We start from the raw sequence: 288,358 nt of genomic DNA, 5'->3' as shown, positions 1-288,358 counted from the left end.
CAAGAGAAATTGTTTCATAGAGTTGGACAGAAATAGAGATGGCTTCTCACCAGGTCATTTTGTTTTTCTCGCTAGTCTATTTAGTCAACCAGTGTTTCATATAGAGCTAACACAGACAATCATTTTTTTTTACATTCAAATTTATTACTATTTGGAGATGGTGGAGTTAATGGTGAAATAATAAGAAAAGAAACTGAAATTGCTTTTATTTATAAAATTTCTTGAAAAATAATTTTAAAGTCATTTACTACCATTGTTGATTCAAAAATAATTCATGAAGTTGTAATATCCCGGTAATGTGGGCAGCCCAGAAGATGTTGTGGGTTATCTGAGAGCCTGGAATCCTCTCATTTGAATTTTAATCATGCAGCTTAGCATTTGGTTTCCAAATGATTGGCTTGGGTTCTATAGAATAGATGACTGTGAAATATTTTAGGACAAATGAACAAACAAAACTCAAACATTAGTGATCTTTGATATATTTCCTTCTAAAAGTCTCATATCTATATTATTTATTAATATGGATATATACACATATAAAATAATAGCATCATACTAATTATTTTGGTTTTATATAGTGCTTTTCTACTATTGTTATCAACATTGTTTTATGTTATTATGTATACTATTCTGCATAATTTTGATGGCTATTTAATGTTTTCTTATAGCCTGTTATATATGTTGCAATTAAAAGTAGATACTATCTACCACAGCCAACCCATACTCTACCTCAAAGGTAACCTCTTGTAGCTACTATTCTTTATTGTTCTTTTGCTGTGTGACGGAGACTACTTGTTGATTACTCCAATACGGGTTCTTACCATCTTTGCCTTGTCCTTAGTTGTGTCTATTATCAAAAGAATGAAACCCACATTTTGTAATTGTCCTGCATAGGAGAGATCATTTAACTAAGATTTGGTCTATGAGATATTAATATAAACAGAATTACATGTGATAATTCAGAGAAATGTTCTTAATGGGAAGAGACAGACCCATCTTCTGCTTCCATTTTATTGCAGATTTGAATACAAAATTAGTACTTGAATATTAGCAACTATCTTAGATTATGATTTGAAAATGTCAGACCTAGGCTGACAGAGCAGCATATACAAGAGGCCTACAGAAGGGAATAAAAGCTGCACTCTGATATCTACAAGGCCTACCCATAACAATTTTTATGTGGGAGGAAAAACCATCTCTCTGTTTTCATTGTCTCCATCATGCTCTCCTACTCTTCAAAGTTGACCCTAATGTTAATTGATATTTTGTGGTTACCGAAAGACCTGGAAATAACCTATAAATGCTACTATTTCTTGATTATCAAATTTGGCACTCACATATGAGGACATCAGCTGATGAATTTAGGTGATTAAAAAATTCCATCTTCACTTTTCAACCCTTGAGATTTTGTCAGGATTTCTTGAAATCATTGCCCAAATGAATATCATATAGATTTTTCTCTGTTTTCTTCTAGTTTTATGATTTCTGGTTTTTTTTTTGTTTGTTTGTTTTTTTTTTACCATTTTTCATTTTTATTTATTTCTTTTTTATTTCAGCATATTACGGGAGTACAAATGTTAACATTACATATATAGTTTTAAAATGTTGGCTCTTAGGCCATGGATAAACAATGAATTCTCTATATTAATTGGGTATTTGATGTATTTTGAACTTTATTTTATCACATAGCTTCACAGAATAAAAATCTCATTTCAGTTTGATTTACCTTTCTATGAACATGAATTTATCCTAATACAAAATGCCCATTCTTTTCCCCAGCTATCTTTTTTTTTTTTTTTAGTTCACCCTTTAAAAAATCAATTTCCAGGGGAGGGGGAAATATATAACTTTACTGTTTTAGTATAATTGATTACAAAATGAATAAATCTTTTCTAACAAGGTGTCCAGGACATGATATAAAGCCATTCCCCCATAAACTTACATTATTTGCAACAGTGTTACATCTTCCAGGTTTCCTGTAACACATGATATACTTCGTGTATGTATTATCTGTTTATCATAGAAAATTTTTCTATGAAAAACAGTATGGAAATGCCTCAAAAATAGAACCACCATGTAACCTAACATTCCTGCTCCTCAGTATATTTTGAAGCAAATAAAATCAATATATTAACATATTCGCACTCTCATGTTCGTAGTAGCATTATTTGTGATAGCCAAGGTCTGGTAACAACTAAAATGTCAATCAATAGACAAATGAATAAAGAAAAAAAGAAGAAAATTCTGTCATTTTAGATACACCTGGAAGATGGCATGCTAAATGAATTAATTCCATCACTAAGAACAAATACTACAAGATTCCATTTATCTGAGGTATCTAAAGTAGTCAACTTTATATATGGAGAAAAACAAGGTAGTTGTCAAGGAATGGGGGATGGAAAACGAGGAGCTGTTATTTAATAAAGTTATAATTATGCAGATTGAATAAATTCTAGATATCTGCTATACAACATAGAGCCTATTGTTAAAAATGCTGTTGAGCACTTAAAAATTTACCAAGAAGAATACTTACTATAGCCTTACATTAATAATATAAGTTGAAGTCTAATAATGTCATGCCTCCATATTTGTTCTTTTTGCTTAAGATTTCTTTGCTATTTGGGGTCTTTTCTGCTTAGAATTCTTTTTCCTGGATCTTTAAAATATGACATTGGCATTTTGATGGGGATTACATTGAATCTGTAAATCACTTTGGGTAGTATGGACATTTTAACAATGTTGATTCTACCGATCCATGAGCCTGCAAGGCCATGGTTACCAAAACAGCATAGTATTGACACAGAAATAGAGATGTAGAACAGAACAGAGAACTCAGATATAAAACCACATATAATACAGCCAGCTGATCTTTGACAAAGAAGACAACAATATACACTGGGGAAAAGAAGCCCTATTCAATAAATGGTGCTGGGAAAATTGGATGGCCACATGCAGAAAAATGAAACAGGATCCATGACCTCATCACTTAAAAAAGTTAATCAGGATGGAAAAATGACTTAAATGTAAGGCATGAAACCATAAGAATTCTAGAAGAAAATGTTGGAAAAACTCTTCTAGATATCGGCTGGGCAAAGAATTTATGAAGAAGACCCCAATGGCAATCACAGGCACAACAAAAATAAATAAATGAGGCTTGATTAAATTAAAAAGCTTCTGCACAGCTAAGGAAATAATCAACAGAGCAAATAGACAATCTACAGAATGGTAGAATATATTCACAAGCTCTATATATTTGATAAAGGACTAATAACCAGAATCTACAAAGAACTCAAGTAAGCAAGAAAAAAAAAAAAAATGAACAACCCAATTAACAAGTGGGCAAAAGACATGAACAGATGGTTTTCAAAGGAAGATAGACAAATAAATGGCTAATAAATATATAAAAAAAAATACTCAGCACGAATCATTAGGAAAACACAAATTAAAACCATGATGAGATATCACCCAATTAGAATGGTTTTATTAAAAAGACCAAAAACAATAGATGCTGGCATAGATGCAGAGACAAAGGCATGCTTATATACTGTTGGTGAGATTGCAAATTAGTACAACCTCTGTAGAAAACAGCATGGAGATTCCTCAAACAACTAAAAGTAGACCTAACATTTGATCCAGCAATCTTACTACTGGATATGTACCCAAATGAAAAGGAGTCATTTTATTAAAAAGTCAATGGCACTCAATTGTTTATTGCAGCACAGTTCACAATTGCAACAATATGGAATCAACCCAAGTGCCTATCAAGTCATGAGTATATTAACAAAATTGGTATATGTATGGTATGGAATACTCTCCACCATGAATAAGGCCTTTTGCAACAATTTGGATGGAACTGGAGACCATTATACTAACTGAAGTATCTAACAAATGGAAAAAAAAAAACCCACATATATTTGCTATTAAATTGGAACTAACTGATGAGCACACATGTGCACAGGGGTTAATAAAATCCAGTGGAAATCATGAAGGGCGTAGTGGGAGGAGGGCATGGGCGAGAACCTACCTAAAGGGTACAATGAACACTATCCGGCTAATGGGTACACTTATAACCCTGACTCAAACATAACAAAATTGATACATGTAACCAAAAACATTTGTATCCCTGTAATATTTTGAAATAATAAAAAAATTATAAAATAAACTAAAAAATTTTTACTAAGAGGTAAACTTTTTATTACTGATTGAATCTTGTAATTGATTTGTTGAGGTTTTCTATTTCTTTCTGATTCAGTGTTGGTGGATTATGTGTGTCCAGGAATTTATCCATTTCCTTTAGTTTTTCCTATTTGTTGGCCTATAGTTGTTCATAATAGTCTCTAATGATCCTTGGTATTTGTGTAGTTTCCGTTGTAATGTCTCCTTTTTTATTTATGATTTTATGTATTTTAGTTGTATCCTTTTTCTTGGTCTTTCTAATTGTTTCTTGATTTTGTTTATCTTTTTAAAAGACCATATTTTTGTTTTGTTGATGTTTTGTATGATTTTTAGTCATAATTTCCTTTATTTCTGCCCCAATATTTAATATTTCTTTTCTTCTGCTAATTTTTTGAGTTTAGTTCATTCTTTTGTAGTTTTGATGGTACATAATTCAGTTGTTTATTTGAAATCTTTCTACTTTTGGTGTAGGGCATTTATTGCTGTAAATTTTCCTCTTACTACTGATTTTTTCTGTGTCCCATATGTGTTGATATATTGTATTTCTATTTTTATTTGTTCAAGAAATTTTTAATATTAATTACTTCATTGACTAATTGGTCATTCTGGAGCATGTGTTTAATTTTCATGTATTTGTACAGTTTTCAAAGTTCCACCTCTTACTGATTTCTAGTTTTATTCCATTATGGTCAGGAAAGACACAATATGATTTTACTTTTTTGAAATTTGTGAAACTTGTTCTGTTGCCTAATATATGAACTATTCTGGAGACCATTTAGTGTGCTAATGAGAAGAACATGCATTTTGCAGCTGTTGAATGAAATGTGTAAAAAGTCTGTTAGGTACATTTGGTCTATAGTGCAGTTTAAGTTCAATGTTTCTTTGTTGATTTTTTATCTAAATGACCTGTTCAATGCTGCGAGTGGGGTGTTGGTATAAGAATTGAATAGTCTGGTAAAATTGTTAAGATTTATTCTGTAGTAATGATAGAGTTTAGAATATAAATTTTGTTTTGTTTTTATCACTTACTTTAAATTTCTTTTTCATCAAATGATTTAATATTACTACTGAAAATCAATTTTTAACTTGTGTTTCTTGCTTCTCTTAAACATTACCTTGTAAAAAAAAGTTAAGAATATTGTTTGAAAGATTGACAGCAGGATGGGAAATAAGAGGAATTAGTTATTGATAAATTTTATAATTCACTGTAAATAAAAGTTGGTTTAGTAGTCAACAATTTATTACCTAGAGTAATAATGAAGAAAAAATAAATGAAGCCTTGGTTTTATTATACATTTAAAAAATAGTTAATAATTAGGATAATATAGAGTTGGCATAGTTCTTTAACATCCAATACACTTAGCTGAACAAATATTGAAATAAACTTTCAATATTTGAATATAAAAGAAATCTGAAGACATACAAACATTGTACACTTTGTGGTTTTTTCCTGCATCAATTGTTGGTAAAAATATGATTAGATCTTGGTTGAAATGTAGGTGAAGTAGGAGTTACAAGAAGAATCAAAGGAAATTAGCACTCTCTCCAAATATAGTTACAGGCCAAGAAATAATTTCTCCCATTGTTTTAAGAGGTGCCAACATTTTGCAGTAAGCCCCTTTTTGCAAATAGCTTTTAGTCAAGTGCATTTTGGTATAAATTGCATCCTAGCTAAATGTTCCCTATTCTTATTCTGAATTTGAGAGATCACAAAAATAGTAATCACTTTTAAAAAATATTTTTATTTTGCTTTGTAGACTTTTCCTGATTACGTTCTTTTTTCAATAAATGTAGCTGTGTGCATAAAAAGATGTATAGATTATAAAGAGAGTGGGTGGGTGTTGTGTCAAATTAATCTGTGTGATTTATTACGAATCTGAGGATGACCTCTGGTCACGCAGGGTCTGAGAGTATGGCCATAACAGTTTATGTGGCACTACTTGATACACTGACCTTTCACTCCTGGGGTTTTAAAATCATTTCGTGAAACTCTTGAGGACATCATTAACCCAAACCAGCATTGCATTCCTTGCTTCTGGCTTTTATTTTCAGCTGCCTCAATTTTTTCTTCCAAAATATTTGCAGAAATCATGATGTAAACAGTTGACCATTGAATAGCTTAGATGGGCTTCGGATAAATAAAATATTTTATAATAAAAATATTGGATTTTATTACTAAAATACATACTTTATGAAATAATAACTAGAGTTAACATATAACCTTTATTGCCATTTCTGACAAGATGAAGAAGCAGCAGAAGAGAACGGAGGGGAAGAATAGGAGGAGGAGGAAAAAAATAATGACTACCTAGGGTCATTGTAACAGAAAGAGTGAATGTTTATAAGCTAAGCAAATCATATGCATTTAAGAAACTAGGAGAAGTAATTCAGTAATATATCTTTAGGTATAATATTGATGGCTGAGTTTTGTACTGTAATAATTAGAGTGGGGGAAGAAGAACAAAGTACAGATAAATTCATAAAGTTATTTATCATTTGGATTTGGATTAAAGTCTGGAATACATAATTGGAATCACACTTCTGTAAATAAAGCAATTCTTCTTTGCCCATTCTTTACTTTTATTATTTATTCATTTATACATTCAACAAATATATTTGAGCACATATTCTGTAACAAGAACTAATCTAGGAGTTTTACTTGATCAAAACAGACGAAATTCCCATGGACCTCATATTTTGTAGCTTCAAACCTTATAGACAACATTGAAGAAGACCATTTTATGCCATGGTGTCTGACCTATTCATAGAGTGAAAAGAATGGAGTATAGAGAAAAAGATTATAAAAACTAAATGCTATTTTTATCATTCTTTTTTAGGAAAAAGAATTTAAAAACAGTATTTTTTAATTACCAGCCCATGATCATTTTGGACTTTCTTTTTCTTTGTTGTCATAGATATATTAGAGTTACAGATATAGACCAGCAACAGCTGTTATCATCATCTTAAACACTTGCAAAAAGTATATGTATTTGAAAATTCTTTAAGAAAGTATAATTTCATAGACGACTATCTTAGATAAGGCTTTCATCTTTTTCTTATCTGTAGTACTTCAAAAATCTACCAGTCTCCTGCAACCTATTGGATTTATTCCCTTCCAATCAATTATTTAATGAAAAAGAATCCAATATCACTGCAACAATCATGATTATGTCAGTTCTTATATAAAATCCTACGTTAGCTTTCTTGAGTCTTTTGAGTAGATCAACCATTCCTACCCTTGGTTTTGCCTTGCCATTTTCCAATCAGACTCAAACACTTAGGAGATCCCAGATCAAGCCCTGCTGGATTGTTCTTTACTGACTCTCTACTCTTGATGTTTGTTTTCACCAAATTCAATTAGCACATCAGACCCAGTCTGGATTTCAGCTCTTGCCTAGGATTTCCCTACTTGCATAGGAGCTCCTCATCATCCCTTGACCCATACATTAGGTTTAAGGGCTTCCTAAGCCTCACATTGTTTCCCTCTTCCTAACATTTGCCATAGTTAATGCATTTCTGTTCACATGTCTATTCCTCTCTATCCTGTAAGCTATTTAAGAACAGTTTGTTTTTCCAGTGCTTAGATCATTTCATAAAACACAGTTGGTGTAAAATATATTTGTTTGAATAGGTGATTGAATGATGGAAAAACCAAATACATATCAATGTAAAATTCCGTCCACAATTCTTTATCTAAAACTCTTAGAACCTGAAGTGTTTCAGAACTGAGAACTGTTTAGATGGATAATATGTTCAGAAAGGTAATATGGTACAGATAATGTAGGATATGTAATAATCCAATGGATTCTGGAACAAAAGTAATAAAACAAGTTAATACTTTTGTAACAAAACTTATGAATATTTCTAGTAAGAAGGGTAAATAAATACTAGTAGATAGCCTCATACCAAGTTGGGATAAATGAATACCAATAAAAAGCCATAATCAATTGAGGTCAGACTTGACTGCCAAATGAGTTTCAGTGAGATCAATTTGTCTGTCATATGAGTTACCAAATTAATAAATATAAATTAAAGAAACAAAACTGGTTTCTAAACCTTTCTGGATTTCAGAATTGCAGGCTAGGGATTATGGATCTTTATCTTTATGAATGTTGCTACAACCTAGTAATTACTATGTTTTTCGTATTTTAAATATGTTCATTTTATAGGTATAGAAATGTATCTCAAAGTTTCCAACTTTTTATATTTGCTAAGACAGATATGTTTTTCTTTATAAATTACAGGACCACGTGATTTTTTTTCTTTTCCTAGTTATCCAATAGTGAATGTATGTTTTCCTTGAAAATTAAAATGAGTTTTCCATATATGGTAGAGGTATTCATCACTTTGCATATTAAGCAAAACATTTTAAAATACATGTTTTCATTAATCTTACTGTTATATTTTAACATGCAACATACTATATCTTTAAAAATATTCTTTTAAAGTTATATATCTATGCAATAGATGCATATAAACAGATTTTGTATCATCTTTCTATTATTCTAAGGCCAACATTTCAAAACCAGACTCTGAAGTTTCTTTTGGAATAGATCTCAATTTTCTCCAAGACAGGTTACTCTTTTAATTTCTTCCTTAACTTATAGAAAGGACAAATTGTGTGCATCTGTGAGTGTTGCAGATTACTTAAATGCTGCTATGAGGTGGTCTTTAAAACTTTTTATTATAAAAATATGGAAATTGTTTTCAAGTAAATGAGATTACCCCTACTGCAACAGACTAAAGGAAAGGAATTAAGCTGATTCTGCTTCCTCCACTGTCTGGTTGCCGACCAGCAGTCTTGAAGCTTGGCTTTGTACATATTGCAATTTGATATAGTAGTTGAAAAGTGGCCAGCTAACAGGGAATTGCAGTAATCAAGTTGTTGGGGGAAAAAAAATCAATGTACTGAACAGACTTTCAATCTTATTATAAGACCAATACAAGTAAAGACAAGCCATGGTCCTCTTCTGCTAGCATCAGTATGGATAGGGAGGAGGAGAATAAAAGAAAAATTACTTCAGTGTGCTAAAGGAGAAGATACTATTCAAAAGATCACTAAGAATCTAAATTATAAAAATTGAAATTGATCAAAAGCCATTTCTGTCATATGTTAATAAAATAAGTGTGCATTATGAAGTGATTGTATGAGTTAATAGAACATTTTTATTATTTGTGAGTTAAATTACAAGAAATTTGACCATAACCAGCTTTACAAAGTTCTCTATAACTCAGAAAAAGTAGCATATTGTACTAAGGTTTAAATATAGGCAAATGCTAATGACTTATCATAAAAGGGTCAGTTATACAATTTTCCTTGTCAAATATTAGTATCCAGAGCAGCTTGGGTATTACAAATTAAACCAAATCAGATTTGGGGTCTTTCTTTCATTCATGAGCATACTTTGTTTCTAGGAGAAAAAAAGGAGGAGGATTAAAAGAGGGAAAAACAGAGAGAGGAAAGGAAAGAAAAATTAACAACAAAATCGTGTAGACTATTCTCTTGGGGGCAGCTTAGGCCTACATCAATCTGAGGCTGCTTTTGAAATGCAGGCATACGTTTCCAAGCATTATATTAAAATTTCATGATCAATAAAGCTGAAAGCTGCAGAACATACAAGCAAAATAAGTGCTGACAATTCACCAGCATATGAATTTAATAAAATGTCATCTTCCAGCCTCAGCAGTAGTGCCAGGAGGAGATGACCATTCTGATTAGAATCTGTCAAATGAATCTCTATTTGTCAGGTAATAATAAACTCAAGATAGTACCTTTTGTTCCAGGTTGTGTTTACTCTCCAAAATACAGCAGTCAATTCATATTCTAATATAATTCTGCTGTTTTCACACTGAGTCAACAAATCAAGCCATAGACCTTTTTTTATTTATAATGGGGGAAAATCCAATATTATTTACCTACTTTTATACTACATATAGATAACATCAAGACGTGAGGACTAGTCCTCTCTCAGTGAAGTAAGTTTTAATTCCAGAGGCTCTGCACATGTATTCACACCCCACTTAGCTCTTTTTCAATGCAGTTTCATCATATAGGAGGCTTACTTGTTATTTGTTAAGGACACTGAGAATGTTGCTTTCTGTACTTACTGAAAAAGTCAATAAAATTTTACTTAAGATATTCTGCATGGAACCAGGCATTGAGAGAGAAATATTTACAAAAATAATGCGTTTGAGCTTAAAGGAAACTCCTTTCCTTTTTAAGGTCATTCATAATGTCAGGTTAAAGCTGGGAAAAGCATGGTGATCAAGAAGATATATCCAAGTGACTGCCTAGAAATACGATTTCTTCTGTTCTTTTTGTTACTGAATCAATGGCTTGAGAAGGACTGAAAAGAGCACTTGAAAGGATTTAAAAACATATTTTATTCCCAGAAATGATGCATTACTCTGTTTGTAGCTATTGCTAAATATCGCTATAACCTTGTAATTACTATTAAAGTAGGCTACAGGAATAGTCTAAGAGTTAAATGCTGAGAGTTGCTTTTAAATTAATCTGCCTACCAATTCACCCCCTTGTCCCTGATTATTTTTTCAGTAAAGCAACTATTCAGGGACTTATTCAGTTATTTATTCATTTAATAATGAATATTTATTTTGACAACCTACTGCATTTCAGGCTTTATGGTCTACAACTGAATAGTCCCTTGCATTGATTAGTGCTGGAAATTCTGTGACATTTGCTCTATTTTTATGAGTTTGGATGATACTCTGAACCTACCCATTCTTGTCATCTTGACTATTTTTGTCTGTCCACTATGGTTAGGGCCCTGTCTGGAAGATAAATTTCTGAATTTGCTAGGATGAATAACTGTTGGAGATTATCTAAAATAGATTCAAGCAGGTGGTTGAAGATTACAGGGAAAACTTTCAACCCTGAAAGCTATGGTTTTATAAAAAGAGTTTTATGTAATGTGATGTATGTTTTTCTCTTGACTGAAGTATAGAGCTGGCTTAACATTATTTGTTCTAAGTCAATAGTATATATATTTTTTTCAGTGTTTGAGTTCATCTCCAGAATGAAAAGAAGTCTTTAATTTCTCAAAAACAGTTATGAAAAAGTAATACATTGGAATGTGTTGCATGGAAAATTTACTAAAAATAGAACAGTAAAAGGAGGTAGAAGTATTCCATACATATGAAGGGAATGAAAGCAGAAAATTAAAAGTCACTAAAAATGTTGCAACTTATTTCTTTCTTTTACCAAAGTATGCTCTATTGCATTCAAGAATGTTTCATATTTGGCATTTTTATTTTTTCCCTCTGGAGTTTAGTCAAGTCATAATTAATGAAGCAGAATATAATAGAAAGTAAACTATATACTTTTATATTATATGAGGGGTGTTGACCTTATGCTGTATTAAGAGTCTTAATATGGATGTAAGTTGACTTCTTATTCATATTCTATGTCAATCAGCATGTTGAAATTTTTGGTTGGTTGTTTTCGCAACACATACATAATCAACTTGTTATGTGCATTTCCCTAAAATTTTGCTTGTATTACAAATAGTAAACCACATGGTGTAGAAATTGAAACACTATGAAAGCTCTTCTTTCTGTTACTTTTGCTATTACTTATTTTAGGTGAAATTAAAGCAAGCCAATAATTATAAATTCATCATTTATCATCTTCTTCACAAAACTTCACATTGACTGCCTTTTTTTAGCAGAGGTTGCTGTCATTAATTACTAACAGGATGTAATGACAATAAAATTTTCATACCAAGTCCTGTTATAGATGCCCCTCTGAAAGTTTGTTGATCACAAAATTGCTCCCTGAATGTAAATTTTACAATTGCCTGATTTCAAAAAAATTTGCCAGGAATTTGAGTATTATGCTAAGAAGAGTGGTTTTAAAACTCTGCAATTTATAAACTTTAAAATTTGGGCAACTTAGTTTATTTAGATTTAAAAAAATGTGCTTACATTTAAACATGGGACTTAATTTTCATGATTAAACAATAAAAAAAAAATCACACACAGACAGGACGGACAGGTCTAAAACAGACGTTCCTAAAACATTTCTTGTTCTGTTTATCTTTCTCTTCCTTCTTTTTCCAATCACTATAAATTTGAGTTTATTTAGAGTTTTAGTATATATTCCCCTTCTTTTTCTATCTGGAAGCAGCGTTTATACATTTCCTACCCATGTCTAGCTTTTACACTGAGAGCAGCACAGTTAGTGGAACAGTGGAATCTGCAGACACGGGTCATAAAATTCATACAGCTTTGTCGAATTCAGTAACTTTTTAGTTTTAATGGCTGTGTGCTCAGATGCATCAGATGTATTCTTCAGGATTTATATGAAAGTATGTTTCCTTGATTGCCACATATGCCAGTTAATAACACTCACACATCCTATGACTTAATCTATGTGAAAATACTATTCGTATCCCAGAAACCTAAATTTCAAAGTTAACTTTTTAGCATACTTACTAATAATAGCAAAAGTAAAGTGTAGGCAGAAGTGTGCACTACGTTTATAAAACATGTGAGCGTATTTTTATGTTGCCAAGTCAAATTAGTAGATCCTGAAAATGATACGGATTACTCTACCAAAAAACAAAGCAAAATTTTGATTTCTTGATAACAATAGGAAAATTCTCTGTATCACATGTGTGTGTCTGTATGTGTCCATGTGTGTTATCCTCTCAAAACATCTAAAGCCAAAGCATATTTATTGAGAGAAATGCCAAAAATAGCAAAAAGATTGGATGGTAAGACAATGAATTTTCAGAGAAGACTTTCCAAAAAAAGAAAATCCCAGAATTCTTAAGCTTCAATAAAATACAAAATAAATAAAAAATAGAAATAGATTTATATTTTTAGATTAAAAAATCCTTAAAATAAAAAATGAAATGAATAGTTGTGATTTTAATTATACTTATGGTTTCCATCTGTGCATTTTGTTCCCCATTGTCCTAATTCATTTGTTAATTGTGTAACAGGATTGGATTGTTTTGCTCTAAATGTTTCTCTTCTTTTCATTATGCCTTTTATTCACACATTTCTAGTTTTACCTTAAACTCCCAGTTCACAGAGTTATTTTCCTATTTCTTACTTTTCTGACGAGAAACATTCATTTAACAAAATCTCCTGTTTTCTGAGGTATATTTTTTTTTTCCCAGAAAGTTTTCTTCATTCTCTGGTCTGCGTTTTCCCTTTTTGATTTTTTATTTCTTTTTATTGCTGTGGTATCTTAGCATCACTGCCATGTTATTTCATCTGAGGTATCTCTGACGTAGCTAGTTCTGATTGGTTAACATTTTTGCCCAGACACATGTGTCTGTATTTTCCTGGACTCCATTTTCCCTCTTGATGGCAGCCTTGTCTGTATCTTGTCTTTAAAGCTGCAGTTTAAAGCATGGTCATTGATGCCTTGTTTTCTACCTGCTTGATTAATGCCCAGGAGATGTTGGAATATAGAAAGCCATAATTGGATGGTTTTATTGTTCTCTCTACTTCATTAATTTTGCAGAATAATTCTGGAGTTCATCCTTCATAGTCAGGAGCATGTGATATTCCTCTGGGAATTTAGTCTCAATTCTATGAGGTTTTTTTCCCAAACCCAGGCTGAGTCATCAGGCCCCAGTTTCTGACAGAGGATCTAGAGAGGGTGATGACATTAATGGGGTATAATCACTTTCAGTAATATCTATTTTCTGTAGATATTAAAACAACTTGGGACCTTCTGTTCATCTCCTCCTTCCTTAATCACAGTCTTGGGGATAATTGTCTTGTTCACTCTTCATTCTTTTTCTCTTCATCTTTTGGAATATCTATAAATACCATCGGGGCATTCACCCTTTGTGCCCTTTCTTAACTTTCTTTCAGCCAGAGACAATTTATAGTGTGTGTCACTCATTTAGTTTGAGTGTTGCTGGTGTACTTTTGACTTTTACAATATTTTTTCAGTTTTGAGAGAACGAGGTTTTGTGTTCTTGTTTCTAATCTTCCATATTTCTTCTGCAGAGACAATTCCAAACACTTGGCTAACCATTGCTTTACTGGGAAGTCTGAAGTAACTGGTGACAATAGATAGCATGTTAGAGAAGAATCAATGATTATGAAAAGATGGTTAAAGTTACGTGATAAGTACTCAGGGTTTTAATTCCAGCTGCTGCACATTCACTGCCCATGGCACAGTGGCTATTACTAAATTGGTCCATTCAGTTGCCATTTTATGTCTCAAGGAAGATGACAAATATATTCTTCTGGTTCTAACTGACTATTGGGGGTTTAAAAATATGAGCTGGCACTTCCAATTTCTAGTCTGGCATGTAAGGAGCTTAGGAGTCATCACTCCATCCTAAGAACAAATGAGAAGCTGAACAAACTGAAAATCAACAACTCTGCCTAGGTATGTCAGACAAGTGAGGTCACAGGGCAAAAAATTGCCCCCCAAATTAGATAAGCAAACACAGAGAATCACAACTTACTAAAGCAGAAGCCTATAAGCAAAAAGCTCCACAGGAACCAGTACTGGGGTAGAAAAACCTCAACTGTAATTGACAAATTTTTGGAGGCTCAGTCCGGAAAAGTCTGAGATTTAAATACTCTTGTGGGGGGAGTCCCAGTCTTATGGAGTCCCCCACACTTCATAAATATTATCTCCAAGAGTCTTAACAGGTTTCTTACAATGAGAAAATGGTCATTCAAAATATGCCCAGAGCATGCTGTTCTTCTTAAGAAACCCTGCCCTCCAGAGAAATGATTTTACTAAAGCCTAACTGGGCTGGGGAAAGGGAAGTGCCCAACTATAGCTCCCTCTAGCCTTGCTGTCCCAGCTAAGGTGGAGGAGTAACTGAGGAGCACTTGCAATGTTCACAGTCCAGGGACACAAGCTCAATAAACTGTATAACTAGAGGCACTTCCCCACACCTTACCACAGTGTCACTGAAGTCCTCTTTGCCACTGTTCTTTTTACCATGTACGTCTTTCAACAATAAATTGCAAGGAGTACTAAAAGGCATAAAGCAGTTTGAAGACACAGAAGAAACATCAGAACCAGGCACAGATATGGCAGGAATGCTGAAATCTCTTAATTTTTTTTTTTTTTTAATCTCTGCAATAGACCCTTCATGTTTTCCTGTCATGGAAGGTGCACTGTCTGTACATGTACTCACTAAATTTACCAAATTCAGCCCAACTTCATGACATTTATCTTGAAAGTTGTTGAAGATAACCTATTCCCCATGTTTTGTTGGCAAGAGTGTCCAAACCGAGTAACTTAATAGCAAAGAAAATCTGTTATCAACTGAATGAAGTATACAACCTGCACCAAGTCAGTAGTATCAGTTGATTTATTCAAAGTGATTGAAGAATATATATTTTCCTTTTGAAGTATTGCATGAAGTTGTTCTGTTAAGTTTAAAGCTAATTCATGCTGTCAATCAGTTATGGTTCTACTTGAAAGAGGCAGTTGTTCGTACTTTGAAATGTTATCGGTGTCTAAGCATGATACTACTTCGACAGTGCATTCTTTCATTATTTCTACAACACTAAATGGCTTCCTTTTTTCCTCCAAGTATATAAGCTACTTTATAAGTTGCTTCAGTGGAATTGTTTCCAGGTCTTATTCCTGCTTTGAAAGAATTGTCTTTGCTTTTGCTTTTCATCTTTTAATTTCTGCAATATAGCCTTTCATGCCTCTCCCTCTAATTTAAAATATTTGTGGTCCTTATGACTGTTATAATGCTGATGAGCATTGCTTTCTTTAATGTTGATATTGCAATATTAAAAATCAAGCAAATTATCTTATCTTTAGCAGAAACAAGATAATATTGGAACTCCCAATGCTCCTTAAAAATCTGCTTTCTTTCTTCAGCATTCTCTTGGTCTTCTTTGACATAATGGGCTGTTAAGCAGACAGAATTAAAAAATACTGTCAAGCTGTGCAGCTATTCACACATTTCACTTCAAAGAGAAACACAGTACACCATTGTCAAAAGCTGATAACAGACTAGAATACTCGACTCCCATAAACTCCCACCAACCAGCCTCTTGTGGTAGTCGCACAGTCAGGCAGGGAAAGTTAGAATTAAATCATCACTGTAGCAGCTGTCAATGTAGCCCTTACGACTTGTTCTAATTGTGCCAGTCAATCTGGGGGTATTATTTCATTGAAACTTATTTTATTCTTTGTTATTTCAAATATTTAAATACCTTCATTTTAAAAATAAAATAAAAATATAAAAGGTGAAAAAATGTATTAATAAAAATAAAAGGATTTGTTCTATAAAATTTGGATTCAGTCAAAAGGCCACATTTAAGGACCTAGAAGGCCACATGTGGCCTTAAGGCTGCAGGTTCCCTGTCCCCTGATCTAGTCAGTGTGTTAATCTGGATTTCTCTATCTTTCCTCCTTGAAAACTGTTTTCTTCCTCTTTAGAAAAGTTCCTTAAAGACCTTCAAATCAATAAGTGTTAATAAAGTCTTTGTCAAAAAGTGCTTAAAATTGCTAGAAAATATATAGTACTAGAAAAATTGTTAGAATTATTGAAGGAAAATACAGGAATGAGGCTTTCTGAACTTGAGAGGAAAATAATACAACCATATCAAATAATACCAAAGCTTAATAAACATCAACAGTGTATCTATTAAGTGGAGGTAAGTTGATCTTTTCAGAGCAATAGCTTGATATAAAATGATTTAAGAAAAACAAATTGCATAACTATGTCATAATGGGCTGCTATGGGATATTCAAGACCGCTCTTAATACGGACGACAACTACAACTTTACAATATAGTTAGCAGATTGTAAGGAGTTCTGAGATCCTTCTTTACTTTAAATTTGTCTAAGACATTTCAAATGGTAGACTAGAAAATGAGTTAGTGAAGTTTGTCTTCTGAGTATTGGGAATACATATCTAGGACCCTTGATAACCTCATCATCCTGTCCCTGCTATATTTATTCAAGCCTGATAATCTTTTTTTCCTCTGAAGTAGGTATGCTAGTGAGACAGTACTGCAGGGCTTGCAGCATTTTTGCTCTCCCTTGTAATTAAGGCTGAGTAGAAGTTTAAGGAAATATCATGGTCTCCAGTGGGCAGTAGGATTTGTTTTTTATCAATATTGTGGCTTTATTAGCAGTTTAAAGGAATAATGGTGGCTTCTATTATTCTGTTTTCCAGTTGTAATTTATAAAGGACATGGTAATGTTTTAAATTGGTTATTAATTTAGGTGAGTTTCAGAAGTTCATTTTCAAAGTTAAACTGTAATAAGACAGATCTTAGGACTTCTTAACAATTTTACCTTGTCATTACTATTGTTATTAGATATGACTTATTGAAGTCCTCATTTTGTTCCTGGTCCCATACAATATGACTTACCTTCATCCATAATAACTCTGTGAAATAAACAATGCTATTAGTTATCATTTGAAATTACCAGCTGTTATTATTAAAAGAAAGAAAAGGAAGCCAAGAGCTTCATAATATACTACATGTGAAAAGAACTAAATTCCACAGCAAGGAATGAACCTATGTCAGACTAAACATGTCAAAATAAAAACATAAATGACCTGTAATCTAGAAAGAAAGGAAAGTAGAAGGAAAATAAGGGGGGGGCGGAAAACAGGAACAAAATTGCTTTTACATTGATTTTTTTAAAAAAATAGCCTGGCTAATTTTTTTTAAACAAATATTCTAGAATTCTCAAGGCTTCCATCACTTACACATAATTTTAATCAGAAGCTTGAGATGAAAAAACAGTATTTTTAAGTTGCTTCAGATAAAATTTATCACCCATAATCTCTTAAATATTTTCTATTAAAGTATCTGTGAAGTAAATAAAGCTGATTTAATACATTTACTTCTACACTTTTATAATTGTGAATGAATATGGTAAAAACCCTAAAATTTATCTCAAAGTTTACTTAGATTTTTGTAAATAAAAATGGAGGCAGTTATGCACACTGGATTCTGGAGCACACGGTCTGGACTCAAATGACAGCTCCAATCACTTATAGCTGTGTTACCTTAGGCAAGCTATTAAAGTTTCTAAAAGCCACTTTATTTATAAAATGGATACACTCTTGTAGAGTCCTATGGAATCATTTAGCTCTTTTAAAAATATATCTATATCCACCGTCATTCCATAGGTTCTTAAATTTATTTCTTGTGACTATTTTATGAAAAAGAGTCTTTTAAAATATTGGTGATTTTCATCACCTGGCTGGACTTCTATGCTATTTGATAAATGAAGATAGAATACTAACAATAAATTGTTAACTTCTATGTGATAAGCTATCCCAAATGCTGTTGAATGCTTGCAAGTATTGCTAAGGTCCATATAATTGTTTAATCAGATCTCAGGGGACCATTGAGAACTCCAATGAAATGGAAATTAACTATGTTTTATGTCTTAATATACAGTGGTTTCTCCTTATTGTAACCATTTCAGGCAGAGGTGATTTGTGACCATTAATTAGATAATTGAATACAAATTAAGCCCTTTCCCCCAAGGGAAAGGGCTTAATTTTCAGATATTCAACAGCTGTGGGCCATTTGTTGCATTCCTGGTTTAAACTGGACTTCCCACCAATTAGCTGTGTTACCTGGTGATGAAACAATCATTTATACAGGAGAAAGAAATCAACCAATCACAGTCCCTCACAGAATTACCAAACCTTAAAGACTAATGAGGTAAAGAAAAGAAAATCCCTAAAGTAGTTAAGATTGACAAATCATCACTTTCCAAAGAAGCTCACGGATACTGTATTAGTTTGTGTAGTCTGGGCTGTGATCACTAATAGTCATCAATTTCAGTGATGCAGCATGATAGAACACCTGTGCAAGTTTACAGATCACTGGGGGCTGTAGTTCTTACAAAATCTTCCAGACATTCAATCTGGCAGACATTTTGCCACCTTCAGCATTGGTTTTCAGTGTTAAGTTACTCTTCTTTGCACAGTCAACCTTAAGGTGCCACCTCCAGTTTCAAACTGGAGGAAGAGGAAAATGGAAGGGTGAGAGTGCGTGGGAGATTTTTGTGTTCCACTGTGGAAGTATCACCATTTCTTCTCAAATCCATTGGCCAGGATTCACATTGCTGCAGTGCCAATGGAGCCTGGGAAATATACTATGACTGTGCATCCTGGAAGAAAAGGACATGGATTTTAATGAAATACTAGAAACCATTGCCTGAGAACGTATTTATACAAATATACCCACTAAAAGAAGGGACTTAAATAGCTTATGAATGAAAGGAGCCAAAAATATTCAAGTAAAAGTTTGAACAGAACTAAACATGATTACAGGAAGATAAATTCACTGTCATCACCTGGCTGCACTTCAGCCTGGCACAGTGTGTGCTTGTAAGTGCCTCCATATGTATAAATCTTTACTGCTTTTCTTCAATGTCCAAGTTTTATTCAAAGTATGAAAACTAGTAAAAAGAAGATAGGTACTAAATTTGCCATAGATGTCACCACATTCACTTTGAAGTAATCTATGTACCAGGCATAAATTCAGCTTAGAACCTCACCTTTATTCATTGGTCAGTATTCCATAGATTAAACAATAATAGATAGTTAACAAAAATATCATCGGTAACATCGATAACATAGATTTTTTTTGTGTGGAAATATACTCATATTGAACTCTCATGTAAAGATGAAGTCAGACCAGACATCTATCTATAAAATGGGTCAGGCAGCCTCTGAGGAAAAAATAACTTTTATTTTCAGTTATTTTAGGAAGACCTTGATATAGGATTGGGGAATGAAATGTGGATGTTTTCCTTAGAGAAATATGAGGTTAATAACTGATGGTTGTGAGAATGAGGAACTCCATTCCATGAAATCGAAAGTTAGCAACAGAGGCAGAGGGGGCAGGGGAACAGCCATTTGCAAGTGGCCTTGTCAGCAGAGAGAGAAAAATGGGAGTGGAAGAAGTAGGGGACGGGATTCTGAGTACATATGGGGGGAACTCTCAGAGACAGGAGGGATGCAGACAGAGAGAAGAAAATGTCTAGCAATGATAACCTTCAGAAGACTTCTGCCATGGAAATGTATACTTAGGAAAAATGTCTTCAATATTATAACAGATAATTTAAGGAAATTTAATCACTAATCATGGCCTCTATTTCCTAAAACATTCTTTCAAATATGCACTCTAAGATATTTTTAAACAAGTAGCAATATAAAAAGGGATTTTTTTCTTTAATATTTTGTAGTTATTTTAATCTATTATAAATTGACCATCTGATTAATCTTAGTGCCAAGGATTTCTTTTTAGAAGTGGATATATTTAGTCAGCAAGAAACAAAACAGAACAAAACAAGATATCCAGATTTTAAGAAGCAAAACAGTCTCTCAGAAATTCTGTGGAAGTTTGTGACAAAAATAAAGTAATGTTGGCAATGTTACATAATACCTTAGAAGACCTGTAATATGCAATAAGAGCTAACATTATGCTTTAGCATCATTATAAATGATGCTGCCTAAGTATGCTAATTATGAACATCTAATAATAGTTGGAAATATCACCTAGTTTTAGTATCATTAAAAGTGGGATTAAATCATCTAATTACAATAATAACATCTTCATTTTGTGTAGTACTCTGCATTTCAGTTTTGTGCAGGGCTCTCCAAATTATTTGATAAGTATGACCTGTTGATTTTTACCATAGCCTTGTATAATTACCAAGTTGGTATTACCACGAAAAACAGCTTCTACTTATAAAGAAAACAGAGTCCACATGATAAATAAACCATCTATGGTTAAACACAGACACAAAGAAACCAAAAATAAAACAAATATGGCCAGAATAAGGATAAGAACTTGACAACAACAAACAAGTTAGTTTCATGTCTTTGATGCTAGGTCAACATAATTCATCCTAAAATTCCAAGAGGCTTTTTATCTTAGTTCAGATTTCTATAACAAAAATATCATAGACTGGATGGCTTAAAACACAGAAATCTATTTTTCGCAGTTCTTGGAGGCTGGGAAGTCCAAGATCAAGATGCCAACTGATTTGGTTCCTGGTAAGGGTCCTTTCTTCCTGATGTTCTCTTAGGAGATAGGGTCGGAGGAGAGAGAGAGAGTTCTCATCTATCTTGTATCTAGTCTTTTATATCCTTCAATTTTTAGTAATAGCTTTATTGAGATATAATTCACATTCCATAAAATTAACCCTTTTTAAGTATACAATTCAGTGGTTTTTGTTATTGTCACACAATTTTGCAACCAACATGACTATCTAATTTTAGAATATTTTCATCATCTCCAAAAGAAGCCCCATACTTATTAGCAGTCACTATCTATTTCTTCCTCCCCCCAGACCCTGGCAACCACTGATCTACTTTCTGTTTCTACAGATTTGTCTACTCTGGACATTTCATATAATTGAAACGATACAATAGGTGGTCTTTTGTGAATGGCTTCTTTCACTTACCATAATGTTTTCGAGATTGATCCATGTTGTGGCATGCACTTCAACCTTTTTTATGGCAGAACAGTATTCTATTGTATAGACATATGCTACATTTTGTTTATCCATTCATCAGCTGATGGACATTTGGTTTATTTTTACTTTTTGGCTATTAAGAATAATGCTGTGATAAAGATTCGTGTATAAATTTTTGTGTGGACATGTTTTTATTTCTCTTGAAATAGCTAGAGTGCAGTTGCTAGGTCATATGATAACTTTATTATTTCCTCTTTTTGAGGAATTTCCAAACTTTTCCAAAGTGGCTGTGCCATTTTACTACCAGCAATATATCTTGTGTGTATACTTATAAGGACACTAATCCTATTCATGAGGGCTCCACTCTCATAACCTAATTAACTTCCAAAGGCTGTACCTCCAAATATAATCACATTGTGGATTAGGGCATCAACATACAGATTTTAGGAGTTGAGAAACACGTAGTCCATTGGATTCCATTCTTGGATTCCTCCGTTCCCCAAATTCCTGTTCTTCTCACATGAAAAACAAATTTATTCCATCCCTAGAGCCCCATGATGTTAACTCATTCCAGGTTCAACTCTCATTTCTGAAGTCTGCAGTCTTACCTAAATGTCATCTAAATCAGTTATGGGTGAGACTAGAGGTACAAATCATCCTGAGAGAAGATTCTTTTTCAGCTTTTAATCTGTGAAACCAAACAAGTTATGTTCTTCCAAAATACAATGGTGGGACAGGTATGGGATAGACATTCCCACTACAAAAGTGAGACCTAGGAAAGAAAGGAGGACTGATGTGTCCTAAGTCAATTAAAAACCTAGTAAGATAGATGCCATCAGATTTTAAGGCTAAAGAATAATTCCTTTTTGATTGATGCTCTGCGTTCCAGACCACTGGGGCAGCAGTCCCACCCCTAAGACTCACTGGGATGATGTCCCACTGTTTGCCCCACCTCTAGCTTGTTGAAACAGAGGCAGTGCACCTGCCCACATGACGCTGTTGGGCAGCAGGCCCTCCCTTTGAAACTGAGGTAGAGGTGGCCATGCCCTCCAGCCCATGCAATCTGGGCCTGTGATGAGAGTGGCAGCTCTGATGACCCATGGATTGCTTTTGGGACTATTTTTTTGTGTTGAAGAATAGCAGATTTTTGCAGTCAAATAGCTCTGTAGTCTAGTCCTGCATGGTTTATGAAGTCTGACAAACTTCCTTCATTTTATCCCATTTTCTCCATTTCCTTTAGTCCAAACTGGCAGTGTTTTTGCTGGGGTAGCTGATTAGGTTCATGGTTCACACCCATAATAATCTCCTTATCAAAGGGTTGTTTGACCACACATTTTTTTTAATTCATTTATTTTTGCATTTTATTTATAAGCTGTCAAGAGGAGCCACAATACTCCTCCAACATTTTGCTTAGAAGTTTCTTCAGCTAAATATCCAGATTAATTGCTCACAAATTCTGCCTTCCACAAATCACTACAATGCAAATACAATTCAGCCAAATTCTTTGCCACTTTATAACAGAGATCACCTTTTCTCCAGTTTCCAATAACATGTTTCTTATTTCCATCTAAGACCTCATCCCAATGGTCTAAAGACCATTGGTCTAAAGACCAACATATGAACAATGTCCATATGTTCTGGGAATATTCTATTCATGATTACTTATGTATTCTCTGGTATTTCCCTACAGCTCTTCTCTCTGCTTTTGGAGCCCTCATCAGAATCACTTTCAGCAGCCCTTAAAAGGCAGTATCAGATTTGTCTAGCATGTACCTCAAACCTCTTCCAGCCTCCACCCATTACCCAATTCCAAAGCTGTTTTCTCTTTTTAAGGTATTTGTTAAGAGCAGCACCCCAGTTCTACATACCAATTTCTGTCTTAGTTGGGGTTACTATAACAAAAATTTCATAGTCTAGGTGGCTTAAACAACAGAAATGTAAATCTTACAATCTGGAGACTGGGAAGCCCATGATCAAGGTGCCAGCTGATTCAGTTTCTGGTGAGGTCCCTTTTCCTTGTTATGTTCTCACATGGTGAGGAGACAGATCATTTCTCTTGTATCTGTTCTTGTAAGGGTACCAATGCCATTCATGAAGTCTTCACCCACATGAGCTAATTATCTTTCAAAGCTTCACTTCAAAATACAGGTGCATTAGGGATTAGAGCTTTGACATATGCATTTTGCTGGAGCACATCAATTGAATCTGTATCACATTTGTAGATTGGTGGGAAGTTAGGAAAACCTACTGAGAACATAAAATGGTTCTAGGAGATGAAAATACTTCTGAAAACTTTTTTGAAAAAGCTTCTAGAATTGTGTCTAAAACACAGGTTTTCTTGAAAGGAACTCATGAGTGACCCAAGAAAATCAAGTCAATTCTTTGCTGATTGCTAAAGGGTATCCGAAATGCTATTTCCACTTAGCACTTAGTTTGGCACCTTTTTCATAGTTTAGTCATTAAATCCTTTCTATTTATCCTTGTCCAAAAACAAAAACAAGTTAAAAAAAAAAAACTATTTACTTAGTAGTTTTTATGTCTTTGTTCTCCTAAGCTTGCCTCTTATAATCTGTTAAAAAAACTATCACTGAAAAGAGTGTTTATGGTTTACAGGTATAAATTGATTATTTTGAATTACGTTTGACCAGAATTGAAGAGTTTGAAAAGCTGGTGGTTGAAAATATGAGTCTAAAGTTATCATGTCCACATTATTTGAACCTCAAATCTTAAGTCTTTCATCTGTTTCATGCCAAAGCCAACAATAACAACAAAAACAAAAAAAAGGAAAAAAAAGAAAGAAAAAAATTATTTGTGTTTGAAGGTGCTCAGCATGTAGTACTTTCTAGACTAATGTAGCACAGAAAATTGCCCGAAGTACTGGTCACTTAATGTTTATTCCTTTATCCTATCTCTATTTATTTACTTAAGATTTATAGAATTTCTATATAAGATTATAGGAAAGACAGAAATATTTGAATAGGGACAAAATAATGTTTATTTTTTTCTCTGCCAGTTCTAAGTGAAAACAAACAAACAAGTAAACAAACAAAAAACACCCTTGAATTACCACCTGGATAGATTTTAGAAACTGTATTGCTAGTCTTAAAATGTCCCATTCCTACCACAGTAAATCAATTCTTGGTTGACTCCTCATTCTTTTAGCAATTAACACAATTTATCAGGTAATGAATATGCAACAAAAATAACCCTTAACAGATTTTTCTCCATCCTGGTTATGAAACCAGGCTGCATTTTTCCATATGGCATTCCAACTGCTGGCACAATTGTCTTATTTCACTTGGCACTGACTGCCCTATTACTGTCTTCCATTGCCTTTTCTCATAAATGTGTGTCCAAATTAACCATTTCTGCCACTTAAGGCAAAATTATTCAATCATTGCATTTTGAAAATGACAAGAATTTTTGAAAAATTGTATGAATTTTAAGCAAAGAGCTGAAATTAGATGTGAGCTGCTTGATAATTTTATTACAAAAACAAAGTATGAAAGTATCATTCTGCGTTTTAATCACAAAAATGCATAAACCTTTTTTTATTGTATAGCCTCCATCTTGCATCGTTGGCATAGATAGTGAAGTTGAATGTAAAGGACAGGAGAATTGCAAAAGGAAGTATGAAATTGTTCTCAGTATTGTTAAAAGCCAGCTCACTAACCTTTGGCAAGCCACAGAGCTCTTCTGTATCTCAGTTTACTTAGGGCACAATGAGCATGTGATGCCTGCTCTTTGTGTATTTATATCACAGGGATGAGAAAAAGCTGAGTGAAACAGGTGAAATGTTCCAAATTCTTATATATTTAAAACAGCAAAAACTGAGAATGCTGTAATTATTGGAATAAAAACAGATATTTTTGATGTTATTTCTTTCCGTTTGGTGTACACTTTAAATTTTTAAATGTATAGCTTTAAGATAAATATAACTTTTAGTAATAATCTATTTAGAAACTCACTTGTTCTAATTTTCTAAGTGTTTTAAATCAATGAGTTTTAGGGAATGTCTAGCTATCCTGCAGTAGATAGATTTTTAAAAATTTTATTAGTTTAAGCATTTAAGTAAAAAATGACTATAAAAATATGATATGGATGATATTGGTAATATTAGACAAAAAAATTAATAGTTGTCTAAAAGCTCCATATCTATGATGTCAATACTGGCAAAACAGAAAAGCAAAGATGAATTTAAGAATATCATGAAAGAAGAAAATATCTTAAAACTGGAATGTCTCTAGAAAAATTACTGTTTTTTGTAATACCCCCTCGAAATATCTATGAAAGGTATTCACATTTGTGCATAAAGGGTTTTGTATGCATAGATGGAATCTGCTCAAAGAGCTCTGTAGCCAGTGGAGAAGTACAAGTACTATGGAAGAAGCTATGTAAATCTACAGCAGAACTTAACTAATACGCAATTTGAATGATAAACCACGCCTACAGGCCACTGCCTCTTCTGCAGCACTATAGTGTTCCACAGTTTCTTGATTATTTGACTTACGAACTGCTAAACATCCATGTTACCACAGAATACTGTGAAATGTGTACTATTCAACACTTAATTTCTGATGGTTTCATGGGACATACAGACTTCATATGTGGTCTCAAATGCCAGACTTTGTATATTTCATGTGAATGTCTATTTTGTAATTGATCCCATACCAATGTGTGCCCTCTGACTAAAGATTGAATTTGAAAGGGAAAAGAGTAGAAAGGCTTATAACTGAAAGGAGCAAGATGACAACTTTGGCTCCCGTAGAAATGTGCCCATCATAAATGTTCTCTTTTTCTCCTTTTATTGCCTCCTTCCCTGATTGTGTAAAAAGTGAAGGTCACAATGTGAGACAGTCACAGTATGTGCTTTTTCCCTGGTTACATCCACTCATCATCTCTGTTTTCTTAGACTCTAAACTGAAAGCTTCATACCCTTATCTAATTTAAATGTTTCCTCCACATTCTCAAACTAAATATCCATACAAGCTGATTTCTAAATTATGTCATTTCCTATGATGGCTTAGACTGCTAAGAGTAATACAAAAAATAAGATAAAAGGTAAATTTTAACAAGTTAACCAACTGACTCAAGATATATTGCTTGAGCAAATTCACAGGGCCTTTGATTCCTCCTCTGAAAATTTGAATGTGCCAAAGAGTTTACCAGGTCTAAGAATTAGAGACTTCTCTTATTTATTTTGTAAAAGTAATCTAGAATTTAGCTATCAAACATTCAAATGAAATTTGGTAAACAGAGAGAGAATGAGAGAAAAAGAGAGAGAATGAGGAGGGAAAAACTACAATGATCTAATAAATTGTGAGCATAAAACCCTAACGTGGTTACAGTCTTAGAGTAATACTTGGATATGGACCATGTGTCTAGTTGAGTATTGTGAGAATAAGGTATATATGACAGAAGGTGGGTGAGAGTTAATTGGAGCAAATTACAAGCATGTCCATGCCTCATTTTAATTCATGAATCTAATTTGAAACTTCAGCTTAATTCCAATAAAGAGAGAAAAGACCCTATTATCCCACAAAACTATGGATTACATTACAACACGTTTCCTACCAAAGAGGAAAATTTTTCATTACTTAACACTAAAGTGCTGAAACCATTAGTGTACCCTTTTAGACTTAAAATAAACATGTGTATTATGTGCCTGTATCTCCCAACGGAGATTGCAAATGGTGTCACATTGCACTGTGGATCCATTAGTAACATAATGGCATCCAACCATGAGTCTTGCTAATGGTTTAAATTGGAAAGTATTTTTTTTCTTTAGTTTAAAAAAAGGAGAGAGAGGGAGAGGGAGAGGAAGCTGAAAAGAGAGAAGGGGAGAGAGCGAGTAAGAGAGAGAGAGAGGAAATGGAAAAGAAGAAAAAGAAAAAGAAAAAAAAAAAAAAAGGCCAGGAAAGGAAGATGGAAGAAAGAAACACTTCCTCTCTTGTTCTTTTTAGGTATACAGTAAGGTTAAACCTATGTTTCTGTTGGATTTTTTACAATATGACACTTTAAGAAGAAATGAAAGAATCAGTAGATCCAGTACTTTGAATAGTTGTCTAGCATGCAAGAATTAATAAAGGGCATTGCCCGTGTAAACTCATTTAGCAAGATATTTTTCTGATTAGACAAAAGAGAACTGTAACATTTAAAAATTGGGGCATGTGACCTAATTTGGCATAGATATCTCAGGACATGCTAAAACTTGTTTGTATAAATCATGTACAGAAAAAGCTAATTGGCTTCTCAGTGTGACTTACGATATAATCCTTATAGCAATTACTAGAAAGAAAAGGGGAGGTGGAAACTTTATAGTCATAAAGCATATGAACAACTTCATTTCTAGAAAAAATAATTGTAGGCTAAAATTTCAAGTATTGAAAAAACATTATGAATTCTTTATTTTCTTACTATATTTTTGAGTGGATATAAAAACGAAGAGATGGGACACATCAAAATGTATCACACTGTAACTAAAGCATGGCTCTCTCTGACTCCTAATATAGAAGCCAGGATACTTAAAAGAAGTTTGTTGGGGAGATTTCTGACTCACAGATACTATTTTTTTAATGTAGAAGCCAGAACTTTTCAAGAAACATAACTGTATTTTTGGTAACTGAATAGTGTCCTAAGGCCACCAAGCTCCATTAAATTCCTCTCTCTTTTTTGAAAAGAGCCCTGCTGAGATTAGTAATTCTGATCATTATTTCCTTAGGAAAATATAGGCATATGTTCACTCATTCTGCCATGTTGCACTTAAGTGATTAAAAATTCATGTTCCAAGTAAGAAGCTGTTAAGTAGCTAATTATTTATTCTGTTTACAAGATATGCCCCAACTGGTTAGGGAGAATGGATGCTGGGGGCTTAAGAAAGCATTAAATATATTTAGGGTGAGAAGGCCAACCTGCCTCCTGGTGGGTATATTACCAAGTGGTACAAATTGAAAGAGTGCCTTAAGCAAGCAAACCACCCATTAAATAAATGGAGTACTCATTTTAGGAAGACATGGAATATCTTTTTACCTCTTAATAATCCCACACACAAAATCTATTTGAAATTCATTGTCAGAGAAACTCTATTCATTATGTACCTCAAGCTAGCTTGTTGAATGAAAGAACACTTTAAAACTAAATGCATATCATAGTAATAAGCTCTTTCTTAATAAAAAAAAAAAAAAAGGATTGGGGGTAAAAAAAGAAGTAGACTTCAAATAGGAGAAATATATATTTCCTAAAATCCCAAAGCATGCACACTAAACTGTTAAATAATATATGTAGAATGAAATTGGAAATGGTCACTAAAAAACACTAGTGAAATACATTTTTATAAAGCCCTCAAAATTAGAAAGATGGACATTAATGGGATACTTAACAAAAGCAATATGAAGAAACCAATTTATATCCTGTAAAATTAATTCAGTAACACTGTGAATTGTCTTATTATTCTTACAACTTGCATAAACCATATATAAGCTGTAGAAATGATAATAATAAAGTGTGTGGTGAAGTACATATGAATATGTTGTGTAAAGTCTGTCCCTGGGTCTTCAGAAGTCTGTTCTAAAGAGGAGAGTAACTGAATAGATACATGAGCTGAAAAGGTGACCTCAGAATGTGGAAACACCTAAATGACCATTTTATGAGCTTTTAATATTTTTTTCCAACTTCTGTTAGAATGCTGAAGGTCTCTGGAGTAAGATTTCTGCAGCTCAGTTATGAATATATGATTAAATGTTTATTAGGAATGTCTGGAGAATAGGTCGTGCTCGTTAATTAAATAAATCTAGTTAATAAACATCACATAATTAGCAATTTTCATAAAGTTTTATATAATCAAATATACTTACATGCTATCATAAAATTTCCAATCTATTATATTTTTGATAATTCAAGACTTCATTTGAGATCGTAGTTGTGGGCATTTATTGGTATTATACCATATTTCTTTTCAAAGTAATAACACAGAATAGATTTTATCATATATGATTTTCCCTTGGATCCTACAATTTAAGGCTCCCACCTTTTGTTATTTCCTCTGGTATAGCAACACATAGACATTGTTATGGCTGACAAAACTGATCCAGGTCTTGCAACAATGATCTCAATATTCTAGTATTTTGTCATTTATAGGTTTGTTTATGACTTACACCTCCCAACAGCAACCAGGCTAATACAACATAAAATGCAAATGTATTAGTTAACATCATAATTATAAGCATTCCATGTATAATTTTTTTTGCATTCTGCTTAACCTTGCTCAATTCATTTTTTAGTTTTACAGCTCCATAGGAAAACTATTTTTTTTATTCTTTGAGTTACATTTTTAGAACTTGCAAAGCACCCATTATAACACAGATTGAATGTTTACCTTCCATTAATGTATGTTTTAACCTGCCATTAATACATTCAACCTGTCTGCAAAACTAATACCATGGCTTAAGGAAATAGTTGAGTGCATAGCAAATAAAAATATCAAAGTAATGTTTTCAGCTTTATGGAGCTAAATACTATACCGATTTCTCCCATAATCACCTAGAATGGTAGTTGGCAAAATACAGCCTCAAGGCCAAATTCAGCCCACTTCCTGTTTTTGTAAATATAGCAGGGTTTTGGGGGGGACATTGTTAAACATGGGCCCCAACCACTAGTGAAATATATAACTTCCAAGCATAATGCCTGGTAGTACATATGATAGCAATCTGCTTGGTCGGGGTGGGGAATGGTTATACATGACCAGCTACAGCCATCACTGATGTAACTCGATCATTTTAAACTATATTTTTTGAGTTAATTTCTTAGTGGTTGCTATAGGGATTACAATATACATCTTAACATCATAGTCTTTTTAATATTTATACTAATTTAATTCCAGTGAAACATACAAAATCTGCACTTAGTGCTATTAATATTATTCATATATCTATAGCTACATCTATATCCATATTTCTATCTCTTTGTTTCTATCCCTCTTTCTATCTCTGTTTCTCTATATCTAATTTCTACATGAATATGTTCTAAAGCATATGTCACTGGAATATTTCAGTAGTGGAGAAGAAATAGAAATTGACATTTACAGAGCCTGAAGCTAGTCTTTGGAATATTCTCCAATATTTAGATATTCAAAATAATACATGAAAAATTTATCTCTTACATTGCCTAGTCAAAGTGGAATTTCTCTCCTGTCAGAAATAAACTTGATTGTGCAGGATATAAAATAATAAGTGCTTGATATACCATTTTAAACTTATAAAAATAGTGAAATAATTCTAGAGGAAACATCTTTCTTTCTCATATCACAAAATTTGCAGTTTACAATTTAAAATTGTACATTATACAAAGAAACATTGAAAATTTACAGTTACAAAATTATTAACAAATAAAGCAGTGACAAAAAATATGAAGTCAAAATGTAGAGGAAATTTTTATACAGATGTGTCATTTGTATAATGTTATTTTTTCTGGATTTTGAGTTGTTGGTTGCACTGTCAGATTTTTAGAAGAAAGAGAAGGAGCCACCTCTGAATTAGCAGGATAGAGAAATACCTGCGTGTGAGAATAGTTATTCCTCTGGGCTATCGTGCAAAACAATATTTCTCTAACTTGGATACTCTTGTTTCCAAAATTGGACAATTCACTCTTCTTATTGAACCTTTTCCTATAGTTTTCTTTAAATAACAAATTTCGTCGGTAATAAATGAAAAATTATCATCCAATTTGGTATGAATTATTTTATCATGTCATTGCTTTTATTTATTCATTTATTTAGATTTGTTCCTTATGGCAGAATTAAAAAATAGAGTAATCTGAGATTAGTGAAGAAGGAATAAATGGTTAGGAAATACAAAAGAAATAATGCATAGAATGGAAATATTAACAAAGAAATTTTACTTACCATAATTTTGCCTACATTGATCCTTAAACTTTAGAATGCTGAAGCATCATAATAATGCTGTAATTTTTTAACCTGGTGAATAGAAAATATTTGCTTATTCTATGCAAAATAATACCATATACATCTTGTATATTTCTGTTATTTCTAAGGAAGGTAAATAAATTAACTTCAGTATAAAGTTCTGTAAGCTTCACAAGTTCTCACTTTTACAAATGAAGAATTTGAAACAAATTAAGTATTTTATTTAGGTTCTCATACCAAGCTGGTGGCAGAGCAAGCAAGCGTAGAGCTTGTATCTCTCAGTTCTGGTGCTTGGGCTGCAACATTTGGGCCTGGGGGAAGGCTCTTCAATTGTTCCATTTCCCTTAGGCTTAACCTCACTTACAGCATCCTTTGCCATTTTCTTCCTTTTACTAAACTGGCAAAAATTTTCCACTAAAAATTCCTTATACCAACTATTCCTTACATGATATTAGTTCCAAAACTTTTAGGTTATTTACTCTAGACTTATTTCTAGCATTACAAATATAGAAACAGCAGTATAGATGAAAAGTTGATGAGGGTTATTACTTTGGACATGAACTTTTTTAGGGTGAAAACTGCAGAGTATCCAACCTCTCTGGAGACATAATAAAAACAGACTAAATAACACTTTAATATTTTTCCAGACCCTCCCCTCCTTGGGAGAACATTTTGTCCTTTTAAAAATCTTGTATTTTTACCTCACAGTCCTCAATTATTAAGGGAGAAATTTTGCTTATTATGTTAAACAAGAACATAGAAATCATTAAAGTTGAAACGTGCAACTTTGGTTGGTTGAAGAATAATTGAATGCACACACATATTTATATTTATTTCTGTATAGCATAGTATCAAGAGGTTAAATATATCAATGTGACATAAAAACAGATTACTAATCAAGTTATTTGAAGGAGTTGAATCTAAATACAAAGTGCAATAAAGGTAACACATGAAACTAATTATTTGCCATGCATTCCAAAGTAAAACTATGTGAAATATTTTTATTTTCTAAAATACTCTGCATGGGAGGCTCTACTTACCTGAAACAATCTTGTCCTACTCAAAAAGTGTTTAAAATTTGTATAATACACTTTTTTCCATTTCTGAAATTATGATACATTCCTTTGAAAATCCCTAATGAATGTCTACATTTATTAATAATGAGTCAGTCTTTGAAAATATTATAAGCACTTAGAGTCAAGTCTGATGAAACTTTTGTTATCACTTAGGCACTGAAACACAGGATATTTATTTAAAGGTCTCTGAAAATAACACATTAAAGTACCCACTTTGAACACCAAAATAAGGTAATTAAGCAAGAACGTTATTATTAAAATGAGTCTGTATCTTTGAAAAGTTGCTGCTTTGAAGAAAGATTCTAATATCCTTTGTCTGGGAAATTGTAGGCAGATCTATATAATAATGTCCACAGCTTTATTATGAGTCTCAATGTGATAGTTGATTTTGTTGATACTGTTCAATGTGTATGAATTGTGTTCATACTGTATTAGGGTATTTACTTTTCATTCCAGTACTCATTACATAAAATAGAAACAAAAATTCCTGTATCTTCTCTACAGCTTTATAATACACCCACTAAACTTTAGGTGCCTCTGCGTCCGTGTCAACATTTATTGTTTCAGGACTTTTTGATAAAAGCCATTCTTACTGGAGTGCAGTGACATCTCATTGTGGTTTTGATTTGCATTTCCCTGATGATTAGAGATGTTGAGCATTTTTTCACATTTGTTGTCCATTAGTCTGTCTGCTTTTGAAAAGTTTCTGTTCATGTCCTTTGCCCACTCATTAATGGGGTTGTTTGATTTTTTTCTAGCTAATTTTCTTGAATTCTATTTAAATTCTAGTTATCAGCCCTTCATCAGATGTGTAACATGTGAGTATTTTCTCCCATTCTGTAGGCTGTCTGTTCACTTTCTTGATAGTTTACTTGGCTGTGTAGAAGCTTTTTAATTTGATCAGATCCCATTTATTCATTTTTGTTGTTGCTGTGAATGCTTTTGGGATCTTCATAAATTCTTTTCCTAGACCAATATCTATAAGATTTTTCCAACATATTCTTCTAGAATTCTTATAGTTTCATGCCTTAGGTTTAAGTCTGTTACCCACTGTGAGTTGATTTTCGTGAGAGGGGAGAAAGAGGTGCAGATCCTGTTTCAGTCTTCTACGTATGGCTATCGAATTTTCCCAGCACAATCTATTGAATAAGAATTCTTTTCCACAATGTATGTTTTTGTCTGCTTTGCGAAAGATTAGATGGCCATATGAGGATGGTTTTATATCTAGGTTCTAAGTTCTGTTCCATTGGTCTATAACTCTCTTCTTGTGCCAGTACAATGCTTTTTAGTTACTATAGCTTGAAGTCCGGTAAATTGATGCTTCCTAATCTGTTCTTTTTGCTTAAGATTGCTTTTGCTATATGGGGTCTTCTCTGGTTCCATACGAAGCATAGAGGAATTTTTTCTAGATCTGTGAAAAATGATGTTGGTATTTTAATAGGGATGGCATTGAATCTGTAGATCACTTTGGGTACTATAGACACTTTAACAATGTTGATTCTGCCTATCCATGAGCATGGCATGGTTTTCTACCTGTTTATGTCCTCTGCTAGTTCCTTTCTCAGTGTTTCATAGTTGTCCCCATAGAGGTCTTTGACCTCCTTAAATATATTCCTAGGGATTTTATTTTCTTTGTGGCTATTGTGAAGGGTATTGAGTCTTTGATTTGGTTCTCAGTTTGACTGTTACTGGCATATATAAATGCCTCTGATTTGTGTGTATTGATTTTGTAACCTGAGACTTTGCTGAATCTATTTATCAATTCCAGTAACCTCATGGCAGAATCTTTGTGGTTTTCTAGATATAAGATAATATCCTCAGCAAAGATTGATAGTTTGACCTCTTCTGCCCCCATTTGGATGCCTTTGATTTCCTTCTTTTGTCTGATTGCTCTGGTTAGGACTTCTAGCACTATGTTGAACAGAAGTAGTGATAGAAGGGAAACCTTGTCTGGTTCCAGTTCTAAGCAACAATGGTTTCAATTTTTCCCTATTCAGTATGATGTTGGCTGTGGGTTTGTCAAATGAAAATAATTTTTTAATGCACATACAATATAAAAAGATATAAATTTTAACATTAAAATACTAAGAGAGGGTATAAAAGTATAGAGTTTTTGTAAGCCATCAAATTTGTTATCAGCATAAAATACAGTTAGTAACTACAAGATGTTTTATGTAAACCTCATAGTAACTACAACAGAAAAACCTATAGTAGATACTCAAAATATAAAGAAAAAGGAATCAGGACGGTCAGGGTGGCTTATGCCTGTAATCCTAGCACTCTGGGAGGCTGAGGCCGGTGGATTGTTGGAGCTCAGGAGTTCGAGACCAGCCTGAGCAAGAGCGAGACCCCATCTCTACTAAAAATAGAAAGAAATTATATGGACAGCTAAAAAAATATATATAGAAAAATTAGCTGGGCATGGTGGTGCGTACCTGTAGTCCCAGCTACTCAGGAGGCTGAGGCAGGAGGATTGCTTGAGCCCAGGAGTTTGAGGTTGCTGTGAGCTAGGCTGACACCATGGCACTCCAGCCCAGGCAACAGTGAGACTTTGTCTCAAAAAAAAAAAAAAAAAAAAAAAAAAAAAGAAAGAAACAAAGAAAGAAAGAAAAAGGAATCAAACTATACCACTACAGAAAATAATTGAATCATGAAAGAAGATAGCAAGAGAGGAACAAAGTAATGAAGGATCTACAAAACAGTAGAAAACAATTAACAAAATGACAATAGCAAGTCTTTACCTATAAATAATTATTTTTAATTTAAATGGATTAAATTATACAATCAAAAGACAGAGTGTCAGAATGCGTAAAATAGTACCCAACTCTATGCCACCTTCAAGAGACTCATTTCCCCTTTACGTACACACATAGACTGTAAGTGAAAGGATAGAAAAAGTTATTTTATGCAAATGGAAACCCAAAGAGAACAGAGGTAGCTGTACTTCTTTCAATGAATGAAATAGGCTTTCATTCACATACTATAAAAAGAGACAAGATCATTATGTAATGATAAAATAGGTCAATTCATCAAGGTACTATAACAATTATAAATATATATATGCACCCAACATTGGAGCACCAAAATATGTAAAGCAAGTATTAATAGATCTAAAGGGAGAAATAAACAGTAGTACAAGAGTAGTATGGGACTTTAATACCCCACTTTCAACAATGGATAGATCTTCCAGACAGAAAATCAATAAGAATACATTACACTTGAACAGAACTTTAGACCAAATGTATCAATACTTAAAAGACATATACAATCCATTCCATTCAACAGCAGCAGAATACATGTTTCTCTCAAGTGCACATGGAACATTCTCCAGGACAAATAATATGTTAGGTCATAAATCAAGTTTTGCAAATTTAAGAAGGTTGAAATTATATAAAGCGTCTTGTCTGATGACAATAGTATGAAACTAGACTAGAAAAATGGAAATTCAAAAATACGTGGAAATGAAACAACACATTATTGAACCAACCGGTGGGTCAACAAAGAAATAAAAAGAGAAATCAAAAAATATCCTGAGACAAAAGAAAATGGAAACACAACATACCCAAACTTAAAAGATATAGTTAAAGCAGTTCCAAGAAGAAAGAGTTTAGTAATAAATGCCTCCATGGGGGGGGAAAAAAAAAAGAATCTCAAAAAAAATCTGAATTTACAACTCAAGGAACTAGAAAAAGAACAAACTAATTCCAAAGATAACAGAAATGGGAAAGTAACAAAGAAGACAGCAGAAATAAATGAAATAGAGATAAGAAAAACAGTAGAAAAGATCAATGAAACTATGAGCTGGGTTTTTGAAAAGATAAACAAAGTTGACAAACTCTTACCTAGATTAACAAAAAATAAAAAAACTTAAGTAAATAAAATTATAAATGTAAGAGGAGACATCACAACTGATATCACAGAAATACAGAAGGTCATAAGATACTACTATAACAATTATATGCCAATAAATTAGATAATCTAGAAGAAATGGATAAATTCCTAGACATATACAACCTACCAAGATTGAATCATGAAGAAATAGAAAAATTTAACATATCAAAAATGGGTAAGGAAATTAAATCTGTAATCAAAAACCTTCCAATAAAGAAAAGCCCAAGAGATGGTTTCAGTGATGAATTATAGCAATAAATATGTAAATATGTAAAGAAGATATAATTGCAATCCTTTTCAAACACCTGCACAAAACAGAAAGGGAACATTTTCAAACTCATTTTATGAGCCCAGCATTGATCTGACCCCAAAGACAGACAGGATGCTGTAAGAAAAGAAAATTACAAGTCAATATCCCTGATGAACATAGATGCAATAATCCTCAACAAAATATTAGTAAACCAAATTCAACAGTACATTAAGAGGAACATATGACATGATCAAGTGAGATTTATCCCTGAGACACAAGAATATTTCAACATACATAAATCAATAAATGTGATATATCACATGAACAGAATGAAGGACAAAAATCATATGATTATCTCAATAGATGCAAAAAAATCATTTGACAAAATTTAATATACTTTCATGATTAAGAACCCTCAATAACTTATGTGTAGAAGAAATGTACATCAACATAATAAAGGCTGTAGCTATCATCACAAACCCATAGCTAATATGACACTCAACAGTAAAAAACTGAGAGCTTTTTCCTAAGATCAGGAAGAAGAAAAGAATGCCTAGTTTCACCTCTTCTATTTAGTACACTACTAAAAATCCTAGCCATAGCACTTTGGCAAGAAAAAGAAATAAAATCTGTTGAAATCTGAAAGGAAGAAGTAAAATTGTCTCTGTTTGTATAAAAAACCCTGAAGACTCCACCAAAAAAAAACTATTATTTCAGTGACATTTTTACATAATAGAAACAATAATTCTAACATTCATATGGAGGTATAAAAGACCCCAAATAAAAAAATCTTAAGCAACAACAATAAAGCTGGAGGCATGACACTCTCTGATTTCAAATTACATTATAAAGCTATAGTAATGAAAACATCATGGAAGTGGAATAAAAAAAAAAAAAAAACAGATAGGTTGGCCAGTTCACCAGAATAGAAAGCCAGAAATAAACCCAAGTATATATGATCAATTAATCTTCAACTAAGGTGCCAAGAATACATGGTGGGGAAATGGTAGCCTCTTCATTAAATGGTGATGGAAAAACTGAGTATCACCATGCAAAAGAATGAAATTGCATATTTATCTCATATCACACACAAAAGCCAATTCAAAATGGATTAAAGATTAAGACGTAAGATCTGGGCCGGGCGCGGTGGCTCACGCCTGTAATCCTAGCACTCTGGGAGGCCGAGGTGGGTGGATCGCTCAAGGTCAGGAGTTCGAGACCAGCCTGAGCAAGAGCGAGACCCCGTCTCTACTAAAAATAGAAAAAAATTATATGGACAACTAAAAAAATATATATAGAAAAATTAGCCGGGCATAGTGGCGCATGCCTGTAGTCCCAGCTACTCGGGAGGCTGAGGCAGGAGGATCGCTTGAGCCCAGGAGTTTGAGGTTGCTGTGAGCTAGGCTGATGCCACGGCACTCACTCTAGCCTGGGCAACAAAGTGAGACTCTGTCTCAAAAAAAAAAAAAAAAAGACGTAAGATCTGAAACCATAAAACTCCTAGAAAAAATACAAGGGAAAAGCTTCATGACATTGATCTTGGCAATGATGTTTTAGATATGACACTTGAACCACAGGCAACAAAAGCATAAATAAACAAGTAGGACTACATCAAACTAAAAAGTTTCTGCATAGCAAAGGAAACAATTATCAAAATGAAAAGGCAATCCATGAAATGGGGAACAATATTTGCAAACCATATCTGATAAGGTGTTAATAATCCAAAATATATAAGGAACTCATACAACTCAACAGAAAAGAAAAAATATAAGCAATTAAAAATTGGCAAAGGACCTGAAAAGATGTTTCTCCAAGACATGCTCATGGCTAACAGGTATATAAAACAGTGCTCAACATCACTAATCATCAGATCAAATCAAATCAAAATCAATGAGATATCACCTCATGTCTGTTAGAATGGCTATTATCAAAATGTCAAAAGATAAGTGTTGTGAGGATGTAGTTGAGAGGGAACCCTTATGCATTGTTAATGGAATGTAAACTGGTACAGGTATTATGTAAAAGAGTGTAGATTTTTCTCAAAAATTAAAAATGAAATTATCACATTTTCCAGCAATCTCACTTTAGGATATATCTCCAAAGGGAATAGAATCACTATCTTGAACAGGTATCTGTACTCCCATGTTTATTGCAGCATTATTCACAAGAGCTAAGATATGAAGTCAATCTAAGTATTCATCAATAGATACTTGGATAAAAAAAACTATGGGAGATACATATAGATAATGGAATATTAGCATTCTAAAACAGGGAAATATTGCCATTTATGACAAGTTGAACCTGGAGGGCATTATACTGAGTGAGTTAAGCCAGGCACTAAAAGACAAATACTGCACGATCTTATTTATGTGTAGAATCGAAAAAAGTTAGAAGTCATAAAGGGAGAGAGGAGAGGGGTGCTTCCCAGGGTTGTGGGGTGGAGGAAATGGGGAGATGTTGGACAAATAGTACAAATGTGTACTTATAAGGTGAAAAAGTCTAGAGATCCAATGTACAGCATGGTGTTTTATAGCTAATAACAAAAATTTGCTATGGGAGGAGATCATAATTATTCTTATCACAAAAAATATAACTATGTGAGGTCATGTATATGTTTGTTAGCTTGATTTTGGTAATCATTGTCGAATGTATATGAATATAAGAACATCATGTTGTATACCTTAAATACATATGTAATTTTTGTCAATTATACCTTAATAAAGCTGGGGGAAAATGTGGAAACTCCCCTGGCTTGAACAAAGAAAGGAAACGTGCTCACTGCAGATGGAGGATTGGGACATGGAATAACGACTCTTTTAAGAAAAATGCATTATTTAAGTATTTTTCTAGTAGCTTAGAACATCATTACGTGTACTAGAAACATAATTAATGCTTATCAATATATTTAAACATATAAAAACACCTATATAGATCTGCCATAATGCTCATGAGCCACAGGACAAAACAGTATTAAAAGTGAGAAACGATACGCTCAATCTTATGAGCCTCAATAAGAAATGAATAGTAAGTTTTCAGAGAGATTATTTTAGGTTCCTAACACATACTGGTCTCATTAATTTATCAGCAGACTTTGCCAAGTTGCTCCCCCCTTAAGAAGATTATAATAGCAGATACAGAATGAGTGCAGTGGAATAACTCAGGAAAAAACGTGCCAAGTACATGGGGTTTTTGCCTTTGTTTGTTTTTTAAATAGCCAACAATTTCAGGGTGGCAACCGCACATTGAGATGTGTTACAGGTTCTCTATTTTTAGAAAAAAATAGCACCTTAGTAAACAATACAATTGCACTTAGCATTTCCTCTATTTGCTCATTTTATTTCTTTGCTTTTAAATTGTTGCTTTAAAAATCACAGAGAGAGAGAGAGAGTTTGTGTGTGCGTGTGTTCATGCACAAGAGAGAAAGGGAAGGATGCACTGGGTTCTCCACCTCTTTTCCTTAATTAAGCACGCATCCTAATGATCTGACTTCAGGATGATATATAGCACTTTCTCTCTAGCAACCCACTTACTTTGTCAAGTCCTCCATCATTTTCTTGAGAAGCCCTAACACCCTCATAGGTACACTTGTAGGGAGAAGCCACCTCCAGAGGAAACCTTCTTTTTTAGAATTAAATGATAAATTAAACTCTTTAACACAGCTTGATTGCCAGTAGGGGTTAACCAAATTTCACCTGAATTAATTAACTAATGCATTTTAGAGTAGAAATACATTTATAATCAATGCACTTGCCTTTAATATTTGGTTATTATGTATCTAATTTTATATTGAGAAAAGCTAAAGTAATAGATAAAAAAAAACCTTTTAAAGCAAAACTACAATATTGAATTGCTACAAAAAAATGATATCCCACATATTTGATGTTACAAAATTAGAATTCAAATGTATGAGGAGGGGAGCATTTTGAACTAGTATGATAATTAGTCAAATTTTGTGAAAATATTTATTTCAATGACTTTTCTGAGCAACACATAGCCATTATTCTTAATGTAGTTCATGAATAAAAATAATTCAATATATATTTCTTCCTTCTAGGATTTTACAATCTAACTATGAGACATGATCAGCTAAAAAAGAATAAAGAGAAAACATTTATAATTACTTTACTTATAATGTACTTATAAATACTGCATTCTTTAGAATGAGGGACAATAAATATAGGAGGAGAACAAGATGATCACAAGGGACATGTGGTTCACTGATCTATGAAGGATTTCTTGATCTATGTCAATTTCATTCTCTATAGCACTCTCTAAATGTCTTTCCTATAATAAATGATAAGTAAATATTTAAAAATTGAATTAATTTTTAGAATAAATTTAATTATTAGATGCTAGATCATGTTAATTAAGCAATTACAGAGTTAAAATAGGACTTATTTTCTATTTTGGCAATGGCAGGAAGATTATAGATGTAAAATTACAAAATGAGTTGTGAATAGATCACAGAGTAGCTCCTCAAAAATTGTATGTACAACTCATGAACTTTATCATCCAAGTTGAGATTATAGAAGACTTAAAATGAATATTTCAGACGGGATTTTATGGTATTTTTTTTTTTTTTTTTTTTTTTTTGAGATCTGTTGTACTGATGACCTGGTAAGGGTAGTTTGTACTAATGGACCTTATTATGGAAGGAATGATATTATTTATCATTCACTTCAAGTCAGAAATGTGGAGCTGAAAATACCACAGCTTGAACTTAATATGAGTCCTTTGCTATTGGAGAGGGAGGGAGAGGTGAATTTAAAAAGCTTGTGTCTGACTTTTGTCTGGAAAAACTACGGAGTAAAAGAGAGATGGCTATGTTGGATAGCTAGAATTCCAGAAGTTTCTCAGGCCAAAGAAAGTGTGAGATTTTTCTAAGATTCCAACATGAACTATGGGGGTTGGAAGGGCAATAAAGAGCACCAGATAGTTGATGTGGAAGGTACTCCCTAAAAAATAGATGCCAAGAAGGGGAATGGTAGGCAGTATTTTTACCATCTAATGGAACATGGAATTGATTTGTCAAGGAAGCAGCAAGTGTAGAATTCTAGAAGTTGAAATGCTCTAGGAAACATGCACACAAAAGCTCATGAGAGAAAATCAGTTGTAAATGTCTAAATTGACAACAGCACGTGAGGACATTTCATGACAGTATCAGCTAGGTAACTTTTCTAATTCTTTGATAATGAGATAGAAGAGATGTGGAGATTTTAGACTGAAAAGTAAAAAGTACAGACACACATTCACCTTAAACAGGAATTGGCTTCTTTGCCTACTGCAAGCTGAAGAAGAAGGAAGAAAGTGTAATACTGAGTCTTTTTTTGGCTGCATAAATTGACTATAGAAATTGTGTTATATAGAGCAAAGAGAAAAGTCACAGCCTTATCCATGTGTTTAATCCATGGGCAATGGAAAAACTATCCCCACTGAACAAAAAATAAAGGCACAGTGATGCGAAAGTAAAGATATATATGTCAGTGACAAGAACACAGTACTCTATGATTACATTACTAGTAACTTGCAGACCTTAATATTTTATGCTCACTTAGCAATGAGCCTGGAAGATTTTAGGATCTCATTTATACTAGCATGCCTTATGTATCAGATTCATAAATTCAGCATCTTTTAATGTTGTATGCTTCAGATTTTTAGGTAGAAATTGAGGTTTATGATGAATCTACAAAGAGTACTAAAGAAATGTCCTATGTATGTGTGTGCATGTATGTTTCTATGGGTGTCTGTACGTTTCTATATATTCTATTAAAGTTTATTAAATATAGCAAGTTTGTTATATTAGTGCTGGAATTCTGATGATGACAAATAGTATCAATCTAATAAATAACATTACTCTTTATATTACTATATTAGTATTCTATTAGTCAATAGCAAATTATCACAAATTTAGCAGCTTAGACAACACACGTATGTTATCTCACAATTTCTTTGGGACAGGAGTCCAGGCACATTTCAGCTGAGTCCTCTGCTATAAGGGTTTCACAAAGTTGTAACCAAGGGGTTGGCCAGGCCCTATTGTCATCTGGATGCCTGACTGGGGAAGAATTACTTCCAGGCTAATTTGAGTTTCTAACAGAATTAATTTTCTTGCAGTGTAGGACTGAGGGACTCAGGTTTTGCTGGCTGTAAGCTGAAAGACACTGTCCACTTTTTTTTTTTTTTTTTATTTATTTCATCTTATTGTCATGGGGGATACAGAATTGCAGGTTACATACGTTGCCCATGTACCGCCTTCCCCCCAAGTCAGAGCTCCAGGCGTGTCCATTCCCCAGGTAGTGCGCGTTGCACCCATCATGTAGGTATATGTCCCTCCCTTCCCCACCCCCCCCCTTCCCGAGTCAGCACCTTCAAGCGTTACCATTCCCCAAATGGTGCGCAATGCACTCATTGGTAGGCATACCCCCATCCCCTCCCCCACCCCCCACCTCAGTCTGATATCCGATTGGTGTCGTTCCCAGATGTGTATTTAGGTGATGATCAGGGAAACCAATTTTCTGGTAAGTACATGTGATGCTTGTTTTTCCATTCTTGGGATACTTCACTTAATATAATGGGTTCCAACTCTCTCCAGGAGAACCATAGAGATGTCGTATCTTCATTATTTCTTTTCTTTTTTTTCTTTTTTTATTTCATCTTATTGTTATGGGGAATACAGAATTGCAGGTTACATACGTTGCCCATGTACCGCCTTTCCCCCAAGTCAGAGCTCCAGGCGTGTCCGTTCTTCATTATTTCTTATAGGTGAGTAATATCACTGTCAACTTCTGTAAGAAACCTCAGTCTTTTACCATCCTTTCTCCACAGTGTCTAGAAGCTGCCTGCTGTTTTTGTCATGTGAGTTTCTCCAGCGTGGCCACTTGATTCATTTGGCCACCAAGCAGGGTCTTGAGAGAAAGTGGCTAGCAAGACAGAATCTTGTGTAACAGTAACATAATACCAGAAATGAAATCTCATCTTTGCTGTATTCTGTTGGTTAGATGCATTATAGGTCCTTTACACTCCAGCAGAGGGAAACATACAAGGGTACGAAGAACAGGAAACAGAATCATGAGTGACCACCTTAGGGTCTGCCTGCTACTTTTATGATTCATTAGTAGCGACTACACTTGTTATAAGCACAAAAAACTTACTTATTGTGTCAATAAATGGTGCATGAGTATAAATGATAATATTAAAGCAGGGAACAACATGGACACTTACTGAGTTTAAACTCTGAACTTCATTTTACTTAATGTTCTTACCTTCCTACCAAAATTTATGTTAGAATTGCAAATTATTCATTAGATTTATTTAATTTTCTATTTTGTTAATATATATACATATACATTTTAACCATTTTAAGTGTGGGATTCAGTAGCATTAATTATGTTCATAATTAGTGCAACCACCACAACTATGTATTTCTAAAATTTTTTCATGACCAAACCTGAATGGTGTAACAAATAAGCAATAACTCCTCATTCCTCCCTTCCCTAATCTACCAGTAACCTCTGATCTGCTGTCTTTATGAATTTGCCTATTCTGGATAGTTCATATGAAGAGAATCATATATGTCCTTCTGTGTCTGGATTATTTTACGTAGCATACTGTTTTCATGTTTATATATTCGCCTGTTGATAACACTTGTATTTTTTCCAACTTCTGGCTATTGTGAATAATGCTTGCTTTCAATTCCTGTTTTATACCCAAGTGTAGAATTGCTGGGTCATATGGCCATTGTATGTTTAATGTTTTGAGTAACCACCAAACCTTTACACAGTGGCTGTATCATTTCACATTCCCACCAGCAGCATACATGAATTCCAATTGGTCCACATCCTCAGCAAAACTTGAGATTTTCTATTTTTTGCTTTTGTTGTTTTCACACTAAGCAGACATCTTGGTGTCAAGTAGTATTACGCTGTAGTGTTTATTAGCATGTCAGTAATAACTAATGATGTTCAACATCTTCTTGTGTGTTTTTTGGTCATTTATATACATTCTTTAGAAAATGTCTATTCAAGTCTTTTACCCATTTTTTAAAAATTGTATTGTCCTTTTGTTTTGAATCTGTGGGTGTCCTTTAAATATTCTGGATAGTCAACTTGTATCTGATATGTGATTTCTGAACAGTTTTCCCATTCTGTAGGCTGTCTTTCCACTTTATTGATAACTTCCTTTGCACAAACATTTTTAATCTTGATGGATTCTAAAGTATACATTTTTTTCTTCTTGTTCTTCATGCTTTTAGACTCATTATCTAAGAATCCATTAACAAATACAAGTTCATGAAGATTTGCAGTTTTTTTGTTTCCCTGAGGATTTTATGGCTTGGCCACTTAAATTTAGGATATTCATTCTTTTTGAGATAATTTTCACATATGGTATGAGGTAGAGTTCCAACTTCATTCTTCTGCATGTGGAAATCCATTTGTCCCAGTATCATTTGTTGGAGAGAGTATTCTTTTCCCCATTGGGTGATCTTGGTATCATTGTCAAAAATTAATTGCCCATAGATATATGGGTTTGTCTCTGGACTTTCAATTCTATTCCATTGAGCTATATGTCTATCCTTATACCAGTACCACATTGTTTTGGTTACTGTAGCTTTTCAGTAAATTAAAAAAAAAAAAAGAAATATGAATCCTCCAACTTTGTTTTTCTTTTTCAAGATTGTCTTGTTATTTGGGCTTTTAAGTTTCTAAATAAAAAAGGCTGTTTGAGTTTTATAGGGTTTGCATTGAATCTGTAGATCATTTTGGGTATTTCTGCAGTCTTAAAAATCTTAAGTTTTTCTGTCCATGGATACTGGTTGTCTTTCCATTTATGTAGATCTTTAAATTCCTTCAACAATATATTGCAGTTTTCAGTGTGTGTTTCATCTCTTTAGATCAGTTTTTTCTTAATTGTTTTATTCTTTTGGATTCAGTTGCTAATATAATTACTTTCTTAATTTATTTTTAAGAGTGTTCATTGCTAGTGAATTAAAACACAAACTGAATTTTGTGTATTGACCTTGTACCTTACGAATTTCCTGAATTTATATGGCCACAGTGTTTGCTCCAGGTGATAGAAACATTCTCCGGTTACTGCACGGTGGTATTATTCACTGTTTCATTTTTTTGCAGACTACTCTGATGACAATGAATGTCATAGACCCACATATTTCCACAAATGCAGGATGTGTTTTGCATTTCTGCACACTTTGGGAGCAGAGGCACTTAATGGCTTTGCAACAGACTATCTTTTCAAGGATATTTGTATGGCAAAAAGCCTTGGAAGAAGGAGATAACATATCCTTTCAGTTCAAATGACAGGTTTTCTTTAAGCTCAGTATAATAATGGCAGTATCTCCAGGGTGCAAAGTTCAGGCAGGATTACTGAACATTATGAAAGATTTCGATTCCCTAAGCTAAAGGTCCCTCTCCTATAATATAACTCACTTCTTTTGAGTTTTTTCTTGAGTAAAATGAAGATGGTTTCTCTTACTGGCCAGCAAAGCGCACTACTAAATAACATGTTGATTTATCTTTAGAAGAGCTCTGAAATTACCAGAATTATTTTATCTATTTTACACCAATGAAAAGAGGCTCAGAGAGATTTTTATTCACAGTGTTACTGTAATTCTGTAGTAAATGATCTAGGCCTTAAACCCAGACCTTTTGTCTTCAAAACCTGATAAGTAAGTTATTTAATTTCATTATAATAGTGAAACTTATATAAACTAGACAATTCAAAAAGTAAAAAATTTAAGTCCTCTTCCTCCTGTCATATGGTCAATTCATTCCTCAGCTCCATGCCAACATTTCTGCCAGTTCTTTTGTACCTTTCAAGAGATAATTTAGACTCATAAAGACATAAATTTTAAATTATTTTATAATAATGTTAGCACTGAATGCAACTCAGTTCTTCAACTGTCTTTTTTCTATTTAACTGTAGATTTATGGATGACAGAGAGATAGAAAGACAGACAGCTAGAGAGAGATGTTTGAGAAAGGGTTCATTCAGGAAAACGCTGTGGGTAATTTGGAAAAAAGGGTTTAGTAAAGAGAAGTACAGTCGACCTCTGTATCTGAGAGTCCTACGTACATGAATTCAACCAACTGTGGCTAGAAATGTTGAAAAAAATAAATCAAAAATAACAATACAATTAAAAATACAAATAAAAAATAAAGTATGACAACTACTTACATAGATTCACATTATAGTAGGTATTATAAGTAACCTAGAGATTATTTAAAGCATATAGGAAGATGTGCAGAGGTTATATGCAAATGCCATTATATGTAAGAGACTTGAGCATCTGTGGATATTGGTCTTTGCTAGGTGCTTCAGAACCAATTCTTCATGGACACTGAGAGATGATCACAACTTTGTTTTACTTCTTAGGTTGTCTCTTGTTACAGAAATTAGGCTGTAGCCAAAACATACAACAAGACATGTTTTCCTTTTTAGATGGGTGAGATTGAATCAAAATGAACATTAAAGAGAATCACAGACAAGATGTAAATTTGGGGTTCTGTCTTTTATGACATGTCCATGTGAACCCTAGTATTTCTACACAAATCAATGTCTGAGATTTTAAGAAATTAGATGAGTATGCTCGTGGACATAAGATAAAAAGCAATATTTTTCCTGCTTAGTCAAATGGTAAATAAATGTAGCTAATTTATAAATCATCCATGATACAAATTTACATCCCTTGGGCTTTGAAAAAGGGTGCTCTTATTTCTCATTTCCACAGTGAAATTTAAGCTTAGAACAGAGACTACTCTGGTATTCTCTGAGGAATAGAGTAGCCTGAACAAGAAATTTTTCTTTTGGTCAACAGTCTTTGATGAAAGTATTCTTTAGTAGTGCTGCTTCCTCTGGCCTGTATCTTGAAACATCAGGATTGATGTCAAATTGTCACGTGTCGTTGTAACTCTTTTGTGCTTAAGCACATATACATATGCAAACACAAGATTGTGTTTTTCCTCACCAAAATAAGAATGAGGTCTTTGGAGTTAAGACTCCTCTTCATAAGATTAAAATTGCATTACAGTAGATACTTCTGAATATAGCTTGCATTCTTCCAAGGGTATTTCCTTTCGATTAAGGAGACATTGCTATAAAGTGAAAACATAAGATACCTGCGCTTAAGGCATATGTTTAGTCCACAGTAAAGTTTATGACTCGCCAAACTTTTTAATTCTTAAAAAAATGATTGTTACATTGTCTACTGACACCAAGATACTCATTTGAGCATTATTTAGATTAGTCAAGCAAACTAGCAAAACAAAATGAAACCCGTGGTAACGCATCGCTCTAGAAAATGGATTAGATGAACTTGTGGTTTATTTATAAATAGAATCGTAGAGACATTTTGAAATGTATTCAAAAAATGTTCGTATTAGAGATGTTTACACTCCTATTAAGTGAAAGTGAAAAATTAGTATATCACATTATACATGCAAAATACTCTCAGTCATGTAAAATATTTTACATAGAGAGAAATTTGCCAAAAGTCAGTTAACTGTGGTAACTGAGTGTGGTTCTCTGAATGGATTTAATGTTTGAAATATATTTTTCTGCATTTTATGATGTGCATATTTTATTCATATAATCAGCTCTTTAAAAATTGCTTCTTTTAAGCATATTTTAAAAAGCAATTTAACTGTATGGCTTTCACCAAACTTAACAAGTTAAATGATTAAGCACTTATAATTTAAAGAAGGTTGTACTGTGTACCATTCTGATAATTTTATCAAATTAAATTCCCTATTAGTAGAAAAGGGTGAAAGTGCAAAAACTTTGGAAAAGGACAATTTAAATATCTACAACATTTTGTACTGTGTTCTGACATGTTATATTCCAGTCTTCCATTTTGATGAAGCACCTTTTTTTGTTCTTGGCTTTTCAGCTAATCTAACAAGAATTGATGAAAACCAGTATAGCTTTTTTTTAATTTTTTTAAATCACACTTGACGTATAGATTTGTCAGATGTAGAATCTTATGTGCTTTAACTCTCTTTTATTAACCACTGTGAAACTCTCTGCACCTAGGAATTAGGTTCAATTAGTAAGCTGCTGACATCTAAGGTAAAATTCATAGTCATAGTATATGCATGTCAAAATCTATTAAAACAAGGGAACAAAGAGCTTACCCTACAAAGCTTAATTAAACATGCAGATTTTCACCAAGCTTATTTCAAAGGCATGACTGTATCTAAACAGTGATAAAAGAGTTTCCATTAAAAATTGTCTTTCAGTTTATCCCCCAAATATATTAGAGAATTTCCCTGTAGTCTGTAGCTATACCTTTATATTTACACTTACCAAAAGATTCCATATTTTTCTACTATATTCACCACATATTTGGGTTTAAGTTCATGGTAAGTTGAAACTTATAAATAACTATGAAAGACTCCCTTTTGCCAAGTACTCAACAAAATATATATGAACACAGAAATGAGCATTGAGACTGATCAAATTCAGCTTGGAAATGTAATTCAGGCAATTTATTTCATTGTTGTCTGATGAAAACCATTGTGAGTATTCAGCATAATTAAATTCTTGTTTTTCAGAATAACCATGAAACATTCTTTAGCCAGTGCTAATATGTTATTCAACCTTTACTTAGTGAATACGAATTGTGTGCATACTATGTACCATGCTAAGTGCTGGCTCAGGCAATGTGAACCACAAAATGGTCTTTCCCTCCTAGTGTTTGTCACTGAATGCCAGAGACAGGTAAGTAAGTAATTCTCAAACACTGCAATAAATTTAATGACAAAGGAGCTATAAGCCTCCGTATTAGCACATAAGGGGAGATCTCGGTATAGACTTGATAAAGACAAAAAGATATCCTTGAGGAAGTGACATCTATTAGTTTTTGCTTATTTTTTTAAATTTCTAATTCTTTTCTATTATCTTGAATTGATACATAATAATTGTACATATTTATGGAGTACGTAGTGATGTTCTAATACATACAGTGTATAGTGATCAGATCCAGGTAATTAGCATCTCCATCATCTCAAAAATTTATTATTTCTTTGTATTCAGAATATTCAATATCCTCCTTCTAGCTATTTGAAACAATATATGTTATTAACTATAGTCATCCTACAGTGGCATAGAACACTAGAACTTATTCCTTCTATCTAGCTGTAATTTTGTATCCTTTAACAAATCTCTCCCTTCCCCCTACCCTTCTCAACCTGTAGTGCCTTCTGTTCTATTTTTCCCTTCTATGAGATCTGCTTTTTGTAGCTTCACATATGAATAAGAACATGCAGTCTTTAAATTTCTGTTCCTGGCTTATTTCACATAACATAATTTCCTCGAGTATTTTTAATCATAGAGAATATGTAGGCTTGGCCAATAGTCAGGAGTGGGACACTTAAGCGATTGCCAGAACATTCCTATCAGAGGAAAGAGTATATATAAAGATAGAGATAAGCATTTCATGGAATTCAAAATAAAAATGGCTATTTCTACAGAGTAGAATGAAAGAGGAATAGTAAGAATATATTCATCATTTAAAAATACCTATTATATAAAGTTCAGCTGTATATTTTATAATTTAATATTTTAACATCTATGAAGTTACTTCCCAAAATATACCATTCAACATTTTTTTTTTGTATTTGTATTAAATGCTAGGCAAGATATTTTATCACTTCTTTTGCTTGTAAATTAATTGAAGTACAGGGAAGAGTACCTTCCTGTCTTAGTCAGTTTGGGCTGCAATAATAGGATTCCATAAACCATTCCTTAAACAACAGATATTTATTTCTTACAGTTTTGGAGTCTGGGACATCCAAGATCATAGTGTCAAATGTTCTGGTGTCTGGTGGAAGCGCCCCTCCTGTTCTGCAGATGGCCTTCCTTTTCTTGTATCTTTACATCATGGGAAGAGAACAAGCTCTTTTATCTTTTTAAATAAAATCCCTAATCCTATTCATGAGAGCACCACCTTCATGATGTAATTACCTCCCACAGGCCCCACCTCCAAATGCCATCACCTTGGGAGTTAGAGTTTCAACATATAAATTTTTTTCGGGGGGGCCATACACTTTCAGGCTATAGTACCCCCACCCTTCACAAATAATCATGGCTAATAAGAATCAAAACAATTCAAAACCACATCATCTAAGTATTGTGTTATTAAAATGCCTTCCTGTCTAAAAACAAAACAAAACAAAATACACAAGTAAATAACTATTTGTATTCAATCTATCTTGAAAACTCAGTATCTTTGCAGTAGGTTTAAATTACGTATAGTCATAACATGGGAATGTGCAAAGATATAACTCGTTTCATTCCTATACCTGATCCAAACTTGACTTTCAAGATTTCAATACCTTGTGGAATTAAGAAATTTATTCCTGCCAATCCAAGGTCCCTAGTTATCTCTAATTTCAATCACAGTGTCCCTTGGTTAATATTGGAGTTCAAATTTCACAGACCTATCTTATGCCTTTCCTTTTTCCAGGATGAAAACTAAGCCCACCACGAGTTTACTTATAAACCCGGCACCTGGGGCAACGTTTCCAGAATATTCGGCATTACATCGGCCTTGTGGCCCATGCTGTGTAGTGGAGTCTCTTCGATTTGGTGTTTGGTTGTCAGACTCTGACTCTACTTGATTCCATAGCTGACGACCAAGTTTCCATCATGAACTCTAGTATCTCTTATCAAGGCTAAAACTCTTTTGCTAAGTGGCAACTCAGCTACTCTTTATGAAAGTTTCAAAATCTCCTCCCCATTTCTTAAATAGTGGGCCTCTCTAAAATTACGCCCAATCCTAGATATGTAGGCATTTCACTCATCCTCTATCTCTGTGTCATGAAGGATGTGGAATTCTGATAAATGATTTTTTGTCTATCTCTCCTACCACCTGGGAAATGAATTAAATTCACCCTGTACTTTAGAATCTCTTCAAATTATCCATAAATTCAGGTTCTTCTGATTCATCTTTGATAACAAGAGTTGAGAGATTGTAAGTCCTTATTGATAACTAAATATTTTTCCTCTTCTTTTGCTTAAATCTCGGCTCAAAGTTCAGAAATTGTTTGCATGTCCTGTCTGTGTGAAGTTTAAAATATTTTTTAAAGTCTCTTATGCAATCTTGAACACATCCTGAATCTGTACATTATCTGTGTTGTAAATTTTCTAGGGTTTTTGCTGTTGCTACTCGAAACTAAGATTTCTAGATTCTAAAACACATTTTTTTTTCCTTTTCTTATGCACCTAGCTCTTTAAATTAAAATGGTAGACTCTGTAGACTTCGTCTCTGCAAAGCATTAAAAATATCCATTTATGTATTCAAGTGACTTTGTTCTGAGTTATATTTGACAACCTGCACAAAGCCATGAATGCCACTGAATTATTAAGTGTAAAAGTGAGAGAAACAGAAAAAAATGGAATGAAAAAGGTTGATTATTAGCTGAAAAAGTTGTCCTCATACACATGCTTCATCAATATTCTTATTTTTAGAATGAATTTATCATTAAAGAATACATGTGCTATTATCACATTTTATGACAATTTAAGTAATCATCCAACTATTGTAAAGGCTAGTCGAGGACATAATAAAAACCTATGAAGACACACATCCGTATATCTATGTATATGAGTAAGACTTTTCGTGTAACAAAAAACCTGGCTTTCTCTATATACCAGTGACTAGTCTAATATATTACATTAGGCTATACACAATTTTTTTAAAATATTCATAACAACTCAAACTAAGACAAAATTAGGCTTTAATATGACTGAGAGATAAATGGATGCTAAATGTGAATAAGCAATTGAAGTTAGAGTGAAAACATAATAAAACATAAATTCATTATCGAAAACTAGAAAAAAGACTAAAATTAACTCTGGTTCTTTTGCTGATAAATTTCTTATTTTTTTTTTATTTTAAAATTCCTATGTCAAAGTCTTCTAGGAATTCTAGGAAGAGAAATGATATTCAACCAATAGGCCTGCATTTAATTGTATTTTAATCATTAAGCTCATTTATTCTTTGCTTTGTAACTTTCAAGGTGTTTTCAAACACAATATTGTATGAGCTAGTAGTGTGTTGGATTGTAATTCGTAGAGACCTAAGGAGTCTGAGGCAGACCATTACTGGCAGAGATACAGTGGTCTGCTGGTGAGGGAGTCAGTATCTTGGCAATTCTCTTAACCTGTCTTTATAAGCTGTCACCTCATGGTTATAGGATATTCACTGTTCTAAAAGTCACATTTATATTCAAGTCAGGACAAAGCAGAGAGAGATCTTTTTCTAGGTACAGCTATCCAGTAATCATCAGAGGAAAGTTTCAAGAGCACCCTTCTTCCCAGCAGATTACTGCTTAAATTTAACAAGCTTTAGGCCAGAACTAGGTCACATGGGCAGTTCTAGTTGCAAACATGAAAAATAGAAAAATGTTGTCATGATGGAATTAATCCTATTATAATCCCCTTTTGGGGGCTAGAAACATTAATTAGGGTTCTCTTTAAGCCAAAAAATAAGGGAAACTGGATATCAAGCCAAAAAAAGATTCTGACACAAACTTATCATCAGATTCTAACTGTAAATTAGAATAAAATTTCTCTCTTGATCATCTAAATTGATGTATCATATCTTATTTCATAAATGGGAAAATACAACATAACATCATATAATTTTTTGAAATGTTAAATTCAGTGCTTTCGTGTTACTGACTCAATCCAAAGAGTCAGTCATTGTTACCTGCATGTGACTATTTAAAAGTTTGCAAATCAGCCAGTGGGCCATATTTGCCACTAAACCTTCCACTGGCATTGGCAAATGACATCACCATCTAAAACTGGCTTTCCAGTACTATGAAGACAGTGCTATTCACCACAGGAAACATCATAGTTTTCAATGCCTTGTTTGCCACAACAGAAAATTCTTCACTAGTAACTCTAGTCTTTATGTGTGTTATAGTAGAAAAACATGATACATTCTCTAAGCATTATTACTAACCAATAACATATCAAAACACAAAGTAACTGTTAAAGCAACCCTACCATCTAATACAAAAAGCAACAAAAGTAATTTTCTTATGCTAGTAAAGCTGGTTTTAATTTTCAGAATGGCATTTTATAAAGTTTTTGAAGGATCGCTTGCATTATGAGTTCATTCAGATATAACAGAAACAGTATCTCTGTTCATTTTTAATGAGCAAACCAGTGGATTCTGATGTACTCTGAAATCACAGAACCACACTTCTAGGATGTAGTGGGTTAAATTGTGGCTGGCCTGCAAAAGATTTGTCCAGGCAGAACCTCAACATGTGATGTTATTTGGATGTAAGAATTTTTACCTATGTTATTAAGATGAGGATCTTGATATCAGATATCCTACATTAGGGTGGGCCCTAAATCCATAACCAGTGACCTTTTAAATGATAGAAAAGGAGAACACATACAATGACAGAAGAAAGACATATGTGTTAGTCCATTTTGCATTGCTATAAAAGAAATTCCTGAGGCTGGGTAATTTATAAAGAAAAGAGGTTTATTTGGCTCATGGTTACTCAGGCTATACAAGAAGCATTGCAACAGCATCTACTTCTGGTGAGAGCTTCAGGGAACTTCCAATCAAGGCGGAAGATGAAGGAGGAGCAGACATATCCCATGGCAAGAAATGGAGCTAGATAGGGAGGATGGATAACTGGCTCTTTTAAATAACCAGCCCTCATTTGAACTAATAAAGTGAGAACTCACTCATTGTCTTGGCGATGGCACTAAGCTATTCATGAGGGATCTGCCGCCATGATGAAAACACAACCTACCAGGCCCCACCTCCAGCACTGGGGATCAAATTTCAACATGAGATTTGGAGGAGCCAAATATCCAAACCATATCAACACATGAAGATAGAGGCAAAGATTAGGGTTATTAGTTCTAAAAGCCAAGGATTGTCAAGAATTGCCAGTAGCCACCAGAATTTAGGAGTGATGGAACATATTCTAACAGAATACTTTTCTGTTGTTTTATGCCATGATGTTTGTGCTAATTTGAACAGCAGCCCTGGGAAACTAATGCATATGATAATATGGGCTATCTTGTGACCATTGTCTTTCCAGAACTGAGCAATGGATAACCTGTATGTAATAACTGGTTAATGCCTAAATTAGGGACATCCCTAGAAGACTCCTCAGGGGATTTCCTGAAGCCTCTATTAGAAATGGTTCAACATCTCCCTCCCCCCAGTCTTGGTACCCTACTCTTCTAATGATGTTTTTCCTGAAAACATTCTTAAATATACATTGTGCACCCAAATCTTAAAGTCTGTTTCCCAAGGTTCCCAATTTTGGAAGTTGGTAGCAGTCTAGTTTCTAGGAAGTAGACCCTAAAATGAAACCTTTAGAGCTGCATCACCTATAGGTGAGCAGGAAATGAGGACCCTGTCACTGGTAAAAGGTAAAGTACCATAGCTATAGGCATGCTGTTGAACTACAATTATTAAATTTTCAACAGTGCTAATCCAGGATGGAATGGATTACTCTGGAAAGGATTGCACTGGCAGGCACACTATCTCATACTTTCGGAGGTGAAGAATGTAATAATTATGAGACTATTTCATGGGAAGTAGTGAATGGCTCTGCTGATTGGTTAGGGCTTGGAAGAAGAAAGATTAAAAATCATGGGACAATGAGATCTAATAAGGAAGCAAGGAAGTGGATGGACTTGTGAGAGAGGTATGACTTTTATATGGTGCTGTATTTTTCATAGGTGGACTACGTATATCTGGAACCAAATTGTGGCCATAGGAATAGCCCTTATTAGCCTCACTCCCAGTTACTCATCTGAATTATTTGTGCATCTTGACGTTAAAACTGCAGTTCTAGATGTTATGATTTTCAGAGGATGAATGCTTGCAGGAGTCTAATACTAAACTTAACCCATGACTGTTGCATGGTCCTTGTGGAATCTTTGTGCAAAGATCCCTAAAGCCAATTAAAGGAGGTATTAAGCTGGCATGGATAATTGATCTTGATCATCAGGAATAGGTCAGGTTGTTGTGATACAATGGGAAACAGGGAAGACAGTGTTTGCCATCACATTAGTCCCCTGGGGCATCTATTTGACATCCTGTCCCAGTTTTGATGGTAAGTGAGCAAGTGCAACATGAATGACCTGAGAAGGACATGAAAAATCAAAGGGCTTAGACCTCTCAGGCATGCAGATCTGGGTCACTTCACTAGGTGATCCACCCAAACCCGCAGGGATTTTAGCCAACAGTGATGGAAATCTAAAATATGTAGCAGTAGAAGCAAATAATAAATGAACAGTTGCAGCTATGAAATCAGTTGCAGTTATATGGATGTATTTGTTCCCTTAACCTTCTCCTTATAAGTTGTCTAGAAACAATACCAAATAGAATCTTGGAGACTATGCTCCCAAATGGAGTAAACATATTGTACAAAGCAAATGGATTATATTAATAGTTAGTCAAGAGGCAGACTGTAGTGGATGCTGTAGATTTGTTCCTGATCTACCTTCAATTCTGGCAGACAGCTTACAAATGAGACTCTAAAGGCATTTCCCACTGAGAAGCTTCTGTCACAGTTACAACCTCTCTCAGGGGCAGCTCATTTCCAAAAATTAGTTCGCACAGAGATACAAAGGCCCAATCTTCTTGTCTCAATTTGAAGTATCTATGAAGGCCCATCAGCTAAGGCCTGGATTGCAGGAGCATTGCCATACAAAATCACCCTCTGCCGAGTCCTGCTTCTCTCATTCATAGATACTCTGAATGAATGGTAGAATGATATTTATGAATACGTACCTTTTATTCACAAGGTGGTCTTTATTGAAGATCTGTACATTTCTTTAAACCTATCCTTTCCTGAATAACCCATATTCTTTCCAAAAATATTTTAATTTACTCCCAGATATACACAAGCTCAGTTTGAAGAGGCTGATAAATTCCACTGATCATTCAAAGCTCTTTATATTAATATTTATAATTCCCATTGTAACTTATTTTGTGAAAAATTATTAAAACACTAGATAGAATTTGTTTTGGTAAAAAATACTTTGTTTATACTTTTAGATATTTTATCAGATGTGACAATTTATTTACTTGCCTATGCCTTACATTAAATGTCAGACATTTGAATTTCATTCAGTTTATATCAACCTATCACAACACCTGCCCCCTAATAATTAGTCACTATCCATTTGAAAACTTATTTATGAAAAGATGTGTAAATAAAACATATTTATACTATTCATATAGATTATTATTAAAATATAATTATTAGTGAAAAAAACAGATGGTATGCTTCAGGAAACCTATTTTTATAATCCAAATCCTTTATGCTCGATTTAGGGGAAAGAACAAGTTTGTTTCCAACTCATGCAACAGGGTGATATTAAGTATGACTGAAATCTCACTAGGCAGATGTGCAGTCACTGTAAATGCTGATAATATTCCTGTTTAGTATAGAATGTTTATAATTTCTCATGTAATCAGTGACAGCCTACGACAGATTTTTTCCAAATAAAGGTCAAATTTTGTACTAGCGTTTCATAATTGATCTTTGCACAAAAATAGAAAAGTTCCCAGAATTTCTGCAAAAATATCTTTCAGTTCTCCATTTTTAAACAATACAGAATATTTTCTACATGTGGGTTAAGAATTTGATACTCTTTTTCTTCCCACATCAGAGCAACACATACCCTCAAAACAAGTAATATTTGTAAGTAGATTTTTCAGGGATGTTTTATAACTTATATGATATTTTAATGAAGATGTCTAATGTTTCTGAAGAATTAGCACAACATGAATTAAGTCAGTCAATCAAGGAACTAAAAATCATAGTTACATTCAGAATTGTAGTAAATAATTATAAATCATCTGGTTCAGCTGTTTTCAACTGGAGGCAATTTTTTCCCCCAAGGGAACACTTGACAATGTCTGGAGACATATTTTGCTTTTTATGACTGGGAGGATGCAATTAACATTTAGTGGGTAGAGGCCAGGGATTCTGCTAAACATCCTATAGTGCACAGGAGAGGTCCCCCACTATAAAGAATTATCCAGCCCAAAATGTTAATAGTGCCCTGACTGAGAAGCCCTAATCTAGTATAATCTCAGTATTACAGATGACATTCACATAAATTTGCAATTTTAGTTTTCAAATGTTTCAAATACCAAATTCTATGGCAACTTTAGAAAACAGTTTCACTATGTTGCCTCCTTAATGACAAAGAATTTGGGTGGTTTATAAATTCTCCATGATTGTTTTAGAAAAGAGTTTAAATTGGAATGAGTTTCTGACTTCTGAGTTACTTAGATATGCTATTTAATTGAGAAAAATATCAGTATAAATGATGTAGCTAATAATTTAGGAGACTTTTTGCTTCATAATTGTCTCATAATTTATGCAGATTCATAAAAATATCATCTGCCCAGATCTATTCAACGTGTTAAAAAGAGAAAATTAGAATTTCTATGACATACTTATGTTATTATTGATTCTTCTCTTTAAAAATAACATTGTAATTATATTCTACTCTTCTTATATTATTTTTATAATACCCAGTACTTTTCCTTTTATGTTTTAGTATCTGTTTCTTTTTTATAAGGGGAATATAGTTTATTATATATCCCTCATACTATTGCTTGTTTTGTTATGCCTGCTTATTCTATGTTTCTGTTCATTTCTTGTCTTGCCTATTTTCAGATTTTTAAAATAATTTTTTAAATTATTTAAAATTTATTTTCCCCTCTGCTAACTTGCTATGTGTATACTTTTTACTATTATTTTATTAGTTATTACTGAGATTAAAACATTTAACTTATAACAATTTAATATAAATTCCTTTTATACTACTGCTACTAGAAACTTAGAACATTTAACTCCATTTACTCCTCATATTTTGAGTTATTCTAAAAATTTTTAAAGCCTAGAAAATACTATTATTATTTTGTAAACTTACTACTATTTATTTGTATTCATTCTGTTTATTTTTCAATCATTCCTACCTGTATTATTGAGTTACCACTTGGGATCATTTTCCTTCAGTCTTAACTCCCTTTTGATTTCTTTCATTTCAGGTTGTCTTGTAAAACATATTAGATTTTTGTCTGAAACATTATTTTAATTTATTATTTATTTATTTATTTTTATTTCAGAATATTATAGAGTACCAATGTTCAGGTTACATTTATTGCCTTTGCCCCACCTGAGTCAGAGCAACAACCACGTCCATCCCCAAAACAGTGCGCAACACACCCTTTAGGTGTGAATATACTCATCCCCTCCACCCCCTCCCACCTGCCCGACACCTGATGAATATTACTATATGTGCACATACATATTGATCAGTTAATACCAATTGGATGGTGAGTACATGTGGAGCTTGTTTTTCCATTCTTGTTTTACTTCACTTAGTAGGCTGGGCTCCAGCTCTATCCAGGATAATGCAAGAGGTGTTGGAAAACCATTGCTTTGGGGCTAAGTAGAACTCCATGGTATACATATATATTATTAATAAACTCATGAATTGATTGGCATTTGTGTTGTTTCCAATCTTTGAAATTGTGAATTACGTTGCTGTAAACATTCTAGTGCAGATGTCTTTTTTATAGAATGTCTTTTTTTCCTTTGGGTAGATGCCCAGTAGTGGGATTGCTGGATCAAATGGTAGTTCTACTTTTAGCTCTTTGAGGTATCTCCATGTTATTTTCCACAGAGGTTGTACTAGTTTGCAGTCCCACCAGCACTGAGTGAGTGTTCCTATCTCTCCAGATGTATGCCAACATTTGCTGTTTTGGGACTTTTTGATAAAAGTCATTCTCACTGGAGTTAAGTGATATTTCATTGTGATTTTGATTTGTATTTACCTTATGAGTAGAGATGTTGAGCATTTTTTCACGTTTGTTGGGCATTAGTCTGTCGTCTTTTGAAAAGTTTCTGTTCATGTCCTATGCCCCTTTTTTAATGGGATTGTTTGATTTTTTTCTTGATGATTTTCCTGAGTTCTAGATAGATTTAGTTATCAGCCCTTGATCAGATGTGTAGTATGTGAATATTTTCTCCCGTTCTGTAGGCTGTCTATTTGCTCTTGTGATAGTTTCCTTGGCTGTGCAGAAGCTTTTTAATTTGATTGGGTCCCATTTATTCATTTTTGTTGTTGCTATGATTGCCTTTGGGGTCTTATTCATAAATTCTTTCCCTAGGTTGATGTCTATAAGAACTTTTTCAACATTCTCTTCTAGAATTCTTATAGTTTTTGCCATAGGTTTAAGTCTGTTATCCATCCTGAGTTGATTTTGTGAGAGGTGAGAGATGTGGATCCTGTTTCAGTCATCTACCCCTCGCTATCCAATTTTCCCAGCACCATTTATTGAATAAGGGTTCTTTCCCCCAGCATATGTTTTTGTCTGCTGAATCTTTCTCTACTTTCTGAGATGATCTGGCAACCAATGTCTCTAATTAGCCATCTTGCCTATCCTGACTGTAAACTATTTTAAGTTTTGCTGGTTAATTTTATGTGTCAAGTTGGTTAGGGTATAACATACAGTTGTGCGGGTCTTTTACAATTGTGTGAGCCAATTCCTTAAAATAAGTCGCTCTGTCTCTCTCTCTCTCTCTCTCGATCTCAGTCTTTGATTCTCACTTGTAGCTCTATCTGTATATTTGTATATACACGAATACACGTCAGTTCTGTTTCTCTGGAGAACCCTAATACAATAGTTATATCTATCTACTATACACTATTATAATGCTTGAAACTTTTCTGTGTGTTTGAAATTGTTTCCAGATAAAAATTTTTAAATAATTATAACATGTCTATTATATTTTAAACAATCACATTAAAATATGAGCTTGTTCAAACCTATTTATATGTGTATATATATTTATATATGTGCATAAATGTTTGTGTGTATATATATGTGCTCACATATATACGCACACATGTATATTTGTGTGTGTATCTATATGTGTGTGTATATATAGCTCACACTGAAATAAATATTTTCTTAGCATTTTGATAGTAGTATGGAAGAAGATGTAAATGAGTCTTGGAATGCAAAAACAGTAATTGTAGGCCAAACTAGATCAAGGAAATGATCAAAGGGACTATTTCCTTAAATATTTAAATTTCATAAATAAGTTGAAAATTATTGTAAGCCAGATATGTAATTAACAAATTCTTATAGTACATCAGTATGAATAATTTTTCAGTAGTATCATTCTTTACCTATCTTTTTATCTACCTTTCTGTATATTCTGAGTTATAATTATTACTTCATATCTAATAAAGGGTATTCTATAAACAAATAAGCATCATGAACTCTAACATAGAAATTTAGACATTTTAGGTAGAAAACTCTTCCATTTAAAATTTAAGGATAAATTGTATAGCTTACCAATTTTATACCTGTGGCCTATTTGAACACACAATTATTATAACTTCCACACACAGTTTTTATAATATTGCTTGTTAAACATAATGGCTGTATTTTTTTTTCTCTAGGAATCCAGTTGATCCCAAACTTAACATGTCTCAGACATATAATGATACACAATTCTCCTGAAAATGAAAATGTAAATAGTTAAAGCTCTTTGTAATTTATTCTACCAGTAAATACTCTTTCTCTTATCTTTCTGGCTTATATTTTTTCCGTACAACATACACTTTGTCAAAGACTCTATCAGTTCATCCACTCTCAGCTCTCGTGAACCATTTTGTTAATGTAGAGTTGTATTCACTCATTTCTCACCGAATTAAAAAGTAAATAAACTTACACCTTAGGCTTCATCAGTTAGGTAAAAACATCACGATACACCAGAAATGATGAACACTTACAATGTATGTTCAATGACTGCTAAAGCTCTACCCGAAAACAATAGTAATAGAAGGACAAATGACACTAATGCCATAATTGATGTTCAAGGAAAGTGGATACACAAAGATGGGAAACAATTTCGAGCTGGGTAATGAGGAAATGCCAAATAGATGAGTTGGTTTACATTAAACATGTGAAAAACATGTGAAATAAAAAGGATTTATCTGGATGAAAAGGCAAATTGCTTAGTTCATGGGTGTATTTTCTCTGCTTGCTTTATTTACACCATCTCCTAATTAAATCCCCATGGTAATTATCAACTTTTCAGCAACCCTTGTACCATTAGTAAACTGTTTGATGGATTAACAGTTTTAATATGGCCTTTTGAATTTCATATATATGTGTGTATATATATATATATGTTATATATAATTATATATCAAAACAATTTTATATATATATATACACATATACATGCATATATTTCAAAAACAAAGACTCTGTTACTAGATTCCTTTGCACTTATTCAGCATCATCTAAATGCTGGTGCTCAGTTAATGATAGTAATGTAATCAGTATTAAGACAACATCAGTAATAGGAATGCATGGAATTCAATTCATTTGAATGAATAATTGATATTTGATATTTTCTTGAGAATTTTTTTTCTACAAAACCTCTAAAAAAGAAGAATACCAACATCCTCAAAGTTGAAAGTTACATTATTCACCATAAAGACATGGGAAAGATGAGAAATAACAATATAAACATACCCAGCATGTGTCATTTTCTAAATAACCATCTCATTTGTGCCTCAGAGAAAAGAGATCCATGTGGCTCATTAATTCCTATTTTTATTCCATGTTCAGTTTATAAAATAAAATAAATGTAATGCTATATCTGGATTTACTTCATATAATCTTGTTCAAATTCTTCTATATGTAGGCAAACTGAAAACCTGAGAAGTAAAGGCATATAACTAAGGACATTAAACTTTAGAGCAACTCCCTGTTCCTGTGACTTCTGTTTGGTGTGCTTTTTCTCTCCATTGTATTCCTAGATGTACATTTAACTCAAGAATAATTGAATAAAAAGAGGATTCTACCATATCAGTAACAAAACGAAAGTTTTCTGGGATAGACACTTCCCTGGTGTTTTCATTTATATAAAAGGCCAGTTTTCTGATTACTCCCAAGATCCCAATGCCTTGTCCACTCCTGGGGACAAATCAAAGAAGAAAATAGAAGGTCATCTTTGGGTCATTGCTATTCAGTTTGCTGTGCCAAGCTGAAAACCAAGGCCATTAAATATGAAAATCCACTCATTGTCCCAGTCCTGATTGTATCCTGTCTTTCAGATCAGACTCACCATAGTCATAGCAACCCTAATAGGCGGATGTGCATTGGACCACATCATTTGCAGGGTGTCCTTAACTGAGAAAAGTTTTGTTGAAAATATGTGTGATTAATGCCTTCAACTATTATCTCTAATTGAACAGACATGAAAGAGGGCCACTTTGTCAGCCCAGATAAGCCTATTGCATGGCTATTAATGGCATATTCAGCCCTTGCTGAATTCATCTATTATTGCCTCTTGTCTTTGGTAACCATAACATGTTGTTGGAAGGCTGTGCAAAATTTGAGTGACTATTTGAAACACAGCTCCAGTAATCCTCTAGACATGGGTGTAAGAGAAGAGGGGAAAGCTGTTTAGTGCATAATTGAATGTGCTGTGCTGTTTGCATTAGTATTAAGCAGTAGGTCTTTATTTTAATCTGTTTATATCAGGGTGATGCATCACCTTAACATCATCAGTTACTCAGCAGATTCACAGAGTTTCTCTATCCATAATAAAACTAAAACAAAGGATCAACAGAAAGATTCAAATCTGTGCTGGTGTGTGTGTGTGTGTGTGTGTGTGTGTGTGTGAGAGAAGTAGCATTAAAAGTACAAACAACCAAAACTTTATCAGAGATATGCAGCTGATATTAGGTGAACACGTATATAATTCCTGTTGACTATGGCTCATGGGCAATACAGATACTGAAGAACAAATCCCTACATACTGACTTGCGTTAATTCTGGAAGAATGGTTGCTCTGGCAAGACTGATCATGCTTAGGTGGGCAGAGGGATTTCCGTGGAGACTTGAAAGGTAGCTGTGTCTAAAACATGTTATTTTAAGGGCAAATTCTACTTAGTAAGTGAGTTGTGCAAAGAAGTTATAACATGAAGAATGGCATTTATGATAATTCAACCTGTGTTGAGTAATAGGAAATGTATAAAAATTAAATACAGTAAGGAAAAATTGCAAGAGAAATAAGATAATCTTAAATGTTAAAGCATCGTTTTTTTCATGTCAAATAAGGTCTTTTATAATTGCTTTACCTCTAATTGGCTATCCATTTATAAAATAATGAAATTAAATGCGTACATCACACATTCACAAATATGTGACAATACATTCCAGAATGACTAAAGGGCCATGCACATAAAACCTGAATATAAAGATAGAAGAACACATATAGGATAGTTTTGGAAATAATTTGGAATACAAGATGTCCAGCATAAATTTTAAAATTCTGAAGTAAAATATGTCTGTATTTAACTATATAAAAGTTTTAATTCTCTAGAGGAAAAATGTTACATAAACAAAAGAAGAAATGAAAGCCTGGATGAAATACTTACAGAATCAAATTTTTTTAATATAATAAATAAAGGCTTCTAACATTAAACAAAAAGGACACTAAATTGAAAGAATAAAATAGTGAATAGGTATTCATAAAAAGTCAGATGTCTTGTGAAACTTTGCCATAAGATCCAAGTATCTCGTGTAAAGTTTTTTTAAAAAATAAGCAGAGAAGTATGAAACAGTTATACTATTTTGCCCCGAAAATAGTGGCAAATATTTGTCATTTATTATAGGTGCTACCAAATAGGGTATAAGGATAGAACATTTTTATATATTCCTGGTGCCAAGTAAATTGACACAGGCATTGTAGGAGTGCCTTTCAGCATCTATGACAAATTTAAAATGAATATTTCCACTGATGCATACATTCACCATAAGAAAACTATTCCATAGAAATACAACTCTCTATATTTCTTTTAGAAATTATATTCAAGTATGTTGATAGCAATATTGCTTACAATTATGAACAACTGGAAATTATCTAAAGCTCTATCAATAAAAGAATAATTAAAGAATAGTAAAAATACATTCTTTGGAAAAATACACAGCCATTTAAGAGAAGATATATTTTTACAAATCTCTAAGGTATCTTCTATAGCAAAATTTTTAGAAACTAAAGAAAAAAGTTCTTAGAGGAATATGAGTATTGTAATATAATTTCTGTAAAAAATCAGAAAAACAATCTTTGTATATGTGTGAACATTTACATAGAAAGAATTTGAAAAATTGTTAAACAAAATTTTGGTAGCTATTTGTGTGTATTTTTTAAATTCATTATGTCCTCCTGGGTCCATTAGATACTACAAAGGAAGAATAATAAAATGTAATATATAGCCAGTGCACACACACAAAAAAAAACACCTGTCTATTATCTCTTCTATTACGATCCACTCTTTTTCCTTGACCTTCTGGAGTTTGATGTTCTATTTTTTTTTTATAATCCATTGAATAATCTTCATTCAGGTTTCACCAGTTTTATAAGCACTCATTTGTGTGTGTGTGTTTGTGTGTGGGTGTTTGTATTTTATTTGATGTTCTAAGACCTTCCTGTATCTGGGCGTTTATATCTTTATCAAGTTTTGCAAAGCTTTCTATTGTTTTTTCTTTGAATAAATCCCTTGCTCTTGCTCAGCTCTCTTAAACTCCAATAATTCTTAGATTTGGTCTTTTCTATATTTTGTAGGTGATATTCATTGGTTTTCTTTCTTTTTCCTCCTCTGATTGCATATCTTCGAATAGCCTGTCTTCAAGCTCACTGATGCTCATTCTGCCTCATCTGTTCTGCTGTTAAGAGCCTCTGATAAATTTTTCAATTCAGCAAATATATTTCTCAGTTGCAAGATTTCTATTTTTTATTAATACAATCTCTTTGTTAAATTTATGAATTGATTTTCCATGTTATCACAGAGATCACTGAGTGTCCTTAAAACTATTAGTTTGAATTCTTAGTCAGACAGCTCACAAATTACTGTCTCATTAAGGTTAGTCACTAGATTTTTATTTTGTTCTTTTGGAAAGGTCATAGTTCCCTGTTTACTGTTGTTTCTTGTTGATATACATCTATGTCTCTACATTAAACGATTAGTTATTTATTCCAGTTTTCTCTGTCTAACTTGTTTTGGTTTTTATTGAGTATATTTTCTTACTGAATATTCACTGCTAGGGCACTTCCTCTTTTTTGGCTCTAGGTGGTGCCTTAAGCCTAGGTTCACCTCTGCTCTATTTAATAAATGTTCAGAGTGCTGGCTGTCCCAAATGGGAGAGGTCCCAAAGGGATTATGCAGGTAGTGTGGGAAGGCTGACTAGGGGTTCATACCCAAGGGACCAGGGGAATGTACCTCATACAGTGTGGTGATATTAAACAGCCACTCTGATTTGGTGTCTCCTTTGCCCTAGTTATAGAGCAGAATTTCTAGAGCTGGGGATGGTAGTTCCCCCTTCCATGTATGTCTTTGCCTGTTTTCAGGGACATTTCTCCATGTAGGCAGTCTCAATACTTCCCATGGCTTAAGGCAAGGACGGGTCTTCTGCCAGGAAACTAAAAAAGATGAGAAAGCCAGTTGACCACCTCAATTTTACTTTTTCCAGTGTGGAAATCATGAGTTGGGGGAAGATTTTCTGTATGCTTAGTGCCATTACAGAATGGGATGAAGAAGTGTCCCAGATTTGGGAATGCAATTTGACTATCATCTCCTCTGATGTTTTCCCACTTCTTTGTGTCTCTGGGAACTGTCTTATCCTCATACTTTAGCTCTGTGCTTTTGCTGGTGTAGATCTTGATGCTGTGTGTTTGGCTTGGATTTTCTATTGGGGAAGTGAAGCCCGCTTTTCCCTATGCTGCCATTTTAGAACCGAAAGACACCTGGGCATATGTTTTAAAATCCTTTGGGAAAATATCAAGGAGCATGATTGCTGGATTGTATGGTAAAATACGTTTCATTTCTAACAAAAAAAGACCTGTCAAACTATCTTCTAAAGTGGCTGTACCATTTTGCATTCCCACTCTATTCTTCTACACCCTCTCCAATATTTTGTGGTGTCAGTGTTCTGGATTTTGGACATTCAATGAGGTACATATTAGCATTTCACTGTTTTTTTCAATTTGTATTTCCTTAACGACATGTGATGTGAAGCTTCTTCTCTAGTGCTTAATTGCCATCTGCGTATCTACTTTGGTGAAGTGTCTGTACGGGTTCTCTATCTGTTTTTTAATTGAGTTGTTTTCTTATTGTTGAGTTTTTCATAGTTCTTTGTATATTTTGGATAAAAGTTCTTTATCAGATGTGTCTTTTGGATTTTCCTAAACTTTTCATCTGTCATTTCTAGAAGTAGAATTTGCTGCTTGTTTTTTTAACATTAATATATTTTATGCATTTCATAGTTTATATTATGTAATTTATCTTATTATATTATTGGTCATGAAAAATTGTATTAAAAAGAATGATTTTGGCCAGGCGTGGTAGCTCATATCTGTAATCCTAGCGCTTGGGAGGTTGGGGCAGGAGGATTGCTTAAGGCCAAGAGTTCAACACTAGCCTGAGCAGCATAGCCAGATCCTGTCTATACAAAAATTTTAAAAATTGGCCAGGTGTGGTGGCATGTGCCTGTTAGTCCCAGCTACTTGGGAGGCTGAGGCAGGAGGATCACTTGATCCCGGAGTTTGAGGTGGCAATGAGCTATGATGATGCCATTGCACTCTAGCGTCTGCATGAAAAGAAAAAAAAAAAAAGGAATGATTTCAAAGAGACTCTGTATTTTCAGTACTATGCATTCTAATCTCTAGAAGAGTTTTTCTTCTACAGTTCTTATGGTTCCATGCCTTACATTTAAGTCTTTTAACCATTTTGAATTAATTTTTTGGAGTGATGAGACGTATGGATCCTATTTCATTCTTCCTCATGGGGCTACCCAGTTGTCCCAGAACCATTTATTGAATAGAGATTCTTTTTTCCAGTGTATATTGTTGTCTGCTTTGTCAAAAATCAGTTGGATGTATGGGTATGGTTTTATGTCTGGGTCTTCTGTTCTGTTCTTTTGGTCTATATCTCTATTTTTGTGCTAATGCCATGTTGTTTTGGTTACTATATCCTTGTAGTATTGTATGAATTCTGGCTATGGGATGCCTCCTGATTTGCTCCTTTTGCTTAAGACTGCTTTGCCTTTTTGGACTCTTTTCTGATTCCAAATGATTTGTAGAATTATTTTTTCTAGATCTGTGAAATATGACATTTGTATTTTGATGGGGATCCCATTGAATCTGTAAATCACTTTAGGAAGTATGGACATTTTAACAATGCTGATTCTGTCAATCCATGAGCATGATAAATTTTTCCATTTGTTTGTACCAGTGATTTCTTTCCTCAAGGTTTTGTAGTTTTCTTTGTAGAGATCATTCACCTCCTTGGTTAAGTATATTCCTAGGTATTTTATTTTCTTTGTAGCTATTGTGAATGGTATTGAGTCTTTGATTTGACTCTTAGCTTTACTGTTATTGGTGTATAGAAATGGTACTGATTTGTCTGTGTTGATTTTATAACCCAAGACTGAATTCATTTATCAATTCTAGGAGTCTTTTGGTGAAATCTCTGGGGTTTTCTACATATAAGATCATATCATCAGCAAAAAGCAATAGTTTGACCCCTTCTTTCCTGATTTGGATACCCTTAATTTCTTTCTCTTGCCTGATTGCTGTGGGTAGGACTTCCAGGACTATGTTGAATAAAAGTGGTGACAGTGGGCAATCTTATCTTGTTCCAGTTCTTAGTGGGAATGCTTTCAACTTTTCCCCATTCAATATGATGCTGGCTGTGGGTTTATCATATGTAGCTCTTGTAATTTTGAGATATGTTCTTCTATGCCAAGTTTGTTTAGGGTTTTTAACATGAGAGGATGCTGAGTTTTGTGGAATTCTTTTTCTGCATCTATTGACATGATCATGTGGTCTTTGTTTTAGCTTCTGTTTATGTGGTGAATCACATTTATTGATTTATGCATGTTAAACCATACTTGCATCCCTGGGATGAAGCCTCCTTGGTCATGGTGGATTATTATTATTATTATTATTTTTTTGATGTACTGTTGAATTCAGCTCAGTAGTATTTTATTGACAATTTTTGGCATCTATATTCAGTTAAGAAAGCGGGACAGAAAAAAGTCTTATTCAGAAGATGTGATGGGCCACAAGTGGACTGTCCATGGTGGTAGAGATCAAGGATGTGCATGAACCCAACAGAATGAATCCCTCCTTACCAAGGCTTATGTAGTTATTCCCACTTCTGAATCCCCTCCATGACAGCAACAGAAACCAGTGATGACCTCTTGATGTGGCACTACTCCTCAAAGGAAGCAACTGGATGCTTGTTACTTTACTGACTCTCTTCCATTTTAGAAGGGCCTGCAATTTTTCTCAAAACAACAGGCACCTATTCTGGCATAGGTTAGCATTTTCTTACTGTGGAGTCTCTGCTGACACCACTTTATGAAGGCTTATGATGTGTCTACGCCGTAGGTATGGGATTTTCCAGGACGGAATAAAGATTTTGGTCATTCCACAAGATAAGCCACTAAGAACTGTACAAATGGTAGCTGAAGATGAAGGGAATTTGGAAGAAATACTGGAGAAAAAAAATGACAAGTAGTAATTAAGGCCCTGACTAGGGACTGGATTTCATCACCCTAACCTCCCTTTCCATGTCTCCCCTTAGTAAAGGAGACCCACTAAAAACCTATAGGAGTTTTTCTTCAAATATTTATGGAGAGTAGGTCCATGTGGCACAAGCATTGTCCTGTTGGCAACCCTAGAAATATACCATTCAGTTCTCCCTTCAGTAGAGAACTTTCCTCCCGCTGCAGCAACTTTCAAATCCCCTGCAAGTTTCCATCTAGGCCATGCCCTTCACATGGAAGTCCAGACAACAACTGTGCAAAGGAGCAGTGCTGAGACTTGACCATTTCTTCCCAGCACAGGACTCCTATACCATAAAATTTTGTTCTAGAGCTTTGTGTTTTGGGGCAGAAACCTTAGTAGGTCTGCATCACAGTCTGAAGTTCTCACTGTTCAATTTTTCTTCCCAATCCTGCTCTTTTCTGTCCTTGTCATGTTCTCCTCGCTTCAGCTCATCCTATCAGTACTTCTTCCAATAACTTTCTTACTTCTTGTCAACCTCCAGTCTTGTTAATTATCCCTCATATTTTCTGTAGCATTTTTAGCCTGCCTCCTTCAAAACAATTATTACACTACATTAGAACATTTCAGTTGTTTATTGTTAACTGAAACAAGTATTATCAAGGTCTATACTTGAGAGAAAGAAGAGCTTTAATCCTCAGAAATGGTAGTAGCCTGCTGGGTGGCCACTGAAGCAGAGCCCCAGCCAGAAGCCAGGCACATGTGCTTCAGAGTCGAGACAAAAGGCAACAGGATTTTATACTGAGTGGGGTGGTCAAATACGTGTATTTAGCAAACTATAGGAGGAGTCATGAATATTTATGAAGGGAAATCATACCCATGTAGTGTGCTTTATCTCTCTTATCCTAACATGCCTGGTTGGTTACTTGTTTTTTTTATTTTTTGTATTTTTTTTTATGTCAGCATATTATGGGGGTACAAAAGTTTACATTAGATATATTGCCCTTGCCCCCCCCCCCCGTTTTTTTTGTTGTTGTTTTTTTATTTCAGAATATTACATGCTTGGAAAGTTAGTTTTAAGGTGTTTCTGGGGCCCCCTTGGCCAAGAGAGCTCCATTCAGTCAGCAGAGGGTTTAGAATTTTACTTTTAGTTCACACTTCCTTATCATCCATGGTAAGCATGTTTGCTCATCATTTAGCAGAAATGTAGTAAATATCTAAGTGAATAAGAAAATATATTTTACTGTCCCCCAAGTAGCTAAAGTTGTTGCTACTATGTAAGTAAAGAAAAATTCTACTAACTTTGAAAAATTAAGCTAAGGCAAGCCAGGTAATAAAACTTGACACTGATACCTTGTAAGAAAGCCTTAACCCATATTGAGTAGAGTATTGCATGCCATACAGTTACTTTCACCTTAAGATTAGTGGGATGTTTAAAGCAAATAACTAAAGGACATGTCTCCACTGTTTTAGCATGTTTTTAAATATGAGAAATATTCAAAGGAAACACAAGAGAAAGAAGTTACTGTTTAAAAACAGATATAAATCTTAACCATAAAACAAAGAGACTAATTTAATTACAGCAAAACTTCTTGTGAGTTGCTTTGGATGGCAAATTTGAATACACTGAAATGCTAAGCTTTATGTCAAAATCCATTACATTGTGTTTCACTTTGTTTTGCACAGGGCGGTAAAAGTTTCTGTTGTAAAATAACGATGGAAGGATATTGGGAAAAGCCTTTGATGTGTTCACAGTATAGTGATGACTTTTAGAACTGAGGTTGGCTTCTAGAGTTTTTTTTTTTTTTTTCTGGGATGAAAGAAAAAAAAAAAAAGAAAAAATACTTACACAATATAATACCCAAAGATGATGATGAGAGAGAAAAAGGAATATGGCACTATTAACAAGTTGATTTTTAACAAATAATATCTTTCTAAGGCATTCTGGAAAACTTTTCCTGTTCATTACTCTTATCAATTTGGGATTTCTGGTCATCCTACTTCCAAAATGTACATCAAATTATGAAATTAAACAGGACATAATAGTAACCATGACGGTAGTCTAAACTAATATATTGACTTTCAAAGTGTATTTGAACTCTCTCCCTGGTGAATACTTGAAAAAAGAGAGCCCTATAATTTATGCACGCAGACTGGCTGGTAATAGCATAAATGAAATCTGAGTATATAAATCAAAGTTTTGAACTGAAGGTCCTTGAATAGTTGGGTACTAATGAGGAATTCAAAGTCCTAATACTCTTTTCTTGTAAGCATTCAGTGTGGTAATTGTTTGATTTCTGGCTATCTTATTTAAAAGCCACTTATTCACAGAGGATAAGAGAAGAATTTCAACAAAATAGCATCTATGAAAGGTTAAGTTTCTTGTTAAAACTTTTGAGGAATGTCAAGTGAAAATCTCAGTATAGTAATTGATTTTATGTATGCAGAAAATCTAGTGGTCTGAAAAGAAAACAGAAAAAATGCTACTGTCAAAAATTGGCATTTGTATTAGACGATTCAGTATATTTTCCCTTACATAAGGCTTCAAAAATCTAGTAGCTATAAACTTTAAATTTCTTATATCTAAAAATTTTAGTTATTAACCAACTTTGGTGAGTGTGTATGTCATCACTACACATACAAGTGTGGTTACCTACATTTAAATAGATTTTTTTTATATTCTAAGATTTTTGTTAAAAGGTTTTTGCTTAGTAGAAGTAGAAAAAAAAAAGAAGTAGAATTAGTTGGTGTTATAGAATACATTTTGCTTTTGAAATCTGTGATCCAGATTTGGAAAGGAAAGGACAGCATTCCAGATTCTAATAGAACATTGATTTAATCTTCACAGTGCCTTTCTGTCCATCCCCTTCCCCTCAATTCTTATTACTATTTTCTTAGCTCATATCCCTAGCATCAATTAACAATTGTAATGTTCTAATAGTATTGTCCCAAATTTATCAGAAGTAACTTAGTGACTTTAAACACTTTACTGTGAAGCAGGAAGCATAATGTATAAACAGGGAGTTGAGTTAACAGAACACATTTGGATATATCTGTTCTTTCAAAATATACTTATTCCACACCCATTTTTTAACCTCCTTCATTTTCATTAAGTTTTAGGAACTTCTGTGCTCAACCTTCTCTATTATGATAGCCTGTCATCTCATTTATTTGCTTTGTAAAAGAATAGTATTTATTGACTTTTTCCTTAAGAAAGCCAACAGTCATCATTTTAAAAAATTGCAGAATACATAAGGCAATAAAGAACAAATAATTATTTATAATAACAGTACTCAGATCAGTCATGATCTATTACTTGATTTCATCTCCTCACAGACATTGTGTCTGCTTTCATCTACTAAACCCAACACTGCTTCCTGACCTGAAATCTGGAAATTAGCTTTTGTCACTTAGCTCATGTCATCCAAAGTGCCCTGGAGCTTATAAGCATTCTCTTCCTCTTCTTATTTAGCCTGTTACTCTTTTTGTTTTCTCTAAGGACAGTTGTGATTATGTCACTGTCAATCACTTAACAACATCAAAAACAAAAATAACAAAAACACCAACAAAATAAACTGAATATCTGTGGCATTCCATGTTTACAGAAAAAAACTTACTGGACCATTAAATGGCAGGACTGACTTGGAATCTTGGTGGAGTTAGACGTAGTGATCCAAGTGTAGTCCCAATATCAGACCACTTTGCTGTGGGAATATAGTTTACACACTGAATCATCTTCTTTTTCTTAATAGGAGACAGATCAGAATGAAGCTTGTATGAGTTCAGGAATATTAACACAATACCATAAACTGTGTTTCTTAAGATAAACTGCCCACGGGTCCAGATAGAGTCACTTTAAATTCCTTATTTCAGTGCTTCTCTTGATAACCTACTTCTTACAGCCTGGTCATTGATTCACTGATATAATAGTTTTTGTGTCTTAGTGTTTGCTCATGAATTATACTTACCTTATGTTTGCCATTCCTCCTCCTTTTCTCTCCCTCTTTCCAACCTAAATTGTCCTGACCGACCTTTGATCTAAGGATTCCAGTGTCTGCCTGCTAAACCATAGAAGGACACCTTGCTGGGTGTCTTGGGTGCTCTCAGAGTAGTCACTTGCACTTGAGTTTCATTATGCCCTGCTCCTCCCTGGCTCTGCCGACACTTATCCCGAGCACAGGGCTTCTCCAGGCGTCACTGCCCCTTCTGCCCAGAGGGCCATAGGGCCGTCTTCACGGAGCAGTGCGTTATCTGTCAAGCGTGACTACTCTCTCCACTGGGTTCTACTGCTTTTTTTTGTTTGCTCCTGCTTAATCTTCAAGCTATATCCATCAGGAGAATTAAATTTGTGTGGCTTCCATGCAGGGCAGAGCATGAGGAAGTTTATTTTTATAAAGTGTTAAAGGACATCCCCTCCATCTACACAACACCACCTACCTTGTAAAGTACACACTCTTTACATCAGTGCTGAGCACTGTAGACACTAGTATTACTAACAGGAGATCCACTGTTTTTTTTTTTTTTTTTTTTTACAACTTTATTGATAAACAACTGATGTACAAAAAACCTGTATACATTTAATGTATACAATATGATGAGTTTGGACATATGCTTACACCTGCAAAATCATCACCACAACCAAGATAATAAATGTATCAACATCACCTCCGAAAGTTTCCTTGCATCCCTTTTGTTTTTTTTCTTTATTTTTTTTTTAGTAAGAACACTTAACACAAGATCTACTCTCTTAAATTTTAGTGCACAGTGTCATGTCATTAACTATAGGCACTATGTGGTAGAGCAGCGGTCCCCAACCTTTTTGGCACCAGGGACTGGTTTCATGGAAGACAGTTTCTCCAGGGATCAGAGGGTGGGACGGGGGAGGGTTGCTTTACAGATCATCCAAGCGCATTACATTTATTGTGCAGTCAGCCTCTCTGCTAATGACAATCTGTATTTGCAGCTGCTCCTCAGTGCTAGCAACACCACCTCAGCTCCACCTTAGATCATCATGCATTACATTCTCATAAGGCGCTCGCAACCTAGATCTCTCACATGAGCAGTTAAGAGTAGGGTTCATGCTCCTATGAGAATCTAATGCCCCAGCTGATCTGGCAGGAGGTGGAGCTTATGAGGTGATGTGAGTGATGGGCAGTGGCTGTAAATACAGATGAAGCTTCGCTTTGCCCCCGGCTCACCACCTGATGTGCAGCCAGGTTGCTAACACGCCAGAGACCTACACTGGTTCGTGGCCCCAGGGTTGGGGACCACAGTTGTAGAACATCTCTCTAAAATTTGTTCATCTTGTATAAATGTAACTTTATAGCCAATGAACAACTCCTCCCCCATCGTCTAGCAACCACCATTCTATTTTCTAATCCTGTAAATTTGACCACTGTGTGTCAGTGAGTCTCACAGAATCAGATACCAATATAAGATTAAAACTGCAAAAGATTTCTTGGGAGAGATGCTGTTAAGGATGAAGTGGGAGGGTGCGAAAGCGGGCAGTGTGAGCCTTCAGTTTACAGTGCATGCTGACTCCAAGAAAGGAAAAAGGCAAAGAACAATTGTGTGGAAGAGTCTTTGACTGTAGTGCGGGTCTGAAAAAGCCTGGATCGGGCTGCTGGGGAGTTCCTGTGCATTGCAGGAGTGCTGAGTCTGGCCTGAGTGAACCAGCTCGAATATCATTCCACCTTCACCATATCAGTGATTGGGCGGGAGAAGACAAGAGGGAGTGTGGTGTCGCTGTGATCACCCTGGTAGATCCATGGGTATGCATGAGCTATTCTCTTGACAGCAGGTTGTTTAGAAGCAGACTTCAGTGGGTTTCTTCCATGACCTCAGCTTCTACCTGCAGGGCTATAACTCTACAGGGTGCTGAGGCAAAGTAAGGGAGAATATATATAGCAAATAAATGATAACTCATCTCCCAACCCCTCACCGAAGTGTTATCCAAATCAGAGTTTTCTCTCTTTACCTGCTATCTTCTCGTCTCTCTGCAAAATCTAGTTATAATTCTATGGTGACTTAAGTTGGGTACAAATCTGATTCTCAGATAACACTGAATACAAACAGTTTCTCTCTCCTTCTGATAGCTTGAGTCTATTTTGGAGATAATATTGTCTGGCCAATTCCATTTCATGGAGGAATATTGCTTCTCTAGACTGCTCTGCAACATATCATGGATGTAAACTCTGTGATCCTTTGCTCTGAATATTAGCCATACAATTTGGGGTTCACCTGATGGAGACAGCTTGGGGATCAAGCTGGGTTCCCCACGACACTATCATTAAGTATCAAAGGTTAGAAATGAAAGGAAAAAAGTAACTATGTTCTCTATGGATGTTGAAGGCTGCCAAACCCTTGTGTTATATTAAATTCAATCACAGTAGTCTGTGCTCTTATCTGCAGTTTCACTTTCTGCTGTTTCAGTTAGCTGCTGAGTTCCAAAAATATTAAATGGAAAATTCCAGAAATAATTCACAAAATTTAAATGTGGAGTCATTCTGAGTAGTGTGATACAATCTTGTGCTGTCACTCTCCATCCTGTCTGGGATGTGAACCATCCCTTTGTCCAGTGTATACACTCTGTATACACTAATTAATTGCCGGTCATCTACATCATCTGCTCTGAATATCCGACCATTTATATCATCATAGCACCAAGATCCTACTTCTGACATATCAGCTGAATGTCAATAGTAGCCTGTTCACCTCACTTCATCTCATGATGAATGCATTTTATCATCTTACGTCATCACAAAAAGGATGAGCATAGTACAATAACATTTTAAAAGAGAGACCATATTCACATAATTTTTATTATAGTATATTGTTATAATTCAATTTGATTATTAGTTGTTAATCTCTTTCTGCAGCTGATTTATAAATTAAACTTTATTATATGTATGTATGTACAGGAAAAAAACAGTGTATATATGGTTTGGTGCTACCTGCTGTTTCAGGCATCCAATTGGGGGTCTTAGAAGGTATCTCCTGCAGATAAGTGAGGACTACTGTATTAGTTCTGCTTCAGTGGAGGAAATTTGTAAAGCAACTCATTGGTTTGCTTTGATCTCTGTGCTTATGACTGCTATAATATATTAACTTACTGTTTAGCACGTATTCATCCTACTTCCTCCACAATTCCATCTTCATGTCCTATCAGTGTTCACCTTGATGATTGGCCTGACTTTGTCCAAAACCACGTGGGTGGAATTTGACAGAGTATCAATCCCAGCCTATATCTTAAGAGACAATGTGTCCTTTTGCATGTTTCTCTGAGATTTTTAACCTTTACCAGAAGAAAAGCAAAGCCTGGGTGGACATTATCGTTCCAGCCTTGTACTGGAATGAGATCTGGGTAGCGGAAGTAGACTCAAGGACCAGACTCAACAAAAAGCATGAAGCAGAGCCATGCAAACTAACACAGAGATGTGAGATTGAGAAATAGTTACCGACTCTTGCTTCCTATTGCAGTTATTTTATGAAGCAAAAGCTACCCAAAAGAGTAGACTATTGTCTCCAGTTTCATGGCTAAGGAAGTCAAATTTCTGTGTCCTTCTTTGGGCTCTGAGATTCGCTCCCTGAGCCTCATCAATGCAGGACAGCCCTCTAGGTTTCCAGTTATAGTATTTCCCATTTAAGCTGCTTTGTCCTCTATGCTGGTTTTGGTTGCAAATAGAATGGGTTATGGGAAACACACACATTAGATAAGTTGAAAAGGATAAAATCAATAAGGGATTTCCAACAATGAGGTTTGATGTGAAAGAGAGAACCTCCATTATATACATTTGTGTCATCAAAGTAGACAGATTTCTTAAGGTGTAAGCACAGGGACATGAAGCTAACACATAGCAAATAGCAAACAAGTACCTCTGAATGCAACATCATGCTCCTTTATGGATGAGATTGAAAGCATGTCACATTGCTCTTATCCACTGAAAATTTTGTAGGAAATGCACAGAAACAATGCCACTTGTTAATTTATGGAACTGACCCAATAAAATTAAAGAAGCATAGGTACACTAATAAAAGTGGATAGTGAACAATTAAGCAGTTTATTTTTAAGTTTCACTGGGAAATTTACACAAGCTTTAGCAAATATTGTCAGTTTTGCTGTTACTAAACAGCAAAATGTAAATTATAGCAAGCTGTAGTGAATTTGAAGGCTGCTGAAATCAATACTAGACAGAGGTTAGGAGCCTCAGATAATCTAATAAGTTGATAAAAACTTTGTAACTTAGATATGACAATCTTTGAGAGTAATTTTAGAGCATCAAACTCATGAATAAATGTATACATGTGTGTATATATGCGTATTTCCATCCAGGTGGCAACATGGATCTACTTTAAACATGCCATTAGTTACAGTATTCTAGAAATTTTTTTCTACGTATCTCATGATTGTTAGTTTTCAATTTCATTGGATTGGTAATAGGTTAAATTGTACCTTTTCAGCTGAAAGGTAGATTCTTAGATTTTAGATGTATGTCTTTCTACCTTCATTCTTATTTTTCTCCAATATTTCCCAGGCCTACACCCTTCCTGATTCCCACAAGTCTTCTGTTTTGTGAGTAACACGGCAACCAAGCTCACAAAAGCAGCAAACATTTTAGTTTTCTATTCAACTTGAATTCTAAGTAAATGTCAGAATAGATTTAAAAAAAAAAAAAGAAGGAATTATTATGCTAAACTCCAAAAGTAACTAAATTCCTCAAATACCTACAGTGTATTTTCCAGATGTGCTGAATGAACAAATATATATTTGTAAAGGAAAATATCTATTGCTGATTGCATATTCTGTTTTTCTTTATCAAAAAGTCAAAACATATCATTTTAAAGATCAACAAATAGACATATCATCTTTTGTTCAATTAACTCAAGCCTGTGATACTAGAATTCTTATGAAGTACATAGACATTTTCTTGCAATCCATTCAAAGAGAAGCTTTTGTTTGGAATTTAAATTTCAAACTGCGCAGCAGAAGATACTTTCAAACATCTAGTTTCACTGTTAAAAAAACACTTAAAATTCAAAACAAAACAAAAACCATGAACAATTCACAGTTCTAATTTTTAGAATATATTATGTTTGATATTCTGAATTCAAATTAGAACTCTTGGAGATCATATTAGGCTTAAAAACTACAGTCCATTTATCTCAGGGACTAAACACACCTGGGCAAAAAAATCAAAAGTATTTTTTAATTTAATTATTTTTATAAGAGAAAGATTAGCTTTAAGATAATATATTTTAGCCAATTTAAAAAAATGTACAATTTTTGCACTGTATTATTTAAAGGCACCAATTTCATACTAACTTAAATAAAAATCTTATTGACAGAACACTTAATTTTTATCTAGGATATGAATTTCGTAATGTCATTTGTAAGGAAATTATAAAATTGGCTTAAAAGATATGAATTGGTATGACTATTAAACACATGTTATAACAGATTATCTTCCAAAATTAATAATTTGTATTGTGTTCACTGATTTTAAAAATACAGTGTAGGCCAGGAGCAGTGGTTCACGCCTGTAATCCTAGTGCGCTGGGATGCTGAGGCAGGAAGATCGCTTGAGCCCAGAAGTTCAAGACCAGCCCGAGCAATAGGGAGACTCTGTCTCTACTAAAAATAGAAAAAATTAGCCAGGCACAATGGCACACACCTGTAGTCCCAGGTACTTGGGAGGCTGAGGCAGGAGGATGCCTTGAGCCCAGGAGATTGCTTTGAGGTTGCTATGAGCTATGGCACCACAGCACTCTAGTCCAGGCATCAGAGAGACACTCCGTCTACTAAATAAATAAATAAATAAAATAAAAAAATATAGTACTGTGTGATGTCACAAATGGAATTATAACTGTCTTTTACTACTTTTTTTTTTTTTTTTGAGACAGAGTCTCTCTCTGTTGCCCAGGCTAGAGTGAGTGCCATGGCATCAGCCTAGCTCACAGCAACCTCAAACTCCTGAGCTCAAGGGATCCTCCTATCTCAGCCTCCCGAGTAGCTGGGACTACAGGCATGCACCACCATGCCCGGCTAATTTTTTCTATATATATATTTTAGCTGTCCATATAGTTTCTTTCTATTTTTAGTAGAGATGGGGTCTCGCTCTTGCTCAGGCTGGTCTCGAACTCCTGAGCTCAAACGATCCGCCCACCTCGGCCTCCCAGAGTGCTAGGATTACAGGCGTGAGCCACCGCGCCCGGCCTGTCTTTTACTTCTGAGAGGTTCAGTTGAGTTGTTATTGTTGTTTTTATTAGTAGCAGTAGTGGTATCATGCAAGACGGATTATATTACACTGTCACCTGTTCGACAGTAATGATCTTCAAAGTTTTTGTCAAAGTCAAAAATATAGATTCCCCTTCCTTCTTTCCTTGCTTCTATCCCTCCTTCCTTCTTTTTTTCTTCCCTCCCTCCCTCCTTTCTTTCTTTTCTTTTCTTTTCTCCCTTCCCTTCCCTTTTTTCTCCCTTCCCTTCCCTTCTTTTCCTTTCCTTTTTTCTTTTCTTTTCTCTCTCTCTCTTTTTCTTTTCTCCTCTTCCTTCCCTTCCCTTCTTCATCCTGCCCTCCAAATCTTTTTTTTTCTCTCTCTCTCTCTACTTCTTTTGTTTCTTGCTCCCTTTTTTTCTTCCTTATTTATTTTCATTCATTTATTTCCCTTTGAAAACTTAAATTGTTTTATGGAAATTAAGTCAATAAGATATACTTTAATCACAGCAATCTCAAAAAGTCAGATTCATATTAATCTTATGACTTAACTCATCCTTATATTTAAATTTATTTTGTAATAATGTGCTGAACACACTTGGTAAAGAAAACTGAAAATGTACAATGCAGTAATAAAAAATAAACTTCATCACCTCTCAAACCACCTCCACCTTTACTAGTGTTACGTGTATGTGCTTTTCCCTACAATTTTCATGCATATACCAGCATATAAACATATTGTTTTATATTTGTGGTTTCATAAAATTCATATTCTTCAGCATCTTTCTTTTATCATTTTTAAATATACCTTAGAACTCTTTATAAATCAACATAAACCTAATAATTTTTCCCCAGGGGAATTAAATATATGAATATATCATAATTATTAAAACAATCCCCATATTGATGAACATTTGGGTTGATTTTGTTTTCTAGGAACACATTTTGTGTATGTTCCTAATTACCTAAACATTTCTAGAACAAAAGAAATCTAGGTTGTCTCCATGTTTCTCTAACTACAAATAATATTGAAATGAATATGTTTAGATATGTATTTGGCCACAGCTTTGTATATATATGCATAAGCATAAGCAAATTCTTACACTGGGGTTGTTTGAGAAGAGTAATGTATATTTGTCAATTGGATAGATATTACCAAATAATGCTCTACATTCTTGCCTGAGAGTTCTCATATCTCCACACTATTACTAGTATTCAGATTTCAAACTTTAAGAAATTTCTACAGCTCTCACAACTGAAAAATGCTTCTTCATTCTTGTTTTGATTTATATTTCTGCTAGTATGAGGAGAATTAAAGCTCACAGGTCATTTTTAATTCTTGTTTGTGAAATATCATTCATAGCTGTATTCGTCTGTTTTGCACTTTTGTAAAGGATATACCTGAAGCTGAGTAATTTGTAAAGAAAAGAGGATAATTTGGCTTACTGTTCTGCAGACTGTACAAAAAGTGTGGGGCCAGAATTTGCTTCTGGTGAGGGCTTTGGGGAGCTTCCAGTTAAGGTGGAAAGCAAAGCAGGGGCAGGTGTGTCACCTGGTGAGAGAGGGAGGGGGTGGTGCCCAGCTCGTTTAAATAACCAGCTCTAGCATGACCTAATGAAGTGAGAACTCACTCATTATTGCTGGGAGGGCACCACGCCATTGATGAGGGATCTACCCCCATGATGCAAACACCTCCCACCAGGCCCACCATAAAACATTGGGGATTGAATTTATGATCTTTTATATAGAAAACCCTAAAGAATACAAAAAAAAAGACTCTTAAAATTGATAAATAAATTCAGCAAAGTCTCAGGTTACAAAATTAATATATACAAATCAGAAGCATATCTATATACAATGAGAGTCAAATCAAGAACTCAATGTCATTTACAATAGCTGCAAAGAAAAGAAATTATGTAGGAATATACTTGCAAAGGTATGGAATCAACTTATTAATAATTGCCCATTAAGAGACAAGTGGGTAAAGAAAATGTGGTATGTGTGTGTATATGTGTATGTGTGTGTATGTATACACACACACACCATGGATTACTACCCAGCTATAGAGAGGAGTGATATAATGTCATTTGCACCAACTAGGATGGAACTGGAAAATGTTATTCCAAGTGAAGTATCTCCAGAATAGAAAACAAACCCTAGATGTTCTCGCTAATAAGTGGGAGTTAAGCAATGGATACACACAGACATATAGTGGTGTAAAGGACATTGGAAACTAAGAAGGGGTGAGAGTCGGGGGCTATGAGTGATAAAAACTTACCTATCAGGTACCATGTACGTTACTCTGGTGGCAGGCACACTAAAAGCCCTGACTTGAGCATAATACAATTCATCCATGGAGCAAAAACACTTGTACCCACTTAATAGTTTGAAATTAAAAAAAAATACTCAACATGAGATTTGGTAAGGCCAAACATCAAATCATACCAATAGCCTTTCTATATATTTTTCTTTAATAAAAATTATGTATTCTGGAAAAAAGTAAATATATGTAACACTGAACCAGTCAAATTGAGAAAAAAATGTGTTTTTGTTAATGTTAAATTTTAGATGCCCTGGCTAGGTAATGCTTACGAAATCTAAACATCAAGGATTCAAAAGAAAGTGTCACTTCTACACAGCTTCAGACTTATCTAAATGATAATCAATTGCTTTTATTTCAACAGATACAGCTGTAAACATCCTTTAAATATTCTAATATGTATGCATTTTCTATTAAGAATGAATATATAAAGATGATATAATTACTACTTTTCTTTAAATATATTGTTGTATGCATTTTTCCTTCTCTAATAGTATAGTCTAGTCAAGGAAAACTAGACCTTAACTAAAAATAATTCATTTTAGAGACTTTTCTATTTTTATATATTAAAATTTATTCCAGTTAATATCATGAAATGTTCATGTTGGAAGGAAACTTAGGTGAAATCGATCTAGTCCAACACATACTAATACAATAGAGGATTAGCTTCTTGCAACAGTTACTTTTAAACCATAGAAGTTATTTCACTGAGAAAACAACAGCAAAAAGCCCAGCCATTATTCCCCCTACTTAATTATTTCAAAGATTTTTGTGAGAGCAATCAGGAAAACCTATGTTGTTAGATTAATTTTGTAAATAATTCCCCACTGTGCCCCATTGCCTGGATGAATATCTTTGTTGGCTCCATTATTTGGGTTATTATTCTGCAAATAGGATCTAAAATATCATTGACCATACAGAAACTCTGACCTAGTAAATACTGAGAAATGCCAGGAAAAAATGTGTGTATAATATAAAATCAATGTCAATCAATGAGTCATCTTTGAGGGAACATATCCATAGTGCAAAAATACACTTAATGATTTACTCTGAATTGTTGCTAAAACATCAGGAAATCTTCAGTTTTATTAATTTTTTATTGCAAGCTTTGGAATGAAGACTATTGTTTCAATAATATTCCCTACTTTCAAAAATAGTTATACATTCCCAGCTTATTAGAAACTTTAGTTTGAATTTTCTCTTTTGGCATACCTAATTATATACTTCCTTAAAGTACTGTGACTAAAGAGAACAAGAAACAATGTTTTGAGAATATTATATATGGCTTTTTTTTTTTTTTTTACTTTAAAGTGCCATTACATTGTATTGTTCTCCTTCAAGAAATTTCTAAAAGAGAATAGTAATAACAAAAAAATGGGCTGGACACTCACCCAACAATCAAATCCACAGAGATATTTGCATGGTCTGTATAGAACAGGTTCATTGTAATCAATGTTAGTCCTTCTTAAACTGAACAAAAATCAAGTAAAATGATTTCAAAGAAAAAACATGCAGGCTTCTTCTTCTTTTTTTGGAACATTAGGCATTTTTCCCTGCAGACTTAAATTCTCTGATTCATAAAATCTTTCTCTTTTCAGCAGAATGATATGGATTAAGAAAAAACTCATTTTAGTAAAATAATATTGTTAGATGCATGTATTGCTGTCCAGTAAAAAAATTAAATTGGTTCTTTTTGCTTAAGGTTGGTTTGGTTATACATGGTCTTCTCTGGCTCCATACTAAGTGTAGAATTATTTTTTCTAGATCTGCAAGTGGTGCAAAGGCAATTTATGTAACCAAAGAGTTTGTATCCCTGTAATACTCTGAAATAAAAAAAGAAGAGATGAGAGAATAAAATTGTTTTCAATGAGTAGCAACTTCAGTCACATAAAAATATATAAGCTTGTCATCTCAAAGCCAGATGCAGGGAATTCTAATTTTTTTCAAGTGTTAAATGTGATAAGGAAAATAAAACTACTGACATTAAAAAAAAATTAAATTTTGCTTTTCCTTATTAGAATTTTTTTTATAAAGAGATGTGGATTTTTATAAGTTTTTAAGGAATTTTTCTACAATAAAACAAATATTATCTATTATATTGATAAATATACAAGTACAAACAAGAATCAATATTTGATTAAATTATACTTATGTAGGTGATCATTATCTATAAAACAGATCATAGTTTCTAATAGAACTTACCTTATCTAATACTGCTTTTTTTTTAATTTTATTTTTATTTATTTATTTTGAGATAAAGTCTTGCTCTGTCACTCAGGCTAGAGTGCCGTGGTGTCAGCCTAGCTCACAGCAACCTCAAATTCCTGGACTCAAGCGATCTTCCTGCCTCAGCCTCCCAAGGAGCTGGGACTATAGACATATGCCACCATGCCCCACTAATTTTTTCTATTTTTAGTAGAGGTGGGGTCTCACTGGTGCTCAGGCTGATCTCGAACTCCTGACCTCAAATGATCCTCCTTCGTCAGCCTCCCAGAGTGCTAGGATTACAGACATGAGCCACTGTGCCCGGCCCTAGTATTACTCTTTAGTTAAAAATAGGTTTTCTTCTTGAACTGGAAGTAGATTTTGATTCTTAAAGGAGTTAATAGGCCTATCTTAAATAGGACTTCTAACATACTGATGTTTGGGACATTTATTTATGTTAGCTCTTCAAAACATTTTTTGAAGAGCTAATTTACCTTGGGTTAGAGTTTTGTCAAAGTTGGAGACACAATTAATAAAATAGGTTATAATACATCACAGTTTTCTTTGGCAACACAAAAAACATAACTTCTGGAAAGTTAGAAAAGACTTCACTGAGATGAAATTTTAACTTGGTTCTGAAGGAATATAGGGAATTACTAGTGAATTATCAGGAATAAAGGCAAGTCACTAGGAGGAGGCAACAAGAAATACAAAGGCAAGAAGTTAGAAAATAAGAGGTAATATTAATAATAACAATATTACTCAACTCAATATTACTCAATCATAGAGTTGATAAAATCAACTTTCTCTTTCTTATAAGAAGATACTCATTTAACCAATTTACTAGAACAGGAAAATTTACCTAGTTTCTGGGAAAACCATTAAGTATCTTTTGCAACAATCTAAATAGGAATGATGACAGCCTTTACTGAGGCAGTAACTCTGGAAGTAGAAGAGACAGGTACCAACTGAGATGCACTTCTCGGGTAGAATCAGCATATTTGGTTGATTTACTAGAAGTAAGGCCTAGAAAAGTGAAGCTAGAGGTCGATGTTAAGAGTTCCTACTCTCCGACTGGGTGCATGGTGATGTCACCACCCAAAGCTTAAAAGGAAAATGGCATAAAATGTAGGGGGAGGGAAACAAGGTCATTCTGCATATGTTAAATGTAAAATACCTGCAGAAAATCTAGAAAAATGAAACGCAGAATTAAATACATGTTTTGTGCTTGGGAAAGTGGACAGAAATAGTGATAGATACAGTGTGTAAAGTAGTAAATTTGAATTTATGTGAAAGGGAAACAAAACAAAAGGAAAAAGAAAGATTGAAACCTATAAGTTCTAAGATGTTGTAGATACTCAATGTTGGGAATATCATTCTTATACATAAGGAAACAAGTTTTCAATTACAGTCAGGTATATTATATAAATCCATAGAATGTTCCTGTCTACCCTGAAGCATCTTTCATGGAATATTTTTTGTCAGCTAACATAAAATCTTAAAATGGGACTATTAAAAGATTTTTCTATAAATTGATTTGAATTAGATCATAATCTGTCAATATAAATGTTTGAAATCAAATGAAATTGACAATAGTTTTAACCTAGAAAACAATGGGAATTTTGCATGTTCAACACAATAAGCTTAAAGTATAAGGATATGACTTAATTTATTGACCTTAAGTGGAGATAACACATGATTAGGTTAATTTTGGTACATGCATTTATATCTAAAGGAGTCTTGATCAAAAATGAAATAAAAATTACTAAAATTCCTATATATGAAACAAATTATTCAAACATGATTACTAACAATTCAAATATTTATTATTTCACAATTTGTCTAGATGCTAAATTTTGTAGATATTTTATAGGGAAAGTCTTGGAACAAAATTACAGTTTTATATGAATATCGTTTGATATGTTGTTATTTCCAAAAGTTTTAAAAATAATATGCTGGAGAACATACAAGTAGAATCATGCCTTCATAGACCCTTATTTTCCAGTTAGAAAAAGAATAAATTGACAGAATGCCAATGAAGGACTCACTTGAGCAAAACCACTAGGGGTGAATTGCCATCACTGTCTTTTCTATAGGCTGCTACTCTCAATGGCAATTAGAGTGGTTAATTCTAAAGTAAAATAAGGTTTAAATACAAGTTTAGACCAAGGAGAATGAATCCACTGTCTTTTCTCTTTGGGGAATACTTGAACCTCCTTTAAACCTGAAGTTTTTGTCTTCAGGGAAAGATTTAGTTTGTATAACTCTTTACAATTTCTAGGAGATATTGAAGAAATTGTTGCAAATATAAGTACTCCACTGTGGTCTAACCTGGATAAATCTGTGAAAAAATACCTGAAATTCTGTAGTATCCCTAGTGAAAGAATGAATTTAATACCCACTTATGGTGGTTTCTCTTCTCAAAAAGAAATAAAAAAGAAAAAAAACCACACAGATTTATTCATAAGACATTGAACTGTTTGAAAGGAAGAAAAGACAAGGCAGACTGGCAAAAAATATCGCACCTTAGTGCAACCTGTGATCTTGTTTGAGTTAGATTTCTGTGCTCGCGTTCTATCTTGTTTCTCTGCTATGAGTTTCACGTTCTTCCCACTACAGACTTCCTCACACACTTTCAACCACAGTTTGATATTTTAAATGTAAATCAAATCATGAATCTTTTCTGCTCAAAAATCCTCCAGAGATTTTCCATCACACTCAGAATAAAACCTAAACTATGAACCATGATCCAAAAGGCCTTTTTTTGATCTGAAACTGACTTGAGTGGCTAGCTCGCTGCAGACTCCCATCCTCATTCTCTGCTCTCTCTGAGATGCTCAGACTAGAAAGGGTAATTTCTTGCTTTAATAAAAGGAACTCTTTAAGAAATTATCTTAATATTTGTATACAATAAAAACGAAACTTCAAGTTTTTAGAAGAGAGAGAGGGAGTAAGAGACACAACAGACTTCAGAAAGCAGCAGAGAGAGAATGAGGATTAATAGCAGAATGAAGGGAGAGTGGAAGCTTTCTTCCATCCATTCCAAAGCCTGTGCCTGCCGGAACCATTTAGTGGAGCTGCTGAACAGCTTTGTTAAGCTGTTTTTGCCCTAGACTCAGTTCTGAACTGTGGGCATTCAGTGGTGTAGAAAGGAATCACAGGGTATGCCAAGCACACAAGACAAGGCTTCCCAGGCAGGCCCAGTGTTGGGACTCATCTGCATAATCCCCTCACCCTGCTCAGAAAGAGGAAGGAGGACCCCATGAATCCTGGGGATGTCAGTCCTGACAGCTTTATTACAAAGAAGGAGCCACTCAACTTGCATGCATTCTGGCATGGCTACTTCCAGGCATGTTAAATCTACACAATTAAAGAGGATACCCAGGTTTATTGCTAATTTATTTATAAGGAACAAAAGGAGAAAGATAAGGATGATGAAACAGATTTGACTAAATCATGGGTTCAATTTCAGCAGTTGCTTTCGGCTGCCCAGGACTATGAGAGATAAGGAGATGGAAAGACAATGAATTTTTTCTTTTTTCACTCCGTACCCAACACTGCTACTTGTCAATACATGCATCATTACTGGCAATGCTATTGTTTTCATTTCTCTCCTTTCTATCTCCTTCTCTCCTCATTTCCATTAGTAAAGGAAAAGTTAGACCATTTCCACTTTATAAAAAATATATTTTAGTAATAAATTCAGCTGTAATAATTATATATACACATACACGTATATGTAGTTGGTTGCACAAAGATGACTATTATATATAAACACAATGTTTCCATATTAAGAAATAAATGTTAGTGCTTTGATTAAAGAGTTTACCTAGGCATTTGTTTTTTCTGAGCTAGAAGTAGAACTAGAGAAAAGGTAGCAAAATATGAATATTCAAGAAAACTATAATTATTACAAATAAGTAATGCATGCTTAAAAACTAATGAAAATTTATCTATTCCAAAATGTTTCAAGGATTTTATTTCCAGCTTAGATTACTCTCCTCCATGTCATAACAGAATCCCTTCATTTTATGAGAAGCTGTTTATTGAATGTCCATATCCTAGAGTTCTAAATATTGGAGATGTCACTGAGAACAAAACAAACAAGGCCACTTTTTAATGGTGCTTATATTCTAATAGAAAGGCAGTGCTCTGATAAGTAAATGCAAAATAAAACTAATATAAAATAGTGATAAATATCATGAAAAATAAATGGCAAAACTTGCTGTGACATTACTGTGGGGATGAGGGCTATTTTGGTAAGGGGATAAGGACAATCGAGCTAGGAAGGTAATATTTTGAGAAGGAGCTAGTCATGTGAGTATCATAGGATGAGGGTGCAGTCAGGAGTAATAACAGGGACAAAGGCCCTTTATCCAAAAAAGGGCAAATTAGAGCCCGGTGGCTAAACCCTTCCTACCATGTATTTTTATAAATAACGTTTTACTGGATCACTGTCATGCCAATTTACTTACGTATTGCTAATGGCTGCTTCTGTGGCACAAAAGCATGGTTTGAGTAGTTGTGATGGAAACTATATGGCCTGCAAATCCTAAGATATTTACTATTGGTAATTTCCAAAAACAGTTATCTCACTCCGGGTCTAGATTCTATTAATCAAAAGAAGAATGTTATAAGAAAGTTAGGCGACTGTCAGAATTAGAATTTTATTGAAAGTAAGATGGAAAATGGTACAGAATATCAACAGAGAAATGACATACTCTAATATGCATCTTAAAAATATTTGGCCTGGCTCTGTTATAAAACCAACAATGGAAGCAGGCTGATAAGTAAAGTGCTTATTACATTAATTCAGTTAAATGATGATGGTGGATTAGACAAGGGTACAATAGTATAAAGGGACTAAAATGGCCAGATTATGGATATCATTTGAGATGGAGTGATCAAGACCTTTTGATGAATTAATTTAAGACTATGGAAAAAGGAAGAAAAAATATATTATTTTGATATTTGAATGATTATTTAAATGATGTCATCATTTACTTAAATGGGAAATATTATCCAGAAATAGATTGCGGAGTGATAGGTCTTTTGTGAATTTGTTAAGCTTAAGCTGTATAATAGACAATTTGTCCTGGACATTACACAACACCAGGAATAACCTGGTTATATAATGACTTTCTTTGTCTCATTCTACAGTTTTTGACTTAAAGTCTGTTTTGACTGACAGAAACATAGCTTCCCTTCCCCCTGCTCTCTTTTGGTTACCATTTGCACGCAATCTTTTTCCATCCCTTTTCATTCTCTCTGTGTCTCCTTAAAAGTGAAACGAATCTCTCACAGACAGGATATAGTTGGGTATTTTTAAAATTCGTTCTGCTATATTATGTCTTTTTACTGAGAATTCAATACATTTGCATTTAATTATTGATAGGCAAGGGCTTATAATATTAACTTTTAAAATTGTTTTTCTGATTCTTTTGTAGCTCCTTAGTTCCTTTCTTTCTCTTCTGCTGTCTTCCTTTGTGATTTGATGATTGTAGTGATATGCTCTGCTTTCGGGAGAAAAAGTCCTTTACCGGTCAACCTGTCCAGATTGGTCCTCAGGTGGGCTGGCCTGGTGCCCGGGTCTGCAATTGTAGGCCTTGCTTCTGGGTCTGCAGGGGCCAGCTTGGAGCCTGGGGCAGTGGAGGTCTTCCCAGAGCCTGGGTCTGTGGATGTTGGCTTGGTAACTGGTACAAAGGTGGGCCTGGAGCCTGGGTCTGCAGGTGTCAGCCTAATGTTTGACACCACCAGTGCCAGCCTGGTGCTGGTATGGTCCTAAAACTTGTGTCCATGGGGGCCAGCTCAGAATCTTGGTCTGTGGTTGCTGGTCTGGCATCTGGTGCTAGGGTGGGTCTGGTACCTTTGTTCAAGAGGGCTGGACTACAGCCTAGGTCTAGTGCCTGGGTTTGTAGGGGCCAGCCTGGAGCCAAGGTTTACTGGGGTGGGCCAGATGCTGATGTCTGTGGTAAAGTTTGGGGGTCACTTCATTCTGCTTCTCCTACTCAGAGGGTACCTCTCTCCATGCTGTGCTGTGCAGGTTTACATGACAGGTGATGTGCGTGATTTGATGTTGTCCTTCCTACCTACACTTTCCAGTATGTCTTTTCTTATTTCTGTGTTCCACCAGGTGCTGTAATCTCTCACCTGTGTTCCTTACCTCTTGTAAAGTTCTTTTCATATGCTAAAGATTGTTCAAATTGCTGTTTCTGTGAGCAGATGAGCACTGAAAACTCCTTCCTATTCTGCCATCGGCTGATGTCACTTTCCTAATTTTTTTTCAATTAACATTTAAATGTAAGACCAACTGCACTGTTTATATACTCTTGGGGATGACCTGGGAGAGTGAGGAAAACTGTTCAAAAGGAGATATAGAAGGACATGGAGAAGAATATCTCTTCATAAGGCTTGAGGAGCAAGATCCACAGGTGGAGGTTTGGGGCATGGATGGATACATAGATGTGTAATTCAGTATAAGAGGAGAGACGGATATGAATGGTAGATTAGTAGACATGAATGGAGAAAAAGTAAGTAATCCCTAAATGATTTCTTATAATTTCCCAGATAGTATAGAATAATTTCATCATCAGAGTCAGGTCAGAGAAGTCGGGCTTTGAGGAGTGATGAGTGTGAAATATTTACCTTGCATAGTGGGGAATTCTGCATTTTAGGGAAGTGTAGCAGGATTGCTGGGCAATTTTCAGCGCACATTTATTATTTGCCATTATGAATTTTAAGTGAAAATGGTGAGTATTTTCAGAAGGTTTTTGTTTGTTAATTTTCCTGGTAATTTTCACCTCTTAAAGTGAAGAAAAAGATTGGGTAGCTAGCTGGGTTTAAGCAAAGCTAGATTTGGTCAGGCATGATAGTAATTAAGGCTGTTAATAAATTTGCTTAGTATCTCCTCTTTCTATCTTCCCTTTAAAAATAAGTATAATTATGTGACTTGCTTTTATTTTCCCAAGACATGTCAGCAATTTGACATATGTTACTTCTGAGTTAAAGCTCTAAGAGCCGTAGCATAGTTTTCATTCTCGCTGCTATAGCAGCAGGGGATACTAGATGAGGAAACTTTGTTAGCTCAAGTCTCAGAGTACAGATATGGACCAGAAGCCCTAGAGGACCAGTGACAGATATATAATAATTACAAGGAAGATTTTTTAAAAGTATTATCTCTTTATTGTGAATTGATCCAAGGATATGAACAAACAAAGAGATCGATTTGAGTCTTATTATTATAATTTAAAATACCCTGACTAAAACAATAAACTAAAGCTAATAATATAAAGATAGGAGAAGGGCTATTTACTAGGGCTGTTTACCAGGGCATGATTATACCCCTACACAAATGAATCTGAGCTTCATAAAGATGTTGTGTTAAAAGAGAATAAAAGATGGCAGGGTCAATGGATTGGATGTCTGAATAAAGTTAAAATAAATACTTTTTACTTGAGAATAAAACAGGAAGTTACCCAGAAAGTGGGTGGCTCTTAAAGAGCACAAAGGTTGAAGTTAATTTTTTTCCTTCTTTCGTTTTTTAAATTTTTATTTATTTTTATTTCCAAAAAATTGAGGAGATAAAAGTGTTTTTTGTTATATGGATAAAGTGTATCATGCTGAAGTCAGGGCTTTCAGTGTACCCATCACCAGAATAGTGTACATTGTACTAGTTAAGTGTATTTTTATTCTCCACCCCCTCCCACCTTTCCCCCTGTTTAGTTTCCAATGTCTATTACTCCTTTTTATGACCATATATATATATATGTGTGTGTGTATATATATCTCCTTCATTTAGCTCCCATTTATAAGTGATAACACATGGTATCTGTTTTTCCATTCCTGATTTACTTCACTTAGGATAATGCTCTCCAGTTCCATCCAAGTTGCTGCAAAAAATGTAATTTCATTCATTTTTATGGCTGAGCAGTACTCCATGGTGTATAGATACCACATTTTCTTTGTCGACTCATCAGTTGATGGGCATTTATGTTGATTCCATATCTTTGCTATTGTGAATTGCTCCAGGATAAAATTTGCATGTAGTTGTAGGTGTCTTTTTTATAAAATTGTAAATTAGCTGCTGAAGCATACAAAATAATTCACAACATTATTTGTTACTGAGGCCCACCAGTCCCTACTCTTACAAGTTCTACATTGTAATCACTGAAATATCTCCTTTTGCTAAATACATTATACTCTTCCTTAAACAAAGGCTTTTGTATATGCTTTTCCCTGTACCAGAAATTCTCTCTCCTCCCCACTCTCTTCCAGCATACTTTTGCTTTGTTGGATACTTCACATTTTGCTTCAAAGTTGGAGACTCAACTTGAGCAAGATTTCCAATAAAAGTCTGTTTCATTATCAACTTTACCCATCCCATCCCTAAATTATGAAGATCTTTTTTATTGACTTTCGTAGCACCGTATTATTGTTCATGTCATATTAGTGGAGTATATATGATTTTTCAGTCTGTCTTTCTAGGCTGAGATCTTTTGATGTTAAGGAACATGCATTGGTCAGATGTATCCCACTTAGTAAAGTTAAGCAAGCATTGAATAAGCAGGTTGCTTAAACACTGCATTTGAAAGAACAAATTTATGAGAAACTTAAAAAAATCCTTGGACACAATTGTGAGATTTCTAGTATTCTGTTCTAAATATGCCTTTAAAGTGAAAACTCTTGCCTTGAAAATAAGAGGATAAGTTGCCAAAAAAAAAAAAAAAAAACCTATTTTTTTTTAATTTAAACTCGCTAGACTACATCTCATTACCTTGGCTATTCTTTATCAATTCAAAATTATTCATTTTTCTTTTATACCTATTCCTCTTTCTGCTCCTCTTTTTTACAGAAGCATATTTTTCTGTGTATTCAGAAAGATGATTGACAATAAACACCTATATCTTTGATCTATTTGCAAAGAACATTAGGTACCTTAGTGCAAATGCATTATTTCATTTAAAATGGTAATATTTTTAGATAATGGACATTGGATTTTACCCTCTATTTATTCTTTTTGAGCTTCTTTTAAAGAAACAAAGAATCAGAATTGGAACTGCGGTGAAATGAGAACATCAGTCAAAAGTGAGAATTAAGTGAAAAAGAGAATGATAAGAATATCCATCTTTATGAAACAATTTCATTTTGCAGAAACAAAATAAAATAGATGGGTGAAATAATAGTTCTGGGTTGTGTTCTCAGGTTTTTCAGTCTTGATGGGCAACTTTAGATTTATTCTGTATATGCTTCAGCCATACTATATGAAAAATAGATTAAAACCTTTCTAGGGATAAACAAGAAAACATTCTAAATTGTTTTTCAATTTCTGCCAAAGCATCTTGAAATATACCATATTGTTTTTAAATATTAACTTTAAGGAAAGAAGGGAATTTTGGAATGAGATATAAAACAACAGATACTACCTATGTAAAAATTGTCTTTTTTATATTTATAACAAATTCAGAAGTACAGAAAGTAGAACTCTTTTAAATTGTAGAATTTTTATTAAAGAGATAGAAAATTTTTGCTGAACAATAAAATCAATCCTATTCTACAGTGTTCCATTTCAAGCCACCTTAGGAAACATATTCTATTGTGTTAACCCATAGGTTAAAGGTCATGATGAGCCTAGAAAATTTGTTCAATTTATAAATATCTTACTTCTTCCTGAGTTATCTTTAAAAATGTAGCAGCAGTTGTATTCTACACTGTGATGTTCAGTCTTATGTGTCAAATTGGTTAGGTTACAGTTCCCAGTTATCCAATCAGGCAATGCTTTTGGTGTTGCTGTGAAGGTATTTTGTAGGTATGATTAAAGTCCATAACCTGTTGACTTAAAGTATGGGAGATTATTGTAGATGATCGAGATGGCCCTCATTCAGTCAATCAAAAGGCCTTCAGAACAGACCTAAAGCTCTCCTAAATAAGAAATTATGCCTGTGAATAAGAGCTGCAGTTTGCTCTCAGGAATTCCAGTCTCCTCTTCCCTGCTTCCTCCCTCGGATTCCAGACTTGCCTAGCCAGTTGCTATAAACACAAAATCCAATTCTTTGCAATAAACCCCTTAATGCAGATCTCCTATTGTTTTATGTCTCTGGCTACACCTACCCAGAACTATAAAGGGGATTCTCATTTCTTCATACTCCTCTTTCACTCACTGGGTGTTTTGGGACTTTTAGAGCTGGCATGTACATCCCAGTTCAAGATATTGCTTCAGACTGGAAGCAAAATAGTGAGTTTATATTAATATTATTATATTAACAAATACAATATTAATAAAAAGTGAGTTTATATGATATAAGAAACCAGCACGACAACCAAAGATGAGTTTTTAAATAGAAAAATGTCTTTTTCTTGTATAAGATCCATCCATGTCCCCTGGAATGAAGTAAAACAGCTAGAGAAGACCACATAATGAAAGAGAAGACCTTTTCCTAATACATCAAAAAGTCAATATAAATTGCATCTCCCAGACAGACACAATGTTCAAATGATTTATATGTATATATGATTTACATATTTCCTTTGTAATGGAGTACTTAAATTATATATTATAATGTATAATGTGATTTTACATAATAGATGTTTTTTTCTCAAATTTTGTTTCTAGATACACTTTTTAAAATGTGAGTCTTACTTTAAAAGGTCTAGATCTGGACTTTTCAATAGAACTTTCTGCAGCAATAAAAAGGTCCTATATCCGAGCTCTCCAGAACTGCACTATCACTAGCCATATGTGTCTGCTGAGCACTTGAAATATGTTTAGTGAGATTGGGAATGAATTTTTTTACTAACATAATTAAGTAAAATTTAAATATTCAGATATAGCTAGGAGCTACCATATGGACACCGTAGATCTATCTGGAGTGCACAATGTTAGAGTAGAGCCTTTATAAATTAAGGGCTCAGTTTAGAAAAATGATCAACCCCCAACCTTACGTCTACATCAATCCAAACTTTCAAAATTAGTTCTTTAAATAATGTGTATGTGAGTTTACAGCATTTGTCAAACATACGGTATTTGATATTTGCATTTTGTCAAGTTAAAATAGTATAAAGTCACAATTGATAACAATTATTTTTGTTGAATATCTTGCCTTTAAAAATTAGGACTGTGACGATCATACTCACAGTTTGATAAATGTTAAAGTTCCTTTAACAGGACTCATATTATTCTGTAAACTCTCTTCTTACCCTCTGTAAATTTTTACAATTTCAATCTCTTACAAAAATATTGTTCTCGATTCTCTGAGTAAACAAAGAGATGTCCCTGTGAATTAAGAAATAAAATAACATTAGTTTTTTATATTTTGAACTAAAACATTCTCATCAACATTTGTACTTTTCAGGTATCCACATTAATCTAGAAAATAGTGCCAATATTGATATGTACAAGATCAGACAACTTCTTACAATTAGATATTATGGAAAAACTGACCTGACTTATTGTGTCCAATTCACAAAGTATCACAGATATTTTTCTTTCTTTATAATGAATTTAATTCTCTGCTTTCAATAAATAGATATTTTATGACAAAAGGGAGTGAAAACTTTTTATACATGCCAATTTAATAGATACAAAAAAATCATATTTATTTGATTTGAGATTCCAATAAGAAATTCAAATATAGTTTTAGGTGCATTTTTCCCTAGGTTAAAATTCATTTTGGTTTGCTTTCTTTGATTTCAGATGGAATAAAAAATGACAACCAAGTGGAAAAGACAGTGAAAAAAATCCATATGTTCAAAATTGAAAGTTGATTAAATTATTTTCTGTCAATACTTAAAATGGTATTTTTAGGCCGTCCTTGTTCATGGTAAATTTTTCCTTCAGAATTTCAATAAATAATTTTCTACAATATTCAGATGTTTAGTAAATAATGATTCAATGATTCTGGACTGCCAACAAACACTAGATACAATATATATTTTCAATGATGGAATAATGTGCTTCTTTATCTTAATTTCTATTATGCATATTTACATCCTTTGGGAATTAATGGCACAACGAAAAATTTTCAGTAAATTCTTTAGTGTTTTTTCATTATAAATCAGTATTTTAGCAATCACAGAGATTTGTACATAGCATCCCTTTGCATTAATTGTGGATGCATCATTTCACACATGAGAAATCTCAGAAAATTTGGTTTAAATATATGTAACAAAGCATTGGATTACTGACTTTTGGATTTGAACCACCATATGACAAACAATGCATTAGAAACATGATGAACTAGGAAAGCTATAGAACTGATTTAATGCTCACCTCAAAATGAGACATTCACCTCACCATTTAGACATCTATTTCATAAATATTTCTTTTCCAAAAACTTAAAATGACTAATAGTAGGAAAAAGAAAAATCTCTGTAATGAGAAATTGCTAAGTCTAATCAGTCAGGCAGTATTAATTTACCTAACACTGTGCTAAGCATTGTGCAGAATTCAATAGAAAATAAGATGTCCTCAGAGTCTAAAATCACATAGGGCTCGTTTTTCAAATGTCTCTTGAATTCTGACAAGCACCTTTGAGCAGTACGTGAAAGTATCTGAGAATAAACCACACTGAGCTCATTTGTAAAAAGTTGATTTTATTCTCACAAGCACCTTTTGAGCAAAAGTTGTATGTCAGAAATTACTAATAAAAAGATTACAGAAAGTGACTCATTTCTGGAAAATAAGACTTAGTTGGGAAGAAATCTAATTGTATTTCTCAAGTGAATGGACCACTTGATTGGGAAAAAAAAAAACAAATTAAGAAAATATATTCTATCAAAGTCACTCATTAAAAATGGTACCATGATGACCTTTTGTTCAACAACTTATTCCTTACTGACTGGCCATTACGAGTACCCAAATTGTGACAGAAAATAAAAGCTATTCTCACATTCCCAATGTACATACAGTAAACTGGTTTAACTACTCAATTTTATTATTCAATAGATCTTTCTTTATTTAACATTTCCTATATTTAATTATTTGCTGGTAACAAATACAAGAACACCAAATTACTAATATATTATTTATGAAATTCTGGGAGCATATTATATAACTTGACACTTTGAATAATATTTTGAGATTAGTAGGTAAAATTAGTACTCTTATTTGCTGAAATTATGGCTCAGATTGGGTGAATGATTTGTCTGTGACTCACAGAGCTATTGTTTGATAGCTTCAGACTTTTCCCTAATACTCTGACTAAATGCTGAAAAAGAACCAAAATGTGTGTGTGTGTGCGTGTGGAGGGAAGGGCAAGTAATTTTGTATGTCAAAGTGCTTACACATTTTGAAAGGAGATACCCATGTATACTGTACATAACGAAAATAGAAAACATAATGTGCTGAGTGGGAAGAATATGAAAGATTTTGTATGTTGAGCTGAAGTGATTAAGTGACACTGGCTTTTGCAAAAGCAATTTTATTCTTATTTTATATTTATAAATACTTCATTTTGAGATAATTGAAGATTCACATGCCATGTGGGACATCATACGGAGAAAGCTCATGTACCCTTTACCCAATATCTCCCAATGATAGCATCTTACTGAAATATAGTACAGTATCTCAAACAAGATATTGGCATTTATGCAGTCAAGATACAGAACACTTCCATCACCACAAGATCCCTCACGTTGCCCTTCAATGGCCACACCCAATTCCCACCTGTTCTTCCTTATCCTTAGCCTGTGGCATTTGCTAATCTTTTCTCTATTTTTATAATTCTGTCCTTTCAAGAATGCTATATGAATGGAAACATAAACACGATTGGCTATTTCCACTCAACATAATTCTGTGGAGACTCACCCAAATCTCTGCATGCATGAATAGTTGATTCCTTTTTATTTCTGAGTAATATTCTATGGTATGGGTGTACCACAGTTTGCTTAACCATTCACTTGTTGAAGAACATCTGTATTTTTCCTGCTTTTGGCTTGACAGTATTTTTTAATTCTGTCTACTTAACAGTCCATCACGTCAAATAAGACCAAGAGAATGCTGAAGGAAGAAAACAGATTTTTTAATGAGGATTGGGAATTATATTATCTTGTTTCTGCTAAAGGTAAGATGATTTGATTGCTTTGTGATACTGCAATATCAACATTAAAGAAATTCAATGCTCATCAGCATTATAACACTCATAAAGACCACAAATATTTTAAATTAGAGGGAGAGGTACAAAAGGCTGTACTGCAGAAATTAAAAGATGAAAAGCAAAAAAGCAAAGACAATTCTTTCAAGTAGCAGTAAGACCTGAAAATAATTCCCCTGAAGCAACTTATAAAGTAGCTTATTTACTTGGGGGGAGGGAAAAAGAGAAGCCATTTAGTGATGTAGAAATTGTGAAAGAATGCATTGCCGAAGTTGTTAGATCCCGATAACATTTCAAAGTACAAACAACTGCCCCTTTCAAGTAGAACCATAACTGATTGGTGACATGAAATAGCCTTTAACTTAACATAACAACTTCATACAATACTTCGAAAGGAAAATACATATTTTTCAATTACTTTGGATCAATCAACTGATACTAATGACTCGGTGCAGGTTTTAAATTTCATTCGGGTCATAACAGAAGATTTTCTTTGCTACAAGGAGTTCTGTTGCCAACAGAACACAGGGAATAGATATCTTCAACAACTTTCAATATAAATGTCAAGAAGTTGGATTGAATTTGGTAAATTTAGTGAGTGTATATACAGATGGTGCACCCTCCATGACAGGAAAATATAAGGGGTTTATTTGCACAGATAAGAAAAAGTATTAACAGTTCCACATACTCTCATTTCTTTTCATTGTATCTTGCATCAGCAAAATCTCTGTGGTAAAGCTACTATTTTAAGTGACACTTTATATAACAAATTATAAGTATTAAACAACTATATTCATGCAAATGCAACACGGCGTCATCAGTTTCATAACATGCTAAAGTTGAATGATCAGCTACTCAGTGTGGATTTGCAGTATCATTCTAAAGTGTGTTGGCTATAACAGGGGCAGGTGTTAGCCAAAATTTTCTCTCTCTGAGAACAGACAGTTAAATTTTATAAAGAACAGGATCAGCAATGTGAATTATTGAAAGATTTCTATAAGAATGCAGCATTTCTATGTGATATCATGTCAAATCAAAATGACTTGGATATTTCTTTGCAAGCTGAAACTAAGTCTATGTATGATATGTGGCAAAAAATCCAAGCATTTTGAAATAATTCTTCAAAGGGAAATTTGAGATGAACAATTCTCCCAGTTAGCAAAGGTCATTGATGAGCTGGATGATATATGTGAATCATTTGAAGAATACGAATCTGTTATGAGACCTATTAATTGGAGAATACAATGAAAGATTTGCTGACTTTAAGAACCATCATAACACATCCAAATGAGCATTTCAGCCCCATCTAGTTGATATCACCATGACACCTAAAGAACTACAGATGAGTTGCTTGAGCTCTCAGTAGATAACATTTTAAAGTCATTGTTGGCCGGGCGCGGTGGCTCACGCCTGTAATCCTAGCACTCTGGGAGGCCGAGGTGGGCGGATCGTTTGAGCTCAGGAGTTCGAGACCAGCCTGAGCAAGAGCGAGACCCCACCTCTACTAAAAATAGAAAGAAATTATATGGACAGCTAAAAATATATATAGAAAAAATTAGCCGGGCATGGTGGCGCATGCCTGTAGTCCCAGCTACTCGGGAGGCTGAGACAGGAGGATCGCTTGAGCTCAGGAGTTTGAGGTTGCTGTGAGCTAGGCTGACGCCACGGCACTCACTCTAGCCTGGGCAACAGAGTGAGACTCTGTCTCAAAAAAAAAAAAAATAAAAAAAAATAAAGTCATTGTTTAATGCTAAGAAAGATCCAGTTGAAATCACCTTTGACAACATGTCAGAAAAATGCTTTCTTGCTCTTCAATCACTTATTGGTGGGAATCTGCATTCCCCCACCAAACCCAAATTAAGACATTCTTAAGGTCACCAAATGACTGACACCCATCTAGAGGGTCAGTTGGAACTGCAGACCTCGATGCTGCAACCAAATATCCCAATGCTTTCTGACAAAAAGCAGGCACAATGAAGTCATTAAAAGGTTAGCTAACTTTAAAATTAACAAATAGTTTTCATTTTTTGAAATTATTAAGTTACTTAGTAGTTAGATTTTTATGAAATAACGTACACTTTTAAGTATATCTAATTGAAATTTCCTGAACGTGGCCTTATTTGATTACAGGTAAATTAACGTGGCCTTCTAACATAAAAAGTTTCCCCATCCCTGTCAGAGTCAAAAATAGGAGATACAAAATTTTAAGGAGAGTAACTGTGTGTCCACTTTAAAATAAAGGCATCAGGATAAAATCCATTTTGGTTGTGTGATATTGGACAAATTATTCAATTCTCTGAGCTTATATTTGTTTCTTTTATTCTATTTGGAGTTGCTTTGAATCTTAAATGTTTTTTGTTCTTAAAAAGTACATAGCATTGTATCTGGTAGGTTCTTTTTTCTAATTACCCTTTCCTTTTTCACTAACCTTCAGTCGGCATGTATTACTTCTCCATTCTCTACCTTAAAGAAATTTCTTTCCGTGCCACTTCCCACCTCCTTCTCTAGGACTCTGAGGACAACATCAGTCAGGATTAAGCCACATTATGCCATAATTCACTGTTAAAATGAATCAAATTTAGCCAACAGAAAGTACAAGATTATGATAGATAGTCCGTTCTCCTAGCAGGTCAAAAGCTGTATTATAGAATTTTCAATGGCTTTGTGTTAAAATTTTAAAAGACACATTTAGGGACTTTTACATTTTGTCAGATAAGAGTCAAAATAAGAGAACTTATGCATGTTACTAGGAGAAATTTTCCTTTTGACATGAAATCTTTATGAAAAACCTTTTCCTGAGGTGACCAAATACAATGGCTTTGGATTTACTCTCTGATTCCTTGTGCACATTTGCCAAATAGTGTGAATCTGCACAAGTAGTCACTTGTCATTTTACCTTAGCTAGTAGAAACCAACATCAACAAATATTTAAAAATTAGATGTACTTATATATACACACATATATGAATGTATATACATACAGACATATAATTATTGTTACATTGTTTACATGTACACATTTATTGAGAGCCTAACGAGTACTGGGCTGGCTGCAATATAGTTCTTAGGGATACAGAGCTAAAACAGAGTTCCTACTCTCCATTTCACAGGCAAAAGCATCAGGCTAGGCATTTCAGAAAGTTACAAATGTGATTTTCATACAAAAACATACTGAGCATGTGTCAAAATTTGTTTAAGTCACTAAGGAGGCAACCAGCAGGATGGCAAACATACCTTAAAAGAGAATCTGCAAGTCCAAAATATATATGGTCAATAAAGAAAGGAATATTAAAATTAGAGTATAGAATTATCAAATATAGAATTGACTATAAATGTGTATATTTGGAGTTATCTTTTCTACCAAATGTAAATTATTAGCATTTCCACCAGATCAATGTTATTTGCAAATTATTAATAATCCTCAAGAGAGCATCTAACATTACAGATTCTGGACCATAATGAAGAGCAAACAAAAAGATAAACAATGGAGAACCCCTTTGACTTTTGAAGATGACTCTAGGCAGGCTTTTTGGACAGTGACCTAAGACAGCATTGAAAAGACACGTAGTGATCCTTTGTCATGTTTCTAATTTTGGATAATTGTCATGAACAGTTGTGTGGGGAAAAAAGAAACCAGAAATTTTAAAAAATGTCATGAAGTGCTTTGAGATTCAGGATATATTCACCTGAAGTTGTCTTTACAAATGGTTTGAGTAAAAGATGAAACTGAATAAGATAATTTCCAAACACTGACTATCATCATGCAACCAGTTTCTTAAAATTGCCATATTTAATGCTGTAAAGTTTATTCTTTTGACCTAATCTAATATGGTGAATGCTTGTGATAATTTTCTTGACTACCCTGGTGGCCTTCAGTAATTAACTTTTAGTTTCTTCATAGTCCATCATTTTAATCTCCCTAAATGCCATTTGGTAGGTTCCAGATACAGCTGCTGTCTTCCAAAGTCTCCAAATCTTGATGTGGCTGTACGCTCTTATCTCCTCCCTGTGCATAAGGAGATTTGCAGCTTCCATGGCTATTATCTCAGCCTACCCTGCACAACATAGAACCAAGCAGGGATCCCTAGAGTAAAGCCATCTGCTCATATAGGACAGTTTAAAATATTATTTGCATTTACTATATCCCACAGGAAACCACAGTAAAATTCCCTCTTGGGCAAAGCTGTGACATAGATATTAGGACTGATTTTTTAAAGCCAACTTTTTTTTGTTTAATAGGTGATAGTATAACATCCATTAATTCAATTGGGAATATGCTTTAGCCCCCTAATCCCATACCAACTTGTCATCTTCACAAACAGATGTTAATACAAAAATAAAAATTATAACATAAAAATTGCAAATCAACACTTGAATTAGTAGTAGGCCAGCATCTCTGCATTGAAACACATCAATACCCGTTTTCATTTATGGACTCTTTGTTGGCAAATCCCAAAGAAATAAGGTTCAGATAGCTCCAGGTAGTAACTTGCCTTTTCAATTCTATCCTTTATTTCAGGTTAGAACTTTAAAAAATATGTTGGTAAAAATAACCTGTGGTTGTAGATCTTATCAAGGTTTTAATACTGGATCTGATCAATGAATAAAATATTCAAAATCCCCAAACTTTGAAAATAGAACATTTATGCTACTATTCAGTTTGTCACTTTTTCTCCAGAATGTTTAGAGAGTTGCATGTTACTGCGCTATGGTCCAAACACAAATTTTGCCGCTACTTTATTTTACTTATGGAGCACTCCTGATTTTACTTAAAATTATGTACATTAAACCTCTCATAAAGAGTACTTACTCATAATTAACTACAATTGAGGAAGAAATAAAGCTAATATTTGGTGGTTCATTTAAAAAAAAACTGAGGAAATCATATAGGGACCTTGTTGAAATTGTTTTCATTGTTATTGTATCTGTGCTGATTATTTAACAACAATCGAAATACAGATTTACTTTTAGGGTATCTTTTGGATAAGAAACGTCTACTTATTTTATCTTTTTCTTATAAATTTTTCTCTACCCTGCAGTCCTTAAAGCAGACTTTTTGCCTGTTAGTTATTATTACCATGAAAAAATCAGTTTATTATTTTGTCATAATATGTTTGTTTTAGCAAATTCAATGTATGAAAAGAAAAAGAAAAAACAGAATTGCCTTATTTCTACTACCTACATACTGAATGCTTTAAAAAAAGAATAAGGATGTCTGTACCATAGAATATTATTCAGAAATGACAGCAAAAAGCTATAGCTACCAAAGCAACATGAGTAAATGTCACAGACCAAAATTTGGAAGTATACAATCATATAATTAATCATCTCCTGTGCATTAACTAGTATTGTCATGAATTCTAATTCTACAGACAATCTAAGCCCTGATTTGCAAATGTGTATTTTGTTTGTTTTAAGCAGTAAATTGTTTTTACATTACCTGAGCGGAAAAAATAGTAGCCCTTTGTAGTTACCATTTGTCTTCCATTTTGGTTACTCTTCATTGTTAGACGCAGTTTTTGTCCTGGTATTCTAGTAAAATTTACCTTCAACTTCACTAAGTTTCTTATTTATTTCTAGTAATGAAGTTTGATAGGAACAAATCCTTTCAGCATACATTTATCTGAAAATTTTTTAATTTTACCTACATTTTTGAAGGATATATTGCTGAATATAAAATTTGGGGTGAACAAAACTATTCTTTACATTTTTTAAAAGATTTAACTTTCTTCTTTGTTCTTCTTTCTATAGTATTTAAAGAGAAGATAATGATAATTCATATTATCATTTCCCTGCATATGATTTTTCTTCTGTTTTTTTACCTTTAAGATTTATGCTTAATCTCTTACTTTCAAAGGAGTCATTATGTTCTTCCTAGATGTTTTTTTACTTTGTTTTTAACTTTCTTGAGATTAACTGAACCTCTTAGGTTTTTGTGTTGATATTTATTACAAAATTTGGAAACTATTTGATCATTATGTGTTTAAATTATTCTATCCCTCTGGGACTCTATTTACATACTTGTGAAATCTTCTTATATTGTCTCACATTTCACTTAGGTGAGATATATTTTTATTGGCCCATCTTTCTCTGTCTCACTTCTTCAGATTAAACAATTTCTATCAATAAGATTCCAAGTTCACTGACTCTTCTGCCATCTCCAATCTGCTTTTAGTCCTACCCAGTGAATTCCTGTTTTTACACATAACACATCAAACGAACCATGAATGTATTTATGATGTAGCAGCATGACAATAAAATCTCATCATCAAATGTTATAATATAACAGGGTTTTCAACCTCAGAATTATTGACATTTTCAGCTGGGTAGCAAAGAGGACTGTCTTGTGCATTGTAGAATGTTCAGCAACTTACTTGGTCTCTATATACTAGATGTCACTAGTCACCCCTCTTCCTGTTGTAAAATGTTATCTTGGGGAAAAAAAATCACCAAATCACCCTTAGTTGAAAAAAAATTATTTTTTTCTTTATTTTTATTCATAGATGTGTTTTCACTGAGAAAATATTAGATTTTCAAAAGAGAGAAATTAAATTTAATCACAGATTGAATCACAAAATTAGTCAAGGCATAAGTTTGAATTACATATTTAAGGAACTAGCTTAACTATGTCTTATGAGGCAATTACTCTGAAATTGACTTCCTGTGATATGTTCAGTGTGGGGTTAGAAAAAATATAACTGCATCTTTAAATTGCAATCGATTTCAAATACATCGAATGCAAAAATCTTGCTCACTATACGTGTGCATTAAATTCTCAAATCTTCTCTTCATAATCTGCCTTTGAAAATTTAGTGCAAAGGGAATGTGTGGATGTACAAACTTACCATATGACCTTCAGTAAACTGCTGTGCTTGCAGTCAAGCTGTGCATCTGTGGATAGGCTTAGATGGCTTTATTGTAGCTATTTAAATTGGAGAATTCATAATGAGAAGTCACTACTTATTTAATCTGCTTTTCCAGGATACTAGGCATACATATTTGGTTAAAAATTCTAGAATTTTGTCATCATGTGTGCTTAAGTCTAGTTTGTGTATGAATGTGTATGTGTGTATATGCATGTGTACATATTTATGTGTAGGGATATATGTTATATGAGTTATCTCCTAATTTTGGTCTATTTTGTTGGTATGGATTTTAATTTGATTTTATTTAGTTTGGAAAGGACATTAGTTGCCTTTTTAAGTTAAATACATTCCAGGTAACTAGATTTGTGCATGTGTAGGCACTTGATATATATTTGTTGATGGTATGCTAGTAATAACAAGAAAAAAGAATAAGATTTAAATGGCATAAACTCTATGTGTTCGAATAAAGCAGAGAAAGAGACAAATTATGGATAAAAATTGAGTACTAGATTTTTGATTTTATTATTAGAATCAAATCAATATCCCTTTGAAGTAAAAAGATAAAATTAGCTTAAAAGAGTCATCTGGATTATATATTTTTAATAGTACTCAGAAACTGGAAGGAAACATACACATTTTTGTGATATATATGTATCTCTGGTCTTTCTAATATTTCTTGTCAGTACTCTATCAAATCCTTATTAGTCAGAATAACAGAAACAGAAAAAAAGATGCTTAATACCTAAGATTATTTTAGTAATTAATTCCTTCAATGCTAACATGGTAAAATGTACATAAAATGCACATTTTTATGTGATCAAATGAAGGCTGATAGTTCTTCTAACTTTTTTAATAAACACTATATTAAAATATATTTCATAATTAAAAGAAAACTGAAGTTTAATGATTACAAATTATTTTTTCTTATGTGTTGTTATCTACCCTATGTATGAAATGTATTAATACATCTTTTTAAAACATTCATTTGCCAACCTATTAGAAACAAATTGAAGGTTACGTAGAGACAAAAGTGGACAAATACTTTTAACATTTTATTAATGAAAGAATTAACGTATTTTCTAATTTGCTATTTATTGTTGGAAACAAGCAAAACATATGACAAAATTTGGAAATATCTTGAGAATAATTACAGATTGCCATGGAATGTTCATTATATTTTTAGCATACAGCATTGTAAGAACTATCATTGCACAAAGTTTTATGTTTTTTATCTCCCTATGTTAAATGCAAAACCCCCTTCCCAACCATAATAAGTATTGGACTGTGTAGTCCGAAAGGCTATGATGGTAGAGAAGCGCAAATAGCCTTGGGATTAAATTATGATATTCTGGGTTCAAGGCTCATTTTTTTCAGTTAACATTTAAGTGAATGAATCAACAAGAATTTAACCCACAACAGAAGCTAGCATATGTTTTAAAAAGGGATTTTTAATTTAGGGACTGGGCTACATGGATTATAAGGGAGATGCGAAGGGAAACAGGGTAAAATAAAGATCCCCAAAGATAAGCTCCAGCAGAGAGTTACTAGAATCTCAAGACCAGAAGATCAGAGGATAGGGACAAGTGCTGCTGAAGTGCAGGGCCCAGGTCACTCAGAAATGTGGCCAAAGATCACGCCCATTCAGTGGCAGCTGGAACCATAGAGCAGATGTAGCAAGTGGTTGGAAATGAAGGGAGAGAAAGGAGAGGCAGATGAGGAGGTAAAGAAATAACTTGGCTTTTTTCTTTCCTCCACCCTCCCAACTCCCAGTAAGGCCATGCTGCAACTCACATCTCGAATCCAGCTGACAATGGAGTGTGGAAAATGCAGCTATAGGTCAGCCCTACAATGCAGTGGAGAACCAGAAAGTGCAAAGAAGGGCTCTGAGGGAGAACAGGCACTAGATAAGCACAGTGTCTCCTATGTTTCTCCAGCTGTAAAATATGAATTATAGAAGCAACTTCAAAAGTTTACTGTCAGGATTAACTTAACACAAAATGCTGGGCTTTGAAGAGTGTCATGCTTGTGAAAGTTGTTACCATTATTGCTTGAAGGAATTCAGCAGTTCCAGAGCTAAGGGTTCTTCCTTTGATTTCTTTGTAACTTTGGATAGGATACCCATCTGTGATTATCACTAAGACTTAAAATTAGGGATTAATTTTTTGAGGCTTACAAAGGTCAGTGTGAATCTCCAATAATTTGAAATACTAAGGTTAAAAATAATTTGAATTCCTGAAAAGAAAGGGTCAAGGTTTCCATTTTCAGAATAGCAATGTGAGGAGCCCCTTGGATCCACTCCTTGGAAAAACTACAAAAATTATAAACAGCAGCAATAAAAAACAACAACATTTAGAGTCACCGTAAATGTACCTAAGGGCATACAGCAAATAAAAAATTCAATAAAATCTACAAAAATTCTCTAAGAAGAGTGAAAGTATGTGTCATCTGAATCCCCCAGCTTTTTCTCTTTTTGGCTCCATCCAGCCTAGTGTGATAGAAACTCCATCCCAGACAGCAGGGATACAGGGTTCCCTTTAGCTTCAGTTCTTAGCCCAGAACTACAGAATCTTCCATAGAGGGTTGAACAATCAGCATTTTATATCATGTCTCCCACTTACCTGTTAAAGAGGCTACATTCCTAAAACCAAGAAGAAGGAGCTCACTTCTTCTGTCCAGCTTCGTTTGTCATATCAAGGCTTTTAACCAGGGCTTGGTGTACTGAAATATAGGAGTCCCATTTACTCTTACAGTCTTATCCATGAAGTGGAGGTTAAGTGTAAGGGTAAGAGAGCTAAGAAGACCAGGGACTGAGGCCTGGGCTATCACCCCCTCCCTCCACTGAGTACCCAGCTACTAAAGCAAGGATGGCACTCAGAAAGGATACCACTGTCCCTGACCCCAGTTCCAGAGCCATGGCTCAGATGTCTTGTCCAGGCAGAGAAGCAGGCTGTAACTGACAGTGTGAAGCTCTTCCCAAATGAAATTACTTTATTGGCAACAAAATGTGGGGAAGTTAAGCCTAAAGATGCTCACAAAATCAATGGACGGTATGCTAAAAAGAAATTAAGAAGAGACTAGTAGCTTTACTGGAGCTATGAAGTAAATCATAGGCCAGCTATTTTAGAAGACAGAATCGGAAAAAGAGATAGCTAAGTAGGACTTCGCAGGAGATCACAATGAATTTCAATCACTGACTTGTAAAATTATCCCCACAAAGAATCTAGATATTAATTGGATCAGTCTGTGGCACAATGAATGTCCAAGTACATTGTTAGAAACCTAAAGCAATCAACTAACAATTAGTGGAGCTTATCTTCTGTTGTGATCAGGAAAAGAGACAAAGAGAGTCCTGCTAGAACCATTGTTATCCCAAGGGTGCTGTGTGCGTGCACAAGGCTGAGTCCTTTCAGGAACTGCATGTCTATAAAGACAGAAAATATGGTTTCTTGGAGCTGGCAGGAAATAGGGGCTAGAGTTAAGGGGCATAGTGTTTGGTTTGGGGGGTATCAGATATTTTAAAATTGATTGTGGTGATAGCTGTACAACCCTGTGACTATACTAAATTTCAAAAATAAATACTAAACTAATACTAAAAACATTGAATTTTACATTTAAAATAGGTGAATTGTTATGGTCTATGAATTGTATCTCAAAACTTCACCAAAAAATTAAAAAGGGTCATGCTTCCGTAATTTTTAGGGAACTATAAACATAAAATAGAATGCAGTTACCATGTTGTCTATTGTTTTTTTAAAGCATAAACCACTGTCAAAGGGTAAAAAAGCAGTGGCTCTTAGTATTTTTAACTAAACATGTATTAATAAAATATTAATATATACTTTCATATAATTTGCTGCTATTGAGTTTTGCACTGCTTAGAACTAGACTTTTTACTTAAAAATCAAATATCTGAGCTTGATATTCAAGGATGATAAAATATACACAATTTTCTAGACATACTAACCTTTAATTTCGATCCCTTTCCCTGCATTTGGAAATATATGTTCTTTCCCCAGCAGGGTACTCTAAACACCTCTATGCAGATCTAGCTTTGCATTTGCTGGCTTTCATGTGCATGTGTCTTAACCTTAACATCTTTTAAATAGAGTTTATTTTGCAGAGAATCTGTTTAACTAGCATTAGTACATGACAAAACCAGAAGTGTAATAAGAAGGTATAAATTGCAAATGCATAGTGCATAACTGAATATTTGAACATGTCTCAAAGCAGTGGGGCAATTTGATCCTTATAATCCAGTTACTTTTTTTTTTTCTTCCCTTGGAGAAAAGGGCATGCTTATCTAGGATTTATTTCATCTGCAATTTTCACATGACAAACTTTACTTTTAAGTTTAAGATGATGTTGTTTCAGTCCCTGGTGTCTGAGTGTGATGAGAGTTGGAAAAGCAGACAGAACGGCAAACGTCTAATCTTGGCATGGTATTTGCTTTCTATTTTCTTTAGTGTGCACTGGTGGGATATTACTGAATGCTAAAACCTTGGCACAGTCACTAGTGTGTAGAGGCTATTTCCTTTGTGAAAAGGGAAGTGAATTTGAAGTCCAACGGTGTTTATCTATTTTTAAAATTGTTACTGATTAGTTTTTTATTTCTTTTTATCATTAGATTTTCTCTTTGTATAGCCAGAAGAACACTGAATTTTCAGCCCATGAAAAAGTTACATGTAGGAATATACTAATTCTCCTAGGTAAAGAATTTGAATGTGTACTTTTTGTATTGCACTCTTGTCAACACTTAAGGGTGGCCCACAAGTACACATCACTTAGTGCCATCACACTCTTTCCTCTTTTCCTATCTTTTCATAATAGATGCCATTCAGTGTCACATCTTGTTTTTCCCATGAGTTGATTAACAGTTCCCATAGCTCTATGATAAACAGTCTAACACACACATCCACACACATGCACAGACATACACAACTGTCAAATTTTAGCTTTAAATATCACATTTGAAGGCAACCTTGGGGACTGCTATGGTTTGAAAATTTGTTCCCTTGAAAACTCATGTTGAAATTTAATTGCCAAGGTAACAGTATCAAGAGTTGGGCCCTTTATGAGGTGATTAGGCCATTAGGGCTCCACCCTTGTGGGAATAGGATTGATGCTTTCATTAAAGGGCAAATTTGGTCCCTTTTTGTACTCTCTCTCTTCTCACTTTCTGCCTTGTGATAATGTAGCAAAAAGATCCTCACCAGACGCCTGCACCTTGATACTGGGCTTCTCAGTTTCCAGAATTGTGAGCCAATAAATTTCTGTTCGTTATCAGTTACTCAGTCTTAGGTATTCTGTGATAGTAGCACACAATGGACTGAGACAGAGACTGTTCATGGATGTGAGTGCCCCTGCTTCTTTAAAAATCTAAAAGCTTTCGGAAAGGTGATGGTAATTACCCAGCGATTAAGACTGACCATAGAATATATCCGTTTATTTCATGTAACAATGTAATCTCTCATATGAAATATATTAACCTTAGATTTACCAATCCTATGTTTTCTCTTTATATCACAGATCATTGTGCTGAAAATAGTCTTCCCTCTTTCTTTGTCCTGGGTTCCACTTGACGAACATCTACCTAGAGCTAAAATAAAACTTGTAAAGATAAAAGTTCCCTCGCTCAGCTATTACACGACCGGCGGGGGCCCTTTGTGCAGCTTTGTCTCTGAAACATCCCGCTTCAGTGCATTCATCATTGTTTTTCTCTTCTGTCTCCCCCAGACTGAAAGTTACTTGAGAGAAATAATTATGGCATGTATCTGTGGTCTAGTAAAATAGTTGGGTCAGAGTAAATGGTAATATTAATAAGAATAAATAAATATCTTACCATAGAAACTCATAGAATTCTTATAATTGAGAAATTTCCCCTCTATATCAAAAGAAAATAAGTTAGGTTATAACTTTTCTGATATTTTGATAATTGCCTGGGAAGTTTAAAGACTAGTAAGAAAAAAAAATGGAAAAACAGTTTGATGCAGTTAACCTTAATATCATTCATTTAATTATACTTCTAAAATTCTTTCCAATATCTATTTTAGACTAAGGTAACAGAGGCCCCTTTCATGAGTCCCAAGTTTTCGGAAGCTTTTGATAGTTTTTCTTTTGGCTATATCCCCAGGGACAAGGAGTCTACAGGCACAAGGGGCAGACTTATCTGGAGCCTGCGCCCTAACGCCTAGACCATGCTCCACGTACCTGCCGTTTTGGAATTCTCTACCTACCCAATGCCCAAGATTGCTTCTAGACCTGCTTATTATTTTCCTTGCCCAATATAAAGGACATTCTGCTAGGATGTTTTTGAGGTTTTTACTGTTAGCCTTCTCCCAGGATAATAATGATATCTTTATTTTAGTTTCTGATACTCAAAAAAAAAAAGAAAAAAAAAAAAGAAAAAAAAAAAGAGGAAAATGTCTATATGACTCCCAGGTTCAACTAATTTGTTTTCAGGTCTAAAATATTCCCCAGCTTAGGCTATTTTTTTTTTTTTTTTTTTTTTACTTAATCCTCAAATAATTTGTAACTTTAATTCTTTTGGAAATGTATCCTCCCTGACTTACTTTCATCAATGTCATTGTTATCTCCTGGGTTCCACATACAATGGCTATGATATTGTCCCTTTTTTTTTTTTTTTTTTTTGCATTTTATCCAGTACATTCTGTTGCAGGGCTACATTCATGATCTCTATAATTTTGATCAATAAATCATAATTTTTATGCCAGGGACTAAGGAAGAGAAAAACGTCTCTCTTCCCTTGCTATTCATGTTTCTTTCCAAAACACTCCACTGAAGCATGTATCCTGAAGGAAAAGGAAAAGAGAATGAAAAATAGGCACTTCTCTTTTCAGAGTTGGGTACAGTGGTGGCATAGATCTAACGAAATGATGTTACAAAAGAACATGTGACTTATCCTCTTGCCTGATCAATTTGTTTTGAACTTGTGTTCAAGATGGACCGACAATCCTTACTGCTCCTGAGAACTGCCCCAAGCACATCTGGAAATGTGGCTGCTATTGTTACAGCCAAATGGGGTACACAAAATAAGAGACACAGAAAGAGAAATCCTTCAAATATAAGTTCCCAGCCCTATCTTTTCTCTCAGAGTCTCCCCCAATCTCAGTGGACTTATTGTTGGCTTTCAGCTCTTACAGATCTAGAGTCTCTCTAAATGGGGTGTGTGGGAGGAAGCCACTCAAGAGTTTGTCCATATGTGCTATGTGTCCTTATTATCCCTAGGAAGTCTTCAGAATGGAATACAAATTGACATAACATAAAAATGCTGTATCTCTGATCCACTATTTTCACAAGGCTAGCAGCCCTGGGTCTTCCAAAAGTTTTTAGACCATGGCCCACAGTAAGTAATACTACATTTTCCATTGATAGACAAAACACACACATACACACACACACACACACAAACACACACAGAGCCATTCATATATAAACATGGGCTAAAATATTTTATAATGCATCTTCTAATAAAATGGCAATTTGCTCTATCCACTCTATTCTATTTGATTTTTTTCTATTCTATTGATTCTATTCTATTTATTAATGTAAAATCAATGCATTACATTGATTTCATGACCTATTAGTATTAATGAGTCATGATTCACAATTTGAAAAATTATATTTTGGCTATGCTGAGTATATTTGGTTATATTAAGCCACTAAAATAAAATCTATTACAAACATTAAGTGTCTGTAGTTAATGAGTTAAGCTAAGCTATTTAGATTGGTCATACTGTGAAAAAAATTATTCAACTACATTTTATTGAATTAGAAAAATATCAGTAACCTGGGCATTCATTCTAGTTAATCTGCGAAGTAGGCATGATTTGCAGTGCACTGCTCAATATGATTTATCCTTCTTCCTGTTCAATTAAATGAGTTATATGTATAAAGAGAGTTTCTTCAATGAGTCTTGAGAAGTCAGTGTTTATAATGTTACGTGTGAAAGGAAGGAGAATTAGAAATATTGATGAAAAGATTAGGAGTAGAATAAGGTCAAAAGAGGAAAATCATGCAGAAGAATACAAACAAGAAAAGAAAAAATTGAACAAACACATATAAAGATATGACAAATCATTAAAGAAAATGGAAAATATAAGAAATGTGAATGTTATAAATCAAACAAAAAAAGGACATGTGATGTTACTCCTATGGCATGAAGAGAATGTTAATATCAAGAGCCTTTCAATAGTAGAACTTAGTAAAATAGCATAAATGTGCTGAACACTTCTCACTTTTCAGGTGCTGAACATGTGCTATATCATTTATAGCCTTATAACAACACCTAAAAGGCAGGTGGAGTTATTATTCCAACTTCATTGAGGATCAAGCCAAGGTAGCGTTTTCAGAATCACACAACTTGTAAGTGTTACAGTTACGATGTGAGCACAAATTGTCTAGCCTCAAAGCCCTTACTCACAGTCCACAGTGACTACATTGTGAGCTAGATAAAATTATATTGATGTTGTCATTAAGCAGGTTTTTTCAAGTCATACAAGCCAGTAAATGGCGGAGCCATGATTCAACCCATAAGATTCTAAGTTCAAAGCTTGTTCTATTAAGAACTGTGGTATACAGAAACTTACTGTGAACATTGACTATGCCCTAGGCACCCTGCTGCACGCTTTATCCGCTTCGCAATATGGCATTTAATGCTTACAATGAGCTTATGTAAAACTATTATTATCTCTGTGTTAAGCATGAATGCAGATATTCAGATACAGTTTATATACGGTTCAGTAAATAGAAGAAACTGGATTCAAACTGAAGTCATCTGACTCTAGTGCACTTAATCTTAACCAATACGGTTTAAGGCTCATCAACAGTAATGAACCACAAGATATTACATTAACATTTGGACTACAAGATTTAAAATCATAGGGATTACATATATTATGGAAAATGATCAGATGGAGAGAATTAAGGATCATGGTAGAGGAAAGAGGAGCCATGTTTTCTGGAGGTCTTTGCAGCCGTCACATTTAACACTGGAATAGAGAACTGTGGGATTTCATTAGTCCTGGTAAGAGTTGCACACAGGTCTGCCGTTCTGAGAAGGGATTATCAGTACGATGCAGAACTATGTTTAGTGGATATAGTATGTCTTTACACATATGAGCAAATAAGAGTCATGACTGGTTATTTAAGACAGTGAAAAGCCTCTAAATTTCCCACTTTATACCAAACATCAAGATAAATTTCCGATATATTGAATAGTTACAAAAGAAAATCAGCAAAAGCAACAATATATAAAGTATGGGTGAATTTGTGTCTTGTCTAAGGTAAGACATTTGGGGCATAAAAGAAAGTAGAAAAATCAACAAAAATATATGTTAAAAATATTAATATAATAAATGCAAGGAGGAATCTTGACAAAAGAAATGGATTTTAAAATATATAACCAAAGTGTTTCTAAGCTTAATCTACAAATGTTTATAAAAATCAATGCAAAATACACTGTTCTCTTGTTCACCTCTTCATTTTTTATTTGCCTGTCCCTCTGTCTTGAAGATTATTTAATGGAGAAACCATAAGATGATCATAATTAGTAGATAGGAAAGAAACTTAACATATAGCATGAAAAAGGGAGTCAAATTTAGAAATTTTTAGAAGAAGTTTTCAGGAAGGTAGGTTATCATCTGTCATAACTACATTCAGTTAAATTTGAACATCAGATAAAAATCAGTATTTGTGACATACCTTACACTAAAATGGTTTTACTAAATATGGTGATCATAAAGGAAGGGCATGCATCTCCAAGTGAAACCATCTTGACACTGGAAAATCCAATTTAAAGCTGACCCATTTTTGCATTTGTCTAAATTAACAAACTAAGAGTTTGGGAATAAACGAAACTGAAAAAAACGTTAAAATAAATCAGGCTACTATAAAGAGAAGAATGTGCTACAAAGCATGGAACTGAATTTAAGACTCTTTTAGGTAGAAGCTGTAGAACAGTGGAACAAGGGCAGGCAGTTTTGTTTAGTATAAATAAAATGGCTTTCCCTAAGGTACATCAGATATAACTTGGAAGATTTATTGCAAGGATGAGTGAGTAAAGGAAGAAAAGATTGGATTTATGATTACATATAATCTAAAGACATAGAAGCTTGGAAAAATATTTATGTATGGATGGAAATAGATGATGATGCAGTATGTTAAGTCAAAAGTATGTCAAATGTATCAGCTGAAATGGATGTAAATATCCTAAAATTCTGTCAGCAGGACAATGTCAACCGTGTGGAGGAGTGGTTTTATAAGTTTTTTTAAGGGAATGGTTATCTCAAAGTATTTTTTTAGACATGAGAACACTTTTCCTAGAAAATGTATGTGTGAGATCAATATGTAAAACAGACAAGAGTGGAACTGCATTGGTAGAAGCAGCTGACAGGCTCCAAGTCCCAAAAAGAACCAGATTAGAAATTTAGCAGCCTTAATTTAAACACTGAAGTCAGGATGAGTTTCCTCACTAGGGAAAAATAAAGGAAAGAAAAAGAAAAAGAAAATTCAAAACAGAAAATAATTCTAAGGGCCAAAGTGTCAATTCTGAATTGATTCATATTTTCAAGCATAATTTTTTTTTAAATCCTACCTTATAGAATATTTGCTTTTACTGATGTCTTCTACAAAGACATAGTATACATAGCAATGATAAAGTTTATGATGTGTCTACTGTTTTCTTCTTACGAGGTTCTAAAGAACAAGAAGAGATTTGATCAAAAATACATTTGGGGCAAAGGCACATAAGTTTGGTAACAATGACAGATACTAAGCAAGAAGAAATAAAAGTTGGGAAGCATGAGTCAGACACCAGCTTTCCTGATTGTTACATTATCAGAACTAATAATTTCTTTTGTAAAAACTAGAAAATTTTTAATATATAATACATGGAAATTATCTAATTTTTGCGATAAGAGGAAGTTACGATATAGGGAGATAAGAAAAATAATGAAAGGAACAGAAGCTTCATTTTTATTTCAAGGTGGCAAAGTACATGTATAATTTAAAATGGAATATAAAGACTTCTCTCACAGAAAAGAAGTATAAAGCTCTGGGATTTAAAGAGCATATGTAGGTATTTGCAATTGCAAAATCATTTAATGGAGTCCAAAGGTAGAGAGTAGAAACTGAAGAAACAGCAGGCAATAGAAATACTTCATCTTCACCTACACTGTGCAAACCTTTCCAGATATTGTGGTCACAAGTTTTAGTTTATTACACTCTCTTCCTAGGCATTTCCACCTGCTCCCAGGACTACAGATACCACTTTTATGTTGTTGGTATCCACAAATAAAACAAACATTTTAACATTTCACAGGGGTTGTACAGAGTAAGGTTGGTAGGTGCCAGTTAGACAGACAGACTGTAAGAGACCAAAAGCAAGAAAGATTGCATTTGCATTGCAACTTAAAGGCAGCCACCTTGTTCTGAAACATCTATTACATCCTTCACATTTTATGCTTCCTTTGGCGGGTAGGTATGATGTCAGCCAGGAGCACAATTTCAATTTTGCTTGCCTTGGAAGCCTAGACTCTTAACGGGGCTGTACCACTTGCCTTGGGTAAGAGCATCTTCATCTTTGGCAGGGGAAAGTTTAAAGATCTATCTCTATTCAAGGCTCTTGGTTTTCATGTAGCCGTTGGCCTGGATGCTGAATTGAGAAGTGTAACAGGCTTCCTGGGAAGTCTACAGTGGACAGGCAAGAAAGCCACTCTTCTCTCCCCAGCCCGCAGACACTGAGGGGGATTGTTAGCTGTGTGTGTGTGTGTGTGTGTGTGTGTGTGTGTTTTCTTGTTGGAGATTGTGGCAGAAACCTGGCCATAGTAAAAAGGCATTTGAGTCAGCTTTAGAATGCCAGTGGGTTCCATCCAATCCAATAACGATTAATTCACTGGTTAACCCAAGCTTAAATTCCAGAACTAAAGATGAATAAAGAGCCAGTGATCAGAGCATCCTGAAGACAATACCTGAATCCAAAGATGACATATTTTCTATATCACTGTCCTGTCTTGGTTTAATCTCTACCCATCCCTCCCCACATGCCATGAGATTGAAAATCCATATTCCTTACCCAGAAAACACAATAAGATCTGAAAATCTTATTTTGTTTTTATTAAAATGATATTGAGCGTCACTTACAGAAGACTATTTTCCATTATTACACAGAATTATGCTTACCGTGTATAATTAGTTTTTTTCAGATTAATCCATGTTTAATACCTCATGAAGTATTAAATAAAATAATATTATAAATAAATAAGATTAAAAAGCAATGCTTTTTCAGCACACAGTTATAGGTAAATTTTGCCAACTCACTAATAGCAATTTTATATATTTTATTTACTAATATCTGTTGACAATTACACTATCTCATATACACTCCTCAGCAAATATGCCTCCAGAATTTTAGTAATGAAGGAAACTAAAGGAGGCAATGTTGTCAAAAGAGGGCTGAGATCCTATCTGGAAAATCTCTTTGCACTGAAAATACTCTTTTCACCGAAAGTGAATGCTCATTTAGTATGGCTTTGGCAGAATTGAACAAAACTTATTCAGTGCTTTTCCCACTGTCTTAAGCAGTGACTATCTGCAAGCTGTTTATTATGCTTTTAAATAAAATAAATGCAGAAATTATGACTGGCAGTTATATGTGAAATTTTGTTTCTCCAGGCACTATGCAAGTTCAATCTCTGTAAGTTAAACATGCATTGCCAACTTTATTTAGATTAAGATTCAAATAGTAGTTACTGATTGCCATTTATAGACCAGATCTAGTGCTGTGCTCTTTATAAACTTTTTATCATTGAAATCTCCTGAAAAATCTATGAAATAGTATTATACCCAGTGTATAGACGAGAAAATTGATATTGAAAGCATTTAATTAACTTCCCAAGAACAAATACTTCTAAACATGAGATTTCCAGGATTTGAATTTTGACAGTCTTATGATTTGAATTCTGATGTGTTTGTTGTTGATGCTTTTTTTTTTTCTTCTTGTTTGTTTTTACTCTGCCTTTTTCAGTCCCCATTAAAAAATCAACCTATATCCCTGGAACTCTGACATTCAACCATCTTTCCCTGCTCCTAAATCCCCTTCAAATTAAACTGATTGGAGCTTTTTAAGTAATGTTTCAAAATAAAAGCCAAAACAAGCCCAGCTTAGCTACATGGCAGATGTTCTCGTTCTAGCCTAAATCAGTCATCAAATCTGCCTCTACTTTGTATGTTTTTATTGTTGTTGACTTTGGAGAACAACACCAAATTAATGAATTGCCTTTCAAATCCCTTCTTGAAAATGTGCTTACAGCCATGGACAGTTGGCCCAGGTGTTGTAGCAGAGTTAATTAGCAATGTGCACATTAGACATCTCAGAAGGCTGCACATCCAATGTAAATTTTCCAGTGCTTAATGTTCATTTAGACGTGTGTAGCGATTGCTACTTTACAGAGGACAAAGCTAGAATGCTGCAAGCTTATGAGCTTGGACAGAGCTTTCTTGTGGACTCAGGAGAAAACTGAAAGAGAGGCAGGGTGGTGAAATCTTTTACTTATTCCTTTGGAATTGATTCTTATTGCATTAGGCGGTAGGATGCACATTTTGCATAATAATAATTACATGGCTATAACAGGACATTCATTTGTGATTGATTCAGTGCACAATATTCAGTGTATATGCGTACACTGGCCTGTTTTAAAGTACTCACTATTAAATAAAATACCAGTGTCACATGACAAACATGACTAATACTCCTGTTTACCATCCAATGATTATACCTTAGATTTAAAAATTTCTATTATCTCTGTGTTGCATCTTTGTTTTTTGCACAGATTTGTAACAAGTTGAAATACAGATACAAGAGTCGCTGTCAGATGGAAATAAAAATAGCATTATTTTTACCAAGTAAGCCAGTTGGAAAATGATACTTTAGATTTATGACAAGATGGCCTTGTTTATGCCAAAATTAGGTTAGTATTAGGTAGTCACAAACAGCACTGAACAACTTCAGACTGCTTCTGTCGGAAAGAGTCAGAAAGAGGTCTCTTAGTGTGAAGAAAGTCACAATGAATTCATTTTGCAGCTAAAAGTTTACCAAAAAAAGAATTAAAGGAGGGCATAGCCACACATATTTAGCTGTTCCCAAAACTCACAGATCAAGTAAATTGATTGCATTTGAAAATGTGACATTCTCTATCCCATAGTAAAATAACATCTTGCTTTGTTAAACCACCCACATTTTTAAAGTCCACTAATGTAAAAATTGGGCAGTAATAAAAAAAATGTTAGGCAAAATATGTAATCCCTGTGAGAGTGTGTGTGTGTCTCTCTCTCTACCTCTCTCTCTCTACACACTCTCTCAAAGAATGAGTGTAAAACTGCCTATATATTAATATATAGTTCAGTGCAAAACACCGAAGTATTGTAATCATACTCAAACCTGTGATTAGGTACATTTTAGGTAGAAATTTATCAACCGGGTCTCAAGTTTTACTCTGTTCAAAATATTTGTGTGTGTGTGCAATTTAATTTAATTATAAAATCTGAAGAAATAGGATTGGAAATATTACAAAGTTGTAGCACATCTCCAGGAGAAGTAAAAGTGTTCAATTTTTTCATAGTGTCAAGTTACTTGACTTTTAAATTGTTCTTACCTGCTTTATGACTTATTGATGAAGAATTGTGAAAAATGGAAACCAAAAAATAATAGAATTCTTTAGTGCCTTTGGTCCCTGTTTTGTGTTGGCTTCTAACTTTAATCAGGGCTTTGGGTAACAGAGCTTATGTAAGCAAAAGAGACTCATGAATCCTCAAGCACAGGAAATATCTGCCCTGAATACTGCCCTGGGAACTGCTAACTTCCAGATGTAAGGTTATTTTATTTGCAAGCCGTGCTAGGGGGGAAAAGACAAGGTTCTAGGAATCTCATAAGAAAGCATGTTCCTAGTAAATTTTCTGCCCTGTGTTGTAGCTGTACCATATCACGTCTGTATAAGGTTGAAGAGTTTATCTGAAATGAGCTTCTGAACCTTTCAAGGTTTCTAACATAGTTTTGGTACAAAACACATTTTCATTTGTCACAATCTGGAATGTGGAAATACCCTCTCAGTGAACCAATGTCAAATGTGACAGTCAGCCTGGTATTAGCAAAACATTTATTTTATTTTTTCTAAAACTCCATCAATCAAAGAAATGAAAGTTAAGAGAGGTGATGGACTGTATCCATATTCCAGTGTGCTAATGGATTTTGTCAATAAAGAATACTCACAAGTATAAGTCATTATCTCTCTCTCTCTCACACACACACACACACACACACACACATATATATATGCACAAAAAATTATTTAACTCTTTAAAAAAGACACTCTTTGGATTCCATGTTTTCTCCCTATCCATTCAGAATGCCACTGTCCTTAGAGTGGAAAAAAGGGTTTTTGTTCATTGTAAAGTCACATTAATGCTCAAATTAAATGTTATATTGGAAGATGTGGGTAAAGATTTCAAATTATGAAAAATAAAACAAAACTCGTTATTGGAAAAATAGTTATTTGTTAATATATTCTAAGCTAATCCATAGGCATTTTCATTTGAAATAATTTTAGATTTACAAGAGTGTGATTTAGTATATGGAGTTTCCACATGTCCTTCATGCAGCTTCTTCCAATCTTAACATCTTACATAACTATAGTAAATTTGTCCAAATTAATAAATAATTACAATAAAATACAAATTACATTTAAATTATATTTAAATTTTAACAGGTTTTCCATCAACATCCTTTTTTTCTGTTTCTAGTCCCAATCTAGGATACAGTATTGCAATTTGTCATTAGTCTCTCTAATCTGTGACAGTTTCTTAAAATTTTCTTGTTTTTTTATGATCCTGTCACTTTTGAATACTGGTTAGGTATTAACGGGGTTTGTATGATGTTTTCTCACAGTTAGACCCGAGTGATGGGTTTGGGGAGAAGTCCACTGAGGTGACCTGACATTTTAATAACATTATATCAGGGAGTACATGATACAACACAAATTATTACTGATGATATTAAATCTGACCACCTAGTTAAGGTAGTGCTTGTCAATACTCTTCATTGTAAAGAAGTATTTCTTTTTCCTTTTCATACTCTATTCTTTGGATATGAATCACTAAGTCTATCCCATACTTGAGATGGGGGAGAGGATGGAGATATTAAATGCCACCTCCTGTAGGGGGAGGGTATCAAAATGTTTTAAATTTTGCTGTTAGGATGAATTGACCTTTCTCTCCATCTGTTATTCAGTATTTTCTATCAGTATGAATTTGTATATGTTTATGCTATTCTTTGATTTATTATATCATATTATTATTATTTATTTTTTTGCTTAAATTTTTCCAGGTATAAAAAAAATGAGAGGACTTTCAGATTCACCTCTATATCCATTTAACATATCCCACGTTATTTACTTGTTTATTTCATTAGTTGTTGTTTAGCATTTCCTTACTTTCTTGCATTGCAAGATGTTGCAGACTCATCTTGTATTTTCCTTGCCCCAAGCCCTAGATCATTTTTAATGGACAATGGTATTCGGAAATCACAATTTGGGCACTGTGTGTGTTCATTGGTACTGGGGTGTCACTGACTCTAGCCCCTCTGAGCTGGCAGAGCAAGCAAATATACATGCATATACTAATGAGCAAATGTACACACAACGTGTATTTACCTGTATCTATGTATATCTACATAACTCCATCTGTCCACGGTGTGCTGTTCTATCACTCTATCATGAACTGTCATCTCTCTATACTAAAATACACATGAGTTCATGTGGGTGTTCTGCTCTAATCCTGCGCCACGGGGTCCATTCCAGTTTCCCTTGCCTCTCTTGCTTATATGTCAGTTCATTCTATGACAGTGAAAAATCTGGCTTCCATTATCTATCATTTATATACTTATTTGTTCAATCTTGGATACATATAAAGTAATTTCAAAATTGTAATTTTGAATAATTTCAAATTCATTCCCCTAAGTGGGGAAAAAAAAAAAAAATATATATATATATATATATATATATATATATATACTAGAGCAGGGATTGGCAAAGTTTTTCTGTAAAGAGCCATATAGTAAATATTTTAGAATTTGCAGGCCAAGAAGTAAGTAAAATCCAGCAACTGTTCTGGCCAAAATGTGGAGATATATATATATATATATATATTCATTCTATTTTTTAAAATGTAAAACCTTTCTTAGCTTGCTGGTCACATATAAACAGGTGGTGGCCAGATTTTGTTCACGGGTTATTTTGCCAACCCCTAACATAGAGTATAATAGGTATTTATCTACAATTCTTTTGTACTCATTCAAAACGTAATTTTCCATAGTTACTTAGATCAGCTTTTTAACTCATACCTTTCAGTAAGATTGTCTCATTCATTTCTTTTATTTTAAGAGACCCAATTAAATTCTCTAGTTTAACTTTGTGCTACAAGCGTAACCAATATTATAAAATCAATCTCTTTTATGTTTTATATTAGTTATTTTATAACTTCTTTATGTGGCACATAATTCACTATATCCAAAAAAGAGGAAAAAATAGAATGCTTACCTATATGGTGAAGGATGACCTGACAGTGAGATGAATGAAAATGGTTATCAAAGACTTGCTGAAGGAACTGGTAAAAAGAATGGCATCTGGTTGCGCGGGGTGGCTCATGCCTATAATTCCAGCACTCTGGGAAGCCAAGGCAAGAGGATCGCTTGAGGTTAGGAGTTCGAGACCAGCCTGAGCAAGAGCAAGACCCCGTCTCTACTAAAAATAGAAAGAAATGATCTGGACAGCTAAAAATATATATAGAACAAAATAAGCCGGGAATGGTGGCACATGCCTGTAGTCTCAGCTACTCGGGAGGCTGAGGCAGGATTGCTTAAGCCCAGGAGTTTGAGGTTGCTGTGAGCTAGGCTGATGCCACAGCACTCTAGCCTGGGCAACAGAGTGAGACTCTGTCTCAAAAAAAAAAAAAAAAAAAAGGCAGCCACTTAATTCTTTGCTAACCTGTTTTCCTTTATACCAAACCCGAAGGAAAGCTAAATTGAGATCTGGGATTTGGAGAGTTGTGAACTGTGGAAGCTTCACCCTAAATCTTAACACTAAAGTTAACTTCAGAGGTTTTTGTATGAATAAGAAACTATTTGGCAGTAAATACATGTTAGAGTGAAACAAACAATTTAAGAGAAACTTTTGCTCCCGTTATCAGTAGGTAGTCAACACTCTGCCTGATGTTTGAAAATATCACTGAATTTTTGGATTGGATAAGCTAGGCTTGAGGTTCTTAAATGATTCCAGACAAGGATAGTCTCAAGAGAAAATAATGAATTTCCTGCTAATAAGGTCCTTGTGATTAAGTGGAATCATATGGCTCTATTTCTAAGCAAAGCTATAATAATAAGTTAGATTTTTCAAATTAAATATAAGATGAAATAATATGTAGCTACTACAGATTTTCTAAAATATTTTATAAAATTGGAAAATACTTAAATATAATGCTAAGCAAAGAATTGGGTTTCAAAGTCATAAAAACACTGATCATACACATGTAATATTCAAAATCACTAAAATTATAGATCTTTCATTGATGGTATAATGTAAGATTGTGATTTTCTTTTTTAGATTTCCCAGTGCATGTAATGCAAATATATTACTCAAAATCAGGTAAATAGTTTCAAAATGAAAAAAAATTATCAAACTTCAATGATTTTCATACTTTATAATTGCCCAGTCTTCCAATTACAGGAAATCAGTTTGCCTGAGACTTCAGAGATAAACACGTGTCACTTTTTTTAGATACTTGTTTTCAGTGATCCCTCAAATTTTACTCACATAGTAACAATGTTTAGTTAAATTCATTTGAGCACTTTAGTCCTTTGAAATTTACCTAGTGGTATATTTTTATTTTATCTCATAATCACATGAAATTTGGAGAGAAAAGATTCTTCAAGTATGTGAGTATCTGTTTACTATCCAAAAAGCCACTCTCATGAGGATAATTTTCCATAGGCCACCAGGTATAATATGCAAAAAATCTTCTGAATTATTGTTATGATGAAGGCAGACAATAGTAGCTTACACTGTTTTTTTTTCTTTTCCCTCTAATTTATCAGATTCTCTCTTAATACTCTCATAATTTCGGAAGTATTTTACAATATAATATATATTTATTTTCACCTAAGTTTTCTCAATGCCCCCATGTTTTTGATATTAAAAAATGGTGTATTTGTCTCTGTTCCTGTTTAGGCCCATTTTAGTCCAACTTGAATCATCATGTCAAAAAGCTTTAATATTATATTATTTACCATTATAGGCATTATTAATGATCAGTAGACATCTTTTATTTACATATTTCCATGCTCAATCTTCAACACAATGAACAACTGTGTTCTTCTCATATAGAACACAGTAAGAAGTTATAGCTGACTTTATGAGAAAGCAAAATATAGCTTCTAGCTAATGTCTCAAGTTTGTTTGCTAACATGCTTATAATGGCCAAAAACAAATAGACTTTTTTCTTTTGACTATGGAAGGCATATACATTGATCAAATGGAATGATAAATATGTATGATATGAAAATATACAATGTAAGTTTGTCACAACATTGAGTTGTGAGATTATTTTTGTATGAACATGGTATATACAGAGACAAACAATTATTAACTCATTGCTAACCATGAAACAGTAGTGGTTTATTCAGCATAAAATACCATCCCAAAACTTAATGACTTAAAACAGCACTAGTTTATTACTAGTACACCTATGGCTTGGGCCTGATTCATGAAATCTAGGTTTGACTCAGTTGACTTTGACTTAGCTAGTCTATGTATCTAAGAACAGATGGGCTTTTGTGGAAAAGCTTAGTTTTGGCAGCTCTGTTCTATTGATCTTTTATCTTCCTCCTGAGACCTGTGGGTAACTTCACGTGCAATCTTGGCTTGCTATCGTCAATAGTAAGTAAACCCAGTCATGCAAGCACTTGTTAAGAGAGCCTGTGTTATGTATACTAACATCTCATCGGCCAAAACAAGCCACATGTTGCTGCCAAGGAACAAAGAATTATGCTCTAACTCCCAGTAAGAGAGTACTGCAGAGTTACATGACAAAAAGAATGGATATAGTCTGAAACAAAAATACGGGCTATTCTACATTAATTTATAGACTTAACACATGTCAGGGAAGAATGACACTAAACAGACAATTTCAAATAAATAATTAAGTAAAACCTACCAATCCGAGCTCTGCGAAAGGAATTCTGTATATTACTTAGAACACCAGGTATAGAATCTTGCCTTGTGGTCCAGTTTAACTGACAGAAAGAGTATGACAGGATGTGTCTCAAACTTTTTCTAAAACCAAAGTATTCCAAAATGGTTTACAAAGGAAATAGTATCACTAGGGCTTCTTAAGAGCATAGATTCCAGTTATATTTTAAATGCTTATCCAAATTCTTCATTGTGTTCTAGTGAATTTGAAAATATGAACATTTGTATTACAATTAAGAAAGGAGGGCAACAGAAGACCTCATCTATTAAAAAGGAGGAGGAAAATTTTCCTAATTATTTAGTGAGCATGTTGCTACAGAATCATGCTAATCATTTTAGGAGGAAAATGGTAAAATTGATGAGAACTGACTCTATTGGTTTTACCATTTTATAAATTTGTTTTCTGATTTGGTGACACAATTCAGGATGATGACCACATAAATATATGAGAGTACAAATGAGGGAAGTTTTTTAAAATTTATGAATCCCTAAAAGTGAATAATTGAGTTGACATGTCTAGAATGATGGCAAAAAATAAAGTTTGTTTCTGTATTTTAAAGTAAATAGGAAGTACGTTTTGATAAGTATATTTTCTTGTGAGTTTAAATTAATCACATCATTGCTTCTATGAACTATTTGTCTGTTTCTGAACATCTTAAGACCTAGGCAAAGCAGATTTTCCAAGAAGAATTATTACTAAATAGTATTTTATTTTACTATAAACATAAAAATCAAACATCAGGGTAATTTTATACTATTTCATTTCAGCAAAAATGTTATGAGAAGGAAACAGAACAAGATCAACCAATCAAAAACCCAAATCTTTAGCAAGTTTGCATTTCCTTTGGATAATGAAAAATACTTATTTCTGTAATCAATAAATACCAAATGTGTTTCAGGAATCTTGCTAAGTAGTGGAAGTTTGCCAGAACAAAGAAGATACTCTCTCTGCTGTCCTGAAGCTACATCCCAGTGGGAGAGCCGGATAATAAAAAAGTACTCACACAAATAATTGTATAAGTAAAGTATAAGTACTCAGTGTAAGTAAAGTATATATAATAATTGTATAAGTAATTGTATAAGTACTCCTAATAGTTTTAGGAGTAAACTTAAGAAATTATGATACCATATTATAGGAGCCCTCCCCTGAATGAGGCGAGAGTTAGGATAAGTTCCCTGGAAAAGTGGCATTCCACTATGGATTGAAACAAAAAGTAATATTAACGTAGGTCAGTTATTTTGGGGGGCAGAGAAGGGAGTGGTCTAGTGGCAAATGGATAAGATTCACCTTGTCCCAAAATGTCATGTCTCAAGGAAACATATATTCTGGAAAATTCTTCAACATTAAAATTAATAGTGAATCAAATTATTTTATTGATGTTTTATCATTGATTATAATGTATTTCTGTGAAGACAAGTGACAACTATACACAGATATGGAAAATGTCTAGCAGCATTTCCAGTTAAATCAGTATTCATTCATGAAACAGAGAAAACTTTGAAGGTCACTTTATATGTATTATAAATTTCTATAAAATAAAAGTACTCAATTTTGTCTTGGTCCAAGATTTATAATCTCTTTTTTCACTAGACTAAGAAAATACAGGGCAAAACACTTTATTTAAGGATTTCTCCATATAGAAGTCAGTGGTTGGTGAAGCATTTAGGGTTTGAAGTGACCTTGAGGTGGGCTACTGTCCTCAGAGTCTTGTCTTCCTTGAGGTGGCCTAGTGTGCACACAACAGTCTTTTATTCTATCCCACTTCCACTTCCCAGTTGATTTCAGAGACTTATCATGGAGAGATTTTGAACTCGTTGTGGTGCTGTTTTAAATTGCCATGCCTTTTGCAGCAGGAGATTGTGATGATTTGTGAAATTTTATGTACCATTGTATATAATAAATGTTTTTTCTTAAAAAAGAAATTAGGTAGAAAGTAACCAATTGCTTTTCAGAAAACCAGGTATAGAGACCTATATAAACGTCCTGAGAAATAATATATTTTCCAGATAAATTGTTCTGGTAAACAGTAACACGTATTACTCATGTTTTCAAAATTTTGCTGTCCATGCAAATATTCTATCTAACAGGATTTCATGAAATTGGCCAATATAAAAGCACAATTATGCTGATTCAACGCACATATGCAGGTGAAATAAGCTTAGAAAGTTGCAAGCAGACATAAAATTTTGCCCTTCATGTGACCTTCCCTTCTAGAACCGGCAACTGGGGCAGGACTATTGCATCTGAACTGTATTCTTATTAGAGAACAGATGTGGATAAATTAGAGGCATTAACAGAAGAACCACATTTACATAATTTATATGTTTGAGTTAATACCCTATCTACTTACATTCACTCTCCACCCCTAACTAGGTGGCATATTAAAGAAAAAAGTAAGAGGCTTATACCCTAATGACATTGTGTGCAAAATTAGCAAAGGTGACAAAATATAAAGACATTTCAGAAATGAAGAATTATGATGGGATATTTTTAATTTCTAAAAATTGGCGATATATTACAGGAAAGAGCTGGGATATGGATCTTTTGGAGGGAGAAGATAGATGATATTTTTCTAGCAAGAGACTGGATATAATTTGGCAGAATTAGCAGTGCCCATTAACCAACATATTTATTTACATTTAAGAGAACAAAGCCTCCTAGGAAAAAAGTTTTGAGACTGTAATCCATAAACCTCTTAAGGATAAAAGCTATAAAATCATATTACATGGACTGGGGGTGGTCCCTGAATAGAAAAGAACCATAAGACTTACCATCAAGGTCTTCATAATCAGAGATGAGAGCTGGTTCCAGCACAACACGTGATGGATTTAGAGCCAATACTATGGATTCCTTGCGTTCATTTTTATGTTTTTATTAAAGTTTTTAATTTAGAAGTTTCAAGGACATTACAGATTTTGTTTACTCTGCAGGCCGTTTCTCCTATTATTAACATTGCATTACAGTTCTGCCTATCAAACTAATTAATATTGACACTTTATAATGAAGTAAAGTCCAAGCTTAATTTGGATTTTCTTTAGTTTTTACCTAATGTCCTTTTTCTGTTCCAGAATCTATATTACGTTAAGTCGTCACGTTTCCTTAGGATGCTCTGGACCATGGTAGTTTCTCAGATTTTCCTTGTTTTTGATGACCTTGAGAGCTTTGAGGAATACTGGAAGATATTTTGTAGAATGTTCTTCAATTTTGGTTTGCCTGATGTTTTCTTCTCATGGTTAGAATGGAGTTATATTTTGGTAGGAGCAATACCAGAAGAGTAAAGTGCCATTGTCATCACATACACATAAATGACCTATGCTGTTATCATGACATCACTGATGATATTAACCTTGATCATCTGGCTGAGGTAGTATTTGTTAGGTGTCTTTACTGTAAAATTTATTTTTTCCTCTTTTTCACAGTGTAATCACTGTGTGCAGTCCAATTTAAGGGATGGGGAGTAATGCAGCACCTCTTTGGGTAGTATGTAAATAAATAATTTGAAATCTTCTGTACTAGAAATTGATCTATTCTCCCTCATTTATTGATTTATTCAATAGTTTATACTAGTATGGATTCATGAATATTTATTTTGTGTATTTGTCATCCAATGCCATGTTATTTTGTTGGCTTTTCAAATTGTTTCAGATAAGGTTACTGGGATCTCTTTCAAATGAACACTGTGTCCTTTGCAAGAACCAAGGAATTTTGTTTTTGAGCACTTCTTTAAAGGTCCAGAATCAGCAATTACTCCAAAGGATCCTGTATCATTTATTGGAGAATGATATTAGAAACTAAGACCTGGGCATTGCGTGTGTTTATTGTTACTGGGGTTTTGGTTTGTCTAGACCTCCTTGGAGGACAAAGCTAGGAAATATTTATGAGTATGTGAACCCCTGTGTCCACAAATATGTTTATCTATTTATGTATTGATCTACCGTATATATCTTAGGCAAAACCTGAGCTCATATTCTTATATTCAATTCTAATCCAGTACCACATGGTTCATTAAAGACTTTTTTTCTTTTTATTCTTTCTTGTAGTTTTCATTCTCTGCTTTATATTATTTATCTGACATTATGTGTCTACTAATTTTTAAATTAGAGCCCTAAATTATTTTAAATTTCTTGTCTGATAATACCAACCTCTATGTCGTATCTGAATCTGGTTCTGATGCTTGCTTTATCTCTTTGGGTTGTGTTTTTTTCTTGTGTTTTTGCATGCCTTGCAATGCTTTCTTGAAAGTCAGAAATGGTATACTGGGAAAGAGGTGCTAAGGTAAATGGGCCTCCGGTGAGACAATTTTTGTTAAAATGGCTGAGTTGAGCTGGGTTTAATGTTTGTTGTAGTTATAAAAGACTTTAAATTCCTCTAATGTTTGTATTTCTGTCTCTCCTTTTGGTTTTCTTGTTTCCCTTTATACTACTCCTCAGAGAAAGTCTGTGTCTTGTCGCTCTTTTAGTTACAATCCCCTATTAAATTACTGGAGACTTGGTACAGTAGTAGGATATGGGGGACAGAGAGCTCTCTACAATCTTCTAGTTATGTCTTCATCTTTCAGTGGGCCTACAACTTGGAGTTGAGGTATTGTAAGTTGGTTTTCCCTCTAACCCATAGTTCTTTACTTGGCTACAATGTTTGCAAACTATTTTCTTGAATCCTTTCCCTTGTCAACTAGGTTGGAGCAGCCTGAAGTAGGGCAGAAACTTTTTCCTCAGCTGGGAAAAGGTTTCAGAATTGTTCTCTGGCAAATTCCTTGCCCCTAGAGATAAAGTCTTTTTTTAGAGATAAGAGTCTGGGAGGGGTTCACAGTCATAAGGCCAGAGGTAAGAGGGGATCCTTCTCAGATCCTCACCATGAGACCCTGGTAGGGTTCTCAAATAGAGAGTGTAGGGCCTCGTCCCCCCACCAGGACTCCTGCCTTCCTGGGAGTTTCTCACTCATTCTATTCTTTACTAAGCTGTCCAGAAATTGAACACTACTAGCATTTAAATGTTCCTACCAGTTCTCGGCTTCTAGTAACTTCTGCCCCTGGTAAGCAATTCTTGGGAGCTGTGTATCTCTAAATCCTAGATTCCCCAATCTGTTCAAATTTCTAATTGGCTGGCAATCTGGATTCTCTAATGGGTCCACAAAAAGTTGTTGATTTTCAGTTTACAACATTTTCTTTATGTAGGATAGGAGTGAGGAGTTCTCAGCTCTGTGTTTCTTTTGTAGGTAAAACTGAAAGTTACCCATGTATTCATTTTGGGCAAAATTTGTGTGTGAATGTGAGCTAACAAGACTTGTGTCACTAAAGAATTGTAAGCAGTCATTACCCTGGACTTTGTGAATCATTGCAGGAAGGTATCACAACAGTGGCAGCCTCCGAGGTGGCCATGATTCCAGTACTGAGCCCAGAAAGCACAGAGAGCAAGATATAGCCATGCCATCGGAGGCCTGGAAATCAGAAGGCCAGGCCAGCCATCCAGCATGTAGTAATACTGAGAAACTCAATGAGAGAGAGTATACAAGCTAAAAATTCAGGTATTAACAACACATTAACAATTCTGAAGGACTTAAAAACATCCAGGTTTAAGTCTTTCCACCTCTGAAATTTTTTTCTTTAAATAAACATATAATAATATATCATCTTCAAGCAGGTCAATGTCAATAGGATTTTCTCATTTCATAGCATGATGTATAATGCTAAGGATAATGGTGTTTCATTGGCTTGTTAACATCATGCATATATTTTAGATAGAAATCTCTAGAAGTTTCTAAATTTTTCTTTTTATAGCATATTAATTAAGTAGAATGTCAAATTAGTTAATTCAGAAATGTTGATTATCACATGCATAAAAACTTCACATGAAAACATCTGTGGTTTTTCAAACTTGCCTGTATATGGGTCTTATCATAGATCTCTCAATTGCCTGATTAACTTCATTAAAAATACAAGATATTTGGGACCACAGTTCACTACATTTTACTTATCTAATTCTTTCCGCAGATTTCTTCTTGTTTAAATTTCTCTGAGCTAAATAGTCACTAATATTGAACTGAAAACAGTATCATTGAAGCAAGCCATTTTTAATGAGTCTTCTGGAGGGATGCACTTTAACGATCCTTTTGAAGATTGACTTGTTTGATTTTCAAACAAAGGAAATCATTTTCAATGACTAGAAAATAATGAAAATACGGTCACAGTAAGAAAGTATGTCTAGAGATATAAGTAGGTATGTGTTATGCACAACAGATAAAAGAACAAAGATGCTTAATCGAGATTAACTTGATAAGAAGAATATCAGACTTAAAAAAATATTTTATGACTTTCTTCTGAATCATATTTGTACCAGATAAAATAATTTCATAGAATCACACAGAGTCTTGTAGATAGGATACAACTGGGCGATGACCATGTATTTCGTTTCTGCTCTCCACCAATCTTTTGTTATCGGCAAATTGGTTTACATTATTTTCCAATAAATATCTATTATAACAATCTTAACTGAAATACTTCCTACCTTCTCTTATTCATGTCTAAATCTCACCATTCCTATGAGCCCAACATAATTGCACCTTTTCTGTGAAGACTTTTCACTGATCTAACACAGCAGTAGCTACTGCTTACCCCTCTCCACAGTCTGACCCTCAGAATATGCTGTTTTGTAAAAGCATCTTCTGATTTGTATAATTAGTCTGTGCCCCTCAACTAGGAATCCTTCAAAGGCTGAGACTTGTATATGCCTCTGTGAATACTCAATAAAGAATAGTTGCTACTAGAGAGTCAATTGTCATCAAAGGATGGGGCCATGTTTGTTTTATTTTTAATAAAATTGTCTTTCTTTGGATTATGACAGTCATAATTTTAGAAATCATCTCTTACAGAGATATAAAACAGATGAAGCCCATCTTGGGACTTCTAACATGGAAGCCATGGGAACTTCCAGATGAGGAAAACAACCACAGGTTAAACAATAATGTATTCACATATGAGTGCAAATAAAATATATTTGCCACTTTCTTGATGTCTGCACTCCATTCCAGTCCCAATTTTAGTTGCATATTCACATTGTGATCATTTTTTAACGTATCCTTTCTTTCATACATATCTAGAAATGAAGTCTTAGGAATTACAGTATCTTTTAGGAGTTAATATAATAATCTGACAAAAATAACAAGTTAATGTACTTTCATTTTTGTTTGGTTTGGTTTTGAATTGAGCCCTAGTTTCATTATCCTTTTCCTTCCATCAAGATATATGAGGTCTGTCTGGAAACTATCCAGCCATTGTTAATATAACAAGAACGGTTTGTGCGACATGGATGGAACCCGGCAGCCAAGGCGAGGGGACTGTAATGCGCATGCGTCAACAGTGACGCCTTCACGGTAGGAGGCAGTGGGGCACTAGACGCTGCTGAGTGGGCATGTGTGGTGTGTGGCCATCACATGGAAAATGACTGAGCGAGTAGGGCTATGAATCTGTGTCAAATTTTGCCTTAAGCTTGAGCATTCCTCTGCGGAAACTATTCAGATGATTCGGCAGGCTTTCAGGAGTGATGCAATGAGCGCAGCACAAATAAAAATGTGGCACAAACACTTCAAAGATGGTTGAGAATCTGATGAAAGCGATCTATGTTCTGGAAGGCCTGCAACGAGCAGAACACCTGAGAATGTTGAATGTGTACGGGTTAGGTTAAGAGATGCCAGAACTATGTGAGGTCCTAAAATACCTACTTTGAAGAGGACTGAGGTGTCATTCTCCTATGTACAATGTTTCTTTCACCTTGTATCTTCTTCAATAATTGTCTCTAGTTTTCATATCACATGGCTGGATACTCTCTGGACAGACCTCGTTGTATATCCTATTTTTTTTTTTTTTTTTACTAGTCATTACCATTGGAAAAATTAAAAAATTTTCAAAGCAGTCAAAGGAAACTTGGGAAAGAAAAGTTTTTCTGAGAGGTTTGCATAGGGTTTTAGATGAATGGGTGTATAGACTATTTCTTTGTCCATGGGGGGAAATGATACAGTAAGGAGATCATTCTACTATTATCTCCTGAAGTTTTCAGAATAAAACTGAAAGTTCTGATGAAAGAGAATTGTATTCATTAAACTCAAAACTCTAAGTCTGTTATGTAAAGTAGAAAGTAAGCTGAATAAACAGAGAAAGTTGAATTCCCACCCTGTCTCTCAGTCTTTGGTTTTAAATACAGCTGTTACTTAAGGGCCTTGTTCACGTAGTAGAGTGTGTTTTCATTGGGCATTGATTACTATTATTGTAGGGCTAGGGTGGATCAAATCTCACTTCCCACAACCCATTTCCTATCAGAGCTAATGGGTTTGCAGCTCATTTATAATGATCATATTGGCAGGAATCTAGCTGATATTTCCAAACACTCAATAGGGAGGTTTTTCCATTCTCCTGAGTGCCTCTCAGCTGCAGGTAAAGAATGTTACAGCTGGATGAGAGAGCTAATTAGAGCCAATTATAGCCTCAGTGACCAGCAGTGGCATTAAAATGGCTGGCAGAATCTACCTTGTCCTTGCAACACAGAGGTTTTTGTATCTTTACAAATACCTGTCTTGGAACATTAAACATTTTATATTATAAAATTGCAGGTAATAAGCACTTAAATTTAATAATCAAAAGAGGCATTGTTAAAGTAATCCTGAAAGTTCGACTTCACTGGAAATAATTATACATTGATTGCTAAAGGCACCTCAAAATTAACAGTAAATTTCAGATATTTAATGGGAAGCATCGCGGTTCTATAACAAATTTGGACTTAACAAATCCAGTGACCTGGATTTAATTCACCATTTTTATGCATGTTTTCTCATACAAGGCACATTGGCTCAGGGTTTTGGAGGGAGATATTGACAGTATATCTTCATTTTATTTTTATCACCAATCCTTTTGTGAGTGGGGATGTTTTTGTAGGACATCTCCATTTGTATACGCTTTATTCACAAGAATATAGGACTTCATCTGACCCTTGAAACATGGGAAAGGCTTTTTATAGGCAGAAAAAGGATAGAATTACTCTATCTTTACTATCCTTTTATAGCTTTTTGTTGACAAACAAAATTGTATGATTGAGGATAGAGAGAAACAATACATTGCACTAAATATTAAAGTTTAGAAAAGACATTAAAACGGCTACATTTTCAAAATGCAATTGTGCTATATTATATTTTTAATTCATCGATCTATTTTTATCATGAATCCACATATCATAAATATAGCTATCTATCTCAGAAATTATACTACCGTATTCTAAAATATCCAGATGTTCTAAAAACGATTAGAAGTAAATATGAGTAATTTTTTGAAATATTTTTAAAAGGACTAAGAATTGAAAATATCATAAATGTAAAATACATAAAAACATGTCATACATATGCTTTATGCTTGAAAGGTAAAAGTTAGAGATTGAAAATCATACACAAATTTTCCACTGCTTAACCATTTTTTAATTTAAAACACAAAGCCTACATGTATTATAATCATGTATATTTATAATGTATCATTTTCTGAAACTCACAGCTACATTATGTAGCCATAATTTATAAAGGAGTAATCAATAATTTCTGATAGATTAAACACAGCAAAATCAATTAGCATCTATAGAAAAACAAAATTGTTTTTCTGGTATGCATTTCCAAAGAGCTTTAAAAACTACAGGATGAAAATGCACTTCATGGAATTGTTTGTCCTTACTCAAATTCAATTCCAGTTATGACCCTGAGAGATGATTAGTAAATTCGACTTTTTAATTAACATTTTGCATAATTCATTGAAATTATAATGCACTCGTGCATTTGATTGTCAAGGTGCAGATGTGCTAATATGAAGCTATAATTTTCCCATCTAAATAACTCTTTCTGTAAAATCTCTAATTTCTTACAATTCTATTGTAAGCGACCGATTATTCTTCATTTTTTTTTTTTACGTTGAGTTCAGAATTGGATTTTAAAGTCAGCTTCTATTGTTATAGCGGATTGTTTAGGATAGTTAGGAATTAAAGGAAAGTAACATTTTTAAAAGATTGTTTATTCTATTGTAGTTAAAACTACTTGATCACAGTTAAAGTAACTTTTAAATGTACAAAGTAGGGTTATATTTTAGATTGCCACTAAATTATAGCCAAATAAAGCCAAACAGAAATGACAAATTAAACAATTAAAAGAATGTTTGCTTTTTATTTTATTACATAGAAATGGTATGGGCGCAATAATCGTAGACTCTTCAGCATAAATGTTCCCTTAACATTGGTACTAAACCAAAAACATGGGCATTTATTTGATATTTGGTTTCATGAGATTAATCCTGATACTTAAACAAAATGAAAAATAATTTATTGACATCTTTGTCAAAGCTTCCCAAAGTTTTCCCAAAGACATATCTATTTACATTTAAGTTTATTACCTGTTTCCATGTAAACTGTAAGCTCCTATCAAGTGGGTAGCTCTGCTTCAACTCTGAAAAAAATGAGAAAAATAAGAAGTAAAATATGGAATGTGGCTGTCCAAAGGAAATGGCAGGATGCACTCTAACTCTGTTTTTCTTTCTGTACACCAGACAGACTGTTAGAATGAATTAAATGTTTCCAAATGAGGTGAGAGAATTTGCAAACTAGGATTCTTGGCCATTGGTCCTATTTACAAATGAGGTAAACTGCTGGGAATCAAGCACCCACACACAAAATGATTGCTGCCAACTTTGCCAAAATAGATTTTTGTGCTATTGGTGCTGAGAACATTGGCCAGCAAAACTGCTATTATTGCAAACATGTGCGGCAATGCTGAATGAGATTTCTAGGGAACGGTGTGGTAGGATGAATATTAGTGTTTGGGGCAAATGCTTCCTTAGGACATAATTTAAAAAGCACTTCCTACATTCTCAAACTCTGCTGTACAGAATTCTTATTATGTGGATAGTAGTATGAAAAGACCTCTGTGTTGCTCCTGGCATGGCCTGCACAAGTCCCTAGTAGGTAATCCCTCACAGCAATTTTATAGCATCTGGCTCTAGGTAGCTCATAAAACAAAGTGAAGCATTGCATTCACGGCAATGCTGATGAGCTGAGATCGGCTCATGTGGAGTCCCACTGTTGTACTTCCAAGCAGCGTTACACTGTGTCTCGTGATTCTTTCATGCTAAGATGTTATTTTTTGCCCTTGACTTACAAATGGTTGTATAAAAAATTGAAGTGACTGACAACTTTGTCTGATAATATCTAAATTAACTCTAAAATTTATGAGGATGAAGGTTCTAAAAGTCCCAGAAATTACCAAACATTTGGAAATCATCATGTTAAAAAGGGTAATGTGGAATTTTATTTGCAGAAGCAGAAAAGGTGACTTTCAAATAAAAAAAAAAAAAAGTTGATTAAAAAAAATATGTTCCACGAAGGCCTTAATTGTAAACTTAAAATCCTAAATTGTTATGTTAGGTGGACTTTCTAATTGAATACTTCATATTGTTTTCATGGACACATTGCTTTTACTTTCATTCAATGACTTTTATTGTTAATAATAATATGAAAATTGGTGTGATGGTTAATGTTGGTGTCAACTTGACTGGATTATGGGATAGATAGCTGGAAAAACATTATGTCTGGGTGCGTTTGTAAGGATGTTTCTGGAGAAGATGGGTGTGTGAGTAGGTGGACCGAGGGGAAGATTTTCCCTCAATGTGGGTGGGCACCATCGAATTAGGGGGCTGGATGGAAAAAAAAAGACACAGAAAGGATGAATTATTGCTCTCTTTCTCCTGGAATCAGGATGTTCCTCTTCTCCTGCCCTTACGTATCGTAACTCCACTTTCTCTATAGAATGGACTCTGTAACTCACAATAACTGCTCTGCTCTCAGGCCTTTGAATTGGAACTGAGAGTTACACCATCAAATTCCCTGGTCTGAGGCTTTCAGACTTGGATTGAGCCATGCTACTCGCTTCCTTGGTTTCCAGCTTGCAAACCTCCCATTGTGGGAATTCTCAGCCTCCGTAATCATGTGAATCAAATCCCCTAATAAATCCTCCCTCATATAATTATCTATCCACCTATTTATATATTCTGTCTCCCTGATAATCCTGCCTAATAGAGTCATAAACACTTAAGACTAAATTTCAAATGATAAAGTTCTTAGGATTCGAAATACGCTTAAAAGGAGCCTTTCTAAATATCATTCAAATGGTATTATGAAAACATAAAACCAACCATTTCTAAGGCCACTTAAAAATGAAGCCCAACTTTGTGGAACATCACAGTAATCTTTTCCTGATGAATGCTCCCAGAAAGCTTTCAATTAGGAAGGAGGTGATTTGATTTTAAAGGCAAATTGGCAAGGAAGAAACAGTGAGGAGAAAGTAAAACACACTTGCAGCATACTGTGTTGCATGTAAATCATGCTCTCGGAGGTCTCCTTGTTCGGTAACATTGTCTGTGTCCTTCAACTTGACCATTATTCACAAGTGTTTGAATCAACTGTGTTGCTCTACTGTAATGTTTCTAAGAAAATTAAAACCTCACTAATTTATACACAGCTATCAGAGGAAGGCATACATATGCATTAGATTCCACTGTTGTCTAACAGTCCTGGGACATAAAAATAGGTGAATTACGTAGCAAAGTCTCAGTTGTGTTTTTCTGAGGTTGTGCAGGGCACAGAGGTGTTCAGATTAACTAGCATGTACCATACCTGAATTAGAAAGATAATTGTGTCAGTCTTGTTCTTAAGTTTGGCCTCAGATAGTTTAATGAAAGCATTAGTCAATAATATAATGTTATTCATTTTTGCACATTATTTTTGTTTTAGCCATATTGCATTGAGGGAGACCAAGCTTTAACTTAATCAAAAGCAATCTGAAATGAAATATAAGAAGGGACAAAAATGTACAGAAAAAAATAGGCAAAACGTTTTCAGAAAAACAATACTTTATAGAAAGAACAATGCCAAGGAGTTGATGAAGCACTTCACAGGGAAAAGTAATTGGGAAGTTATTCATGAATAGTTAGAACTCTCCGACTGTTGCTCAGAACCTCTAGAGCATTGCTTACTAAACCAGGTAACAGAAGACGTTAATAAGTATTCTGTTTACCAGCCAGTTAGAAGTCAGCCAGTAATATTTACCAAGTGCCTATTGGATACACAGCTTTATTTTGTATTACGTAGATAGTGTGGGACACTGTGCCTTCTCCATTCACAGCTTTTGAAGGAGAGTAATTGCTAAACTGAAGAACAGTAAAGGATGAGAAATAAAGGGAAGGAAATGGCAGTAAGTCTTTAGCTCTAAGAATCAATTGTGTGTATGCTATTTTGTGAGGCACATTTGAAGGCCTAATTACTAACATATCATCATTGTAGTAAGATTTGGCCTTGTAGTGGGCTAACCTACACTCTTGATCACCAAAGCATTTCTCTTCTAAGTACTATTGAGTTAAATAAAATCGTAGAAAACAAACAAAAAACAAAACACAAACAAAAAAGTCCACTATGAATATCTACAGTAATTAAATTGTGGAACTGGTTCAAATTTGTCAGAAAGATAAATGGACGGTAATAAAAAATCCAGAAAAATCAACCTACACACACACAAACACATACACAATAAAGTAGTACTACAAATTAGTGAGAAGAAAAAATACTTCAATAAATTAAAATTAAACATTAGATTAGGACCCCTAAATTTTAGGCCATTTATGTCACAAAATATATTCCACATGTATTTTTAAAGTTTCATATAAAAATGATACAATAAATAATAAAAATGTTTGTAAATATACATATAAATTTTAAGGTAATGAAGTTTATTTCAGTGTAACTTGAAGAATAAAACCATAATAAAACCCACTAAAAGATTTGAATAAATAAATATGAAATATCATTGGTTATCAAAATTTACTCTTGTGTCTATTTAAAATGGCACCTGGGTAACAGATTTTTATTTCCACCTTTTCCAATTTTATAGTTAAATTACTCATGAATTTTCAGAAAATGGTAACATATATGAAAGTTTGACCTTTGAAATCTAGACAACCCCAAATGATCAACTAAAATACTCTTATAGAGAGTAAGATTCTACAATAAAGCCTGTCAGTTACAAAATACCTAAATAACAAAATAGTATTTACAGATATATATAAAATGTAATTACTGCTACTGAAGAAATGACAAAATTAATATATTATGTTTTACACAAAAATATAAAACATCTAAAATAAATGTGAGCAGGCAGTTTTCATGCTTTTATTGCTAAAACCATAAAATGTCGCATTGCTCAAACCATGAATCTTTATTAAATAACATAATAGAAGTCTTGAATAAATGGAGTAATTTGTCTCAAATGGAAAGATATGAAATAAAAATAAATTAATACTCCCAAAATAATTGTGCATATTTAATGTAATTATTCTAAAAATGTTTTGTTATTGAGCAGACAAGACAAAATAAATCTGATATTTATTTGAAAAAATATAAAGAATAGCCACAACAATTTCTTACAAATGATAATTCTATCATTGAAAGCTTATATGCATTTAAGTAGATAGATCTCTCTGAATATGGCAGCAATGGCACAAACCTTAAAAGAGAGCAATTATAGATGTGACTGCAAATAATAAAAACCTCTGTATGTAAAAATTACCATGAACAAAGTAAAATTGGTTTTCCACAACAAGGTGAGAATTCAATAGAATTGTTATGCTATGTTTACATTTTTATATTAGCAAAGCTGCTATGAAGGTAACGTGTAATGTTCACTGTTATTGGGAAATAGCCATTTTCATGCATTTCTGGCCATTGGAAAAATTGGTACCAGCTGATACTTGAGTATCAGAATTTGCTGGTACTAATATGGTCACTCAGCAATTCCACTTTTGGAAATTCATCCTAAAAATTTAATAAATTAATAGACAGGCATATATGCAAAGGTTGGAGATAATTTTCACCCTACTACAATCATTTTTAAAAATGAAAGCCAAATTATGGTATATTTCTAAAGTACAGGGTGTCCCAAAAGTCTCCATATAAAGGGAAAATTTTGTAAAATTTTATAATAAATATTTTATAAATAAAGGTACATTTAGCTACAATATCCCATTTTCCCTATGTATGGTGACTTTTGGGACATCCTGTAGAACTCTATACATTCTATTTTACTGTGCCTAGCAGACTATATATATATACATGCAAGTTGTATTTGATTTTAGGAATATATAACAATTTTGGAGATAATAGTTGTCTGGAGAATTTTTCACAATATTTTGTTTAGTGACATCATCAGATTTCATATGTTGTATTTTTCGTGAAATGGTGTGGTCCCATTTTTCTGTATTTATGACTGTGTTAATTTGAAAGAGTTATCTTCATGCTCTGAGATTCTTTCTTCTGCCACATCTAATATATTCTTAAAACTTTCCACTCTGTTTTGTATTTGTATATCATGAAATGAATTATTCATTTCCAGAAGTTCTATTTGTTTGTTTTAATATGTTGATTTCTTTACTGAACTTTTCATTCATTTCTTGAATTCTCTTTCTAGTTTCTTTGTGTTTATTTTCTCTTGGGTTTTTATTGAGCTTCCTTACAATCCGTATTTGGACTTCCTTATATGTCATTTCAGTATTTTCATTTTGGTTGGGCTCCATTGATAGAGAGCTGGCATTTTTTTCCCTTTGGGGGTGTTATTTTGCTCTGATTTTTTATAACTCTGGAGTTCTTTCACTAATTCCTTCTCATCTGAAATAGCTGTCACTTCTTATTTTGGGACTTTCTTTTGTTTAGATAGAGCTATTTTTTCCCCTATACTCATAAGGGTGTGTCTATAGCATATGTTGGGTAAGAACTTTGGCTTTGCTTGTGGGTGCCTGGAGGTCAGCCTAGGTTCTGGATGGACACATTGGTTATAGAACTCCTTAGTGTGGTGGGGTGGTTTTCTCAGTTGCTAGTTAGTTTGTAGGCTTTGGAAGTCATGAGCTATGTGTGTGGGCAGATTCCCTGTCTCTCATTGATGAGAGAGGATAGAGGTCTTTGAAATCTTTTCCCTTTCCCCAGCCCTGTGGTCTTCTTAATAGCCTAGATCATATTGGCATGCCCAGTTTAATCTCTGAGACAGTAGGTGGTGCTTGTGCATAAGAATCAACCACACCCTGTATGACTGACCTTCTGTCAGTTAAGTGGCACTTGTTGGAAGCAGGAAGCTGCGGTGTTGTTTTCGGCACCTGTGACTGGCTCTAACCCCTAGAGAGAATACTTAAATGCCCCAGGTGGTGGCCAATGCTCAAGAACTTCCACGTCAGTCTTTATTCTCCACCACAGCAGACATGGGGTGGTGAGTGAGACTGATTGGGGCTGGGTTGCCTGAGCCTGCCTTCAGGCTTCAAACAGATGGTAAGGTAGTTGTTTTGGCAGAGGTCAAAGGTCCACTCTCAGTCTTTTGGGGAAAACCATAAGGGAAGGGCTGATGTGGCTCAACCCAGCCAGAAAATCTTCTTGTGGGTGTGAGGGAGGCTTCTGAGATTCACAATATGGCTGTCAGGAGCAGGTTTTGCTTTTCTCCCCCTTCATTAGCATACACTAAAAAGAGTCTGAATGGTGGAAAGCTGGCACTCTCGTCCTCTCTGTCCCTCTGTCCAGAAGGCAGTCCACCTGGAATGTTCTGGCTCTGGGGTCACACAAATCTCCCAGGACCCACCAGCCACTGTGGTTCCTGTGGTCTGAGCCAGAGTTGGGAAATGCCTCTGTAGAAGCAAGAGAGATGAAAACTGAGGGGCTGAAGCCTCCTGAAGAGGACAAAGGGGCATGGTGGGTGGCAAAACACTATGGCGCTGGCTGTCTTGGCTCAGGTTTGCAGTGATGCGAAGTGACCCCAAGGGGCCTGGCAGCCTGGTGCTTTGTCCTCAAGAAGCTCCCAGTTCACTGGCAGCAGCACTTTTGGGCTCATGATGGGGTAGAAAGGCTCTTCATCAGCTCATGAGCCTCCTGACTGCCAGAGATGTGAGGAGGGAGGAAATAAACCACCCCACCTACCTTTTTTGCGGGACTCCAAGCCTCTTAAGCGTTGACCTCTGCCAATATTTTGTTTATTCTTATTCTGCTCTGCAACATCTTCCCATGGAATCTCTTGTATGTTCTGGCACTTATGCCTCAGAATTACATCTGATCAAGGATTGTTTGCTTGTGTTTTTCTTTTTAATCTAAAACTATTCTTTCTTTCTGAGATGATCTGGTTTTTGGTGTCTCTGGTCAGCCATCTTCAAATGCTACCTCGATCATTATTTTAAATAATGAATGTCAGTAATACAGCTTAGCATTAACTATACATAAAAAGTAGAATACTTGAAACATAATTTGCAATAAATACATACATCAGTCACATAAATTATTCCAGTATTATTTTTTCCTGGTTGTCTGATAGATATAAATGTTTTATGTATATAGGGGGAGCACATTTATAGATTTGTGGCAAGAGGCCAGGTATAAGGTGGCAGGGATTCAAAAGGTGTTTAACTTCCATCCTTCACCTGAAGATACCTGGAGATAATGTCACTGTCAGTCTCTTTGTCTTGGCCAACAATGAATTTCATTCAACCTACAATCTCCCGGGAAAAGTAAGCAGTATTTGACAATGATAAACTGTGTAGTATCTCTATGTGGAGCAGCTGGACATAAGTATGTATGATATATGCTCAATGTCTGTTTAAAAGGCGAGAGAATAAAAAAATGGGTAAGAAGAAACGCATGGCAAGGATTGTCTTCAAATAGGAACTGCAAAGGAAAAACTGTCCTAAATTGTTCAATCCACTAAAGAATGGAAAAAAAAAATTAGAGCATGATCAATGGAAAAATTATATACGAATGTGTATAGTTTTCTTTTTTTCATGGGTGATGTGAAATAACTTAATAATTATAAGTCATTATTTCCTTTCCTTTGTTTAAGCATTAGCCAATAATGGATTCTTTATCTGTGAATTTCAATTAAAGACAATGAAATAAAAATACACACACAGATGTACAGATATATGTATGTATACGTACATATATATTTATAAGTTCATTCATTTAAATTTTTGTTAGTGTATGCTAATGAAAAAAATTTGCTTAACAAAAAAATCTAATTAATTTGTTACAGGAAAACAATTTGTTCTGAAAAAAATTAACATCTGTACTTAGAAGTGTACATTTTATAATGCATTGATAATAAATGCATATTGCCTATAGAATAACTGTGAGATCTTCAGGCATGTGAAAAAGTGGAAAAAAAGTAAAGCAATGTGGATAATATTAGTTTGGAGATATTGAAAGCTACTTAGGTAGGTAGATAAATAGATATATCTTAAATAAGTGACAGACATATCATAAATAAGGCATATTTGTAAGGGAACATTTTAAGCATAGACTAGGAAGACACGGTCATGTAAATATTATTCAAGAACCCATGGTTGTGTTCTAATGTTTATTTTTCTTCTCTTTCTTTAGTGTTAGAGGACTCATGTAGACCAAAAGTGGATGTGGCGAGTCTTTCTTGGCAAAGGAAGAAAAAGTAGAATGTAAATTCTCCAGAATACTCTAAGGAAATTAGTTAGTTTTTTCATGCATGTAAATGTTACTACCTCCTAGAGATTAAAGAGAACCTGAAGAAGGAGGACAAGATCTTTCTTGTAATATTTGCTAAAATCTCATTGCATAGACTTTGTTCATGTTTTAAGTTTTCCCAGAAGACGCTATTATCCATTTCCTTAAATTCAAATATATTGCTAAAAATTATAAGATTTTCTGGCACTTTTTATTAAAAATCAAAGTGTGCTATCATACCCAGACACTGCAGTATCTTAAAGGCCATATATATCTGGGTTGCCAAATACTCTTAAATGTATACATGTTGATCATTTTCTTGAATTTAACATATTCTTAAATATAACCATAAGGGGTTATATTTAACCAGAGGGGTTTTATTCCTGGTTATTAAATTTCATATAACCATGCAAACATGTAGCATTATGACATTAATTTTCTTTGAAATATTTTAAAGAAATGTTTTCTAATTCATCAAATATTCACAGTGGGTAGTTATGGGCTTGACCACGCCTAGTCTCGTCTTCATGGTAAAAATATCCAGTGTTATATTTAACTTCATCGGATGTGAATTAATTTTGTTTGCTTTTGTGATGTCTGATTTAGCGTATTCTGATGAACAGGTATTGCTTACTATAACAAGTGAGGAGGGACTTCTTAAAGAAAAGCTATAATTAAAATTATTCAGAAGTATAATTTTCATAATTTGTCAATAATAAATCTATAGAGCCTAAAAATATTGGTCGTAATGGACTACTGAAAAGAATCCAAACTTATTTGAAGTAAATGAGTTTGGAGAGATTTAGGCCTCAAATTTTAATTTAATGTAAATGGTGCATTCAGTATGCAAGGCACTATCACTTGAACAATCTTGAAAGAGGTAAAAAAAGAAGTCTCTCTGTTCAGGAAATAACACATTAAAAAGCTGTGTATAGCCTAGTTGTGCCAGTAAACCAGCATTTTGTGTGTGAGCGCCAACCACCTCAGTGGATGAGATGGATTATAATCAGGATGTTTATCATACATAATTACTGAACAGGAGCTGTATGATATGGCACTGACAAGCATGGATCTGTAGTTCCAGATTTATGTCATTGTAGGTTCCTAAGCAGAGCTTGTTACGTAGTAAACCAGCAAAGCAGATGGACTGCTCTCCCGAGTACAATAGAACAATGCAGGATTTTATAGTGGAGAAATTTTCCTCTAGCAAAACCACAGAAATACAGGCAGCTGGAGAGACAAATCCCATGATTGACCAGAAAGAACTATCGGTTACATTTCAGATCTACTTGGTATATATTAAACCTGACAAGCAAGATACTTATGGGATAAAAGAGAGAGAGAAACAGAGACAGAGAGAGAGAGAACCTTCTCTTGTTTAAAGGCTGATACAAACTAGGCTCTATTGAATAACATATTGAATATAATAACTGAAAACACAAACTCTAAATCCACTTCTGGTAAATGTGTGACAGTTTGGACACATTTGTCTATCTTCCATTTCGTCTTCCAAAAATTAAACAATAGCAGTACTGCCCATAGAGTTGCAATGAGGAGTAAGTGTAGTGAAGATTACATAGTAAACTCTATATATTGTTGGCTGTTATTATCCTGATATTGTTGATGAGGAAAAATCTCAGAGGGTTTAAGAGACTTGCTCAACATTATCCTGCCAGCAAGTAATAGAGTAAAAGGCAGATAACAAAATGCCTCAGTCATGTAATGCTGCATAACAAATCACCCTAAAATTTAGCGACTTAAAACAAAAACAATTGATTATTTTTCATCAGTCTTTTGGTTGACTAGGTGGTTCTGCTGATCTCACTTGGGCTCACCTTGCAATGCATTTTTCTACAGGGTCAACTGGGGTGAGCCTTGGACAGAACAGCTGAGATGGAAAGGCCTTTGTTCTCAACATTTTTGTCCATGGCTGCTCCATAGCATGTTTATCTGAGGGTTATGAAGCAAGCCACCAGCACACAAAGACCTTATAACACCCCTGCTTCCTCACCTTACTGATGTCACATTGACCACATCAGGACATATGGTTAACACCAACTCAGTGTGATAGGGGACTGCTTAAGAGTTTGGACACTGGGAGGTTGAGATTTATTGGAGGCCATTGGAGAAACAATTATTCACATCAATGTATCTGAAATCCTTTGAGTTTTTAAATTTACTTGTTTATTGATTAACTTCAGCTAAGAAATTTTTCAAAATATAGAATGAACACATACATATTAGAATAAAGAACCTCTGTGTATGTGTGTGCACATACATATTTTCACATGCATGAGTGTTTACAGGAAGTATTGCTAAAAATTGAAACATATTGAAACAATGGTCTTTAATAAATTGAAAATTTAATTAAATGTGGATAAATAATGGCCTGAAAGTTTCTGGCAAACCAAGTAATAAGTGTAAAAAACCTGTGAAAAGTAGAAATTTATGCAGAAAACAGGTACGTAGAAGTTGAAACTTGCCTATGCCATCAGTCTGCTCATTTGTTGCCTACTGATAGGTATTTGGTGTCAGGCGCTTGTAAGGCAATGGATGTCAGCTATTGCATTGAATGTTTTAACTATCTGGATAGAGCACAAAATAATGCATATATACTTTTGAAAACTGCTCTTGCGGTTAGTCATGTACATCTTTCTTTAGTGGATTCAATTTTGTGTTACTCTTTCATTTGCACCATGTGGTTTTATTTAAACAAAGGTTGGAGTTCCTCCTTTTTAAAATGCAGATAATCATACCCAAAATACAATTTCTTTTTGCTATTGTTAGAAATAGAGATGATGTACATCAAGAATCTCTCATAGTGCTTGGCACTTAGTAAATCCTGGTTACCACTCCTCCAGTGTTTTGTGAGTTCCTGCAGGACAAAACTTTTATGGCTTTTCTCTTCCTGCTGCTGCTGCTTTTTCTACTTCTGCTTCTCCTCCTCTTGCTTTTAAATTTCTAGTGTCTAAAAAAGTGCAGTCCCAGTAGGTGTTCAATAAATATTTGTTCATTGAATGAATGCCCTTGTAGCATTTGTGGTACCTGTCTTTGTATTCATTCAATATCGTATCCAGAAAACTTCAAAAGTGATAATCCAATAAATGGCATGGACATATCATATCAAACCTGTTTTATTCATAAAAAGTATTAAAAATCAACAGCTAGCCAAGTAGTTTCTAAATAAAAATACTTATTTGAGCAGGTAAAAAAATGTATATCAAAAAGTCTACCATCTATGATATATAAGGTTTCTGCTTGATTAAGAACAAAAATTTATCTCATGAACTTCCAATGTCTTTAAATTATTGGTATACAATATTGGCAGTGCTTTTGTGCCTTTTTGTTGTTTTACTTCTGAGGACTGTATTACATTCATAAGAAAAATATTTGGATGAAATAGTTATTGAGATTAGGGGTAACTGCATTATTTTGACCTGTTTTCATGACAGGTGTTCCTTTATATATAGTGTTCATGCCTATTGTTTGCATTGTATGTGCTGTGTGGGGTGATAGTTTGTCTTAAATTTTTAGTTCTCTCTTCCACAACCTTCATCTTCTCATCACTACCTGCGTTTTTTGTTCACCCAGGATATATCCTCCTCACTACATCTCCTTTTTTTGTGTCCAATGACATCTTAGAAAATATGTACTGTTTTTAATGGTTTGCCAATTACTAAAGGGGCCTGAAAAAACAGAAGAGACAGCTAAGTCACTTTCTCTCCTTTAAAAAATAGGAGCATGAAAGAATGCCCATTACCAACTACAGAGAGGTAACTATCTAGCTGCATTTGGCAAGCTTTCCATTTCACTTTTAAAATAGAGTTAAGCATGTATTTGGATCATATGGAAAGTGTTCGACATGCTGCATTACTGAAAAAATCCCCATCTTTTAGAAAACTTGCTGATGAATCACCAGTCGGTAAGATATTAATATCGAATATAACAGAGCAGAGGACATTGGTACTTTAAGACAGGAGTCTGCCAGCCTCATCATTTGCCAGTAAATTAATAAACTTCCTTTCCCTCTCCTCAAATCACTTGTCCTTGTTATTCTGATGCAGACTAAAGTGCGGAACTTTTGGTAACAGAATTTAACATCCCTGGGTGGCCCCATTGGCTCTCAGGTGGAATGGCATCCTGCAACTTCTGGAAGAGATGGGGAGCAGCCCTGGGTCAAAGCCATGGGTCATTGTGGGTAGGAGCAACTACTTTTTGAAGTGAGAAAGCAAGGGATGGCCCCAGCAGGTGGCGGAACCTGTTTTAGTTCTGAGGAACTCTTGTCTCTGTCTTCCCGAAGTAGATGCAGCTCCCTACAACCTGAACTGAGTTAAGGAGAAGGAAATGGATTTGGAAAGTGTCCCGATGCCAGGCTGTTTGTTGGGTAAGTTCCCTGGCATGCACACTGAGACCCTTCATTCCACCCATTCGGGGAGGGTTCTGAATGCTTCAGCCCTGAGTCTCGGCATTTGTGCAGAGCCCTGTAGGGGAGTATTTGTTTAGAATTACCATTTGGGGTGGAAGTCATGAGGTTGAATGGAACTAGGGAAACTGATTTGGATTTGGAGCTCATTTGCTGTTCCCAGGGAACAGAGGGATTAGGCCCCTTATTTGGGGAGGGTTTTGAACCTTCCAGCCTTGTGGCAGGGCATTTGAGTCACCAGTTGAGGTGCCATTTGTGGGGGGGTGTTTGTCCCATTTTGATTCCCATTTGTTTGATAGGTTCTGGCATTTTTGTGTTGAAGAGCCCTGTATTGTCTGTTATTTGTGAGTATTGTCCATTTCAAAGTTACTTGGGAAAACATTTTGGCCCATTTGATTGATAGGCTGTGACATTTTACATTGTTTTGTTGGGAATTCCCTATATTGTTTGTGTTTGCTAAAGATTATTGTCTGGAGCCTGAGGAAAAGTGGTGGTTGGTACTGCTTGTGTGAAATGTGAGGAAAAGTAGTGATTGATGGTCCTTGGTTTATTCTGAGCTGTTCGGTCTTTTGTCGTGGTTGGTACCACTTGTATGGAGTATGAGTGGTACTCCATACAAATGGTGGCTGATGGTCCTTGGTTTATTCCCAGGAATTTGTTGTTTGTATCCTAATTTGGACTTGGAGGTACATGCTAAAGTGTCTTCTCTATTGCCTCTTCCTCCCAAAATTAATCTCAATTTGGCCTTTCTGTGCTTTTGCAAAAAGGGAAACCAAATTGTCTCATTTGTAGATAAATGAGAGCCTGAGTTATCTACTACAAACTCTAGACCATAGAAGAATTGGAAACAAATCCTTAGAAATAAGGAAAGAAAAGGACAAGGACTCCCTTTGGGAACCCCAGCTGATTTATGACACCTCTACTTGCAAGTGTTTGTGTAAATGGGTGGGTTCAAAGGCATGCTAGGTTTTCTAGGATGGTCAATTCTTGTGGCCAAGTTTTTATTGAAGGGCAAATTATATCAAGGAAAATTCAGAGCTCAAATGGTCAACCTGCCACTATAGAGTTAAAATGTTGAGTCTCAATATTTTAACTCTATAAAGTTATAATGTTGGAGTCTATAAACTCCAAAGTTTTCTGGATGAGATAACCTCATTGCTTATGGTATACAAAATGATCTGTGTTTGTATGACTTTTCATAAATGAGGTCCTCCCACCTCTGCTGGAACTCCTGTAGCCAGCCAGGGCAAGGTGCTGGGAAGGGCCACAGCCTGGGGGTGGACCCGACAGGAGGGAGGACTGGACCTACTGCAAGGTGTGTCCAGAAAGGGGAAAGAAATACCTGCCACTGCCACCATGGGAGGTGATGAGGAGGGTGCCACCTGAACTAACTCTTCTGTCCCATGCCTAGTAAATTATGACTCAGGGTTCAGAATGGTCTTTCCTGGCAGCAAACTCAATTTAGGGTAAAGGGAACTCCTGGATGTAGCATCTCAAATTGTAAAGGGACTTCCTGGAAGTGTGGAATAAAATAGCATACTGGCAAACAAATTTGCTAAATATAACCATTAAGCAATTCAATAAACATTTTCACTTTCTCTCAAATACATACGACAGTAGAAACTGTGAAATAAATTGACCCCAATGTGCAGCTGAGTATGAAACCCCTGGGATGATTTTGGCCATGTGAGTGGAGACACTTACCTTACGCCTAGCAATAGCTAGCTTAGAATATACTTCTCTAAGAATGAAAAATTCAGTATAAATTAGAAAAAGAGTGTAAAAATGGTCTGAAAAAGAGAAAATCGTTTCTATCCATCATCCTCATGTTTGTTTATTTCTCTTTATATAAGACTTGCTTTAAAGGACTCCTATACAAGAAATAAATGTTGAAAGTACAAAAATATTAATAGTAAAAAATTGTACTCTTTAGATCTCAGTCTCTGATGGATTCTCTGATTGTAGCATCTCATAAGACACTTAACTTGAAACTTCTTTTGTTGATTTACTGTGATATACCAAAAATCAGAAAAGTAAAATGTTAACCTAATCATCTTTTTATTGCTTTCTCCTTATCATATTCATTTTCTAACTACTTTTTTTTCTCATTCCTAAAAAGAATATATTGTATATGCTATAAAATTTAAGTCTGGAGAATCTTTTCCTAGTTTATTTCTAGTTTTAAGAAACCCTTACCTCTCATCTATTTACTTGCTCATTTTATGCTCCTTCCTTCTATGGAATTCAAGCTCCATGAGAAGCAAGACTTGTCTGTTTTGTTCACTATTCGGAGTTCAGTAATTTTCAGTAGATATGCTATTACTACTTTTTAAAAAATGATATGTGTGAGTATTGTGCAGAACCAACAAGGTCAACAAGCATAATGTCCATACTAGAAAAAGAAAGGAAACTCTCCAAGTTTGTTAAATGTTCAAGCTATTAGGAAAATATATAAAAAATTAAGGGATTTTAGTTCAAAGTTTTATCTGATGGTCAAAGGAATATCTGTTTAAATTTTGCATACTGTAAATGTTTGAGTAATATGATTCCTTTTTTCTTTCTTTATGGAATGGCATGCTATCAAGCTGAAAAGGAGATTTAAATATCAGATATATAACTAGATTACACATGGCTTAGAATATTTGCTAACCGGGAGATTCCAAGATTACTTCCATTTCTTAACAAATGAGAAACTTCCAGAGGAGCTTAGCCAATTAGCAATTTCCTAGAACCAGATGCCATACAATTCATTTTCAAACTGGGACACTTTTCAAAAGTGAAATGAGATGCTTTCACTGATCACCCCAGGACAACTGGAATAAACAATACTGTCTAGGGAAAATTGAGGTTTTATTTCACAATACTTAGATTGGTGACAATAAGATAGTACATTTCTATCAGAAAGGTCTGTGAAAATATCCTAATGAAAGAGGCTGAAGATACACCCCTTTACACAGCATACACAATCGGGAATGCTGAAAAAGCTGGAGTTTCCCCAGTATCCAGAAAGTCTTGAATGACTAGATTTACTAAATGAAACATCTAATTCAAAAGACACTGATAACCTAACAAAAATTCGGAGGTATGAACATAGATTGCCTCCTACCCCAGACCAAATAATAGTAAATGGTAATGATAACAGCTTTGTAAGGTTGTGAACATGATAGGATTTTCTAAATGTTTGGTTTTCATGTCTGGATTTACTCTTCTAATCCCAGAAGAGGAATTGGTTTGAATTATGCTTCCTAAAGTAGTTCTGCTTTTCATCTTTGAAATAATTGTGGTTTGCATCTGGCCACTGTTTATACATAACATATTTACTGTAATGCTCCAAAATCTGACACTTATTTCTAATACAGAGTTGCAATAATCTGGTTCACATTTCTATAGTCCATTTCTTCTTTCTTTTTTTATTTCATCTTTTTATGGGGGTACAAAAGTTCAGGTTATATATATTTCCCATGCCCCCCATCCCTCCCGAGTCTGAGCTTCAAGTGTGTCTATTCCCTAGACAGTGCACATCGCACTCATCATGTAGGTATGCACCCATCCCCTCCCCCCACCCCCATCCCCCCCAGTCAGAACTTCAAGCGTGTCCCTTCCCCAGACAGTGCATAGTCCATTTCATGAAATATTTCGAAGTACTTGTTCAGAATGGGAAGAAAGCTCTTTTTTAATATGAAGAGGACTCATGTGAATAACTTCAAGACTAGAATAAGAAAAGGGTAGTCTGAGGATTGAAAACTTAGGCTACTTCCAGTGAGTGCTTTGTCAAAAATATTCAATTGCCACGAGCTCTCATGTAGTCTTTTACCTACCAACAAGCCATATTAAACAACTATGAAAGTCACAAAAGTAAACACAAAACTAAAGCAATACAAATTTTCTAAATGATTTAAAAAGGAGCAAATATAAGAATGAATCACTAAATATCCTTCTGTTATATTTGGCAATAATTAATTTTGATCCATTGAAAATGATTATTCAATACAAATGATTAGAGATAATTAAATTCTGTTCTGTAAAGACAGGTGAGAAAATAAGTACTAGCTGGGTTTTAAACCAGGTGTGTTAAATTTATTACCACACTACCAGATCTGTTGGCTATCCTCTACAATTGTATGTATTAGAAATGGGCAATCTATTCTGGGATGTAGAGGGAGAAATAATAAAGTCCAGTTATAAAATTATATCACTTAAAATTAATAATCATTTAAGTATATACTTATATGTATATACAAAATATATCCTACCTTATAAGAATTTATGCATATCTTTATATATCTGTATATTGATATATAGGTACTTATCTATAGACATGGTATTCAAACTGTTATAAAGAATTTAACATGGTCAAATTTTTAATGTGTTACCTTCACGGTAGTTCTCAAAATGACCCTTCTAATTGTATGACAGGACCTATGACAGCAGGGACTGAGTGTCTGGTGATTGTATGTGTGTGTGTGTTTGAACAATAATATCTGGAATTGTGTGATCCAGAAATGAGTCAACCAATATTGAGTGACTATGTACTATTAACTGTAAAAGTAGTAAACAAAACAAAACAAAACAATGTTTTAGTAATATTACGACAATTACCCAGATAATTTTAGACATCAGAATTTAGATGTATTTTTAAGTTTATTTCAGTGAAATGTTTGGTTTTTGTAATATTTGGCATTTATTTTTAGATATAAAGAGTACTAACAAAATAACTAAGAAAATAAGGAATCCAGGAAGAACCAAAGAAAAAAATAAGACTGAAATAGGTATTTTTTTCAATCATTCATTTTATCTGTTTAGGTAATAGTCATGTATTAAGAAACACTGCAGTCATTTCCATGTTTTCATGAAGGTTGTACATTAATCATCAAAGAAAAATTTCCATTGCCTTGGTTTATATATTTTAAAAAGCTTATATTGTAGTTGAATTGTATTTTTATTGATTTTATAACACAACACTTTAGAGTTGTGTTAATATGAATAAAATATCATGAATTCTGAAAAAATGTGTTTTTCAAGTTTTTTTTCAATTTTAATAACTGCAGTTATAGAAAGGTGTGATTTTGCTTTTGCATAAGCATTACAAGGACACATTCAATATAGTATAATTAGAAGTTTAATCAGGCGAGTGGAGTGTGAACCATTACACAGGAAGTATAGGGAATGAGGTGATAGGAGTCTTTTGTAGAAAAGTACACTTATTACCTTCTTGAGAATGTTTGGATTTACAATTTACTTAAGTGTACAATAGCCAATGGCTTTTATAAGTTATGTGTAACTTGCTTAGCCTGTAAACCATACTAGTGCATAATAAGGCATTAACTAGATATGGTTACCCATCCAAGCCTGCCATCCTTTGAGCTGTACATAAAAGGACATTTGCAGGATAATGTATCCACTTCTTTATTGTAGAGTTTCTTTGTTTATATATCAGTATACTAAATTTAGTAATTAGCAATAGGTCTCAGTTCATTTAATGTGAATGAGCAAGATCTCAACTCCACTACATTCTATTAGGGTGTAATAGCTCTCTTGACCTCCACCTAGGAACGAGTTATTTATTCATCACCAGGGGAGAATAAAAATGGCTGCAGCTTCCTTTCTTTTCATGGAGATGTAAAGTATTCATTATTTGTTATTAATGAGTGAAGAAAACGTGAGATTACTTTTATTTTATCAGACCCAAACTGTAGTAAATCATCGCACAAATGTGCACTTTTATGTTTTGAGCCACAAATTGAAGTAAACAATAATATGTTCACCTCTTCTTTTATGAATAGAAACTTCAAACATAAAATAAACATTTCCAATTGCTTTTTCTCTTAACATGCAGGAGGAGAAACAATTTTCTGAAGTTAATAACATTTCTGCAAAGGCTGTGGGGAAATCATGCAAAGCTAAACTGCATAGCATGGAAGCCTGCTAAACAAAAAAAAACTTTTTGGAACTTCTATTTTTTGTTCTTTATTGTTCTATGAAATTTAAAGTACTTTTAAAAAGTAACCATATTTTAGAAACTGGATGTCTTATACATCTTAGAGAAGACGACATTTGAGCTGTCATTCACTCTTGCATCCATTGAATTCCTGAAAGACTTTTCTCAAGTATGTTTACTTTGACTTCTCTAGAAATATATGTGAGTTCTGTTATTTTTAAAGCATGCCTTAATAGACAAGATATTATTTCAGTAGATTATAACTTTTTTGATGAAGACATTTGTTTTCCAAATTATGATTTGATAGCTATGATTTTACATAATGGAATGGATATAATACTCTGTTTTTCATATTTGGCACTCTTTTAGGGAAAAGCTCCTTAGAAAAAAATATGTAGAATTTTAATGTCTTGTGAACAACAAATTCCTTTTTTTTTTTTTTTTTTTTTTGTTTTTTTTTTTTTTGTTGAGACAGAGTCTCACTCTGTTGCCCAGGCTAGAGTGAGTGCCGTGGCGTCAGCTTTAGCTCACAGCAACCTCAGACTCCTGGGCTTAAGCAATCCTCCTGCCTCAGCCTCCCGAGTAGCTGGGACTACAGGCATGCGCCACTATGCCCGGCTAATTTTTTCTATATAGATTTTTAGTTGTCCATATAATTTCTTTCTATTTTTAGTAGAGACGGGGTCTCGCTCTTGCTCAGGCTGGTCTCGAACTCCTGACCTCGAGCGATCCACCCGCCTCGGCCTCCCAGAGTGCTAGGATTACAGGCGTGAGCCACCGCGCCCGGCCGTGAACAACAAATTCTTAAGTCTGAAATCGCCTTGCTCTCTACTCTTTCACGTTAGTCAGAAATCACACTGCAGCTAAGAAAACTGTAATACCTTGCTAAGTCTACCACCTTTTAGTGGTTGAACCAAACATGAAGACCTTTACTCTGGCATCAGTAGTTTAAGACAAATGATAGCAAAGTTTTTCTTAAAGGGCCAGAGAGAGTAAATACTTTAGGCTTTGTGAGCCATACATTCCCTGCAGGAGTTACTCAATTCTTCTCTTATAGTGCAAAGGCAGACATAGATGATATATAAATAAAAATGCAAGACTGTTTCCCAATAAAATATTAGTTACAGAGTTTGAAATTTGAATCTCATATGTTTACATGTGATAAATTATTTTTATGTTTTTTTCAAACATACAAAACTATAAAAACCACTCTAACTTACAGGCATTAAAGAGATGAACAGTGGTCCACTTTTGACTTGTGAGTCAGTTGTACTTTGCTGATCTTTGACTTGTTGCACTAGCTAAAATACATGTTTGCATTTCTGAGCTTATATTGTCTAATCTTCTTGCTTTAATTTTTGATTACTGCTTCCTATCTCACCAGATTTTCAACACAGTGTTGAAGACATAGTCTTTGCTGGATTCTTTAAGCCTTTTCTGATGGCTCAATCCCCTGCTATATTTCTTTTTTTTTTTTTGTTTCCAGCAACTTTCCTTGGTATGATTTCCTTTCATAAATCAACAAATACATTGTTAACATAATTTTATAGAGTCATGTTAGGTCTGTTCATTTCTCCAACCTATTATTTTTTTTCTAATGCTACCTAATTTTTTTCTTCAAGACTCAACTTATTATGGATACAATGATAGAAACCACAAAGGAAACAGCATTGAATAAATAATATTAGATCTTTGTTCTCAGCTAAATGGAGAAAAAAATGTCATGTATCAAAAACTGTGGTTTGAACATACCCTATCAAAGTAATAGACTATTAGTTGTTGGTTCCTGTATCTACAAACTTGGACTGATGTTGGCAGGATTTTGATTTGCTATAGCACATATATGACAAAATTTATTATATTCAACCTGATATACATATTAATACTTATATATCATGTTTAGATTCAATATAGGCCAATGTTTTCACTTTCTGTATATATGTGTGTATGTAATTTCAACTTGTCCCACCCAAACTAAAGAAATGCCCATCAATTCATGAATGGATTAGCAAAATGTGGTATATGTATACCATGGAATATTACTCAGCTATTAGAAATAATGGCGATATGGCATCTCTTTGGTTCTCCTGGAGAGAGTTGGAACCCATTCTATTAAGTGAAGTATCCCAAGAATGGCAAAATAAGCACCACATGTACTCACTGGCAAACTGGTTTCCCTGAGTGCACATTTGGGAATGACACCAATTGGGTATCGGACAGAGGTGGGGGTGGGGGGGAAGGGATGAGTGTATACCTACTTGATGAGCACGATGCGCACTGCCTGGGGAATGGACACGCTTGAAGTTCTGACTGGGGGGGGATGGGGTGGAGGGAGGGGAGGGGTGCACACCTACATGATGAGTGTGATGTGCACTGTCTAGGGAATGGATACAATTGAAGCTCAAACTCAGGGGGATGGGGAGGCATGGGCAATGTATATAGCCTGAACTTTTGTACCCCCATAATGAGCTGAAAAACAAAAAAATAAATCGGAAAAAAAAAAAAAAGAAATTTTATACCACAGTTACTAGATCATTTCATGTTATAGTCTTACAGTAAAGATTGAAGACAAAATAAATATTCTAATGAACAGTGAATAATTACACAATAACACTATGTGTCAAGCACTGTTCTTAGAACTTTATATAGGTTAACTAATTTAATTTTCACATGAACCTATGAGTTAGGAACTAGGTTTTGGTTTTTGTTAATTTTTATTGTGAACTCAGGTTTCTTAGGAATTTGATTGAAAAGTACAACAGAAAATCTTTAAATGGTTTTTAACACATATATAACATGTGTTAAAATTTGGACCAGGGGCCAAATTTTAGAGAAAACTCATTGCAATGGTCCATGGCTATATCAGTTTCTGCATGTCTTCTCTAGGAAGTCACAACAAATGAATATTTTTGTCATAGAAAATTCTGACTGCCATAATTATGTAGATCTGTCTTCTATAAAACATATTCTAAAACTACATCCAAATTCATGTTAACATCTATCTTACTGGCAATTACTTAAACATTCAGTTTTGTAATCCATTGCATGTCAGATAGAATCAAATTGCTAAGTGAAATTTAATGGTACAAAACAAAGTAAATAGGAACTGACAAGAAAAGTATTAAAATGGCTGATAATATGTGAATGTCTAACTAGAACGCATTTAATCAGAAATAATTAGGTCATAAATTGATCATGATTGAAAAGTATAGAATTTGTTATTTAAAATACTAATTTTTATAGAAATGTATTCGTGCCAATGTGTAATAGAAAGCAAGGATAAGTGTTTCTGTAATACTCAGCTCTATGTGGAGTATTATCTCTATAATTTCCTGAGAAGATACATAAAACCGCTGTGTTTCAAGGAATAGCACTAAAGAGGTGTAAAAGCATGGTTAAAGAAAAATAAATGTTGTTCAGACAGTTTAATTTTTAAAAGCATGCTAGCAAGAGAAACCTAAACCAAAAACATATAGATGAATTAATTTTAAACAAAATCTGCTAATAATAAAGATAATATTCTTCATTATCATAGAGATTTACCGTTCTGTGATCGGCAAACATCAAAAGTTCTTGGGTAATCTTTATTTCTATATTTTTATCGAATAGTGATAATATTTTCTAGTTCATACATATTTTTTTTTAGCAATCTGAAGGGGCAGAATAGACACCCTCCCAAAATTTGGTCTAGATGATGAGACTGAAGATGCCACACTCACACACATAAACACCAGTAAGGTGTGAAAGGAATGTCACGTACACATGGGGCTTTTCTGGGGACAGTAGGGCAAGCCTCTCAATCTGGTCTGAAGAAAGCTTCAGACGGTAGGGAATAGAGACTGAGTATAGGTTTTTTTTTTTTTATTATGCTCAGGGTCTGTGGCCAGGGCTAAGATTTCTGTGCCCAGGCAGTGAATTTCATGGTTTGAATCTTTCCTCAATGGTAAATGGGAAGATTCTCTGGGTCTTTTATCAGGTCTCTAAAATGTGGGGCAGAAAAAGGAAGTGGTGTGGGCAAGGCTTAAAAGATGTCAGCAACATCCAAAAATGGAATGAGGGTGTTTATTGCCATTTTCTTATTTAAGGCAGAAAGTAATGTTAGATAACTTTGGAAACCTTTTTAGTGCTGTTACTTTATAAATTATCATAATTTCACCATGGAAAGTAGGTTTTTTTTTTTTTCTTATATGTGCCATATCCTGGATGCTTCCGATATATATAATTATTTATTTCAAAATATTATGGGGGTACACATCTTTTTGGTAACATGGATCACTTTTATAATGCTTGAGTCATAACTGTAAGTATGCCCATCACACAAATAGTGTTCACTCTAACCATTTAGTAGGTTTTCATCCATCCCCTTGTTTCCCCTCCCCCCTGATCAATTTCCACTGAGTTGTACTGTCCTCTGTGCACCTGTGTGCTCATCAGTTAGTTCCAATTTAATAGCTAATGCATGGGGCGTTTGTTTTTCCCTTCTTGAGATACTCCACTTAGGAGAATGGTCTCCAGTTCCATCCAAACTATTGGAAAAGGTATTAATTCATCCTTTTTATGGCTGTGTAGTACTCCATGGTATACATATAGCGCATTTTGTTAATTCACTCATAATTGAGGGACACTTGGGTTGATTATACATCTTTGTAATTGTGAATTGTGCTGTACTAAACATTTGAGTACAGATGTCTTTTTGATAAAATGACCTTTTTTCTTTTGGGTAGATACCTAGTAGTGGGATTGCTGGATCAAATGGCAGATATACTTTTATTTGTTTATATACTGTTTTCCATAGAGGTTGTACTAATTTACAGTCCCACCAACAGTGTATAAGTGTTCCTTTCTCTGCATCCATATCAGCATCAATGTATACAAATCATTAGCATTTCTGTACAACAATAACAGTCAAGCTGAAAGTCAAATCAAAGACTTACTGCAATTCAAAATAACTACAAATAAAATACCTAGGAATATACTTAGTCAAGGAGGTGAACGATCTCTACAAAGAGAACTTTAAAACATTGAGGAAAGAAATTACAGATGACACAAACGGTAAAACATATCACGTTCATGGATCACTAGAACCAGCATTGTTAAAATATATGTACTACCCAAACTGATTTACAGATTCAATGCACTCCCCATCAAAAGAGCAATGGAATATTTCACAAATCGAGAAAAAATAATCCCATGCTTCATTTGGAACCAGAAAAGAGCCTGAATAGCCAAAGCAATCTTAAGCAGTAAGAACAAATCTGGAGGAATTGCATTACCAGACTTCACACTATACTACAAGGCCATATTATCAAAACAGCATGGTATTGGCACAAATATACAGACATAGGCCAAGGGAACAGAGCAGGGAACCCAGATATAAAACCATCCACATACAGCCAACTGATCTTTGACAAAGGAGGCAACAATATACACTGGGGAAAAGAAGGCCTATACAATAAATAGTGCTGGGAAAATTGGGTAGCCACATGCAGAAGAATGAAACAGGATCCATATCTCTCATCACTCACAAAAATTAATTCAAGATGGATAAAAGACTTAAATGTAAGGTGTGAAACCATAAGAATGCTAGAAGAAAATGTTGGGAAAACTCTTCTAGATATCAGCCTAGGCAAAGAATTTATGACTAAGACCCCAAAGGTAAATATAGCAACAACATAAATAAATAAATGTGACTTCATTAAATTAAAAAGCTTCTGCACAGCAAAGGCAATAATCAGCAGAGCAAACAGACAACTTCCAGAGTGGCAGAAAATATTCACGAACTATGTGTCCCAATAAAGGGCTAATATCCGGAATCTACAAAGAATTCAAAAAAATCAGAAAGGAAAAAACCAACCAACCCCTTTGAAAAATGGGCAAAAGACGTGAACAGAGCTTTTCAGAAAAAGATAGACAAATGGCCAATGAACTTATGAAAAAATGCTCAGTGTCACTAATCGTCAGGGAAATGCAAATTAAGACCACAATGAGGTATCACCTTACCCCTGTTAGAATGGCTTTTATTAAAAAGTCCATGGAAAGTAGTTTTTAAGAAGTCAAAGAAAGAGTGAACAATTTAGAATATTTCAAACACATTGTTTATTTAGGGCGATGTACTGAGACAGAGAATAAATTACCTTATTATTTAATTAACATGCCTCCAAGTTATTGGTGTCCTCAAACACATAGCCACTGACTATAAAACGCAGCTAGCTATTACATTTTGTTTTCACTTGCTTTCTCTGAGACTAATTTCTTCATGGTATTTCTGTCAGTAAGTGTGGAGATTCGTAAGAGGAAGTAGGGAATATGGACATCATATATTTCTATTCAGTTAGGACTTGGTCTTCAGGGCAAACCTATGCATAATCAATGACAGAAAGTATGTCTATAAGCTTGAAATCATTGTAAAATAAAAAGTTTAAAAAAGAAAAAAAAATGTAAAGCCTTAAAAATAAACAAACCCCAAATATTTCAATGCCACAAATTTGAAGATAAGTTTTATTACAGAGAAGTGGTCAATGTTAGTGTAGGCTTAATAAAATGCAAGGAGTTTATATCTTAAATTGTAATAAATGTATCAACAAAACTGTATTGAATATCATGTGCTAATCATCGCACTAGTCAGAGGGATTCAGATTTGAGCAAAAAATAAAATAACCCCTGTTTTCAGGGAGAAATCTAAAGGGCAAAAGTGACATTAACAAATAATTACTAATAGTTAAGAATTATAAGTTATGTATTTTTAAATAAATGGTATACAGTGTATATGAAAGCACATAAGAAGACCTAACCTGGTCTAATGTCATTGATAAATTTTCTGAGGGTGCAGCTTAACACTTATTAAATTATTTTGTTAGAATTGAATCATTTTCCGAGGGTAAAAAAAAAATAAAGATGAATCAAAGCCTTTTTTATTCAATGAATTTTATACTCCTCCCAACTTTTTATTCAATAGTTGAATAAATATGTCATGTATTTCTTCATTACTGTGATCAGAGCAGATGTTGCGTATTATTGATGAAAGGCACGCCTGAAATTTCCTTCAGATTGACTATGATCTGTAAATGAACTTTCTTAAGCAAAGTTATTCATAAAATTACAAATTTCCTTAATTGTAGGTATATGTAGCCTGTTCTTCTGTTTTCTTTGTTTATAAGACTGTCAGAAAAGATTTAGAAAACACTCATGCGGAACGTACATGGTAATTATACAATACAGCATTTCTATGATATTCCAGTCTGGAACTGTCCATCAAGAAAGAGTAAAATCTGCTTGGAATGTGCTACTCTTATTGAAGTTAAAATGCCTTTTAGTCACGGCATCTGGCTCCACTTGAAGTTTACAAATCAACTATTGGCAATATGTCCAAAAAGTATATTCAGTATTCATATGACACCCATTGGTAGACACCTCTTGAAAAATAGACATTAGCTTATCTTTGGTTTTCTTGCACTGAATATTGTCCATTAGACACTGTTTTACAGACACTAAAGAATATTAGATTAAATAAGCCCTGGTGACTGCCCTGGAAGAGTTTGAGGCTTAGTGTTTTCTAATCTTTATGGTAAAACTCAATTTTTCCTTTTGACATGGCAGTGGATCATTGGAGTTCAGAAGTAGCATTTCCATCATGTTTTATTTCCTTAAGTGCAAATTTCTATTGTATTCTTTAATGGAGTTCACCAGTAAGCACTAGCTAATCAAGTTGCTTCTGCATTTTAGTATATTTCTTTATTTCTGAGAAATCAATAATCCTTTAAAAAACTATTAAAAAATAAAATAGCTTAAAATTAGACCCTAGCTAATTTTGAAGACATATTTTAAAACATATGTAACATTTTATTAACCTAGTTGCCATTTATGAAAAGCCTACCATACGTCAGCCACTGCATGTGGGTTTTATCTAAACCTCACAATAACTTGGCAAAGAAAATACAATTGTCCATGTTAAGCAAATAGACTAAAGTCCAGAAATATTAAGTAACTTACAAAATTTCACAAAGCTGGTAATTGGTACCATCATGTCTGTTTGACTTCACTGTCTATGTTACTTCGATGTCTCTAAAACACCTTTTCCTGCCTATTTCAGAGAAGAGTCTGCATGGTCTTTAGAAAAACTGTATTTTAAAAGCAACAGAATATTTTAGAGCAACTAACATCATGTAATTGCAAGTGTTTGCTTATACGAAGAATGCCTAGCAACAGGTGTATTTTATGAAATAAGCACCATTACTATACTACTTAGCTCACTGAAGTTGAAAACCTTAAACTATAGCATAGTGGCCTGAAAGGGCTAACATAGTTTCAGAAATTTTACACATTTCCAACTGAGTCATTTATCTATTGCAGAAATATACTGATATCCAAATGGGTTTCTCCGAACTGCCAGTGACCTCCAGATTTCATCTTTCCAATAACTGTGAGTTTCAGAATTTTTTTTTGTGTGTGTCCTATTAGGCCCTAACAAGCAGCAGAAACTGACACATGGGAATATTGGTTGTTTGACTCAACCATGTACATATAGTTCCCTTTCTGATTGAATATTTAATAGTGATGATCTTGTCCTTCGCACATTTATTGATGAGGTTGTTTGATTTTTTTCTGGTTGATTTTTTTAAGTTCTATATAGCGTTTTGTTATCAGCCCTTTGTCAGATGTGTAGAAAGCAAATATTTTCTCCCATTCTGTAGGTTGTCTATTAGCTCTAAGGACAGTTTCCTTGGCTGTGCAAAAGCTTTTTAATTTGATCAGGTCCCATTTGTTTATTTTTTGTTGCTGCTGTGATTGCTTTGGGAGGGTCTTCTTTGTAAATTCTTTGCCTAGGCTGATATCTAGAAGAGTTTTTCCAACATTTTCTTCTAGAATTCTTATGGTTTTACATCTTAGATTTAAGTCTGTTATCCATCTTGAATTAACTATTGTGAATGGTGAGAGATACGGATTCCTCAAAGAGCTAAAAGTAGACCTACCATTTGATCTAGCAATCCCACATACTGGGTATTTACCCAAAGGAGAAAAAGTCATTTTATCAAAAAGACACTTGCGCTAAAATGTTAATTGTAGCACAATTCATAATTGCAAAGATGTGGAATCAACCCAAGTGCCCAGGCATGAGTGGCATGTGGAAAAGGAGGTAATAAGATAAAATACACGGAGAAACATTGGTATTAGAGACAGGAGGTGATGTATATAAAATATACAAGATATCAAACGTTTTACTTAACCATGGAAAAAATGAATATTTAAGATGTTTGTTTAGCGTTTTACATTATCTTAGGAGTTTTTCTTATTTCAATAGCAATTTATTGTTTATGTAGATGATAATTTCAGGGATCTTTTCAAAATCACAATCTGAGAGTTCACTATTGAGTTTCCTGCTGCCGCTCCTGTGCTGAATGTTGGTGGTGGTGTGGAGCCTCCTCGAAGTCACTGCCTCATGTAGTTTGTATGCACGAAGAAGACGCAATCTCAGATGCTCAGGCATCTATTACTCCTATGAGGAAATATCTGTAATAGGCAATTAATTTCACTTCAGATCCTCCAGTTAGTCATTTCTAGAAGATTTAACAATACTGTTCATGGACATTCTATTGATTTGTATTTTGTGGCTAATTTATCTTTGCTAGGTTATGATGGAAGATAATGTAGCACATATTTTTTTTTTCTTGTCTTCCAACAAATTATGTTCTAGGCTTGCTTTTTTACCCTCCTTTCAATGTTATTGGATTTATTTAAAAAGTCCAGCATTGATGTGTATGTGAAGGTCTTGATTCTTGTTACCACGTAACAGCATTTACCAGAATACAGAAGTGGAGCCTTATTCAATAAGTAAAAGAAAGCCCTAGTGCCCTTGAAATTCTCTTTTTTGGTGCTCATAGTTGCCCCTCCTAACACAGCACAAAGGCTTCAAAGAAATGCAGCTTCCGCTGCTCGTTTTTGTTTCCTCAACACACACAAACACATACACAGAGGTACTGCAGAGGCTTCAGTTTGTTCAGTGCTGCAGAAAATATTGCCTTTCTAAAATATATTGCAGTCCAAGATTATTTTTGTGACCAAGAAAAGTAGAGCCGCTAGAAAAGGGGACTCAGGCAATTTATTATGGTCTTTATTTTCAAATATATTCACTTAATGTATTCACTTCAGCAAATGATGAACAGCCTACAGATGATGGGGTCATGAGTTTACACAAATGTTCTACAGCTTTTTCACCAACAGAAAGAGCAATTTATGTAAACAAAAGGTGTGTACCCCCATAATATTCTGAAAGAAAAGAAACAGAAAGACTTTAAGTAAATAATGAAAAACTACACTCATGCATCTGTGTGCTCATCTGTGCATCCCCTCATCCAGAATGTGACACTGTCTTCACGATTTAGGACCCTTACTTCAAACTTTAACCAGCTTTGTGAGGCATTCTCTGAAACCTATCTTCCTTGTTTTTCTCAGAGGTTTTTTTCACTTCATATCTATCATGTTAAATTTTTTAAAAAATGAATACTAATTCAGATATATTCATGATAAAAATAGAAGAAATAAAAAAGAAAAACAATACAGTCTACTTCCTGGCTAAATGATAACTCATATTTTGAGATTCTCATTCCTTATTCATTTCTTTTCCTTTATTGCAAAGTACCACTCTTAGTATTCCCGAAGAACCCCAAGATTTGCATATAAATCTAATTGTGTGTATTCATGCAAAACTTTTCAATTCATGACAAACTATCTATAGATACTAAATTAATTTGCGAGGGAAGATTTTTTTTAATATTTATTTTATTTATTTTTTTGAGACAGAGTCTTGCATTGTTGCCCGGGCTAGAGTGAGTACCGTGGCGTCAGCCTAGCTCACAGCAACCTCAAACTCTTGGGCTTAAGCAATCCTACTGCCTCAGCCTCCCAAGTAGCTGGGACTACAGGCATGTGCCACCATGCCCGGCTAATTTTTCTATATATATTTTTAGTTGGCCAGATAATTTCTATTTTCAGTAGAGACAAGATCTCGCTCTTGCTCAGGCTGGTCTCGACCTCCTGACCTCAAGCGATCCACCCACCTCGGCCTCCCAGAGTGCTAGGATTACAGGCGTGAGCCACTGTGCCCGGCCTGTGAGGGAAGATTTATTGTGTTCGGAGATAGAGTCTCAAGCCTCCTGCTCGTCTATACTTTCGTACCACTTGGCTGTCCATAGCATGGACCTATGAGAAGTGCTAACCATTTACCAGAGAAAAGAGCTACACATCTGAGACAGGTGTGTATATGAACTTCTTGTATATCTGTGTACTTTTGCATGGTGTCTTTATTTCGTTATTACTGAAGATGAAAATATTCAGAGGAAACTGACTCAAGTAAGAAATCAAATTTTGTGATGCTTGGAAGTAATTTTTAACTTGCCTATAGTAATCCAAAAAATATTTAGCAATTAACTAACTGTTCATGTATTTACTCTGTATGAATCAATTTTCCTAGCTAAAAACAAAAACATTAAATTCTCAAATTTAATTAATTTTTAACTCGGCTGACTTCAGTAGATATGGTCTTCATTTGTTCACTTATGTCTTATCCTAGCTGTAGTGTTTAGTTTCCTGCTGATAAGAATCACAGGGCTCTCTTTGAAATGTATACTACAAGGGAGGTAGAATGGGATGTTTGCATTTAGTGTAATAAGAGCTTAGTATTTTGTCAGTGACTTTGCATTTCCCACTAATTCTCTATGATGATTAAATTCCAAGGTTCAGTTATAGAATTCTTGGAAATCTATCACACAATTTCCATAGTTGAAATTACCAGAAACAAACAATGAGCAACCAAAAAGAAATTTGACAAACTATTTACTGATGTAAATGGAATAATATCAAAATTGAAAAAGAGAAGAGAAATTTACTATTAAAAATATAGGAAAAAAAACTTTAAGGTCACCAAGTTTTATATTTATAGCTTTCTCAAAGCCACCGTTTAGTTCCATAACTGTCATCACAGAGGAAGGAGAGAGAAGTTTAAGACTACAATTCTGTCCACATCTTAAGTATTATAAGTGATATCGTCAACAGTACTTTATCTATTGTATTCTTCCATCTTCTCATTGGAGGTTTTACAGACTGTGGAGTGGTGTCTTCCATTATGCCATGCTTGTCATACAAGATTTTATCCATTGTAATGTAACTGGTATCATGAACATAGGAGGCAAAGAAGATATGTTTGGCCCACAAGTTCAAATGAAAATTTAAAAAATAGTACTTGACTCTCTCCAGGATTCAAATTATTAAAAAAAATTATTTTATTCAAATCAAATAAGAAAAAAATAGCAACAATGAGTGTTACCCAAAGTCAGAAACTCTGTATCTTGGAGTTTCTCCTTCAAAATGAGTCATCTAGGTGGATGCTGTATCTTAACTATTTTGAATAATGCTGCAATTGAACATGAGAGTGCAGCTAACTTTTCAAGATAGTGACTTCATTTCATTGGGATATGTGTCACAGTAGTGGGATTGCTGGATCATATGATAGTTCTATTTTTTTTTTTTTTTTTTTGGCTTAAACAACAGGTATTTATTTCTCGGAGTTCTGAAGGCTGGAAAGTTCAAGATCATGATGCTGTATGTAGATTTGGTTCTTGGTGAGGGCCCTCTTCTTGACTTCTCTTGCTGTGTCCTCACTGGAGAAGAAAGGAAGATCTGGTGTTTCTCTCTCTTCTTATAAAGGCCCTAAGCCCTCATGAGGGCTCCACTCCCATGACCTCACCTAATCCTAATTACTTCCCAATGGTCCTACCTCCTAATAACATCATATCAGGGACTAAAGATTCAATATACAAATTTTGGGAGGACACATTCAGTTCATAGCAGATGATGTGCATCAAAATCAGCTGTAGACATCCTAAACTTGTTAAGGTGCTTGGGCCGTATGTCAGAGCTATTGAACTAGGATCTCTGAGTTTTGAGATAGTTCTATTTTTAATTTTTGAGAACCTCCATACTGTTTTCCCTGGTGACTGTACTAATTTACATTTCCAACAACAGTGTACAAGGGTTCCCTTTTCTTCACATCGTCTCCAACACATGTTATCTTTCCCGGTAAACTACTACAAATTCAAGTCTAAAAAAAATTTTCTGTTACCAAATAAAATTTGGAAATTTGAAAATGTCCTGAAAGAGATGTAATAACACTTGATATCTGTATAAGGAGGAATAGTTTTCAAACTTAAATAGGAACATAGGGGTTTTTATTATTAATACAAAACACATTGACAAATACATAAATTAAGAAAATGTACAGAAAATGAAATTAATGGATGCTTATTTTACATACATTGAAAATTAAGCTCAATGTGTTATTTCTTCCAAACATCCTATTTTCCAGGTGGTAATGACAGAAATATCAAAGCCTCTTAAAAAAAAAAAAACAGTTGATACATTAAATCAATACAGGTTATCTATATCCACTCAAGGATAAAATTTGCTTTTTGCAATTCAAGATGATAGCCACTTCTTCAATGCTATTTGTACAGATAACCTCTTAATGTGGAAGTTGCATTACAACAAAATTTTCTACCCTTGCAGTCAATGAGAGTTCTGTTCCCAGAAATGTGACCACATATTGATTGACTCTAATATTATTGATTATATTATTTAGTTAGTAGGCCTCTCATGGGCATTAGGAAATGACATCAGAATTTGTGGATGGGAGAATAATTATTTACTAAATGTAACGCATTGGTTTCCAAAGGTTTACCTTTCTAAATAATCTGATGATGAATATGTCAGTAAGATACCATAATAACCTATGTATCTTTCTCATGGTCTTGATTTTGATACCATTAAGACTGTATGCAACCTAAATTCAAATTATTTAACAGTGAACCTACGAAGTTTCAAAAAGTTTTTTGTCTATACGTGTCTTATGTATACATTTCTTTTATTTATTTCAGAATATTACAGGAGTACAAACACTTTGGTCACATAAATTGCCTTTGCACCACCCAAATGAAAGCTACAAGCGTGCTCACCCCCCAGACAGCACTCACTGCACCCATTAGATGTGAATGTGCCCATCCCTTCCCCCTCCCACCTGCCTGATCCCTGATGAATGTGCTCATAAATGTTGATTGATTAGTACCAACTTAATGGTGAGTACACGTAGTGCTTGTTTTTTCCATTCTTGGGATACTTCACTTAGTAGAATGGACTCCAGCTCTATCCAGGATAATACAAGAGGTGCTAGTTCACCATTGTTTTTTGTGGCTGAGTAGTGCTCCATGGTATACATATACCACATTTTATTAATCCACTCATATACTGATGGGTATTTGGGTTTTTTCCACTTGTTTGTAATTGTGAGTTGTGCTGCTATAAACATTCGAGTACAGATGTCTTCATTATATAGTATCTTTTTTTCCTTTGGGTAAATACCTAGTGAGATTGCTGGATTAAAGGGTAGTTCTACTTTTAGTTCTTTGAGATATCTCCATACTACTTTCCCTAGAGGTTGTACTAGTTTGCAGTCCCATCAGCAGTGTATGAGTGTCCCTGTCTGTCTGCATCTATGCCAACATTTGTTATTTTGAGACTTTTTGATAAAAACCATTCTCACTGGAGCTAAGAGATATCTCATTGTGGTTTTGATTTGCATTTCACTGATGATTAGAGATCTTGAGCATTGTTTGCTATGTTTGGTGCCCATTAGTCTATCTTCTTTTGAAAAGTTTCTGTTCATGTCTTTTGCCCATTTGTTAATGGGGAAACAATCATTAAAGTGAATAGACAACCTACAGAATGGGAGAAAATATTCATATGCTATATATCCAATAAAGGGCTGATAACTAGAATTATAAAGACCTCAGGCAAATCAGCAGGAAACATTTTCTATAGAAATTTATACCATTTTATTTCAAGGGAGAACTGTGAGATCTGAATATCTATGTCTGTGACAAGCAATGTATTTCAATACATGTTTTGCCATTTCATAGCTTTGTTTTATATCCAATTAGAAAAGATTCAAAGAGTATATTATGATAGTTATCCAATAAATAAATCTTAGTATTCATTAGAATAACAAATCACTACAATATGTTCCCCTTTGATGGTCACATGATAACCAGAAATGTCACCCAACTAATCAGAATTTCAAAAGGTTTTTAAATGTACTGAAATATAATTGAATTTTTTCTGAAATCACTTTTATGTTCATGAAATAAAAATTTTCATATTGTATATATATTTTTCAAAAAGACTAATGTATTGAAAACATTATAATATAATCAAACCACAAATTTTAAACAAATAATTTATCTGTTTGCTTTATTCTGGACTGAAACACAGAAGCACAAACATGTATATGTAGAAAAAGGAAAATAAAAATATTTATAAACAATACCACTGCTGAGAATTGGACCCTCAGAATGAAACTACTGGAATGAGTCGACATTATTTCAATGGAGTTGGAAATTAACATCAGAATTTATATCCTTTAATTAAAGAAAATATTTAGACTATTAGTATGTATAAAAGTAACTACCACCTACTCAAATACATCCTGACAAAACAACTGTTTGTTAAAATGGCAGAGACAAATGTCTTGCTTTACATTGCTTATCTGTACATAACCATAATAAAAAATTCTTTATATAATTTCTTGAACTTTATTAGCTGTCTATACTTTCCCAAAAGTAGGATTATGTCTGTGGGTTTAGAGTGTCATTATTTTGAGTTGCTGTTGTGCCAGTAATCTTCAAAACTTAACTTCCGGGCAATTAGTTTAAATGGATTCTAATTTCCACATGTAGGCTCTCTACTACTGCACAACTTATTATTTTTCAAAATTACCGGTTTAAGAAGCACTTATTGCCTGACTACTATAGATTATACAGAAAACAAATTATTTTCACACATCTTCTGACACATAAGGTAGCTAGCTCTTTGAATATTGGTACCATATAACATTTATTAGTATGTTTTCCTTGGAATGCTTGGTCATTTTTCAAATACACCAAGTTTATTTTCTTTCCTCCTAAGTGAATTATAGTGCAGTTTGAGAAATTATACTCAAGTTGTCACTATAATTATTTTGTCTGCATATGTAAAAGAAAATGATAAAACCCAATTTAAAAATAACAATTTTATAATGATTCCATCTTTTTTAATGGGTTACGTTTAACACAATTGTATCATTAAAATAGAGCTGATATCATAAGGAAATTCAGGGCAGACAATATCTAGATTATCATTAGTTGTATCATTTGGTGCTATTGTCCATTGTATTATATGCAAAGATCTTCATTAGGCATATAATTAAGTAAAATAAAGAAACTCAGAGCTTATAAAAATTGCTTTTATTACATTTCTGTCAATGTAGCAAATGATTTTTATTATCTTTTTTTAATCTGGAAGTTCTGTTTTCAAAATGTTTACTTTTGAGATTTTCCCTTATGTTGCTCAACTCCTTGGATTTTTGAAAACAGAACATGTTTAGAAAAGGTAAAACTCTTATCTTCCTTTGAGTCTCTTTGTTCTTATTTAAGAGACATCTATTTGCTGTAATATTTTATTTCCCAAGACATTTGGGTAGTTGTCTATTTCTCAGTTCATTCTAGTAAACAGTATTATAAAATCACTAGAATTTTTTTAACGTTTTATGGCTATAGAGCTCAGAATTTTGAGAGTCACTTTATTTTTGACAGAAATTTGATACAGATAAGTGACCAAAGATGGCCATTTTTTAATTTACTTTATGAAAGATGTTTGCTACAAATGCCAATTATTTAAAGACTTACAGTTTACATTTATTTTATAATTTAGCTCCTAGAAGCATTTTTACTTTAATAACTGATAATTCTCTTTTTTTCTATATCTCTCTCTATATATCATGTTATAATTAATGTCAAATCGGATGCTCAATATTAACGTCTATGTCATGGCTGCAGGCTTGCTTTCTGCTCCTATGATGGGTTTTTAAAGATAAGTCTCTTTTTAACACATGTATTTCCTTTGTGAAACATTAAACAGAAGCAGCAGCTGCCTTTACACACATGCACTGCTAAACCTAAAACTCAAAAAACAGCATCAAAGTAAGTTGCTCTTTCAAAAGCTCAAGAAACATTTTGTCAAATCAAAATCAAAGTTGATGCCAAGCAAACCATTAGTGATCATTTTCATTTCACTATCCTTCATTATTCATATATAAGCTGCAACCAAAGCCTTTATTTTTAAAAATCATTTTGATCAGAGTTTTATCTCTCCCATAAGTATTATATAATTGCAAGCAGTTCTCCGTAAATATTTGACTGAAAGAGTTCAACTTTTTGAAGTATGTTTGAATTATCCTAAAATTAAATGGTCATCTCTTTCATTAGTTTGAAATGCGTGGAAATTTGCTAGATTTATTGTAAAAACGTCATTTAGTTATTCTACAAAAATAACTTCTTAAAAAAGTATAGAGAACAGGATTTTAAAAAATAGATAATATTGACAACTGTTTGCCATTTTTTTTAATCTAGCTTTCTACTGATTTTTATATCTACTATTAGCCAAGACTGAACAGAATTGCGACTGAATAGAATTAAATGAGAAATAAAGACCTGTGAAGTAAAAGCTATCTCATAAAAGTTATGATTTAAATGGAAGAAAGGAAGCTGTGATTTGAAAGATAATTATTAATGGTAGCTTAACATTCTTGCATACTTCCTTTGCACCCAGGACTACTCTAAGTGACTTACATGTATTAACTCATTCAAACTTCTCAATAATCTAATAATGAAGGTACAGTTTAATGTCTGTTTTATAATTTAAGTAACCGATGTACAAAGAGGCTAACAAAGTTGCTTAGGACAACAAACTTAGAAGAGGTAGAGCCTTGATAGGAATTTAGCTCATTCTACTTCATTGCTTACGCTCTTTTACTGAATCACACTGTCCATGAAGAAAAAATTTAGCTTAAATATTTTTATGATATTATAAAAGTAATCCTTTACACAGGAAAGAGCTAACTCTGTGGAGTCAAGCATTTACTTCATTGTGAAAAGACTGGAGTAAAACACAGAGTAAAAAAAAAAGAAGAAATGGAAAATATAAGGGCTGAGGGAGACTACAAGAATGGCTGACTAGAGGCACCTCACACTCTCATAGTGAGTAGTTGCACCTTGAATAGAATGTTTCAGAGCCCACCCTGGAATTCAGCAGGGAAGTACAAGGAAACCTCTGAGGTACAAAAGGAGAGGGAAACAAAGCAGCTGGCCCTGGTGGGACCAGTAAGAACTAGGAAAAACTACCCATTTGGGGGAAAAGGTAAGCAAGAATCCCAGTGATCAACATGTTCAAAATAGATTCCTGCACAGGACAGCCTCTCTGTCTTCACAGGTCCTGAAATTAGTATAGAGAGCTGTCTGCAGTCCATTAGGCAGCATTTTTCCAGAGAGGAAGGTTTCCTGTGTCACATATATACCCCACCACTCAGCTGCAGCCTGGGCTCTTTTGAGAGCACAGCCCCCACCAGACTATAACCATCACAGATGGCACAAATGATTAATGAACTAGGGTGGAGAAGGACATAGGCAAAGGCAGGTACAAGGCAAGGCTGTAATGACACTCAGAGTGTTCTACCAGATGGGCCTCTGCACAGATTCCAAACCTAGAGTCATAATCTTCATAAACCAAAAGTGGAATATAGAGAAATATTCTAGGTTTTTAATTCAGTGATCATCAATGGCTACTCAGTCCTACCCATACTCCTGATGTAGAGAACAGGGTATTATCAGTGGAATTATTTACTATCATACCTAAAATTCAGAATGAATCCATTGAATCCATAAAACATACACATAATTTGTAACTGAATCCTGAGTGTAAGGGTTGGCACACCAAATTAAGTCCTACAGTTTCTGTCATATGTTTATCATTAGTTCAGTTTGTCTGCCAACATTTTGGCCCTTAATTCTAAAATACATAGTGCTAGTAGACGTGTTCGCGTATTTCAAGCTCATAATTAGTTCAAGAAAACACATATGACAAGTAAATTCTATGCTAGCTAATTATAGTAATTAAACTATTAATAAATAGAAAACTAGAAATCATCAGATATTTTAAAAAATTCACAAAAGAGAAGCACACACTGAAAATAAACAAATTATACCACAGTGAAGAGATAATTCAAGGAAAACAGGCATTTTAAAACAACCTAATTCACAACTTTGAACTATAAGAAACATTGATTCAAAAAACCAACTTGGGCTGCTATGTGAAAAATAAATTCAGAAAACTAGAAATACATTTTTAAATTTTAAAGGCATGGCAAAAATTAAAAGACTTTGAAGATAAAAAAAAAAGGAGGATTTGTAGAATGTTGTGCATAATGTCAAAATTAAGAGACAGAATATTTTGTAAACAGGGAAAACAAGTGTCAAGTAAATAGTAAATCAATAAATAAATGTTAGGAAAAAAATCAGTTTATGGACAGGAATCTTCAACTATCAAAGAAAGAAATTAAGAGAATAATCCCATTTATAGTAGCCACAAAAATGAAATAAAATACTGATCAACAAATTTAATCAAATAGGTTAGAGCTTGTGTACTGAAAATTATAAAATATTAATGAAATAAATTAAGGAAGACACAAATAAATAAAACTAGGTCCAATATTTATAGATTAGAAGACTTGTTATTGTTAAAATGTCTATACTACCCAAAGTGATCTACAAATTTAAGGCAATCCCGATCAAAACTCCAACATTATTTTTTATAGAAATAAAACAATACTAAAGTTCATATGAAACCATAAAAATAACTAAAGGAATCATGACAAACATCACAAAGCTGAAGGTCTCACACAACCTGATTTCAAACTATATTACAAAGTTATAGTAATTAAAACAGTATTGTACTGACCAAAAAAAAAGAAAAAGAAATAGACACATCAACTAATGGAACAGAATAGTAAGCCCAGAAATGAATCTAGGCAGGTGTGTTCAATTGATTTCAACCAAAGTACCAAGAATATGCAACAGGAAAATGATAGTTTCTTCCAGAAGTGCTATTGAGAAAACTAAATATCCACATGCAGAAGAATGAAATTAGACCCTTATCTCATATCTTATACAAAAATCAATTCAAAATTGATCAAAGACTGAAATGTAAGATCAAAATCTTTAAAGCTAATAAAAGGTAACAGAGGAAAAAACTAAACAACATTAGTCTAGGCAATGACTTTTTTAGATTTGATAGGCAGCAAAACCAAAAATAGTCAAATTGGGGTTACATTAAGCTACAAAGCAAAGAAAACAGTTAACAGTGTGCAGAGGCAACCTACAAATTGGAAGAAAATATTTGAAAGCCATATATCTGATAAAGGCTTAATACTCAAAGTCTACAAGGAGCTCAAAAAATCTCAACATTAAGAAAATAAAAAACTCACTTAAAAAGTGTGTAAGGGACCTGAACAGACATTTCTCAAAAGAAGACATACAGATGGCCAATAGACTTATGACAAAGGCGGAACATTGGTAATCATGAGGGAAATTCAAATTAAAGCCATAGTGAGCTATCATCTCAGATCTGTCAGAATGCCTATAATCAAACAGAAGAAAGATAACAAATGCTGGAGAGAATGCAGAGAAATGAGAACCCATGTACACTATTAGGGAGAATGTAAATTAGTAATAATACAGCCATCATGGAAAACTGTATGAACTTTTCTCCAAAAACTACAAATATAATTAGCATATGACCCAGCAATCCCATAGAATCAGTTTGTTGAAGAGATGTCTACATTTTCATGCTCAGTGCTGCACTATTCACAATAGCCAACTTAGGAAATCAACCTAAGTGTCTATCAGTGGATGAATGAATAAAGAAAACATGTTGCATATACACAATGGAATACTATTCAGGCTTTAAAAAAAGAAAATTCTGCCATTTGCAACAACGTAAGTGGAATTGGAGAACATGCACAGAAAGACAAATACCATGTGGTCTCATTTACACGTGGAATCTAAAACAAACTGACAGAAGCGAAGAGTGAAATGGTGTTTTCAGAGGCCGGGGGGTGGGTAGGAATAATATGGAGATGTTGATCTAAGGGTACAAAATCTCCGATAGGAGAAATATATATATTAACATAATACATATATTAGTTCTATTGCACAGTGTGGTAAATACAGTTAATAACAGAATATTGTACCTTCCAGAATTGCTATAAGAATAAATTTCAAATGTTCTCACCACAAAAAAATGATGTCTTTAGGTAATGAATATGTTAAAAAGCTTGAATTATTCCACATTGTATTGATAAATCATAACATCTCTTTATACCCTACAAATTTATATGAACATAAATTGTCCATTTACAATAAAAAAAGAAAAAAGAAACTTCACAGGAACTCCTGATTTTTAATTTCTATACCATGTTCTAATTTTGAAATAGTGACCTAATTCATAAATTTCTTACTTTAAAAATTATATTGAAACATCTGTAGAAAATTTCATAAAATATGACCAGAACATGGGACCAAAATATTTTAAATGTCAGGAACCATACTATCCCCACTGTGTTAGATTTCTCTTTTAATGAAAATCATAATGACCAAAATATATTAAATATATAAAACTAAGTGTTAAAATTGGGATTTTTATGTGTGTGGTGTTATTTACTAAATCGTTCTAAATCATATATTTCATATATTCAAATTGTCACTGTTTTAATTTGGAGTTAATTAAAATACACTTTTTGGAGAAAATGATAGGTCCTGGTGTTTTCCAAGTTCTTTTTTCATTGTATGTTTCTGAGGAGTATTTAATAACTGACCTAGTCAACAAGGTAGAAGGCAGGTACGAAGGGGCATACATGGGTAGAGGGAGGTTTCCATGTTAAAGAACAAAAACCTGTCAAGTTACTGCTCGCAGCAAATGGCACGAACACATTTTTATTTCCAACATGCAATATATATTCCCTGCCATCCTCCAGGTACTTTGATTCATCAGAAATGTTGTATGTCCTTGTGATGCCTATTAATTAATACATCTCCTAAAGACATCAAGCACATTTATTTTAGTAATAATCATGGTGCTTTTACGCATGATGAAGCAGTTTAGTGCACATGGGTCTACAGTAAGATCAAATTGAAACAAGATACTCAATTTGTACTATCTTCACATCAAAACTGCACATATATGTTTGATATCTTATTGCTAGTCTTAGTCCAGGGATTTTTTTTTATGTGTAAACAGAAATGATTTATCAAGAATATATATTCAAGTCCAAAGAGAAACTTTTTATTCAGTAAGAAATGCTGTAAAACCACTTGATGGGTTTTACAAATGAGTACATGTAGAAAATAAAATTTCATTTGTTAGGAAGACAAATTGGCAAAATGGTAGTACTCTGATGTCATTTTGGCTATGGCTGTATCAGTAATGCATTATTTGTTTTACAGGAAGTGCTACACAAATACAGCAGTAAAAGACCGCCATTTATTATTTTTCCTGTTAGAAAGGCAGACTAAGTATTTTTCAACATATTTCATTCTTTGGGCATTTTAGTTAATGTATTTACCTAGCACATTTCAGCTCAAAAGCAGTATCTGCTTTCTTTATTACTTTATTATAATATTGAGAGATAAAGCAAAATAATTATAATAAGCCTATCTACTCGTATTTTCTGTGTAGCATATGAGGTAAAAATCTTACTTAAAACTCGAATTGCATAGAAAAATGAAGAGAAAAAGTCCCAAATGTATTTTTATACACAACTGATACAAACATTCACAGAGAAAAGCAACAAGATTATTGAGCAGGCAATCAAAGACCTAAGATTGGTGCAGTTTTCAATCGTGTAGAGGAAAAAACAAGGGATAGTAAATTGATTTAGCATGCTGAACTCTCTGACACTGAACTGTAACAAGAAAATTGAACATATTCTGTTTTGTGCATATAAAAGAAGTACTTCTGAAAATGGGCATTCATTTATTCATTTAACACATGTATTGAGGCTGGGTGAGGTGACTCCCACCTGTGATCCTAGCACTTTGGGAGGCCAAGGAGAGAGGATTGCTTAAGGCCAGGAGTTCGAAACTAGCCTGAGGAAGAGTGAGCTTCTGTCTGTACTAAAAATAAAAAACATTAGCCAGGCATTGTGGCACTCACCTGTAGTCCCAGCTACGTGGGAGGATCCCTGGAGCCCAGGAGTTAGAAGTTGCAGTGAGCTACAATGACGCGATGACGCTATTACACTCTACCCAGGGTGACGGAGTGAGACTCTGTCTCAAAAAAAATAAAATAAAATAAAATAAAAATATATATATACACACACACACACACACTGAATGCAGTTCTAAGCGAGGCAATAAACCAAAAGACAAAACAGACAAAAATTTCTACCATTGTGCAGCTTATCTCCTAATCAAGAGTAACAGGTCATATAGTTTATTATTAACAATAATTAATTGATGGAGATAAGTGCTTAAGAAGAAAAGGAAACATAGAAGGCGAATAGAAACTTAGGTTAAGATGTGTGGGCAGAGTGCAATGTTGAAGATGAAATTTAAATAAAACTTTAAACAGATGTTTATAAACTTTACAAAAGAAACATGACATTAATACTCTTATTCCAGCTCTCCTCAAGCCTACCTTCTTCATCACTTTCAGATATTTTTTTGCAAATGCCACTTTCTTGGTATTCTTTCAGGTTTCTGTCTTCCTTCCATTTTTTGCTCAAATTTTCCCATCATAAAGACCCTTTTATTTAAAATCATAATGCTCCACTTATACTTTTAACTCCACCCTCCTCATACCTTTTCTTGAATTTGTTTTCTGCATTTTTCACCGTCTTTTGAACTACGTATTTTACTTCCTATTTAGTGTACTGCCTGTCTTCCACAACTAGAATATTAGCTCCACAGAAGCAGAATTTTTTTCCCCAACTGTTGTGGCTCTAATCCGTCAATGGCACATAAACTTAATGGGCACTTAACAAATACTCATCATGTATACATTTAATCAATCAAATTATCATCTCTGACACACCCATTCTCTTCCTTTTTTATACCCAATACTACATCTTGTTTGTTTTTCTTCCCAAATATTTTTTAAATCTGCACACATATTTTCCATTTCTTCTGGTACCAACACACCACATTCTGTGTTCATGACTGCTATAACTCATTCCTATTATTTTCAGCATCTACTTTTGCCCTTTTCAAATCCATTCTCTTTACTTTAACCAGGAGAAACATGTCAAAATGCATATTTGATTAACTAATTTCCATTGTTTAAATTCTCAGTGGAATCATGAGCTTCTTAAAATAAAGTCTCAAATCCAGTGTAATGTGGCTATGCCAACCCTTGCCAGATTCATGTTCTGTCCTTTCATATTCTTTCTTGGTTCAGGATCATACTGCCATTCTGCAGTTGACTATAAATGCAATGCTTTTTTTCCCCTTCCTCTAGAGTTTTGCATGTAACAAACCCACTCCTAGAACATTCACTTTCCCTCATCAATTCTCTGCTTTTGGGTCAATTCACTTTCTCAGAAAAACTTTCTCTAATCCCTGGAACTTTGGTTTATAATATTACTCAGATCTTTAAACTTTTCATTCATAACTCTTTCCTCAGCTAGCAAAGATATATTTGAGGAATTGTTTTTATTAATTCTGTTTCTTCCATGTGGTTGTATGCCCAATGAGAATGGAAATCATTTTTGCTATGTTCACCACTTTGTCCCTGGCACCTTGTACAAGAGATGCTAAAAAATAAAACCAAAGCAATCAAAAAAAAAAAAAAAGATGAGCGAAGACTAATTATCTTGGATTCTTTGCAAATAGTGTGACTGATAATACAGGGAAAATGTGACCTAATTAAGACTAGCAAACCTGAGAACGAATACCCCGTTGAGGCAGTACCTTTAATGCTGGCATTTAGTGTTGATTCAGGTAGGATAGCTGAATAAGACTCAAATAGTAAGACCTTTTGCAATAAACAAGTTTGTGAAACTTATGTAAGTCTAAACACAAAGAATACATAAATCCAATTGAAGACTTACGCATTTCTGTTATTTTTTTCCTTTTTTCATTATGCTTGACATTTTTGAAACTGAGTTTTGTTATAGTCCATTAGCCTCTTACTACGTGCTGGTTTGATGAGATTGCACTGAGATGCATAACATAACATTTTTAGCATGAGCAATTGAAATTACAAGGTTGCACACAGTGTGTTGTGGAGATTGTTTCAGCTTGGCCTCGATGCGGAGTTTGTGAGCAGGTAGCTTGTTGTGATAGAGTGAGATGAAATTGGTGCCCAATCATTGGAGAAAGTTGTAATGATGTATGAAATGAAAAATCCCTGCCCACCCAGTGCAAAGAGAATACAAACCCTCCTTTGCAATCACTGCTGTGCTATTTTCTCTAAAATAGCATTCAACTGCAGACAAATGGAAAGTCCATGGCACAGCCAAAACTTGCAAGTTACCTGAGAAAGTGAGAACTAAGATTCTTTGGGAGAGTTGGGAAAATAAAGAACTAGGTATCTTATTGTAAGCAAGATTTATGTTTTACCATAAATATACCCACACTTAGACAAGTAAACTCCAATATTAACCCAATACAACATGTATATGGGCACATGGTACGTGCTCACATGCAAATGCACTCACAAATGCACACACACACACACAGACCATAGAAAACAATGTATCTAGGAAAAACACTTTGAAGACATGTATGTTAAAGCCTCAATTCCATGAATAGTTTTTCAGAAACTTATATGTTGTTTCCTTTCTAATGCTTTAGAAGAGCCTAGGATAAGAGGAGTTATTCATTTATTAATTAATTCATTAGGCAATTATTTATTGAAAACTACCATGTGTCCTGCACAGTTACTCAGCACTAGGGATAAAACTCAGCAAAAAAGCAAAGATCCCTTCTTATCTGGAATTTACAACCTAAGACAGACAGTAAGGAGAATAAATAAGGAAAGTGTGTAACATGTTTGCAGTAAGTGTTCTGGAGAAGAATAAAGCTCAGAGGAGACTTGAAGGAGTGGAGTCAAAGTTTCTATTATCAACAAGTTGGCCAAGGAAATTTTCACTGAGAAGCCCGTTGAGAAAAGTCTTGAAGGAAGCAAGGGAGTGAACCCTTTCAACTATGTGGGGAAAGAACATTTCAAGCACGAGGAAAGACAAGAGAAGTAGGTACAAGAGTGCAACGAATATTTGAGAAATATCAACGATATTGAGTTAGAGAGAAATTAGAAGGGGAGCCAGAGTTAATGGGAGGAGGCAAGTCCTATGAAGAGTTGCAGGCTATTGCAAGCTGTGTGCTTTATTCTCAAGTCGGAAGCCATTGGGAGGTTAAGAGCCAGGCTATGACATGGTCAGGTATATTTGAAGAGGTTCACTGTGGCTGCTTTATGGAAGGACAAAAATCAATCAGGAAGTGCTGCATTAGTTCAGGGGAGATGGAATGATAGCTCACACTAGGATGGTAGCAATAAAAGTCAAGAGATTAGAAAACTGTAATCTGAAGAAAGAGAAAAATAAACCTAAAACTTCTATACACTAATAAGAAAATCATACTGAGTGAGAAAAAGCAGCAGGAAAAAAGAGTAATTGGGCTAAACTTTTAAACATAGTATTTTTATAACATATCCTTAAACTAATGACTGAAAGAATTTCAAATAGTTATGAAATTTTAGTTACTAGGTTTACCAGCATTTTCTTCTGCAGTGGTTTGAATTGGAGATTCTAAGCCCACATTCTGTGTATTCTAGAGATGATGAAGTAAGTAAATACATTAAAGGTAGTATCTATTAGTAGGAGCCAGGTTTCTCCTTTTTGAAGTAGGGTGTTACCAAAAGGGGAGGGAGTTCTAAAATAAACCTCATGGTATTAGACTGGAATATCTATGTATCAGCATAAACTCAAATACATTCATGCTCTGCATAACTCCATTAGGGTCAATGACAGACCACGTATATGATGATGGTCCTATAACATTATAATACTGTTTTATTCCTGTACCTTTATCTATGTTTATGTATGCTTAGATACACAGATAGTTTTCTTTATGTTATTATTGCCCACAGTATTCAGTATAGTAGCATGCTATACAAGTTTGTAGCCTAGGGGCAATAGAATATACCATGTAGTCTAGGTATGTATTAGGCTATACACCATCCAGGTTTGAGGATATTCTATGATATTTGCACAATGACAAAATTGCCTGATGCATTTCTAAGAAGGTATCCTTGTCGTTAAGTGATGGATGACTGTAATGGATACATATATAAATATACTTGTGTGTCCTGGGATTTTTTCCTCCCTCTAAGAGAGCATGGATACAATGACACCTTGGTAGCAATGACTACCTTGGTGCCCAGATGTTGCTATTTAAATATTGCTTGCCACTAAAACAAGGGCTCTTGTGCAAAAATGATTCCAGGGCTGGGTAGTAACAGGACCATGTGGAAAGACTTACAGGAATATGTCAAAAGGATGCAGGGTTCAACTTGAAGGGGTTCTTACTAACCAAATCAATGTGAACATCAGAACAAATAGTGATAGTAATGCATCATAACCCATAGAATAAAATAATCTATTGGACCATGATACTATAAATATAATCTTTCATTAATAGCTGAAAAGAAAAAAAAAATTTTACTGTAGACTTCCAACTAATTAAGCAATAAATGTAGAAAACAGGTGTAGTTAATTAATCACCATTTGGCAATCAGAATTATAATTGACTCAATCATGAATCATCAATAAAGGCTAAAAATAGTATGTGAAAGTTTGATGAGGAACAGGATGTTGACATAATCTCAAAGTATCTCCCCACCAATTACCCACTAATTGCAATGGGGAAAATAATATCTTTACAGTTGATAAACCTGACAGGTAAACCCATGATCAAAATCAACATCATCAGTAATGGGACAAATTGACATTATGTATTTCCTTATATTATGCACTGGTAAGTCCACAGCTTCACTTGTATGGAACTTGTGCCCAAAATGGATAACTTGAATCTAAATGAGGAAATATTGAGATAAATTCTACAAAATAACCACCCTGTAACTCCTGAAGTCAAGACAATGAAAGACAAAGAAACAATAAGAAACTTCTGGATTATAGGAGACTAAAGTAACCTGGCTAGGAAATACAATGCTGTATTTCCTGGTTTTTAAGAATTTTACTGTGATTATGTCAAACCTTTTCATTGTCCTTAGGATATACACACTGAAGTATCTAGGATAAAGGGCATAAAATCTGTAACTTACTCTCAAAATGGCTAAAGGTTAATAAAAAGTAAACACTTGCAGAGAAAGAATGAGGCAAATTGAAATAAATGTTTGAATCTGTGAAAAATGTTTATAAAATGTGCACTATTCTTGCATTTTTTTAAATTTGAAATTAAATCAAAATAAAAGTTTCATAAAAACTTTATTGGACATATTTTATTATTTCAGGAAGAAACATCTTTGCAATATTGAATCTTCCAATTAAGAATAGTCTACTTACTGCCTTTATTCCTTTTTAAAAAAAAAAATCTTTCTTTGCCACTCAGAAAAGTTTTATAGTTTTCCAGCAAGAGATCTTGTTCATACCTTATAAAATTATTTTTGAACAAGTTTTAGTTGTTGCTGGCTTTATAAATGAAATCTTTTTCTTTTTAAAAGTTGGATTTTGATATTTATATATTTTCCTTATATTTCAACCTAAGTATATCTTAATAGTTCTAATAGTTTGTCATGTAATAATTTTTATGAGTATCTAATTATATTATCTAAATATAATTCACTTTCTAATACAGTAGCAAAACATCCATAATAATCTACCACAGAAGGAATAGGAAAAATTCATTCTACTGGAGATCCTAATTATGCAAAATCAAAAAAATATTATGACTACGTATCTACAAATATCTATATTTTTAAGATTGGGAGGTATAGGTAATCAAGAATTGGAATTTTATTGGAGTGCTCACAGAATTGTATAGTTTCTTCTTAGAAGAAAAAATAAAAGTCATGCTAAACAGTCTAGTTTTAATATTTAATATATTTTGTTATAGAATGTACATAAATTAGAGTTAGCTTTCTTAATTTTCAGCACCACTTGCCCATGCAAACTTTTAATTCATAAACATAAATTTTTCTTTTATGCAAGATAAAGCCATTGAGTTGATATTTATTAAGTCCTCTGCTTCTTTGAATGGGTCTTAGCACTAAATAAGTCAGTGGGTATATAATCAATGTTTCTGTCTAAACAGCCATGGACCAGGGAGCAACAGCTCTTGTTCAGAGAGCAGGGAACATGGGGAAGGATCCCTGAATGGGCTGAGACTTGGTCCAGGCATTAAACTACTGGAGTTGGCGCATCCTCTCTTTTAAATGATAACCCTGAAGTCCAAACTGTCCCTGTGACAGATATGTTTCTTAAAAAGGTTTTTCCCCGTGATAAAACATGCAAAAAGAAACCTCTCTAAAACACTTAAACCCTTCTTTAATGCTTAGGACTCTTTCATCTTTAAGGGTATCTTGTTAAAAACTGTTGCGGCCATCTTGGGTCCCTGAATAGAAAGGTAAGAGAATCATTAAAATGTCCAGTTAATACAGCCAGATGTATTTCAACTAGTGTATAATGACCTGCCGATTCTGAAGTGATGTAACTAAGCCATCATTACCCAGACATTTTCCTATTAGAAGCTGAGAACAATCTACCTGATCATTTGAGCCCTAAAGTTCAGGTTACAGAGAATTATAATTATGCCACAGCACTCCAGCCTAGGCCACACAGCAAAACCCTGTTTAAAAAAAAAAAAAAAAAAAAAAAAAATCCTACTTGATAAATACTTTTAACAGTAAAGGTAGCAAAGATTCAAAGCAGTGAAATCACAGTGAACTAGGACCACTAACAAAGCAGCTACCTCTAGCCACATCCACCCTCAGTGGGAGAATGTAGGACCATAAGAATAGTTTCGGCTTTGGATGACCTTGGGAAGAAAAAATATGTGGAAGTAGAATGTCAGTAAATTGATGTATCTTCTTTTACCTAAAAAGTTGGTTTAATTTTTGATTTTTGTACACTCAATGAATATATCACTATGATTTAAAATATAAGTACCTGGTGTGAAGGACTCATGTCAATAAATGTGGATATAAGTATCCAGATGTATTAATACAGTGGATAGATTAAATAACACACTGTCTTTAACTAATTGCTATAGCCATATTAGGAAATGTCAAAGGAATTTAATACATTCACAGCTACTGGGAATACCTGATATTTTTATGAGGAAGAGGAAGTATAGAAGAATACAAATATTTTATTGACCGTAGCACTATTGTAGCAAGATATTAGGTTATGGTTTGAAGCAGTTATTTTCTCATTTAATACTTAAAGCACTTCTAGTATAGGCATTATTAAGATCTACAGATGGGAAAAATCAAGAATTAGAGAGGTCATGTTAACCCTAGATCACACAACTAACAAGCACTGGAATCAAAGCCAGGAACCTGTTCTCTGTAACATCAAAGTCTGTACTTTTACTTACCATGCTGAGAAAAATTTGCATTATGTTATTTTTCTGGCACCTGGGCAGTCCTAACAAAATGTCTTTCTCAACTGTTATGTTGCAGAATTGTCAAATTGAAGAATGTTTTCTTTAACAATATCTTTGAGCTCATTTATTAAATAAGTCTGCTGAAAGTTTACAGAACTCTGCTAAGTCTCAGTTACTTTTCAACTTAATGTCTGTGATTCAATCATAAAGGCAGTTTATTAGGAATACAATTTGTTGTTATTCTTTGAAAGCCACAGACAGATGATACTTCTACTGCTAAATGATTTTGTCTCCAGGCCTAAAATAATCATAGGCCTATGTAGAGAAAGAAACAAGGGAACAGGTCAGAAGATTGCAGGTTGTCTTTAGATGAAAACACACATCTCACAAAGGGGGCAAAGATGAGTTTTAGAAAATATAAATCAATAAATGATCTATTAATAAAATTTTTTAAAATAAAAGGTTATTGAGAATACATTTGTCTAAGAAAAGAAACAGCTAAACTTTTAGGGCTAGCATGAGTTGAATAAATTTGATAAATTTATACTCTTAGATGAAGATGTATGTATAATATTTCATGATTTTATAAAAAAAATTTTGCAAATTTATCATACTATACAAGATACAGGAAGGTAGAGTGGATGAATACATACAATATTATGGTTAAAGGCTCCACGAATTATCTTTAGACTTTCTGGTAGCATCTGAGATATAAATCATTCATATAATTCTAACAGGAAGAGAGTGCCCAATCTATTGAATTAACTGAGTCAAGCAGTTAAAAGTTTTTAATAAAAGTTTGTATTGATTTAAAGATTAAGATTTGGGACAAAAATAGCTAGTCTGGAATTGTGACATATGACAACAACAAAAATAACAATAATGTTATATAATTTAGATAAAATTTAATTCATATAAAAATACAGGATTGGCGGCAGTGATTTCATGCATGAAAGAGTCCAACGGATTTCAAATACATATAGTATCAAAGTGATTCAACATCATAAGTTTTCTCTGCTTTCTACCCAAGTGACATTGCTCTTACAATTATACCCTCCTGATTCTCAAATTAGTAGGCCTTTTCCCTTCCCTGCATAATCCCAGGTAAGTGGAGGCCAGATGAGATGTTTTGTAGGAGAGGTAGAAGAGAGACAGGAGCTATATTTTTTATAAGCTTAGTAGGTCATTGCAGACCACCAAACACAGAAGCAGGTCACGCACATTGTCACTTATCTGGAGAGCAGCAGCAGCCAGGCCTACAGCTCCTCTATCTCCCACCAGATGTCCTCTGAACACTTCTCCAACTCCTGGGCCAGGTGTTTATTTGGCTCCATGGTGAACGGTGTCATTGTCCCCTTCAACTCACTTAGATCACAGACATTGGATACTCAAAGATGATGAGAGACCAACATGGGTTCAATCCAGCCTTAGAAGTTCTAATTCAGTCTCTCAGTTTCAATTAATAGCCATCTTCCCCAATTAGCCTCTAGCATTCCTTCCTGACCATCTCCTCTGCTTCCTGTAAGCCCTAGCATAGGCAAAAAAAAAAAAAAAAAAAAAAAAAAAAAAAAAAAAAAAAAAAAAAAAAAAAAAGCAGATTCCCATAGGCAGTTTCACTGAAAAAACAAGTTTAAGAATTGCATAAGGACAACATAGAAATGTAACGATATTTATATTTTTTCTCAGAAATTTTAAACAGTTTTATTGAGATGTAACTGAAATACCAAAGAATCTACTCCATTTAAAGTGCACAGTTCAATGGGGTTTTTTAAACGATTTTTGTACATTTTATTTTTTTTTAATTTCAAAATATTCTGAGGGTACAAATGTTTTGATTATACGTATCGATTTTGTAATGCTCGAGTCAGGATTTAAGTATGCCCATCACCCAGATAGTGTTCATTGTACCCGTTAGGTAGATTTTCACCCATCCACTCTCCACCACTGAGTTTTACTTCCTTCTGTGCACGTGTACTCATTGGTTAGTTCCAGTTTAATAGCGAGTACACATGGTGTTTGTTTTTCCATTCTTTAGGTACTTCACTTGGGAGAGTGGTCTCCAGCTCCGTCCAGATTGCTGTAAAAGGCTTTAATTCATCCTTCTTCGTGGCTGTGCAGTATTCCATAGTATACATATACCACATTTTGCTAATCTATTCGTCAATTGATGGGCACTTGGGTTGATTCCACATTTTGGCAATTGTGAATTGTGCTGCAATAAACATGCGTGTGCAGGTTTATTTTTGATAAAGTGATTTCTTTTCCTTTGGGTAAGTACCCAGTAGTTGGATTGCTGGATCAAATAGTAGGTCCACTTGTAGTTCTTTGAGGAACTTCCATACTGTTTTCCATGGAAGTTGAACTAATTTGCAGTCCCACTGACAGTGTGCAAGTGTTCCTTTCTCTCTGCATCCACACCAGCATCTATTGTTTTTGGACTTTTTAATAAAAGGCATTCTGATTGGAGTAAGGTGATACGTCATTGCAGTTTTAATTTGCATTTCCCTGGTAATTAGTGCTGTTGAGCATTTTTTGATATGTTTATTACCCATTCGTCTATCTTCTTTTTAAAAGCTTCTGTTCTTATCTTTTGCCCACTTTTTAAAGGGGTTGTTTTTTTCTTTTCTGCTTTGCTTGTAGATTCTGGTTATTAGCCCTTTATCAGATGTTCAGCATGTGAATATTTTCTCCCATTCTGTAGGTTATTTGCTCTGTGGATTATTTCCTTAGCTGTGCAGAAGCTTTTTAATTTAATCAAGTCCAATTTATTTATTTTTGTCGTGGCTGTGATTGCCATGGGGGTCTTCCTCAAAAATTCTTTGTGTAGGCCGGTATCTACAAGACTTTTTACAACACCTTCAATAATTCTTATGGTTTCATGCCTTATATTTATGTCTTTTATTTGTCTTGATTAATTTTTGTGAGTGGTGAGAGATATGGATCCTGTTTCATTTTTCTGCATGTGGCTATCCAATTTTCCCAGCACCAGTTATTGAATAGGGCTTCTTTTCCCCAGTGTATATTATTGTCTGCTGTGTCAAAGATCAGTTGATAATATAATTACTTTTGAACACCTCTTTCTGTTTCTTTTATATTTTGTACCCTGTTCTTATGTCCTATTACTTTTTTGTACTATATTCCAAAAAAAATTATAGTATTATCTTTAAAAACATTGCTCTTTGGCTCTTCCTGTTGTGCTATTAAGAATATTTGTTTATTTTTATTATTTATTTCTTTTCCAAAAACTCAAATTCCTTTTTTTTTTTTTTTTTTTAAAGAAGCCTGTTCTTGATTCATGGATGCAGCATTCTTGGTTATTCTTCTGAGTTGACTTATTAAGTCTGTTTTAAATTTTCTTTCCTCCTATTATTTTGTCTTTCCCCACCACGTTAGATTTCTTTCATAGAAAATTTAGCACTGCATATTCATTGTGATTGCTTACTCACTCTGATCAGTTTTTCTAAATGTTTGGTTATTTGTTGTTTTGTGTTTGAAATTGTATGTATATTTCCCATATGCCTAATTGAGAATATTGTTTCCATCTCAAATGGTACAAGAGAGGGAGAGATAGGCTCTGGGCCCGGTAAATGGCTGTGCTGTTATCCTTGGTGTCTGCGGTGTCTGCCCTTCGTCTCAGCCATGCCTTCTCAGTCCCTACTCCAGCTTTTGGGTCAATGTTTCTGCTACTTGATGTTCTTCAAGGGTGGGAATGTTGTGGGCGGGGGAGTCTACCTGATTGTCGTAAATAACTTCCTCATTTTACCCCTTTATATTTGCCACAGATCCTGTCCCTGACATTTCTCTCACTTATTTATGCCTTTTCTATGCATATGTTCATGGAATTGAACTGGAAGTGTCCAGGCAGACCCTGGCTGAGCATACAAAGCCATTACTGAAGGGGTCTCTAATTTGGGAGATGATTTAAGTGGCTGATTCCTCATTGTACTTTCAGTGTTTAAAGTCTATGATTTGGGCCGGGCGCGGTGGCTCACACCTGTAATCCTAGCACTCTGGGAGGCCGAGGCGGGTGGATCGCTGGAGGTCAGGAGTTCGAGACCAGCCTGAGCAAGAGCGAGACCCCGTCTCTACTAAAAACAGAAAGAAATTATATGGACAACTAAAAATATATATGGAAAAAATTAGCCGGGCATGGTGGCACATGCCTGTAGTCCCAGCTGCTCGGGAGGCTGAGGCAGTAGGATTGCTTAAGCCCAGGAGTTTGAGGTTGCTGTGAGCTAGGCTGATGCCACGGCACTCACTCTAGCCCGGGCAACAGAGCGAGACTCTGTCTCAAACAAAGAAAAAAAAAAAATAATAATAAAGTCTATGATTTGAACCACTGTGCATTAATCTATGTTGTATGCAACTGTAGAGGTAACATCTCCCTTCTTGCTTTGTCTTTTTAAATCTCCTTGATAATTAAATAAAAAAAAAAGAGGAACATAAAAAAGGAATGCACCCCCAGAACTTTTCGTTATTAATGTTCTATGACTAAATTGGAAATTTGCTACTGTACCCCAAGGGGGTGATTAATTTAGCAGACTAGGAGTTTTGATTAAAAAGGAATGAAATGTCTGACACGTAGTCTATTTATCAGTTATTATGATATTAAAACACTCTAATCATTGTGGTGCCTAAATTAAGACTTCACAGCCTAAATGTCACTTCATTTTGCTTCTTTTGATTTGGTGATGTTTTATGGGCTTATTATCTGTGAATATGTATGCATGTGTGTGTGTGTGTGTGTGTGTGTGGCATACACTCTCCCTATCTTTGAGGAAAATAATGCAGCAGGAAAGCTTTCTGACAAGCTGTATTCCCTATTTCTCCATGTTTCGGGAAACATGAGGAATATATAGATAGTCTTATAATTCCTGAATTAGCTGGTCAGTTATGAAATACAGTGACATTAAGCAGCCAAAAATACCAGTTAATAGAATTTATTACCTAAGGTTTTGTTTTAATATGAAATAAATTCTTCCAGACTCACATATGAAAAGTTATGTCATTAATTTCAATATTACCTCTATTTTAGAAATAAACAACATACAAAATGGAAAAAGTTGATATAGGTTTTATAGATATACTCATTCAATTAGTATAGTTTTATTTGATTATTTTAAACCTGTAGAATATGCTAAAGATTGAGTGTTGTTAAATGCATAAATTACATAACATAATCTTGACTGTTTATTTTTAACTTATGAAAATGGCCTATTTTAACTTCTTTTTTCTTAATTTCACTACCCTCTTCCCATATTGAAAATTAAATAGTATTTCCTTGCCATACCCACTTCTGTCTCTTTTCTCTTCTATCCTCTCCTTCAGCGTGAAATTGTAACCTGTATTTTTTATTCATTTCTAACTAACTTTTAAAACATGACCTAAGTAAGAGTGATTCACTAGGTTGTTCTTTCTGAATCTTATTTCTAACCCATTTTTAAAGATTTAAAAGGCTCAGACCTGAAGCAGCACAGGTTACATTTGGAGGAATAATGATCCAGTTCTTCACCCTTCTTTCCACCCAATCCATAGATTTAAAAATGATTACATATCTTGCAATGGAACAAACAAGAAAGCAGTGGGATCCCAGAATAGAAATAGTATCAGCAACAAAAAGCCACTGACATCCTAGTCAACTTACTGACTCCAATGTCAAAAGCTAAAGTCATTCAAAATCCTCAAATGAAAGATAAACTAGGTAGACTATCCAAGCAGATCTTGGTGGTATGAAAGAGAAAATACCATAACTCCTAAAATTGCCACAGAGAGACCAGACAGAATCAACACATGATCAGTCTAGGGAAGAAACGGAAATCACCTTCTATTCTCTTCCCACCCTCATAGAAGTCATTTGAGGTGTGTGGAAAGTAACAATAATTATATAAGAACAATTAGCATTCATTAATGTCTCACCATACCATATTAAAAACAATAAAAATTGTCTTCTATCTATTTTATTATTACAATTTTACAAATACTCTGAGGTAGGTAATATCATTGTCCTCATGTTGTAGCTTTATTGTCCTTGAGAAGTAAGTTATGCAAGAGCAATTACCTTACTGGTGGAAGAGACTGGACTCCTATTGCCAAAACCCAGGCTCTTAATTGCTACTAAAAAAAAGCATGTGCTCTGAGAGCTAGCAGCTGCAAATTGACTTTTACACGTAGACTTCTCTCAAATACTTTTTAAATTAAAATAATAATCTGGGATTGCTCCATGATGCAAAAATCATAAGCCAAATACCAGATATCAGGGACCCTTCCTTGTAACAGAAGTTTGGCATCTGCCTTGTTTGTTTTCCCCATCTATTCAGTTTTTTGAGGATGATCCCAGATGAATGCCACGTGAGAATGGTTAGAGTACAAATTCAGAGTTCTAAATACCTAAGAGTAAATCATGTGTTTGCCATGAACTAGCTATGTGAGATTTTCACCAGCCAATTCTCTTTCTTGGAGTTTGTTTCCTAATATAGATAATGAAGTCTTAAGATAACTGCCTTCTAATTGACCTGTAAATATACAAGATAATGTATGTGAGCTGTCTTGTGCTGTGGCTGACCCTGTGCCACTCCCTTCGAAAATATTCATTTGCATTTCAAGTTCTTCATAGCTCAATAGCTCCCTCCATAGCTGCTGATAGAGATTTAAAAACTGCAAAGCCAGATACCAAGTATCCTAAAAGCTATCCCAGTTCTTGGTTCCAATTTCAACCTTAATCCTCTTCCCGACAGAAAAATGGAAAAGTCTTCTGTGGTCCGAGATAGTCCATTCACCCTTAATTTAGTATGTATTAGATTTACATTTAGTCCTTTCCTCTGGATAACTTGTTTGGAATAAAGATGTTTTTCTTTTTTGGTCCCCCTTCCAATTTTTTTCTTCTCTCTCTCTTTTTTTTTTTTAATCCTGTGACAATTTCTAAGCAAAATAAACAAACCTAAGTAGTTAAAATATAAGAAACAGAAGTAGTGCTCAGAGACATCCAACATGTTATAAACAGATATAGAACAAATAAAAAGAAGCAATTTTGAGATGATCAAGGGAAAAAAAGAACCAGTCACATCATACATTATTGCGATTCTGAGCTGGAGAAAATAAACCAAAATGGCCCTGTTTGGAGAGAGATGTGTCTACTGTTTTCTGGCAAAGCTGCAGAGAGCTGGTTAAAAGTAAACTAGATCCATTATGCTTCTTTGGAAGGAAATAGAGAGGGGTTTTCTGTAAAAGATAATGTTTTCTATAAGAAGGGAACAATTCCGACTTGTGAATCTCTTTCTGCCACAGACAGGAAGAGGCTGACTGTATTCCCAAAGTAGATTTTCTGTTTTAACCGAATAATAAAGGTTTTCAGAGAACCTGAAAAACACAGCCTCTTTCTCTGCTTACTTGAAGGATCCCCTGTGTTTATTTCTATCATTAGTTCAAACAGTAAAGCTAAGCTAATGATTCTGTATGCATTTTAAGGTCTGAAGGCTCAGAGAAAGGTCAGTTACCCTCCTTGCTCCTCCTTTCACCTTTATTAGGATTGGAGGTGTAAGCAGTGATTGCTAGTGATCTCCTTGCACTTCTCTGCTTGCTGGATTAAAACCTGGGATGAAGCCAGGAGTGACAATAGTTTTGCATCAAAACTGAAAAAGAATTTAAATTCTATAAGCATGTTGCCATTTCATGTTTATTTAATGCACAGGCAGTTTGGCATTCAAAAGATAGTGCAGAAATAATGTGATAAGGGTCACGCTAACAAAGACCAGTTCCTTCAGATACTTATATTCAAATGAGACACAAAATCATACCTACAGCATTTGTGGACTTTATGCGTGAGCTATTTTATTTTGTTGATTTTGTCTTCTTTTTTCCTTTGCTAAGTGCAGTGTTTCAGGGAAAGGGACATGGATAGCCTCAAAATGGATTAGTAGACATCTGATTGGAGATACACTTGGAATGAAATGAAAGTAAAGTTACTTATTGTGTGTGATTGAAAACAAATAGGAAAGCGTGGCACATAAAACTATGTATGATAGCACTAATGGGAAAAGGGGGAAAGAATGTCAAGAATAGTCAGAAAAATAAAGTTGTTTCTGGCTGTAAATTGAATTATTATTTGAGTACGCAAAGACAGAAATGATGTTGAATTGGACAGCACTAATATTATGGGTTCTGTTCTAAATCCATGCATAGCAGTTTATACTGTTTTGCAAACATCATTTTTAGTTCCCAGTGGAACAGCTATGGGGAGATTATAATGCTATTGCCTCATCTTTATTTTTACCATCATCATATTGTCTTTTATGAAGCATTGTTTCTGTCTTCTGGGATACTCTAGAGGAAAGCAATGAGAGATTCCAGTAACCTCTGTTCACTGGGGCAACAGGAGATACCTGTAACTGTTTGTCTTGCTCATTTCTATTTGAATTTGAAGTTACTAGGTGGAAAATTTATAGATCAACAGTATATATTCCCTTACACAATGATCAGTCAATTCTTATAAGTAATGCTAAAGATCATTTTCAGTAGTTTCTGGACTTTGTACATTTTCATACATTCTAACTCTATGTAAGACCCAAACCCAGTGTATTTGTGACTTTACTCAGAGGATGGCCAAAGCCTTGTTTTCATTACCATTTTCTTCTCAGCATTCCAGTGTCACATATTTCTGTATATTTTTTCAGGATCTTTGAAAAAGCTTTCATGAATATAAGAAATAACATAGACAGAAAGATCAAGGTAGTGGGTTAAGTATCAGAGATAAATTTAATTTAAGGTTTGTTGTAATCTTTTCCTCTGCTTCCTCTAAAATGGCAATCTATTTTGTCATATTTCAGTTGGATACCACTTTCATTATAAACTTCTTACTGAAAGAGAGTTAATTTAAGTGTTTATTCCATTTTTCTCTCAGAATCATGCCATTTATACCGTGCTTAAATGTAATAAACAGAATAAATATTCTAGCAGTTTGGAAGATTGATTTCTTATGTTGAAAACAATACAGCAAACAATAATGAGCTCTGTCTCTGGCTTGGGAGTTAGAAACAGTCTCGAAAAGCCCAGGGAGATGAGCATCTGTAGAAGATTTTATAAAAGATGAATGTTTCCCTTTACCATGACTCACCATGATGCTACTAAACAGAAATCTGCACTTTGCCTATCTGCTAATACAGCTGCAGCACTCTATCTAGGATTCTAGTTTCCAGTAGAGATATAATGGGTATAACAGACAAAGTCCAAAGGTGCAGCTACAGCCTCCATTTATTATTCCAAAAGTTTGTTATGTGACTCCTGAAAACCATTTGAAATCTATGTGAATTTTTGCTTGGTGACCAATAGATCCAAGTGAATATGCATCCATTTGGACCAGGTTCCCAAATTTAAAGGGGGGTTTTAAAAACACATCTAAAAGAAATTTCTAGGGGTACTTCATGGCAAGAAAGGAAAATAATTATTAAAAATACTTTTCAAATGATGTCTTTTACATATACCTTACAACTTACTGGCATTCTTCTGAAGACCAAGAATGCTCTTCATAATTATTGTATTCAAAATATAATCTATAAAAAATAGTTGTCCAAAAAGTAAGTGCTGGGCACCAATATCCATTAATGAAAGAATTATCATTAGAATTTAATAAATGATTTTTGTTCCTGAGCCTTGGAGACATGCATGTGAACTTTCTCACAGCATCCTTAATTCTGCTAATATCAAGGCAAGGTAGGTAAGTAGGTAGTTAGGTAGAAAAAATGATTTAAAATTGTGCAGCTACTTCAGACCATATTGAGAAATGTGTCCATACTTAAGATTGTTCAATGGCCAAACTCTGGGTTAATTCCCAGCCACAAAAGGGATCACATAATCTTTTTAACCAATAAAAAGATGTCTATCCTATTTCAACCCTATCTCTAACCCTTCCATTCTTCACTCAGAGAATTCAGAAGAATTTACAACACTTACTCTTGAGTGATGTAACGCTCTCTCACTTGTCCAGCTAATAAATTTGGTTTTAAATATGTTACTTTAGAGGTCTGAGATTATCATTTAATAGTTATTTACTCATTTGAAGTTTTACATTGTGTGTCTTTTGTCTAGCGTGTCTTTTTACTTCCTGCCAGGCAAAGATAGCCTTGGTCCTCTCCTTCGTTTACACACACTCACATTCAGTCACAGAGGCCAACTCAAGTCAAATATGTTTAAACCAGGAAACTTCTCTTTGATACTCAAATGTTATAATTGCCTTTTACTGCCAGCTGTCCTATAGTTTTATGTTTCACTCATAGACAATGAACTTTAATTAAGCTACATAAATTTCTGTGCGAGTCACACCCTAGGGTTAGCACATCACTTGTCTTGCTCTGTACAAACAGCTTCACTACAATCTCTGAAGTGCTTGAATGATTTACCTAAATCTCTGACTTAAAAACATTCATTAAAAGTGTCCTAACATTGTATATCGTCTTTGTGTATATACACTTGCTTGTTCATCCCAAGAAACTTCTTTTAACAACTGTGTACTTGGACCCACACTGGGATCAATGGTTGTCAGGCAGTTGGCAATACAAATCCACCCGCCTGATAAGAAGAGAGCCAAAATGTGCTATGCAATGTGTAAAACCTACTTTTGTTTCTCCATTGGTTTTGTCATCTTCTAAGCCTTAAATTTCTTCTAGGAGCACCTTTACCTTTTATATTTTTTTCTTATTATAATGCCGGTTCCTATGCCTATCTTTCTAAGTGAAATAACTTCAAAAAATGTAACTTTGCATTGAAAATTGGATCATCCAATTTGACTAAATTGATATACCTAAATAAAGTCTTAAGAAAAAATAAAACAGGGAAGAACTTTAAATGTCCAATAATCACTCTACCTTGATTGGTATGTTGAAGCCTCCCAATAAAATTCTGAGCAATCTGAAAATATTTGGGCTACAAAAAAGATTTCCTGACTAAAGCGAAAGAGTAAATATTTTTTTTTTTAAATTTCAAAATACTAAGGAGGTACAAATGTTTTAGGTTATATGGATCGCTTTTGTAAAGCTTCAGTCCCGCCTATATGTGTACTCATCACCCAAATAGTGTTCATAGTACCCATTAGGTAGTTTTTTTTCCCCCCTCCTACTCCTTTTCTCCCTGGTTGATTTCCACCGAGTTTTACTTCTCTCTGTGCACATTTGTGGTCATTGCTTAGTTCCAATTTAATAGTGTGAGTACGTGTGGTGTTTGTTTTTCCATTCTTGAGATACCTCTCTGAGGAGAACAGTCTCCAGCTCCACCCAAATTGTTGCAGAAGGCATTAATTCATCTATTTTAAGGCTGAATAGTACTGCATGGTATACATATACTACATTTTATTAATCCACTCATGAACTGACGGGCACTTGCATTGATTCCAAATCTTTGCAGTCATGAATTATACTGCAACAAAAATCTAAGTGCAGGTGTCTTTTTGGTGAAAAATCTTCTCTTCCTTTGAGTAAACACCCAATAGTAGGACTGCTGGATCAAATGGTAGGTCTACTTTTATTTCTTTGAGAAATACTCATACTGTTTTCCATAGAGGTTGTTTGCAGTCCCATCAACAGTGTATAAGCATTCCTTTCTGTCTGCATCCACCCCAGCTTCTATTGTTTTTGGATTTATTAATAAAAGCCAGTCTGACTGGGACAAGGTGATATCTCCTTGTGGTTTTAATTTGCATTTTCCTGATGATTGGTGATGTTGAGCATGTTTTCATTTGTTTATTACTCATTTGTCTATCTTCTTCTGAAAAGCTTCTGTTCATATCTTCATATCTTTTGCCCAGTTTTTAAGGGGATTGTTTGTTTTTTTCTTGCTGATTTGCTTGACTTCATTGTAGAGTCTGGTTATTATGCCTTCATTGGATATATAGCTTGCAAATATTTTCTCCCATTCTGTAGGTTGTCTATTTGCTGTGTTGATTATTTCCTTAGTTGTGCAGAAGGCTTTTGAATTTAAGTCCCATTCAGTTTTGTTGTTGCTGTGATTGCCATTGGGGTCATCTTCATACATGCTTTGCCTAGGCTGATATCTAGAAGAATTTCTCCAACATTTTCTTCTAGATTTCTTATGGTTTCATGCCTTACATTTAAGTCTTTTATCTATCTTGAATTAATGTTTGTGAGTGGTGAGAGGTATGGATCCTGTTACATTCTTCTGCTTGTGGCTATCCAATCTTGCCAGCACCATTTATCGAATGTGACTTCTTTTCCCCAGAGTATATTGTTGTCTGCTTTGTCAAAGTTCAGTTGGCTGCATGTGGATGGTTTTATATCTGGGTTTTCTGTTCTGTTCCAGTCATCTACGTCTCAATTTTTGTGCCAATACTATGCTGTTTGGTTACTATACCTTTATAGTATAGTTTGAAGTCTGGTAATACGATGCCTCCAGGTTTGTTCTTTATGCTTACGAGTGATTTGTCTATTTGGTCTCTTTTCTCATTCCAAACAAAGCATAGAATTATTTTTTCTAGTTCTGGGAAATATGATGGCATTTTGATGGTGATTGCATAGAATCTATAAATCACTTTTGGTAGTGTGGGCATTTTAACAATGTTGATTCTACCAATCCATGAGCATGATGTATTTTTCCATTTGTTTGTGTCAACTGTGATATAGTTCCTCAGTGTTTTGTAGTTATCATTGTAGAGATCTTTCACCTCTTTGCTTAAGTATAGTGCTAGGTATTTTATTTTCTTTGTAGCTATTGTGAATGGTATTGACTCTTTGATTTGACTCTCAGCTTGACTGTTATTGGCGTATAGGAATGCTACTGATTTGTGTACATTGATTATGTAATCTGAGACTTTACTGAATTTATAATTTATAAGAAATCTTAGTAATATATGAGAAAAAATTATCAGGCACACCAACAAATTTCCCTATGAAAACGTTAACCAATCCTCCCATGTTTGTCCTGTTTTATGTCTTAGTATCTTAATGTAGATATTTCTATCTCTGTTTACCTCTAGTTAGTGTGATCCAAAAGAAATAAATGCAAGTCACACATGGGAGCCTACTATGTAATTTTAAACTTCTAGTAGCTATATTTAAAAAATTAAAAGAAATGTAAAATAAAATATAACTGTTTATTTTATTAATGCAATTTATCCAATCTTATCTTTTCACTATGTAATCAATATAAAATTAATGGTGAGACATTTTACACTATTATGTTCTTACTAAATTCAAAATCTAGTGTGTATTTTCCACTTATCACACATTGCAATTAGAACTAGCCACATTTCAATTGCTCATCAGCTAATTCTGTCTGGTGTCTACATATTTTACGTAATTGCTCAATTTCCTCAGATATTTCTTTTGGGTCAACAACTAAGAATAAAAATAGTTGATATACCAATGAATAAGAATCAATACTCTATTGTGATATTTTGACATTTTACTTCCAAAAACAGCCAGAGATTGCCAGAAAACAATAGAACTATCATCTAAGACCATATTATGTGATAAAAACTTCTTGATAGTATGACTAATATTGGGAAAATTCAGTGCATCTCAATTCAGCAAGTATTTGTTGAGATTCAATGGGGTATAATTCATTCATTAATTAAGGAGATATTTATTGAATGTCTATTAAGTAAAAGGTATTTTTCTGCTGTCAGATGTAAGCAAAAGACAAGAGAGATAAAATTCTCTTTGGAGAATGAACAGCTTTGGAAATATGAATCTTAACATGTCATGGGAATTTCAAAAGAAATGAGATATTGCCTAAGCATGAAAAGAGTTCATTCCAAGGAAAAAAAAAAAAAAAAACATCAAGTACTACAAAACAATATGAAAATGTCATAGTTAAAGCACAAGTGAGTAAAGTGATTGAAAATAAAATGTCAGCTAGATAATAAAAAGTGCAGTGAAGGAAAATAAACAAAAAAATGGATCAATTGTCAGCTAATGATGTGGTGCTTGCTATTTTATAGAGAGAGATAATCCTGATAAAATTACATAGATGAAGTGAGGGATGAATTATGAAAATATTTGAGGGAAGGACTTGCCAAGACCAGTAAAATGCAAATATAAATTCATGAGAAGAAAAAAAATGACATTCCTCCCCAATTTTCTGCATTTATTTATTTTTAAGAAACAGCAAAGATAATGGAGAGAGCAGTGAATTTAAAAAAGTGGTTAAGAGCCAGGGGCCAGATCACGCAGGTACACCTTGGTAATGACTTCAGGTTTGTAGTTTTTCCTGAATGTGATGGAAGCTACTGGTTTATTTTGTTAAGAGAATTATGGGATCCTATACTTATCTGTGAAAAATGGAAAATGAAGGAGATGGAAGTATTGGGTAGATGGACAGTTGTTAGCAGTCTATTGAAGGTGTTTACAGAAATATGATTTGTCTAGAATGATGGAGGTAATATAGTGGTAGAGTTGGGATATGTTTAGAAAGTAGAGAACATAGGATATTTACTAATGGCTTAGATGTGAATTGTTTAATAAGAAAGAAGGTCAAAGTTTCAAGAGCAATGGCTACAAAGAAATAATTAAGGAACATAATTGTAGACAAAAAAGCACTTCAGAATGCGCATTGAACCATAGTAGCATCCAAACAGACGTGAGTTCCTGGTCTAGTAGAAATAGCAGACGGGTAGGCTTGACATAGACTTTATAGCCTCAGACAGAAATGGAAAATCTTTTGATGACAGTCTAAGTGAACAGGACATACTGGAATCTGCAATAGCCCGAAATGCAACAAGAAATTATTTAGTTCAATAATGCACAACTCTTCCCCACACCAGAATTTTACTCATTAGGCAGCCATGAGCTATAAAAAGGAGAGAATTTATGAAATTTTGGACATTTTTTGATTGATTGGACTCCAGTTCTACAACAGATATCTACAGAATGATAATGTGCACATGCATATATGTGTGTGTACGTATGCACGTATATACACATATATCTCCTACATATATACATAAATATCTACATATATATCCATGTACATATATATTTTCTATCATTCTGTTTCTATAGAGAACCCTGACTGATACAGTAGTACAAGAATTGTGAGCTGATCTGTCCAAAAGTGATCTATGATCTTATTAAATCTATAAGCCCCTCCTCCAGAATTTCTATACAAAAGGAAAAGTATGTACTCTCTGCAATCTTTGCGAAAAAAAATAAAACAAAGTAAAGGAAAATATATTTTACTTTCCCCTGAAATTTTATGTTTTTTTCAGAATATATATATATATATTTTTCAGTATATATGGGCATATATAGGTATTTCAGGGTGTGTGTGTGTGCAGTATATATACATATATATAAAATAAGATTAGAAATCATGCAAAATACTAGAAAATGTAATAACATAATCAAAGGACAGATAAATCAATGAAAGCATACCCATTGATGACCAGATATACTTTTCATGAAAGACCAAAAAAGTTTACATATAAATATTTCATTATATTGCTTTAGTGGGTAGAAGTATGAAAAATTATAGAACACAAAAAGATAAGGTGATATTATGAAAAGCTTTAAGCTAATAGGTCAGAAACTTAAATGTATGAACTCTATAATGCTAGCATAATTCTGACATAATATGTCCAATTGTGCCATTATTTAAAATTGTTTTTACTATTAAAGATCATTTGAAATTTTACATAAATATAAATTCAGCTTGGAATAGCTACAAAATCCTGCTGAAATTTACCCTGGGATTCCATTGAATCTGTAGGTCAGTGATTAGACAACAGACATTTTAATAATACCAATTTCTCCAATCCATAAACATGGTATTTATGTTTATTTAAATAAATGAACATTTTTTAATTTCTCCCTGTAGTACTTTGCAATTTTTAGTAGATAGGTCTTGCAATTTTTGTAAAATAATATTCAATTATTTTGTTAGTTTGTTGCATATTGTATTTATAAATTTAATATTCTAATTTTTATTTCTGAACAGAAATAAAGTTGATATACTACAGCTTTTTAATTCACTTATTAATTTTAGTATTTTTAAAAAGATTTGTTACAATTTTCCACATGCAAATCAAATGACTTGCTAATATTGAGAGCTTTAACTCTTCTTTTACATACTTTATGCCTTTTATTTCTTTTTTGTATTTCCTTATTACAGTGGCTGCAACCTCCAGTGAAATGTCTACTTGAAGTAATATAGGACATTATTGTCTTACTGCCTTCTTCCTGATCCTAGTGAGATAATGTTCAATATTACAGTAAATGATGTTAGCTATATTTTTTACAAATACTGTTCAGATTGTGAAAATTCTTAGTCTTCTGAAAATGTTTTACATTATGAATGATTTTTAAATCTATCAATATTTTTCCATTTATTGTGATGATCATTTAGTTTTTCTTCTTTCTATTAATGTGTTATATTACATTAATTTATTGACAAAGTTAAACCAACCTTGCATTCCTGGAATAAGTCCCTCTTGGTTATAGCGCATCATCTTTTATATATTGCTGGATTTTATTTGCTAGTACATTTTTCAAGTGTTTTTAAGTTATATCCATAAACTGTAACAGATTTAGGCTGCTGTACAATTTAATCCAATATTTTGGCCTTATGACCCAGCAGATTAAATGTTGTTTAAAGTATTTGTAACAGCTAAGGATGCTGCATAGAAACTCTGACAGGTTCCTAAAGGAGAATAACAGAACAGACCTTTAGGATTTTGGAGCAAAGTCATGTCACCTGTTACAGACAGCTATTCTTCACTGAAAATCAGTTTCTGGCTTGCTGATGGATTCTAACAGAGATTGAACCTTTGAACATGATCTGCTAAGTTTTCATGTAATATGAGCTATCTATTATGAACACAGTGTTTTATGGCCCACCCAAGTTATATACTTGGGCATGTTCTGCAGCTATCCATTGACTGAAATTCAACACAACCAGTAAACCAGGTTTGAGAAGGTCTTACAGGCCCAAGTAGCATGAAAATCTGGCTCAGTCTAATAAGATTCTATTCCTTCTATATTAGCCATTTCTCTCTTCATCCAAACCAAGTTGCTTGAGAAAATTATCTGATACAAGCTGATCAAAGAAGAACAAATTAGGGAATGGTTTAGAGAAAACTATGTATAGCTCTATCATAAAATTAAAATAAATTGATCCCAAGTATCAATAGAAAAGAAGCCTGCTGCTACACACCTAATACATCTGCAATGTGAGGGAATTTCTGAGTTGCCCGTTAGTACTCTTTTGCCCAGTGACATAATTTAATGAAAAGCTACAGGAACAAAAGGACCATCTATAGCTCAGATCCTTTGGGAATAGAGGTTCTCTAAATCTGATTATAAACACTCTTCAGAATTTAAATATTTTCAAATCACTTTGCATTCTGGTGACTTTTGATGCTCTTTATTGGAAATGATGAGCTCCTTATTTTTCAGAGTAAATACAAATATCCTTTATGTGAATCATGAGCACATTCAACAAAGATGAAAAGAACTGTAATAATAAAGTGACAGTTTCCTGTAGGATATGTTGTGGAGCTTGTGCAAAATCTTGGTAGTGACATTGGGAAAAAGTTATTTTTGGATCCTGAGAACTGTGACAATAGGCATGTATCATATAACATACCCCATCACTCTTTTAACATGGAGGGAAATATGTCTCATAATATCAAAAAAAAGTATTCTAAATTTACCTGTATTATCAGTGATTGGCCACATATTATTTGCATTTGGAAAAATTCTCCTTTGAACACTTCTTAAAATAACAATTCTGAAGCAGGGAGAGATAGAGAGAGAATATTCCATAATTCCATGCACTTAATGTTATTTTCACTCAACTAATTTTCCAGTTTATTTTCAAATAGACATGGTGAGGTGGATTTTTATTTTTCTGACTTCACACTGCTTATATGGAAAGTTTATCTAAGTTATATCTTCATATGTTCATACTTCTAAAATAGATGAAGACAAAAGAAATTGAATAGCAAGTTTCTGTCCTTACACACAGACATCTACTATTCATACTGTCATCTGTTGTGAATGATTCATCTTTGAGATGTAATAAAACATGAAATCTTGATGTTAGAAAGTGTGTATCCCTTCAATAAGGAACATAATAAATCCTTGTTTTGTTTTGTTGAACTTGTAGATATCATTTGACAGATTTAGGGATAAAGACATTAAATTCCTTAGGATATTTCAAAGTAGATTTGTTCATTCTTTTTGTTCATTTTCAATCTGATTATTAGTCATCATTTTCATTTGTTCAGATTTATCTTATTACTGTATATTTAGCATTGCAAGAAAGAGGTTACGCAAAATAATGTAAAACTTCAGAAGTAGCAATATCCAATATGAAGGAACTTAAAATTGAATTCATTCCTACTTTCACAAGGACAACCAGTGGCTTTCTAGCTGCTTATGACACAGTCAAGACTAGAAGTGAAAGAATCCAGAGAATTCTAACTATTTAAGAGAAAGTATGAGGTGGCTGAAATAGACTGGAATGGGATTAGGAGAGCTACATCCTAGGATTGGCTATAGAATAATAACAACAATTTAGTTAAATTCTATGTACCTCAAATTCTTTATAAATAAGTGAGGAAATTGAAATAACCTTAACCCCTTAGTCCATTTCAACTTTGAATGTATGTGTTATTGATTTCATTTCATATGGCAGAGATCATTCAGGAATCTAGACATCCAATGAGGAGTTACAGAGCAGCATTAAAGTTGGCACCAGAAAGAACACCTAGGGTGATTGGCTCCAATTTGTCGCTACTTTAGTTGTTAGGCCTTCAACTAAATTATAGATATTTCAAATAAAAACAGTTATTTTTTTGAGAGCTACAGCTGAATGACAGCTACAGCTACACTTTTCCTTTTTACACAAATCTGTGAATATTAATAAGAACTCCTCTATTTAACAGTCTCCCATGCTACATTTTCTCTATTTGAGAAACTTTCCAGTTCAGGAGCATGAAGTGAGAATTAGGGACACTGAACCCCTTAAAAATATTGAATTCAGTTTACATTTAGGAAGTAAAATCAAACATTTTAAATGTGATCATTATAATGGAGTAAGGAAAAACTCCTGGTTATGGGGGATTTTTAAATAGTAAATAAGCCTAATTCAGTTATTTTGTCTGTATCTAGGCATACACTCATTCATTGTATACATCCATGCAGCTAATATAAAGGGAGAGTTATTTGAATGAAATGAACAATACCAGAGGAAAATAAACATATTGATATAAACTTAGCATGATTAGAAAAAGCTTTACTTAGCAAAACCAAAAGTTAAATTCATAACATCAAGTGTCTAGGACAGGGATAAAAATAGACAAAATGTTCAAGACAGAAGAGTTATTATTTTACTGCCATAAATTGTTTTTACCTTCTCCCATACTTATAGAAACTAAAACTTGCTCTTTTGTAGAATGGCACTTGGACTTTTTGCATAGAATTTCCAGATGCTAGCTTTCTCCTTTGAACATGGTATGAGGCTTTCTCTCTTATTAATACACAAACAAGGCTCACATACATCAGCAGCCAGCCAGAGAGGGCTGTCTTGGAAATAGTTTCTAATAATCAAATGTAAAGTGTCTGTTTACTCAAAGGACATCATTCTCTTTGTGCAAGTATGCATGTGTTTATTAATATACTAGGAAAAAAGGAAGCTGTGAAATAGAATGACTTATATTACCCTTTCCATCCCCTTTGTCCTCTCTATTGTATAGTTTGAAGGATATTTCTGGTAGTGTGTTTGTGGGACAAAGTGTTATCAAAAAGGACTCTCTTCATAGACTTTTTTCATTTTGTTCTAGAGTCTAATTGGTGGGGATAAGACTCTTGGAAGTGGATTATGGTTGTTTGGAAAGCACTACAGAAGAAAAGCTATCTCTCATAGGAATTTGATGTAGTATTTTTTAAATTATATTATGTGTATCATATGATACGCAAAACTGTCAATAAAAGTAATCCTGGATATGGCATCTTTTGAAAAATTGTGAAACACAAACTATATGGATTTTCAAGGGCCCTAAACATTCTGTAATAACCTAATTTATCAACATGTCTTGAAGTGAACATGTAGGTATCTCTAGTACTTGTTTGAGAAATATGTTCTGGCAAATGTCACCTACAAGTGGAGTTATTAAGATTCAACCCTGCTGTTTTCTTCTAAATTTAGTGTTCTCTGCAGGTTGTTTGCCTTGTTACAACTATAGACTACAGAAGGTGGATGTTGAGCTTTACAGTGCTCTAACTATACTATTCTTTGAGGAGGTTTTGCCTCCTTCATATCTTATAGGTAATATATTTGGTGATTTGTATATCTACAAAATCAAAAAGAACCAATTTTAAAACCTATTACTTAACAAGATGATTTACTAAAATAAAATTTATGAATTGCAACATAGAAAAAGTCACATATAAGATCAATAGAGGATATATATATATATAATAACCATTTAGATTATATAATAGAAATGAAGATCCCACCTGTAATGGCAGAAAAAATTGATAAAGTATCTAGGCATAAAGTTAATAAGAAATCATCAAAGCCTCTATGTGTGATTTTAAACATTAAAACACTCCTAGAACACAAAAGAAGAGATAAACAAATGAATGAGATACCAGATTCTTAGGAAGCTTTGACATCCTAAAGGTTTCATTTTCTCCTAAGTCAATTTATACATATATCATGATCACATTAAAAATGGTAACATTTGTTTTTTTCACCTGTAGCCAAATAAAATGATTATAAAATTTTGATGGAAATAATGGTCATTAACCATAAAAAATGAGGAAAAAAACAAAAGGGAGGAGTAGGTATGCCAAAGATTGAGACATGATAAAAGTCTCTATTAAGAATATATGAAATTTGTTTATGGATAGAAAAATTAATGAAACGGAATAGGGCAAACTAAAAGATACCCAAAATGTATAGAAACTTAGTGTTTAAAATACTAATAAATAAAAGTGGCATTTCAAACCATTAGTGAAAATATGGAAGAGGTAGCAACAGTTAGTATGCATGTCATAGCAATAATTAATAAGGCAAATCAAAATAAAACAAAATGGAAATGCCACAATGTAAATGGCAAGATAGAAAAGTTATTTGCAAGGTATAATACTTAAAATGAGATAATATCACTAATACAAAGGTCTGTGAAAGATGAGATTGAAATGATCAATAAAATGAAACAAAAATAGACAAAATATATGAATGTCAAGTAACAGGAAAGGAATTTTGGAGTAGCATAAACATATAATTTGGTGCTTAATCTCTCTCATAAAAAGAGAAATATAAATTAAAAATACACTGAAATACCATTTCTCAGATCTGCAAAAATTCAATATCTTAACTACAGATTAGAAACACAAATTTCCCTCCATAAGGCACCTCCAATTTTGCCAATTTTCCCTCCATATGCATTAGGCCATTTCACATTCCTCAGCAATATGGTGGCAAAATTTCATAAGGATATATAGTGACTATCAGAGATTATAATCTAATTTTTAAGAATCTATATCATATGCACATTTGAAATCTTACAAAATGGTGTATCCACAATATTGTTAAGTATGATGATACTTATCATAACTAAAGATTAGAAACAACATAAATTTCCATAAGGTTCACATGTATAGTTACGGTGCATCTTCACCATCTAGTATTGTGGTATTCTGTAGTTTTACATAGAAATGAAGTGATTTCTAAAGAGTGAGTGTACTATGTTATTTAAAAAGTAGATGGAAAAAATAAAGAGACGTACCATATTCATAAATGAGAAATTATCATAAATATATAAATTCTTCCAAAGTAAATCTACCGTTTTTTTTTTATGTCAATGACAACCTTAAGAAAATTTTCCACACAATTTGATAGACTACTGATTCTAAATTTTACATAGCTAGATAAAGGCATAGAATGAAGAATTCAAATTTGAAAAACTAACCAAGGTAAAGGAAATTGCCCTATCAACTACCAGGATTTACCATAAAGCTATAAAATTATGACTCAAAGAAGCACATTGATCAATGTAAACATAGCTCAGAAACAGACCCATGTTACTGTGGAAACTTAATATAATATATATAATATATGGCATTACAAATCAAATTTATGTTAGTGGGATAATTGATTTTTCATGTTAAAAATAAAATAACTGCCTCAAGCCACAGGCAACAATCAATTCTGGCCAGATGTGGTGGCTCACACCTATAATCCCAGAACTTTAGGAGGCCACAGCAGGAGATCCACTTGAGGCTAGGAGTTCAAGACCAGCCTGGGCAAGATAGCAAGACTCTGTCTCTACAAAAAGTTAAAAAGAAAAATTAGCTGAGTATGGTGGCATGTACTTTTGTTCCCAGTTACTTGGAAGGCTAAAGCAAGAGGATGGCTTGAGCCCAGCAGTTTGAGATTACAGGGGGTTACGACTGTGCCACTGCACTCCAGCCTGGCTGACAGAGCAAGAGCCTGTCTCTAAAAATAAAATAAAATCATACAAACTAAATAAATTCTTGATAAAGTACAGAATGCAATGAAAAAAATTAGAAAAAATATATGACGTTAATCATTATAATGCTGGGATGAAATGGGTAGAATCTTCCTCAACAAGATATGAAAAATATAAACAACAGATTAATATGTTAGGAAGTTGGACTTTCACAACATTAAAAAAACTATACAAATAAAGACAATATAATCAAAATTAGAAAACAACACAAGACTGGAAGAAAATATTTTCTATATACGTAGAACAAAGGATTTCTATCCAGCATATAAAGAGCTTAATACAAATTGAGAAAGAAAAATGGAAGCTCAATTTGAAAAGAGATATTTCTGCAAATGGAATTTAAATTCCTTTACTTCACTTTTTTTTCAGGCTCAGCTAGGCTTCTCTCAATAAACATTTGTTTTTGCCAAGATTTTTGAGTTAATCTACAGTTATAATAAATGTATTTTGTTTCCAAGTTTGATGAGTTTATTTGTGATGAGGTCAATATTTCTGAGAGGTTTTTTTTTTTTTTTAAATTGGAAATAAAAAAAATACTGTGGCTCTAAGGTTCAAGTCACTGCCCTAAAGATAAATATAACCTTGAAAGTATTATGAAGCATTTCCAAGTGTTTGCACATTTTTAATTTCAGAACTATTAAAGAATTCTGTATCTTAATTCCATATTGATAAAGCACATGCTTCTTCTTGGGAAAGTTCCAACGTCTGCCGGCCTCTACTCTTTTTTCAATATTAGGAATTTATCCAATACAAAACTTACATGATGCTTTATTTTATTTGCCAACTTGCCTGGGCAAAGGGATAACCAGATGGCTGGTAAAACATTATTTCTGTGTATGTCTGTGAAGGTGTTTCTGGAAGAGATTAACATTTGAATCTGTAGACTGAGTAAAGAAGATCTACTCTCAGCAAGCCTGGCGGGCATCTTCCAATCCCCAGAGTTCCTGAATAGAGCAAAAGGTGGAGGAAGGGTGAATTTGCTTTCCCTGCTTTACCTGGTACATTCATCATCTCCTGCTCTCAGACATCAGTGTTTCTGGTTCTCAAGCCTTCAGATGTGACTGGGAGCTACACCATGGACTCCTGTGGTTCTCAGTCTTTCAAGTTTGGCCTGGAACTGCACCAACTTGCTTTTCTGAGCTTCCAGTGTGCAGATGACAGATTGTGGAAACTATGGTTTGAATGTGTCCCCTCGAAATTTAGGTGTGGCCAATGTGATAGTATTAAGAGGTAGGGCTTTAATAGGTGATGAAGCCATGAGAGCTCCTCCCCCAAAAAGGGGATTAAAACCCTAGTAAGAGAAGCTTCTAGCAATACCTGTGTAGTTTCCTCTTTCACTCTTGTGCTATGTGAGAACGCAGCACAACGGTCCTCACCAGATGCTTGCACCTTCATCTTGGACTTACCTATTTCCAAAACTGAGAGAAAATAAATTTTTGTTCTTTATAAATTACTCAGTCTAGGGTATTTTGTTATAGTAGCAAAAGTAAACTAAGATAGTGGGACCTCTCAACCTCTATAAACCACAGGAACCAATCCCTCATGATAAACTTTTTTCCACACATCTCTATATGCTATTTGTTCTGTTTCTCTTGAGAATTCGGACTAATTCGGTTTGAAATTGTTCAGTAACTTCCATAATGGTGATTCTAGCACCTTCATCATAAATATTTACCTCATTTTTATGATAAAAATTACAGGTATGCCAACCCACGATTAAAATCTTGTTCTTTGAAAATGCCCAAAATATGTATTTTTTTCTTTTTGTTTCACACAAAAGGCAAAATTTGAGTTACCTTTAGTTTAAATAAATGCTTCCAGATTTTCCTCTTTAAAACCAACATTTTTATGTGTGGTACAGAACATTGTCATATTCTGTTACTGTCTTGAAAAATGTTTTAAAAATATTATGATTCACAGACTTGCTCCTGATAATGTTTATGGCTTTTATAGTAGTAAGATTTCTTTCAGGGCTATTATAAAGTAAAAGTATTAAGCAATGACTGATTGAAATAATTGAAATAAAACCAGATATAGTACCAAGCATCAAACATCAAAACCATACATGCAAAGGAAAGAGTATGAAACATTACTTTCTGGCCATACCAGTTTTCTATGGCTACTGTAAGAAATTATGACAAGTTTGGTGGATTAAAACAATATACATTTATTCTTTCATAGTTCTGGAGGTGAGAAGTCTGAAATCAGTATCACTGGGTGGCCAAAGTCAAGGAGGAGGCAGGGCCGTACTGGCTCAGAGGCTCTACCTGTTTCTTTCAGGTTCTGATGACTTTCACATACCTTGGCCTATGATTGCATTATCCCAACCTTCAAGGCCAAGATCTTCAAACCTGTTTCCATTTTACCTTCATATCACCTCTCCTCTGTGTGTTTCAAATTTCCTTCTGTCTCTCTCTTAGAAGTATACTTATTACATTTAGGGCCCACCTGAATAATCTAAAATAATTTCTCCTTAAAATTATTAACTTAGTCATATCTACAAAGACTATTTTTCCTAGAGATTAGGAGAAAATATATTTGGGTAGAGGGAAATGTCATTATTCCATTACTCTACCCATCACACCAGTCATACTTTAGGAGATAAAAATCACTTTTTCTATATTCTAAGTAATAACTTTGTTTAAGTTTAGTTTCTAAAAGTAATTCACAGTCACAAGTTAATGAATTTTTCTCTGATGGCTACTACCAGGAGAGGTAGGTATTTATTCCTCCTTCAGTTCAAATCAAACACGAAGAGATTTAAGGTAACAATGAAGAGGAATTAATTAGTGTCTCTTGAAGTTGTGAGGGCTCAGTGAACTGGTACATGACTCCTTTATTAAAAATCTAAAGGAAAAGTGACTTAAAAAGGAAAATGAAGGAGTGTTTGCTACTGGGTAGAATTGCCCAGCACACTCAGAGTTTTAAGGGCAAAGAATGAATAGTTTTCCATCAACAAACTGTAGGCTTATACACAGGATGGCTGAGTGATGGAGGACCCTAAAAGAAAGGAGGGAAAGCTTTTGGAATCGGCTCTCAAGAACCAGAGACCCAAACACAAGTCTTAAGGACAACGGGAAGGAAGTGCAAGTAGTTCACCAAGTAGTGGTGATCAGGGAGTTGTCTCAGAAGAATTCACCCAACTCTCTCTTTTGAGAGAAAGAATCAGATTTCAACAACTTCCACCACCATAAAGTACACCACCAGCTCCTGAAACACAACTCAAGAAAGAACTTTGATACTTCTTTAACTGCCTCTTTCTCCTTTGAACACCAACCCTGGAAAGGTCAGAAATTGAGGGCAAGCAGGAGTAAAAGGAAAGAAAACAGAAAATAACCCAAACAGTTCACAAAAGACGAACTAATTGAGTAATTAATTTGACTAAATTTTATGACACTAAAGAGAAATTGAAGCAATTAGATTTAATAGATTGCTTTCAGTTTCTAGTGAAAGAAAACACATTTATAGGCATAGATGATCTTTTGTAAAGAATTCATTCCTATGTTGTATCATGAATAAAAATTTGTTCATGAAGAAAAGGAAGTTGAGATTTTGCTGAAAAGCAGGTTTCTCTTAGTGGCCAATATATTAGTTTTTATATCCATGACAAATAATCACTTAAACATCAACATTTTCTTAATACATATTATGTTCTTAAGGGACATCAATTCCTAATATCCAATTAATAAAAATATCACCCCTTATATTTGTGTCTAGCAATTTTTATCCAGGTAAGAAAAATCATAATTATACAGCTAGAGGTTGTAAACTAAATTTGAACACTAATGTCTTTGAAATTCCCATAAAACTAATGTTTATGCCATTCAAGATGAAAAGTTTATTAATTTCTAAGGACATTCATGCACCATCTAGATTTCTAACAGAGTTGTTGCAGTTATTTCACAAATAAACTCATAGACAAACATGATCCAGCCCTTTCTGTTCATATACCATCATCTCAAGGACATAATTTATTTTCACAAATAACCATGTGAAATTAATAGCACAACATATCACTGTTAACCATCACAAGCCCAGAGGCTCAGGCTCTAACATTGAGTTGCTGCCCAGCTGCTCACTTGAAAATTCATAGGATACAAAAAAAATGAAGATCTCAAAATATGTTTACCTCCTAGTGGTAATTTTTTTCTTTGTCACTGTGTTATATAGTAGAGCCTGTGTCTAGTATTTAAGAAGTTGCAGCTACATTCCATTATCAAAGACATATTTGTTAAAACATGCATATAAAAGGATTTGTAATTGAAGCACAGCTTTGATATATTTAATAGCATGTAAAACTGCCATCCTATTTTAATAGGCAATGTTTTATGTGCATTAGCAGTAATATAATAATGACTCTTCCGTGTGCTCTTGCCATTAGCACTTTTCCCTCCCTTTCTTTTAGTTAATCTTAAAACTTTAATGTAATCCAAACACATTAACATCTTTTTCTCCCTTCACTGTTCTTGAACAGAAAGGAGCTTGCAAAGTAACTTTCTGTATTTGAAGGATAGTTACTACACAACTCATTCAATCATCAGTGCTTTTTCTCCAATTCAGCTTCCTGTTGATTCATGCACACTCTTTCCAGCCATAAAATGCCTATGGTCACTGAAAGTGTTAGACTGGAGCAACGAAGGAGATGAAATAAGCTAGGATGCAGAAAATCTAAAGGGAGTGAATTTAATGCATTTAAGAAAAACCACATTCTATTATGTGCTATTAGGCTAACTCATGTCACATGGCATTGAATTAAAATGAAGAAATCAGTGGAAACATTATTGTATGACTTAATAAAAGAGTTTTAGCATTATTACGAAAACTCAGTATCATCTCATGTATTGCTTTTTTGTGTTTTTTGAATTTTCTCAGACTGTTTCAAAATATTCAGACTGTATTATTTTTATTTATGATATTTCAGTATGCATTTTGACATTGTCCTTGAAAGCTATGGCATGGCACTGGGGAAAAGAATCCTTACTGCATAAATAAGATGCTGGGAAGATTGGATGGCCATGTAGAAGACTGAAACAAGGTCTGCACCTCTCACAAAAATCAACTCATGGTGAAAAACAGACTTAAACGTAGGCATGAAACTTTAAGAATCCTAGAAGAAAATGTTGGAGAAACTCTTATAGACATAGGCAAAGAATTTACGACGAAGACTCCAAAGGCAATCACAGCAACAACAAAAATAAATGGGCCCTGATCAAATTAAGCCTCCGCACAGCCAAGGAAACTATCACGAGAGCAAATAGACAACCTACAGAATGGGAGAAAATATTCACATGTTACACATTCGATAAAGGGCTGGTAACTAGAATCTGTATAGAACTCAGGAAAATCAGGAAGAAAAAAATCAAACAACCCTATCTATCAAAAGTGGGCAAAGGACATGAACAGAAACTTTTCAAAAGAAGATAGACTAATGTCTAACAAACATATGAAAAAATGCTCAACATCTCTAATCATCAGGGAAATGCAAATCAAAACCACAATGAGATATCACTTATTTCCAGTGAGAATGGCCTTTATCAAAATGTCCCAAAATAATAAATGTTGGCATGGACACAAAGAGATAGGAACACTGCTAGTGGGACTGCAAACTAGTACAACCTCTATGGAAAACAATATGGAGATACCTCAAAGAGATACAAGTAGATCTACCATTTGATGCAGCAATCCCATTACTGGACATCTACCCAAAAGAACAAAAGACGTTCTCTAAAAACAACATCTGCACTCGAATATTTATAGCAGCACAATTCACAATTGCAAAGATGTGGAAACAACCCAAGGAATATACGTAACCAAGGAGGTGAAAGATCTCTACAAGGAGATTTATGCAGCTCTGAGGAAAGAATACACAGAGGATACAAACAAATGGAAATGCATACCATGCTTTGGGATAGGTAGAACTAACATTGTTAAAATGTCCATACTACCCAAAGTAATTTTCAAATTCAATGTAATCCCAAGTAAGTCACCAAAGTCATATTTCACAGATCTAGAAAAGATAATTCTACATTTTGTTTGGAAGCAGAAAAAAGCCCAAATAGACAAAGCAATCTTAAGCAAAAAGAAAAAATCTGGAGGCATCATATTACCAGACTACAACCTATATTACAAGGCTACAGTAACCAAAACAGCATGGCATTGGTACAAAAATAGAGACATAGACCAATGGAACAGAAAAGAGAACCCAGATATAAAACCACTTACCTACAACCTACTGATCTTTGACTAAGCAGACTACAATGTACATTGGGGAAAATAAGCCATATTCAGTAAACGGTCCTGGAAAAATTGAATAGCCACATGCATAATATTGAAACAGCACCCCTTCCTCTCAATATTCACAAAAATTAACTCAATAAGGATAAAAGAGTTACATTTAAGGCAGGAAACCATAAGAATTCTAGTGGAAAATGGAGGAAAAATTGTTCTAGATGTCAGCCAAGACAAAGAATTAATGCAAAAGACCCCAGTGGAAATCATGGCAACAATACAAATTAATAAGTGGGATTTGATTAAACTAAAAAGCTCCTGCACAGCTAAGGAAACAATCAACAGAGAAAACAGACAACCAATAGAATGGGAGAGAAATATTCCCAAGCAACACATAGGACACAGAGCTAATAACCAGAATTTACAAAGAACTCAAGCAAATCAGCAAGGGGAAAAAAAAAAAATCCTACTAAAAAGTGGGCAAAGGACATGAACAGATGCTTCTCAAAAGAAGACAGACAAATTGTCAATAAACATGAAAAAAAAATGCTAACTGTCCCTAATTATCAGGGAAATGTATATTAAAACCACTATGAAATATCACCTTACCCCAGTTAGAATGCCTTTTATTAAAAAGTCCAAAAAACAATAGTTGCCTGTGTGGATACAGAGAGAAAGGAATGCTTATACACTGTTGATGGGACTGAAAATTAGTACAGCCTCTGTGGAAAACAGTATGGAGATTCCTCAAAGAACTGAAAGTAGAACTACCATTTGATCCCTCAATTCTCCTACTGGATATTTACACAACGGAAAAGAAGTCATTTGATCAAAAAGACACCTGAACTCAAATGTTTATTGCAGCACAATTCGCAATTGCAAAGATGTTCAATCAACCCAAGGGTCCATCAATTCATGACTAGATTAATAAAACGTGGTATATGTATACCAGGGAGTACTACTCAGCCATAAAAAGATGAATTAATGCCTTTTGCAACAATCTGGATGGAACTGGAGACCATTTACCTAAGTGAAGTATCTCAAGAATGGAAAACAAACACTACATGTCCTCACTATTAAATTGGAACTAACTCATGAACACACAAGTGCACAAAGGGAAGTAAAACTCAGTGGAAAGCAATGAGCAGGGAGGAGGGAGGAGTGAGGAGTGGAGGGAGATAAACCAACCTAACGGGTATTATGGACACTGTCTGGGTGACAGGCACACCTACAAGCAGAACAGAAGCATTACAAAAATGATCCATGTAACCTAAAACCTTTGTACACCTTAATATTCTGAAACAAACAAAAAAAACCTTTTATTAAATACTCACTGCAACGTCTTTTTTTAAAAAAAGAATTAATCTTTTATAACAACCACTGAAAACTTGATCATCATCAGTGTGTTTTCTGGAAAACTGCTCTGAAGTTGTTTTTCATTAGTGCATTTTGAGTTTTATGCTCTTCTTAGGGACCACTCTCCCTCTCCCAATTCTGTGATCTACAGACTGAGAGTCATGACTGCCCAGATTATCTTTGCAACTCTTAGACCACCCTTTCTAAGCAGGAAGCCTGAGTCCAGAAGCAATTCAATTTCTTTCTTCATATTTTTCTCATGGATCAGAAGAGTTAATATTTTTAAAATGACCATACTGCCCAAAACAATCTACAGATTCAATGCAATACCTATCAAAATACTGACATTATTTTACACAGAATTAGAAAAAATATCCTGAAATTTACATGGAACCAAAAAAGAAGCTGAATAGCCAAAACAATCCTAAGCAAAAAGAAAACAGCTGGAGGCATCACACTACCTGACTTTATATTACAAGGCTATAGTAACCCAAATAGCATGGTGTTAGTATAAAATAGTGACCCAAGTCAATGGAACACAATAGAGAAGCTAGAAATAAAACCACAAATTTACAGCCAAATGATCTGTAATAAAGTTGATAAGAACATACATTGGAGAAAGGACACCATTTTCAGTAAGTGGTGCTGGGAAAATTGGGTTGCCATATATAGAAGAATGAAGGTAGACCCCTATCTCTCACCATATAGGAAAATCAACTCAAGATGGTCTTAACTGGAAGACCTGAAACTATGAAAATACTATAAGAAAACCTAGAGAGAAGTCTTCTGGACATTGATCTAGGCAAAGAATTCATGATTAAGACCTCAGAAACACCAGCAACAAAAACAAAAATAGACAAATGGGACTTAATTAAACTAACAAGTTTTTGCACAGCAAAGGAAACAATCAACAGAGCAAACAGACAACTTGAAGAATGGGAGAAAATATTTGAAAATTATGTATTCAACAATGAACTAATAGTCAGAATTTATAAGGAACTCAAAGAACTCCTCAACAACAGCAACAAAAATAATCCCATTAAAATCAGATAATGGATATGAATAGACATTTTTCAAAAGAAGATATACAAATGATCAAGAATCATATAAAAATGTTCAACATCACTGATTATCAGAGAAATGCCAATTAAAACCATAATGAAATATCATCTAACACCAGTCAGAATGGCTATAATTAAAAAGGCAAAAAATAACAGATGTCGGCAAGGATGTGAAGAAAAGGCAAGTCTTACAGACTATTGGTGGGAATGTTCATTATTACCACCTTCATAGAAAACAATGTGGAGATTTCTAAAAGAACTAAAAATAGAACTATCATTTAATCCAACAATACCACTACTGAATATCTACCCATAGAAAAAGAAATAAATATATCAAAAAGATACCTATACTTGTATGTTAACTGCAGCACTACTCACAATTGTAAAGATATGAAATCAAGCTAAGTGTTCATCAATGGATGATTAGATAAAGAAAATGTGGTATATACACAGTGGAATACTATTCAGTCATTACAAAAATAAAGTCATGTCTTTTGTAACAGCATGGATGGAGCTACATGCCATTATCTTAAGGTGAAAAAATCAGAAAAAGACAAATACTACATGTTCTCACTTATAAGTGGGAGCTAAATAATGTATGCACATGGACATAGAGTGTGGAATGACAGACACTGGAGAATCAGAAAGGTGAGAGGGTGGGAAGGGGTAGATGATGAGAAATTACTTTACGGGTGTAATGTACATTATTTGAGTGAAGGATACACTAAAAGCCCAGACTTCACTACTACACAATATGTCCATGTAACACAATTGTACTTGTAGACTTTACAAGAATGAGATGTTTTCCCATTTGTTTGTATCATGTACAATTTCTTTACAGTTTCTTTAATTTGTGTTTTGCAGTTTTCCTCATAGGGATCTTTCACCTCCTTGCTTAAATATATTCCATGGTATTTCTTTTTCTTCTTTTTTTTTTTTCTTTTTAGCTATTGTAAATGGGATTTCCTTCTTGATTTCTTTATAAGCTATTTCATTACTGATGTATAGAAACACTACTTATTTTTATATATTGATTTTGTTTCCTCAAGTCAGTTTTTTTAAATTCTAGAATCATACCAGATTCACATTAAGATATTTATAACTTTTAACAGATAAATGTATCTCCAAGGGCTATATACATTCACAAATTTTATGTCTTAAGTGACATTTATATTCCACATTAAAGTTTGTAAAATGCTTTCACAAAAATTATCTCATTTGATTCTTGCAATCTTCTGACATAAATGGCAGGCAATATCATTATCTTTATTTCACAAATCATACAGTAGTGACTCATAAAGGGTTGGAGGAGTCTTTTCTCTTTGGTGATATTGTTTACTTAAGCTGATGATATTTTAGTGATTATCTGAGGTCCTTGTTAAGGGGTGATGTTTAGCGGCAACCTGAAAGATGGGATTAAATCTCATTTTCTAGGCAAACATGCATATTCTCCTCTTGTTCTTAAGCTACCCTGAATAACAAATGTATTACTTGACAGTCTTTATGTCAAAGGTTTAGGTTGCTGATATGAATAAGTCTTGCAAACTATCTTTGTACTAACAATTATCAGGCTTTTTTTTTCTTTTTCTCAGAAACTCACTAACACAATAGCAGGAACTCACGAAATATCTATGAGTTTAACAGTTTCGAAAGTTGTATTATATCTTTCAAGCCATCAGACTATGCTAATTTTAGGACAGTGTTAATTTCTTAAATGACAGACATTATGAAAGTGCTGAACAGAATAGATTGTGATTAGGACAACAATGATTTTAATGGAAAAAAGGTCAACAGCTGCATAAATAGCACAATGAAAGTGGAGAGAATAATGCCAGAAGTGAAAACCCTCCAACATGAGGATGGATTCTCTTATGATGGGTCCAGGCAACAGAAAGCAGAGAGTTCTGGTCCAGACCCTCCACTGACCTTCATAATCACTGCACTGAAGGTGGCAGCGGTCAACTGCTGTATTACATGAGTACTCAATTGTAAAAATCAAGTAATTTATCTGACTAGAATATCAGCTCATGCTTGAATCATTCTTCAAACTATACAGTCATTCTGCCTTTACTGAGACTGAGAAACCCCTAAGGCATTATGTGTTGATATCACTTTACTTATAAATATATTAAAGAAGTTAAAAAAATGAAAGCTTCTCAATAACTTGTACCACTTTTTTTTGTTGTTCTTATTGGTCCCTAGAGATAAATAATATACAATGCAGTCTCTGTTTTATAGGATTGATGCTTAAATAGTCAAGGAAAACAATTCTGTCTAGCCTTCTCCATCCTTATTACATAATGCCAGAAGTTAATTGACCCTTGGCAATCAAATCCAATGAACTTCTCTTTAGACTTATTCTTTTTTGGTTTCTTCTGCAGTATTGATCCCTTTTGGTTTCGATTCTTGAAGCTTTCTCCTCCCTTGACTCCCAGGACACTATTCCTTCTTAGACCTTCTCATTTCTCTTAGGAAAATGCAGCCTGTCTTCTCTGGTACTTCTGTCTTCTCCAGCTCCCAAAATAAGGTATGCTGAACGGGTGTCTCTTTCTGTTCTTTTATGTTTTGTTCCATCCTCTTACCATTCTACTTTCTTGGAAATAGTTTTCTTTCTGAAAGCTTTGACTATATATGTTTCATAATATACAGCAATATCCCAGTCATATTTTCTTAATTCTATTCGTACATTTTGCCAGTATCTGGCTATATGTCTCAATATCAATATCAGTCTAAAAATTTAAATATATCAAAAATAGAATTTATTATTTACTTTCTCATCCACATTTATAAATGACTTTACCAAATTCCTAGTCATACTGACTCAAACCTTGATTTGTTTCTGTTTACCTGCTATATTCAATGAGTTGATAAGTTCTGTCAATTTTATTTCTATAATATTTGTGTACGTTGTCTCCATTCTGACAATGGTTTTTCTCCCTTACACCATATAAAAACCACTCTCTCCAACCAGTTTTCCTCATAGTTTCTGAAAGATCTTCCTGAAAATCAAATTTTGTCTTGTCATTTTATTACAGATGTATTTTCAGTATGCAATCTATTACCTGTAGGATGCAGAATAAAACAGACACTCTATGCTTTTGCTACAGTTTATATATTTTTTGCTATTTCCTTTCATCAGCTTTTTGCTCTAACCAAACTCCATCAACACTCATCCTCTTAAATATCTTCTACTTCCTAATTTCTCAGACTTGTTTCTCTTTTGTTTTCTAGAATAACTCTCCATGTTTTTTTCCCCATACCAAATCTTGATCTCTTTCTAAAATGTCTTTTCATATATGTTGTCCTCAGAAGGACCTAATCCCTTCTAATGCTAATATCTCAAAGCATGTTTTGCTATAAATAATTTTTTATGTTGCTGCAATTTTCCATACTTTTAAATCTCTTTTACTAGTTAGTCTAAGTATGGTTCATCTTTAGTGAGTTTTTGTTAGCTCATAGTCATTTCTTAACTATGTTCAAATGCAGTAAAATCTGATGTATCACAATAGATACTTTATGCCCTCACCAAAACAGAAAAAACAAAACCAACAAAAACCGTATCACATGTCAAATCATTTAAAGAAACTGTGAAATAGTACCTGCTTTTCTGTTATCAATCTTTAGTCTTGCTATCACTGAAAGGCACTCTGTATGGAAATTATATTAACAATAAAGAACAAAGATAAAGACCTCCTGGTCCAGGAGGGAGAACTGTTTGGGAACATTCTCCAGCCTTTTCTTTTGGGAGCCCATTGATAGTATGTCAGATTGCCCAGGATGTGATGAAAGTTGGATTTCAGTAGATAATATACTTTGAAACTTTAGGGAAGAGAGAAAACGGTTCAAAAATTGTTTTCAGGATAATTTGAAAAGAAACAAGACATAATACGCAGCAGAGAAGACAAAAGTGAAAGTGGAAGTCATTTTTCTGAGAGGAGTTTTGGAGAGGATTCTTACACAGAGTCTGTAGATCACAGTGTTGAAGAGGGAACTGGAGCAAAACCACGTGATTAACTGAGGGCAGCTCAGAAGAGTACTTTTCCATTTAAGCTTTTTAGTTTTCTCTTTCTCATCCCATACATGCAAACATCTGGCAACTGCAATGTTCTTTATATAATAAACTTTATATAATTCAGAGGTTGCATCAAAAGATGATTTCATAATTAAGAAGGTAAGAGAATTTAGAGACGTTACAAAGAAGGTATAAGCTTCCTGGCTTACTAAGGCTATCACGAAGGCTGAAGATGTTTATTCACTTGATTTAATCATTCCATAATATATAAATATAGCAAAACATCACATTATACCCCATTAATGTGTGCAATGATTATTTATTAAAAATAACAAAAGCAAAAATAATATCACAATGGCTATTGAAACTCTTGATAAATTGTGGCAGAATATTAGTTGAGCAATTAATTTATAACAAAACTTTGACACTATTTGAAGGCCAGAATACTATCTGCTATGCAAGTTCCGTTGCTTCTCTCTCCATAACGAAGTACTCCAACTTGAATATACATGTGACATCTGCATTCAGTCATTTAACAAAAAATAATCTAAGTGCCCATTATTATGTGCAAAACACTATTCTGGGCACCAGAGAATAAGTTTTAAACAGGAAAGAAAAAAAATAAATTCTTCCCTCATAATTTACATTTGATTGGGATAATAGGGATACCAAAAATAATAATTATAAATATCCATTAAATGATAAATGCTATAAAAGAATAAAAAGTGCCATGAGAAAGTATAAGGTTGATAGGGAGACAACATGGTGAAAGGAAGCAATTTCAAATACAGTGGTTCAGAAAATATCTTATAAATAACATTATGTAGTTAATGAAAAGTATTATCAACTCAGACTCACACAAATCAACTTTCAAATTTTATAGTAATTTCAAAGATATAGGCAATTAGCCAGGTCATATTAAATAGAAGGATTGAGGACATTGAGGCTGTCTCTAGGTCCCATCTTCCCAGAAAAGACATGCACTCTTTACCTAGGGAAAATGATAAGGTCTCTAATGAGGTTCATGAGTCATCTTACTCATTAGAGAAAAATTATCAACTATTTTCAATATATATTCCAATGAATTGACTAATATGTGACATGCTTCAGGGAGCCGTGTGAATACACGTATTACAATTTATTAACTATATGTAACACATTAGCCAGGGGTATCTTGTTAAGGACATTCTATAGGTAAGTTTTCCTCATTGCCAAATATCATTAATCTACCCACACTTAAGTTTTTATTTCACCCAGGATTGTCCCCACACCCTTATGAAAGGCGGGAGTGAACGAATCCTAGTCTAGCTGCTTTAACTCTTCCCTCTCCCCTATCATTCTATTGAAGAAGATGAATAGGGCCTTTTGGGGCAGAAAGAAAAGCTAGGGTAATAGTCCTGAGCCAAGAGAATTTGTGGGAAGTTCAAAGAACAGCACAGGCTGACTGTCTACAGCCTAAAAGCAATTCTGAGGACTCAGAAGACTGAGAAATGAAAACCCCGTGAAGAGGACTGAGCAAAGAAGTGCCAATGATAATACTTGAGCTTTAAAAACAACTTTTCTGTAGTATTTGTGTCAAGAATAGACTATAGGATGGAAGGAAATACAGAAAAAGGGAGAATGGTTAGTAGAGAATGGGTAAGTGCTCATGATGTCTAGAATTGGAGTTTGTACAAATGCAAGTAGCATGAAGTAATTCTGTGCATAGTTTTAAATGCAAAACAAAGAGAATTCCGAGGAAAAAAATGAATGTAGAAGTGAGAAATCAAGAAAAGAGTTAAGGATGCCATCAGGGTTTTTAGTTTAAGCACCTGGGAATAATAGAGTTGCCATTTCCTGTGATGGAGAAAATTGCAGAGGGAGCAGGTTTCAGAAAGGAAATTTTCTAACAAGTTCTATTTTGGAACTGTTAAATCTGGACTGCCTATTCAATTTCTAAGGAGAGATAACAAATATGTGCTTGCCTATATTATTGAGGATTTCACAGCTGAAGGTATAAATAAGGAATTCATCAACTATATGTGTTTTTCAAAAGTAAGAAACAGAATGAATTATTAAGTGAGTGAATGCAGATAGACAAGAAAGGATTTCAAGTTATTCCAATGTTCAGAAGTTGGCAAGATGAGAAGGGACCAGCAAAAGAGATGGAGGAGGAACAGCAGGTAGATGAGAAGGAAATTTTTATATTCTTGAAGCCAAGTACAGAATGAGTTTAAAGGAGGAGGAAGTAATAAACTTTTCCCAACACTGATGATTACTTAAGAAAAAGGAGTGTTGAGAGTTGCCTACTGTGTTTAGCAACGTAGAAAGATCATTAGAGACGTGGCAAAAGCATTTTCAATAAAGTGATAGAAGCAAAAGCCTAATTGGGATGGATTCCAAATAGAGAAGAAAATGAACAATTGGAGACCAGTATAGAAAAACTTTTCAAAAGCTTTGCTGTGAAAAATGACAGAAAAGGTAGTATCATGAAAATTCTTTCTGTAATGGAAATTATAAGTTGTTTATAAGCTGATAGGAACGAATCAATAGAAAAATCAAAAGTAATTTGCAGGAGATGGCACAACTGCTGTTTCACTATGCGTAAGTATGTAAGAAGTGATGGGATTAATTACAAGTGGAGGGGCCAACCTTGAGAGCATGAAAAGTTCATTTATCTAACTGAAGGAAGGCAGGATATGTGGATGTGTATGAATGTTGGATCTGGGGGAATACATTGTGGAACTTCTATTTTGGTGTGTGTATCTGTCAGGAAAATGCAAAATAAGGTCATTAACTGAGAGTGAAGATAGAGAAGCTAGTGGGGGAAGAATGAGAACAGTAAATAAAGTATGAATTATTCACCTAGGAGAATGAGGAAGTACGTGGAGCAGCAAAACATGGCAGAAATAGCGTAGCATCGCATTCCCACTTGAGGTACACAGTCATGATTCTCAAGGGAAGAAAGTCAGAGTGAATTTTTCTTTGTCATTGTTTAGCAGTATGGGTGATGTAAAAGAGTTAGATTTAACCAGAATTTGGGCTTTGCATGGTGAGCATGACAGAGTGAACAGAAAGGCAATGAACTGAATGTTGAGGTTGGTCTGGTGGATGGACTTTATCCATTTACTTCAACTCCCTTCTAGGAAGCCTTCTGACATTGATGAAGTTGCATAAGTAAAAGCTACATTTTCTAGATGCCCTGGGATCTAAGTTCCAGACGCCAATTAGATTATATAGAATAAACTCTCATCTCCCCCAGAAAGAGATTTTCTTCCTGCTGCTTTTGTATGTTTTCAGCTGACAAGTAAGGCCATAGAGTTTTGGAATTTTCAGAAGCAACACTATAGAGTTCAGTTGGGGTTTGGAGGCAGTTTCAGAAGATACAGTGGCTAGACAGTGTCAACACATCCATTTAACAGAGTCTGATGTGTATAAAGAGGCATCTGAGACAGAAGAGGAGATTTCCTGATCCTGGATTCCTAAACTTTTGTTCATTATTACAGATCACAGTTTATGCTCTAAAACTACATTGTTCAGTATTGCCTGCTAATTCCCTTCTTTTCTGATTGTAGAAGTGTTAGTAGCTCTTCAGCTATCAGTCTGCTGTGCCTTTCTAATATGAACCGTTGGACAGTCTCTGTGTGTGCTTAGGATGACCTCAGACAGCAGATACCCAGAACAGTCCTGGATAACTGACTATTGTCCTCTTTATTATTAGTATTTCATTTAGCTTTCTGAAGTACTTTGACAAAAATGATAAATTTATGGTCACTGTAACCCCTTTGGAACACTAGATCAAGAAAATGTAAATGTTTTAATCAATACCACTAGTCAGAAGAATTTGAAAATCCATTTTAGATGTGAAGGACTCCACTAAAGTAAGATTGAAATCATTTTTCCCTAAATCTTTGTAAATTTTCTAATTGAATTTAATTTGTAAACCTCCTGAGTAAAAAGTAATATTTAATTCTATGTTTCATGTAATTTTATGATTTATAAGATAACATTGGCAATAGTTTGCCTACATAGCATTTTTTAATGCCTTTTCTATATTTAGGGTTTTCTTCATTTTAGGGGTTTTAGAGGAATGCAGAAATCACATCAGAACCCAGATAATTTTTTCCAGCCTCCCGTGTTGAAAGGTTGAAGTGAATAGTCCAGACTCCACTAATCACCTACATCTACCTGAGATCTCTGACTCTTAGGCTAGTTAAGAAAGGAGTAACTTATGAAATCTGTTCCAGGAGAATGGCAGCTGCTTCAAAGGTTTCCATGAGCACTGGTGGCATTCCATTGGACCAGACTGGCTTTAGAGGTTTATCCCTGGCTCTATAAAATGTAACTCTATTTCTGTCCATTTTGGAGATATTTAATACATTTCCTTTAGCCTAAAGTACTCATAGTTGTTTTTCTACTTTGGAAATGAATAATAATGTTAATCTTACACTATAATAGTATCTATGGTAATATTTTTCTTATTTCTTTTTCTAACAATAAATGAGCACATACTGTAAGAGGTATATCATGGCTATAAGGTGAATGGTAGCCATAAAGCTAACCCAAACATCTTGCAGGGCCGACACTATGCATCAGTTAACAACATGATACAACCTGGCCTGATGATTTCCAACACTGGGCTGGGGACTACTGGGTCCCCATGACAATGGGATCTAACCACCCTGGTTGCCTAAATACAAGGCCACTTCAGCACAGATGCAACTTTCATGAACTTTAAAATAAAACTCACCCTTACATGAAAAGCTTAAACTCCCTGTATGAAAGAAATACCTGGTGAATGACCCAGACTAAATACAGGTATAAAATCAGGGAAAGAATCCCACCAACTCTGAGAATGGTCTCCGGATGAAGACACTCCCACTCAGGCAGTCATCTGATTCCTGACTGTACCTGGCCCATTCCACTAGTCTGCTCCCACTGTGGGTCTTGTATGAAGGCTGCCAGAATGAACTGACTGAACATCAAGACAGTGTCCAAGACTCATCTTTGACAGGAATTGGAATGAAGGGGAGGAGTAGCCCCTGCAGAAGCTATTCAACTAGGGCCACCCAAAACCCTAGAGCACAACAATGAGATAAATCACTAAATGGACTCACAGTAAATGAGCACTGAAGAAAATGCAGTCAAAGTCAAATTTGAAATTTGGCAGAAAATTTTTAAATAAAATAAATTATGCAATAGGACTATATTCAGACAGGACATTGTAATTTACAGTGGTATATTATTTATTATTTCTTGGTATTATCTTATCAAATAATCTTGCCCACCTCCAGATTTCTGAAGAATAGCATTTGTTTATGTACTGATTGCCACATCTTATAGGGCAGAAAGGTAAATTTTAAAATCACATTTCCATTTGGAACTTGAAACTTTTCCACCAATTGGATTTATTATCCATGTGATCAGCCTCTTAAGCTTTAGTTTCCTTTTCTATTAAGTAGTGTATTAATATCCACTGCAAAGAATAAGTGAGAAATTAATTGAAGCTGTGTTTAAATAATCTAGTATAATGCCTCATTTCTTAATTTACCTCCCTCTTACTTTTCTTCCAAAGCATAAATAGGTGATTTTAATTTAACAACATATCTAAGAGCTACTCTGATTCCATTTAAAATGCTAATTAGATAACATTTTGTACACACAATTAACATTATAGAGATATTTTATTTTTATGGTACTAGAGTCAGTGTAGGAGTCATTGCCTCCAAGTTTTAACTTGTCAAGGTTAAACGTTAATTTTTTAAACTATGTGTAATATTTTAATTATATAATTTACTTATTTGCTCATATGTCTTTAATCAAATATTTCTTGTTATCACTCTTCATGAATAAATCCGTATGTTCCACCAACAGTAGTAATTTTAGTTAAGCATTGTAATGTTTGCGTCCCCAAATCAACTTTTGTCTTCTGTTATTGAATTCTGTATATATTGTTTTGAATTTGATTCATTCCTTTGTGAAACCAATTGTTTGTTTTTCTTGTCCAAAACCATGGAATGGTTATTTTTTCAAACTGGAATCCTTTTTTGGTATCATTCTCAGGCTCTTTCTTCAAGATAATTATCTTTTGCTTTTTCTAAGAGTTTAAAGAGTTTATTCCATTTTCCACTGGATGTAAAAACACATCATAGCATTAATGACAGATATGTTTACGAGATACATTTTAAGGTTTTCCTATTTTTATTATAAATGAAAAGGCTGTATAAATATCATCATGTATACCATGAATAAACAGAATCAATTTAAATGGTTACAATTGTTCTGACTGAATCTCGTATTCACTTTAGGAACATAAAGTAAAGCCTATTTCTTATCTATCCATACAGTTTAAGGTACTGAAATATTTTAAAATTTAATACATTTAGTTTATTTAAATGATCTTCCTTAAACCAAAGTGTCTGAGATAATCCCTTATGTGAGAGACAAAAAGTGTTAAAATAGAAAATATGAGCTTTGTGTTAAAAACCACTGTTGTTCAGAAGGCATATGAATAATCTGAGGGAAAAATTACTTCAGCTTTGAAAGATTTGTCATTGATTTCGGTCACATCACTACAGCTGGAATCGATAGTGACTGGACTGCAGCTGCACAGAAGTGCCGCAAATGAGACTTTGGCAGTGTCTTCCAAAAGGCCTTCAGGAAATGAGACTGGAAGGAGAGATCCATCTGGAGAAGGATCAAGGCTTTGATTTTAAAGACTTTCCAGTAACCCCATAAACTCAATATGACACAAAATACAGAGTATCGGCTGACTTGTCCCTATGGAACAATTTGAATTATGGCGTCATTCGTACATTACTTCAAGGATCTCTTGGCTAGGAAAAGAGAAAAGGAAATGATCTCCTATCTCTGCTGTTGTCTAAGATTTGCGTGTTCATACACTGAAAATCACTATGCTGTACACTGGCATTCTTAAACGTCAAGGTTAGTATATTACCTCAAGATCTGGCAAAAATGTGGATTCTGATTCACGCTGTCATGGGGTGAGGTTTAAGAGTCTGCATCTCTAGCAAGCTGCCAGGTGAGACTGATGCTGCTGGTCCACAGACCCCTTGGCCCACAAATTGTGTAGCAAGCAAGAGTTTAAGGAGTCAAGGAACACCAGTAGAAAAGGAAAATGAGAAAAGGATATGCTTTATCTTTACTCTGAACAACAGAGGCCAAAAGTAGAACCAAACTATAAATATTGTCCTTTTTAACATCCTTAAACAGGATTCTATTTTCCCTCTGCTGGGTTCACTTGTCTTATATATTTCTTACCTAGGAATACCCATTGTTTTACCAATTTAGGTCAATAATAATATTTTACTCATAAGGTACATGGTACAAAAGTTAAAATAAAAAAATGGAAATGTCATGAGCGTTCCATTGACATCACATATAATCATCATTTAACTACTGTAATCACATTTTCATAGATATCGTACTAGTTTGCAGTTCTACCAACAGTGTGTAAGTGTTCCTTTCTCTCCACATCCGTGCCAGCATCTATTATTTTGGGACTTTTTGATAAAAGCCATTCTCACTGGTTAGGTTAGGTGATATCTCATTGGGGTTTTGATTTTCATTTCTCTAATGATTAGTGACATTGAACATTTTTCATATGTTTAATGGCCATTAGTGTATCTGCTTTTGAAAAGCTTCTGTTCATGTCTTTTACCCACTTTTTAATGGGGTTGTTTGATTCTTTTGCTGATTTGCTTGAGTTCATTATAGATTCTGGTTATTAGCCCTTTATAACATGTATAGCAAGCAAGTATTTTTTCCCATTCTGTAGGTTGTCTTATTCATTCTGTTGATAGTTTCCTTGGCTGTGCAGAAGCTTTCTGATTTAATCAGGTCTCATTTATTTATTTTTGTTGTTTCTGTGACTTCCCTTGGTCTTCTTCATAAATACTTTGCCTAGGCCAGTATCTAGAAGAGTTTTTCCAACCTTTTCTTCTAGAATTCTTATGGTTCCATGTCTTAGACTTAAGTCTGTTATCCATCGTGAGTTGATTTTTGTCAGTGGCGAGAAATATGGATCTTGTTTCAATCTTCTGCATGTGGCTATTCAATTTTCTGAGCACCATTCATTGAATAGGGTTTCTTTTCCTAGTGTATATTGCTATCTACTTTGTCAATGATCAGATGGCAATATATGGATGATTTTATATCTGGGTTCTCTGTTCTGGTCTATGTCTCCATTTTTGTGCCAGTACTATGCTGTTTTGGTCACTATGGCTTTGTAGTATAGTTTAAAATCTGGTAAAATGATGCCTCCAGATTTTTTCTTTTTGCTTAAGGTTGCTTTGGCTATTCAGGCTCTTTTCTAGTTCCAGGTGAAGCATAGAATTATTTTTTTCTAGATCTGTGAAAAATGGAATTGGTGTTTTGATGGGGATTGCATTAAATCTGTAAATCACTTTGGGTAGTATGGACATTTTAACAGTGTTGATTCTGCCAATTCATGAAGATGATATATTTTTCCATTTTTTTTTTTTTTACAACATCTGCAATTTCCTTCCTCACCTCTATGGAAAATAGTTTGAAGATTCCTCAAAGAACTGAAAGTAGACCTGCCATGTAATCCAGCAATCCCACTACTGGGTATTTATCCGAATGAGAAGTCATTTTATGAAAAAGATGAAAAAGACACTTGCACTAGAATGTTTATTGCAGCATAATTCACAATTGCAAAAATTTGGAATCAACCCAGGTGCCCATCAATTCATGAGTGGATTAACAAAATGTGGCATATGCATACCATGGAATACTACACTCAGCCATAAAAAACAAATCAATATCTTTTGCAACAATCTAGATAGAACTGGAGACCATTCTCCTAAGTGAAGTATCACAAGAATGGAAAAACAAACACCGCATGTGCTCACTGTTAAATTGGAACTAACTCATCAGTACTCTTGTGCACAGATGGAAGTAAAATTCAGTGGAAAGCAAGCAGGTGGGAGTGGAGAGGAAAGAAGGGGTGATAACCTAACAGGTAAAAGGTATATACTACTAAGGGAATGGGTACACTTATAACTTTGACTCAACTAGTACAAAAGCAATCCATGTAACCAAAACATTTCTACCCCTGTAATATTCTGAAATAAAAAAGAATGAAAAAAATGTTCATATTGTATTATTCATCTTCTACATGTATAAAATTGATAAAATATGGCATATGGTAGAAATTATTTCAAAATCCATTCCATTATTTACCATCTGTGTGAGGTTAAGGAATTGAGTTATTTTCTGGGCTTCTGCTTCCCCAGAAACAAAATTTTAGAAGATGTTGTTTGGATTAAATGAGATAATGCAGGTAAAGTATCTGTTGCAAATTTGACACACTCATGTCTCTTGTGTTCAACACAAATTCAAAATATTTTTTAAACATTGCATATTTTTATAATTCTTAAAGAACTGTAGCTCAGTTGGTAAGAATATGTTTTCCTTAACTGTATTTTAGAATGAATTAAATTTTAGAAAAAAAATGCTTTAATTACTTTATTAAAATATGAGATTTTTAGAAAATTTCTGATGTCTAAGAAAAATTGGTCACCTGCATGCTTTAAAAACATTTTCCTACAGCCACTATATCTTCTAATGACATAAAATCATTTCAGAAAAAAATAATCTTGAATCTCTAAAAAAGTCATCATTAAAAAAATGGGAAAAGGTTCATGTTTGGATCATATTAATGGCAACTTATAGAATTAGTATTTTTTATATGACCATTCAATCTATGTAGAAAAATGATCAACTTGACACCCAGTTGTGATGTTTTCCAAAGCTCTTATTTACCAACTGTGTGAACTACTTGCATGTGGAAAGTTGCTTCTCATTAGTGGGTTCAAGTTAGATGAATCTGGATATAGTTATTCCTACAGACTTGGAAAATCAATGAGAAGAATGAAGTTTCTATAGATCTATTTTGCTCTTTAAACATTTTTCTCTTTTTCCTCTTCAACAGTATACTATAAACTGAAGTAAATATACCAAAATATAATAAATAAAATCCTGGAAATTTTTCCTGAGGAACAAGTGAGCTATTACCTCATTAAGTCTTGATAGCTATAGATACTGGTTCAATTTATCAGGTGCACATGCATAGATTTCAAATATACACGTGTTCCTATTATGATTTTCAACTAAACTTTAATTTTGGTTATGTAAATACATTTGAGATATTTAATTCTAATGTGTATAGTATATTTTAAATGAAAGAAAATCTTAACTTATGGCATTTTTGCTGGAAATGTTATTCTTCTCTAAAATATTAAATACAATGAAAATATTTTGAGGGTTAACTAAGCAAGCAATCATAATTTAGTAGAACAAATTTGAAGAAAGTAATTCTTCCCATAGGAATTGATTTTAAGCCAATTCTTAGAGATTGATCTTTGAATCATTAAGAAAAGATCAAAGTCTAGTTAATTCCTGTTTGATTGTAAGTACAAGTGGTGCTTGTTTTTCTATTCTTGGGATACTTCATTTAGTAGAATGGGCTCCAGCTCTATCCAGAATAATACAAGAGGTGCTACATCACCATTGTTTTTTGTGGCTGAGAACTCCATGGTATATATATACACCACATTTTATTAATCCACTCACGTATTGATGGGCACTTGGGTTGCTTCCACATCTTAAAAGTCCCAAAACAATAAATGCTGGATTTTTGTTTTATTTCTCAATTTTATCTATATATAACTAATGCAAAGTTAGAAAAAATAACTGAGGATACAAACAAATGCTATGTTACACAAAGTTTTATTTTGTGTCTTCTTTTGGTAAAACAATATTTGAGGCATTAAGTAGTAGAGGAGAAGTGTGTTTAATTGAGGTGTCAGTTACTTCCTAATTTTGTCATGTTGGACAACTGAATTGTTCTGAGCCTCAGTTTCCCCATCTAAAATGTGGGTAACTCTTGCATAGGGTTGGTTTGTTGATATTGATACAATGTACCTAAAAGTATTTGCCATTGGGACAAAATATGATATAAATATAAATACAAAGTATGAGTTACAAAAATCTTTATAACCTAGAAATTAAGCATGTAGGCACGGATATTTGTCAAGTAGCTTACACAAGCCATTTATCTCATAGTGCTATGCTGCAGATAAAACAAGATAAGCCATATTTAAGTTGTTCAGCATAGTTTGTATTAAGTACACAATAAATGCCTGCAATTATCAGTAGGTAGAGGACATAGCATAAACCATGATTTCTCAGTCAGTCAGGAATGAAAGCACCTCCTTAAGAATAGCTAAAGTGAGAGACAAAATAAACAAAAAAAATCATACCACAAAGGTTGCCAATTATCTTGTGGAATATTAATGCTCATTTTATGCTGATGCTGCCTTAATGTTAATTAGAAATCCAGAGTCTTCCTTTGTGCACTTAATGAATATTCTTTCTCATGCTCTACTTATTTGTCCCTGGCAGTTACTAAATTAATTACTTCAAATCTGAGCTCACACAAGTTTTTAACTCTTTATGTTTGTGCTAAATGAAAAATTTAAATTTGGTACACCAAAGTGTTTTCATTATCAGTTTAAGTATGTAAAAGAAACATCCGTAAAATATGATTAAAGGTCTTTTGAACAAAACTATGTAGCAGATACAAGAAGATTTGACAATGAAAGTCCTACAAAAGTTGAATTTGATCAAAAGATGTCAACTGAATTTGCTTCATACTAATGTTTCTCGGCCTCTGTATTCATACAACATACAAACTTGAAATAAAATACATTCATAACTCTTAGGAACATGAAATCTACTATTTCCTCAGCTGAAAATGAGTAAGACTTCATTAAATTAATATGAAGATATAAAACTAAATATACTTAGCAACCTTCTTGGGTGTCAACTTAGTGTATGAGATATATATATATATATATATAATATACATACACATATACAAATTGCTATTAAGATAAAATACCAGAGATTTTGATGATTGATAATAAAATCTGCTGAAAATTTTTAATCGTGTCTTGTATAAGTCAGCCAGGGCTGCCATATTAAAATATCACAGATTGATTGGTTTAAATAACAGAAATTTATTTCTAACAATTCTAGAGCCTGAGAAGTACAAGATCAAGGTGCTAACAGGATTGGTATCGATTGAGGACCCTTATCTTGCGGATGGCTGTCTTCTCACTATGTGTTCATGTGGCCTTTCCCTGGGCACACACAGTCCTGGTGTCTCTTCCTTTTCTTATAAGGACACCAATCCTATTGAATTAGAGCCCACCTGTATGGCCTCACTTAACCTTAACTACCTCCTTTAAGGCTTTATCTCTAAACACTCATAATGGGGGGTTAAAACTTCAACATATGAATGTTCAGGGAAAAATATTCAGTCCATAACACCTTATAAAAAAGTCAAATAACATCTTCTCCAAAATAGTTAATAAATTGAATTGTTACTTTCCAATCAAATATTTTGACCTAGCCTATGAATATTGAGTGTATATATTATACATAATACATATTTTCACATTGTAAAATATAAATACAATAATCAAAAGAATAACATAAATACATATATTTTTAACCTTTCACTGTTGTTGAATTTCAGTGATGTTATTTATGTTTTGGAGCAAATAATGTTCTTGCTTTATCCTTTGATATTGGTTTAGGCTGGGATAGATTTGATACCTCACTAGGTGAATAATAAATTTCTGTCTTTGATTTGCATGACTTTGAGAACACAATCACATTCATCAACAACTTAGCATCACAAAATGCTATTGAACTATCATAACACTAAAGAAAAACCTAGGTAAAAGTGATTTACACAGAAAACATATTTCCTACAATGGAGTATTCAGTCTCAAAGAGAAGTAAATTTTTTATGCCTCCAACATGGATGAACTTGAAGACATTGTGCTAAGTGAAATGAGCCAGACACAAAAGAACAAATGTATGATTCCACTTATATGAGGTACCTAGGGTAGTCAAATTCACAGACACAGAAAATAGAATGGTGGTATCAGGGGCTGGAAGTAGATAGGGGGAAATGAAGAATTATTGAATGCAGAGTTTCAGTTTGGGAAGATGAAAAATTTCTAGAGATGGATGATGATGATGGATGTACAACAATGTAAATTTGGTTAATGTCACTGAATTGTACACTTTAAAATGTATATAGTTTACCTTTAAAAAGATAAAGTTTGTTATGTATATTTTATCACAATAAAAATGTTTTCAAAGAAAAGAGATATTCCAATATCCTTTAAAATAAATGGATTCATGGTAATGGGAAGAAAGTACACACCTTAAAATGAGTTCATTAAATTAAACATGACAATAGAGAAAAGTACAACTAACCAAACTTTTCTCGTGCAATATTTTCTTCAAAGTTTTTACTTTGGTTTTAATCACTTTTATTATGAACAACTATTTTTTAAATAACATTATTTCTCATTCTTCATTATTGACCAAGGTAGACTTCAATCTCTCCAAGACTACTTTAGTCTATTCAAGATAAACTATTCCTATAATATTTTATATGCTCCCTGAGCAAAATAATAAATTTCCTAGCTTGAAACAACATTTAAAAATTTGAAGGACTATATATATATATATATAAACATACACACATTTATGTATATGTGTGTGTGTTAGATGAAGAAAAAGGACCACACTGTTTTCCCAACTACAATTGATTAAAGGCAATAGACTTAATAAAAAGTATATCCAATATACTGAACATTATATCTAATATGATATTATAGTGCTCATTTCTTAATTGCTTAGATAAGGACATAGGCCTATCTAAAGTTATAGGGCCATTATCCTAGAACAAGAAAAACCTTTTAAAATACTTTCTCATGTTTTACATCTCCCCAAACAATACTATCTTTATTATGTACCATGGGGAAATTGAAAAGGTAAATAATAGAATAATGTGCTCAGCTTCACAGAATTATCCTGAGTTCTCCTGGGAAAATGTGCCCTTGTAATGGACATCCCCTTTCCATATTCAGACAGATCATCAATTCCCTAAAATTGATTAAATTAAAGAAGCATGTTCTCTAATGATGATGAACAATGCTTTCATATTTGACTGCTAAGATATAATCAGAGAAAACTCAATTGAATATATTTATTATTAATTTTTCTACATTAATGAAGCAGTAATATGGACAATATAATAACAATCTATCTGGATGTGAGGAAAGCTTTTATTCTCTTACACAAAGTTGATTGATCTGTAAGGACAGAATGAACATAGAAAAAGAAAGGACCTATTGAAATGGATGGGAAATAGTTTCAAGTGTGGAGATAGACATTATCAATAAAAGGATTAAAAACAGGCAGACAAACAACCCTCACCCTCGGCCCCCCCCCAAAAAAAAAACAACCTGACAGATAATATAGCAGAGGACAATCAAGGACAAGTGTCATTTAAGTAGAATCACCGTTGCTAAGATTTCACTGCAAGAAATACCTTTCAAAATAAAAAAAAAAAAAAGTACTAAGTAATCAGATTAAATTAAAACAGTGGTAATGTATCTATTCTGTTTAATTTAAGTAATTTATCCAAATTATCTTTATAAGTGAAGGATTGGTGTGACTTTTACATTTAAAATGGATTTTCACATATTACAATCCTTTAAATGTGTGATGGTTAATTTTATCTGCCACCTTGACTGGGCCACAGGATGCCCAGGTATCTTTTTAAATATTATTTATGGATGTGTCTGTGGGGGTGTTTCCAGGAGAGATTGGCATTTGAATTGGTAGACTGAGTAAAGAACGGGCCCCATATTGGTAGGCATCATCTAAGCCACAGAAGGCCCAAATATAACAAAAAAGGCAGAACAAGGTTGAATTCTCTCTCTGGGTGAGTGCTTCAGCTGCAATGTAGCTTTTCTACTCTTGGATTGTGACTTGTACCACTAGCATTCCTGGTTCTCAGGCTTTGAAATTGGACTGGAATTACCACCACCAGCTTTTCTGGATCTCCAGCTTAGAGATCAGGGGATTCTCAGCTTCCATGATTGTGTGAGCCAATTCTTTATATATTAATAATGGATCTCATTCTAAATTTACTAGTTTCCATTTCTCTGGAGAAGTCTGACTTGTACAAAACTGGAATAATCAGAAAATCCACTTCAAAATAGCCAAAACAGCAAGAAAATTTATATTTTTCACCTAAAGATCCCAAACACAGCCTATATGCCCACACATAATTTGATCAGCAATTCAGTAATATCATCAAAGACGAAGATTATTTCCATCTTCTTATTCTACCCTTTCTAAGCCTGTTTTTCCTCATGAGTGTATATTGTCTGTCATTGTTTTTTGGGTAACAGCCAAATACAAGCAACTGATACCCTAATGATCAAGAAACAATACTTTCCTGTGTTTTCTATTAGGAATGACAAAATCTCTCCAGCTGCTTGATATATTTTGATGTATGCCTGCTTGAACAGAACTAGATTACATGCTCACTCCTGTAGTAGCCTCTGGCAGGAAAGAAAAGGGATTCATTTGACTGGTTATAAATAACCATCTGAGATGACATGGATATTTAGAAATCCACTACCATGAACCCAAAGGAGGTCTTTTATATATAAACACAATTTTAGAAACTTTAAAAACATTTTATTCCATTTCTTTAAAATTTCTTTTTTCTTTTTTTTTTTTTTTTTAGGGAAAGGGTCTTACTATGCTGTTCAGTTGGACTCAAACATCTCAGCTCAGGGGATCCTCCACCTCAGCCTCCCTAGTAGCTTGCACTACAGGTATGTTTCACTATACTGAGCTCAAAATGTTTTATAGCAAACTCAAAATTGTAATCAATTTTCTGACATATTTACTAAGTTTTTAATTTTAGAGTAAAAACTGAAGGCAGCTAAAAATATTTGAGTATTTCTGAATTGCATGTAGTTTGAATTATTTTATATATAATAGAACAGTCATTTTTCACTTCTCATGGAGAAATTAAAACACTCTATTTCTCCATGTTATTCATTTATGTCCTATGTCCACAGTTATTCATCTGAGTCATTTATTTCTTTTTTTTTGTTCCAACTTTTAATCGGTATTTAATTCTATTATAGTCACTGTCCTGACCTACTAAGCCTTTCTTAACCTGCTAATTTTTCTTTAGAATTCAACATTCTCATTTGGCTTTTTCTTTATGTAAACCTAACTCTTTCTACTTTTCTTATATTGTAGAATCATTTCTATGAGAATTATTTTAAAACCTCTATTCAAATTATTAAAGCATTAAAGTATGAAAGTTGTATTCTTTTTAAGATATTCTGTATGTATAGCAAGAAAAAGATACGTCAAAAGGGAGATATAAAGAACTTCAGAAAGTATAGATTTAGTATTATGGTATTTCTTTTAAGTATTTTTACTTAGATGTACTGTTTCCATTCTTTTGGAGAAATAAATTTTAGCATATCTGGTATCTGCAGATTTATATATTATCAATGATTACCAAGAAAAAATGATTGCCTTTTTCTCCAATTACCTTTTTAGCCTCCTATATTTCTACAGAGTATCACAAGATTTTTCATTTGTTTCTGACAGTAAAGCTCTTGGTACCTCGCATAGCATACAGCATATTCATTACACACTTTGTATGTATTTATTAATTAATTTACTAACATCTGCTTTGAAGGAAGTACGTAAGGGTACCCCTATAAAAATAGAGAATCTGGGATTAGTTCTCAAAAATCTCAGACATCTACATGTATGCTTCTGAGCCTGGTATTTCAGTGATTATTGTTAAGCCAGTAAAGCTGCTATCCAATCTTGTTGTGTCTTTATGTAATGCAAGGCTGATGTAGAAAGAGCTGTTATTAAATTTTAAGCAGTGTGTTGGGTAAAGGATCTATGAATCTCGCTAAGATCTGTCAAAATTGAGCAGCTAATAATCCTGCAGAAAGCCTAGAAAGCACAGTTCATGTGAGCCCAGGGTGAAGAGTTTATCTTTATTACCCTTTTTAAAGTATCTTTCAATCTTGTTGAATTGCAAAAGTTAGATAACCCTGTGGCCACATGATCTATTCTTGGGTAGAGAAAAAATAAGTAGAACTTGTAAGACTATTTGTTGTTGACAAAGCTAAACATTCCAACAAGACATCACTTACTTTAAAAATCACAGAAGCAAGAATCAAAATACCTGAGTTTTAAAAAACTCTTTTCTGCTTACTAGCTTTGTGACTATGGTATACACATTTGTCAGGTATTAATTGGCTGAAAGGAATTTGTATTCCCTGTGTAGGGAAACTTAGGTAGGAAGGCTGAAGATAGGTTACCCGTATAAACCAGATATAGCCAAGTCTTCTAAACCATTGGGATCTATCCTTCCTTAATGCCTAAATGTTATAACTCCAGTTTCCATCTCAAGTCCAGTTGCCATCTCAAGCCCTATGTATGCTATGCTAAGTCCAACACTAGGACCACCCTTAGGATACACCGGTTCCTTGGCAAAAGTCCCTTTGTGGACACAATGAGCCTCACACTCTTTATCATCAAAGATGTCGTTCCTAAGTAATTTCATATCTCATAAGAAAAAGGCAGCAATACTGTTATTATTCACAGTGGAATGGCTATTTGGAACCTGTTTATAATAAAGAAATATAGAACTTCTTGCCTCCAAAGTACTTAATTCCACGTATTTCATCCTGGTTATATTGCTACTCCTGACCCTACTTTATCCTTCCTTCCTCTCACACATACTGGCTTCCTACTGACTCCCTGAGAAGCTGTTACTGGACCTCATTTATGATGACCACAAATAAAATTCTTCCACAGAGTACACATAAAAACGTCAACAACAATGTATTGCATTCACTATTTGAAATTTTATAGTCAAGAAATACAACAATGCATCTTCAAACTATGTTTCTATTGAATGTTTTAGATGTGCTATATTATTTTTTGGAGATTTAAGCTTTTATACTACTATTTTGTTGCTTGGAAGAAGCATCTTCTTGGTCTAGTATAGAAAATGATGGTTTAAATTCAAACCCACATTTAATTTAATCTACAGAATAAATAGAATAACTTTTTTATTGTGTTCAGCATATTCTTTTTTGTAGTAAACATGGTAAATCTTTACTTCATTATTAATTATTATTACTAGTGGTAGGATTTTTTTTCATTTCAATAGATTTAGGGGCACAAGTTTTTTTTTTGATACACAGATGAATTGTGTAGTGGGAAAGTCAGGGCTTTTAGAGTACCCATCACCCAAGTACTATGCATTGTATTCAATAGGTAGTTTTTGACCCCTCAGACCCATCCCACTGTCCCTCCCTTTGAGTCTCCGAAGTCCATTAAACCTGTATGACCACATACACCCAACACTTAGCTCCCACTTACAAAAATTATTTAAGGGTAAAGTGTATGATGTTGAAATTTAAAACTATTGTATACTCCTATATCAAATACCAGATGTCAACATCAGTGATAAATGAATTTAGCATATTTTATCAAATTTATAACATTGAAGTTAGTTGCAAAGAGAAATGTAATATATGACAATGTTACAGATTGAATTTTTGTCCCCCAACATTCATATGTTGAAGTCTTATACTCCTGTGTGACTATATGGAGGAAAGTATAAAAGGAAGCAATATAAGATCATAAGGGTGGGCCCTTAACTCAATAAGGCTGCTACCCATATAAGAAAAGAAGGAGATGCCGAGAGGGCAAGCACATGGACAAAAGGCCATGTGAGGCTGCACAGTCAGAAAGCAGCAGTTTACAAGCCAGGACATCTCACCAGAAAACTACCTTGCTGGCACCTTATCTTGGAATTCTAGCCTCCAGAACTGAGAGAAAATAAATTTCTGTTGTTTAAGCCTCCCACTAGGTGGTATTCTGTCATAGCAGGCTCAGTAGACTAATATAGACAATAAAGCAATCTTGTAATATTTCACATATCTTGATATTATTAAATTAATGTTTTAAAGGCCCTATGACAAATTTAAAGTTTCAAATTGTAATAAAATAATTCCAATTGTTAGTTTTTATTAATAAATTTGAATCTCATGGTAATTATGAAGTATAGCTTACAGATACAGTATGAATAAAAACAAAATAAAACATTATTCTTATAATATTCTTAATATCATACTATTGCCAGGTAAAAGTACATTTTCACTAATCTTATATGGTTATTTTATAATAATGGATTTGAATTTACCTTAGAGATGTACAGTCTGGCCCATATTTTTACTTATTTTTATTTTTTTAAGTTCCTTCAGTCTTCCAATTCAAGCAAACAGTGTGAGTGGCTGATTCATACTCACAAGTACCACCCACCATCACTGAGCATAAGCTGGGGGACGTGACTCACTACACAGTGATAGGAAGAGGTGAAGACAGCAGGTCAGAGGTAACCCGAGAAGTACACCAAACCTACTAGAACACCCCCCATAGGCAACTCCCTGCCACATTCAGGGATCAATTTTCAAAGACCCAGGGGCAGGTCCAATAGCCAGGCCTAGCAACCCAGGTCTCTACTGAGAGGCAAGATGAGAAGGAATCAGTGAAAGAATTCGGGAAACGTGAAAAATCAGAGTGAAAGAGCACCCCCAAAAGAAAGCAATAACCCCTTCCCAATGGATATAAACCAAAATAAAAAGATAGAAATGACAAATGAAGAATTCTGAATATGCATTTTAAGCAAGCTCAGTGAAATACAATCCCAACAGAAAGAAACCACAACAACAATGCAGGAAATGAATGAAAAATTTACTGAGGGTATCGAATTATTAAAAAAATCAAACAATTTCTGGAAATGAAAAATTCATTCAAGGAAATACAAAACACTGTGGAAAGCCTTAAGAATAGGCTATTTCAGGCAGAAGAAAGAATCTCAAAGCTACAAGACAATAACTTTGAGTTAAACAAGTCAGTCAAAAAGAATGATCTGAGAAACAAGAGGAATGAACAAAATTTACAAGGAATATGGGATTATATAAAGAGGTCTAACATAAGAATTATAAGCATTCCTCGGGGTGAAGAAGAAATGCACAAGATTGGAAAATCTGTTTGAGAGAATCATGGAGGAAAATTTCCCTGACCTTGTTAGAAATCTAGATATCCAGATATAAGAAGATCAAAGGACCCCTGGGTGATTCATTGTGAAGAGGCAATCAATCACCACAACACAAAGTTATCAGACTGGACAGGGTAAGTAAGAAAGAGGCACTCCCACAAGCCTTAAGGTGAAAGCAGCAGGTAACTTACAAAGGAAAACCCATCAGACTAACTGCAGACTTCTCAACTGAGATCTTACAAGCCAGAAGGGTTTTAGGACCCATTTTCAGTCTTCTCAAACAGAGCAATGGCAAGCCTAGAATTTTGTATCCTGCAAAACTAAGTTTCCTATGAGAGAGAAATAAAGACCTTCTCAGATAAGCAAACACTGAGCGACTTTGTCAAGACCAGACCTGCCCTGCAGGAAATACTCAGAAATGAATTATACATGGATCAGCACAATAGGCATCCACGAGTGTAAAATTAAAAAAAAAATTAAAAGCTAAATGTCAGAGCTTGGATACCACAATGGCTCAAGAGGTTAAAAAACAAAAGCAATAAATTTCTACTCAATAGGTTGAACAGAAATCCACCCCACTTATCAGTCCTTTCATTAAGTGTGAATGACTTGAATTCCTCACTGAAGAGACATAGGCTGGTTGAATGGAAAAAAAAAAAAAAAAATACAAGCCAAATATCTGCTGTCTCCAGAAAACATATCTAACCCACAAGGACTAGTTCAGACTCAAGGTGAAGGGAAGGAAAACAATATTCCATGCAATGAAACCAAAAGAAAGCTGGTATAGCCATTCTCATAACAGATAACATAGACTTCAAATCAGCAAAAGTAAAGAAAGACAAAGATGGTCATTACATAATTTTGAAGGGAACAATTCAACAAGAAGACATAACAATACTAAATATTTATGCACCTAACACAGGTACACCCAGATTCATAAAGCAAATCCTATTCGATCTAAACAAAATGATGAACAGCAGCATCATCCTAGCTAGGGACTTCAACACTCCACTAACAGAACAGGACAGATCTTCCAAGCAGAAAATAAGTAAAAAAAACAATGGACTTAAATGGACCTCTAGAACAAATGGGACTAATAGACATTAACAAAACATTCTACTCAAAAAAGCCACTAACTATATATTCTTCTTATCAACTCATGGATCATTCTCTAAGATTGATCACATCCTAGGCCACAAAATGTCTCAACAAATTCAAAAAAATAGAAATTATACCATGCATCTTCTCAGACCACAGTGGAATAAAATTGGAAATCAATTCTAACATAAATATAATCTCTGATTATAAAAATCTCTATGCACCTAAACTTGAAAATGTTAAGGAAATGGACAAATTCTTGGAAGCACACACCCTCCGTAGGCTCAGTCAGAAACAAGTAGAACTACTGAACAGACCAATATCAAATAATGAAATTGAAGCAGCAATAAAAAAATCTCCCATTAAATAAAGTCCCAGACTAGATGGTTTCACAGCCAAATTATACCAGACCTGCAAAGAAGAACTGGTACCTACACTATAGAAATTATTTCATAACATAGAGAAGGAAGGAATCCTCCCCAACTTGATCTGGTCAATAGTTTTATATGAGGGTACCAAGGTCCAGCTAAGTTAAATGATTTGTTAAAGGTCAGGGTTATGTTCTGGCAAATCTGAGATTATTATCAGTCTACTACATCCAATAAATGGTCCTTCTTGCTGCTTTGTAAATATGTTTTTATAGAGAATGTATTTTATGCAAGAAATAAGAAAACTAAGTTAAGTTTTATGTAGTATCAAAAAGATGAGAAAAATTATGTCTTGTAAGAGACTTTATAGTAAATAACAACTAATTTGGGAATATCAATGATGGTTAAATTTTTTGCTTACAATCTGCTATAACATAACATGACAGCCACTCCAAGCTTCCCTACTCCAAGTTATAGATTTTCTTTGTAAAATGACCAACTGCAAATAGCAATAATTCTAATAGTCACAATGGATGACCACAGAAATTTCAATGGCCTAATGCATCACATATATTTCTCATTAAACTAATGTCTGTTGGAGATTAGGCAGTCTCTTCCAACTTGGAACTACATCATTTGAACCACGTGGCCTCCAATGTTACCATAGTAGGAAAAAGAGAGAGGACCGAGAAATAATGAGCTTCAATCACCTTTGACCACATGTCACTTTTACTGTCAGTTTATTGACAAGAATCAGTGAAATAACTCCAGCTGAACTCTAAGGGTGTCTATTAAGTATGGTAGGAGGGCTACCACTGACTGAATCATCCTCCTTCCAAATTCCTATGTTGAAACCCTAACACCCAATGTGACTGTGTTTGGAGATAGGACCTAAAAAATGGAAAGTAAGTTAAATTAGGTCATATAGGCAGGACCCTATAGTATTAGTGTCCTCCTAAGACAAGACACCAGAGAGCTCACTTTCTCTCAACCCAAGTGTACAAAGAAGAGGACACATGAGCTCACAGTGAAATGATAGCTGCCTAGAGGCAAAGAGAAGAGGCCTAAGAATGAAAGAAGGAAACTACTTTGCTGGCACCTTGGCCCCAGACTTCTCACCCTCCAAGACAGTGAGATATAATTTCTGTCTTTTAAGCAACCCAGTCTGTGATATTTTCTCATGGCAGCCTGAGCAGGGTAAGATAGGGGGAAAATGAATACTTGGTAAGTTGTCTCTCTCCTTTCCTTTACATTTTTGTTTTGCTTTGTTATAATTGTTATTGTCATTTCTATTATTATTGTTATTGCTCACAGTGTCCCTCTCCATACTGGAAATCATATGTAAAGCAGACCATATTCTTTGATTAGAAGTTTCCTCTGTGTCTAGAACAAATCTATCATAGCTAAGTACACTTTTGTATTTAGAGCAATTTTGTATCATATAACTATGACTTTGGGTCAGGAGAGACAGTATAGTTTATGGGTTAAGAGCATCGATTCTGCAACCTATCTGTCTAGATTTAAATTCTAGCTCTACCATCTTCTAGATGAATTACCTTGAGGAAATCACCTTACTTGGGGCATCAGTTTTATCATCTGCAAAATCTAGACAATAATTCACCTAAGTCATAAGATTATTATACAAGTCAAGTAAGTTAATATTTGAAACGTGTGTAGAGCAATGTCTGGCACAAAATAAGTCCTATATATGTGTAGTTTCTAAATAAAAATAAATAATGAAATAATGGGCTTGTATGAGAAAATTAGAGGCATCAAACTACTTTATAGATATTCTAAAGGTACAAAAGCAGCTTGGCTTTTGATATTAGAGTCCAATTAACTAGATTTTCAATTTTGCGTTTCTGAACATTTATGACACAGTAGAGAATAGCAAAGTTCCGTGATCTGTTGTGCATAAAAAGGCGTTTGACAACCAAATATATTTCAGAAATTTTACATATAAAAGCTGTTAGCAAGAAGTAATTCAGAAGGCAAACTGTTTAAATTTGTTCAGCCAAGAGTTTCTCAAACTTTTTTGGATGTGGATCCTTATAGCTACACATTTGAACATTCTAGGAAACTAATGTTCTGTGGAACACACTCTGGAAAAGGCTGTCATAGAAAAATCTTAGCATGTATTAGGAAACAATACAAAACATGACTTGGTTAATTATTATATCAGAAAATATAAAGACAGAAAATTACTGGGATATGAAGCTTGCCTATCCACTAGTTCGAGTACATGAAAAAGCTGTAAGACAACCTAATTAGTGGCTGGTGTTTAGAGGTATCTTATTCTGCAGTTTATAATTCAAGCACTTAGTCAAAACTCTGACTAGACATAAAGATGACTGGGTATCAAGTTGGAAATTTGGGTTATGATATTTTAAATACTTTCTGCTTACAGTGAATATTGATCCTAGGAATGAGATGGAGGTCACACACTGAAGCTTCAAGTCCTCACCCATTAGAACAGTGGTCACTAAACTTCTTTAAAGGGTCAGATAGCAAGTACTTCAGGCTTTGTGTTGTATGATTTTTATCGTAACTACCCAACATTGCCATTGTAGCAGTGAAAGCAGTTATAAACAATACTTAAACAAATGACCATGACTACGTTCAAATAAAACCTTATCTATGATCACTGAAGTTTGAATTTCATGTAATTTTCACATCATAAAGTGCTATTCCTCTTTTGATTTTTTTCAAACACTTAAAAGTATAAAACAATTCTTAACTCACAGAATATACATAAAATAACAGACAGTGAGCAGGACTTAGCCTATAGTTTTCTGAGCCCTCTTTTTAGAATAAAATGTTGAGTAATGAGAGCTTCTAATAGGTCTTATGTTAGAAACTAATTTTAGTATTAAAAAGTCTCTCCTTTTGAGTGAACAATGTCATTGTTTAAAACTAGGTTATTGACCTATTGGCTTCAGAGCATGAGCAACACATACAATTTCGTCATTTCTTTTTTTTTTTTAAGAAGAGATAACCCCATATTTGAGGGCTGTATTCATACACATATACAAGTAATGGCTAAATTAAGAATGAAGATAAGAGGATAATGGAGTCAATGGAATATTATTTGGAAAGTAAAAATTAGTTCCTTTATGTGTAATGTTTACTGGAATTTTCAGAGTACATTAGTACCAATTGGGAGAAACTTATCTCTCAAGAAGAGTTGTTCATGATAGGAAAAGTGCTCTTTAAAAGTCACTTGGGATCATGAAAACACTCATTTGAAATATACATGCTTACATTGAATCTTAATGGGTTTAATTGAAAAGTTTAATAAATTTAGATCCTTAGAAGTAATTGAAAAAGTGATAGATAATGCTAATAATATGTTAAAAGCAGTAAAGATCTTGAAGTAGCTAATTCTATGGATATCTTGGGAGGTTGTACGGACTTATGACGGTGGTTTTGTCAGCTCAAAACCAAACATCTGGATGCAAAGTGAACCATTCAATCAATTATCCCACATCTCGCATGTTCGGGACAAATATCTAGAAGATTCTGTGGAATATTCACATCTTATATGAACTAGTAGTATCTATGAGTTATAATACAACAGAAGCCATATTATGGTGATAAAAATGAGTCATTTTCTGAGCTGCCTTTTGTGATATAATCAATTTTATCATAAAAGTATAGTAGTTTATATGTTAAAGAACAACAATGATTAATATAATATATAATAGTAGTAGCAGCAGCATCAAAAGAATAAATTGACACTTTGTGTTCGGAATTCCCCTGTTCTGTATTTTCCAAATCACCACTCTGATTTATGCAGGCAAAGGACGACAGTTGAAAAGTGAGCCACCAAGTAGCTTTTTCTCAGTTGTTACCCCAAATATGAGACAGAGGAAGAATTAATCAATTTTCTGATTACTAAATATATCTCACCCTCTCAATATTTTCACTTGTAGGATGGTTTACAAGTGAATTATCTCATTTTATCATTGTTTAGTATTTTATAGACTTTTAAAAAAATCCCCTATGACAAATGACTTAGAGAAATAAAGTGACTTAAAGTTACAGAACTAGTAAGTTGGCAAGTACTAGACTTAGTTTTTCTGACCCTTATTTAAAATGTCATTTTGTGAAATCACTAACAGGAGAAACTTCAGAAACTACAAATACATGGAAATTAAACATCAAGCCTTCCAACAGCCAATGGTTCAATAAAAAAATTAAAAGAGAAATTTAGAAATTTCTTGACATAAATGAAAACACAATATATCAAAACCTATGGGATGCAGCAAAAGTTCTTTTTTTTTTTTTTTTTTTTTTTTGAGATGGAGTCTCACTCTGTCAGCTGGGCTCAAGTGCTGTGGCGTCAGCCTAGCTCACAGCAACCTCAAACTCCTGGGATCAAGCAAGTCTCCTGTCTCAGCCTCCTGAGTAGCTGGGATTACAGGCACATGGCACCATGCCTGGCTAATATTTCTATTTGTAGTAGAGACAGATGTCTCGCTCTTGCTCAGGATGGTCTTGAACTCCTAAGCTCAAGCTATCCTTCTGCCTCGGCCTCCCAGAGTGCTAGGATTACAGGTGTCAGCCACCGCAGCTGACCAAAGGGAGAGAAAGTTTATAGCAATAAATGCCTACATCAAAAAAGAAGAAAGATCTCAAAGTTGCACCTCCAGGAATTAGGAAAACAAGAACAAACTAACACAAAATTAATAGAAGGAAGGAAATAATAAACATCAGAACAGAAACAAATGAAATAGAGACTAAAAAAAATAAGAGATCAACAAAACAGATGGATTTTTTAAAAGATAAAAAAATTGACAAACTTTCAACAGACTAGCTAAAAAAATAGACTCAAAGAATTGAAATCAGAGATAAAAAGAAGACATTACAACTGATGCCACAGAAATGCAAAGGATCGTAAATCCTACTATGATTACCATAACAATTATACACAAACAAGAAAACTTAAAAGAAGTGGCTAAATTCCTGTACACATACAATCTACCAGGAATGAATCATAAACGGAAAATCTGAACGGATCAATAATGAGTAACACAATTGTATCGGTAATAAAAAGTCACCCATTACAGAAAAGCCCAGGACCTGATGGCTTCAGTGCTAAATTTTACTAAACATTTAAAGAATTAGTATCTATTCTATTGTTTCAAAAAATTGAAGAGGAGGAAATACTATCAAACTCATTTTACAAGATCAGCATTACCCTAATATCAAAACAAGAACATAACAAAAAAGAAAACTACAGTTCAATATCCCCGATGAACACAGATGTAAAAATTCTTAAAAAAAAAAAAAAATACTAGCAAACCAAATTCAAAAACACATTTAAAAGATTATTCATCATGATCATGTGAGATTCATACCAGGGATATAAGGAAGTTTCAGCAAACACAAATTAATAAACTTTATTCATCACATTAATGGAATGAAGGATAAAATCTATAGGATAGTTCAGTAGATACAAAAAACATATTTGACAAAATTCAAATTTTATCCTTTCAAGATAAAAACTCTCAACAAATTAGGTATAGAAGGAATGTGTCACAACACAGTAAAGGCCACATATGACAAATCCACAGCTACTATCATACAGAATGGGGAAAAGCTGAAAGCCTTTTCTCTAATATTTGGAAAAAGACAAGCATGCCCACTTTCTCCACTTCTATTCAACATAGTACTGAAATCACAGGTCTAAGGAAGTCATACAGGAAAATCTGTCATTTTTTAAACAGTATTACTCTATATAACTCTAAAACCGTCACTTTTAGAGACGAAATAATTTAATCCTCCAGTCTTAACCTTATTTAATTCAAAATGTTACCAAATTGAATTAACCAGTGTATTAAACAGAAGACTCAAGTACATTTTATCAGTTCTCCAAAATCAATTCCTTCTTCACAAAACAAGTACCTACCCACTTTCAAAGAAATGTGACTAGTAGCCCAAAGAACATGCATCACCCATGACAATTATCTTGAAATGGAGGGGAGAAAAAAGACCTGTTGTTTATTGACAGAAGGTCAAGAATTTTACTCTTGTACCACGCACAGATGCTTAGACAATTGAAGAGAAGAAAAGGCTATCCCTACTAAAGGACATACCATCCAAGTGTATAAACTCCATATAAAAACTAGTATGAAAAATATTCTTTATGTAGGATTTATTTATTGATTCATATTTTACTTTTGATAGACTGATAAAGCTTATTGCTATTTGTGTAACTTTAAATCATACATACAAAGATTTATCTAAACAGGCATTTAAAGAAAAGTATGAAATTAAAATAACAATAGGAAAATATATGTTAAGCACATCTTGCATAATCTACTGGATTATTAATAACTCATTTAATTTTGTTCTCAGTTCTCATCCTAATTGACTTTTCAGCATAATTTGACACTACTGATCGCTCCTCTTCCCAGATGTACTGTCCTCAAATTGGCATCTGAGACACATCTTTCTTTCTCTTATTTTTTCCCTTTTACATATCACTAATTGCTCCTAATCAGTCTCCTCTGATGCTTCCTCCTTTTCTCCTGGATCTTTAAGTTCCTGTCCCATGACTCAGCTTCTTGTGGTTTCTTTCTTTCTGCGTTCACTCAGTTGGTGAACTCACCCAGTCTCACGTCTTTAAATACCATTAATATCGTGGTCCTCACAACTTTATTTCTCCAGCACATGCTTTTCTCCAAAATTCTTACTTTCATATGTCCAACTGCATCTAATTTAATGAGTGTTAAAACACCCACATGTCCAAAGTTCAACCATTAGTCTTGCCCCCAGACCTGCCACATCTAGAGTCTACTCACCTTAACTGATGACAACTATATTCTTCAAGTTGCCAAGTCTAAAAATCCAGAAGCCATGCTTGACTTCTTTTATTATCCTACATGCTATATCTAAGTCATCAGTAAATCCTGTTGGATCTACTCTCAAAACAGGATTTAACCATTTGTCACCAAATCTACAGCCACAAACCTAGTCTGAGCTACCATTATTCTACCATTATATAGCATTGACAGTTTATATTTTAGCATGACAGTTTTCACACTTCTATTTTCTAATACTAAAGTCTATTTTCAACACAGAAGCCAAAGTGATCCTTTAGGCAGATGGGGCAGACTAGGTTGAAGGTTTTTGTTTCTGGAATAGCCAAACAAAATGCATATAGTATTTCCATGTAATCCTGTTACATGTCATTACCTCAAATTAATGACAAATAATATGACAATAGCTTATAAACTATGGAAAAATATTTATGAGCAGGAAAAACCATGGCAACAATATAAAATATGAATAAAATTAGGCAAAAGACCAAACATGGACAATCTAGGAATAAACCTACTGACCTCGCAAATATTAACCTGCTGATAGGGCAGGTTAATTAACTAGGGTGAGTTTTTAAAATGTCATTAGAATAGAAGAATTAAAAAGAATGAGGCAATTTTTCCTTTTCTCCCCTTTTTTGCCCTGTGATAGTGGGATTCTGAGTCTAACAGGGATGTGGGTCCTTGAGACTTGGGCTTCCTATTACTCCCAGGGTAGAAATGATGGGCTTGCTTCCTAAAAAAAGAAGGACAATTGAAGTCCAAGAGGAAGGGTCAGAGCTCTGAAACTTTAGAGTCAGAGGGTTTAATACAAACTGACATGGTAAATTTCTCCAGGACTAAGGGAAGGGGTGATATTAATGTCTCTAGGTTCCTGGAAGAGTGGGGAATGATTCTTTACTGAAGAATCCCGGGTAGGTGACAGAATCTCAGGCAACGGATGGCAAGGTTCATAAAAGCAGGAAAAAATCTACATGGGAAAACATAGGTACATTCATTTTTATTAATAACAAATAAATTAAAAGCGTTGCTCTTTGGTACTGTCAATTTTATACTAGTAGTGGGCTATTTGGAATGCAATGCAATATAGGATTATATATTTTTTAAATTCATGGCATATAACTCAACTTTGCATGAAGAAAAGGAGACTTAATCAGTACTAGTAATAGAGCTTTATATGATAATTTTTCAAACAAACAAGATTCACAATTATCAATATGCATGGATGCCACATAGGACTCTGTTGATTTTAAATTAATTTCTTTGTAAATAAAGCAGTAGTTTGAAGCTCATTTAACTGTTCTGATAAATTATGGCATCTTTTGGTCCTGTGTACTGTCAGGTATGCTAACAATGAAAACTTCATTTAACCAGGGTTTTTATACTATGTAGAATATTCTCTCTATACATAACTGAAATTTGCCCTGAAATACATTTTTACAAAATGATGAGATACATAACAATTAAGATTCCAGTTTATTTTTCATAAGACTTCTGTAATTAGTGTTAGTTTTCTGGTAGTTATGTACATTTACCTGCATTTCTATCTTTTTTGTCTAGAACTTGAACTAAACCAGCAGTATTGATATCATGCTACAGAGATGTTCTGTGAGAAAGCAAATTCTGATATGCAGGTATATTCTTACTTTAATTATTTTTTTAAATTTTTTTGTGGGCCCCATACCAGATATCCAAATTTGATCCAGTCCTCTACATGCTCATCTGCTCTGCACGGACTGGACCTACTATAGAGGATTTGATGGTTATGCTATTACAATATTGAGGTATAGGGAAAGTTGTATGTTCTTTATTATTTTTATAGAAATTTAAATTATCCTGAGTCCCCACTTCACATGTGGATAAGAATTTAAATTTCAGTATTTAATAAGCCACTTCTTTTTCACCCAAGTCTGTAAAATGAGAGGGATCAGAATGCCTCCACTGTTTCTGTACTTTTATGTCAAGGAAAGTTTTAGATATGGTTGATACAGGGATGAGGGAAATGTAAACATGTTGAAAAGCTACAAAGCTCGTTGTGCATAAAAATAAAACCATTTCTTTCTCTTCCAGAGAAACTGGAAAAAATAAAAAGCTGGATCTGGAGATATCCAAATATAACAACAACCCATCAACAATACAATTCCCAAGATGAGTTATTTTTTGTCTCTTTTAACTGAGTTTTTTAATTCAGTTCACCTTTTAGAACTCAAATATTGCTTTATATATAGCACTGAAAGCATTAGAAAAGACTGGCTTGGCAAAATATCTGGTTTTAGATCTGGACAAGAATGGAAGGATCTGGTGGTCATAAATCTGTGACTACAATTTATTGAATACATTTTTCAAGTCATTGTGATGAGACAGACGGAGTTGAAATGGCTCTATGTGCATGTCTGTGACACTCCATTTTATGTGAAAAAGGCCCACCCTGGACTGGTTCCAAATTGACAGAAGAGCTCTAAAAGAGTGATAAATTTTAATACATCTGTAGCTTATAATGATTAATGGGCACCTATCAAACTTTTTAAGAAGTTTGAGATTTAAAGTGTCTCAGTGCTTCTAAGTAGATTTATCAGAGACAGTTAACTGATGTTTCCACAACGAAAATTATCAACAGTAAAAAGCCTCCCTATTATAAGTTGACTGGATATATAACTCCTGGAAGGAGGATCTTTCACATTATCCAGACTCTGTGCCTTATGGAAAAAACTAGTATATATGAAATATAATTTTGTTAGTTTAACCTCATGGCCAACCTAATAGAAATTAATTCAAGAGATTATTAAAACTGTATAATTCAGATTTCTCTTATCTAGTTATGGTAATAGAAAATATTTTCTTTTTGAAAGTCATTTGTATTTATAAGAAAGTTTTAAATTAAATTATAAGTATGTTTAAATTAATACAATCTTCTTAAAAGTAACAGTAGAATATTCCCAACAAGAAGTAAATGTCCAAATATTAATTTTACCTTCATAAAATTGATGTCATTACATCTCATGCCACCTACTTTCCCCTCATGCCATCTTTGTAGTAGTTGGCAGCTATTAAGTGTTTTTTTTTTTTTTTTATTTCAGCATATGATGGGGGTGTAAACATAATTTATGAATATATAGTACAAAAGATTCTTATGTATTTTACTGGAAATGTTAGTAAATATAAAATAACAACTTTAAAAATGTAAGCATTATGTAGTCTAAAATTTTATATGCCCATGAAAAATAACAATATGCTCACCAGAGTATAAGAACTTTTCTACATACTAGTTAGGATCTTAATTGACCAATATCTTCATCTTGGAAGCACTTGCTAAGTACTTTACATTTCACTCTTTATAGTTCTATTGATTTTTTTCACTTGAAAATGTACTTAGAATGACAAGGTAACTCTTCTTTTGTTGAAGATGTTACAATAACAAAATGGCAAATAAGTCTTTATAAAAAAAAAAAAGACTGATTCTAATAAATCCATTATCCTTAATTTAATTCAAAATTATTAAATATTGCCTAAAACCATACAATATCCCTAGTATTTTTGAACATGTTTAGTTTCAATGTAAAACTACTAAATTTTATATCAAAATACTTACCAATGTGTTCTTATTTACACATTTGATTAAAAATATTTAGGTTTTTGTTTTACTAAAGACACTGTGCTGCTGTGGTTTTCTTTATTCATCTCGTATTTTTTTTCTAGTTTCCTTTTCCTTCTCTTATTTCCTAAACCTTGAACTTTGTCTTTTTTCTCATCTACTTGCTTGCTCAAAAGATTCACTCTCTTTCATAACTTTCATTATCTCCTCTCTCTTGATTATTTGAAGTTAATATAAATAGTTTAAGCTGAGATTGATATTTTTTTACCAATTCAGGCAAAATATTCACAAAAATCCACTAGTTATATAGAATATTAAATATTATTTTAAAAGTATAATTTAAGTGGTCAACTTGCATAAATGTGTATATGTTGCATCAATGATGTAACAGTATGTAAAAATTTGTCAAATTGTATTATTGTCCATGTGAGATTATCTCCACTTACATATAATAATGTGAAGACACCTACATTGTTATTAACATGCCAAGTACACTAATAATATTCACCATTGTGAAAAAGATTTCAAGTAATTTTAGAAGAGAAAAATTTGGTTGTTACAAAACAGTATGGCTATCTTAAGATGCATTCCAACTTTCTGAAATGCTATCATAATGATAAATCTAACAATAGAAACTTGAATTTTAAATTTTTTCTGCATGTTTATAATTACAAGTCACTTTTAGATGAAAACAAAAACGAGTGAAGTAAACTGAAGTTGGAAATAATCTCTGGCAATAATTCTCAAAGCATAATCTAAATTTCTTACTTTGTTCAACTGTTTGCCTCTCTATATTTGCAACAGAAAATAATGTATTAGTTACAACATGAAACACTTTACATTCTATGCATGGGGTAAGTTAAGTAAAATAAAGTGGTTAATCATGCTTATGCTGGGAGAAGCATGAATTTAAAGGTCTTAATTGCTAACATAGAAAGTGTATATTGTGTTTACTCATGTGGATCATAAAAACATAATATTGGTTTATGCAAACTAGAGCAATTATATTGGAGGTATCACATGCTACTCAATGTTGCTTGTATTAAAGAGAGTTCAGAGAGTTTTAAAAATCCAAATTATCCTTAGAGTTATATATGTTTGATACTAAAAATACAAATATAATCTTTTATCTTATTTCATTCATCAATACCAAAAATTAATGTAGGTTTATTTTCAATGCCAATAATTAATATGAAATATTATATTGTGAGTTTATGAATAAAACACGCTAAATTATAAGCTAATATGTGAAAGGGAAAATAGTGTTTGTTATCTTTTGGGTGGTATGCATGAATGAGATTTATAGAAAGCCAAAAAACTGGTAAGCATAGGAAAAATCTAGCCCCAACAATTCAATATTTTTCTGTGGCTATGGTAGGAAAAGAACAGGACAGAAAATTAAGCTCCACCTATAATTCAAAAATTAAAATAAAACATTAGATAAAAGCCAGAGATCTTAAGTTAGCAATTAGTTTTCATGTTCATTCATTCCAAGTCCTGTACAAAATTAAAATGTATGCTTCATAATGTTCTAGTTCTCTTTCCAAATTTCAGCCTAAGGTGCTAACGAGCTATAAAATACATAGTTGTTACTAGGCAAAAAAAGCAGCTCATTAAGTATCCCAAATAGCAATAATCAGCTATCAAAAATTACTAAGAGTTTACATAATAGAGAGGCAGAATAAAACACTGTCAAAGATGAAAGTGTTAGAAACAGAATAAAAGGTGGTCAAATCTTGATTTTAAAAATTATCTATTATAATAATCTATATGGATATTAATATTTATATACAATAATCCTTTGGTAATTTTTCTTTCTACATTTTACAGAATGAGAAAAAGAAATCCAAAAGGGGGTGCTAATGTAAGTTTCTTTTTAATGAAATTGAATAATGCATGTAATGTTGCTAGCAGCTGTCTACTACATAGTAAGTATTCAAGAAAAGGAAACTCTTTTTATTAGGTCTGCTTGATATTGTTAGTTTCATAGTTCAGAATCACTAATCTCTTTATAATATAGTAGCATTTACCACTATATAAAATTTCAAAACTTATTTTGCCTTTCTGGCATTCTCTTTATCTTATTTTTTATTGTCTTTTATCTAAAAGTATCTTATTGAGGAAGAACAATCAATAGGGGAGGGCAGATGAGTCATGTTATGAAAATAATTTACTTTCCATTGGACATTTGGATCTAGTGCATATTACAGTGTTATTAGTCATTACAAGACTTTATAACACTTGACAGACCGATAGCCCTAGCTTAGATCTCATAAAGTTTGCCACTAAATTTTGAAATTCACATTATTAAATCAGATCAATGAAGACTATCATCTCACAATAGTTCTCTATAGAAAAATTCTTCTGTTGGAGGTCAACAATTCAGGGAGCATCGAAAACTTTACTTTTAATGTCCCAGCTTGCTCAGTTGTTCTCTTTTCATACTCAAGTAAAGCTGTTCTACAAACATTTTAAAGTTAAAATAATTGATACAATAAACAAAATCATTTTCATTACTAACAAAAAAATAGGGAAACATGGTGTAAGTTTTCAGTATTTAATAAAAAAGTATTATTTTTTTTAAATGAAACATGCCAGGGACTTTGGGTATCACTATTTTAAGAGTCAATGTCACCGGTATTTTCAGATTGGGGGCATTTGTTTCAGTGGTGCAATTTTGAGTTGTCTGTTCAACTGACATTTTGACACCTCACTAGGTATCACACTTTCTGACTGGAGTCATATTTAGATACCATGTACTGAGTCTGCCATTTGGGGGCATCTGAAATGAAGCTCTCCATCAGTAGCACTTGACCAAACTAACGTTTATTAAATATATTCACAGTACCCCAAATAGCAATGGTCAATAAGATAATATTTTTACCTTATTTACAAGGAGTGTTTACAAAACTCTGGCAGAGAAGTTGTGTCCCTAAGGTCCAAATAACCTGGGAGATATACACATTAGAATGTCAAAAAGAAAAACAACTTTTTATTCAACTTTACTAACAGGCTCTGTGCTCAACCTACAACGTGGTACCACATTTCAACTGCACTGAAAGTTGATTTAGAATCCAGCCACATCTCAGTTGCCCCCCATCCCCATCACTCTGAACTGATTCACTGTCATCGCTCGTCTGGGTTACTGTTACAGCTTCTTTAAGGACTTCTGGATTCTACTCACGCCCTCCCTATAGTCTAGTCTCCACACAACAGGCAAAGAGATGCTGTTAAAACAGATGTCAAATGTCTCACCTCACTGCACAGAACTACCAAAGACTCACTGTTCTATTCCACACAAAGCCAATGTCCTTGAATTGCCAGAAAAATCCTACAGAATCCCTCTCCTTTCATTCACTCTGTCTCTAGTCTCACCATGCTGGTCTCCTTGCCTTTCCTCAAACTCTCTTCTTAGAGCCTTTATTCTAGCTGTGTCATCTGCCTAAAAGATTCTTCCTCCAGAAATCAGCATGACTAATTCCTATTTCCTTCATGGCTTTGCATCATTTTCTCCCTCTCCATGAGATCTACTCTGACAATCCTGTTTAAAATTGTGCCTCCCCAGAACTCTTGATTCCTCGTACTCTCATATACATTTTTCTTTTTTCCATACTACCCATCAGCTTCTAACGTAATATATAATTCATTTATTCATTATGATTGTCTATATCCACCTTCAGAATCTAAATGCCACCAGAGTAGGAATTTTGTCTATTCACTGGTCTATTCCAAGCTTTATAGAGAAACATAATAAATAATTATCACAGAGACAACTATCAATGAACAGTTTCTTATCAATAATATTTTATTTTCGAATTAAGAAAAATGATTCATATAATGGTTTTGTAGTTTTCCCAAAAGCACTTAACTTTTCCTTAGTGGAGGCGAGATTTGAATGCTGGCATCATGATCTGAAAGCACACCTCCTCAACTTCTCTGTTACACTATGACCCCTAGTTTCTGCTCTTTTGCACCACACTATAATACTTCTTGCTTAGGTTGCACGATGTGGTTCTGATTTGTACGCGCAGTGTTCCCTTAGCGAGCCCTTGTCCACATGCTGCCAGGGGCGGGTCTCCAGATACCTTTGCGAGGGTTCCCTCGAGTTCGGGCACTGAGTATCATGTGCCCCGCACCTTGGCTCCCTCATCTCCACCGCGGCCCAGCAGAGAGACGTGAGCGCCAGCGCCCTGCGGGTTGGAGCTGACCAAGGTGCTAAAGCCACAGACTCCGCCCATCTGATCCGCATCCTGCACCAGCTCTTCGCCAGAGATGGAATCAATGTAGAGCAGGTGCAAGCCCTGATGGACAGACGCCTACAAAAGCGATTCTGAGTGGGCAATGTACGCCAAGTTCGATCCGTACAGGTATAGTTGAAATCTTACCGATCAAGGAAATGGAAAATTTAATCCGATCACTCTATGTTAGGGTGAAGGGCATGGCAGCAGTAGTCATGATCACACCGACTCCTGCTGTTTTCTGAAGATGATACAGGGAAATGTAAAGGAGACATTATTTGCCTGGCCTGAGAAAAAAACTCCAAAGAGATGGCCAAGAAGTCTGAAAGAATCTTGAGGCAAAGCCACTGTGCCTACATCAATGATTCCATTGGCTGACATCGAGTTGAGAACATCAGCCGCACAGAGCCTGAAGCGAGCATTTACTTGCACAGTTCACCTTTTGATACATGCCATGACTTTGATCAAAGAACAAGACATACAAACAAAGTCACTAGGACATTCCATAACAAATTTGGAATCAGAACTCCATTTACAACTTCAGGTTCACTGACGCACAACTAAGGGACACCTAATCCTGAGATTTTTACCTTAAGGTCCGCTGTACATATTTGCCTTGGACAGGAAGGCCACGCACCATTTGCTATCCAGTGATACACTTAAACAAGCCAATGCTTAGATCTACTTTAAGGCAGATGCTAATTATAAGGCATTAAGTAAGAAAATAGTGCCCTGAGCTACTGCAGAAGAAAAATCACATTGGAGAAATAAGTATTGTGATTTTTAAAGGCCAAATTAAGTGCTGTCCTGGTTCTATCCTCTAATTCCATTGAAACCATACTTGGAGTGTCAGTGAGGGTTTTTTAATAACTTTTGGAAAAACTTTGGTCTCTGAATTGTAATTAGCAATAAGTGGAAACAAGAAACCACAAACCTCAAAGGCCTGCTTTGTTACCTGAAGGACTAAATGTAGTTGTCTTTAATGTACTTTTATGTTTTTAATACTTATTTTTTCAAATCTGTGGATTGTATTTCTTCAATCTTATTTTATAAATTCCCTTTCTCTAAATAATTGATAGAGGAACTTAAGGCATTTCACCATTTGGTAATGAAATGAAGGACAGAAGATTTAGAAAAGTACATGCTCTACACCTGCCACAAACCAAAACAAACTCCTGTCTGTTTCCTCTTCATAGTCACAGATTTTGTATTGCTATCAAAATTGCCAAATAATTTTAATAAAACTGGATTTGCACACACACTAATTCACTTATTCTTCTATTATGATTGATAAAATCTCATCCCAGTAAAAGGAAAGGTAAATGAATTTCTTTGTATTATGGATGGGATGGAATTGCACACAACCATAACAAAAAGAATAATTTTCAGCAATATGGAAAAAATATTTCAACATGCCATAATATTGAATAAGAAAGCAGGATTCGGGCCGGGCGCGGTGGCTCACGCCTGTAATCCTAGCACTCTGGGAGGCCGAGGTGGGCGGATCGTTTGAGCTCAGGAGTTCGAGACCAGCCTGAGCAAGAGCGAGACCCCATCTCTACTAAAAATAGAAAGAAATTATATGGACAGCTAAAAATATATATAGAAAAAATTAGCCTGGCATGGTGGTGCATGCCTGTAGTCCCAGCTACTCGGGAGGCTGAGACAAGAGGATCGCTTGAGCTCAGGAGTTTGAGGTTGCTGTGAGCTAGGCTGACGCCACGGCACTCACTCTAGCCTGGGCAACAGAGTGAGACTCTGTCTCAAAAAAAAAAAAAAAAAGAAAAAAAAAGAAAGCAGGATTCAAATTTGCATATTCAATGTGATCTTAACAATGAAAAAAGACATACTTAGAAAAAAGATCAAAAGCTTCAGGTGAAAAGTCACATTTTGATCAGGTCCCATTTACTTATTTTTGTTGTTGCTGTGATTGCCTTTGGGGTCTTCTTCATAATTTCTTTCCCTAGGCCAATGTCTATAAGAATTTTCCAACATTTTCTTCAGGAATTCTTATACTTTCATGGCTTAGGTTTAAGTCTGTTATCCACTGTGAGTTGATTTTTGTGAGAAGTGAGAGGTGCGAATCCTGTTTCAGTCTTCTACATGTGGCTATTCAATTTTCCAGCACCATTTACTGAATAAGGATTCTTTTCCCCAGTATATGTTTTGGTACCTTGCAAGGTTCATCTCAAACCCCACCTCCTCACTGAAATTCTCTGTGGTTCTTCCATACTCCAGGTGAAGTTATTTTCCTTTTTTCATATGGCCAGAAATAGGTATTTTGAAAAATCCATTCAATAGCATATATCACTTCCTACCTTGTTTTATTGCTTTTATTTTTGTCTTTGATGTCAGTGTTTCAAGATCAGAGAATATGTGTTATTCAATTTATAGCTTCTATGACATATACCATCTTGCAAAAGTCCAAGTAGGTAAGAGAGGATCAATTAATATTTGTTAAATTAAATTTATTTCAGCTTCATACTAAATATTACTCTCAGTATTTAGAAACAAAAAACCAATGTCTTTCATAAGGTACAATTCTCACTTCTCGAACATTAAAATATTTATTATAGATCTCTTTAGTTTGGAGGTTCTGTGATTCTCCCATTTCCACTTCTTCCTCTATTATGAAACAATTATGACAATAGCATATATACTTTTTATCTTTTGATCAGTCACAAAATGTTTAGTGTAACATCATGAGAGGTGTGAGCAACATGCTCTAACCTAAGCATGTGTCATCTGATTACAAGCTTATAGAAATGTATGGTAAATTTTATAGGGTTAATAACTGTCTCTGATATACAAACCTCACAAGAATAGTAAAAATTAAAGGAATAAGTTTTATCCAGGTTAGTTTCTAATTGGCATCTAAATGACTAGCACTTCTATACCTTTTGAAACTCGTTACCAGATGCCGCTACATTACTTCTTCCAAGGGCGTACGAAACCACAAAGAAAAGATGACAAAGATTGTTAAACAATGCCTAAGTCTCAGCTACTGTCTTTGTAAAATTTCTTCCTATATTCAAATTTCCTCTAGGAAGGAAAGCTTCATTGAACACTGCACAGGCTTCACAATGTTTTGCTCTTTGCCCAGTATGCTCTTTCTCTGCAGGTGGAAAAGACTATGCATTGTCTGGTAGGGGGTGTTAATTTCAGAAGTTTTCAGTAGATTTACCACAGTAACTGGAAGAAAGAAACGCTTTCTTTTTCTATAGGCCTGGTCTAATCCCAGAGCTCTGTGATGTGAAGAAGCAGAAGGTGGTAGAATAGGCTGAATAGACTTTAGCACTATGTATCTTTTCATTCAAATGCAGAGGACAATTATTCCCTCAGGTTATAAACTCTCTTTTTATTTTCACTTTCATTGATTCATCATTAGTTGCTCAAATCAAAAGCAGGATATCTGCCTGCCTCTATGTTTTTGAAGCTCTGTATGCATCCTCTGTTTCCATTATGCTCGTTTAAAAAAGTTATTCTCTAGAGAGCTGTTTGCCTTAAAGGATGTGAAAAAAAAATTAATTTAATACCCCATGTTGGAGTTGAACTACACTTAAGTGTTATCCTATTACATTTTCTCTGCTGCATATGATAGATTCTATTATCATCTTTCTTATATATCAATCACAATGTGAAATAATACATTGCATTAGTAATAGCCATGCATTTTTTTTTTCAATATCAGTTATGTATTCACTATTCAGTGGGACATGGAGAAGAAAGTGGTGGCTGGATCTACCCAATTCCAATGACAATCTTTCAGGCTTTTTCTGACTGTAATTTTTGGCAGAAGCAACTATTAACTTACCAAAAATTCTCTAAATGTAAATTGTGTTTAGAAGTTGGAATACAAAGGGTGACCCAAAACTTATTTTTCACCAAGTCCCATTCTAAGCAATTTATACATACTAATTAATTGAAAGAAACCTTAGAAAGTAGGTACCACCATCATCATTTACATATGAAGAAATGAACCTATAGAATTGTTAAATAATTTGCCCAAAGTTATACAGGTAACAAGCAGTAGCACCCGAGATGCAAATCCAGTTAGTCTGGTTCTCAAGTGTGTGCTTTTAACCACTGCCTCCACCGAGCAGTTCTCTCTCTGCCTATCCATCTGCCTTTTAGCTACATAGTTAGGTGAATACTGTTCTATTATTCTCAGTTATGCCTCCATATTGAATAATCATAGACTGATCAATTGCAGATGAGAATTCTATAACTTGATTTTATGAAGCAAAAAATTCCTAGAGTTGAAATCTGCTGTATCTTTAAATGTCTATAGTCACATATGGACTGAAATTTTATAGACTGAAATATTATCAGTAGCTTTCTTCAGAAAACACAATGATCTATTTACTCATAATAAAAAAAATCATGCTAGATGGAAATGTGCACATTAATCTATATACTAGAGTACATGAATCGAATTATTGGCTAATGTCGTTCCCTTTCAACTACTCTGTGATGAGATTCTGCTCTTATTCATAATTACTCCAATATATATTCATACGTATTTGTGTGGCATATATTTGTTTGACAGTGTTCTTATTGAAATAAATTTTCTTCCATAGTTTCTTAATTGATGATATATTACCAGGAAGGGCAAGGAATGGAAGCGCTAAACTCAACAAGTACAGTTAATCTCCTTTGATTTTTTTTTTTGTTGTTGTTGCTGTTGTTGATCAGAAGAACTTAGGAAATGACTGTGCAGCAGGAGGCTCTTCCTTTCGTTGCTGGGAAACAGTCATTTGTGATTATTTCAAGGCATTGCCACCTGGAGTGGAAAACACCTTTTTGTGCCAAGGTGCCAGATTAGACAGATCACATCACTTCAAGACCAAACATCTGCTGAGACAATGTTGAGTAGGCTGTGAATTCCTATTGGCTCCATTTTTAACAACATTTGTTTCAAAATTTCATGTGCCAATTAGTCCATAAAATATTTATTGAGTCTCTAATATATTCAGAACACTGAAATAGTCACTGTGGGCAAACAAAATGTAATAGTTCACAATCCACCTCTCTAAAGAGCCATATACAATCTAAGGCTAGAAATAGTTTTGACCATAAAACAGATGTGACCTTGTCCCAAAGGAACTTAACAGAATAAGCCCTTCTGAATCAGAAGCTGTATGAAGTGCAGACTCAAAGATTGTCTGGTCTAACATCCCACCCAATGCAGTTGCTCCTTCTGCAACAGATTTTCATCTAAGTTCTGCCTGAATAAATCTAATTATATTTATTTTTATCTAGGAGGCAACCATCTTACTCTTTTGGGGAGTACTAATTAAGAATTCTTTATACTGTTTGTCCTTGTTGGGTCATTCATAGCACATCTCTTGAAACATTTGATGACCACCCACCTAAAAACTATGCCATTCATTTATTCTCTAAGTTCAACTCCCTGATTTGTTCATATAATCATACAGTTTTCTTTTTCCTTTCATGTAACTCTCTTCAAGCCTTGAAGATACTGCTTGATCTATTCAAAACACATCATGTTTATTGTCAAACAATTACCTGTTTGGCTTTCTCATTTTTAGTGAGTCCAAATGCAAGATTCCCGAGTCAACAAGGATGCTTTTCTTTTTTACCCCCTGAAAGGTATTTTCTAGATGAGGATCATTTATGCAAAAAACCTGGAGGTGCACACTAAGATTTTAGTCAATTCTCAAAGAAGGGAATGAGAGCCATCAAGGAGTCTTAAAATAATTTAAAGCCAAATAATCCTTAGCCATGGTGAAGTTAGGGCAATAGAGTAGAGCTGGGCCTGACAGAAAAGTAGCTATATTAATGAGACAAAATGACCAAAATTTGACCAAGGCTTGGTGGCAGTAGTTGTGGCTTGAGGTGCTTTGTAAATAAAGGGGAAGAGAATAGATAGTGGCTAGGTAAGATGTAGTGAAATTAACTAAAATAAAATAGTTTAGTTAATGTAATTCAAGACATCTACCCTGAATTGGCTTATGTATTAAGCTAGCATGCAGCAGGACTGGTTAACCATCACAACGCTGGCCAGGAACAGTCTCAAAGAATTAAGCAGTTTGCCTAGATAAAACGGCTGTTTCTTCTCTCTAATCTGCCATGACAAAGTACAAACAACTCCAAGGGTCTTGACAAATCACTGTCCAAATCATCAATTGCTTTCTGATGCAGTTTGTCATTGCCTTGCATGAGATAAAGAAAAAGAAAAAGGAAAAAAAAAAAATAAGGCTAAAGTCTAGAATCTCAGTTCTCCAATGAAATGTTTAACATCTGTTAATGTGATTTTCACAGACCTATAGATTCAGCAAAACTTCAAGTTATTTATTTTTATTGTATTGAATTCCATAGCTTTGTTCTTTAACATTTAAATGTAGTATCTTAAATTATAAGATGGCAAAATATATTTTCTAAAAATTGCCATTTTATCATGAAGTTCTAACTATTAACATGTTTCCTATTTTGAATTTTGCTAAGTTTTGTGATATCGTTTTCTAGTTTTAAAAAGAAAAAAAAATATTTTGTCATCATAGAACCTCATTGAGCTTCTTATAGTTTCATTCTCTATAAGAATGACAGGGAAAAAACCCTCAAACTATAGAAGACAATGAATATCCTGTTTTGATCTGACTCCATCTCTGTATGTATGATACTGTTCTTTTTATTCTTTCTGAATATCATATTTTCTTTTTAGGAAAAGAGACTGACAGGCCCATTTTATCTTTTATATTGGCCACAGCGATAACTTCCTATTAAATATTTCATGTTTTTGTACTGATAAGGAACATAAGACTTTATGCAAAACTTGGCTCAGGAGAGCATCTGCTTAAAAATAAAACACTTGAGAACTTGGAACTTAGCACACCGCAGTGCTCCTGAGATGGAGACGGAGCAATTGTATCTTCAGTGATGCTACTGTGGGCTCTGTAATGATATTCTGCTCTTATCCTTCCAGTGAACCTCGACATCCCAGCTGCTGTGCGCTGCTAGAGTCAAGTGGCAAGTTTCCCACATATCTGTCCTAAAGACACTGCTACAACGAAAGCTGGTTCATAAATTAACTATTTAAGAGTTTCTCTTAGGCTCAGAACAGCAAAAAAAAAAAAAAGCCAATATTTAATTTTTATTGAGAACCTTCCTAATAGGTCTAACAGAATATTTACATTACTGTGGACAGAACTCAGTTGGGAAAAATGATCTTGCTGTATAAATGGAATTTTCACTGAAAACAAAATTAATTGTCTTTGAAATATGTTAGATTCCATAATGACGTCACTCTTACCTGGAGACCCAACTACTACTTGGGAATGATTCTTCATTATTTAGAGATGGCAAAGTTAGTAATTTGAGTATTTGTTTTTAAAGTTAAAATACATATTACAAATCTTTTTTAGTAGACTAAATTTGTCTTCTTCTAAGAATTCTTTCTCCCTTCCACTGGTTCTCTTTTGTGGAGAAATCATTTGCTATAATTAAGGTTAGGCTGAACTCACTCTTCTGGTACAATATCCCTCTTCTAAGTGGAAAAAAAATAATAATAAAGTTTACTTTTTCCTTAGAGATAGTGGGATAGAGATAACCTAAATATTTAATTTAGTCTTTCTCATGAAATTAGGGAATCTTATAATAAAGATACAAAAATATTGAATGCAAGAGTATGATAGAATAAAATATCTTGGCATAAAGAAAGATTAAGTATGAAAAAGTAAGCATTACTGGAGTAAGAATTTTTAAAAATGGTGTGTCAAAACTTTAAATTTTTACAAACGGATGTAATAAATTTGATACATATTAAAGTTGAGACAGATTTCTACATGGTGTGCCCATGTAGGTAGATTATACTGATTTGAGGATCTCAAAATGGTGAGTAACAGAAATCTCCATTCCTTTACATTTACTGATAGATACAGATATAAAGACAAATCAGGCTAATTTTCTAAGGTAAAATAATAATTAGTAATAAAGTAATGTTTCTTTTATTTTCAATAAGCTTAGACTTCAGGGCAATGAATCTGTTGTTAGCTTCTCCAATACATCCAAAATTACCTCTCAGAGCATGTACTGTGAAATCAGACAGAGCTGGGTTCAAATTAAGCCCTGTCTCTTACCAAAAGTACAATTTTACCTCTCAGGTAATTCAACTGTCTTACCTGAAGAATGAAAAAATATGTAGAGAGAAAATAATGTACTTTATAGATTTTTTTTCCAAAGCACACTATTGGTTCAGAAGCAGGTGGTTATAAATAATAATTGCTGGTATCTAAGTGACCATGAACTTTTTAGTGCTTTACATATTTTAATATGTTCTTTCTGGCCATCATCTTAGTCTCGTATATTAAGAAAAAGATGGAATTTTATGTTATGATATATACACTCAGCATTCTTTCTGTGCATTTCTACTTAAATATGTACAAATGTAATATAATTTTCCACAGGCAAGGGTTGAAAGAGTCATAGTCATTCATAGTATTTCAGCAGAATTTAAAAATGCATTAACTTCTCACAGCTTTTCATAAAATGTCTTTCACAGCATAAATTCCTTGGAAATAGAGAACATTGATTTTAGTAATAAGATATATACTGCAATTATCAGCATTTTTCTTCTACAAAAGAGGTGAATAAAATTAGCAACTTCAAGATAAACTAAACCAAATCTATTAAATCGAACGTTAGCCTTTAATGACTATTGGGAAGAGTAAATCTTATATTTAGTAATCCTAGAATTTAAAGAAGTAGATCTCTGTTTCAGCATATCTTGAACTCATTATAACTTTTTATAAAGATTATCAATTTCAGTGATCCAAACTATGGTTTGGCCCCAAAGGGTACCTGATTTTATTTCTAAAGAGGTAAAGAGGATCTTATTATGTGAAGGACAAATTATGTTGTTAGTTTAGATTGAGTAAATACTCAATGAAATAATTATGAACCTAAATGCTGAGAAATTAATGAAGCTTATGCCTATAATTCTATTCTAGGAATTAGGTTTTTTTTTTTTTTGTAAATAATCAAGGATCAGCTCACAGAAAAAAAAATTGATATTATGGTCAGAAAAGAAGAGGAAAGTAAAAAGAGAAACAAAAAAAGCCCAGTAATATGAAGCAATGTGTGTTGATGATTCTGGAGAATGAGAGGTATTTACCGAAGCTGAAAACTCTGAGACCCAGTCTGACAGATGTGAAAAATAAATGAAGACATAACCTGACAAACTGCTCTTTTAAATGGGACCAGGTAATGGGAAAGTATTTTAGTTGTTTCTCAGTCAAGGAGAAGGAGCTAAGTTAAATCTAATGGAAGAAGAAAACAGAGGTCTCATGAACAAAACAAAATGAAATGACAGAAAAAAAAACTACACAGCTGTAAGAAACAAGTCAGAGCCCTCCTCTTAAAATTTCAGGTAGGCAGTTAATAATAAGAATCAACCCTTAATGACAAGGACAACTGTATTTCATAAATGTTAGGTTTGAAGATAATGGGGTGGGAAAATTGAATAGCGCAGCATAGTTTAATTCAAACATTAACAGAGAAGTTTCACTATGACAGTAAAATTAGTGGTGATACAGATTATTATCTATAAAGTAAAAGGACATGCCATGTAATGCTGTGAAATCGTTATCATTAAGGGAGTGTTCAAACAATGTGAGATCTATTAAATGATTCCAGGCAGGAAAACAATATATAAGAGGAAGCTGAAGCAGGTGTCGGCATTGGACCAATCAGAGGTTACCCTCTAGGTGGACAGTTCCCACACAGAAGGTGAGCTCAAATGGCAAAGCCTTATCTGCAGATCCGCCAGGCATTGGCTTTATATTGCTTTTTATAAAGGTACCCTGTATGACAGAATCAAACACAGATATTAGAAGATAAAACATCTGGTTCTAAAAGCAAAGGGAAAGGAAAAAGAATAATGGCCCTCTGAAATTGCAGTGTAGTAGCCCAACACACATTTGAATAGGAAAGGGGTAACATCCAAAGTAACTTCTTTTCTTTTTTCTGTTTTTTTGAATCTGCCTAGCCTGCCTGAAAGAAAAAAAGAAACAACAAAGAAAAGTGAAATACCCTGTTGAAGAAAAACATACAGTGAAAAATATTTCTGCTGTTACTGAAGTAACATAAGTCCCTCAAGGGCTGAAACGTTCAGATTTCTGGAAAGGTAAGAGTTGGGGGGTGGTCACCCTGCAGAGGTGTTGCTCTACCTTGGATACCAGGTTTTATAAGCATGAAAGCTCAAAGAAGCTTCAGGCAAGCTCATAAATCTTCAAGGAATGAATCCCCACCTGACATGAAGTTAGAACAGGAAAAAACCTCCCACTGCATATGGGATTCTTAGGGCAAAAGGTATAGTCATAGGCTCTGTGGCACAGTGCTCAAAGTTTACTCAAGGATTTGGCTGGAAACCAGAAAACTCAGAGACTATTAAAAAAGTGACTCTGAATGAAAACATCTAATTTGTACACCATCAGTAGAATTGTAAATTGGCATAGATATTTTGCAAAAGAGTATGGTGCTTCCTCAAAAAAACTAAAAACAGAACTATCACATGATCCTGCAGTTTTACTACTGGGTATATATCCAATAGAAATGAAATTGGTATCTTGAAGAGACATCTACACTCTTGTGTTCATCGCAGCATTACTCACAGTAGCCAAGATATAGAATCAACATAAGTGTCCATGGACAGATGAATGAATAAAGAAAATTTGAGATGCGCGCGCACACACACACACACACACACACAGACAATGGAGTATTATTCAGCCTTTAAAAGGGGGCAAAAAAACCTCCTACCATTTGCAAAACACACAAACAAGCCTAGAGAACATTATTTTAAGTGAAATAGCCAGACACAGGAAGACAAGTACTTCATGATCTTACCTACATGTGGAATCTAAGGAAGTTGAAGTTGCAGAAACAGAGAGCAGAATGATAATTGCCAGGGGCTGGGAGGGAGGACAAATGGGGAAAATTTGGCCAAAGAGTACAAACTTTCAGCTATAGGATGAATAAATTCTAGAAATCTAATTTATAGCATGGTGACTACAGTTAACAATACTGTATTTTTGTGCTTAAAATTTGCTAGAAGAGTAGGTCTTAAGTGTTCTCATCACAAAAAACAGGTAAATATGTGATGTGATGGGTATGTTAATTAATTTGATTAGATGATTCAATTCATAATGTATACATATATCAAAGCATCACCTTGAACACCTTAACTATATAAAGTGTTTGACAATCATATCTCAATAGGGCTGCAGAAATTTTGAAGGATGTCTGTTTTGAGGGTTGACTATTGACATTAGATCATGATTGTATCACCATTCAAAAAAAGACTCAAGAGCAACTGTAAATTAAAAGTGGGAGATATTGTAAAGGAAGAAAGCCTTCAGAAAGCACTGCTACGCTGTGGTGGGAGTGCCAGTACAATTATCTAGATAGGTATTTATTCAATTTAATTTGGGGGGAATATCTGTCTTGACTGTTTCTGAGAAGGCAGTGTGATAAGGGCATCCACATCTCATCCCTTCCTTCAACATGGCACAGATGGTGCCACCCTAACCTTATTCAGAGATTCAGCCCAAGTTAAGTTTAAAGGCGCAGGCTGTGGATTCTGGAAAACTGGTACAGACTAGCATCCTGGTGAGACTGAAAACATTGACTCACTGAGCTGGGATTTACTATTATTGTCTTTTAACCATTTACTTATTCAGCATATGGGTAGTGGGCGACTATTTGCCAGCTCTGACTAGGCATTAAAGATTCGAATATTTCAAGCTGTATAAAACATACATTGGATTGTGTGAAATAAATGATTTTGTGTGTGTCTGTGTGTGTGTGTGTGTGTGTGTGTGTGTGTGTGTTTGAGTAGCTGAGGAAGGACAGAGGACAAGAGTTTTGCAGGAGACAACCGGGTCATAGAATTGAGAGGACAGATCTTTCATATAAATATTGGAATCAATAAAGGTGATCAATACACTGGGTCAAGAGCAGTGTTAGAGTGACAATGATCTAAGATCTCCATGGAATGAGGGACAGTGCCCCAAGGAGCCTGCATGAAGGAGAGGTGGTGGGTGATAGAGTTTGACAACATGATGTTTAGATCCAATGTTTTTATATTAGAGGAAGTGATATTAATCTAGAAACAGCTGTGGAAGTCAAAGGGCATCATATTCTAACTCTAGGCCCAAGTTGTTTTGAAGAATGGGGAGGGAAAAAAAAAAACTCTTGGAAGAGTTGTAAAGAAGTGGGAAAAATCGGTTTTTAGTTAAAAGAAGAAGATGAAGAAAATGTCAAAGAAGAGGTCAAGACTAGACATGTATTTACTGAAGACTAACTGCATTCCTGAGGGCAGTTTGAAAGAGTTTTAGAAAATGGCAGGGAGTGTGTTAGGGAGCATTACTATTTCTAACATAAAGAGTGTCTGAGGATTAGAGTCTGTGGGTTGAGAAATGACCTGGGAGACTCTTGTGTCTTGTGCTGACCGACATAACTAAGAAGGGGCATGATGATCGTGATTGTGAGACTCAGTGCTGGGAGGAAGGAGCGGTGCAGTGCAGGTACCTAAAGAACAAGCAGAATTCTGGTTTTCCACCTGAACCTTGGTCCTGGAGTTAATTATCGGTTGTGTGTGTGTGTTTTTTTTTTTTTTTTTCCTTCAGCTGCATTTCAGATTCTTTTTCAGCAAAAGGTGAGCTTTCCACTAGTTTTCTCAAGAGGAGAGATACAAAGAAACAGTAGCTGATATACCGAAAGGAGTCCTGAAAAGAAAGAAACAGTACTACTTATAAGAGCTATTAATATCTCCTAATTGAAGAGGGGCAGCCACCAGCTTAGAAATTAAGCCCAGTGGAATATGAAGTCAAAGTCAGAAAATCTAAAGGGAAGCCTTATTTCCCTGGACTCATATTCTTGCCTCAATCAATAAAATAGGAATAGGAGCATTTTTACCAGCAATGAGGAAAAAGTGTTTTCTTTTCTTCTCCTCTATCTTGCTCTTGCTCCTCTCCAAGGGATAAGAGTCTCTTCTTATTGGAAATAAAAGTCCTGAATAAGGAGGACTGAATTAAAATATGTCAAATGCTCAGAAGAATGTCTGGGACATAGAAAATACCATGGAAGTATTATAAGTATCACAATTTTTCTTGTTGATTTTATTTAAGTTTCTTTAGATATTTATGTGTTGTATTTCTCTTAGTTTACACAAGGGAACTTTGCTATTTTGGGTTTTAGCATTGTTGGTTGAGACAAATTTTATCATCTTTCTAAGGTATCATTAACCTTAATACATTTATTAACTCAGCAAATATTTGTCCAGTTCCTCCTATGTCTGATGAACACAACAATGTCTACCCTTACAAAGTTTATGCTCCAGTAAGGAAGATGGTTAATAATTTGTAAGTTTTTGGAGACAGAAATTTGAATAACAAAGATTATAACGTAGATGCAGAGGAGAAAAATCTTAATTACCAAATTTCTGGCATCATGTTTTCAATTTCACCCTTTCTAAAAAAAAAAAAATTAACATTCATTATTGCCTAAATATTTTATGAGAAAAATCATTAGATATGAAGATCAATCTAAATTAGATTTTCATGAAGTTTCATTATTTGATTTAATAAGGATTCTCTCTGCTAAAAATATTATTTTCCTCTGATCTTTTCTTTGGTTCCAAAATTGTCACTGGTCAGTAAACACATGTTGAATGAATAAATGGTTATTTCACTTGTCTTATTAGCATGGTAGAGCTTACAGTGAAAACAGCAATTAGCCTGATTCACAGTGTTAAATGAATTTAAGTAAACCAATTTTCTCCATTGCAATTATAGGCCACAGAGTACACAGGACACTAAGGCACTGCCCACATTCTGAAGAGTAAATAGTGTTCATTTTCTCTTTGCTATTCTGGTAGAGATAAAGAACTTAGAACTGGCAGGGGCAAGGTATAACACTTGTCTGAAGTGGTTGTTGAGTGATACAAATGGAGGAATTATTTTTACTTGCAAAAGTATCTGCTATACTTAAAGTATTATAATAAAATATTGAAGTGGTATACTTTAGTAGCACCATACTACTTAGTTTAATATAATTATGATTATATGGAAATCTTATAATGCACGTGTCACATCTTTTATTAGAATATCCCATTGTCATTCTAAAGAAGAACCCAGAGTTCTTAAACTCAGTCATTTAGAAGCTAAGCTAGATAGTTCTTAGACTTCATGACTTCTGTGAAGGAGGTGACCTTCTTCAGAGGTAACTCATAATGGACACTGGAAATCAGATCACTGGAAGGCCTTGGAGTGACCCACTTCTCCCTTCCTTGCTTAGAGTTCAAGAATAACTGTACAATGTGCTGAGAATGTAATATTCTGAGATAGGAAGGGACTGGCCAGAAAATTCAGGGCTCTGTTTCCTAGAACAGGATGTTCTTCAATGCTTTAGCCCATCGAGCCTTGCTCCCCCTGCGGTGTAAAACCCGGAGCCCAATGCTGCCCTGGGTCCCTCAGCTGTGGTGCAAGTGGGGTACAAGCAGACAAGACACTATCTGCCCCAGACAGCGAGGGTCATGAATCCTAGACTTCTGTTTTACCTTGCTGCCTCTATATAAGTAATAAATCCACTTCATGTAACTTGGGTGTATGAGTGTTCTGTTTTAAAGCAAGGGCAAATCAATAAAATAATGATTATTACTGATTAATGCATGATTGCCTCATGGTTATTAAAAGTTGTTTTGCAATTTAAGGTAAAGAGGGTGTTACTGAAGAATCCCTTTAGGATGTCAAACATGGAGGTTAAGTTCCTTAGGGAAAAAGTTCTCTACCTAGAGCTCCTTCAAGCTGGGCTGAAGAATGAGGCAAAATTATTGACCCAACTGTCACGGAGCCAACCTGAGTCAAGCTACAGCCTGAAGCTGGGGGTGAGCTAATTCACAGAACCAGTGAATGTGAGAATAGACGCTTACTGTTACAAGCCACGAGTGTTGTGGCTTTGTGTTATTTAGAGTTACTGTGGCAATAGTGTACCGAGACAGGTACTATCTTTTGAGACTTTCATTTATTTACTGCTCAAAATGTTTTATCTACCATTTTACCTTACACAATGTATCAATCATAGAAAGGTCTCTGTGATTACCTGTTGATTGATTGATACACAGCTTTAGACTGAAGGAATTTACAATCTCATAGACAAGAAAAAAAAACACAGAAAAAGTTATAAAACTGTAGGACACTATATGATTGTGCAGGTAGTGTGCACATGATGAATCCTACAGGGGGTTAGAAGAAGAAAGCAGACAGTTTTATTGGTGATGTCTGTGGAAAAAAATATAGAGGAATTGGTGAAGTCTGTTGATGAAACTGGGTTTGGACTGTATTTAAAGAAGGTATCAGATTAAGTATGTGTAGAGAACGAGAGATAATGAAGTACATAGCAAGGGCATGAGTGAGCACAGCTCTCTGAGGGCTAAGTGTGTAAGGAAAAAGGCATCTTTGGAAACAGATTGTAGTGGGTTCAAGTTTTGCCCCTGCCTACCTTCATAATTGAAGGGAAATTTCTTAACATTTCAGTGCCTTTATTTTCTTCTCTGTAAGTGAGCTAAGTAATATTTTTGAGTGGGATGATTTTGAGCATCAAGTGAGGTAGATTACAAACCAACAGGCATATTCTATACATTAACAAAGAACCACTGCTTCCTGTCAACTCACTCGATTTTTTTCATTTCCCTCTACATTTTTTCTCTTTTATCTTGTTTCCATTTATGAGTTCAAAACATACCTGCCTTTCAAATATTCAGCTTAAGTTTGAGAGTATGAAATTGACAGTAATAGAGCCATAAAATAGAGACGTCACTAGTCACAATGAGATTCCAGTGTTGTTCTGTTAAATCTGGCCAATTTAGCCAATAACCTTTATTGAAACGGTCATACCAAGACAACCAGAGTCCATGACTTTCCAGGCTTTCTCTGGTATGAATTAATCAGGTTGAGTAATTACTAGCAAAAAAAATGAGCAAGTCTTCTGTGATTCAAAAATGTGGCTCAGTAAACTAAGAAATGAGTCTGCACTGGAGAGTTAACAGATTTGTTAACAGATGTGGGTTGCACATGCACCCTCACACACACACACAACTTACTACACGTTTTCCTGAAGTGTAAAGGATAGTGCTGAGACATGTTCATGTAGCACTGAAAACAATTCTTTTGCATAAAATGTGTTCTTTCTGAGAGACACACACTTGCCGCATGATTCCTAGAGGTCAAGAACAAATCTTTTGAAAGATTCTCTCTGATTTCACGTTTTTATCGGCTGTTAGTATTGTACTTGTTTTTTTAGGTTTCTATAAACTATCTTATTTCTAAAGTCCTTTATAATTAAAATAATTTTCAAAAGAACAAAGTACTTAACTTGTGTCTGACGGAAGAATTAACTTTGGAGTATCCTCAATTCAGAAATAATTGTGTTAACACTGTTCAAAATGTAAAAGCATGCACATACTTATTATCTATTAGATAAAAGTGAAAGAGACCTAATAAAAGTGACTTTATTGAGATTACTCCTCACATTTTTTAAGGCAAACAATGGTGATAGAATTGGGAAATCTCAGTTTCGAGACCCACTGGGAACTTTAGAAACATGGACCAATGGAGATGGAGGCCAGAAAGAACAGGTATGGGGAGAGAACTAACCATGGGTAAGATGTAGAGTGTCTCCTGTCAGAGTTACAATGGTTAGTGCACTCTAAGGTTCTGAGGGGACATAGTAACTTGGGCTTAATCAAATTTGTCTTAGTAGCAAAGCAGGCTCAGAGACATTATTGAGCACAACAGAGCAGCATACATTCCGATATCGGGCAATATTTGAAGTTAAATTCAGAGTTATTATCTTTTAGGAATAGTAAATAATATCCAATTTCTACTTAGAAGCTGGAAAGAATTAGGATATGTGTAAGCATCTTGTTGGAAGGGGAAATCAGGGGATGGTAGTCAAGGTAATTTGCATTGGAGAGACTGAAGAGATTTTTTGAGAGCCCAGGTTTATAGAGTTTTAGTGGGGAGTAAAATTTCTCTCTCTACTTCCGCCTCAGAATCACCTCTGTGACCCCAAACAGGCTAAGTTTGATGTCACAGTTTCAGTTCTAGCAGGGAATTATAGTTTGAATCAGAGAAAAAGCTTAGCAAACATAGTGGGGACTAGACAAAGCCAAAAGATAAAGTACATATACTACCAGGACTTGCATCAGGTGACACTAGATTGATCCTCAGCAGACAGACAAATTCTAGGCTACAACCATTCAGAGGGTGGAGCTTATAACATACAACAGGGTTGGTTCCTGTATTGCTCTAACACAAACACATAAATGAAAGGATGAATAAGTCTGTAGAAGTAATTTGATGGACATGGATTAAGTCCAACAGCCCATATTATGCAGGATTTTGGATCATCGGAAAAAATTAAAGCAAAAGCAAAATAAAATAAAATCAGATTAAAAGGCAAAACTACAAACAGAAAACAATGTATTTATTATATTTTACTCTTTCTTTCCTGGAGAAAAAATATATTCTCAATGCTAAAATGTTTTCTAAAATTTTATTTAGACTTTCCTTCTTTTGTTTAAGAAAGTTACGAATAGTCACTTAAATCTTGTTTCAAGACCCAATTATTATATAGACATCCCTGTGTCTACTTGGTGCCTTCAAAGATCTCCCCGCATCTGCTGGTGAGTTTACAAGCAATTAACAAACCTCTAATATCACATTCTTGCTCCTTAAAAGTTTTTTCTAGGCTTTACCTTTTAATCTATCTTTTGAATTCTTTTTTTTTCCTGTTCTGTTTCCATTTTCTTTCCTCATGCTTAGTTTCCTTTTTTTTTTCTAGCTCTTGATTTGTCTGATATCGTATTTGAGTTTTTCTTGACGGACATGCAAACTGAGAGCTTTTAAAATCCTGTCCAATACCGGACCCAGGGTCTTCAACCCCCATCCTCATTTAGGATTAGCTGCCTCAGGCACCCATTTATTTAGAAGGGTAGTTTAGACATAAAAACCACTGTAGTTAGGAAGATATTGAAGATATATGTTAGTCTCATTTCTTAAACTACTCTAAAATCAATTGATGAAATCAAAATAAAAACTTCCCTAATTTACTACATTACGCACAAAGCTTTCTGAAGGCAGGAATTTTGTTTTCCCACCATCACCTAATACAAAGCTGACCACCTGTAGGTCCATATAGACAGAGTTTAGCAAAGTACCGTAGTTGACTTACTGCCTCACTTACTGACTGACATGAATGAATGAAACCAAATAACTTCAGAGGTATTTTAGATAACACATGTGAAATGCTGAGGTCAGGGTGGGTAGGAAGCCTAGGAGTTTGGTGACAGCAATATATACAACATTAAAGGTAAACTTGTCCAGAGAAGACTTGTGAAATCCAACTTTTACTATTGAACTTTAGCTACATTTTATCCTGATTCTCTCCAATATATACTTTTCTTTTGTCAATCGACCTCCAAAGGTATTTAGAGAACAACTGAGAGCAGACAGTAATCCACAGCCTCTGGTACCACCTAGGTTTTGACTTTGCATTTCTCATAGAAATTTTCATTTTAAACCTTAGTGCTATGAAACCTGGTTTCTAAGGCCGAGGCAGGAGGATCGTTTGAGCTCAGGAGTTTGAGACCAGCCTGAGCAAGAGCGAGACCTCACCTTCTCTACTAAAAATAGAAAGAAATTAGGTGGATAACTAAAAATATACAGAAAAAATTAGCCGGGCATGGTGGCGCATGCCTGTGATCCCAGCTATTCGGGAGGCTGAGGCAGGAGGATTGCTTGAGCCCAGGAGTTTGAAGTTGCTGTGAGCTAGGCTGATGCCACGGCACTCTAGCCGCAACAGAGTGAGACTCTATCAAAAAAAAAAAAAAAGGAACCTGGTTTCTAATAGTTGATAGTGCTGAGTTTTCCAGTCTGTTTTCCTCCCTGGAATTCTAATCATGGTATAAGCAGCCTTAATTCATCACTGATATCATCATTTATTACAAGCCTTCATCCTAACCACCCATTGTCTTTTAATGTACTTTCTTTTTACTTATTTATTGCGATGGCCTGCCCAGCTCTGTCTGCCTTTCAGCCAGGTGGCGGGTGCTGACTGATCGGCTATCACCATCCATCACAGCAGCAAGCTGCACACCATTCACTGCATTTCAAATGCATGGTGCATTTCAGTTTTCCCATTTCTAATGCCTTTGGCCTCTCTGCCAATAATTCTTCCACTTTAATATTTAAGAGGCACCCAAAAGTTTGAATGTTTGAATATCTGACTTCACAAGTAAACAGGATGTAGCCGGAAAAAAATTCTCTCTGACTTTCTGTGTCTTCCTCCCCTTTAGGTGTATGAATGCAGAGAAGGGCTGGAAGTTCTTTGTCCTTTCATGATGAATCGCCAACACTGTACTGATGCTAATCTGCTTAGTGTAGAAAATACTGCCTTTTCACAAACATGCAAAGTTTTAAATCTTTGAGGTGAAAGGAGCGCTGGAGTTCAATTAATTACTTTGTTCATTTATCTGTAATGCTTACTTCAAAGAGCTGAAGTTCAAATTGTTCTCACAATAAGCAGAAAGTCTTTCTTTATTGAATGATATAAAAATACACTTTTTGCAGCAGCACAAATAGTTGTCCTGGGTACAGTCTTAATAAAACAGTATTACTTTAGAATAGACGCCGATGTTTTTCATTTGGTTTGTTCCTTCTAATTTTCATATACTCACCGACATATGCCAAACTCATGATGTAGATGCATGTTGAAAAACGTTTAAATTTTACACTCATCAACTGTCTTAAGACGTAGACACTCAGCACTTTCACTTTTTAGTCTTTTGTTTATGACAGGTTTCATAAGCAAATAATTAGTGATTAAAAAGAGGTTACTGACTTTTGGTTTCAGCTCTAACATGTAAAGAGCTTGGATATCACCACTGTCTGCATGTAACAAGAAAAACTAGGATAATCTGTAAATCAATGCCCATCAGAGAAGAGAAGTTGCAAGACAAACCACCACACCGAAATCTGGAGACTCTGGTACATCCAGAGAAACACAGGTAAGATTTGTTTATGTAGAGCAGAAGCCACTGAAGCTGTAAACTGGTAGGATACTTAAATGATTGGTTATTTTAATGAATTCCTGCTGACGGATGCTGATGAGCTAGCATGAGAGCTGATGCATTACATTTCCTTGCTCTGCCCTCTGAGAAGGACTAAAAGCAATGAAATTGCAAAGCAGTGAGCACATTTAGCATCCAGATCTTAGTTTCTTATACCATTTTCCAATTTAAAGAATCAGAGCTCCTTAGATAATGTTTGATCCTAATACTGGGCCAGGGAATATATAGGATGAGCCTGGAGCATCTTATACTGCCAGAAAGTAAGAAAATATTCAAAATTAAACTCAATGATAAAGGTATGTCATAGAGAAAAAGGAGCTTTCAAAGGTCAAAGAGAAAAATTTGAGCAACTAATAAAGTAGTGTTGAATTATAACCCAATGTATAAAATGAATATACATGAGCCCATATAGATATGAATACATGGAGAATAAACAAATCTCTCACACACAGAATTCTCAAAAATGATGTAGATACTCTGTTCTTAAGGTAGAGAAACATAACTTTGCACTCCTTAATTGTGGGCTGTGCATAGTGACTTCTTTTCAGAGAGGAAAATATGGAAAGAAAGAAAGCAGAGAAACTTCACAGTAGAAAAACGTGATATAAGCTATATCATAATCATGACTGATATCAACAGAAATGTCATTTTTGATATGGTGTTATAAAAATGGTAATTTACTCTGTAGGCTTCGTCTCATGAACCTGTAACCCCAATCTAGTCATGAGGAAAAACATCAAATACAAACTAAGGGACATTCTACAGAATACCACTACTCCTCAGAACCATCAAGGTCATCAAAAAAGGGAAGGGAAAGGAAGAAAGGAAGTAAGAAGAGGAAAGGAAAGGGGTCTGAGAAACTGTCACAGCCACAAGAAGACTAGGGACACATGATGACTAAATTTATTGCAGTATCCCATATGTGATCTTGGAAAAGAAAATAACATTATTTAAAATTTCAGAAATCCAAAATTATAGATTTTAGTTAAAAATAATGTATTAATATTTGTTCATTTATTGTGACAAATGTCCCATACTAATATAAGATGTTGATAGTAGGAGAAACCGGGCTTAGGGCATCTGCAAACTTTTGTACTATCTTTGCAACTTTTCTGTAAATCTAAGTCTACTCTAAAATAAATATTTATTTTAAAATGTAAAATAAAACAAAACCAAAAACAAGATAGTGTCACCAAATAAGAGAATGAACAGAGTTGAGATTTTCTCCATGGAAAAAACTGCTAAAAGAAATATAGCAAAAGCATTTAAATCATAAAGATGACTTAACCTCTATTTCACTCACATATTTTATTTACTCCTACTTAAAACTGTCTAGATTTCCACTGACCCTGCCAAGAAATGGCCTGGTAGTTTTTATATCTTTCAGGCCCTTGCATATAAAACTAGCTTGTAGTTCAAGTGGCTAACAGGGAATGAGATGTCCTATCACTGGGTAAGACAAGATGCTTTAATCAGAAAGCCCTTATTTTGATGGTAAGCACCTGCTCTGCTGATCTGGAAGGGGAGCTTTCAATTACTTTGCCTCTGGGATTCTTTGGAAGAGAGAGACCAGGTATCACTACTCCTCTTTCATATTTATTCACGTAATAAAAATAAAAACTGTGCCCAGAGCACAAACATCATACACACTACCAGCTGAGACCATGGCAGAAGCTGTAACACAGATCTATTAAATCCACTATGACTTTTATATAGCTATTATTAATAATTCTTTATTTAATGTTTTTAAAAACCCAGGAAAAATGCTAACCTAGGTGAGACATCAGTATATAGGTAAACATCATAAATGAAGACTGTCTGCAGAAAGCCAGACTGTATAGCCATTTTATTCAATAAATGTCCCCAGAATTCTTAGTTGACAGAGTTTTTGTCGCTACAGCTTTGTTCACATATTAAGAGTTTACAATTCAAATGTTTTGGGTGCCTTTTAGTCCATAACAAAAATTGCCAAACTGGAACCAGGCAAGCCTTTGGCTGGTAATCTCATCCAACGCCATCATTTTACCAAAGAAGACACAAAAACCAAAGCAGGCTAAGTGACGTGGAGAAGTTCATGAGGATCACTCATATCAGGGCCATAATCACAATCTGTGTCTTCAAAACTCCAGGTTTGTTCTTTCAATTCACCCTTCATGACAGTTTATGATCAAATTGTATTCTGCTTTAGTTCAACACTGAGTTCCCTTTGGAATTGTGTTTCAGAACACCTTGGATGGCATTTATAGAACTAAAGGTGTTTATGGAGTGATATCTTAATATTTAAGCTGTGGTTTTACAAAAGTAACAAATTGAGTCAGAAATCAGAGGTATCCTTCAATCAGGTCAACCTATTTCTTATGATTCCAGTTATAACAATTGCTGCAGTTAGTCAATCAGTATCTTTTAAGGGAGCATCTACTATTTTTAAACCACTGTATTAGGTAGCCGAGTGAGAAGTTGAGGGGGAAGAGGGGGACACAGTATGAAATGTCTAATTAGCTTATACATTATGGAAGATTTAAAAATGGATGTAATTCAGTGCAACACGTATTATTATATAGTGTAATTTATGGAGAAACCAATTGAGTAATATGGATACTGACTAGGAGGTCAGGTAGAGAATCATGAAGAATGTGATATGTGAGCTTTCTAGTTGAAGTCATGGTATGTAGGAATAACAGGAAAAAGGAGAAAACACAGATTCTAATAATGACTGCAGAATGACAATTATCCTTATTTTTTGTTGTTTAAGGTATTTCTTTCAGGTAATTAGTGAGGGCTTTATGGATAGATACACTAGAGCCAAATTATAGAGTTCCCCCAAAGTCCTCTAAGAGAAGAAAAATTTATTGAATGCCATTTAAATTACTCTGTAACAAATATTATATTGTTGCAAAAATACCATCTTAGAAGTGAGAACTGTTGACTAACTTTTATGTATGATTCTCTGGATCAAATCTTCGTAAGTCAGTACTATAGAAGCCATGTACATAAACATACCATACATAGCCTAAAAGGAAATGAATGTCAGCAGGATCACTGAAGGTTGGAAATAAAAGCAAGCAATGATGAGCATTTGAAAGGGTCCGCCTAGTAGAACAGGGTGGTAAAGTCAGCAGCAGCAAGTACGTCACGGAGAGCTAGGATAAGGCTTTCATACCAATGGGGGGGGACTTCTCTGGTGTTGGTGCTGCCATTGGCGCCTTTGCTAAGGTTGTGGAGTTCTGCCTTCCCAAGGGCATTGTATTCTATCTAATAGAGGCTTTTGATTAAGTAGCCTTTTCTTGGCATACACTGAGAATGACATGTTTCATACAAAATACATGTTACTCTAATACCTATAACATAGGAGAATTTTATTTTAAGGATAACAACTTGTTATATGACAAATATGCAATAATTAGGGCTTTGTTGACAGAGAAGATTATGGAATAATTTATATATGATTTCTACAAAGATATGTTCAATATATATTCTCTTATTTTATATATATTAATCATATTCTCAAACATACAGATTTTTGCTAATTTTTTATAAATTGCAAGAAATATTGATTTTATTCACTCAGTGATGTATGCTCATCAATATACTGTTTTAAGGAGAAAAACTGCACAGCAGATAATTTCATTTCTTTTAAATGCAAATAATAATGTAATATTTTATTATTCAGTTATAGTAATATATTCTTAGAGTAAATCAGCCAAACAAAGTTAGAATTTTAAAGTAATTACAAGACAGGGGAAGTAACATAACTCTTTAAAATGTGTAAAAAAGGCACTAAACCTTGTATTATTTCTATAAAGGTAAATGTAGTTTCATAAATATTTATTATTTATCTTGAAAATTATTATGTAAACTGCCCACAAAGTATAAGGTAATATATAGAAATTAAAATATGTTATATAAAATTAATAATGTAAATATAATATAAATTTAAATATAGTATATAATCTATAATATATAAATGGAATATTCCACATCCACCAATTCTGAGAGAATATATGACAGAATATGCACACTACTGCATTATTCTTAGAGAATGCAATTAGTGACAGGAAAAAAATTCATATCTAACTAAATCCTGCCTGTGAGTTTTGGCAATGGTATAACACCGCTGATTTTTTTTTTTTTTTTAACATACCACAAAAACTAATTGTAATATCCAGATATGTATGAAGTTTTTGAAACTTCAGATATTTACAGATTGAAAGCAACTCAAAGTGCAGGTAATAAATAAGAAACTTGCACTTCTAGCCCTAGGTCAGAAATGGTTCTTTATCAGTCAGGCGGTTCATCAGTAATGAACCAGATGAAAACTTAAGGAAATATTTACTTGTCACTTAATGCTGACATGACTTAAACAAAACAAAACACCAAAAACCGAGAATTGCATAAATTGTTTGTATATGTAACATGCTAAAGGGGGAAAAAAAAAAAGAAAAGAAAAAGAAAACACAATGGAGATTCCCAGTATAATAAATGTATTACTCTCCTAAGGAAAAAGCCCAAATCCCAGCTCACTGACATACCGTGTCACACGCATGCGCACACATCCCGCAGACACTCTCGGCTCGCCACACACCTCTCTTTTTCTAAGCTTTTGAGCAGAAAGCTTTTGGACTGAATGTTGAGCCACTAAGGAAATAACCAGTCTACTTTTGAAATTACCTGCTAGACAGAGCCTTTATTGCTCTAAAATTCCAGGAAGACGTCAATCAATAGGTAAAACCTGAGAATACGCTGTCTGCAGCCCTCCCATAACTTAGCACAGAAATTAATGATATTACAACTATCCTGCAATGGAGATAATTTGCTATAGTTAACTGAAAACAAAGAAATTTTCTCACTTTTTAGCTGGTGAGTTCATTAGCTACATTTCTGCAATTTCAACTCTCCTGCTACCTATCATAATTAGGGATTTTCTGTAACATGTATGCTAAAAATGATCTCTAAACTCCTTTCCAATTCTGAGACAGGATAATTATACATTATTATTTTATTTTAAAATTATTTTAATTAAGTAATATGTAAATATGGATCTCAATATAACATAAAGTGCAAAAGATCCAGGTGACACTAAAACTACTTTGAGAACTACCCAAACTCTCTCCTCCCAACATTTACCTTCTGTGATATTTTTATCATTCCAAACATTTCCAAACATGTATCATGTGCATAAACATACCAGCATTACAGTGTTATATATCTTTCATATATATATATGTATATTCATATTGCATTTTACTTTATAGGAAAGAAAAAATTAATGCCTTTAAAAATTGAAAGGGGGTTTTAAACATCAAAACAAAGAGTAGTAATAATTTTATGTTCAACTCTATAGAAGTTGGGAAACAGCATTGCTGCTTTTAAAATTAATGTAGTTTGTATTTACTTTGTCCTCAAGCCTGGGCTCTGGCATTTTTTCCTGAGACTTGGACTCTGAAAGGTTATCTTGATGTTAGAGTTGATAATGTCACAGTTGATGCCATCCAATCCAGTATAATATTCTTTACCTTGTGAATGACTCATAGTTATGGGATGGATATAATTTTAAACAACCTCTTTTAAACACATATGCTATATATGCTTTTAAATATACATAGAGAAATGAACCTATAACCCAGGACTGGACTCTAGGACATTTTTAAGCCATAGGCTGACACTTAAAATATATTTTTTTTAATTCAAGAAAGCCCTCTGAACACTTTTCAGTTAGGTGGCTAGCATGTTTCAAGGACAAACTAAAGTCAGGTTTTAACCTGCATCACAGAAATGTTTATAAGAGCAAAGATTTCTAGTGAATCCAAAGTATAGAAAGCCTTTTATTTCCCAATCTATGCAGTACTTCCAACCTAGAGGACCTAATAAATACAGTAGAACATTTTATAAAAAAGTTAGCTCAGAACTTTATCTGGTTGACCAGAGACATAGTAAGGGGTCAATATGATATTAAGCTCAAGATCAAGCTAAAGATACGAAGAGGAGTAGTTGAAATTAATCTATCCAGAATCAGTGAAGTTGGTCATTTTTCTGACTTTTTTTTTTAAAACAGGTCACAATATTTTTTACCCACTTTTCCTACACTTAGGTATTGAAAATCAATATCTTCAGTGAGACGTGCAATACTAGTATTTTGGACCTGTGGTAAAAATCACTTTATACATCTTCATGTTGTCATGTTTCATTTAATTGAGTTTAAAATGTAATATTCTAGTACCAAAAGATACTTTGATTCTATCCCTAAACTTATATGGGGTCTAGACCATGTGAACTAATCAGTAAAAGTAATCAGGAAAAATTTAAGTCTCCTTTCATAGTAAAGAAAGATAAGACAGATAAAGAAAAAGGCACCTATTGTTGGGAAACAATTCAGTGGATTTATTTTTCTGATGAAAAGAGTCAATACATATATGTGTTCACTATCAGTGAACAGTATTGTCCATGGTTCAAAAGTCAGATTCTTTATTACAGAGAGATGCTGAAAAGATAGAGATTGGGAGCGTTAAGCTAGTGAGGGATATCAAGAAAATAAAAAAGGAGAGAGAAAAAAAGGAAGGGGGAGGATGGGGAGGCAAGGACAGAGGAAGGGAGAAAGACTCCTTAGAACATTAAAGCCTTCATCTCAAAAATAACTACGGCAGGTTGCCACTTCTTAAACTTATTCAAAGATAGAAGTTGTGCACAAAAGTTAACACCAGAAAAGAATGATCCACATTGTATCAGTTTTGTTGATGTTTGGGGACAACCTGGATTTGTTTATCCTTTTAATAATTTACTCATCTATTTAAAAATATTTATTTAGAGGCTTTTACATTTTAAACCATCTGCTAGGCCCTGGGAATATTTTGGACAAGACAGAAATGGCTCCTCCTTTCATGGATTTATACAGTCTCTTGGAATTAGTAATCTAGGATTTGACTAATCTGAAAATGGTAACAGCCAATGTTTAAAGGATAACGTTTTCATATTAATAAATACTTTTAATCAAGGTGACTAAGTGAAACCACAAACTATCTTAAGTTTTATATGTCATAAAACTTGAAATTCCAACTTCAGAATCTGGGGTTATCAATTAAGGTTATTAAAAAGCTTCTTTGTATACTTAACCTTTTCTTCTTCCAGAATACTTTTAAAAATATAAATCTCTTAGGGAGCTATAAAGTTGAGGATCATATTTCACTGTGATTCCTAAAAAGGAGTGAATTAAACAAAATTAACAAGAAATCTAGGTATATGATGATAAATCTGGGGAGAGACCGTTTAGAACTGGTGTATTGTCCAGGATTCCAATAATACCTCAACCTCCTTATCTTTTTGTTCTGTCATCCTTTGGGAAAAAAATCACAAAATCACACATGATGATACCTGTTACTAGGGCAGCTTTGATACTAGGAGAAGGCAGGAGAAATGTGAACGGCCGATAGTCAATGTTGGCCAGGTGTGTTCTTTTGTGAAGTACTTCCCTCAGTAGCCCCACTAAGGAATCCCTTATTATATTATAATTCACTGACTAGGGTAATGTAAAATGGCAACTATACTGCAAAGGATAGCAAATATATTTTATTTTTTATGTTGGGTATATTTTCTCCTACCCCCAAAAAATCTGATTTCTCTTAGAAAGAACAGATACTGATTAGTGGGTAAGGAATTAGTAGTTTCTGAATAGCATAGAGGAATCCATCTTAACTATTTACACCTAAGTGTAGATAGTTGGATGAGGGCAAAACATAAATAGAGTAGAAGGCAAGAAATCTTGCTAACTAGGGAAACAATTTGCTGAGATACAGGAACCCAAAAGTGTACTTTCCACCCAGTATTCTTTCAAACTCTGTAGGATACCTAACACTTAACAACCCTCCCCCGCGCCCACAAACACATACCTATGCCTGAGGTATCCATTCATTGGACTATTTACCAATAAACTGTTTTAGAATAAGCTTTGAAAGCAGTATATGACATATAGTACCTTCCTCCTAAGGAACCTCTACGAAGTGCTATCGTAAATACATTAGTTACATTAATATCCTGATGGCAGAAAGAAAAAAGAGCAATACTTCCAAACCAATCAAATTTATGGTCTTAATATATGCTTAACTGATTTTTGTTACCAAGTCAAGTAACTGAAGAGCAAATTAAGAAAATTTAAAAAGATGAAAAAAATAAAGATTGTAATTACTGTGTAACACAGTTGAAAAAAATGAAGATTCATTGTAGTTGCTGCTTTGAGCATCTTTACTGAGCAACAGATTAGTCATAAATAATCCAACACTTAGTATAATATTGGTTACCATTATTTTAGTTAAAAGATGCTAAAGGCTTATTAAATAACACTCTATTTCTTGGCTTTTGCAGGCTAGAGTCCCTAGAGGAAACACAACACTTGATCTGAGCCAAAAGGCCAAGAGGAAATAGTCGTAATACATTTGAAAACATGGATCTACGGCACATACTCAATTACCAGAAATAAAACAATAAGAAGCCCTAAGTTTATACTACTGAAGTTTATTTTTGTAGGAGAATAAAGACTACTATGCTTATACTTCATTTTTGTGCTTTATTTGCTTGTGTTCTTCCATAATCTTGTTTACTACGTAGCTCAATAAATGAGATTTAGTTCTTTTCACATGATTAGTATCCATTAAGATGTTTCTACTAAAAGCTGATTTCTACACCATTGCTACCCTGTATTTTAAAGAACTGTAATATTTTAAAAAGTTTACAGATAGGAAAATAGCATTAAGGTTTTCTCTTTCCACAAAGAAAGTTTCATGAATTGCAAACATGTAGGTGGCAAATCCTTGAGAATGTTACTTTTTTGCATACAAAAAAGCTATTTTTATGCATTATGATTTTTGAAGCTATGATTTGTATTTTGTAAGCCTTCCAGAGTTTTAGCTATGATTTTCCAAGGGACTTATATCTCACATAAAAATATATGCTCAAGCCTTTGTTTTGGTGGAAGATTATGTGCTATAAAACATGCTTCCATTTTTGCCCCACCTTTGAGTGGGTGGAAGAGTAGAGACAGTATCGGAGCTGGGCTGGATGGCTCGTGCAGAACACATTGTCTTTTCCAGCTTCTATAAGCAGAGGGCATTTGCTTTGATTTGATTCACTGGAAGTACGATTAGTTCCTAAGTCATCTTTTCATTTCTATAATTTCTATCAAAAGGACAAAACAATATTATTCTACTCTTCATCTGTCTGGCACATGTGTTTAATAACACTTGGCTTCCACTGACGAACAGCAGTAACACCTGTAATAATAGAGAGATTAAGGAGCAATTTCTATGTCCCAAGCACTGCTTTAAGCCCTTTACATTTATTCTCTCACGGAAGTTCCCCAATTAAACATAAAAGGCAGATATGTTTATCGTATAGTTATTATCATCATGTCACAGGTAGGAAACTAAGGCATTGAGACATAAAGCCACTTATCTCTGGTAACACAGAGATAAGTGGTGAAGCTAGAAAGGCTCTGAACCCTGGAAACATGACTGCAAGGCCGGGTTCTTAGAAAATGTGTAATACCACATCCTTAAAAATCCAGTCAAGTCCAATATAGTAAATATTTCCACATTAAATGTGTTATGTGCAAAGCACTGCTGTATTGCATGCTGAGGATTTAATACTGAGTTTGAGAAAAGAGAGAGGCAAGATGAGGTGTACTAAATTTGCCATAAGTGGATTTTGAGTAATGGAGTTACTCCTCAGCAAGGATTCACAGGACATCCATTCAAATCCTGTATCTGCCATTCACTTGTGATTTGAGCAATATTCTCTAACCTCTATAAATCTCAGTTTCCTGTGACACTTGAAAGGGTATAATGAAGACTAAAAGTTTCATGCATGAAAATTCTTATTCTGGGTAAAGCCTATTAAGACATATTCAAATTATTATATTTTGTGCATTTTTATCTATTATTTTATTTATGTCCCACAATAATGTGTGAGTTAATTACCTTTTTTACATATGAATAAACTGAATATAAAACAAGTTAAAAGTGCAAATAACACAAAAATAAAAATAAACCTTTTGCTGCCAAATTTCAAGATTTATTCACTACACAGAAAAGTCACAATAGGCATTTGCTATATGACCATGTGTTTGTACATTTTAAAACATTCTATTTTTTCTCTGGTATTGAGGAGATAAATTTCAACATAAGTGTAATAAACTATGGTTTTTTATATCTATAATTATCTCAATATAATTTATATCACTTATAAAAATAATTTATTAAATTTCTCCTTTAAAAAATTGGTTTAGTCATTATAATACTATACTTTCATTTAAGAATATTGCAGTTTGGTTCTGCTGTTATTTTTATTAGTACTTCTTTCACCAATACAGCATAGATTTTATGAATTAAAGATCCAAATTTTGTATTATGAACAAAATTATAACATTTTATCAAAATTCTATCAAATTTGGAAACATGGAATAGTCATATTAGACAACCACATTTCACAATTCAGCCAAATTTTCTACTACTGCTCGATAAAGCCATTTGATTGAATTACCAGAAACATTGAATCATTTCTGTCTTCACTAGAGAATTTGAGTCATACACTTCCCAGTTGACGAGACTAGAAAGGCATTGCAAAGAAGCTTAAATAAGCTTTTAGAAAAAAATCAAAGAAATTGTCAGGATTATTTGTTCATTAAGCAGCATCAAAGTATGAGATGCTTTAACACTTTTGAAAACAGTGGTTAAGTTCCTAATAGTGATTCCATGGACGATGTTCCTCAGCATGGATTTGGCAATCTGATTATTTCCACAATCGTTCTAGTTTAATTGCCTCGAATAATAAATAAGCATTTTTCTGTTTGATGTACATGTCCTTGCCTCATCATGTCTAACAACCTCCAATTCTTAAAAAAAAAAAAAACCTATTTTTCCAATTTTATTAGAAAAAAAGAAATAACACAAAGTATATTTCATATGGTTAGCCCTCACTTTGACAACTAGAAATATCTCTCTCCTGCTGGTGAAACTGTAAACCTTCTTACATAACAACACATAATGGATTTGGGGTGAGGCGTGTGGGACTTGAAAGGACCCCAGAATTGGCTTGATTAACTTAAATTGGTAAGAACAAAGCATCAGTCAGAAAGAGAAAGAAAATTAAAGGAAAGGAAGGAAAGAAGAGAGAGCTGGCAGAGACAAGCAGTAGGAGACTTGAGAAGAGAGATTAGAAACAATATCATGATGTTATAGGTGAGACTTAGAAAACAAAGTTGGGTAAGAAATATATTTTAAAAGTTTTCTCAGAATTATGGATATAAATTTCCGTTTCAAGTTTCTTAAGACATATCAGTTACAATTTATGTCACTTTTCAATGCATTAAAGGTATATTTTGAAATGCAGGAGAATGAGATGGGGTTCCTCCACAAACTGAAATAAAAGGCCCCTGTCTATAACTTCTTCCAGAAAGGAAAAAAATTAATAAAAATTTCTAATAAATAGTAATACAGTATTGTCAAAATGACAAGAAAATATTCACCATATTGGGACTCAATACTTTGAAATTTATAACACAGTCCCTTTTCAAAGAATCATTTTCTTCCCTCCTTCTCCACAACAGTGTATTCTACAAATGCATTTACTGCTAAATATTTAGGTTTTTGTGAGCATCTATGGATAATCTCACAGCTACTTTGAAGAAGCCTTAAGCATAATATAATAAGTGTGATGTTTTTTCAACTCATTCAAATTAAATACTTTCTCCATAGTCAGCCCCTTAATAATCTTCTATTTGGGGAGCTTGCAAAAATCTCTGAGCATTTAGAAATACTGGAATCTTGGGCCATCCCTCAGGAAAAAAAAAATGTGGAATGGCAACAGATATTTGTTTTTAATATTCTCATTTTCCTCATATTTCTTCTGTCCCAACTGTAATTCCTCTTCTACCACTTTAGGCACATGATCCACATGTTCTCTTTCCTCAACTCAGGTAAAACCCATCTGCAGATATTTTTGTTCTCGTAATTTAAAAAAGTCATGTTACTGACATATAGTAAAAACATATTCTGGTTCACCAATATGCAGTAACCCCATTCCTCCAAGTTTCTCATTCTTACAATCAAAAATCCTCATTCACAAC

General features: G+C 34.0%; 1 pseudogene; it reads left to right on the top strand.

The window, feature by feature from the left end:
* The first annotated feature begins 89,597 nt into the window (after nt 1-89,597).
* Nucleotides 89,598-256,680, top strand: LOC138374282 (cysteine dioxygenase type 1 pseudogene; annotated as a pseudogene).
* Nucleotides 256,681-288,358: the final 31,678 nt, after the last annotated feature.

Source organism: Eulemur rufifrons, chromosome 24 (genome assembly GCF_041146395.1).
Source record: "Eulemur rufifrons isolate Redbay chromosome 24, OSU_ERuf_1, whole genome shotgun sequence".
Taxonomy (NCBI): Eukaryota; Metazoa; Chordata; class Mammalia; order Primates; family Lemuridae; genus Eulemur; species Eulemur rufifrons.
This window is presented reverse-complemented; position numbering and strand designations above follow the sequence as displayed.